The 288,358-nt window shown below is 39.0% G+C and overlaps 1 protein-coding gene across 1 annotated transcript; it reads left to right on the top strand.

The window, feature by feature from the left end:
* Positions 1-89,593: 89,593 nt before the first annotated feature.
* LOC149182990 (disease resistance protein Roq1-like) lies at positions 89,594-90,942 on the top strand. The gene is made up of 2 exons (XM_089414763.1): positions 89,594-90,255; positions 90,738-90,942. Exons 1-2 carry the CDS (start codon positions 89,594-89,596, stop codon positions 90,940-90,942), a joined length of 867 nt encoding a protein of 288 aa, XP_089270889.1.
* The last annotated feature ends 197,416 nt before the right edge of the window (positions 90,943-288,358 follow it).

The raw sequence follows: 288,358 nt of genomic DNA, 5'->3' as shown, positions 1-288,358 counted from the left end.
CGACAGTCGAGATTTAATCGTTGATCACATTTCAGTAAGGTTAAGTGACAGCGTGGTGGAATGCCAATATGCGATGGGCCAGTGTGCCGATAGTGATGAAGACAGATCGGAGGTCAGAGATAGCAAAGGCAAAGAGGAATAAAGTGGAAATGTTTTGTATTAGCGGACCCGAGAGATTTGTATATGCGGTTTTAATGCATTTGAAGTCTGGCATATGTGTTCGGAGTGGGTTTCCCGTGTATTCCAAGTTTTTGTATGGTTCAGTTTTTTAATGTAAATACACACATAAACGCTTCTAATAGGTGACTATGGCATAACCAAAAGGTCTGGGTCTGGTATTTGTGTTCGCCATATCGGGAGTTACGTATCGTAGTATTTAAGGCCTTGTCATGTTAAAACTCTGATTGCGATAAAACCGCGGACCCGCTACTCCATTGTAATATGCCCTATTGTAATATCGTGTCTGCTGCATCGTAAGATATGTATCGCAAGTTATAAAGGGATGGCACACTATAAACTATGATTGTGATATTACTGTGGACCCAATGAATTCATTAAAAACAGTTTATAATCACATCCAACAGGGGAATCGGCTATCGACCATTGATTGTACTATGGGCACGACTTATAAAGACCTCCAGGATGTTGCGATTGAGATTGTGGGTTTAAAGGAATAACTCTGATTGTTCATGAATGTTGCAATTGTCGTAAAGAATAAGTCTATTGTTTGAATAATAATAAATATGGCCTCTCTTCCTAATTAACATGTCTTGTGAGTACTAATGAATTCAAAGAGATAAAGGAAGTCGAAGAGTGAGCGTAGAGGAAGCTAAAATATCAAGGGAGCGTTGAGGAAGCAGAAGCTCAAGCAAGCAAGGAGGAAGCCAAAGGCTAGGTGTATCAGGAATATAAAACATAGAACAAGGAAAGTTTAATGTTGCTGGCAAACTGTAAGAAAAGACAAGGAGCTGAAGTTCTTAAAAAAGTGGAAGGAATAGGAGGACAAAAGTAAGTCATAGTTCCAGCAGGGTTGGGAGCAGAAAATTATGACCAAAGAGATCCAGACAGTTACAGCAGAGGGTTGGAGCCCTTGAGGTTGGTGCCTCAGAACTGAAAGGCTTGGTGTCCTAGGAGTTGGTGCTACTAAATTCAAGGTTGGTGCCTTGCCAAGACAGAGTTGGTGCTCTGGAGGTTGGAGCCTCACAAAGAGTCCAAGTTGGTGCTTGGAAACTAATTGAAACCATACATATGTGTGTGTGTGTGTGTGTGCGCGCGTGTGTGTGTTCCAATTATAAATGTATTTAAATGATAGAAATAATAATTGAAAAGAAATATTGATTCACCCCCTGCCCAGTATTTCCAACAATTGGTATCAGAGTCGGGCTTCTTCATATCAGCCTAACAACTTGAAGAAGGATTCTTAGCCATGATGAGAAATCAAGAACTGTCAGAAGACCTCCTCTGTTCGATGTCACAAATTTTGGTTTCTAGAAAAAGAGAATGTCTTACTACTTAATGTCCCTTGGACTGAAGTTTGGAATTCAGTCTTAAATGAGTACATAACTCCTTGCACTCTTCGAACAGATCAAGACAAGAGGAAAGTCTACACTGCAAATGAAAAAGCCTTAAACTCCATCACTAGTGGAATCACTGAATCTGAATTTACAAAAGTCATGAATTGTAACTCTTCCAAAGGAGTATGGGATAAGCTAATCAGCTTATATGACAGGGACTCCAAAGTCAAGAAGGCAAAGCTTCACACTCATAGAAGGAAATTTGAAAGTCTGAAAATGGATGATGAAGAAGATATTGCATCATACTTTCTCCGAGTAGCTGAAGTGGTCCACTCTCTTAAAGGATTGGAATAAAACATTAAAGAAAGTACCATTGTTCAAAAGGTCTTAATTTCTCTCCTAGAAAGATTTGACTCCAAAGTAAGTGCCATACAAGAAATGAAGGATATAGATACCCTCATGATGGATGAACTCGATGGAATCCTCATTGCCTATGAGATGAGAAAAGGTTTCCCAAGTTCCAAGGATGCATCATTCAAGGCCTCAAAATCAAAAATGGGGAAAGAAAGGAATGTCAGTAGTGATGACTCCGATGTTGAACCCGAATTGGCACAATTCGTAGGAAGGCTGAAGAAAGGATCTATGCTAAAAGGTAAATACCCTCTTATTTGTTTCAAGTGTGGAAAAATAGGTCATTATGCTGCAAAATGTCCTCATAAGCATGATAGTGATGATGAAGAAAATTTTGAAAGGTTGGTATACAAAAAGAAAGGGTTTAATAAGAAGAATTTCCTCTCTAAGAAAGATGAGTCTGATGAGGATGAATTTGTAGTCATAAAAAAGAAATCAACTAACCAGCTCCCTCATCAAAATGGAGGTAATGAAGGATCAGATGAACAAAATGACCATGTTGGAAGCTAAGAAGTATTATTCATGGCATTCACAAATGATGATGACTCAGGGATAGATTGAGATGTAGATGGATTGTTAATAAGTGCCATTGAAGAAAATGAGAAAGTATGGAATAAAAGCATTTTTCTCAAGGTAGAAAACAAGGAAACAAAAGGAAGGGAAGATCTCTTGAAAAATAAGCTAAAAGAAAAAGAAGAAGCTTGCAAAGAACATGAAGCCAAAATAGTATATCTGAGGAAGCAATTGGAGCAAGTTAAAAAGGGTTGGAAAAGCTCTCAAATACTTGACACTATCCTAAATAATCAAAAACCTGAGTCAACATGACAAATATGGAATAGGTTTTAAAGAGAAGCATCAAGTACAAAGAATAATGCGAAAAGCTATGCCGACGTACTTTCCAGCAACCCAAAAGAAGAAATATTATTTCATCAAAGGATCATCCCAGATCCAAAGAATGAAGAGAGCGTAACTCCAAGGAAGAATGTTGATTTGAATCATGGATGTTACAACAGATACAAAACAGTATTTCATCAAAGGCCCATCTCAAATCCAAAGAATGAAGTGGGAGTAACTTCAAGGAAGAATGTTGATTCAAATCATGGCTATTACAACAAGTACAAAACTATCTTTTTTTGGCATTGTTTCCATTGTAAAAATTTGGTCATCAAGCTAGGCATTGCATGGCTTGTAAGAATGACACGCCAAAACTGAAGGATCAAATAAACAAACCGTATGGCCCCAAAGGGCAAGGAAAAATCAAGACCTACAACTCTTTTGTTCCCTTGGCCAAATTTGATATGATTTGTTCATTATGTAATAATAATGGACATAATGAACAAAATTTCCCACTCAATAGAGGAAAAGCAAGAAGTGAGAATCCCAACACGGATAAATGTGGCCTAGCTCTATGTGCTCAAAATAATGAAAATCATTGGTTTGTGGATAGTGGGTGCTCTAGACACATGACATGGGACAAAGGGAAGTTTGTCTGATTGAACAAAAAGGAAGGAAATGTATCCTTTGGAAGTGGATCTACCAAAGTTTTTGGAAAATGAATTGTTACTGTTGTTAATGGAAAAGGAAAAGCTCAAAATTCTTTGCTTGTGAATGGGCTCAAGCACAAACTCCTAAGTGTTAGCCAAATCTGTGATCAAGGACATAATGTTGTCTTTAGCACCAAAGACTGTGAAAAAATGAACTCTTCCTCAGTGGAACTTGTGGTGAAAGGGGTTAGAACACCAGACTACATCTATATTTTGAACAAGATTCAAGAGGATAAATGCTATTTAAGTCAAACAAATGAAATTTGGTTGTGGCACAAGCGACTTGGACATGCAAGCTTCGATAACTTGATCAATATCAACAAGATTAAAGCAGAATGCGAAATTATAAAGTTATTCGAACCAAATCAAGGAGTATCTGGCCCAAGTCAACATGGAAAGAAAACTAGAACAAGTCATAGGACCAAGGAGTTCTCCACATCAAAGTCTTTGGAGATCATTTGTGCTGATTTATGTGGAGCAACTAGAACTCTGACACTCTAAGGAGAAAGGTACTTTGCTTTATTTTTTGATGACTATACTAGAATGATGTGGGAATATTTTATAAAATATAAATCCAAAGAATTTAAGTGTTTTAAGAATATTGAATCTCTTGTCGAAAATGAAAAGGACTCTAATATTAAATGTCTTAGAACAGATAGAGGGGGATAATTCACATCAAAAGAATTTGATGAATTTTGTAAAATACATGGAATTGAAAGAGAACTCTCTGCTGCCAGAACACCAAAGAAAAATGGGGTAGTTGAAAGAAGAAACCTAACAGTTCAAGAAATGGCAAGAACAATGTTAATAATAGCTAACTTGCAAACAAAATTATGGAAAGAAGCAGTCAGGATAGATGTGTATACACTTAATAAAACATAATTGAGACCAAATAATGAAAATACTCCTTATGAATTGTGCAAAGGAAGACCCGCATCAGTAAATACTTCAAGATTTTTAAAAGCAAGTGCTTCATAAAAATCAATGATGACTCGCCACAAAAATTTGATTCAAGGGTTGACGAAGGGATATTTATTGGATATTCTATAAGAAGCAAAGCCTACAAGTGTTACAATAACCAACTATGGAAAATAGTGGAAAGCATTGATGTAAAAATTGATGAAGACCTTCCAGAAAAATAAATTGAAGAACATGAAGTTGATCCTCTCATTGAAGAAGAAGAACATAAAAAAGAAGAAAAAGACCAAGGAAAAAGAACCATGTAAAACCCCTTCAAAGATGAAATTTCTCCAAAAATATCACCCAGAAGGGCTGATTATTGGCAATATGGATGAATGGATGCAAACCCAAAGAAGGATGACTAGTTCACCAAAGAAGAATGATGTTGCTCTTCTACCCATGATAGAACTAGAAACATTTACTCCAACAAATAAGGATCCTCATCGGGTAAAATCCATGGAAGAGGAAATGTCTCAAATTGAGAAGAATGAGACATGGGAACTAGTAACTTGTCCAAAGGACAAAAACATAATAGGAACCAAGTGGGTGTTTAAAAACAAAATGAATGAAGATGGACAAATCATCAGAAACAAGGCAACGCTTGTTTGTAAAGGCTATTCACAAATTGAAGGAATTGACTTTGAACAAACATTTGCACTAGTAGCTTGTGTGGAAGCTATCAGGATGTTCTTGGTATTTGATTTCTCAAAAGGATTCAAAATCTATCAAATGGACATAAAATCAAAATTTCTGAATGGGGAACTCAAGGAAGAAGTCTACATGGAGCAACCAAAAGAGTTTAATCTAACAGAAGGAAAAGACTTTGTTTGTAAGTTGAAAAATACATTATATGGGTTGAAACAAGCTCCTAGAGCTTGGTACGCAAGATTGGATCACTTTCTGCAACAGCAAGGCTTCAAGAAGGGGGTGGAAGGAAGCAATATCTACATAAAGATGGATGAGGATAAGTTACTAGTCACACTTGTTTATGTTGATGATCTGATTTTTGCTAGTAATAATGATGAGATGAGCCATGAATTTTCTTAGAATTTGTCAAAAGAGTCCAAGATGTTAATGATATGAGAGTTATCTCACTTCCTTGGACTACAAGTATCTCAAACCACAACAGGCATGTTTATATCTCAAGCCAAATATCTTAAAGACATTCTTAAAAGATATGGAATGGAAGAGTGTGCACACATGAGCACACCTATGACCACAAGTTGAAAATTGAGAAAAAATGATGACTCCTGTCCAGTATATGCAACTCATTACAGGTCAATAATTGGAGCCCTTCTGTACTTAACTGCTACGAGACTCGACATTTTGTAAGCAGTAGGAATGGTGGGAATATTTCAATCAGCTCCTAAACAATAGCATTTGTTGGCTACAAAAAGAATTCTTAGATACCTAAAAGGAACTCCTGATTTCGGACTCTGGTACCCTAATAGCTCAACTCTTACTTTGACTGCATACACCGATGTTGATTGGGTTGGAAGTGTCGATGATCGAAAAAGTACTAGTGGAAATGCATTCTTCCTAGGAGACTATTTAGTGTCTTGGCTAAGTAAAAAATAGACATCCATATCACTATCTACAGTTGAAGCCGAGTATATATCTATCTAAGATTGTTGTACCCAAATACTATGGATGAAGGAAGCTCTAAAAGATATCAATATAGGTATAAATCAACCAATTACCATATATTGTGATAACACAAGTGCGATCAGCCTCAACAAAAATCCAGTGATGTACTCAAAGACCAAACGTATACCAATCAAGTATCATTTCCTTCATGAACAAGTAGCTGAACAAAACATAATCTTGGAATAGATCAATACTAAGTAGCAGATAACTGATATTTTCACAAAACCTCTTTCTCGAGAAGCATTTGAACATCTTCGTTGAAAGATGGGGTTATCTATTTAGCATCACTTCATTTTATTCATAAAGATGTTGCAAGACAAGGGGAGCAGCTCAACAGGGGGAGTTCTCGTGCACTCCTTTTCCACTAATGTCAAAGGGCGAGAGAAGAAGAATATTCCATCAATGACAAAAGGGGAGATTGTTGATATAGATTGTCATTGATCTAGATTGTCATTAATGGCAATATGAAGCCAAGGAGCTATCAGAGCAGAGCTATCAAAGCAGAGGAGAGAAGCAAGTGTAAGAGCGGAAGATTGAGGAGGAGCCACATCGGAGGAGCCATATCGAGAGTATCGCGTGTAATGTATGCCCAAGAAGAACTGGGAGGAAGAATTCATCAATAGAAGCAAAGAGGAACATATCAGAGCAGAGAATATTGGAAGTTGTCAGAACATGAGCATTATATTGGATCTAGGCATGTAGAAATTGGGATGTCCATGTGAATGGATGGAAGAATTAGCTAGAAGCAGGCGCAATTGAGTTTTATAGCGGAGCAAAGGAAGACCGAGAATATCTGACTATAACAGACAATGCAGAATTTTCCTAAATTCCTAAGGAAAGGCCAAGAAACCAATGAAGGGAAATGGATGGTGAAGATTAAATCATATCGTTGAAACTGGACGATGGATAGCCCAAATTAACCACCGATAACATAGTTTCCATAAGCGGTAAGTGGGTTCATTGGGTAAACTCAAGGTTGTAAGTGGTATTTAGGGCTAATCACGCGATACCATTCATTGGCCGACGCGTGGAAGGAGACTAGAGAGAGAAAACTACTTTATCAGGCGGGTATTCCTCTCACAAGTTATCCATCCAAAATCAATATCAATTGTCATATCAAGCGGGCTTGATTGAACGGTGGAGATATTTTTATCAATTCTGATGATCGGGTGAAATTTGGATTGTTGGATCGGAAACCAAATCGATAGTCGAGATTTAATCGTTTATCGCATTTTGGGAAGGTTAAGTGACGGTGTGGTGGAATGCCGATGTGCGATGGGCCGATGTGCCAATAGTGATGAAGAGAGATAGGAGGTTAGAGATAACAATGGTAAAGAGGTATCAAGTAGAAAGGTTTGGTATTAGCAGACCTGAGAGATTTCTATATGCGGTTTTAGTGCATTTGAAGTCTGGCTTATGTGTTCAGAGCGATTTTCCCGTGTATTCCTTTGTATTCTGAGTTTTTGTATTGTTCGGTTTTTTAATGTAAAATACACACATAAACGCTTCCGATAGGTGATTGTGGCATAACCAAAAGCTCCGGATCCGATAGTTGTGTCCATCATATCAGGAGTTATGTTTCGTAGTATTTAAGGCCTTGTCACGTTAAAACTCCAATTTTGATAAAACCGTGGACCCGTTGCTCCATTGTAAATCACCCTATTGTAATATCGAGTTTGCTGTGTCGGAATATATATATATATATATATATATATATATATATATATATATATATATATATATATATATCGCAAGTTATAAAGGGATGGCACACTATAAATTATGATTGCGATATTATTGTGGACCCAGTGGATTCATTAAAAACATTTTATATAATCATATCACATTCAGCAGGGGAATCGGCTATTGACCATCGGCTGTACTATGGGCACGACTTATAAAGACCTCCAGGATGTTGCAATTGCGATTGTGGCTTTAAAGGAATAACTCCTACTGTTCATGAATATTGCGATTGCCATAAAGAATAATTCTATTGTTTGAATAATAATAAATATGGCCTCTCTTCCTAATTAACGTGTCATGAGAGTATTGATGAATTCGAAGAGACAGAGGAAGCCGAAGAGTGAGCACAGAGGAAGCTAAAAAATCAAGCGAGCGTTGAGGAAGCCGAAGCCCAAGCGAGCAAGGAGGAAGCCAAAGGTTAAGCATATCATGTATATATAACAAAGAAGAAGGAAAGTTTAATGTTGTGGGCAAACTTTAAGAAAAAAAGGGAGCCAAAGTTCTAGTAGAAGTGAAAGGAACAGGAGGACAGAAGTAAGTCATAGGTCCAGCAGGGTTGGGAGTAGAGAACTACAACCAAACAGATCTAGAAAGTTACAAAAAAGGGTTGGAGCCCTTGAGGTTGGTGCCTCAGAACTGAGAGGATTGGTGTCCTAGGAGTTGGTGCTCCTAAATTCAAGGTTGGTGCCTTGACAAGACAAAGTTGCTGCTCTAGAGGTTGGAGCCTCACAAAGAGTCCAAGTTGGTGCTTGGCAGCTGATTGAAACCATATATATATATATATATATATATATATATATATATATATATATATATAGTATATATATATATATAGTATATATAGATATAGATATATATATGATATATATATATATATATATATATATATAGTATATATATTGTATATATATATATATATATATATATATATGTATATATATATATATATATAGTACTTGATTTATTGCAAAGATAACATTAATAAAAGCACCTATCCCTGTTATCTATTTTTGTGTTCCAATTATAAATGTATTTAAATAATAAAAATAATAATTGAAAAGAAATACTGATTCACCCCCCCCCCTAGTATTTCCAATAGAAATTTGAGTGTTTATTAAATGTGGAAGTTATAGTTGAATTTCCAAATTGTTTTCAAAATTTCATGCACAAAAATGGAAAGCTGAATCAGTATATGTACACCATTGGTATCTATTGGAACCTTAAAATGTTGCTTAAGATAGTACTTCGAGATAGAAATGAATATCAAGAGGAAATAGTTTTGATTTTATAAAAACTACAACTCACTACACAAGGACTATATCAGTTTTTAAAGAGAATTTAAGGCCACGTGGGTCTCTCTCCATATCATGGCTACTCAATAGGGAGAAATAAAGAGAAATTGATGTTGAAGAACCACTCTCGCAAAGTGAGATGATGCACTATATTCACTCTACTTTTATTTAGTTTTATCTTACCATTTTTAATATCTCTGGGGATCTATAAACTCTTTTGGATATTCCATTGGAAATTTTCTCTAAACATATCTACTAAAATAATTATAAAATATGACACCTATACTATGAGGGATTATTTCTCCTTATATTTTTAGATATATTAATTGTTGTGTTATGATCATGCATAGAATAGATAAAACATGCTCTAAACATGAAATATAGAAATGAAACTCACAAACCAAAATTGGCACAAGATATAACTTGGGAAACCCTTTTGGTATAAAACCAAACTGGAAGATGAGGCTACTCTTCTCCCTTTCTCTGAATGGAAAATGGATGAAATTACAAATAAGTGGTTCCTTTCACCTATTAGATGCTACAATGCACAAATTCTCTATGTTTTCTCTCTCCCTATCCACTCTTGACTACTCTACTGAGCCTTGGAAAAAAAATTAGCTGAAAAGAATAGAACCCATTTTCCTTCTAGTGGCCTCACTATAACAAAGTCTGATAACATGCTGGTGGTAAATTTTGAGTCCTTCGAATCTTAACTAGAATTGGAATATTGACTCCTTTATGATATTATTCATCATGATCATGTTACTAGCACTTTTGCTACTTACGATTGACATGGAATTCTCATGAATTAAGGTGGTCAAATTAGGAATATCAACCTCTAAGCAGGATATATTTTAGATAAGGATTCTAATTGGAAAAATTATTGTTTTGTTGAGAAGGTATTTTTGTTTAGAATAGTGTTAATAAGATTCAGTTCTTATGAGGAAATGTTTTACCCTCAAAAGACACTATTTGATTCCTCAAACTATGTTATGCAACCAACTCACAAAATAGAAGAAAAGATAGATCAACAACTTGAGAAATAGCCTCTTTGAGGCGAAAACCTCCTTTACATCACATAGATAAACAATTATTGGATGATACAAATGATAAGACCTCTCATAAGTTCTTTCACTTAATTAGGTACTCTGAAATTAATTGATTCCGTAGTAGTTAGCTTCTTGTTTCCATAGCTCTAATATCAAATGTTATGCAACCAACTCACAAAATAGAAGAAAATATAGATCAACGAATTGAGAAATAGACTCTTCGAGGGGAGAAACATCCTTTACACCACATAAATGAAAAATTATTGGATGATACAAATGATAAAACCTCCTTGGTATGTATAGTAGTCTAAGGGTTCACAATATAATCAGAGCCTATATAATAATAATAATAATGTAAGGGCACAACAATCAGAATTGTGGCCTTTTCTAGGGAAAAAAATAACAACATGGGGGATACATGAGGACAAAAATAATAGGGGGCTATACTAACAATAAGAATAAGCGGGAAAACACTTGTATTATAGTGACCTAAGAGAATACTTCAGGAAGGATTTAGACAAAAATTACAAACTAGGACCTTTAAGTAAAAGCGGTCTTTTGAGTTGATTCCTCAAATTTTTCAACTCTAAAATCATTGTAATGGATAAACAATAATATAATGAATTTGAAATCACACCTTCCCATTTCTGGCGGCTTTCGGTCACCAAAAGCCTCTATTAAATGGGGTGAGGAAAATTTCCTCCAAATTCTCTCAAGTGTACCATTCCATGTTGAATAGAGGTTTTTATTTCAACCCAGTTTTCCTACGGTAATTTTTCCCCTCTCATATTGTTCTAGACCACTATTACAAAACGATATCATCTGTCAACTCTTCCTCAGAATTTGGTGCTAAATAATCTATAGAAGGTAGGTCTTCTTCCTCTTCATGATCTATGTTTTAAGAACATCAATTGGTTTTGTAGATGGTTGTGTATAACCCCTAGATAATAGAGGAGTATGTATAGGATTTTTTGGGATATACCTATAATTTTGACCATCTCTTTAAATTTTTGGTGTGCTCCTTGAAACTTTTCCTCTCTTCTTCCTAAAGTAATACCATTGAATCCAATTGTCCTTTACATACCCTATATGGTAAATTTCCTAGTTTATGAGGGTTTTGATATCCTCCCACTTATTCGCTCATGGATCTCCTTCCAACCTCAAGGTATCGATGTCTATTTCCCACTTACTTTGTCCATGTCCCTCTAATTTCAACCAAACGAATGATATCTTCTATTCCTCCTTTATATGATGAACATTGAAATAAAATTATATTTCTCGCAACTAATGATTCAGCTTCAAAGTGTCAAACACACCTTGATACTGTTTGATGTCAAGATTCAATTCCATTTTGAATAGGGGTTGTGAATGGGTCACAACACTCAAACTTGATTGACCCTTTTTGGGTTATTTCTTATATTTCCTCTATGGTTCTTCTTGATTTTCCATTTCTCCTATAATCAAAGATTTGTGTTAGAACCTCCATATTCTTTGAATAGTCAAACCTTATTGGTGAGGGCCATCATGAGGAGGCTCATACTATAGTTTATATGTGTTACATGCTTCCGTCCATGCAAAGAACTTCTCTATAGGACCATGAAGTGTATTTACCTATTTGTTAGCCTTGATTAAGGTTTTGTGACTTTCACCTTAATTAAGATAGATCCCCTATTAATCCCTAAAATATACCCAAAGAGACCTAATCAAATACTAATATGATATATAAATTATCGTGGATATTCCATTGGATAACTCATCAAATAGATCTACCAAAACATATTAGAAAAAATAAAATCTATACTATAAGGGTTTATTTCTCCTTATATTTTTAGATCTATTAATTATTGTATTTTACTCATGTATAAAATAGATCAAACATGCATAAAACATAGAATAATAAAATAAAACTCACATGCCACAATTTTCAAAAGATATAACCTAGGAAAATATTTTGAGAAAAAACACAACTCGAAGGTGAGGTCACTTTGTTCCCTTTCTTCGAATGGAAAATAGATGTAGGTGCAAAAAAGTGAGACTTGTGGTCCATCAAATACTACAATGTACAAACCCTCTCTACTTTCTCTCTCCTTATCCACTCTTACCTACTGTGCTCATTTATCAATCAAAATGCACTTGAATTGAATAAAACCCCTTTTCCTCACACCTACTTAATTATAACATGGAGCCTTTTGGCGGCTATGTTTGAATCGTTAAATTGTAAACTAGAGTTACAATAGTGACTCTTCTAGGGCTTGTTCATCAAGATCATATGGCTAGCCAATTTTGCATGAATAATGGGAATTGGGGTGACATTCACTCCAATTATGGTGGTTAAAACAGGAACATCAATTTTTGAGTGGCTTAAATTTTTCATATGGACTTCAATTGAGGCAAATGTTGAGGAGAGTGAAAGGTGTTTGTTTAAAATGTGAATCACTTCAGCAACAAATTTTTACCCCAAGAAAATGTTATTTGATGCCTCAAACTACTTCCATAAACTTCCTAATAGTAAAAATGGTTGTATGAGTTAATTTCTCAACTTTATCTATTCCAAAAAAATCCAAATTGAAAAAAAATAACATAATAATCTAATCCATATTATTAATAATATTAGTTTTGGTAAGCCATATGCCTTATGGTTTTTATTTTATAAATTTGAATACCCAACCCATAATTAATTTTTAAATGATCAAAAGACTCTAATTCTACAACACATCTAGTTTCCCATGTCAAACCAAAGAAAACAAACTTATATATTTTATTATCTTTAAAATAAAATGAACTTCTTTTTATTCGTGAAATAAAGCATATATTATAAAATAAATATTTTATTATTTATTGTAACAGTCCCGTTGATATTAATAATACTTATTGAAAAACAATTTGAATGGATCTCAAATCCAAATTGTTGCGAGCTCTATTTAAAACTTTATAATATGAAATAACCTCATTTGAGATAATTGGATAATGATTGACATACTTAGGGTAAAGTCATTAATTTAATATTTTATTTTACTGACCTTAAATAAACCACGCCTTAAATAAATAGATATTTTAATGAATGTACAAGTTGGACAGTTATTATAAAGTATAAATAGTTGTTAAAGAGTATATTTTGAATCATGAGCGTGTTTGACCAAATGACAGGTAGCATTTCAATCATATTTTAAATAACAAATTATTTAAGAAATGAACTAAACCTTTGTAATTTTGAATTTTGGAATTTGTTTTAATTATTTTTATGTGTTTTATTAATCTGCACTTTTTTTCATTATTTTAAGAAGCATTTTTAAACCCGCATAGTATAACTAATAAATGAAATCGAATTTTTTCTCTAAATCTCGCATATTTTTATAATTGTTTAATTATAAATTTCGAAGTCATGAGCATTTTAGGTATTTAATTTATTTTTAAATAATAAAGACCATCGGACTTACCTAGTGAGACTCTTCCACTGGTTCAAAGATACACGCAGCCAACATTTTGTCCAACTCTAAGTGGATCTTTTCCTTATACTTAGGATTAAGGTGATATGGCCGCTTGTTCACAGGCTTTGCATCTAGTTTCAATGTTATATTCATTACTCCTAAATCACCTATTATCCCTTTCAAGTCTAAAACTTTGTAGGGAACAAATCTTGGTACTTGCGGAGCAACTCAATGACCTTATCCACTGTAGCATCATCCCATTAGTCCCCTCTATCCCAATGTTCACTTGTCGAGTTTTCAATGGCACGGTGATATCTGGATTCTCTATCTACGACCCCTCAACTTCACAGTGACCTTTTGTCTCTGGGATATTAATGTTCCTTGGATCCTGCACTTCTTCTTCAGCAATCACATTATAGCACTCCAATGCATGACGCAACTGGGTGGTCCAATCTGGTTGAATCAAGTCCAAGGGATCTTGTGGGATTATGAAGATCATTGTTTTGACCTCCTACAACGCTTCATCAATGCACTCAAATCCATATTCAAAGGTGAATGTCATCAAGAATCCTTGTCTCAAAATATCTTATTCGTCTATGCCATGGCAGAGCTCTGTTTCCATGTACCAATCATTGGTATCATGTCTAAAGTATGATAGAACAAATTCACCCACTCTGGTTGTGGTTCTGCTCTGTAAGCATCAATCCACTTTTCCAAGTGGTCACGCAGATCACTCCTTCCATCGTATTTCTCTTTCAATCGCAACTTTTGGTGATCAAACTGCACCCTCATCAATCTTTTATAGTCAACCCATCCATCGAAATTGTCTTTATGCGTACCCCACCATCTTGCAGCCGTAGCGAGTAGTGCTAAGTCCAAGGCTTGGAAGCAATGCTTCTTTGGAACTTCCCTTTTAAATGCATCCAAAAATTTATCAACGTCAGTTAAACCGTCATAATAAGGTAGAATTCATACATCTGACAATACACAACACTGCGATTTCGTCAACATGTTACAGCGTAGCATAAACACTTTGTGCAATCGATTTTGCTAGTGTTCCAATTCCTCATTTGAATCTAATGTGCAAGAGCTTTCGCGGTCCCATACAATACATCCATCTACTATTGAATTCACCCAATCTTGTTCTCACGCCATTATATTATAAATCTGGTCCAAATCATCGTCACTTTCATAATCGCAGACCAGCTCACTATAGCGTGGTCCTTCTGCAGGGTCCAAAGGTACTACTACATGGAGCGATTTTATTTCAAATGACATCGTCTGGTTCTTCAAGTTGATCACCTCATTCATGTCGATATCCGAGTTGATCCCAAGGAGTGCGGGGTAGGGATTGTTGTCATCGATAATTTCTATCACTTTGAAATTCGCCAATGCGCTATTGCCTTCAATATCTACTCTGACTCCCTACAATATTCCCATGGGGATAATATTTTGCCAATTCGCCATCCTCAATTGAATAGGAGACCACTACAGTGCAGGTCTCCCCATTATCTCCCATGTTTGTTTCCGTAAAACATTCGCATTTGACCCAAGATCCAGAATAACTTGGTCCATTTCATACTCTCCTATTTGGACGGTGATCCTCATCTCACGTCCTATTCTTGCCTTATTCTTACCAATTTACCTAACCATGCATGGTCCCTTGGGATCATTACCAACACATTTATTGATCAACTTATGTAATCCCTTTACGGCCTTGCTATCACGTAGCAATTTCATACAGGTCTCCAAAAAGGTAGTAATCATGGATGGGTCCATTTCTTCAAACTGTTTATCTTGAATTCTCGAGGTAGTAGCTTCAACGAAGCTTTTCTTTGCTTCCATGAAGGTTTCCTTTGCGTGCTCCAATTCAAAGCCAACCTCATTTTCTACAACTTTGTGGACCCATTCACCTTCCTCAAGCTGCTATCCCTTATCTTCACTAGTCATCATTCCACTTTGCAACACAATATTCACATTAGGATCCTCTTTGCGGGGTTCAGCCCTCATCATCTACAAGTTCTGTGTAGGCTATTGAGGTTGCATCCCCTATTCGCACATCTTAGTTATTAATACAGGGTAGTCTTTTGTTGTGTGGTCAAAATGAGTACAATATCAGCACAACAGGTGCATTGGTTTCATGCAATCTCACGCGTAGTGTCCTAAACCTCCAAACTTGTGGCAAATAACTTGTCCCCGACCTCATACAAGTCCTCCTTTACCTCAGCCTCATTCGTGCCCTTGATATCCTCCTCGCGCTCCCTTAGCACCTTGATCTGGAGGCCGCGTTTCTCTCTGCATTTGATACACGGGCGTTCTATCCATCATTTAAATCATAACTACGGAAATTCCACTCCTCACGACCTACTAATTTTCATAACTTGCAAAAGTTTTTGAAGAGTTGTTGTAGTGTCTGTACAAATTTCTGTAGCAAGTGGAAATTATCTATTACATGTTTTCCAGCTACCTGACAGATAGCACACCATAGCACAGGTCCTATACTTGGCCCTGCTTAAGCTTCCTGCCTCAGAGGCATCGACCCTCCTCTTGCAACATAATTTGTGAAGACAAGGAATGATATTTATCATGCCCTTTATTCTTACATTTGAAACACCAAACCTCTTCACACACCTTTGGTCGAGCCGCTCTATCCTTCTTCAGACTTTGGAATTTTAGGAAAAGGTTCTGCAACTCTGTGTGAATCTGCTGAACTCCCAAAGCAGCATCTTGGATTGGTGTCTCATGCAATCTCATCACAATTTCCAATGCCTCTGCTTGGGTCCCAATATTTTTCTATGATAAACGAACCCTTAAATGAGGCAAGAGTGAAGCCACAAACCATTTGTGGTGTTTTCCATCCTTAAGATTCATGTTAGCTTTAGGGATCTTGCACTTCAATCTCTGATCCAATGCCCAAGGTGGCTTGCCAGGCTTCATCATGATCTCCAATCCAACAACTGATTGTGCTTTGGATTTGGGCCTGCTAAATTCCTTATTCAGCGCAGTCTAAATGTCTGCCAAAGTAGCCATCGGGTTATCAGTGTAGTACTTAATGTAACATGGTAGTGCACATTCCTGCAAAGAAGTAACCAACATTTCCTTCTTCATCTAATCATCTCTAATTTCCCGGGCTTCCCACATAGCCTTCACAACAAACCAAAACCATTTCGGGTCCTCATTCTCCAAGCCCTTGAAAATGGGAAACTTTACTAAATTCACCATATTGAAGAGAGGTGGAGGTGGTGACGGTGTGGGCAAAGGTGTATGCAACAAAGGTGAAGATGGAGGGGGTGTGGGTGGATGTGGTATTCACATGAACCATCACCTTATTAACTGGACAACACTCTGTGGAGAAGCCTATGCTGCTTCTTCATCGTCACTAACATGAGGCTCGACCAGTGGGATATATTCATGTCCTATTCTCCCTCTATCCCTAAAGATCTTTCCACTTTGCGTAGCTCCAAACATCAAGGTAATCCCATAACCCACTTTTCACAAAAGATCATTTTAATCAAAGCATTCAAAGATCTTAAATACTTACCTCACAGTCCCTTTAAGAATCGCCACTCTACTTCGTTGTAGATGACCGAGGTATCAACTGCAAACTCTATCACAAACCCTCTGAGGATATGATCAAGCCAGTGATTGACAGCATGCGCGATATTATCTTCAGAGGCTTCCAATCTCCGGACTAACTCTGGGGTCCAAACTATTGGACCATCAATCCTCCACCTTCCCTAGCTATCTACTAATTTAGTGATCCACTCGTATAATTCAACTAAGAAAGAATTGAAGAAAATTTCATGTAACTCTATGTAAAGATACCTTCCCAACCATTGTTGTCACGCCCCTACACCTGCAATAGTCTTTCAACCGCTTATAGCGAGGTGCGGCACTACCAACTATTTTCTTTTCACCAATACTTACGATTGTAGACTATGCCTAACATTCCATACTTAGTTTATTTTTCATTACCAAGTATTATTATTTAGCCTTTATACCAGTGAAAGCCCATAACATTAACATAAATAGCATTATACAAGAGAAATGCACAACAATATAAAAGAAGGGGCAACTCCCTGCAATATGAGTCTGCCCGAATCAATATATATATATATATATATATATATATATATATATATATATATATATAATCTTCTTTTACAAGTACAAGTTAAATCTTGGGAAACCCCAAATTTACACTTAGCAAATTTTCAAATTTCGGCAAACTCAGTTTCCCAGCTCGTCGGCACCTCCGCATGGCTGCCGCACGACTCACCAACCCTTCGTTCACCTCATCGCATGATCGTGTTGTTTGCCCAACTTGGGCGCGCCTCGTCATAACCAAGTCGCCACATATGGGCACCTCCGCATGAGTCACACCTCCGTTCACAATCTCAACACTTCATTGTTTCCACCATGCACACCTTCCGCGTTTGCCTCTGCATAACGGGCGGGCACTCATCCAAGCTGCCCAAGAACCCGTGCATAACCACCCAACTGCACAACCGCACAACCGGGTCATCCACGCCTTCACATGTGCGCCTTCGCACAACCGGGTGCCCACGCCTTCACCCATGCACGCCTTGCACAACCGGACGCCCATGCCTTACCCGTGCATGCCTTCTCTTCGACTGGTGGGCGACTTCTACCCGTGCCCTCACCCAAAACCAAGACAATGCGTTCTTCTTCGTGTAGCTTCGCCCAAGGTTGGGCGCATCACCGTTTTGCGTCTTTCCTTTTATTGTTGCGGCTACCCCTTGTCCTACACACTTCTCCTTGTTGGATGAGCGAAGATGTGATGTCAAATGAACTCCATGCAATGCTAACTTATACGAGTGGCAGGGCGAGTTGTTCTACCCGGCTGACTCGTCCTCCATGCTATAACACGCCCCCTACTCATTGCAAATGCAATTCAGCTTGCTTCAATTCGTAGGTTGGCCCATGGGTAACTCTCCACACTCCCACACCTATGTAAACACTTCGCTCTCCTTCATTTGTGTGCATAACTCCTCGCACGCTAAGTATGAGCTCGTCCTTCACTTATCCCAACCATTCGTTCGCTGTCGAATGCAGTCGTACCTCGGGTGGAACCGCAGGTCCTAATATCCTCCTCCACCTGAAGTCGTTGTCATCCTCGACGACATAGCATCCTAGTAGCCAACCACCAAGATCATCAACAACTGTCTCACCCATGATGTCAACTTCTCCACATACTATAATCATCCCTGCAACATATGTAGAACCATCATCTCCATTATGTCTCATCCCGAAAACCATCTGTTACCAAGATCACCATACCAAGGTATACACCCCATCGGTATGTCATACATCGGAAATCATCTCAATCCATGACCATCAACCATCTCGTTGCAATTTCCACATGCTGCTCTCCATCGTGGAAGGTTGGTCCCTCCATCTCAAGCTACATGCTTCCTGCAACATCTTGTGTCGATCTCATCATGTGTCGTCCTTATATGAACTGCTATCATGATACTCCAACAAATGCTAACACATCTCTGTACACTACGTGTCCACATGTTTGAACTAGTCAGGTGATCAGTCCAACTGTCATGCTCAAATCATGAGAGTGAACATCCCCATGCCATCATCAGCTATTTCTCAGAACATCCTGTCACATCCTCAACTCGATTAAGAATCCATCTCCATACAAGTGCAAGCCATGCTCAGCTCCATGAAGTAGCCCTCATCTCATCTACAACATGTTTTCCATGATGTCTGGTACTAATGTGCTACATGAAATCAGCCACATATACCCCAACATCATCCATCCAGAAAACATCCATCTCCTCAAAGTGAAGAGATCATCTCATCAAACCCGACTCTTGATGTGCCGCATCCAGGTCCATGAAGTCACCTCCATAATATATGTATGTGCCATCCCTCAAGTCTGCCATAGAAACAAGTATACACCTATCTCATCTATCCATGTGCTGCCCATGATCATAGATCAATCAGCTCCCATGTGCCAAAAGTGGTTAAGTCTCTACTCAACCCATGCCCAAGTGTTGCCAGCAAGGCATCATCATCATTGTAACTCCATCACTCCAAATTGTCTCATATCGATCCTCCTCATCAAGTCACTCTTTCAAGCCACACCCATACATGTACTCGAAAGTATGCACCCCATCCTACATCAAAGTCTCTAACCTCAACTCCTCAATGCATCAGATCCTCCAAGTCCACCATATATGAATTCCCCAAAAGTCACAACAATCTCATGTCATAATGAGCTCCATGAGTCATCTCCAACCAAAATCTAGCAAGCATACAAGTCTCGGCCCAAAGATCTCTGCAAGATGCCTCAGCTCTCCATGTAGTAGGAATGCTCCATATTCTGCTCACAAATCCATCCAAGTCCATGGCCTTGTTGTACAAGAGTGCACAACCTCTCCATCAGCTCATAAGTAAAATATCTCCATGTCACACCAGCAAATCCACCTGCACAACATCCTTGCCTTAGCACTCCTCATTTGAGGCCCATAAGTGACACCTATACAAGTGCTCCTGCATCATGTCCCTGCATAAGATTTCCATGCTCCATGTCTCCAGCCTGATGTCCATGACTAAGTTTCCCATGTAGTCCAACCAAGTAGAACCATCACAACAAACAGTCATCCTCATCCAAGTCTACAATCTTCGGTCTAGTGAACTCGGTCACCCAACCATATCATCATTATCACGAGTCCCTTCTATCATAGCTCCCCCACTAAAGGTTCCACCAAGACTTCCTTCTTGGTCTTAGCCATGAGAAGTCCACCCAAGCATCATCATACCCAAGTGCGTGCCCTCCTCCAATGTGTCCATGAGTCATGCCAGGCACTTAGCCAATTCTCCATGTGGCTAAAGCATGACTCAATCCTCCGCAATGATCATCATGTTCTTCCCTTGTCACGGGCCTTTGTACCTTCTACCATAAGGTCACAAACAACCCCAACAAGTCCTGCAACAATCAACAATTCTTGCTTCTCCATACAAGGTCTCATCGTAGACATCCATGGTAAGATCCTCCCTAGCATCGACAAACTAATTTTTCCCTTCCCTGCATACAGTCCATCCACCAAATGCTTAAATGAAACACAAGTATCAACAATACTTACATCATCATCATGAGGCTCCTCCATGTGAGTATCCTCATCCATCCATGTCTGCAAACTGCACGATCCTGGTCCAACTTGATCAACCTCAAGTTCATCCTCCATCGTTGTCACATCTGCAACATCCTTAGCTATCACGGCTTCTTCTTCCTTGTTAACACAATCTGCAACTTCATCCTGCTCCATTGTCCAACCAAGTTGAAGAAGTTTGTCTTCAACATTCCTTTCCAAGACTTCAAGTTCCTTTCAAATCTGGGGGTTCTCTTCTTTCAACTGCTTTAACCTGTATAAGGTAAGCAAGAGCTTTCCTTCGCATTCTTCCAAACCTGCCATGCCTTGTTGTTCAGCTTGGTCCAAGCACTAAGCTTCACCTCTGCTAACCCTGTTTCACCATTCACCTGAATCACCCTAATATTCCACCTGTTATCTGCAAAACTTGAACTTCCTTTCAAGTCTTTGGCCTTCGTAGAATCAGCTCCTTGATTCGGTTCACCAAGTTTCTTGCAAAACTTGGACCAGCTCTGATACCACCTGTCACAAAGTGCAGGTGTGTATCAGCTTCAACGCTTCAACACCAACACCAGCTCCCCACCACTAGCTCTGATACCACCTGTCATGACCCTACACCTGTGGTAATCTTCCAACCGCTTATAGCGAGGTGTGGCACTACCAACTGTTTTCTTTTCGCCAATACTTACAATTGTAGACGACGCCTAACATTCCATACTTAATTTATTTTTCATTACCAAGTATTATTATTTAGCCTTTATACCAGTGAAAGCCCATAACATTCACATAAACAACATTATACAAGAGAAATGCACAATAGTATAAAGGGAGGGGCAACTCCTTACAATATGAGTCTACCCGAATCAATATATATAATCTTCTTTTACAAGTATAAGTTAAATCATGGGAAACCCCAAATTTACACTTAGCCAATTTTCAAACTTCGGCAAACTCGGTTTCCCAGCTCATCGGCACCTTCGCACGGTCGCCGCACAACTCACCAACCCTTCGTTCACCTCATTGCACGATCGTGTTGTTTGCCCAACTTGGGCGTGCCTCGTCATAACCAAGTCGCCACACACGGGCACCTTCGCACGAGTCACACCTCTGTTCACAATCTCAACACTTCATCGTTTCCACCATGCACACCTTTCGTGTTTACCTCTCCACGACAGGCGGGTGCTCACCCGAGCTGCCCAAGAACCTGTGCACAACCACCCAACCGCACAACCGGGTCGTCCATGCCTTCACGTGTGTGCCTTCGCACAACCGAGCGCCCACGCGTTCACCCATGCATGCCTTGCACAACCAGACGCCCATGCCTTACCTGTGCACGCCTTCTCTTCGACTGGAGGGCGACTTCTACCCGCACCCTCACCCAAAATAAAGACAATGCGTTCTTCTTCATGTAGCCTCACCCAAGGTTGGGTGCATCACCTTTTTGTGTCTTTCCTTTTATTGTTGCGGCTACCCTTTGTCCTACGCACTTCTCCTTGTTGGATGAGCGAAGATGTGATGCCAAATGAACTCCACGCAATGCTAACTTATACGAGTGGCAGGGCGAGTTGGTCTACCCAACCGACTCATCCTCCACGCTATAACACGCCCCTACTCATCACAAATGCAAGTCGGCTTGCTCCAATTTGTAGGTCGACCCATGGGCAACTCTCCACACTCCCATGCCTATATAAACACCTCGTTCACCTTCATTTGTGCGCATAACTCCTCGCACGCTAAGTCTGAGCTTGTCCTTCACTTATCCCAACCGCTCGTTCGTTGCCGAACGCGATCACACCTTAGGTGGAACCACAAGTCCTAACAACTATTCTTTCATCAATTGTGGGTTCCTATTCTCTTGTGCCATGAATTCGTGGATCTTTCTATCCAACCAGTCTTCAATTTCATTCTTTGCTGGATTCCAGTGATGCGACATCACATATCTCTTTTACGCAGATCTTGGTACCGACAACGGAACCATTTGTTGGCTTAGTGGGTCCTAACCCAGGTTCACAGTTAAGTTTACCAAACAAATCCCTCAACTTTTGGCCCTTTTGGCATCAATCTGCGGAATGCAGACTGAAGTCTCATCCGAAGCAGTATGGGGGGATGCTGGAACCAAGTTTCCACACCCATAGATGTTTATGATGTCATTTTATGCCCTAAACCTTCCTCCGCGTAGATTGAGAAGCCCTTTAGGCTTATCGATATAACTCCCTCTTACCAGCCTCTAGGCCTTCGCAAAGGTCTATGATTGTGTTTTGTGGTCCCTATAAAGGCAAACCAACCACTTACACACCTTTGTAATCACCCCTAAGTTTGTTATTACTCAGATCGGCTTAAGTGTTTGATATCTTTCTTTGTGTAAACATATATTGTTACTTGTGTTCATATAACAACATAAACCATGCAGAATCACGCATTAGTCCAGAATTAAATCATAAGCACAATATTCATCATAACATAAACACATTCATTCATAACATAAGTAAATGGATCAAACACAAATATTTTTAGAATAGTTTCTTTATTGATACTTTAGATTTTATTACAGACTCAAAACTACCCTGCGCACTTAGTTGCAGGGGTCCACACACTCAACTATAGACTCTACTCTAGGCCTCTATGCACATGGTTGCAGAGCCTCTCTTCTACTCTAAGTCTCTTCACTCTTCACTTGTAATGACCCATAACATTCATATCTTTCACTACCAAAAACTATCTTAGACTCTTCTAAAACTTTCCTTTTTGTATAATCCCATGGTGTGCGAACCATGGGTAGATCTTTTAAAGCCGACACATCTTACATAAAGGAAGGGTAAAAACCCTTTATGAAACTTTACATCTACACGCTCCATGATCATAAATTGCGGACACTTTACACTTTACATCACAAAAACATGGACTTTTAGCCCCAAAACTTCAGCTTTTACCCCAAAATTGACCTTAGGGGACCCTGTCCCAATAGGTACCTATTGGGATAGGGTCCCTAAGGTTAGTTTTGGGGTTAGTTTAACCAATTTTTGTAATATATTTTGTAAATAATGTAAAGTCGCCACAATATGTGGTTGCAGAGCGCGCAAATAAATAGGAGTTAAAGGGGCTTTATCCCCTTGTTTGGGTAAGTAATAATTTGGTTTTGAGACTCACCCATGGTCTAGGACCATGGTATTGTATTGGAAGAATCTATATATAGTGGAGTCATAGTGAATCTTAGAGAGAACTGGGGATGAGGATTGTTGTTTTGGGCAAGTGATAAGTAGGGAAAGTTCTTTTTCCTGTACTTAGGCAAAAGGGGAAAGCTCCTATAGCTGAGTGCGAGGGAAGCCTTGGTAAGTCTGTAAATGAGTGCGCGGACCCCTGCAGCTAAGTGCGTGGGGCAGAGAAGTTTGTAAATTGAACGTTGATCTGAATAAAGCCTGATTTTGAGAGAAATACCTTGCCTTTGAGTATTATTCTTATTTCTTTTCATGTTATGCTTTATCGCTGAAAGATATATTTTCTGTGGAATAATGTGTAAATGTTGCGCGAGCGAACTAAATCTTTAATATTTACACATGAACTAAGTAATTATCTATTTTCGCAAAGATAAGGATTAATTATGTTATTCTTTCTGATGAATTGGATAGATCTCCACGAAGGCAGATCTAGGGTTATTAATTAGTGAACGAAAGTGGACAATTTTCTTTTTTAGGATGTATAAGGTCTAATCGTATGCCTTCATTAAGGTCTAGAGGTTGTTTCCATAGAGTTACAGAAGCAGACCAAGGAAGGATACAGGTGTGCGCGAAGGCAGACCTAAGCTACGAAGACTCGATATCACTTATCACATGTCTCCAGATGCATAAACTTGGTTCTAGCATCCCACAATACTGCTTCGGGTGAGACTTCAACCTGTGCTACGTAGGTTGTTGTCAAAAGGGCCAATAATTATTGTTTTGTTGGTTGGCGCAAACAAATATGAACTTGGGTCAAGCCCCCTTAAGCCAACACCAATCCATTTCGAATGTAATCAATTGAATTTTGAATAGCATGCCAGACCGAGGAGATGCAAGCCCTGCTCACTAATGGAATTTGAATCCACTCAATGGGCCACATAGGACTGATATATTTCTTTGTGACAACCTTTGTCCACAAGTTGTCGGAAGTGAGGATTTTCCACCCTAATTTAGCAGCAAGGGGCCTGGAGAAACACGAGATATCTTTTAATCCCCAAACTCCCCACTTTCTTGGTAGGGCGATAAGATCCTATTTGGTCCAAGAAAAGCTTTGACCTTCCTTGGAACCTTTCCAAAGGAATCTGCAACAAATTTGTTAAATTTTGGAGAGTACGCCTTTAGGAATCCCAGATAATGAGATCTAGTATACTATGATCACCTCTAGGACTGATTTGATAAGGACTAGACAACTTGCTATAGAGAGCCATCTATGCTGCCAAATATTTAGTCTTTTCTCAATCTTAGCTACCAGCCAAGTCCACTCAGTAATTCTATATTTGTTCAGTCTAAGATGGAATCCTAAATATTTGAGTCCTCCAAAATCCAAATAGGAGAAAGAAAACCTCTGACAGGAAAATATTGTTGTGAGCATCCCAGAGCAGATAAAGTAGGTTTCAGAATATTACACATCATACATGTTGCTTTACAAAATATCTTGAGAAATGTATTGAGGATCGTGGAATCACTGATACATCCATTCAGATAAATGAGAAGATCATCCACAAAGAGGAGATGTGTTATGATAAAACTATCATCTATTTTGATGTCCTTTAGTGTCACAGAGTTCTGCTTAAGCCTACTCAGGGACACCATTACCAAAAAAAGAGTAGGGAGGATGATAAGGGGCATCCTTGCCTGAGTCCTCTCTCAGCATGAAATTTTTTTGTTCGAATATCAAGTTGATAATGGAGATAGGGAATCTTAGGTGTATCAGGAGCATCTGAATGTATATCCAACTGGTCCTGTCAAATTCCTTTATAAGATCAATATGGAGGATCATGTCCTTGATGTTTTTGATATGCATAAAATGAATCCCTTCTTGTGAAATGCCAATGGCATCATCGGTCTATTGGTTGTCCAAAAAAGAAAATTGTTCTTGTGAGATATAATAAGAGAGGACAAGCTTAATCTGGTTAGCAATGATTTTGGCAATAATCTTGTAAATACAGTTGCATAAGTAGATTGGTTTGTAATCAAAGAAAGTGTGGGGAAAATCTAGTTTTGGGGTGAGTGCAATGAATGTAGAGTTAAAGGCATGATACATATGACCATCAATCCTGGATTCTTCAACTACCCAAAGAAGATCATGACCAAGCAGGTCAAGGAAGGTAAGATAGAACTCAACTGGTGAGCCATCCAGTCTAAGACTCTTGTCTTTCCTCAACCATTTGAGTATATCTTCTAACTCCCCCATCAAGAGAGGACTATTCAGTTCCTCTGCTTTATCAACATCGACAAATCTTGCAAAGAGAACAACGATTTTGATGATTTCCACCAATGTGGCCTCTTGAGCTTTGAAAATTTGACCAGAATCGGAGGTGGCCAATGTTACAAGTTGATTGAAAGAAGAATATGTATGTCCTTCCTTATCTTCCAGAGACCAGATCATGTTGATGGTCTTTCGTACATTAGAAAATTGGTGGAACAACTTGGTGTTATCATCTCTGGCTTGAAGCTAAGTAGCTCTTCTCTTTAGCCTCCATATTTTTTCCCTTTCCTCAAGGATTCTAATTATTTCTGATTCTAGCTTAATGATATGATCTTTGGCTTCAATGGATGAGAAGTCTCCTTTGCTAAGGTCTTCCAATCTAGCTAGTTCTTCTTCAATATTATTGAGAAAATTTTCATCATGTCTTCTCTTAGCCCTTGCCACTCAAGTGTTTTCTTCTTTAGACAATGGAGCTTATTGATAAAGTTAGCAGAAGCAAACTGTCCTAGGGAAGGTTGGTCTGTAATCTAAGTCTCTTTGACAAGCTGGGTGTAACTCTCGTCCATAAGCCAAGTCTTGAATTTGAAGGGTGCTTTGGCATTGGACATGGGGCCAGTGATATTAATATATGTCGAAGAATGATTAGATATACCCCTCGAGACCACCCACTACATATACATAACAAGTTTTTCAAGGAGGACTTCTTTAATAAAAAATCGATCAAGCCTCTAGGCAAGCATAACATCCCCAATTATCCTATTCCTCCAAGGAGGTTGTAGACATGCCATCAGAATATCAATAAAATGGTGATGCTCCAACAATGGGCTGACCATGTTAGAGAGAGGGTCTGACTATGCATAGGATCCCCATGATTCTACAGATCGAACATAGAAATTGAGGTCACCACCCAGAATGATGTTGTCAAATTGCATAAAGGAAGAGTTTAATACTGATTCATAGAATACCATATGATTGTGATAGGGTCCATAGATATTTCCCAAACAAAATGCCATATGAATCTGTTCCGAGTGTACATCTGGTACAAAAACACCTTCCCTACCCCATACATTAATGATTCTCAAGGTCGTGGGATTGATACAAATAGAAAAACCCCTAGAACAATCATGAGCATCGAGGGCATGGAGGGTCCAACCTGGTAAGATTGAAGCCAGAATAGGGATAATATGGTCATAATCACCAAGATCTCCTGTATCAAGATCACGTACACCTTGTCAGCTTCAAATAGTCTCCTCAGGGCTAGCCAACTCGTGACAATTGAAGGGGAACCACTTCATGAGGGGATCGAGGAGGGGTTATTTCTTTCTCTAAGAACCACATCAATGGAGATTTTCCTACCTTCAGCCATGTCGAGACTGACTTTTTTTATGGCTTTAGATATGTTTGAAGGTCTACCCCTAGAGGATTTAGTGCTCTTTGGAATCTTCAGGGGGGATGTATCTAGTCCTCCACAAGAGGATGAGACAAGTTTGTCAAGAGATCACAATTTATACCGATGGCTTGAGTGAGATTTAGAGGATGCCTCAAGGGAAGAAGGGGGGCATGAGGCAAACATAGGAATGACAGGTGGTGGATTAGAGAAAACAACAGGGGAATCAATATAGGGGCATGGTATTGAATTAAGATTGAGTCCAGATTGAATAACATCCTTGGGAGGTGCAAGAGAAAAGACAGATGATTCAATCGAAACAAAAGGATTACAGAGGAAGGATTCAGTACCTGCAGGATGACCGATAGCTACAGAGCGAGTCCTGGTGACCCTTAGGGAAGGTGGTTTTCGAGCTACAGTCGATTTCCTTTGATGAGCCATTGTCGAATTTGATTTCGCTGGGCCTTCCTTCATTGACTCCTAATCCTTTTACGAAGGTTGCCCGACCTTACCAGTGCTACGAGATGAGCAAGATCTTTGGCCAGCAGGGGACATTCTTTGTAGAGATGGCCAACCTTGTGGCAACGCCAACAATGGAATGGTACTCCTTCATAATCCAAAATTTGAACTCTAGTCATATTCCTCCATTGAATCTTAATGTTCTCCTTCGATCCTTCATCGGTATCTAGATGTACCGGGATACAAGAAACATTCATCTTCCTTGTCACAATGAAGGATTTATGATGGTCGAGATATCTCCCAACAGTGTTCCCAATGTGCTTGAATATGTCCTATGACCATAGATGCAAAGGAAATCCTAGCAGCCTAACCAAGATTGAGCCTGCACCTAATTTTTCCCATTCAAGATTGAAAAGAGGGCTGCATCATTTAAGCAACACATGTGCCAATTCAATGTGCCAAAATTTAGTTAGGACCCAATCTGCATGTTCAGGTCTTTGAAATTGGATTTCTATAAAATGGATCTATTTATTACTGTGATTACTAGAAAAAATATGTTTCGGGGATAGATATCCACTCTCAAATGGTTGTTTTGGTTTCATATATTCATACATTAATAAAAATACCTTGACTTTAAAGTGCTTGGGTTATTGCTCTTGAGATATATTATTCTTCCTATAGATAATGGGTTTGACCAAACTAATCAAGAATTTGAAAATTATATTTAATAATTTTATATATTTGCAAGAAGGAGAAAATTAATTTAGAAATAACAATGAAAATAATAAAATATCTTTAATCATTCCAAAGAAGTAAAAAACACATTTCTCACGACATCATTCAACCATACTTTATGATAAACCTAAAACTAAAACATCTTAAGCATCCCACAAAAATTTATATTAACATAAAATAGTTTTTATATCTATAACAAAATATTAAAAAATCATATGTAAATATCACATTTACGTTATTTAATTAATAGATAAAAATAAATATCAAACTCCATATGAAAGGTATTTTTAAAAGAAAACTCATATGCAAAGTTACCAATTTTTCCATGCATATCGAATTTTCTTTGTATTTAGTAATTAATCATCTAAGCACTTATTTATTTTGGATTCTATTATAAATAGATTGAAAATTTTAATAATTTTATAAAAATATAATGAATATTAAGTGTAAAAACACATAAATTTATATTTTTAACTTTGTAAAATGATTTACAATTTTTATATTTAGTTTTTCCAAAATTATGTAAGACCTTTTGCATCCTTGTGTTGGTTTTTTAGTTATAAAGAAGGGAAATTTGTTGATGTCTCGTTAAAATGAATCAAGAAGGTAGAGATATCCAACATGACTTGCCTATCTTGATTGGAATACAAGAACAAAGGTCATTTCAAGATTGTCTTCAAATATCTTATGTCCTTACAAAAGAAGAAACAAAAGCATAAGGGAAAGAGAGATATGTTAGGTTAATAAAACATAGTTGCACTGCAAAACATTAAGATTTCCTTGATTCCCATCTATCAAAGTATTTCTCATTCTAGGTGGTTCATTAAAGAGAATAGGAGAAATTTGAGAAGGGTCTCAAGAGAACAAATGTCAATACTCAGTTGTAGAAGAAGGCTCTAGTGTAGAAGAAGTGCTCCAATGTTGATGTGCTCGGATTCTTTAGGAACCTATTTGTTACAGATCTGTTTAGGCACATCAAATCCCAACATTCATATCAGTGTTTTAGGGCTTATCAAACCCTAATTTCAGTTGCTTCATGCCCTAAACAAGTGACCCCTCTGAATGCCTCCTTCCCAGACAGTTTCATGACTTGAAGACATCCATAAATAGCCTTTGAAGGGACCAACGTAGGTAGGCCCTTATAAAGGTGCACTGCAGAGCAGTTAAGTCCACTGCCAAGTGCTCTACAGAACACTTAGGCTTCCTTTCACCTGCGCTGGGCGAGAATGAGTGAAATTCACATAGGTTTTGGGGAATATTCTTATCTTTTAGAGTCATCTAGAAGTTTCCTTGACTTATCAACTCCTATGAGCTCGAAAATGGATGAGGAATAAGTTAAGGTGCATCCTATCCTCTTATCCCTTCCTCCATGGAGCTAATTCTAAGTATGGAAGGCCATTCAATGCCACCATTAGTGACAAAACCTCCTTCATCTTCCTATAAATTGACCACTCATCTAAGTGATCATCATCTGGACTATGTTGAATTGTAAGGAGATAATGCTGCTATGAGATTTGGCTTTGAAGCAAGTATTGTGATGCTACAAGTTTGTCATGCTTTTGATGTGATGTGGATGGGATCCAAGCTGGAGGAATGGATTTGAATCAGACTCCAATGGTTGTAATTCCTTCTTCTATCTAATAAAGTGTTTGAACCCTTTTCCCATATGTTTGTGTTTTTTCATCATGCTTATATGTGTGAGTTGTATCTAATTCCTTTCACTTATATTCAATAAATCGTAAGCTTTGATCAGTTTTTGTCTTCTGTTGTGTTTATAGGGTACTTCTCAAGCGAATTAAGTATGAGAAGGAGCGACGGAGTCGATACAAGGGAGATGAGAGGAAAGCTGAACTACAGGTAGGCCTTATATCTTTTCATCTTACCTATTGCTTATAGGAAAAGTCTAAAACACTTTAAACTGTTGTTCTAGATACAACTACTTATCTAGGGAATTAGTATTTATCCATAGATACTAAATTCTCCAAAACAAATTGGCGACTCCACTGGGGAAAACTATCACCTTTCCTAGTAGACTATTCACCTCCTAAGACATTCTTGTAGACCCTACTTATGTTCATTGGCTGTATTTCAACTTTTTTGCATTGAATTTTGGTCAAAAATTGAGGTTAGATGACTCTTGAGTGGTCTCTCAGAAATCAGTGCAAGCTCGGTCAGGGGAAAATGATCTGCAGAGCACCCTTGAGTGAGAGATAGTGCTCTGTAGTGCAGTTAGGCCCTCTTTGACCTGCATTGATCAACCTTAGGTCAAGTTCCCACCTTTGGAAAGTGTTTTTGCCAACTTTCCTTTGTTTGTTTTCTTGCTGATTGATCAATGAATGTCATGTCTCAAAGAACAAATTTTTATCTCCTTTGTCAGCCCTACTTTGATTTGATTGATTAATGTTTCTTTAATGTTTTCTTTGTCATTATCAGTCTATAGTCAAAGTTAGAATATAGTTGATTAATCTTTGTTCGAAAGAAAGTGTCATAAAGTCTTCTTTTCCTTCGAAACAGAACTGTCGTTAAAGTCTTCATTCTTATTAAAGGTTGATTGATTGTATGTGAATATTTCCTTTTTTATTCATCATAACATTAAGGGATTTGAAAATAAAAACTTGCATTGTTCATATTGGAGTTTGTGAATGCTTGAAAGGAATAGCTAGGGAAATTGCATTAGTTGTGCTCTTTGCTCTTTGTCAAAGATCTGATTGCTCTATCCCTACTAGCTAAGGATTTTCATTGGCAATGGAAAGAATTCTTATCGCATTAGTTGCATTTTAGGAATTGAAAACATACATAACATGGTGAACCTTGAAAGGAAAATCCTAAATAAGACCAATTTAAAATTTATCTGAATTTACCTAATGGAGCATTGTCACCTAACGAAAAACATTTAGAAGTCTAGGTGAGAGACATGTTTCGACGTCATAAAACAAAGCAGTTGTTGCTAACTTGTCTACAATACATCGTGAGTGTGATACCTCATTCCATGTACGTGAGTATATCGTAGCTCGTCCACGTACCTTCTGGTATATAGGGCGGTGTTATAGTACGTAAAGTATATTGGAATGCTCTCATTGTGCGGTTTTGCATTAGATAACACTTATATGGATTAGGTCTCCATTTACTTTTGGGTATATATGGGAGGACAACACTAGGTTTCTACCCATCCTTATGTAACCAAGTCGGCCACCTTGTACACTATGATACACCGAACACATCATTCAGGGAGATTTCCTGCCTACTTCCTGGTTCTTCGGGAGGTATTATGCAGTTCACAATTGCTTGGTAATCCTTTCACCTAGATTACCCTATTTTGTTTTGTTATGTTACTTACATTAAAATAAATTAATTGACCGCGGATAACATCCTCCATGCTCACTCTTTAGTTGATCTTAGGTTGAGACATATGACAACAAATCCAGAGTCCATCGATTAAGGAATTCCTTTTGATGGGAATCCTAGTTCTTTTCCTCCTTTTGGAAATATCGGTGCTCCATATATGGCTACATTGTCCCTTCCGAGATTTACCATTGCCTTGCGAGTATGGTTTTTTTCAACCACCTTGGTTCAAAATGTCGTGATTTCTCCACAATCGAGTACACCTCCAACTAGACAAAAGCAAATTGTAGTTGATCCTAAAATTGACCCTTTGCCTTCTTCCTTGGTTGTTTCTTCCTCCCCTTCTTCCTCTTCGCCTGGTGAAAGTATTGGTACTAGTAAGAAAGTGGATAAGAAGAAGAAGAAAGAGAAGAAGAAGAAGAAGAAGCAAATTCAGCAGAGGGGCAACCAAGCAACCATTACTTTGAATGCAACCTCTGATGAGAAACTGTCCATCAAGTCTCACAAAGTTCGATATCCATGCAAACTTTATGTGGGAGACAAAGTTTGATATTCCTCAGATCTTAGAAGAATGATCTTGTCGTTCACATCATCTTGTGTCATCAATTTCTGGAGATCATGCTGGTGACACACCATCAAAAAGTGATAGTAAAGTTCATGGAAATGAGGGTAAAGTTAAGTTTCCCTGTAGGTTATGTGAAGCGAATCACCCCATTCACCTTTGTCCCCATCTGGACGAAGCCAAAAAAGTGTTGGATAATCGTCCTGCTTCACCGCAGTGAATTCCATCTGGTTACAGGAGACTATACCTTAATCCTTCACTAGTTGATGAATTAATTGACTCAAATCAACTATTGGTCAAACCCACTCTCTCTGAAAGTGAATCATGTGAGTCTATACCCAACCCAAATCAATAGGTCGGGGTAATAGTTGACCCGATTTCACCTTTTGTAAATCGTACCTTTCCCACAGAGAGTGAATATGATACCACTCAGGTTCTTTTTGTTTCTTCAGATTCAAATGAGCTTGGGGGTAATCCACCTGTTCCATCAAGACAGGAGGAAAATCCTCCTGTTCTTGTAACTAAAGGGGTTAATTCTACGATTCTTATGGGACCCCCTCCAAGTAGTCTGGTCACTTCTTTTGATTGGAATCAACTGGCAAGATTTCCTCTTCCTTCTTATGTGCCTTTCCAGATCATAGTACAATTTTGTAATATGATTGTATCGGGCACTATTATAGATGAAGGTGCATCTGTGAGTATCCTTTCCTCAATTGCTTGGTAAGCGCTCGGTTCACTGCCACTTGTGCATGTTACCCAAAATCTGTTGGCTTTTAACAGAGGAAGCATTCAACCAGTAGGGATCCTCCCTTAGTTGCCTATTACTTTGGGAGGAAAAATCGTTTATCTGAAAGTGATGGTAGTCCTAGGCCCTTTAGATTACAACTTACTTCTACGGCATGACTATCTTTATGGCATGGGAGCTATTATTTCCACACTCTTTCGAGTGATGTGTTTCTAGCATGAAGGCAGAATTGTCATAGTTGACCAGCTTTCATTTCTCGGTCCAAATATGTATTCCAGTCAACCATATTCCCTAAATGGTCCTTTTATACCAATGGTATCATCCCCGCCATGGGTTAATTATGTGGCAACATGTTCCATGCCTAAATCAATTGACGACCAATTCAGTGATGTTGTATATTATGTACTAGGGGCATTGGAACCAGATCTCTCTTTCCAAAGCATTGTTCTCCCATCAAATGAAACCTCTTGGAAGTCATGACCTCTTATGAGTTGTGAATAGGGTTCTATGAGGATAGTTCCTTGTCTTGTGTCAACCTTGTTAAAAAATGAAACCAAGGATATGAGGATAGTTATTTTACTATGTCAACCTCATTAAAAAATGAAACAACTTCCATGAGGATAGTTCCTTGTCTTGTGTCAACCTCGTTAAAAAATGAAACGAAGGGTATGAATAGTTCTTTTATTGTGTCAACCTCGTTAAAAAATGAAACAGGTCCATGAGGATAGTTCCTTTTCCTATTTCAACATCATTAAAAAATGAAACAATGAGCATGAGGATAGTTCTTTTACTGTGTCAGCCTCATTAAAAAATGAAATAGGTCCCACGAGGACAATTTTTGGTTTTGTGTCAACCTCGTTAAAAAATGAAACAAGGGTCTACGAGGACAGTTCTTGGTCTTGTGTCAACCTTATTAAAAAATGAAACAAGGGTATTTGAGGAGAGTTCCTTCTCTTGTGTCAACCTCGTTAAAAAATGAAACCAAGTTATATGAGCATAGTTCCTTGTCTTGTGTCAATCTCATTAAAAAATGAAACAAGGAATCTGAGGAGAGTTCTTTGTCTTGTTCAAGTTCATTAAAAAATGAAACAATCTCCCCTATAGCAAAGTTCCAAGTCGATTCTTTGAGTAGATCTCATAAAATCCCAGTTGAGTCTTTCACTTGATCTCATAAATGAACCTTCATTCCATCCACCTGATAGCCACGAGTAGTCTACTTAGGTGAATGTAATGAAGCTTGGGGGGCATGCACCTAGTGGTAAAGTTAAGTTTCCCTGTAGGTTATGTGAAGGGTATCACCCCATTCACCTTTGTCCCTATCTGGATGAAGCCAAAACAGTGTTGGATAACCGTCTTGATTCACCGCAACGACTTCCATATGGTTACAAGAGACTCTACCTTTCAACATGCTAAGGGCATGTAAACCAATCTCAAGCATAGTTCTTTGTTTCAAGCTTGTGTAAAATTGAAACTGAATTTAAGCATAGTTTTCATTTCAAGCTTGTGTAAACATGAAACTGAATCCAAGCATAGTTCCCTATGGTTCAAGCTTGTGTAAACATGAAACTGAATCCAAGCATAGTTCCCTATGGTTCAAGCTTGTGTAAAAATTAACCCATTTCCATTTTTAACCATCGGGATTGCCATTTTATCAACCTCTTCTATCAGATGAGCCTTGGTTGTTTTCATCCCATTGCCACCATCCCTTTGGCGATCATACGCTTTCACTTGGTTGTTTTACCCTCTTTTAGGAATTGTTGCAATGAGTGGTATTATTAGCCAGTGTCTTCACATAAATCAACATGTTTTGAGAAGTTCCAACATCACTGGAACCAATTTCTATCCTAAACACCACTCATTCCTCCAATTGGAGTCCTCTTTAAGCTCTTTTCAAACTCTCTAAATATGAAAATATTTTTGAGTGCTTGTCCTTTCCAGCTTGTTAACCAATTGGAAATGACATCTCTCTTGTATTATTTTATGCTTTTTCATGCTTGAGAGATTAATTTACGAAAAATTACTTGTGGAGTTTTCTTTTTGTCCCTTTTCAAACTCTCTAAACATGAAAAGGACTGAGTTATATTTGTCATCAAACTCGTTAAAACATCAAATAGTGACAAACTTGTCCATCTAGACAAGACAGAGTTTCACCTTCGCTAGACTTGTTAAAACATCAAATAGCAATGGATTCACCCAAAGGGTGAAATTATACAACAAGCATATGTTATCCTCCTTAAGCTTGATAAAAATAAAGAGGTATTGGTCAGAAATGACTGGGGAAAATGGAAAAGGGGGACAACCACTATATGGTAGCAGGTCGCTCTTGAACGTAACACTTTCACTTCATCTCTGTGACTATTTGGGTTGGGTTATCTTCTTGACCGTTATCATACCTATGGTCTATCACACCATCCATCACTTTTGGTTTTGGGTCAATGCTGCCAATTCATTCAGACTATTTGGGTTGGGTTATCTGCTTGATGGTTATCACACTATGGTCTATCACACCATCCATTACTTTGGTTTTGGGTCATTGATATCAATTCATTCAGTGTCGTTGATATGTTCAACAGAAGTCATCCTTTATAGTACCATAAACCTTCATTTCCATGACTGTCATTCCTAAACCTTGTGTCGTCAATCAAATTCCATCTCCAAAATCATTACACTCATTTCATGTCATTGATGTGGGATACTTCAACGCCCTCCTATGACAAGGTTCTTCTTGTCGACATTGGCTCATTATCCAAGAAGTTGACTTAGAAACACCCATTCAGTACCTTGAGGCTTGCATGCATCAATGGTAGGTTTCTCACTTCCGGAAATAGGCATACATCAATGGCCTTCAACTAAAACACTTTGTATGGTGTTCGACATCAAATCATCCATAAACGCCATGCAGAATTTACTGTAGTACCTTGAGGATCATTATCATTATCGGTGATTTCTCTCGCATCTGTTAATATCTTACATCACTGGCTAGTAAACAGATGGTGTCTTCCCATGTTCGACTTCAGATCACATGTTCACATGGTTAAGACTTGTACTTGAGAGAACAGTTGAACAAGATTGAAGACCCCGAATTTAGTTTCATCCATCCGGGCTGTGATTTCAGGAGTAATAAATCATATGTACAATGGCTTTACATTGATGGTCATTCCGATCATGGGTCTATATCTGTAGACAACTGTTTATGTACATGTAATGAAAGCCTATAAGTTGATCATGGGTATGCCTTCCCTCAAAAATTCATGTAAAATCAAATATCATGATATATGTATTGTAATTGATGCAAGTCACCTTCCACTTTGATACCTCCTCATCACATCGTAAAGCATTTCATTCGACATTGGCCTTTTTTCGACTTCATGCTTTAGGTGGCAGCTGTTACATATCCATTTGGGCACATCAAATCCCAACATTTAGATCATTGTTTTAGGGCTCATCAAACCCTAATTTTAGTTGCCTCATGCCCTAAAAAATTCACCCCTTTGAATGCCTCCTTCCCAGATAGTTTCATGACTTGAAGACATCCAAAAATAGCCTCTAGAGGGACTAACGCAGGTAAGTCCTTATGAAGGTGCATTGCATAATAGTTAAGTCCACTACTAGGGTGCTCTATAGAGCACATAGGCTTCCTTTCACATGCGCTCGGTGAGAATGAGCGAAATTCACATAGGGTTTGGGGAATATTCTTATCTTTTGGAGTCATCTAGAAGTTTCCCCGACTTACCAACTCCTGTGAGCTCAAAAATGGATGAGGAATGAGTTAAGGTGCATCCTATCCTCTCATCCCTTCCTCCATGGAACTAATTCTAAGTATGGAAGGCCATTCAGTGCCACCATTAATGACAAAACCTGCTTCATCGTCCTATAAATTGACCACTCATCTAAGTGATTAGGGGCTGGACTATGTTGAATTGTAAGGAGATAATGTTGCTATGAGATTTGTCTTTGAAGCAAGTATTGTGATGTTGCAAGTTTTTCGTGCTTTTGATGTGATGTGGATGGGATACAAGCTGGAGGAATGACTTTGAATCAGACACCAATGGTTGTATTTCCTTCTTCTATCTAATAAAGTGTTTGAACCTTAAAAGAACATAGGCTTCCTTTCACCTGCGCTGGGCGAGAATGAGTGAAATTCACATAGGGTTTGGGGAATATTCTTATCTTTTGGAGTCATCTAGAAGTTTCCCTGACTTATCAACTCCTATGAGCTCGAAAATGGATGAGGAATGAGTTAAGGGGCATCCTATCCTCTTACCCCTTCCTCCATGGAGCTAATTCTAAGTATGGAAGGCCATTCAATGCCACCAATAGTGAAAAAACCTCCTTCATCTTCCTATAAATTGACCACTCATCTAAGTGATCAACGTCTGGACTATGTTGAATTGTAAGGAGATAATGCTGCTATGAGATTTGGGTATGAAGAAAGTATTGTGATGCTACAAGTTTGTCATGCTTTTGATGTGATGTGGATGGGATCCAAGATGGAGGAATGGCTTTGAATCAGACTCCAATGGTTGTAATTCATTCTTCTATCTACTAAAGTGTTTGAACCCTTTTCCCATATGTTTGTGTTTTTTCATCATGCTTATATGTGTGAATTGTATCTAATTCCTTTCACTTATATTCAATAGATCGTATGCTTTGATCAGTTTTTGTCTTCTATTGTGTTTATAGGGTACTTCTCAAGCGAATTAAGTATGAGAAGGAGCGACGGAGTCGATACAAGGGAGATGAGAGGAAAACTGAACTACAGGTAGGCCTTATATCTTTTCATCTTATCTATTACTTATAGGAAAACTCTAAAACACTTTAAACTGTTGTTCTAGATACAACTACTTATCTAGGGAATTAGTATTTATCCATAGATACTAAACTCTCCAAAACAAGTTGGTGTCTCCACTGGGGAAAACTATCACCTTTCCTAGTAGACTATTCACCTCCTAAGACATTCTTGTAGACCCTACTTATTTTCATTGACTGTATTTCAACTTTTTTGCATTGAATTTTGGTCAAAAATTGAGGTTAGATGACTCTTGAGTGGTCTCTCAGAAATCAAGGCTTGGTCAGGGGAAAATGATCCACAGAGCACCCTTGAGTGAGAGACAGTGCTCTGTAGTGCAGTTAGGCCCTCTTTGACCTGCGTTGATCAACCTTAGGTCAAGTTCCCACCTTTGGAAAGTGTTTTTGCCAACTTTTCTCTGTTTGTTTTCTTGCTGATTGATCAATTAATGTCATGTCTCAAAGAACAAATTTTTATCTCCTTTGTCAGCCCTACTTTGATTTGATTGATTAATGTTTCTTTAATGTTTTCTTTTTCATTATCAATCTATAGTCAAAGTTAAATATATTTGATTAATCTTTGTTCGAAAGAAAGTGTCATAAAGTCTTATTTTCCTTCAAAATAGAACTGTCATTAAAGTATTCATTCTTATTAAAGGTTGATTGATTGTATGTGCATATTTCCTTTTTTATTCATCATAACATTAAGGGATTTGAAAATAAAAACTTTCATTGTTCATATTGGAGTTTGTGAATGCTTGAAAGGAATAGCTAGGGAAATTGCATTAGTTGTGCTCTTTGCTCTTTGTCAAAGATCTGATTGCTCTATCCCTACTAGCGAAGGGTTTTAATTGTTAAATTGAATGGAAAGAATTCGTATCATATTAGTTGCATTTTAGGAATTGAAAACATACATAACATGGTGAACCTTGAAAGGCAAATCCTAAAGAAGACCAATTTAAAATTTATCTGAATTTACATAATGGAGCATTGTCACCTAAGGAAAAACATTTAGAAGTCTAGGCGAGAGACGTGTTCCGACGTCGTAAAACAAAGCAGCTATTGCTAACTTGTCTACAATACATCCTGAGTGTGATACCTCATTCCACGTATGTGAGTGTATCGTAGCTTGTCCACGTACCTTCTGGTATATAGGGCGGTGTTATAGTACGTAAAGTATATGGGAATGCTCTCATTGTGCGGTTTTGCATTAGACAACACTTATACAGATTAGGTCTCCATGTACTTTTGGGTATATATGTGAGGACAACACTAGGTTTCTACCATCCTTATGTAACCAAGTCGGCCACCTTATACACTGTGATACACCGAACACATCATTCGGGGAGATTTCCTGCCTACTTCTCAGTTCTTCGGGAGGTATTATGCAGTTCACAATTGCTTGGTAATCCTTTTACCTAGATTACCCTATTTTGTTTTGTTATGTTACTTACATTAAAATAAAATTAATTGACCGCGGATAACATCCTCCATGCTCACTCTTTAGTTGATCTTAGGTTGAGACATACGACAACAAATCCTGAGTACACCGATTAAGGAACTCCTTTTGATGGGAATCCTAGTTCTTTTCCTCCTTTTGGAAATATCTGTGCTCCATATATGGCTACATTTTCCCTTCCGAGATTTACCATTGTCTTGTGAGTATGGTTTTTTTCAACCTCCTTGGTTCAAAATGTCATGATTTTTCCACAATCGAGTACACCTCCAACTAGACAAAATCAAACTACAGTTGATCCTAAAATTGACCCTTTTCCTTCTTTCTCGGTTGTTTCTTCCTCCCTTTCTTCCTATTCGCCTGGTGAAAGTATTGGTACTAGTAGGCAAGTGGATAAGAAGAAGAAGAAAGGGAAGAAGAAGAAGAAGAAGAAGTAAATTCAGTAGAGGGGCAACCAAGCAACCATTACCTTGAATGCAACCTCTCGTGAGAAACCGTCCATCAAGTCTCACAAAGTTCGATATCCATGCAAACTTTGTGCTGGAGACCATATTCTTTGAAATTGTCTTGATATTCCTCAGATCTTAGAAGAATGGTATTCTCGTTCACATCATCTTGTGTCATCAACTTCTGGAGATCATGCTGGTGACACACCATCAACTAGCGATAGTAAATTTCATGGAAATTAGGGTAAATTTAAGTTTCCCTGTAGGTTATGTGAAGCGAATCACCCCATTCACCTTTGTCCCCATCTGGACGAAGCCAAAAAAGTGTTGGATAACCGTCCTACTTCACCGCAGCGAATTCCATCTGGTTACAAGAGAATATACCTTAATCCTTCACTACTTGATGAATTGATTGACTCAAATCAATTGTTGGTCAAACCGACTCTCTCTGAAAGTGAATCATGTGAGTATATACCCAACCCAAATCAATAGGTTGGGGTAATAGTTGACCCGATTTCACCTTCTGTAAATCGTACCTTTCCAACAGAGAGTGAATATGATACCACTCAGGTTCTTTTTGTTTCTTCAGATTCAAATGAGCTTGGGGGTAATCCGCCTATTCCATCAAGACAGGAGGAAAATCCTCCTGTTCTTGTAACTAAAGGGGTTAATTCTACAGTTCTTATGGGACCCCCTCCAAGTAGTCTAGTCACTTCTTTTGATTGGAATCAACTGGCAAGATTTCCTCTTCCTTCTTATGTGCCTTTCCAGATCATAGTACAATTTTGTAATGTGATCGTATCGGACACTATTATAGATGAAGGTGCATCTGTGAGTATCCTTTCCTCAATTGCTTGGTAAGCGCTCGGTTCACTGCCACTTGTGCCTGTTACCCAAAATCTGTTGGCTTTTAATAGAGGAAGCATTCAACCATTAGGGATCCTCCCTTAGTTGCCTATTACTTTGGGAGGAAAAATCGTTTATCTGAATGTGATGGTAGTCGTAGGCCCTTTAGATTACAACTTACTTCTATGACACGACTATGTTTATAGCATGGGAGCTATTATTTCCACACTCTTTTGAGTGATGTGTTTCTAGCATGAAGGCAGAATTGTCATAGTTGACCAGCTTTCATTTCTCGGTCCAAATATATATTCCAGTCAACCATATTCCCTAAATGGTCCTTTTATACCAATGGTATCTTCCCCGCCATGGGTTAATTATGTGGCAACCTGCTCCATGCCTAAATCAACTGACGACCAATTCAGTGATGTTGTACATTATGTAATAGGGGCATTGGAACCAGATCTCTCTTTCCAAAGCATTGTTTTCCCATCAAATTAGAACCTCTTGGAAGTCATGACCTCTTATGAGTTGTGAATAGGGTTCTATGAGGATAGTTCCTTGTCTTGTGTCAACCTTGTTAAAAAATGAAACCAAGGATATGAGGATAGTTCTTTTACTATGTCAACCTCATTAAAAAATGAAACAACTTCCATGAGGATAGTTCCTTATCTTGTGTCAACCTCGTTAAAAAATGAAACAAAGGGTATGATGATAGTTATTTTATTGTGTCAACCTCGTTAAAAAATGAAACAGGTCCATGAGGATAGTTCCCTTTCCTATTTCAACATCATTAAAAAATGAAACAATGAGCATGAGGATAGTTCTTTTACTGTGTCAGCCTCATTAAAAAATGAAATAGGTCCCATGAGGACAATTTTTTGTGTCAACCTCGTTAAAAACCGAAACAAGGGTCTACGAGGACAGTTCTTGGTCTTGTGTCAACCTTGTTAAAAAATGAAACAAGGGTATTTGAGGAGAGTTCCTTCTCTTGTGTCAACCTCATTAAAAAATGAAACCAAGTTATATGAGCATAGTTCCTTGTCTTGTGTTAATCTCATTAAAAAATGAAACAAGGAATCTGAGGAGAGTTCTTTGTCTTGTGTCAAGCTCATTTAAAAATGAAACAATCTCCCCTATAGTAAAGTTCCAAGTCGATTCTTTGAGTAGATCTAGTAAAATCCCAGTCGAGTATTTCACTTGATCTCATAAACAAACCTTCATTCCATCCACCTGATAGCCACGAGTAGTCGACTTAGGTGAATGTAATGAAGCTTGGGGGGCATGCACCTAGTGGTAAAGTTAAGTTTCCATATAGGTTATGTGAAGGGTATCACCCCATTCACCTTTGTCCCTATCTGGATGAAGCCAAAACAGTGTTGGATAACTGTCTTGATTCACCGCAACGACTTCCATATTGTTACAGGAGACTCTACCTTTCAACATGCTAAGGGCATGTAAACCAATCTCAAGCATAGTTCTTTGTTTCAAGCTTGTGTAAAATTGAAATTGAATTCAAGCATAGTTTTCATTTCAAGCTTGTGTAAACATGAAACTGAATCCAAGCATAGATCCCTATGGTTCAAGCTTGTGTAAAAATTAACCCATTTCCATTTTTAACCGTCGGGATTTCCATTTTATCAACCTCTTTTGTCAGATTAGCCTTGGTTGTTTTCATCCCATCGCCACCATCCCTTTGGCCGATCATATGCTTTCACTTGGTTGTTTTACCCTTGTTTAGGCATTGTTGCAATGAGTGGTCTTATTAGCCAGCGTCTTCACATAAATCAACATGCTTTGAGAAGTTCCAACATCACTGGAACCATTTGCTATCCTAAACACCACTCATTCCTCCAATTGGAGTCCTCTTTAAGCTCTTTTCAAACTCTCTAAATATGAAACGATTTTTGAGTCTTGTCCTTTCCAGCTTGTTAACCAATAGGAAATGACATCTCTCTTATATTATTTTACGCTTTTTCATGCTTGAGAGATTAATTTACGAAAAATAACTTGTGGATTTTTCTTTTTGTCCCTTTTCAAACTCTCTAAACATGAAAAGGAGTGAGTTATATTTGTCATTAAACTCGTTAAAACATGAAATAATGACAAACTTGTCCATCTAGACAAGACAGAGTTTCACCTTCGCTAGACTTGTTAAAACATCAAATAGCAATGGATTCACCCAAAGGGTGAAATTATACAACAAGCATATGTTATCCTCCTCAAGCTTGATAAAAATAAAGAGGTATTGGTTAGCAATGACTGGGGAAAATGGAAAAAGGGGACAACCACTATATGGTAGCAAGTCGCTCTTGAACATAACACTTTCACTTCATCTCCGTGACTATTTGGGTTGGGTTATCTTCTTGGCCGTTATCATACCTATGGTCTATCACACCATCCATCACTTTTGGTTTTGGGTCAATGCTGCCAATTCATTCAGACTATTTGGGTTGGGTTATCTGCTTGATGGTTATCACACTATGGTCTATCACACCATCCATTACTTTGGTTTTGGGTCATTGATATCAATTCATTCAGTGTCGTTGATATGTTCAACATAAGTCATCTTTTATAGTACCATAAACCTTCATTTCCATGACTGTCATTCCTAAACCTTGTGTCGTCAATCAAATTCCATCTCCAAAATCATTACACTCATTTCATGTCGTTGATGTGGGATACTTCAACACCCTCCTATGACGAGTTGCTTCTTGTCGACATTGGCTCATTATCCAAGAAGTTGACTTAGAAACACCCATTCAGTACCTTGAGGCTTGCATGCATCAATGGTAGGTTTCTCACTTCCAGAAATAGGCATACATCAATGGCCTTCAACTGAAACACTTTGTATGGTGTTCGACATAAAATCATCCATAAACACCATGCAGAATGTACTGTAGTACCTTGAGGATCATTATCATTATTGGTGATTTCTCTCACATTTGTTAATATATTACATCATTGGCTAGTTTACAGATGGTGTCTTCCCACGTTCGACTTCAGATCACATGTTCACATGGTTAAGACTTGTACTTGAGAGAACGGTTGAACAAGATTGAAGACCCTGAATCTAGTTTCATCCATCCGGGCTGTGATTTCAGGAGTAATAAATCATATGTATAATGGCTTTACATTGATGGTCATTCCGATCATGGGTCTATATCTGTAGACAACTGTTTATGTACATGTAATGAAAGCCTATAAGTTGATCATGGGTATGCCTTCCCTCAACAATTCATGTAAAATCAAATATCATGATATACGTATTGTAATTGATGCAAGTCACCTTCCACTTTGATACGTCCTCATCACATTGTAAAGCATTTCATTCGAAATTGGCATTTTTTCGACTTCATGCTTTAGGGGGCAGCTGTTACATATCCATTTGGGCACATCAAATCCCAACATTCAGATCAGTGTTCTAGGGCTCATCAAACCCTAATTTCAGTTGCTTCATGCCCTAAACAAGTCACCCTTTTGAATGCCTCCTTCTCAGACAGTTTCACGACTTGAAGACATCCAAAAATAGCCTGTAGAGGGACTAACACAGGTAAGTCCTTATGAAGGTGCATTGCATAATAGTTAAGTCCACTACTAGGGCGCTCTGTAGAGCACTTAGGCTTCCTTTCACATGCGCTCGGTGAGAATGAGCGAAATTCACATAGGGTTTGGGGAATATTCTTATCTTTTGGAGTCATCTAGAAGTTTCCTCGACTTACCAAGTCCTGTGAGCTTAAAAATGGATGAGGAATGAGTTAAGGTGCATCCTATCCTCTCATCCCTTCCTCCATGGAACTAATTCTAAGTATGGAAGGCCATTCAGTGCCACCATTAATGACAAAACTTGCTTCATTGTCCTATAAATTGACCACTCATATAAGTGATTAGGGGCTGGACTATGTTGAATTGTAAGGAGATATTGTTGCTATGAGATTTGGCTTTGAAGCAAGTATTGTGATGTTGCAAGTTTTTCGTGCTTTTGATGTGATGTGGATGGGATCCAAGCTGGAGGAATGGCTTTGAATCAGACACCAATGGTTGTATTTCCTTCTTCTATCTAATAAAGTGTTTGAACCTTTTTCCCATATGTTTGTGTTGTTTCATAATGCTTATATGTGTGAATTGTATCTGATTCCTTTCACTTATATTCAATAGATCGTATGCTTTGATCGGTTTTTGTCTTCTGTTGTGTTTATAGGGTACTTCTCAAGTGAATTATGTAGGGGAAGGAGTGAAGGCAGGCCTTCTATCTTCTCATCTTATCTATTGCTTATAGGAAAAGTCTAAAACACTTTAGATTGATACAACTACTTATCTAGGGAATTAGTATTTATCCGTAGATACTAAATTCTCCAAAACACTATTGGACGAAGGATTGAAAGAGGATATGTCTAGGAGTAGCACTCCAAAGAGGATTTATCCAAGGCATGTATATGTGCGAGATGGACAAAAAATTGAAGACTTGCATTAGGGCACTAACTCTCTGTTTCCGATTTGAGAGTGAGGGGTCATCCAATTTGTGAATTCTATTGGCCCATTCAATCATAGATTTAGAGTCTCCAAAAACCACAAAGCTAGGAGTTATGCTCGATTATTAGTGCCTGAACCACAAAACCAATGAAATATGAATTAAATTTTAGGACCCAAGCGTATAGTCATTCCACAAGCATAGATATCAAAGGAGGAAGCTCCATCAAAGAATCTGATTGGAAAGGTGGACCAAATGTTTTTCGGAGGATGGGGGATTTTAGGGTGACAACTAGGGGAAGATAAGAATTCCCTGTACTAAGAAGAGATCTTACTGCTAGTTTTCCAAATACCAACGAGAGTTTGTGCAAAGATGAGGATAAGTTATGAGTTTTAATGTAACAATGAGTGGTTTGAAAAAGTAATTAATGTTTAGGAGCTCAAGGAGAGGAATTGATGTTTTCAAGTTATGGCTAGTTAACACTGAAATCTCATGTAAAATATTCCCATGATTCAAAGTCATTTCAAAGAACTCGCTGCCATAATTACCCTCCATTGTGTGCGCTGATATATCTCTTTTGTTTCAGGCAAGCTTCGAAAGAGATGTCATTGCAAAAACCGATGCAAAAGTAGAAGAAGCAGAGAATTACAAAATCTGAATTATCATAGTTATCACCTATATTCACTGATATAGTTTGCAGTGACGATGAAGGAGCGACAGCATGGGAAGTCATATACAACAGCCTTGAAGATGAGCATCTTAAAATTACTATCATAAAGGCAAAGACCAACTCAATAAAACCTTTGTGGATCCAATTCAGAGATGCTTCTTGTTCCTTCCTTCACAGAATAGGAGCAAGAGCGAAAATACTCCCATATACCGATATGATTAGATGGGTGGTCGAAAATCTCAGTATTGAAGACACGCAATTCAGGAACTCGAAGATGGAGCTAATGGGATCATTCAAAGCTAAAGACCTGAAGCAAAATGTATCATATACCTTACCCTTAGGACATATATGATAAATCATACCTGGCCAACTTCGCAAAGAAAAATGAAGAACCTTTCAAGATAATCCAGGGCTAGAGGGTACTGGAAAACAAGTTCAAATATAATAAAATGGGTATGTATCCTGTAGCTTCTTTGGAAAACCCCTATAACTACGCATCTTCTATGTTATGTAGGTTATATGGATTACCTAATAATACCAAGTTTTCCATAGAATGGATTCCTCTAATTGATTCTTGTGTTAATTCCCACATAATGAATTGGGCCACTATCCTATCTGATAATATAGCCACTACCATTTCCGAGTATCATCAGAAGAAATCCTCCTCCACATAGAACCTTCCTCGATTTTATTTCAGTGCTTATTTCATGGATGCCATCTATTTCTACACTAAATTTCCAATCATGTGGTGGAAATGGACTTTGTAGGAACCCTACCCCAACCATCTCAACCATAAATAGATTTGGGAATCCCATTATATACCACATTTTTAAAAAGTATGCCACGTTATTATTTTACCATTGCATCAATTGATTTTTAATAAGAAAGCCCCCATGTTGTCTAAAGAATCTGCCACAAACCTTCTTGTGGTAGGCAAGTAAGTTGTTGAATGATGGTTTACAGATATCAGAGTTTTTGGCAGTACAGTGGACCCACATGTACTCCCTTTGTATGTCTCCGATAAGCTACTAGCAAGAGAAATAACTCACCAGACTCTGGGTAAAGGCTTAACCAAGACCCTAAAATATTATAAGAAGTCTTTGTGGCCATCCTATCCCATTTGGTGTGGTTCTTTTTCATTGGCCAATTTCAACCATGCAACCAAGGGATCACTAAGCCTAGAGAGCCTCAGCCTCCATAATATGCACATAATATTACTACTGCAGTAAAGTTTAAGCCCTTTAATCATGAGGCTAATGATTCTAAAGATCATTTACAATCTATTGAATCATTCTAACAAGCATTCAATTGGGTGAAGGCCAATTTTAGTCTTGAAGATTTTGAAAAGTTTAAGGAATTTAGAAATCAAAGGCTCGAAATAATTCCATTGCATTTGTTAAGAGTCAAGGACAAACCTACACCCAGTGTAACTATCAACAAAGAGGGACCTAATTCTTGCATAGAGTCTCACGTATACATAGGGAAAGCACAGGATACAGGGAAAGCCCAGGAGACCAAGAATACAGTGGAATCCAGCAGGAGGTCAGTTGAAAAGCAGGTCATAAGTGACCTAACTAAAGATACTGGTTCCGAGATCAAAAGTAGAAATCTAGAGCGGGAGTGGGACCAATTCAAAAATACACTACAAGACACTCCCAAGATAACATATTCCAAGGAAACAATGGAATATCACACTCCTTTGCAAACTCGGAAGACTTCAGAGTCTGAACCGTTGGATGAGCAAGGGACAAGTTCAGAGCATACAAAAATTCCTAAAGGTGATTGAAATTCCTCCTTTAGATGTGTTCTACATCCCACTGCACAAGGCTGTTGTGAGAAGATAAACGAAAATAAGGAGGGTGGAAACACCTAAGATCCCAACAGGGAATGAGCCAATGGACATAGTCTGGAAGGATATCCCTTCCAATCCCATTAAAAACTTAACAAGAATGTCGCAGTTTATAGGGGCGTATGCTACTGCCACCAAGGATAAAGCTACCGAGGTATCTATTTTTTTAAGGGAGAGTGAAGGGAAGATAACGCAGCTCGAGCATCGACTCCAAATTGAAAAAGAAAATGTGAACCGACAAGCTACTGAACAAATCGCTCAATTGCAAAAAAATATGGAAGTGTTAAAGATAAGCCATGAAGCAGAGATTTCTGCAAAGAACATGCAAATTCAAGGATTGCAAGAAGCCATGGAAAATATGAAGATGTCGCTACTGTCGACGGATTTGTCAAAGATGCACTAGAGCTAAATTCCCTTATATCGAAACAACAAGATTTATTTTTCCAAAGAATGTCGCATGTCACTACTTATTTGATCACCAATGATCAGTTGACGGATAAGGTGATTGACTAGAGGAATGATTTAAATTATTTAAATACAAATATCTTTGAATTCATTGAATGGAAAGAAACTGAAGAAGTAAGGAGAGCTAACCTTCCTGAGATTGAGGAGACACATAAGGACATTTTTTTCACAGATTGGGATGCGCAGATAAAACATGTGGAGTTAGCAATGGAAAGAGCAGCAGGAGTGGAAAAGAACATAGTAAAAGTAGTAAATTACACTTTGAACACTACCAACTTTATGAAATAAGGTAATCCAAAGGCACTGCCAAATTTAAATGAATTGGATCAAAACTGGAAGGCAAAGGTGAAAACCCAAAGGTTATCAAACGCTGACTGGGAGGCATATTGGCAATACCTTGTCAAGCCTTATAGAAAAATCATGACACTCAATTGCTCACTTCATTCATCTCAAAGGATGCTTCCACCTCTCACAGATGTTATCTTCATAGGACAGGTCAGAACACAGTTTGGGGCACCTCCTCAAGTGAAACCGATGTCTGATATATGCGATCTAAAGGAGAAGCTGGTAGACAAGAAGTCATGTTTTTAACCTCTACTCATCAAGTCACTTTTATTTTTAGAGTTAGTTCCTAGTTAGGAGGAAGGTTGTTTGAAACCTCCTCAATTTTTTCTATAATCTATTTTTGAACATTAGTTAACATAGTATTTATACCCTTCTCATGCATTTAGAGAAGGGTCCAAAATTTTATCAAAAACATTTGCAAAGAATGCACTTATGTAAGTTTGCAAATGCCTTGATGAAATTATGGAACATGGTCATTTCTTTTAAATATCGGACTACTTTCCTTTGTTGATGCACTATTGTATACTTGGAGAATAATTTGATTTGAAGAAAGGAATTGATCTATGTCATTAGTCAAATGAGCAGAATTTCACACATATGGTAATTTTATCTTGTATGAATAGTTATGTTTCTATTTAATTAGTGATAACATTTCGTTTTCATGAATTGTATATAGAATATGTTCTTTCTATTATGCGTTAATTGCACTATTGTATGATGCCTAGCTGAAGGTGTTTATTTTCATATATAATCATTAGATATATGCGATATAGTTTATACATTTATTTGACTAACTATTTAGTCAAAGAAAATATCTTTACACATTATCATCTCTATTTAATGCATGAATGATCTTTATTATCACATGTTAAACAGATATATATTTAGATCACATATTACACAGAATACCCGAGTTTATATTAGATTAAGTTAGCTAGAGATTTGCATGATAGAATAGGCAATTTAGTTATCATTATTATTACTACAGTTGCTTGGAAACCACCCATTTGCATTTTAAAACCCACATTGGGGAACTAGTCCCATCATCCCTAGTCGTTGCCACCACTTCAAATGGAAAAGGGGTTGCCTTTAAGGTCCATACCGGGTGATTATCCCTCATGTTGGAGGAGCATAAATATGATGCTTCAACATTTTGGGGCTAGAAGGAGGGCCATCCGACTATGAATGGCATATAAACCTAAAGATAAATTGAAAAACATTCATAAGATTCAAAACCCCTCCACATCTTCTACTTCTTCTAGATTTTGTTCAAAATCTCCAGATCAGAAATCTGAAGTAGTAGAAACATATCCCTCATCTCCTAAAGTATTAAGGCAACCACCTTCTTTAGATTACACTACCTAGTCCCTTGAATTTCATTCCTTGATATAGAACTTGGAACAGATATTCATTTCTGTCGAGAAACCTAAGAGACCTGAAGCCTCTGAAGAAATTGTCACTTCCTTATTATGAGAAACCGGTGTATTAACGCATTTACAAAATGAAAGGATTGAAGTAACTCATTTTGAGTTTCACATTCATTGTTGATAAGAAAGTTACCACAAAAAGGTTTGAGTTAGATTCCAGTGAGATCACCTCACCTTTCCCTCCATTTACTTCCCCATTCACTTCTACTAAGTCCACCTCTTCTCAACAATCCACTTCTTTAACTAGTACTAATCAAGTACTAAGTTCTTCACCATCCATACCTACTTCTAGATCGGCCTTCCCATTTTCTCAGTCTCCAACTCAAGTTATGGCCAATCAACCTGCTCAACATTTGATAAATCTTAGTGTTGTACTGGTTGCTAATCCAAATGCTCTCCCATCAAACCCAGAAAAATGGTTACCTAAGTATAATCCTGATGATGGTATTCCTGCTGAAGAACATCTAAATAACTTTATGTTAGCCATGAATCTTAATGGAGTTTCACATGAGGATGTTGTGATGATACTCTTTCCTTATACTTTCCAAGGATTGACAAGATATTGGTATTTTTCTCTTCCAGCAGGTTCAATAAGAAATTGGGATACTTTCAAGAAATATTTCTTGCAGAAATTTGGTGATGACAGGACTACAACATCTTTAATCAATGATATTTCCAACCTAAAAGTAAATTTAGATGAAAGGATCAAAGACTTCAACTATAGATTTAACAAGTTGTTAAAAAAAATCCCAACTGCCTCTAAATCTTCAGTAGATGTACAAATAGAGTGGTACATATCATCCCTTCCTTCTAATATCGCAATTTTTTGTAGATAGAGCCAATAAGGCTACCCTCATAGAAAACATGAAAGAAGCTTTGTCTATAGAAAGGAATTATTGCCTTAGAAAAGAGGTCACAAACAGACGAAAGGAAATCAAATAAAGTAACATTCAAAGATGATTCAAAGAAGAAAGCTCCAAAGGACCCTTTTGACCTTGAAGGCCTAAAGAAATTGTTAAAGACCATGTCTAATGAAATGGTCGAAATCAAGAAACAAGTTGCAGAATCATCTGCTCCCAAGTAACCTTTTCACTCATTTTAAAGGAATCCTTCTTCCACATTTGAGCCTCAGAATACCATTTCAAATTCTGAATCCAATCAAGAACTAGAAGAAGACTCACCAACCAAAGAAGAAGCCGAAATTGAAGAAGAAGTTGAGGTAAATGGAATGTGGGACTTCATTATTCCAACTGTAGAGGAAGCACAAGCTATGCCATTCACTACGAGAAGTAAAAACTCTCCTAATACATCTACAACAATTCAGAAACAGAAAGGTGCTACTCATGTAAAGGAGAAGATAGTAAATAAGAAATCTAAGACTACTCAAACTGATTTTATTCCGCTAGATCCTCAAACTCCTTCTAAAATGTTAGTAATCTCGGATACAGTAGAATATAACATAGTTGAAGATATGAAAAGGACGAGAGAAAATATTTCATTACATGAACTGACTAAACTAAAACAACAACAAAAAATCCTACTTAGGGAGTTAAAAGTAGTCCCTGTAGCTCCTTTACCATCTGCTCTAGTCACTCAAGTTTCTTATGATATGGGAAAACCTCCTTCATCTTCAAACAAAGTAAATCCCACATATTTAGTTTTGATAGGTGATAGATCTATTTCTCACACACCTCCATTTCTTCTTACTTATGATATTTTCAACAGAAACATCCATAATTGCTTTCTTAATTCAGGGGCCTCTTCAAACATCATGCCAAGGACTATGTGCACCAAATTAAATATTACACCTCAAAAATTAGTCGTACACATAGTTCAATTGGACAGAACAAAAGTAGAGGTTCTTGGAGAAATAACATCAATTTCAATGAGGAATTCCTCTAATCCAAAAGTTTCACAGATAATTGATATTCAAGTGGCTGATATCCCTGAATTTTATGGTTTAATTCTAAGTAGGGATTGGTCTAAAAAGTTACACGGATACTTTGCAACTGATTGATCTCACATGTGGTTACCACACAATGGTAAACCTAAGCAAATTAGAGTAGACCATGAGAAATTCATGAAGTACATAGTCACTGATCTCGAGGGAAGCAATGAACCTATAGCTTTCACCAATAACATCATTGGAGATTACTCGACTGAGTCATTCTTGGGATTATTTCATGCTCAAAGATCTCCCTTTCCAAATAATGTTGTAGTATCTCAAATAGAAATTTTTTCACAAACAAATGCTTCTAAGTGTGTAGATGTAGTTGATAAAGGTGTAGATAATTCACTATTATGGACTCTTTATTTTGATGGTTCCAAGTCTAGAGATGGTGCAGGTGCAAGATGTATCTTAATCAACCCTCAAGGAGAGAAAACCATGTTAGCATGTAGGCTTGAATTTCAATGCACTAACAATATTGCAGAATATGAACCATTGATTCAAGGGTTCTACAAGGCCATTGGACTTAATGTCAAGTATTTGGAAGTATATCGAGACTCTGAAATAGTTATTAAACAGGTAAGAAACACAATCCATTGTGTGTCTGGGAATCTCAAACTTTATCAATCTTTAGCACAGAATATTTCTTCTCATTTTACTGCTTTTAACATTTCTTCAATCCCAAGATTACAAAATACAAGTGCTAACTTACTTGCCAATGTAGCATCTAGGCTTATACCTTCAGAGGAATTTAGTACAGATAGATTTTATATAGATTTAGTTTTCAGACAATCCATTCCTGATAATGTAACAAATTGGAGAGTGTTTAATAATGATGTTGATATAATCGATTTCCTTACATCAGAAGGATCTTATGACGAAGAAATCATAGATGAACATGAACATGACTTGCAAATCAATCATAAACAAGATCAAAACCAAATTCTGAAGTTTGTAGTCAAAATGGATATCTTTATGATTTGAGATACATATTTAATAAGATTACCAACTCCAAGACTCAGAGTTATAGTTTGAGATTTGAAGTGGTAAACCTTAGTAGAAATGAAAAACCTCAAAATGTAAACCTAGCTCTTGTTTATCATGTGAAGAAAGGATATCATTCATTAAGTTGTTGAAAAAATATAAATTTGTATTTGCCTAGGATTATTCAGATCTTAAGAACTATAATACCTCTATAATTCATCATACTATATCGATGACCTCTAATGAGAAACTAGTTCAACAAAAGCTCAGAAAGATTCATCCAAACCTTGAAAGTCAAATCAAACATGAGTTGAACAAACTTCTGAAAATGTTGGAAACCTAATCCTAAAGGGTTAGTGTGGAAGTCGAAAAGACTAAGCAGTCCAAAAGACCTTGGGATCTGAAACCCAAGAGTCACAACATTGTATTATAAATGTACATCTCATGTTAATAAAAAAATGTACTCACTGATTTATCTTTCCTATTGTCTTTACTATCCATGTGCGTTTAACATGGTATCAGAGCGGGTGGTTGCTGGTCCTGCTCCATTTTGAGTCATTGTAATAAGCCATTATTTTCCTGCGAATACTGACCTATCATTTAGGTTGCTTTGAATACTTGTCAGTCATGCGCTCTATATATTCTGCCAGGAAAAAATGATTTTATTCTGCCCTGAAAAAACTCTTTGTGTAACGCTTGGTATTCCCATTGAATACCTGCTCCTACTGTCAGCGTTCCACTGCCAGCGTTCCTACAGTGCTGCCAGCGTTTCTGTGCAGCTTGAGATTTGACAACGGAAGTTCAGTATTACACTGCCCCCAGGCCTGTTTGTCAGTTTGAATAATTAAATTCCGTGTTAATGATAATGGTAGCTGTTCGTTATTGTTGTGGCCGGAGCATTGAAATACATCAAATTTTTGCCATTATTGCATAAATAAACATTACTCTCCCAGTTTTCCTCGATCAGAATAACGTCGTTCTGTCACTGAATTCTGTCACTGATCGAAAACAATTCAACTTCTGAGCTGTTGCATTCAATAAAATCGCATTTATTGGGTACATCTGAATGACTATGAATGTGTCTGTTACATTTTTGAAAATCAACGCATTCTTCACTTCTCTCCATTCACATTTATGCATTCAAAGCCTCATTTTGATGTAGCTTAAGCTGTGTATTGAGTTTATACTTTTCTCTAATGAAATATGGAACATCGAGCCCCTTCAATTGGGAAAGTTTTCAGTATTTTCACTAAAGGAGGACGCATTGACGATTACGGGTTTTAGGATATATTTAAAGGTGTTTTACAGTGCGCTCTGATAATAGGAAATGGCGGTAGGCGACGATGTCATAAGAAGAAAAAAAAAAACTGAAACAAACGTGGAATGCTCAGTTCAAGACGAAGAGAAATGGGCAGCTAACATGAGGTTAATACGTGCAACTGGATTATTTGTTGGCTCTATCAGAGCTACGGCAAGAACGCAGCAAATCTGATATTGATATTTCATAAAGAATGAAATACGGTAGTGGTGCACATAAGAAGGGGACATTCTCAAGGCCTTCAAACTCTCTGGACAATGCGAGCTTTTTGATCATTCTATAGTATGTTTCATAAGTGTGCTTATAACCCATATGATAGCGGGCTGCGTAGGTGAAAATGTCTAGGGCTAACTGGACATTTTGGACACGGATTAAGAGGCGAAGCATTCGATTTGGATTGAGTTTTTGAGGCCAACTTGTGATGGGGGCGTCACTGTGTACATCTTGAGCTCTTTGTCATTGGATTGTGTGGCATTTTCTGCTAGAAGAAGATACAGACGTATGGGAGAAACGTATACCAGGCGGAGGAGAAATGTATCTACCCGGTTTTGAACGTTGCTCGCAGGTTATATTCCACATCGCCTCCCGTTTGATCACTCTGGGCGTCGTTAAGTGGCTTTCTTCGGTTTTCAAGAAAAATCACCCAGCGCGTCCTTCTGCCGGCGACGTTGTTGAAGGTAGCTCTGTGCAAAAGTGTTGTTAGGGAAGCAAGGGTCTGCGGCATGAGCAAAATAAGAAGTCTAGTGTTTGGCTATCATAATGCCGAATGTTCACCAGATTTTAATGTATTTCTGTTCTTTGTATTTCGTTCCAAATTGGTACTTGTGGTTTTATTTGGATGTATAAGTTGACAATGCCACAAGCAGAGAGGTCTAGTACAGGTGGCATAATTGAAAATGTGTTGGAAGTTCGCCTCACAAACATGGAACCTCTTTCTAGTAATCGTTAATCACAGACTAGTTGTTTAGAAATACGTGATATAACGTTAAGTGGCTTTTGTTGGACAGGGAAGCAGATTATTGCACAGGTTTAGGAGGTTTAGGGAAGGAAATTACAGTCTGTTGTGTGTAATCAGGTTGGACTTATAGTTGGAACGCGGATGGTTCTCTTGCTCTTTCTCATCTTTCCACAAGTCGTTTGTATGCGCTTTTTCTAGGAGGTGTTTTTTGGCAGAGGCTTTTGTGTGCCTGAAGTGAAGCCGAGAGCACTCTTGCACAAGGAGCGGAGTATGCTATATTTTACAGGCTACTGAATTCATTTCTTGCAGCCAGAATAAAAATGCAGTAAGGTCCATCGTCAACATTTTCAAGCAACACTTGTCCTTCTTTCTTTGCAAGATCATTCCAGAGACTCACTACCACTGTCTTCTTGCTTTCATCTGCAATTGTAATATCACGCTTGGGGATTTCTTCATTGTTTCTCTTCCGCCTAATGCTTAGAACTGGTGATACACTCCCAAAGTTGTGCTTATATTCTGGAATATGGGTTCCTTCCTCAACTGCTTCTTCAACTTCTGAATTTGCATGCAAAGTCATCTCATAATCATTTGCTACTATCTTGAATTGTTTGTAGAAATTTGAAATATATGTTATAGATTTTCAATCAAGGATTGCAATTATGCATACAATGATGATGAAGATTGAAGGTGTAATATCAAGTCTATGGTGACTGAAATGGAATGAAATTCTTTATGTTCTTGACTTCAATCTTTGAGCAGACCCAAAGCAATTCACACTGGTCTTCCTATTTGAAGGGGTTTTGAAATTCAAGTCTGGCGGCTGAAATACATAGATATTCAAGTTACAAGACAAGTGTTATGACTTCTGCAAATGTTTGGGTTGTCGTATGTTGATCTAGATTTTTGAAGAACTAGGTACTCTACTTCCCAGCTACTTCTTTATTACAATTTGTTGGCTAAGATGTTTTTTCTGTGTAATTTTGCACAGAATATGTTCATGGTATGAAATTGCATTGTATATGGAAGTATATTGAGAAGCTACATACTTGAAGATTTTTTGAAGACAAAGTGGTACACCAATCAATTTTTTTTGCAGTGATATTATTGCGAAATGGATAGAATGGGTGTTGTATTAGAATTGCTGAGCACTCTAATACATTCTACCACGGACAATACAATTATGATTGATAAAGCCATTGTCGCAAACATTCAAATCTGTTTGAAAAATGTACAAGAAAATATTGAGTTTTTGCAGCTGGAAACAAAGCTACAGCAGGAAGAATTACACCAGTGGAGTCATCATTCTGAACCTGTTTCTGTTCAGAACAATGAAGCAGACTCCCATAAACAGCAAGTCAATATTGTTCAAGTTCATTCAGATTCAGTATCCAATAAAGCAGCAGTTGTAAATGCAGATGCAGAAACTCAGTCTGCACTTCCCAAGCCCATCATCAGACCTTGGGAACAGCTTGTCCACAACAAGCACAGAACTGGTCTTGGATATGACAAGGACTTTTCCTTTCATATTCCAGACTACTCAAAGCCCATTCAGTTTCAGAGTGCCGGATTCATTGATGACAGTTCACCTGCTCCTCATGACAGTTCAGCTTCAGCTGTTCCAGATTCTGCCCCTCTTCCACAGCAACAACAACAACAAAAACAACAGATCGTGAAATTCCAACACTGTGACCGAGTTGGCCATTTGAAAGATCACTGTTTTGATATTCATCCATGTGAGCATTGTCATAAAACCAGTCATTCTTCAAACAGATGCTTCAAAAACAAACGTCCTGCAAGAACAAAGATTCATCTTGGATGGATCGCTTCTTGGCAATGGGCATCAACAGCCAAGAAGATATTCCAAACACATGTCAGAACTTGTTCCAGAATATTGAACAATCTTGCAGTTGAGTTTTCTCCATCTTCTCACCTTGTATCTGACAGGGGGGGAAATGATGGTCATCTACAAGCTTCAAAGTCACATCAAGCGAGCCTGAGCCACAACCTGCCACACCAGTTTCAGAGTTGTAGCCAGAGACAAAGATGCCCGTGAACACAGATTGAGAACACTTCCTCTAGCAGAAGACTCCAGCTTCTTGCCAGTTTTGGAAGAGTTCCAGAGTTGTTGGTCATCCTTAAACCATCACAGATTGAGAACACTTCCTCTAGCAGAAGACTCCAGCTTCTTGCCAGTTTTGGAAGAGTTCCAGGAATTGCATTAAGCATTCCAGAGTTGTTGGTTATCCTTAAACCATCACAGGTTGAGACTTCCCTTTTCAGGTTGAAGTTTTACCTTTTATGCGGGGTGAGACCTCCCTTTTTGTAGGAATTTACAGGGTAAGTTCCACAGAAAGAATACCAAAAGGACACCGCTCACAACCAGATCTCAAATCAATACACCAGTATTTTTGACGTGGTTAAAACCCTCAGAGTGCAAGGAGGGAAACAGTCCACGGCCTGTCCCAACGTGGGTACTACAGGCAATTTATTAATCAAAGAATGAAAATTTACATAAGCTTCTCTCATGCACGGATTACCCGAACAATGACCCTCCATGCGCTTTAAATAGAACTCATGGACCAATTGGGTGTCAAGCCACGGATCAAGTGTCGGTAATACCGAGGTGAGAGTGAACCGTTGGATCACTACATATCGTGACCGTCAGATTGTAAGTTACAAAATGTACAACGGTAAAGAAACACACTTTACCTAACTCTAACCTAACTCTATACTAGACCAAGTTGAACTTAACTATATCCTATGTGTCGGAATATCCTAACATCCCCCCTTAAGAACAACTTGGGATAGGATTGAAGGATTTACAAATATGACACAATAGGAGAAGGAAGGAGGCACTAGAGCCTATCCCCCCTTAGTGACAACTTCCTGAACTCCAAGCATATATCGAAGTTTAGTGAACTTCGCCTCTGTGAGAGCCTTTGTGAAGATGTCTGCAACCTGATCATCTGTTGGACAATATTGCACTTCAAGAACATGGTCATGAATGAGCTTTCTGATGAAGTGCATGTGTAGTTCAATGTGTTTGCTGCACTGATGCTGGACTGGATCTTTGCATAGCTGAATGGCACTTTGGTTATCACACCAAAGTGTGGTTGGATGCTGCTGCTCAAAGCCAAACTCTGATAGGATCTGACGAAGCCACAAGGCTTCCTTACTAGCTTCCACGGCACCACGATACTCTGCTTCTGCTGACGAAAGAGAAATGGCAGCCTGTTTCTTACAAGCCCATGTAATAGGTCCTGAACCAAGAGTGAAGACATAACCGGCAGTAGACTTCCGATCATCATGGTCACCAGCCCAATCAGAATCAGTGAAACCAACTAACAGAGGAGCTGCTTTGGCACTGTAATGAATCCCAAACTGTACTGTACCTTGAACATAACAAAGTATTCTTTTAGCTGCTTTCCAATGACTTTCACGGGGGTTTTGCATAAAACGAGCAACAAGGCCATAAAGAGATTTCTTAAGTCGACAAACAAGGCTGGAGTCTGTTTGTATGAAGCCAATGGGTTGTTCCATATAGATTTCTTCCTGCAAGTCCCCATGCAAGAAGGTAGATTTAACATCCATCTGATGGACTTACCATTTTAAAGAGGTAGCAAGGGAAAGAACAAGGCGAATAGAGTTCATTTTGGCAACAGGGGAGAAGGTTTCAGTGTAGTCAATGCCTTCAACCTGTGAAAATCCCTTAGCAACAAGACGAGCTTTATGTTTATCAACTTTCCCATCTGGTCCATACTTGGTTCTGTAAACCCATTTACATCTAACAAGTTTGCGTCCCTTTGGTAGAGGAACAAGATCCCATGTATCATTTGTCATCAATGAATGATATTCTTCATTCATAGCTGCTTCCCAATGTGGATGGCCTGAAGCTTCTGCAAAAGTGTCAGGATCATGATTTACTGGAGCTTGAGCCAGTAAAGAAGAGGCTCTTTCAAACTGAGAACGTGTATGTCGCTAATCTGTAGGATCACCGGCAAGATCACCTGCTGCATCCCGAGTAGCACGGACCCATCTTGGAAGTTGAGGATCCTGAGAAGGTGGGGGAGGATTATCATCCTCACTTTCATCATCTGAAGAAGAAATGTTTTCAAAATTAGAAGAGATAGGAAGAGTTGGCACATCAGCCGGACTAAGCTCGCAGGCCGATTTAGTTTCATCAAATTTTACATCTCTTCTAATGATAACATTTTTGGACTTAAATGGAATAAGTCTATAACCTTTTACATCTTCAGAATATCCAACAAAAGTACATTTCTCACTCTTAGGTTCTAAAGATTTATGCTTTTCATCTGGAATATGGGCCCATGCTTCACTTCCAAACACACGAAAGTGACTTACATCTGGTTTAATGGAACTCCAAGCTTATTCTGGAGTGATATTCTCTAGAACCTTAGTAGGAGTGCGATTGATTATATAATTTGCACAATTAATTGCTTCGGCCCAAAAACTAAGACTGAGTCCTTTAGATTGCAGCATACAATTAGCCATTTCCTTTAAGGTGCGATTTTTCCTTTCAGCTACACCATTTTGTTGTGGAGTGTATGGAACAGTATGTTGCATTTGAATTCCATTTTCGGTGCAAAAGTTGATGAATGTGTTTTTAACATATTCTCCACCATTATCAGTTCTTAGCTTAAGAATTTGATGTCCAGATTGTTTTTCAACAAAGGCTTTGAAGGCCAAAAAAGTGTTAAATACTTCACTCTTGAGTTTTAAGAAGTATACCCAAGTGCGTCTGGAGAAATCATCAATGAAAGTTAAGAAGTACTTGCAGCCAGAGAATGAAGCAATAGGAAGAGGACCACATAAATCACTGTGCACAAGCTGTAAAGGGGCTGAGGCGTGCCAAGAGGCACGTTTGTCAAAACTGTCCCGATGATGTTTTCCGAGTACACATCCGGGACAAACACCATCTCTGCAAGATACCATAGGAAGACCTGTCACCATATTTTCTTTACATAGATGCTGAAGGGAGCGATAGTTTAAGTGACCAAATCGCTCATGCCAAAGTTTGCTCACTTCATCATTATGAGCAACAAATACTGAGGGAAGATTTGATGACCCAAAGTTGTGAAACTTATACAACCTTTTGGAATCATCAGCAAGACCAGTAGCTAGAATCTGTTTAGGATCTTTTAGATCCTTGATTACAACATCATGAGGTGAAAATTCAACAATTTTACCTTCACCTGAATGAGTTATCTGATAGACAGATAGAAGGTTGCAGGATAAGTTTGGAACACATAATACATCATTAAACTGACCATTGTCTAGATGAACAGTTCCAGTCCCTACAACATTAAGAGATCTATCATCACCAATATATATATTTTTGGTGTTACAATCATTTAAAGAAGAAAACATGGCTTGATTTTTGGCCATGTGACAAGAGGCTCCAGAATCAATGAGCCACTCATGAGAATGAGAAGAAGAAGAAGATACATTTAATGCATAACCAGACTGAGATGATTGATAATGACATGCAGAAAGAGCCATTCCGGAAGTTGAAGTTGAAGTAGGCTCCACATGGATGTTATGTTTCTTCATTGCGGCTTCCAAGGCTTCATCTTCTTAAAGCATTTAGATTCTAAGTGGCCATCTCGATTACAAAAGTTACAATGTCTATCAGACTTCTTCCATTTGTTTTTATTGGTCTTATCATTTTGCTGAAATGATCTTTCATTTTGAGGCTGAGATGGTTTAGGACCATTCTTTGGAGGATATGACTTCTTAGGATTCTTTGAATTTGGTTGCTGTTGGGCGGCTAACGCTTTCGTGGAAGAGTTTCCAAGATTAAGAAGACCAAGGTGTAAGAGTTTTTCTTGTTCTCTTATTAAGGAATCACGAAAGGAGTCAAAGGAAGGGGCCTTGTATTCTTGTCCTTGACAAATGAAAGCTTCCCTTGTAGAATGGAAAGTGGAAACAAATACAGAGTAGGCTGGTCCCAACTTAGTAAGGATGGAATAAATAAGATTACCATCTTCTTTCTTAACTTTAACACCTTCCAAGAGATATCTAAGGGTCTTGAATTTGGACAAGAAATCTTCAATGCAAGAAAAATTATTAGGATCCAAAGTAAGCAGCTCATTTTCAAGTTGATGGGCTCTAATTTCATTTTTAATTCCAAAAACTTTAGCAAGTTTTTCTAATGCTTCATGAGGAGTCTCAAGTTCTGCAATGTGGAATCTAAGATCAGGAGAAACAGACATCCCTATCAAACCACGTGCTTGATCTTGTCTATTTTCCCATTTTGCCGCCTTGTCTTCATCTTTTGGTTTCTTCTCTTGGTCTGTGGCTATTCTGTAGAGACCTTTACTTCCAAGTAAATCTCCCATGTAGGCTACCCATTGGAAGTAGTTAGTGCTGTCAAGAATGACTTGGCATGGACTTTCCATTTTTTTTTAAAAACTGAAGCTGAAGATGCTGAAAGTAAGTGTTCCAATGGATAGATCTCGAAAAAATAGGTGGTTTTAAAAAAAACGGCTCTGAAAAAGGCTTCCGGATGAAGACGTTATGGCTTTTTGAAAAAAAATTGTTGACGTTGCCGGCAAAGTGCGCGAATGTGCGGGAATGAAAAAATCCGCCCCCACAAAATGGAGACTTGAACCCAAGACCTCTACTCTCTTAAAATAGCTTTGAACCAATTGATCTATACAAAAAATTTGAGAGAGAGAGAGAGAGAGGGGGGGGGGGGCCTTGGTTTGCGTGCTTGCCTTGAGAAAGCTCTTTTTCCCTACAAAACACAAAACACAAAACCCAACACGAATATGCAAAGAAAAACGAACCTTACGGCTCGAAGTTAGCTTTAGCCAAAAAACTAGAAATTTAAAAAAAAAATCTCAAAGTTAGCTTTAGCCGAAAAACTAAATATTTTTCTCAATGTTTCTGATTTTCCGAGATCACACTAAGGTGCAGGGAAAAGAGCATACGCATGAGAAAAATCCTTCCTTTCTATTTCTGATTTGCCCAGATCGCACAGAGTCGCAGGGCAAAGAGCATACGCAGAAATGAAAGGTATGGGTCCGGTTAAAAAAAAGGCTAAATAAACTGAGACCGAAATAAGCAGAGAGAAAATAACAGTAAACTGCAAAAAAAAACACTGTATACCTCCCGATCTGAAAAATGACGCAGCTAGGGCTACCGGAAACCTTTTCGCGTGAAACGAAAGGGGTTCCTCACTGGAACAGATGCTCCGAATGCAACAGAGCAGTCCTCTCGGCCCGAAAGCAGTCAGAAACAACAGATCTAGGAAACGACAGCCGCATGCAGTTCTACCGGCTTCAGATTTGGATCACCAACGGACGCGGCCCTCAAATAGCTCTAATACCATGTAGGAATTTACAGGGTAAGTTCCACAGAAAGAATACCAAAAGGACACCGCTCACAACCAGATCTCAAATCAATACACTAGTATTTTTGACGTGGTTAAAACCCTCAGAGTGCAAGGAGGGAAACAGTCCACGGCCTGTCCCAACGTGGGTACTATAGGCAATTTATTAATCAAAGAATGAAAATTTACATAAGCTTCTCTCATGCACGGATTACCCGAACAATGACCCTCCATGCGCTTTAAATAGAACTCATGGACAAATTGGGTGTCAAGCCACGGATCAAGTGTTGGTAATACCGAGGTGAGAGTGAACCGTCGGATCACTACATATCGTGACCGTCGGATTGTAAGTTACAAAATGTACAACGGTAAAGAAACACACTTTACCTAACTCTAACCTAACTCTATACTAGACCAAGTTGAACTTAACTATATCCTATGTGTCGGAATATCCTAACACTTTTATGGTTGAAGGTTTCCCTCTTTAAAACAATAGGATCACTTCCTCTAGCAGAAAACTTCAGTTTCTTACCAGTTTTGGAAGAGTTCCGGGAACTGCACTAAGCGTTCCAGTGTTGGTGGTCATCCTTAAACCACCGCCCTTTATACCAACATTTCATAGAGCACATTCAGCCTAGTGTTGCCATGCATTTTTTGCACATTTTGTTTTACAGCTCTCTTCTTGGACTCATACATAACCCTTCAGATTAAGGGGGGGAATGCTGGACACCTAATCCTAAAGGGTTAGTGTGGAAGCCGAAAAGACTAAGCAGTCCAAGAGACCTTGGGATCTGAAACCCAAGAGTCACAACATTGTATTATAAATGTACATCTCATGTTAATAAAAAAATGTACTCACTGATTTATCTTTCGTATTGTCTTTACTATCCATGTGTGTTTAACAGAAAGAAAAGATAATCTTTCCCATTAGACATTCAAAATGGGTATCAAATATGGTTCTTGTCAGAAAAAATAATGGAGACAATAGGATTTGTATTGATTTTAGAAACTTAAATAGAGCTTGTCAAAAGGATAACTTTCCTTTACCTACTGTGGAGCAAATATTGCAATCAATTGCAGGTTATGAGCTAATGTCTTTTCTAGATGGATTTTCAGGATACAATGAGATTCTTGTACATCTAGATGACAGATTGAAGACAACATTTAGGACCAAGTGGGAGACATACACTTATCAGAGGATGCCTTTTGGACTCATCAATGCAGGTGCTACATTTCAATGCACCATGGATATTGATTTTAAAGGTATAATTAATAAATATGTTGTTATTTACCTAGATGACATTGCAGTCTACTCTAGGAACATAAACAATCATTTGAATGACCTAAAGCATATCTTTGAAAGATGCAAGAAATATGACATTTCTTTGAATCCCAAAAAGTCATGCTTTTCTTTACCAGAAGGCAAGTTTCTCGGTTCATAGTATCCAAGAAAAGAAATTATACTGACCCTGATAGAATACAAGAAATTGAAAAGATTCCTCTCCCACACAAAAAAAGGACAATGCAATCATTCCTAGGCCAGATCAATTTTGTAAAAAGATTTGTTCCAGATTTCTCATAGATTGTTTTACCCCTTCAATCAATGATAAGAAAAAAATGCAGTATTCAAATGGGGTAAAGATGAAAGAGAATCATTTGAGTTAATAAAAAAGGCCATCATAAATTCTCCTTCTTTAAGAACTCCAGACTTTAACAAACCTTTTGTGTTATATACTTTTTCATCTGATACATCATATGTAGTAGTTTTAACAAAGTTGAATGATCAAAACATAGAGGCACCTATCTCTTTTTTCAGTTCCAATTTACAAGGTTCCGAACTAAACTACTCAGTTGTTGAGAAACAAGATTTTGTTGTCTTTCAAACCTTGAAACATTTTTATACCTTTTCTCCTCAAAACTCATACAAAAATAGTAGTACCTTACCCTGCAATAAGGCAATTATTGATTCAAAGAGAAGTGGGAGAGAAAAGAGCCAATTGGGTCACTGCACTTCAAGAGTATGATGTAGAAATCTAGCGAGCTAAAATTGTTAGGGGCCAAGGTTTTTACAGGATGCTAAATGGAGCTTCCCACTTATCAATAGAATAAGGCCAAGGTAATTAAGTGAAAATATCAGAGGTAAGCCTCAACGATGCACAATCACAGTATGCTGATTTGAATTATTATTTAAAGTATGGTTATGCTCCTATGCATTTCAATTACAAAACAAAATGTGTCTAAAGGTTGAAATCAAATCAGTATGAATTAATTTATGATGTATTATTTATAAAAATTTGTGATTCAATATTAATAAGATGCCTAGAAAAAACTGAAGCTGAAAAGGTTATGCAGGAGTTACATGATGGACTAGTTGGAGGTCATTTCAGAGGAAACACCACAACTAACAAAATCCTGCATGCAGGTTATTATTGGCCAACACTATTTAAGGATGCACATCACTATGCAAGAAAATGCAAAAATTGTGAAACTGTAGCTGGAAGAGAAAAGAAACCAACATTTCCTTTGCAGCCAGTGAATATGCAACAAGCATTTGAACAATGGGGATTAGACATAATTGGTGAGAGTATTCCTAACCCTTCCAAGAAACACAAGTACGTCCTTACAACTACTGATTATTTCACAAAATTGGTAGAGGCTATCCCACTAAAGGTATCGAATACAAAAAGTATTACAGATTTATTGATCAGTACATAATCACCAGGTTTGGCCTACCCACAACTTTAATGCTTGATATTGCATCTTATTTTTATGGAAATATTGTGGTAGAATTTGCTTTGAAAAGAGGTTTCAAATTGAAGTATTCAGCCAACTATTATCCACAAGGTAATGGATTAGACAAATCAACAAACAAAAACCTTATCATAATCATCAAGAGGACTATAAACCAAAATCATAGGAATTGGCAAAAAACATTGCTCTTTGGGAAAATAGAATAACACATAAGGCCTCAATCAATTCTTCTCCTTTTTCTTTAGTTTATGGAAAAGAAGCAGTTCTCCCCACAAACATAGCAATCCCATCTCTCGCCCTAGTGCAATTTATCAATGAAAATCCTTCCTCTTCTCTTCAAGCAAGACAATTTTAGATCTTTAAGCTTGAAGAAGAAAGAGAAAAGGCTACAGCTACCCATTCCAATCATTAGTAGTTATTCAAAGCCTCTTTTGATACAACCTCTATAATTCATAAAACCATTGAAGTAGTTGATTTGGTTTTGAAATGGGACAAAGCACATGAGGAAAAAGGTAAGCATACCAAGTTCTAAAGATTGTGGCTTGGACGATTACAGATCATTGAGAAAATTGGTCAATCAACATTTCTTTTACAAGACTTGTTAGATCAGATGGATTCTTTGCCCATTAATGGGAAAATTCTAAAAAAATACTTTTCCTACAAGACAACCTCTTCTATTTTTGTATCATATGGTTTTTAAATTTCTTAGGAAAATAAATTTTATGATAGTATTTCCTTTTTGCTTCTCAAAATAAAGTCTCTAATAATATTTTTGTTTTTTGTTTTTATAAGTAGGAAAAGTAAAAGAAATAATTAGAGCATTTGAGTATCAAAGTGAACCTTATTTCTTGAGAAAAACATGACCTTGCTAAAAACACTTGTTCAATGAAAAATATCTTATTTTTATAAAGTATAGATGCCTTGTTATCAGTCAAGAAAAGAATCTTTGACCTAGAAAGGACTTTCTACAGATCAATATCTTAAATCTCTATTATTATCATCCAAAACTCTTTAAAAGGGACAATTATTCACCCCATCTGGTAAAATTTTCTTTTTTCACAGTGTAATTATAAAATATACAAAACTTAAAAAGATAATAAGTCTCATTATGAGCTTGTTTACCATGATCATAGGGGAATAATTAAACTGATATTATCAAGACTGCATATCAAAACAGGGAAATAGCCAATCATTTAATCAATCGAAGGACAAGGGGTCTCATCAAGAGCTAGTTTGTTCAATTTAGTTACAACTGGTGAATGGCATTGTCCTTATTGGGTTACCAAACCTAGAAATGTCTTTTAAGAAACTTGAAAATAAAATTACATGAAAAGAAAAACAAGGTCCAAATGAGAAAAAAACAAAGAATGTCATTTTGAATTTTGAAAATTTCTGCGGATGGGACAATGAATCATTGTTGGTTAAAAGATAACCCTAACGAGGCTATGAACACTTGCTGGCAATAGAGGCTCTATCTGTGATAAATGAGTAAACAACAAAAAAATAATCTATAGAAGACACCTACAATATTTCTTTAAATCTTAGTATTGGTTGATGCAAACATTTGTATTTTTATCTCTACAAGAGTAAAGTAGTTGATTAGATAGATTGAGTGAGTGATTATGATTTCAAAGAAATGTTGTTTAGTTTGTAACTCATGTAATTTTTATCTCTATAACTTTTCTTATTTTGAAAGTTTTAGAAATTTCAAAAGATCCATGAGAGATAGTTGGTTCTCCCAAGTGAATCACCAATTATTGTAATATGTAACAACCCCACATTTTATACGAGTAATAGTTAATATTTGACATACAAATGGATACCCTTTTAAAATTTTAGTCTTTGAAAGTAAATGCTAACTCTAAGAATTTACCTTAAAACCCTTAGAATACGACCCAAGCTTATAACGTATATCGCAAATCACATTTCATTGTTTTTCATGTCACAGTTCTTTCTCTAAGATGCTAGGGCATCATCCACCTCCTCCTCCTTCTTGATTTGGATTCCCTTGTTGCTGCTTCCTGCCTTGCTCAGCCTACTGATCTATTCTTGGTGAAGAACAACCCACATTTCCTCCCAATATGGAAGGGTCACCCTACCCAATATGCTTTGGAAAAACACCTCCCAGTCTTCTGAGAGTGCATGCAGGGTTGTTCTCACCATCAATTCTTGATCCAACATGACCCTTATGGAAGTCAGTTGATCACGGATCTCCTTCAATCGACTGAGGAATGGGTCGATCTATTCTCCCTTTTGCATCTAGTATGATCATGGTTGATTTTCTAGTAACGACCTTCTCTGCATAAAAGTATGTTGGTACAATTTCATTAGGGCCTCCCACATCTCATTTGTCATTTCCTTTTCGGCAATATGTGGTACTACATGGTCCTTGACCCTGACAAGAATGATGCTCAGGCCCTTGCTATTGCCTCCTCATACTTTTCGTTATTATTTGGGTCAACTTAGATATCTATCTTCCTCAAGGCAAAGTGCTTGACATGATTCTTGTCTAGAAAAAATAGAATTTTGGCCTTCCAGATTATGAAGTTTGAGGCTCTGTCCAGTCTATCCTAGTTTCTTACCCCATTCACTACCATCACGCTGCTCCTCTATTTCCCTCCTAGAAGTTCTTGGTGTGACTCCCTCTGAGCCTCAATTGCCCTCCTGGAAACCCTTCTACCAATGTCGATATGCCCCCAACTTCGATCTTTAGTACAACTACACCACTGATCCAGATTTCTTGGCTAGAAATCCTTAGTAGCAACTCCCTCCTCCTTGGCCTTGCCCTATTAGGTACTATTTTGACTACAGTACCCTACCAGTTCTACTCTGTAACTTATGCACAACCTCCTAAACCACAACAAACTGAAGGTTAGAGCTCCTAGGCTCTACGCAATCCTAGCACCGACAAATTAGCTTCCTTAGCCAACTACGTTAACCATATTGGCCTCTGCGTAGATTTACTTGAGCCTGTCTTTGCCTCCCTTAGCCTCTGCGTTGCCTCTTCCTGGCTCAATATTGATGACGTTGGCACTGCGTCACCCCTTCCTTTCTACTACTCTCCTAGGAACAACTTCTATCACTCGGGGCATCTGTTTTCTACTATGGTTTCTCTGCTCAACCGATGTCCTCAGTTCTCATGTGATATGCAACCACCCTCTGATACCATGTTGTAATTTCTATGTTTAAACTATTAGAAACCCTTCATGTACTTTCAGATTTATTCCTACCTACTTGTTCTGTTAATTAACAAGTTATTTACCATGTAAATACTGGAAATAAATACAAGTGCATGATCAACTGAAGGAAAAAAAAACATGCACACAAGTTACACCATTGTTTTTGGACTAATGTCCTCTGAAAAACCTAATGTGGGAAAATCGGTGCAACTATCCAAGGGTTTGATTTATTAAGTATTTTCAGAATACAATGTGGGTGCCAAATCTAGCTCACCCAACATAGAAAAATCTCCGTATTAGTACCTCTCTACTTTGAAGCAGATATTCCTATTGAAACCCCAGATAAACACTCCAGGTGCTCCACAACTCTAATCTACCCCACAAAACCATAACGTCAGCCTCTAGGGACTGCGTCAACCTCTCTCTGGCCCAGCATTAGCCCAACATCGCTATGTCTTGGTCTGCATCAACCTCTAGAGGTACTGCATCAGTCCTCTGGCCCTTTGTGTCACCAATGCTGGCCCTCTAAGGCACTGCGTAGCTCCTGGTTGCCTCTCCATCAACCCTAGATGCTTCTGCGTCCCTCTCTCCAGCTACTGCGTTGATCCTTTTGGTGTTATCTTTGCCTCTCTCCTTCTATATTAACTACCCCTTAGTTGCAACTCTGATCACTCTCTCAACTTGCTTAGCAAACCCAGCTCCATAAAGCCGAAATCTTGATCCCTTGGTGTGTTCTCCAAGTGACCCTAAAGGCTCCTCTTATAGTTTTCTCGTTGAAAAATCAATGGCCAAGATTAAGTCCCTAATCAATGGCTAAGATTAGATCTGACTTGATCCATGAATTTTGGACCACTCTCACACAGTTTTATATTAATTCACATTAATATTTTATTTTCCCTAAGTTTAGACTTAGGGACTCCATTAAAAATATTAATTATTTTGATATCTACCAAACTATTTAGAATTTTCCTAAACCCTTTCTGGGTATTGGAGATCTCATGTTCTTTAGGCTGTCCACCAATTTTCATGGCTAGAGCACATCTGATGCTAGCCCAAATCAACAAGAATAGAAGAAAATTTCGTGTATCTCTATGTACATATACCTGTCCAACCACTATTATTTCGTCAATCGCAGGATCTTATTGTCTTGTGCTGAGAATTCATGGATCTTTCTATCCAACCAATCTTCAATTTCTTTCTTTTTTGGATTCTAGTGATGCAACATCACACCTCTTTTATGCAGATCCTGGTCTCGGCAATGGAACCATTTGTTTGCTTAGTGGGTCCTAACCTAGGTTCAGAGTTAAGTTTACCAAACAAATCCCTACACTACTTCCCCTTTTGGCATCAACCCATGAAGTGCGGACTACAGTCGCACCTGAAGTAGTATGGGGGAATGATGGAACCAAGTTTCCACACCCAGAGATGGTTATGATGTCATTTTATGCTCTAAACCTTCCTCTGTGTAGATCGATAAGCCCTTGAGGCTTATCGATATAATTCCCTCTTACCAACCTCTAGGCCTTCGTGAAGGTCTACGACTGTCTTTCGCGGACCCTAAACAGGTGAACCAACCATTGACATGCCTCTGTAATCACTCATAATTCTCTTATTACCCAGATCGGCTCAAGTGTCTGATATCTTTAGCATGCATTAAGATATTCTTTGCGTAATCAGATATTATTACTTGTGTTCATATAATAATGTAAACCATGTAGAATCATGCATTAATCCAGTATAAAATCATAAGCCCAATATTCATCATAACATAAGTAAATTCATCAAACACAAATATTTTCGTAATAGTTTCTTTATTGATACTTCATAGTTGCTTCCAGACTCAAAACTACCCTGCGCGCTAAGGTGCAGGGGTCCATTCACCCAGCTGCGGACTCTAATCTCGGCCTCTATGCACACAACTGCAGAGCCTCTCTTCTACTCTAAGACTATTTTTTGTTCACTTGAAAGGCTCCATTACATTCATATCTTTCGCTACCAAAAATTACCTTAGACTGTTCTAAGACTTTCCTTTTTATACAATCCCATGGTCCGCAAACCATGGGTAGATATTCTAAATCCGACACATCTTACGTAAAATAAGGGTAAAAACCCTTTATAAAACTTTACATCAACACGGTCTGTGATCTTAACTTGCAGAGTCTTTACACTTTACATCACAAAAACTTTGACTTTCAACCCAAAAACTTAGGATTTTTCCCCAAAAGTGACCTTAGGGGATCCTATCCCAACAGGGACTTGTTGGGATAGGGTACTTAGGGTCAATTTTGGGGTTAGTTTAACCAATTTTTGAACTAGATTTTGTAAATAAATTAAAGTCTCCACATAATGCAGATGCAGAGTGCGCAACTAAGAAGGAGTGAAAGGGGCTTTATCCCCTTGCTTGGGTAAGTAATAAGTTGGTTTTGAGACTCACCCATGGTCTACGAACCATGGTATTTTATTGGAAGAAGTTATATATAGTTGATTCATAGCGAATCTTAGAGATAACTAGGGATGGGGATTGTTATTTTGGGCAAGTGATAAGGCAGGAAAGCTTTGTTTCTTGTACTTAGGCAAAAGGGGAACGCTGCTGAAGTTGAGTGCGAGGTAAGCCTTGGTAAGTCCGCAGATGAATGTGTGGACCCCTGTAGTTGACTGTGTAGGGTAGAGAAGTCTGTAAAGTGAACATTGAACTGAATAAAGACTGATTTTGAGAGAAATACCTTGCCTTTGAGTACTATTCTTGTTTTTGTTCATGTTATGTTTTATCACTTAACGATATGTATTCTATGGAATAATGTGTAAATGTTGTGCAAACCTATTGAATCTTTAATATTTACGCATGAACTAAGTAATTATCTATTTTTGCGAAGATAAGGGTTAATTATGCTATTCTTTCTGATGAATTGGATAGATCTCCATGAAGGCGGATCTAGGGTTAGTAATTAGTGTGCGAAAGTGGAAAATTTTCCTTTCTAGGATCTATAAAGTCTAATCATAGGCCTTCACGAAGGTGTAGAGGTTGTTTCCAAAGAATAATAGAAGTGGACGAAGGAAGGATATAGGTCTGCGTGAAGGGAGAACTAAGCTACGAAGGCTCGATATCACTTATCAAATGTCTCTGGATGGATAAACTTGGTTCTAGAATCCCCCAATACTACTTCGGGTGAGACTGCAACTTGCGTTATGCAGGTTGTTATCGAATGGGCCAATAGCTAGGGTTTTGTTGGTTGGCGCGAACAAATCTGAACCTGTTTCAGGCCCCCTTAAGCCAACACCAATCCATTTCGAATATAATCAATCAAATTTTGAATAGCATGCCAGACCGAGGGGATGTGAGCCCTGTTCACTAATGTACTTTGAATCCACTCAATGGGCTGCATAGGACTGATATATTTCTTTGTGACAACCTTTGTCCACAAGTTGTCGTTAGTGAGGATTTGGAACCCTAATTTAGCAGCAAGGGGCCTAGAGCAACACGAGAGATCTTTTAATCCCCAAACTCCCAATTTTTTTTGGTAGGGCGATAAGATCCCATCTGATCCAAACAAAGGTTTGACCTTCCTTGGAACCTTTCCAAAGGGATCTGCAACAAATTTGTTGAATTCTAGAGAGTACCCCTTTAGGAATCCCAGATAATGACATTGAGTATACTAGGATCACCTCTAGGACTGATTTGATAAGGATTAGACAACCTGCTCTAGAGAGCCATCTGTGGTGCCAAATATTCATTCTTTTCTCATTCTTTGCTACCAGCCAAGGCCACTCAGAAATTATGTATTTGTGCGGTCTAAGATGGAGCCCTAAATATTTGAATCCTTCTCCAAAATCCAAGGAGGAGAAAGGAAACCTATGAGGGGAAAATATCACTCATGCTGTGAGTATTCTAGAGCTGATAAAGTAGGTTTCATAATATTGTGCATCATACTTGTTGCTTTATGAAAGAGCTTGAGAAATGCATTGATGATCATGGAATCACTGATAGATCCATTTAGATAAATGAGAATATCGTCCACAAAGAGGAGATGTGTTATGATAAAACTATCAACTATTTTGATGTTCTTCAGTGTCCCAGGGTTCTGCTTAAGCCTACTTAGGGCCTCCATTACCAAAAGAATGAGTAGGGACGATAAGGGGCATCCTTGCCTGAGTCCTCTCTCAGCATGAAATTTTTTTGTGGGGAATCAAGTTGATAACAAAGATAGGGAATCTTAGGTGTGTTAGGAGCATCCAAATGTATATCCAATTGGTCCTGTCAAATTCCTTTCTAAGATCAACATGGGGGATCAAGCCCTTGAAGTTTTTGATATGCATAAAATTAATCCCTTCCTATGAAATGCCAATGGCACCGCCAATCTGTCGATTTTCCAAAAAAGAAAATTGTTCTTGTGAGATATAATGAGAGAGGATATGCATAATCTCGTTAGCAATGATTTTGGCGATAATCTTGTAAATACAGTTGCATAAGCAGATAGGTTTGTAATAAAAGAAAGTGTGGGGAAAATTTGGTTTGGGGGTGAGTGCAATGAATATAGAGTTAAAGGAATGATACATATGACCATCAATTCTGGATTCTTCAACTACCCGCAGAACATCATGACCAAGAAGGTCAAGCAAGATAAGATAGACCTCAACTAGCGAGCCATCTAGTCCAAGGATCTTATCTTTCCTGAACAATTTGAGTATAGCTCCTAACTCCCCCATCGAGATAGGTTTGTTCAATTCCTTCACTGTATCATCATCGAAAAATACGGGAAAGAGAACAACGATTTTGATGATTTCCACCAATGTCGCCTCTTGAGCTTTGAAAATTCGACCAAAATCTGAGGTGTCCAGTGTTGCAAGTTGATTGAAAGAAGAATATGTATGTCCTTCCTCACCTTCCAGAGACCAAATCGTGTTGATGATTTTTCGTATTTTACAAAATTGGTGGAATAACTTGGTTTTATCATCTCTGGGTTGAAGCCAAGTAGCTCTCCTCTTTAGCCTCCATATTTCTTCCCTTTCCTTGAGGATTCTAAATATTTCTAATTCTAGCTTAATGACACAATCTTTAGCTTCAACTGATGAGAAGCCTCCTCTCCTAAGGTCTTCCAATCTAGCTAGTCCTTCTTCAATATTATTGAGAAGATTTTCATCATGTCTTCTCATAGCCCTTTCCACTGAATTGTTTTCTTCTTTAGACAATGGAGCTTAATGGTAAAGTTAGTAGAGGCAAACTATCCTCAGAAGGTTCGTCTGCAAGCCAAGTCTCTTTGACAAGCTAGGTGTAACTCTCGTCCATAATCCAAGTCGAGTTAAAATTGAAGGGTGCTTTGGGATTGGACATGGAGCTAGTGATATCAATATATATCGAAGAATGATCAAATATACTCCTTCAGCCCACCCATTTTCTATACAAAACAAGTTTGTCAAGGGGGGCTTCTTTAATCAAAAATCGATCCAGCCTCCAAGCAAGCATATCATCCCCCATTATCCTATTCCTCCAAGGAGGCTATAGACATGCCATCGAAATATCAATAGAATGGTGATGCTCCAACAATGGGCTGATCATGTCAAAGAGAGGGTCTCACTATGCATGGGATCCCCATGATTTTGTAGCTCCAACACATAAATTGAGGTCGCCACCCAGAATGAAGTTGTCAAATTTCATAGAAGAAGAATTTAATACCAATTCACAGAATACCATAAAATTGTGACATGGTCCATAGATATTTCTCAAACAAATTTCCATCCCAATCTATTCCGAATGTAAATACGCTACCAAGCACCTCCCCTACCCCATACATTAATGATTCTTAATGTCCTAAAATTGATATGAATAGAAAGACCCCCAGAACGATCACAGGCATCAAGGGCATGGAGAGTCAAACCTAGTAAGATTGAAGCCAAACAGGGATAATATGGTCATAGTCACCAAGAGTCTCCTGTATCAAGATCACATCCTCCTTCTCAACTTCAAATATTCTCCTAAGGGCTAGTAATTTTGCATGGTTCGCCAACCTGCAACAATTGAAGGAGAACCAATTCATGAGGGGACAGAGGAGGGGTTATTTCTTTCTCTAAGAACCACATCAATGGAGAGTTTCCTACCTTCGGTCATCTCAAGACTGACTTATTGTATGGCTTCAAATATGTTGGAATGTCTACCCCTAGAGGATTTAGTGATCTTTTGGATCTTCAGGGGCGGGGTGGGTGGGAGAATGTACCCAGTCCTCCATAAGAGGACGAGACAAGCTTGTGAAGAGATCATAGGTTATATCAATGGCTTGAGTGAGATCTAGAGGATACCTCAATGGAAGAAGGGGGGGCACGAGGGGAACGTAGGAATGGCAGGTGGTGGATTAGATAAAATAACAAGGGAATCAATAGAGGGGCAGGGTACCAAATTAAGATCGAGTTGAATAACATCCCTCAGAGGTGCAAGAGAAAAGACAAATGATTCAATCAAAACAAAAGGATTAGAGGAATGATTTAGTACCCACAGGATGACCCATAGCTACAGAGAGAGACCTTGTGACCCTTAGGGAAGGTGGTTGTGGAGCTATAGTCGATTTCCTCTAAGGAGCCACGGTTGAATTTGATTTCAATGGGCCCTCCTTCATTGACTCCTAATCCTTTTGCGGAGGTTTCCCGAACTTACCAGTGCTACAAGATGAGCAAGGTATTTTTCCAGTAGGGGAAATTATTTATAGAGATTGCTAACCTTGTGGCAACGCTGACAACGGAATGGTACTCCTTCATAATCCAGAAATTGAACTTTGGTCATATTCCTCCATTGAATCTTCATGTTCTCCTCCAATCCTTCATGGGTGTCCAAATGTACCGAGATACGAGAAACATTCATCTTCCCTATCTCAATGAAGGATTTATCATGGTCGAGATATGTACCCAGGGCATTCCCAATGTGCTTGAATATGTTCTCCGAGCATAGATGCAAAGGAAATCCTAGCAACCTAACCTAGATTGGGCCTACACCTAATTGTTCCTATTCAGGATCGAAAAGAGGACCCCTTCATTTAAGGAGCAAAGGTGCCAATTCAATGTGCCAAAATTTAGTTAGGAGCCAATCTGCATGTTCAGGTTTTTGAAATTTGAGAGTGAACCAACTCTTTGACATCGTTATAACCGATGGTAACACCTTCAGTATTTGACCCCAAATCTCTGTAATTCATTCCCGTAGACAGGGGGACGTATAATTCCTTCCACGAACCCATCCCACCAAAACCCTGTTAGCGGTGTTGATTACATCCCCCATAGCAAGACCTTTCCTGAGAATTAGTTGGATTACCTTGTTGTTCACCTTGATACACTTGGATTTTTAACCTTGTGCTTGCGAGCTCCAGATTTTGGGTTAGAAACTTTAGTGGAAGGGGTTGTTGAGGTTGTACTATCCCTAGTAGCTTTGATAGGGCTATGAGGATGTGCGATCAGGTCTCCTTCAAAATATCCAGAGAATGGAAGAACAAGAACAAAGGAGGGGTGGGGAGGGCAATAGGGTCAAATAAAGTGAGTAGGTGGAACCGAGGTGACAACCCTATAGGGGCTTGGATCTACAGACGAGGTCACTGGAGGGTTAAAGTTGAGACAAGATTACAGAAAATGGATCGAGGACAGGGAAGGGATGGGGTAATTTAGTAGATTAGAGAGAATGGGGTCATCAGGGTAGAAATGAAATGGGGTTCCCATAGATACAAGATTGCCTGCATGAACAGAGACCAATTCAGTAAGGATAGGGTTTTCGAGAGAATATGTCGAGGAAAATTTAGACTCGTAGACCAAGAAAGCAGTATGTCTCATGTCACCGGTGGATCCATAGACGTTGACCGATGTGGAGGCTCAATCCAGATGGAGAAAGAATCATAGGGGTCCTTTGAAAAGTCTACAAGCTCGTCCTCCATCTCAATCTCCGATAGTGATGCAGTTGTGCTGTGAGAGGATAATGGATCTGATCGAAACCTATGACCGCGGGCATACAAGTCTCCACGTTATCAAGACTTATTTTTTTTTCAAATGATACTAGAATTATCTATGAGATCATAATATTTGTTGTAAATTTAATTTGATATGATTTATGGAGGAGAATTCCAAATGTTTTATGTTTTGGTTTCTCCATAAAAAAATAATTATACAATTTTCCGTGAGATCATAATATTTTGTTTTTAATTGCATTTATAAATGAAGTATGGATGCAACACCCTAGAAACCCTCTAGCACTTAAATTATATAAACTCAAGAACTTGAATCCCTAAGATTAACAAATTTTGACTAAATAAAACAAAAATATTGAGTTTTATACAAAAACAAAAAAATATAAAATATAAAACTTTTAAATTATTTACTATGTATGGTAAATAAGGCAAAGGTAAAATAATTAAAACGAAGCTATGGATCAAATCTCTTTTCACTCTAAAAGAGGTTTGCGTCTCAAAAAATTTCTATAGGGTTTTTTTTATTATTATTATTATCGTATTTTGATCATGTTAAAGTTACTTTTATTGTTATTATTATTTTATTTTTATAGGGTTACTTTTATTTTATTTTATTTTTTTCCGAAGAAAAAAACCGAACTTTTTTATAAGGAATAAAAAAGTTACAATCAGATGAGTGAACATTCAGCAAAATTCTGCATGAGAAGGAGAAACAAACTCCTCTATGTAAAACTCAGCACGCCTAAACCAGCTATGATTCTCCTGTACCCGGCCTGAACAGCCAAACCAAAAAATATAATCAAGTCTGCCTCAGGGAACCTGGGTCTCCTTTCAAAGGAAAACAACCCATAGTGTATGCATAAAAACAGAGATCTCTAGTACGCTCTTGTCAAAAAAGAGCAAACAGAAAAAAGAAACACAGATTTTCATATGCTGCCAGTATCAGATAAAATAATAAAGTCCACTGATAACTAGAGCATTTACAGATGGAGACAAAAAGCATTAAGTGTATGGAGGAAGATCCGACACACGGATCTGGTCCTGGATCTGTTCTGTTATTCTCCACGAGCCCACAGCTTGCTGCAGACCTTCTTTAGAAAACCTGTCTGCCTCTTCATTCCTGTCCCTGTAAATATGATCAATGGAAAATACATTAAAATAAAGCTTTAAGTTTTGGATTTCTTCAAATAGTGGCATCAACATATAATGCTGGCATCTATATTTCCCGTTGACCCAATTAACAACATTCAACGAGTCTCCAAAAATCTGAACTGCGAGGATATTCCTGTGAATGAGCCAGCAAAGGAGTAATTTTAAGGCTGAGAGTTCTGCAAAGTTATTTGAGCCCGTCCCAAGGCCCACTGAGGCTTTTAGCGAGTGAGAGGGGCTTAAGTGGATAATAATCCCGGCTCCAGTAATGTTATTTTGGGCTGCCCCGTCAAAAAAAGCCCATGGAATCCCATCTCTGATATGAACATCCTTCCGCTGGTCTGATTTTAAAGGACCTTCCGGTTCTGGAATGCTGGCGAGAATGGCAGTGCTTTGAATTGCAATAACTTCCGCTGGGGTGGATTTTTCTCTAAAGATGCTTCGATTTCTAGCAATCCATATGCCCCAACAAAGAATGGGAGGAAGGTTCCTCAGATTCCTCTCAGAGTAATGAGTCCACCAGTATTCCCAAGCAGTAGAAAGAACTTCCCCCTCCCATCTTACGTTTATGTTCAAGAGCTTTTTCGTTTCATCCCAAACTTGCCTTGTGAAAGGACAGGCGAGGAACAAGTGAGGGATGGATTCTGAGGCTGCGAAACATAAGGGGCATCTTCCAGGGCCCTGCTTAAAACGAGATTGAAGAATGTCCCAAGAAGGAATCTTATTTTTTAAAACACACCAGAAAAAAATTCTAGCTTTTTTGGGGCACTTCAGTTTAAACAAAGGCTTTGCCCACCAAACAGGAGGATCCCATCCCTTTCTCTTCATCAGGAAGTTGTAACCAGCCTTTGGGGAATAGGAGCCCGTCTCAGCGTGAGCCCAAACCAGGGAGTCTGGCTTGTCCTTTAATCTAACATTTGATCTTTTGAGCTCCTGAAGGAAAAGCTGCCACTCGTTCCTCCATATGGGATCAATGCCTAGGTCATCTTCTGATTTCCATGACTGTCCCCAAATGGAAGACTGCCCCACATTTGCTATCTGATTTAAACTTTTGATTCCTTTTGCGTCCAGATGGTTGAGCAGACCAGGGGATAAAGCAAAAAATTCGTTGCACCCCACCCACGGATCCCTGCCAATCCTCAGATTTTCACCATTTCCTACCTGCCAAGCCAAACCTTGTTCAATTACTTTAAAAGCCTCTGTAGTGGCTTTCCAAATAACAGAACAGTTCCTTCCTTTTTTGTTTGGGCTCCTAATCCAGTCTTCAAGAGGAACGGGATCAATATATTTTCTTTTTACAACTCTAGTCCAGAGGTTCTCCGAGTTTATAATTCGCCAACCCGATTTTGCTGCCAAAGAGTGACTGAAATCAAAAGGATTCTTTAAGCCCCAGCCTCCCCATTCTTTTGGTCTAGCAATCTTGTCCCAAGCCACCCAGGGAAGAACTGTGTCCTCCTTAGATCCTGACCACAGAAACCTGCTACAGATCTGTTTGATTTTATGGAGGATCCCTTTGGGAATCCAAGTCAATGCAGCCCAAAAAACCGGAATAGCCTGTAGAACAGAGTTTACCAGAGTAAGTCTACCTGCCCGCGATAACCACTTGAAGCTCCAATGGGAAATTTTTTGTTCAATTTTTGCCACCAACCAATTCCAATCCTGCTTTCTATATGAGGACGGTTTTAGCCAAAAACCAAGATATTTGAAAGGCCGATCCATATTGCAGATTTCGAAAGGCAAATATGATGAGATCAGGATCTCCTCTTGTCTACTGAAACCTTCCAAAATTAAATGAGACTTCCTGGAGTTAATTTGAAGCCCTGTAGCTTTCAAGAACAGATCAAGAATGATTTTAAGCTCTTTGATTTCATTTAAATTCCCATTTGTGAATAATAAAATATCGTCAACAAATAGGAGATGAGTTATGAACAAATTTACAGCAACTTCCAAACCTTTGACCAAACCTGATCTCTTGGCATTTGAAATCAACCTACTTAGTCCTTCAGCTGCCAGGAGGAAGAGCAAAGGAGAAAGAGGACATCCTTGTCTCAAACCTCTTTGGCTTTTGAAGAATTGAGAGGCAGCCCCATTTATCAGAACAACAAAACTTACATTTGAAATGCATCCCATGATCCAATTAATAAACTCCACCTTAAAGCCTAGATGAGTCAATAACATCCTGAGGTACGTCCAGCTGATCCTGTCATAGGCTTTGGATAGATCGATTTTTAGCACAGCCCCTTTTTTGTTTGCTTGCCTGATACTGTGGATAGTTTCCTGGGCCACCCCTATAGCTTCATGTATTTGACGACCGTCCAAGAAACCAAATTGTTCATTGGAGATACATAATGATAAAATAGGTTTCAGACGAACCGCAATGATTTTTGCAATAATCTTGTAAATAGTATTGCACAGAGAAATAGGCCTGAAATCTTCAAAAGTTTCCGGGTCCTCTTTTTTTGGAATGAGAGCAATGAAAGTTGAATTAAAGGGTCCATAAATTTCTCCTTTCTTCCTTGATTCCTCCACTACTTCAGTAAGCTCTGCTCCAATTGAATCAAAAAAGTGGGTAAACAGCTCGATGGTCCAACCATCCGGTCCCGGGCTTTTATCTTTAGCCATTGATTTTACTATGCTTTCTACTTCCTCCTTAGTCACTTCTCTAAATAGATTTTCAGCTTCCTCCCCCTCCACAAAACGAGGAAATACTTGGGCTGTTCTGATAATTTCAGCTAAAGAAATCCCCCCAGGATCTGAAAAAAGGGATTGAAAATGATTCTTTCCCATGTTTGATAAAGCCTCAAAAGATGAGGCCTCCCTACCTTCAGAGTCCTTCAGCTTCCATATAGTATTAGCATTTTTCCGGCCCTTTGCATAGTTATGGAAGAATTTTGTGTTTTCATCCCCCGCTTTCAGCCAGATAGCCCTACTTTTCAGCCTCCACTCCTCTTCTCTGTCCAGTAGTATCTTTGCTCTACTCTTTTCTAGAGCCAGAATTCTTTCTTTCGACTCCTGGGATACATAAGCATCAGCTTCAGGATCTTCTAAAACACGTAGGGCATCATCAATAATGGCCAAATCCTCATTTTGTTTTTTCCTTCTGGCTGAGGCCCATTCGATGGTTGCTTTCTTAAGCCTTTTTAAATTTTCCATAAAGTGTGCTCCTTTATTTTCCGTAGGGCAGATACCCGGATGTCTCCAGGTATTCCTGAAAAGCTGATTAAAAGAATCCTCCTGTAGCCAAGAGGCATTGAATTTGAACGGAGCAGCCGGTTTTGGGGGGGGCTTGGAGAATTCAAGAAAAATGGGAAAGTGGTCCGAATTTCCCCCTTCACCCACCCATTGTCTGAACAGAGGTATATTGGACGCCAACATTTCACTGATGAGGAAACGATCCAGCCTTTTTGCAATTCTCTCCTCCCCCGTTCTTCTGTTCCTCCAAGTAGGTTTAGCTTTTATGATATTTACATCAATCAGTTTATGAGTATGAAGAGCATTTGTGAAAAAATCTGACAGAGGATCTTCCCTCGCAGAGGGCCCCCAAGCTTCAGCGATCCCCAAAGAGAAATTTAGATCTCCCCCAATTATCAGGTTTTTGTCTTTTATCAGATCTTTTGAAAGGAAATCGTTCCAGAATGGGACCCTTCCCTGACAGGGCCCATAAACATTGATGAACAAAAGAGGAATATCAAAATCAGGAGAAACAATCTCCATACCCAGAACATGAGACAGACCCCAGAAATTTAAAACCTTCAATCTTCCTTCCTTAAATCCGATAGCAAGCCCGCCTGAATGACCTGAAGCATCAAGTGCTATAAAAACCCATCCCGGAAAAGAGGAGCGAAGGGCAGATTCGATATCGGCACTTTTGCCCAAGGTTTCTTGAAGGAAAACAATATCCGGGTTGTGACGAGAAATTAGGTCTTTCAACGCCAGTTTTTTGGGCTTACTGGCTAAACCCCTGCAGTTCCAAGAAAGACAAATCATTTTATGACCGCCTCAGGGGTTTTAGCTGCTCTAAGCGCCCCAGGAATCGACATTTGTTTGCCATCAGCCACATCAAATTTTGCTTTTACTTGGGCTTTAGAAAAAAATGATTTCCGACCTCTACCTTTTTTAGGGAAACTCTTAGACGCCTCAGCACCTAGCCCACCTACAGACTCCAGGGCATCATGAGTGTAAACAGATTTCTTACTGAGAGATCTAAGGTTATAGTGACGGGCAGGAGGGGAAAGACCAGTACCCTGACTCTTCAGGGGAATATCCTCACAGTTCAGATTTAAGGATGGAATAGCAGCCGAAAGAATTTCAATATTCTGAAGGGCATCATTACATTTATTTAACAGGGGGGATTCCGTGGGTATACAACCGACAATTGATTCAGAATTAAAAGAAATATTGATTGGTGTAGACTGCATACCGGATGGGTCACCTTCAGGAAGATCGGCCGGATCATCAAAGGGCATTTCCAAGTGAGGCTGGTCTTCTGTAGCTCGAGCCGGATCCCCTTCCTCCCGAAGCAATCCCTCTTCTGTCTGAGTATATTGTTCTTCCATAGGCTCTTCTTCTGGGATATTCTCCTCCACCGGATTCTCAGCTTTCCTCAAAAAACCCTCCCACTCCTCTTCTTTATTTTGAGTCCTCCTTCTTCTTTTCCCCATAGGGCAATCCCTTGCCAGATGCCCATACTCGTGACAACGGTGACATCGAAAAGGTAGGAGTTCATAATCCAGAGGCTGTTCGAAGACATAATCCTTATACTGCAGCGTGATCGATTCTGCGAGTCCTTCTTTCGGATTGAGCCTTACTAATATCCTCGCCACAGCTCTTTCATAGGTATGAAGAAAGGATCTATCAGCATCCAAATAAGTGCCCAGAAGGTTCCCAATAGACTTGAAGACGGAATCCACCCATAGGAAAGGGGGCAAATTAGGAGCCCTGACCCACACAGGGAATTCATCAACCTTCTCCTTTGAGGCGTCGAAAAGGGGAGACCATCTTTTAAAGAAAACAGGACGATTCCCGAAAGCCCAATTCCTCCCCTCGACCCATTCCATAGCTTCCTTACTGTCAAATCTGACCATGAACCAACCCTTAACCAACGTGGCGGTCTTGAAAGAATTTGCCGGGGTCTCCAGCCACTGACTCTCCGCCCACTGCTTTAAGAATTTACCAGATACAAAACGCCCTCTAGCTCTGCCCACAAGTGTACACTCTGCCACTTCCAGAGCATCCTCTACCTGAACGTCCATACCGAGGACCAAATTCGCAAACCGCTTTTTCTTCAATGGTTTAGCCTTCTTCCTTTTTTCCCCTGCCTTTTCCGGTTCCGGCTCTGATTCTCTGCCTCCTGAATCAGGGGTTGTGCTTCCTACAACCCTTTGAGGACCATTCCCATTTACTGCAGCCTGGTGAACATCAATACTGGGAGGGGTTTCAATCAACCCTTCTACAGGGCTCCCCGCTTCTCCTTCTGCCGAAGTCCCACCCTCTTCCGCCTTACCGGGAAAGAGGGTATGAACAATTTTCCCCTGATTCGATGCCTTACTAATTCCGGCGGAAACCCCCTCCGCCCCTAAAATGCTCTGAGTGGAATCCTTTGAAAATAGAACCCTGTTTACAGCCGAATGGCTGCTTCTGTCACCCAAGTCTTTCCCAGCAATTTGAATACCCCCTACAGGCCTCCATATCCCTTTATTTTGAGAAAAATTTATAATATCCTCAAGGCCGCCAGACGGACAGAAAGCTTTTGAAGGGGAAAGAGACTTACTATCAGGTGAGGCGATATTCTTGTCTCTCAGCGCGCCTATCTTAGCTTGAGGGATTGCCTCCTCAGAAACCTTGCCGACTTTGCCGAAACCGCCTGCAAGCTCCAAGCTCTCGTCCAGTAAACCTTTTGCAATTTTGGAACTCCACGAACCTCCACCCGAGAACAATGCGGACGCATGGCTGTCTACTTGCCCAAAAAACTTGTCGATATTCTGCTCAGTGACCTCCTTCCCCCAGACCGAGAGGATATCTTCCGGAGCTAGGTCAAGTTCCACCGCTTCGTTTTGATTTACCATGGTAAACAACCCCAGTAAAAAACTGACACCACCTCGCAACCGTTACCCGGGGAAACAGCTGAAACCGCCTGTGGGCAAACAGGTTTTGACCTCTCCAAAGGAACAGAAAAGAAACCGCCTAGAAAGTTTCCACAAGATAGAACCCACCAGGGAAAAAGACCCAAAACTCAAACCGTGGCAGTTCCCCGTCGCCAAACCGATAGCGGTATTCTTTTACCCAGCTGTCTCCCTCTCCGCTTGCCCACAATAAACGACCTCGGTGGATCCGCCAGCAGCAAAAAACCCCCGTACCTGCGTGTCCTTTCCTGCGCCGTCTGCATCACCTAGGCCTATGGCCTAGGGTTCCCGGATCGAACCCTACTCCATCCATCCGGCTTGCCTCGTAGCCTAATTAAAATCCCCACAAGAAAACCATTCAACTTTTATTTTATTTTTACCATGTTAACGATTCCACTATTTCTACTATATTAAATTGACAATACCTCTAGAAGCAATAAATTTTTTAAATGTATAGTATTTTAATTTCATTGTTTAGATTAGTTATTTAATTAATTATTAATAAAAAATTGTGGAAGTTTGTTTAGAAGGCAAATTTTACTCTTTAAATATACTTTCACAATTTTTTTAATAACTAAACTAAACTCTTAAAAAATGTATTGTTTTGAATAATTATTATTTTATATATTTAATCATAACATATCATAAAATATCCTCCACCCCATAAAGTTTTTGGCGAATTGGAATTTCAAAAAAGACTCACCCATCAAATTTGATAGTTTTCACACCTCCAAACTAGTTTTCATAATTCCAATAAAAAACTTTAACTTTAACGTAAAAAACTTTGACATTTTGTAAAATTTCAAATTGTATTTCACCTATAAATCACCCTAGGGTGAACAATTACCCCTCAAATTCCCTCGGACTTAAAACTTGATAAGACCCACTCCGGAGACCATATATTAGTATATTAGTAATTTTGGGAACTCACGTGGATTTAATTATGAAGGCCACAACACAAACCCTATATCTTTGCCATTCTCCCACCTCTCAAATACATACGTTTGGAATAGGAATTGAAATTTGACGCACTAGGCACATGTTTGAACTTAATACTTTTCCGGAGTTCTAATTTGAATTCGCATTGAAATAAGATAAGGTACAAAAATAATTCGATTATGAATTTCTTCAAGTCTTCAAATCATAATCATAATCATAGGGTACGGAAATAATTAGATTAAAAAAATTTCAATTCTGGCAAAAAAAAATCGCTAAATACTTGAAAAAAATCACTTATATGTTTCAAAATCTATAAATAGATGCCCCTGGCTCACTTTCCCGGCCTCTCTCTAAACTGTTTGGAATATAAGCTGCAATCCAATAATGTCTTTTTACAATTTAGGCAAAGAGAAAGCTAGGCCATATAATCTTTATTCGTTGTAAAAGGAATTTAGTAACTATGATTTAAATAGGTTCTATTATAAAAAATAACATGGACAAATACACCGGGTTATGAAATATTACAGATTTGTAAATTACTTAATTTTATAGTATAATTTAATTTTATAATTTTATATCTAGTATTATAATTATTATTTTTATCTTTTTAATATTTTTTATTATAATTTGCATTTTTTTAAATTTAATTTAATGTTATTTTATGTTTTACCGAATAAGAATGTTTATATTGAGGTTATGATATCATTATCATACTAGACTTGAGAGCACCTTAAGCTATCACGATTTTAAAATCTATATTTTATTGATGACATTTGTTTTATTTCTAAAATTAGTAATGTCATTGTTTGTATTTACTAATGATCTTCTTTTTATTTCTAAAAGTGTCAACGTGATGGGTGACATAAAATTTACTTACTCCACCCCACCCCACTCCACCTTCTGCCCCCACCCCAACAATTATTACTATAACTAAAAAAATGAAAAGAGTTATACATATTCTGGTTGGTTATACTCTATAGTTTTATGATTCCAAGATAAGCATAGAATCACCCATAATGAGTCTTTGTATTGTTAGGATAATCTCAAGACTTGCTTGGCATGCCCTCACATTGGGTTATTGGTATGATATAGAAAACACTAACCTATGAGGATAGATTAATCAAATTGGAATGACTTATATGAAGATAGAGTCATCAAATTAGAATGGTTTATATGAAGATAGAGTAATCAATTTGAAAAGTTGTCTAGTTAGTGATTTATCTTGATTATGTGGGTGAAACAGTGATAGTCTATTTTATTTTGACAATTTTATGTACTTTATTGATGAGTCTTTCTAGGACCTAGTATAGAGGTGATGTTATAAGATTATGTTATGTAAACATTTTGACTTTGTCAAATTACATAACAATAAAAACAAAAATAAAATACAATTAAAAAATATAAAAATGAAATCATTAATTATAATTATTAATTAAAACACTTTCACTTCCTATATGTACATAAAAATAAATAATTAAATAATAATGACTATTAATTATTAATAATTAAAACAGCCTAGATCCATCTTAATTCCAAATTTACCAAGAGTTGAGAGGGATCAAATCTTTTGGGATGAAAACTTCTTTTACAATGAATAGAAATTTGATCCCTCTCACATCCATAAATAAGATGGATCTAGGTATAAAAATAAAATTATTAATTATAACTATTAATTAAAACATTTTCACTTCCTATAACTACATAAAAATAAATAAATAAATATGAATATTAATTATTAATAATTAAACCAACCTAGATACATCTTAATTCCAAATTTACCAAGAGTTCAGAGCGATCAAATCTTTTGAGATTTAAACTTCTTTTATAGTGAATAGAAATTTGATCTCTCTCACATCCAGAATTAAGATGGATCTAGGTTGGTTTAGTGTTATTGCATTGATGATAGATCTAGATTTCTATAAAATGGATTAATTTATTAGCTTGATTATGAAAAAATTTATTGTGGGGATAGATATCGAATCTCAAATGGTTGTTTTTATTTCATATATTCATACATTAATGTAAATACCTTGTGTTTAGGGTGATAGGGCTATTTCTCTTGGGATAGATTATTCTTCTTATAGATAAAGAGTTTGACTAAACTAATTAAAAATTTAAACATCTTTTATAAAATATTAAAAATTATATTTAATAATTTTATATATTCACAACAAATAGAAAATTAATTTAACAATAACAATGAAAATGATAAAATATCTTTAATCATTCCAAAAGAATAAAAAACGCATTTCTCTCTCATGCTACATCATTCAACCATACTTTATGATCAACCTAACAATAAAATATCTTAAGCATCGAGAAAAAATTATATTAACATAAAATAGTTTTTATATCAATAAAAAAATATTTAAAAATCACATGTAAATATCACACATTATTTAATTAATAGATAAAAATAAATAAATAATTATGATTATTAATTATTAATAATTAACTAGCCTAGATCCAACTTAATTCCAAATATATTAAGAGTTGAGAGGGATCAAATTTTTTGAGACGCAAACTTCCTTTACATTGAATAGAAATTTGGTCCCTCTCACATCCATAATAAAGATGGATCTAGGTATAAAAATAAAATTAATAATTATAACTATTAATTAAAACATTTTCACTTCCTATAACTACATAAAAATAAATAAATATGATTAGTAATTATTAATAATTAAACCAGCGTAGATCCATCTTAATTCTAAATTTACCAAGAGTTGAGAGGGATCAAATTTTTTGTGATGCAAACTTCTTTTACAGTGAATAGAAATTTGATCTCTCACATCCAAAATTAAGATGGATCTAGGTTGGTTTAGTGTTATTGCATTGATGATAGATCTAGATTTCTATGAAATGGATTAATTTAGATCTAGGTTGGTTTAGTGTTATTGCATTGATGATAGATCTAGATTTCTATGAAATGGATTAATTTATTAATATGATTATGAAAAAATATATTGTGTGGATAGATATCCAATCTCAAATTATTGTTTTTATTTCATATATTCATACATTAATATAAATACCTTGATTTTAGGGTGATAAGGCTATTTTTTTTGGGATAGATTATTTTTCTTATAGATAATGAATCTGACCAAACTAATTAAAAATTTAAACATCTTTTATAAAATATTAATAATTTTATATATTTGCAACAAATAAAAAATTAATTTACCAATAACAATGAAAATGATAAAATATCTTTAATCATTTCAAAAAAAATAAAAACAAGATGGGTTGCGGTGCAGCTAGTCCCTGCCATATTTCATGCGCATGTACCTAGACCAGTCGATCTGTTATTAAACCGTTGAGAGCAGATTGGCCATGTAGCAGGCAAATCGGTGATATAGCTGGAGTAAGGACATATTTTCGCAAAGTCATTGGTCTTTGTAGCCGGAGTGAGGACGTATTTTCACAAAACGCCCGTCTCCATAATATGTTTTCTTTTGAATAGCTGCAAGACATTCTCCATAATATATTAATATGCAATAGATAACACACTCTCCATGATATAAATTTCCAGGAATGAAGGCTGTTCCATAATGAACGTTGCTCACCCATGTAGCTTTTAAACGCTATTTTATGTTATTGACTTCAGAATTATTTTAAAGTAAGCCCGTTTCTAAAATATTATAATGATTATCTAAGTATTCACTTAAATATATTAGTATTCATATTATAATGACCTTCGAATGATTTAGTATTTTCGTCATGTCAGCCCTTATACCTTTTATACATAAACATATGACGTATGAAAGGACCGAAATGTTATGAGGAGAGGCATTTTGTTTTTTTTAATTAAGAAGATACATTTAAAAAGCTGATTATCTTAATAATATAGATTAAAGCTAACGTAGATATGGGAAATAATAACTTATATACGTAGAAAGTAAGAAGATGAATTAAAATCTTTAGTCTTATGCAGGGTGGAGCTACTTGTTAATTCTAAAGGTCATTGACGACAACGATTCACCAAATAAGATTATTAAGAGTACTAAAACATCACATAAACTATATCTCAGAAGCGCTTTTGAGAAGCGCTTTTGTAAAGTTTACAGAGGGAGACATTCAGGCAGAGCTACAACTGAATCTCGTTTCTGCATAAGGGGCATTGAACACGAGTATATAACGATTCCACGATTCAATGTTCATGAGAAAAATGACTACAACGCAATTCCCTGCTGGAGGTTAAAACAGTATAATAATAGCCATGCAGACTCCTTGATTACGAAGTTCCTTACATGCGGTTTTTGCATGAATGACAGGTGTCCTCTGCATTGCAGGTGTCAAACAGCGAAGGTATTTTGGGCTGCTTTCATTTCGTTTCGTCCAAATCGAATTAAAACAACACAATAGCTTTATCTCTCATATCAACCATGCGTCTTTCTTTCTGGATCATATCAACCATGAGACCTGATTTCTGAAACTAAGCCTCCATCTTTCAGGCTCGTATCAACCATGCGCCCTGCTTTCTAGCTTCAAGGTACTTCATCACTTTTTTCCTATGACATCTCATTCCTCTTCTCCCCAACGCATGGGTATTAGTTCTCTGGTAGCCCGGTTCTTCTGGTTATGCTGCGTTTCGACTGTAAAATTCAGAGCATAGACGAAGGCAAAGTCTTCATGAGGAGGCGTCTGAATATTATTGTTCTGGACAATGTCGATAATTTTGATCAATTAGATGCTTTAGGATTATTTATGGAAGTGCAGTTTGCCATATGCTGAGCCCTCTGCAGCCTGACCCATGCAGGGGATGGTTTAACCGGCGGATCTACTGCGTTTCGACTGTAAAATTCAGAGCATAGACGAAGGCAAAGTCTTCATGAAGAGGCGTCTGAATAAAGCGAAGAACATTCTTATTGTTCTGGACAATGTCGATAATTTTGATCAATTAGATGCTTTAATGGTTACCAAAGTTCTTGGGCCAAGTTGCAGAGTGTTAGTCACGACTCGAGATAAGGGAATACTGGAGCTCGCACAAATTTCTATGATATATGAAGCTACAGGACTCAACGAGGATCAGGCAATAGAGCTCTTTTGCCACCATGCGTTTCTCAGTTCCCGGCCTAAGCTTGGTTTTGATGATTTGGTCATGAAATTTGTAGAGATCTTAGACGGATTGCCGCTCTCTTTGGAAACATTTGGGAGTCATCTATATGGCAAAGCTGATAGAAAAGTATGGGAAGCTATATTGGGCAAGATTTCTAGAATTCTGCCTTGGAATATCAAAGAAAGGCTGAAAATCACAGTTGAAGCACTTGATGAAGAAGAGAAATCACTGTTCCTGGACGCTGCTTGCTATTTGGCAGGGGAAGGCAAAGATACAGCTATACGTATATGGGATGCGTCCGGGTGGAGTGGTTGGTTAGGGTTTGAGACTCTCGAACAAAAATGCTTGATTCAGGTGGATGTCAAGAACCAGATAAGAATGCACGATCATCTGCGCGACATTGGGAAGGACTCAAAGCACTCACAAAAAATTCAGTATGTGAAATATTTACAACATTCACCCCTTTTGATTTTTAACCTGAATTAACTGGTATTACTCCTTTCTTTTAATCAATGCCCTTTCCCAATCAATAACCCTTTGCCAGGGCAAATCAATCACTCTTTTTTAGGAGCAGTCAAGCTGACTCAATTGGTATTACCGCTTCTTTTAATCAATGCCCTTTGCAATCAATGCGCTTCTTTTAATCAATGCCCTTTGCAATCAATGCCCTTTGCCATGACAAATTAATCGCTTTTTTAAGGAGCAGTCTAATGATCAGAGTGAAAATTTTAGGGATATCAGGAATTTTCATACTTTAAAATGTGTTTTTATAAACGAATTTTAGTACTCTTAAAACTCCTACACTCGTAAGCACTCAAATTCCTCAGATTACAGTGCTCAAACTTAGCATTGCAAAAAAAATAAAATAAAAAGACGTACAAAATTCTAAACCATGGCTTTACCTATGTGTTTGCAGTGGCATTGAATCAGATTCCTGGGGACGCCATGCCGGAGAACAAAAGCTTGGAAGGTGCTTCAGAGAATTTCCAGCGACGGCTTCAGAAGCACAACCAGCACAGTGGGAAGAAGATAGCGACCGCGATATAGACAACACCGACTTGGAGGATCCTCTGGGACCAAAGGCTTCTTCTTGCGTTCGGCCGGCACTGGAAACTGAATAATTTTGCTGTCTCTGCCCGAAGAAGGACGTAACTTCTCTATTTTTTTTCATGATTCATTTTCCTTTCTTCATGAATCATTCCTCTTGTATGGCAAGTTTCCAGTGCTGCTAGTCCTCTAATAAGATTTGGAATGCTAGTCCTCTAATAAGATTTGGAATAACATTACACCTGGTTACATGCAGAACATAGGAGATGGCACCTTGGCACCTGGAACATAAGAAATGGCACCTGGAAGTTGTGCCAGGCAGGCGTATAGGGGTATAGGCGGTGATATACCATGGAAATACAACCATGGAAATCCAAAATATCGGTGCTAGCATTTAGTGCTGTGGAGGCATTAGATTAGTATTTTTACCAGTTTGAAAATATGAAGCGAACACAAAATATATAACATATGCTTTAGCTTCGGATTAGCTTCGGATTACCTTAGGTCCTCGGGAAGAGGCCAAATAACATGATTTATCAATATGTCTTTAAAAAACTTGGTATATAGTTGATGACCCGGGACTAAAAGCAGGTCAACTAATGCTATCTCGGTCGCGAATGATTACTATAGTCCATGCCTGAGGGCAGGGACTAATAAAAGCATTCCTCTCTCACGCTACATCATTCAACCATACTTTATGATCAACCTAAAACTAAAACGTCTTAAGTATCTGAGAAAAATTATATTAACCTAAAATAGTTTTTATATCGATAACAAAATATTAAAATCACATGTAAATATCACATTATTTAATTAATAGATAAAAATAAATATCAAACTGCATATGAAAGGTATTTTTAAAAGAAAACTCAATAGGAAAAGTTATCAATTTTTCCATGCATATCGAATTTTCTTTGTATTTAGTAATTAATCATCTAAGTACTTAAGTACTTATTTATTTTAGATTCTATTATAAATAAATTGAAAATTTTAATAATTTTATGAAAACATAATATTAATTAAATAATAAAATTAAGTGTAAAAACACATAAATTTATATTTTTAAGTTTCTAAATTATTTACTAATTTTATATTTATTTTTTTCAAAATTGGGTACGTCATTTTAGATAATGCAGAGACCTTTTGCATCCTTGTATTGATTTTTTTTGTTATAAAGAAGGGCATTTTGTTGATGTATATTTGAGGTGACTTTTTTTCCAACAGAAAAAATATTTCATTAAGATAAATTAAGAAAGTACAGATATCTAACATGACATGCCTATCCTGATTGGAATACAAGAACAAAGGTCATTTCAAGATCATCTTCAGATGTCATATGTCCTTACAAAAGGAGAAACACAAGCGTAAGGGAAAGAGAGAGTGTTGAAAATAATACTGAGGGGGGGGGGGTGAATCAGTATTATCAAGTCACTTATTTTCTTTTTCAAACCCAGATCATATACGCTACTTCAGTTAGATAAAACCACATATATACGCAACTACAGAGAAGGAAACCCGCGTATACAATGCAAACTTATAATTTAATTTATCTTATAGATGTTGATCATTAATCTGTGTATCAGAATCAAATAAATAGTAACCAGAAACAGTAAAACAGAGCTGAAGACAATCACACACAAAAACACAAGATATAAGGTGGAAACCCAATGTGGGTGAAAACCACCTGCTGCAATTCGTCTCTATCTTCTTTTAATTAGAAACATCTCTTTACAATGTACCGGTGCAGTCCTTTACCAGTACGCAGGCTGCAACCTGCAGAGAGCTACAACCTTCTCTCGTTCTCCAACTTCTCCGGGAAGGGAGCTACAACCCCCTTAGCTCTTGCACTAGCCAAGATACTAGTACGTAGGTGCTGGCCTACAGAAGGCTACAACCTTCTCTTTCTTCCAGGGACCACGTTTCATAAATTTTTAGATTGGATCCATGAACATCAATCAATCATCAAAAATTTATGCATCAAACAATCTCCTTTTCACCAATTAGAACTGAATCAAGTAGATACTTCTTTGACAACTGTACCCAAAACACAATAACAGTAACCATACACCAAATTCTGAACTAAGAACATTGCAACAATAAACAGAAGCAACTAGAACCCAACTCAAGAGATGTACGCTACTTCAATAACCTGAAACCTGCGTGCATACGCTTCTGTGTTTGGAGAAACTTGCGTATATGTTTTTTATTCACTGAACCAACATGTATACGCACCTTCACTTCACTGAACCTGCGTACAAATCTATAAAGGATAATTCACTCTTTGAAATATTCAGACACTAATTAATCCAGCTTATCAGATTTATAGATCAAGCATGCGCCACATATAACAGATCAAAATCATACAAAGATACTATTATTCAAGCCTTAATATTATGACCCATCTATAGAACTTATCCTTCTCTTTGCGCTAATGTTCCTCCTTCATTCAGATCCAGATCCTCACCATAACCCCAATCACCAATATTTTAGATCTAGCACTTATTAGATATTCAATTAATTCAGATGATGCTTTGCCAAATCATCTACTTCCTCTTTTATAGTCTTAGGCCTTTCACAATACCACAATCCAAAACCATAATAAAACAATACCATGGACCCAATACTTGGGATCAACACTTCTGACGAGATACCATGGTCCAAAACCATAGGTTCAAATACCAAGGACTAAATACCATGGACCAAAATTAAGTTCTCCAACATATACGCACTTTTCCTTGCGTGAAAGTGCGTGTATACGCATATGCGCCTTTGTAACTTCTAACCCACGTGTATACGTGCCTTCGTCTAGGTGAACCTGAATATATATATTTTTCCTTCATTCTGAGAGCTTGTACTGAGATCTGTCACAAAAGTGAGTTGCCATCAAGGACAATACCTGTGCCATAGCTCTAAATCAGTGCCATAATGCCAACAGAGAGATGTTAGGTTAATAAAACATAGTTGCACTGCAAAACATTGAGATTTCCCTGATTGCCATCTATCAAAGTATTTCTGGTTCTAGGTGGTGCATTGAGCATAAGAGAAATCTCAGAAGAAGCTGAAGAGAAAAAAATGTCAATACTCAGTTGTAGAAGAGGGCTCTAGTGTAGAAGAAGTGATCCAATGTCGATGTGTTCAGATTCTTTAGTAACCTATTGGACAAAGGATTAAAAGAGAATATGTCTAGGAGTAGCACTGTAAAGAGGATCTATCCAAGGCATGTATATGTGGGAGATGGACAAATAACCTAAGACTTGCATCAGGGCATTAAATCTTTGTTTCCAATTTGAGAGAGAGGGGGCATCCAATTTGCAATTTTTCTTAGCACATTCAATCATAGATTTAGAGTCTCCAACAACCACAAAAATAGGAGTTAAGCTCGAGTATTATTGCCTGAACCACAAAACCAATGAAATAGAAGTAAATTTGAAGACCCAAGTGTATTCCTTTCCACACACATAGAGATCGAAGGAGGAAGCTCCATCAAAGAATCCCACTGGAAAGGTGGGCCAAATGTTTTTCGAAGGATGGGCAGGTTTAGGGTGACAACTGGCAGAAGAGAAGAATTCCTTGTAGTAAGCAGAGATCTTACTGCTAGTCCTCCAAATACCAGCCAGAGTCTATTGAAATATGAGGACATTTCTAGCTTGCCAAATACCCCAAAGGACATAAAAATGTAGAGTCGGCTGATGAATATTGTCCAAGAACCACTAATGAGGCAAACAAAGACAACAAATGGACAATATAAGAAATAGATGATGGATGTTTTCAGGCTGAGTCTAGCACAAAGCACACTTAGTTGGCCCCTTAAATCCCCATTTTGAAAGATTGTCCCAAGCCAACACTTGGTTGTGCGCCACCAAATAGATAAAGAAATTTACTATAGAGGAGTATTCCATTTCCAAGATCGTGATAGCTAAGGTAGATGATAGAGTGATCCATATGGCTAAGGTATGAGATAATAGGCCTCACGAACAATGATTTGAAATTTTGAGTAGCCACCATTATAAATAAGTTTGTTGTCCTTGGGAGTAAGGACAATCCCAACCATTTCTATGTTGGATATGTAAGAATCCCATTCTAAAGCAAGGAGTGAGGGCAAGCTGAGACCCTCAGAGGATGTTGAATAGAGGTAGTTAGGCAAGAGTGGAAATATCATGTAGAAAACGAATTCCCAAGTTATGAATAAATTAAGTAGTTGGGGAGAGAGAATATGCATACCATATATTCCACTGAAGAAATCAAGATTGATTTCTAGAATTTTTCCAAAGCCAATTTCCCACTTAAGGTTACTGAAATACCAATGCTTGGTGAGAAGCAAACTGTGAGAAAACTATGCCAATTTTGAGAAATCTAGAGCAAAAATAAAGCACCAAATCAGATCCAACCCAATAAGTCACATCCTCAAAGACATTTATGCCTAATTATTTGATTCTAGAGTCCAATGACACTAATACCCCGCCACAATTTTTTGACAAAAAGGGTAGAATTGAATTTTTGTATGGCTTTAAGGCCCCATCCACATAAGACTACTGGATGACTTAATAGATCTATACAGACTAGATGGATTTTTCCAACCAGAGAGGGGCCAGCCTAAAGGAAAAGAGATATGATAGATTCAATTGTTTTTATTATGCCCTATGGAAGCTTGAAAATATGAATCCAATAATTTGAGATGTTGTGGATAATAGATTGTATCAAAATGGCATGACCACCAAGAGAAATCCATTTGCAATACCGTTGACGAAGTTCCTTTTCGATCTTTAGAAGAAGCCAATTCCAATCCATATTCTAGTAACCATTGGGCTTCAATATGAAGACAAGGTATTTAAATCACCACTCCAGGGAAGTGTTTTGAACACCAAACAAATATGTGATTTCGTTAATCCTTGATGCAAAAGGATCACAAGAAAGCAGATCCGATTTGATTTTGTTCATTAGAAGAACTCAAGAAAGACAAACATTTAATATAATGCATTGAAAAATATGCCATTATCTGGGATTTGAAGGTCCGATTGCTAGAATATCATTTATGATCATCACATGAGTTATAGAGACAACATTATCTATCATGTAGTTAGAAAACATGCCCATGTCATGAGTTGCAATGATATTTTTTCTAAGACCATCGAAAACTAAAAGGAGCAAGAGTGGGGAAAGGGCACAAAACTATCAAAGGCCTCGGGAGGAAAAAAATCAAAAGGGGAGTCATTGATGAGGATGGAAAAATTAAAAGATTTGATGCAGGATTGAATCCAACGAATTGTGGATAAAGGAAGACCTATCTTGTGCAAAATCTTCCACATGTTCCTTATCCACTGAGTCAAAAGTTTTCGTTAGGATCATTTTTAAGAGGCAAGCATCCCGATGGAAGATCGTCATGGAATGAATACATTCTTAGGCAATGGCTACAACATCGTGAAAAGGTGATGCTCCAGAAAATGAAATTGTTCAGCTGAGATAAACTTAGAGAGGAGAGGTTTGATCCGATTGGCCATAGTCTTGAATATCAGTTTGTAGATAGTATTGCAGAGGGATATGGGTTGGTAGTCTAAGAAAGAATAAGGTTGAGGTAATTTGGGAATAAAAGGGATGAAAGTGGCATTTACCACTCTAGTGACCTGACCAAGTTTGTGGGATTCCTCCAACATGTCAGCCAGTTCATCAATCATAAGATCCTGGAAGTGTAAAAAAGGTTCTGTGATCCAGCCATCAAGGCTATGGATTTTGCCTCTAGCCAGGTCTTTTAAAATACATTAGACATCCTACTTTGTGACTAGTCGATCTATAACAAAGTTATCTTAATCATTGGACATGATAGGGAAGAGGTTGTAGAAGTCCATCTGGAAATTTAAAGGGACAAATTCTCTAGCACATTAAATAGATATAAAAAAATAGGAGAGCCTCTCCTTCAATATCACGTTGTAGGGAAATTTGGATCCCCGAGTCTGAGAAATGTTGGAATTATATTGTCTCTGAAAAAACACTTGTTTATGAAAGAAGAAAATAATTTTTTTCTTCATCTGCCATCCACATAGCATGAATTTTTTGTTTCCATTCCTCAACTTGTGTTAGCAAAATTGATGATCTGTGTTGTTCCAGAAAGGAGGATTCCAATTTGGAGGATTCTGAGAAGTAGGTTGGATTGATAGGATCTTCTAAGGAGATTAATTGATTGTTAATTTCAATAGGTTCCTAAACCAAGTCCGTTTTTTATTTAGATCCCATCTGTGAACCTTGAATTTAAGAGCCCACAACTTGTCATATAATCAAACCATTTTAGAGAATCATCACTCCCAAATGGCTCAGACTAGAAATTCTAAACAATATTGATGAATTTTGGTTCCTTCAGCCATAAGTAATTGAATTTAAATGGGAAGGTTGTCGTCGGGAGTGTGCTAGACCAACCAATGAAAATAGGAAAGTGACCTGAGATGTGAGATGGTAGAGTCCAAGATTTTATGTCCTTAAGGTGAATGGAAGTAGCCTCCTGTACAAAGAAGCAACCTAATCGCTTCGAAATGCCAAGGCTATCACATCAGCCATTTTCCCAAGTAGGGCCAATGGAGTCTGGAGTGATGTCCTAGAGATTTTTTTGCTGAAAAAATTCTCAGAAGAACCTGCCTAATGGATCAAGTTGACTATGTCAAACGAAAATCTCAGAGAAGTCTAGGGTGAGATTAAAATCCCTTGCTAAAATCAGTGAGTCGAGCTTGAGAATACCACTGTTTCCTACCTTGTTCCAAAATTATTTGATGTTATAGTGGGGAGGATATATATTGACGATTATGAGTCTAGAATTAGATCCTCACTATCCCTTGGCCAATAATAAGCAAGTTTAGGTTTTGTAGACTTTTAACTTGAATTTTTCTATATTCCACATTGCTACAAGCACTCCTGATAGTCCATTGGCTCTTGTAGCACATACTAGCCAATTTGGGAAGATCTGGAGCAAGAAACCCCAAGTCTACTCCCTGTGAGTCATTGTTTCTTGGAGAAGCACTAAATCTAGTTTATAGATTTCAATAATGCTTTTTAGATATCATCTTTTGAGGGTTGATCCCAAACCCTAGACATTTAAAGACATAATGGTCATATAGAAGGAGAAAATTTGGGGGGATCTACATTAAGAACCTAAGGCTTATGGATGGCCACAACATGGTGTCCCACTTAGAAGGAGACATGATCATGGCTAGGGACAGATAAATTTAGAGACTCTTGAAATTTAGCTGAAATATTAGGTGGGGACATAGTGAAGACTGAGATTTTTTTGAATTTTTTTCCTTTTTTTCCTCCGAGTGGTGACATTTTTGAAGAACCCAAGACTGAAATGAATACTTTTAACATCATAAATAGATTTCTTAATTGACAGGGGCTCCAAGGTATTCAATGAATCTCAAGCGAGGCCAAAGAATTCAAAGTCTTATGCAAAGGGAGAGAAAGTTCAGCCATAAGGGGCTCTAAATTTGGTCGGTGAGAGGAAGTATGGATCCCTTGGAGGTGAGGAGGGAACTGATGGAGTCGGGGCAACTGTGAATGATGTAGGAAAAGAAGGTGTAGATGGGAGGAGGGGGACCTTCGAATGCAGGTGTCTTGATAAAGGTTTTGAGAATTCCCGTGAGGAAGACTTAATTATCAGGTTAAGGCGAGACTTGGAAGGAGATAATCAGGGGGTATGGGATTTATAGGAGGGAAGTCAACATCATCATAATTTTTGGGCAAACAAGAAATAGTATTATGAGGCTCTTGATGTATGATTGCAGAGAAGGTACGAGAAGAATTCTTTTCTCGACCATATTAGAGTGGTTAGTAAGTATACAAGACACATAATATAGAGGAGGATTGTGGCTGAAATGACCTAGACATGTAGTGAACATATGTCTAATTTTGTGAAAACACAGGAAACTAAAGGGAACAACCCAATAGTCTAAAATTTATTTTCCGGAACAGGGACACCAATAGATATTTATTTCTGCATGAATATCACCCAATAGGGATCATTCTACAAGCATCCATGTCGTCTGATTGTCCAGACCCTCAAGGAACCTTCATCAAGGTAATATAGTTTTCTGATGGAATTAATGATATCTATAATTTCCTTCTGGATCCATAGCTCTAGTGGAAGGCTAGGGTGATTGACCTAAATGATATTTCTTCGAAGAGATTCAATAACCGGTTCAAATCCGAATGACCATGTCTGAAGGTATAAGAATCCACACCCTTTTACCCAAGGGGAGTCCATGATACACTCAACATCCTTTGGTGAGAGGAAATGAAAGGTAAAACATCATTTTCATAATGCACTAATTTGAAGGTGATACATTAGAAGGGGGAGCCACCAAGTGTCAATCTAGGATTTCATCTAAGCCCTAGTCAATCTGCAATATACCCAATGGCCTACGAGAGCCTGTTGTTTAAGTTTAAGTTGAGACTCTCTTGTAATGCCCGCACCCATGGGTGATTGGTATGATATAAAAAACACTAACCCATGTGGATAAAGTAATCAAATTGAAATGATTTATATGAATATGGAGTGATCAAATTGAAGGATATTCTAGTTATACAATAGAAAAAATATAACTAATTTTTCTCGATTATTTGGGTGAAATAATGATATTCTATTTTATTTTGACAATTTTATGAGCTTTATTTAATGTTATTGCATTGATGATATATCTAGGCTTCTATAAAGTGGATCTATTTATAACTGTGAATATGAAAAAAACTATTATGTGGTTGGACGTGGAATCTCAAATGGCTATTTTTGTTCCATATATTCATACATTGATGTAAATACCTTGGGTTTAGGGTGATAGGGTTACTATTGTTTAGATAGATTGCCCCTCTTATAGTTGATGAGTTCGAACAAGCTAATTAAGAGTCTTTTGAGACTAGTTAAACATGGTTTGTAAAATATTTAAAATTATAAATAATGATTTTATGTATTTACAACAAATAGGCATTAATTTAGCAATAAAAATGACAATAACAAAATATCTATAATATTTCCAAGGGAGTAAAAAACATATTCCTCCATCACATTACATCATTCAACTATATTTTATGATCAACCTAAAACTAAAACATCTTCAACATTTCACAAAACTTATATTAATAAAAAATTATTTTTATATTTATACTAAAATATTAAAACATCACATATAAATATTAAATATTATTTAAATAATAGATAAATATAAATATCAAACTTCACATATAGTTTTATTCCCTTATGTTTCTAAAATGATTTTCCACTTACATACTTAGTTTTTTCAAAATTGGATTAAGTCTTCCTAGATCATGCACTAACCTTTTGCATCCATGTTTGGTCAATTCAATGTACTTGAATTGGAAAACATAAATTTTCAACCAGGGTGCGTAGACTGATGAAGTATACATGCACAATATATGCTTAGAAGTTGTTTTAGTAGGTCATTATGTATTTTTCAAGGTCTAAACTTAAGATGGGGCGATGTTTGTCAATTTTATTAATGTTGTAATTCTTAGGGGTGTTGATTAAGTTTCCTTGGAATCAATCTCTATTCAATCTGTTTGTGGATGATGTGAGGGTGATTTTACTTATGTTAGATTGTTGGGATTTGATCTTAAATCTATTTATTGCAGCTCCTAATTTTCTAAGTGCAAAATGAAACCTTGCTCTAGAAGCTATGAAGGAATACTATTGAACTCAATTGTATTAGGAAAGGTCTTCTCGCTTGTTCAATTTCTATTCAAACAAAGTAATCCAAGCAACATCTATGAATTGAACACACTTCAATTATGCTTGATAATAAGCAAAGGAAATAAATGTGCAGTACTAGGTATAAAGCAAAGTAAATAATAGTATAATCTAGGTACAAAGAAAATTAAGTTCCTATGCAGATAACAAGTCGAGATCATTATACAACATTACAAAATAGAGCAATTGAATAATTAAAGGAAATCAGATTGTATTTGATTAAAACCTACCACTGTTTGTAGGGGCCCTCCACATAGCAGTTCAGAGCTTCAAATCAATGCAATGTTTGCACACAAAAACCAAATTAATTCACACAAAATTCACAAATTGTTCAGAAAACATATCATTCAGTGTTCACCCAAATAACAATGTGGCCATTAGCTTTATAGCATGTCTCTTTGCATAACTGTATGAAGTTCCTAAGCCTAATATCTCTTAATCCTATCTTAACTTATATTGTGAAACAGTTGTTTTGCTATTTGGAAAGAAAAACGATAAGGTTTCAACTGATCTTGGGTTCTGTTCTGCGTTAATCCGGTGATTGATTTGGAGTTTGACCGCGATCTGTTGTGCCTCTTTTAGCAAACAGTTTCGAGTGGATAAGAAGGTATCCATGAGGGAGTCATCGTCTATCCATATGCACATTTCATTTCTAATTTGGAACTCTGGAACCTTGCGAACAATGAAGACAGCTATGGAATCCTGCACTAGCTTCTGAAATAGACTAATTCGGTAGTTAATTACAACTTTAATTAAAACAATATGGTATACAACTGAATATGAATAGGAAAATATACTAATGCATACATTCATCAAAACTTAGTAGATATGGATTTATTAAGTGGTAAATATATATGAAAAAGAGAGTATTATTGGGCAAAAGGATGTCATGGTAAGACAATCTTCAGACCCTACATTCCCCCATACTGGAGATGTTGTATGTCCTCATACACTTCTTCCTTGTATTTTTCTTGTGTCTCTTGTTTGTCATCTCCTTGTTTCATTATTTTCTTCTTTTTGGCAGAGATTTGAATTCTAGGCTTCCTCATTAGGAATTTTTACTTTAAACTGATTATTTCTCTCTGCATAATTATGTTATCTTTCTTCAGCTTCTTGTTTTTCTTATACTACAAGCTTCAATGTAGGATTAGATTGTCGCTCTTGGTGATCTGTATCTCACTCTGTGTCTTCAGGGCTTGATTTTCATTTTTAAGATATTGATTCAGTGTTTCTAGTTCAAAGATCTCCTGCTTCAAGATGTTTGAGGATGATTGTTCATTCACCTGGTTGCTTCCTTCTCTAGTGATCTGTATTGTCTCCTTTATTGTTTTCACCTTCCTTTCTAGTGACTCTATGTAGTCATATATTTCTTGTTTTGCAGGGTCAATACCTGGACTATGTATCGGGCTTCTAGAGGTGAGCTATAAGGCTGTGGTGATGATCTTGGTGACCCATTTGGAGAATTCCCAGGGCTTCCAGTTGGCTCATCCTCTGTTGGCTCAATCTCTGTTGTAGTGTTTTCTATTGGCTCAATCTCTATTGGAGTGTTCTCTATTGGCTCCTCCTCATTTGGCTCACTTTCCTGAAGGTTAATGTGTCTTGTAGATTTTGATATTGTTTGTTGAGTCGTGCTCAACCTTGTGCTCCTTCTCAATCATGGGGTTTGTGTTTTCTGCACTTTCCTCCTTTTATTCTCTGATTTTTATTTTAGAGGAGAAGTTTTAGTTTGTGAGAGTTCTTCTTTACCTAGGCTAGCTTTCTTTCTTCTAGGGCTTCTCCTCTTCATTCTCTGTAAAAATGTTACTAGAGGCAGCTCTTCTTCTATTACCTCTGTCTGAGTTTGAGGTTCTTGTTCCTTTATCATTTCTATGGTTCTTTTTCTCCCCCTGAGGACCGTGCTACTAATTGGTTTTCCTGGGGATTTTTCCTCAAAATGTTTCCTTAATAAGAAACTTTCTTATTCATCCCCTGTACTTTGGAGGTGAAATTCGACCAATATTTTCACTAGACCATGATGGTACATGGTGTTTTCTATGCATTGAATTTTCTTTTGAACATTTGTAGCCATTTTCGTGAGGCTATTCAAGAGAAAATAGGGGAGGTTCATATGATGATCCTCAAGGAAGTGCATCATCATTCTAACATGGTAAAAGTACATTTGTCCAAACCTACCCTCACAAGTGATAAACTTTTGAAGCACAAGGAATAAGTTTATGCATTTACTTTTAAGAGCAGAGATTGGAATACCTTTTCTGTAGACTGTTGTGTCCATGTATGAATTCTTGAGGAAACCCTTCTAGCCCTTGATCTCAATCCCTCTGTTTTTAAACCATTTTTCTCCATGCCTTCACAACTTGGTGGGCTTAGCAATCACAGACTCCGTTATTGTGAGCTTTATGTCCCCAATTTTGGCCTCCATTCCATCAAAGGAACATGAAAATGTCTTGGTTACCTCTTTGTGGAAACTGCTAAATTTCTTAATCAACTGCAGCCATTGTCTTCTTTGCAGTAGCTCCCTAGTTTGTGGGTACCCCTCTAGGAATTGCTTCCCTGCTGGCTCAGTTCGAACAATTACCCCCATACTAAAGGATAATTTTCCTCGAAGATTGGCTACCTTGACAGGAAAATTGGACTGGTAGGGTTTGCTAGCTAGCAAAAAGAATTCTTCTTCTTTTCCAAAGAAGAAGAATTCCTCCTGACCATCTTCAGTTCTAAATTATCCTAAAATATTTTGACAAATTCCTCTTTTGTTAATGGTTTCTGATAAAGCTTGAGTCAATGTCCATTTACTAATAGAGGAGTTATTTCTTCATCAATAGTCTTGATTCTAACTACACCATTATCAAAGATATTCTCAACCTCGTAAGGTCCAAGCCAATGGGTTTGGAATTTCCCTTGAAATTTTTTGAATTTTGAATCAAAGAGAAATGCCCAATCTCCCGGATGAAACTTCCTTTCTTTAATGTACTTATCATACCATCTTGACCTCTGTTGTTGCACTAAGTTGGTCCTCTGAAAGGCTTCTTGTCTGATCTGATCGAGCTCATTTAATTGTGTCATCTTTTGCTTCTGGGCTTCTGACAAGTCAATATCTAACTTGACTGCTATCTTATAGGTCTCGATCTGGAACTCTATTGGAAGTAAGACTTGTTTCTTGTAAACAAGTTTATAGGGAGTATGTCTTGTAGTATTTCTCCATGTAGTCCTATAGGCCCATAAGGCTTCTGGAAGTTTCTCCACCCATTCTTTCCTATGTAGATGTACAGTCTTTGTAAGGATAGCCTCGATCAATGTATTTGTGGACTCAACTTGTCCATTGGGTTGTGGATGATATGGAGTTGACTTTTGATGTTTTATCTTGTATTAGTCCAGAAGCTTCTGCACTAGTCTGGATGTGAACTATGTTCCTTGATGTGTTACAATTTTTCTTGGCAAACCAAAATAGGTAAAAATATCCTCAAAAATAAATGAAACTACAGTTACATTTTCAGTAGCAAAATGAAGTGCTTTAGCTTCTACCCAGTTAGTGACATAATCAGTACATAACAAAATATACTTCTTTTGCTTTGATGGTGGGCTGATTGGTCCAACAAATTCCAATGCCCATTTTTCAAATGGTTTGATAAGTACCTGAGTTTTTCCATTCTCTGACAACTGTCACATATCTTAACATATTCCTTGGTGTCCCTGAAAATGGAAGGCCAATTCTCTTGTTAGAAAAATGTCCTCCACATGGCTCATTATGACAAGCTTTTAGTATCTCTGGTATTTTTTCCTCCCAAACACATCTTCTGATGATGAGGTCTGGTCCTATCTTATATAATTCTTCGTTTATACATGAGTAGGATGTGCTATTGTGGACTATTGTTATTTTTTTCACTAGGAGTTAAATGAAATGGAATTTTTCCTGTGGCAAAATAGTTAGCAATATCTAGATACCAAGGTGATTTAGTAGATACTACAAAAAGATATTCATCAATAAATTTATCTTCTTTGGGTCAATCATTATTTTCATTCTGTATTCTAGATAGAAAATCAGCAATTGTGTTTTTTTCCTGGCCTATCTAGAATGGTTATGTTGAATTCTTGTAAAAGTAGGAACCATCTATTTATTCTTCCATTAGTGACTGGTTTATTCATTAGGTATCTAATGAATGATTGTTCTATGTAGAAAAAAGTTTCATAGAAATTTATATAATGTCTGAATTTATTAATGGCATGAATCATAGCTAAGAACTCCTTCTTGGTTACAATATAGTTTAACTCTACAGGGGTCACATTTTTATTTGTATAATAAATGGTAGAAGGAGTGAGGTCTTTTTGTCCTAAAACAACTCCTAAGGCTAAATCTGAAGCATCTATTGAGATATGGAAAGGCAATTTCCAGTTAGGTCCTTTTAAGATGGGTGCTTCAGAAATTATCTTTTTCAATGTTTTAAAGGAAACTTGACATTCGGAATTCCAACTGAATTCACAGTCATTTTGTAAGTAATTTAAAGAGTGGGGATACAATTTTTGTGAAGTTTTCTATAAATCTTTTATAGTATCTAGTAAAATTGAGAAAATTTCTGACATCCTTTTGACAACTTGGAACTGATAACTTGGAAATGACTTCCACCTTAGATGAATCTACCTTAATTCCATCTCCAAAATATGGTGACCTAAAACAATTCCTTCATTAAACATCATGAAACATTTTTCATGGCTTAATGAGAGGTTTGTTTCTTGACATCTTATTAATACTTTCTCCAAGTTTTCTAGTGCTTCATTGAAAGAATGCCCATAAACTGTGAAACCATCCATGTATACTTCCACACAATCATGGATAAGGTCAGAGAAAATGCCAAGGACTGCCCTTTGGAATGTTGCAGGAAAATTACATAACCCAAAGGGAAGTACCTGGTAACCATAAGTTCCCCATGGACAAGTGAATGCGGTTTTATCCTGATCTTCAGGGGCCACCTGAATCTGGTTGTATCCACTGAACACATGCAAGAAGGAAAAATATTTTTTTCCTACTAAAGTATCTAAGACCCAGTCTATGAAAGGTAGCAGAAAGTGGTCTTTTAATGTTGCTTTATTCAACTCCCTGTAATCGATGCATACTCTCCATTTTCCATTCTTTTTAGGAATAATTACTAGGGGTGAAACCCACTGACTATCAGATATTGGATAAATGAAATTTATATTTGATCATTTCTGCAATTCTTCCTTAACAAATTCTTTTAGATTTGGGTTCATTCTTCGCTGAGGTTTTCTAACTAGTCTTGAATTTTGTTCAATGTAGATATGATGTGTACAAGTTTTAGGATCAATCCCTCTCATGTCAGTATATTCCCATGCGAAAGAAAAAGAATTTTTTTGTAAAATTTCTATCAATTGTTTCTTTTGAATGTCTTCCAAGTTTTCATTGACATTTAAGGTTTTTCTTGGAATTATTTTTATCAAGGAATTCCCAATTTTTTCCATGGACAATAATGATACTTGTTTGGAGGAGAGATATTCATTTCGACTACGCTCATAATGCGAGTAATATTCATTATTTTATAGCAGATTTAAAAGTTTGTTTTCCTCTTCTACTTGTTCAGTGACAAAAATAGGTTGTACGTCTTCTCCATATTCTACCCATTCTTAAATTTTTGTATCTATTGTTGTTCTTGAAGAGGGGTGTAATGTAAATTTCTTTCTAGAATTTTCATCTGAGATAATATATCACCTGACCTACAACCAATGAAAGCATCTGTTGTAGCCAACCAAGGCCTTCCTAGAATTAAGGGATGTCCTCCTAGATTGTTCTTGGGTGTTAAGACCATGAAATCAATAGGATATTCCCAAGAATCTAAGGATACACAAACATCCTCTAACACACCATCTGGTTCAATAACAAATCTATTTTCTAATTGCAACAAAGTTGGTGTGTATTAAATGTTAGGAAGCCTAAGTGTGTCGATAACTTGTTTACTCATTATGTTTATGGTTGCCCTTAGGTCAATCCGTGTGTTTGGTATTTCAGTTCCATTGTTTTGAATTTTTACAATGGGGGTTCCTGGGCCTAGGTACTTTTGGATTGTTGTCTTCGCCATCATAATGTCTGTAATTTTTCTAACTAACTTAATTCTTTCTATATCTTTCCTTCTTCTCCCTGATCATTGTGTACTTAACTCCTTAGTTATTTTTGCAAAAATTGGTATTTCTTTTATGGCTTGTAATAAAGGAATCTTAATACAAACATTTTGCAATTCATCCATCATATTGTAATTAGGCAAGATAATTTGTTTCTCTACTCCTTCATTGATTTTCAACCTTTCTGGGAAAGGTGGTTTAATTGATATTGAAGGTTGTTCTATGATGGGAGCATTTAGGAATTTCTTCTATTTGTCTAGTTTCTTTTTGAGGGGGAGAGGTCTCCCATTCTTCTGATTGATTCTTATGTTTTTGATGATCCGATTTTGTTTTTTAAATGACAACATGAGGTTCTTTTGGTAATACCCTTTATGACCTTAATTGGATATTGTTTAGGTCTAGTGGGGTTATTACATCATTTTGAGGATTCTGACCCTCCATGTTGTATACTAGTTGTTGTGGTACTTTATTATTAGGATTTGGAAGTGTTTGAGCGAGTAGTTGATTTGATTTTTTTGGAAATGGTAGGGAAAGTTGCAGTTTTTGACTATGTATTGGGACTTGTGGAAATTGATTGGTTTGAGGAATTTGATTTGATGGGGTTAAGAATTGTGCTGGAATGTAGGATGGCAAGTATTGTTGATATTGAGCGTAGGCTCCATAAGGATTTTGGGATCCTTGATTCCAAGGTTGTGATTGTGGCAGAGCCCAAGGTTGCCAAGTTGAATTCCAATTACTTTGTGAATATTGGGCAAATGTTTGTGGTCTAAATCCTTGTGGTTGATTTGGTTGGGGGTTTTGCCATGATATTTTGGCTAAAAAGTAGAGAGTGTCTATTGGTTGTGGGATTCCTTCATCATTGAATACAGCCTTAAGACCTGGTAAGGATGGACATTCCTTTGTATCATGATTATTTGCACATATGGCACAATTTTCTATGGATTTTGAGTCTAAGGGACACTCTCTTAGAGTATGTTTCTTCCGACATTTGGGACAAAATATAGATAATGCAACATTTTTAGAATTTTTCTTGTTTTGTATTTTAAGGGTGTCTATTTTTTCACTTAAGCTTCCTAAAATATTTGTTTTAAAGGAGTCAAGAAGATTTCCTATTTCTTCCCTACTATCTATCCTATTTGTAGACTTGTTTATTCTTGATAGGAGAGGGTCTCTAGGAATCTTTCCAACTCTTGCTTTATCCCATGAGATATGTACACATAAATCACAAATATCTACAAATAGTAGTTGGGAAATATCTCCTTTTCCATGTTAGGTTAAGTAGATCGACCCATTCATCTTTAATGATTCTGAGTAAAAGAGCTTTTAAGGTTTCTTCATCCAAATTATCGATATTTTCCCTTTTAACATTATAAACAAATTTTTCTATCAAGTCTTCAAGATTTTCATCTTCTTTTTGTGACATTTTGAAGACTTCATCTTTAAGGTTACTAGGCATACAATAATCTCTATACTAGCCCAAGAAAACCTCCTTCATCTGTGTCCATGTTGTTATGGAATGCACTCCTAGACCCATGAACCATTTTAATGTTGAGTCTTTTAATGTGGCAAGGAACAATTTCAACTTTTGAGCATCATGCAGATAGTCATATGATCTACATAATACTTCAAATTCAAAGAGAAATGTCTTTGGATCTTTGTTTCTTTTCCCATGGAAATTAGGGAGAATTGAGGGTGATATATTTTTCATTGTGAGGGTTGTATCTTCATCCAGAATAGGGAATCTCGAAGGATCTTGATTTCATCTGCCTCTACCCCCTCCTCTACATCTACCTCTTCCTCTTCCTCTTCCTTGGTTGAAGGGAAAGTACCCCTAGGGTCCTTTGGGCTAAGACTCTACCAGACTGAAAATTGCTTATTTAAAGAAACACACACACAGCCATCATCTTTACTTTTAAGCAAATTCTAAGGTTTAGGGCACATACCTATGGTCCTACGTTCGAGAAGACCGTTAGGGTGCAAACCCTCCTTGGAGTTCCCTTCTTCTTTCTTTGACCTGCAAGACAAACAAATCAAAGAACACAACAGTACCTGTACAAATACTTATGTATAAATCATCTTCATGCTATAAAGTTAGTTATAAAAAATCTTTAAGTAACCACTTTCACAAGAATTCAACACAAGAATTTCATAAGCATAAAGAAAGATTATTCGGGAACAAAGACGTGTTTCTTTATAAATAAAGGCAAATAAAGTACAGATATCGGAAAGATATCACCTGAACACCTTCAGCAGGCTCCAAGCAAGCTTCCTCCCGGATTCGTTCCAGCCTCAAGCCTCCGACAAGAGCTCCTTCCAAGTCCTACTCCAATGATGGTATCAAGGATGAATGATCACCAATACACATGGAAACAAGGGTTTCCTATGCAAGATGGGGGAAGTGCAGAAAGCACCAAGGACTTCAGACCTGATCTAAGGGAAAAATCTCAGCATAATAATCTTGCTCTCCTTTCTCTCTCCCCTTGGCCTTCCCATTGATGTCTTTTTATACCCTCTCCAAAGTAGTTTTTTAGTTAGGAGTTGGTTGGGAACAGTTGGGCCACGGGCACTAACAGGTGATCCAGCAGGTAAACCCGCGATCACCGCCCGAAAAAGAGGAAATTATATATTTTTTAAGTGTTTTAATAGATACACGCGGGTTGGGTATGACAGACCCGCGTGTACACGCGTTTAACTCAGGGCAATGTCGCGTATAGGGAATAAAACACTGTTTTTTTAATTTTTGGACCAGGTCTGGAAGGAAGGGTTGCCCTAGGCCATGAGTGCAGCATCACAAACCATAAAAGTGGGATTTGGAGCTATAACAGATGCCCCCTAATATATGAGGTCAGAAGGGGAACATGATGGCCGAAATATATTAAGTAAGTACAAGGAAAGGAACTCTGCCGAAAAACCGAGGAGGACTTCACCAGAATTCAGCCTGCCAAGCCACCGAAAGGAGATCAGAAAAAAACACTGTCTGAGGCGGGCATACCCATGCTCAGGAAAAGTAAAGCATGTCCGCATATCAAGTACGAGCGGATCCACTAAGTATACAAGTATAAATGACTGTAAAATACATAATGGATCATCTGATCATAATGAGTAAGTACATGTCTGAATATCACATATAAAACTGTCAATGATGCTGAAAGATGCAACGGATCACTGAAATCAAAGACTGATCCCATAAGGTACCAACTGAACATGATGGAATAGGATGGTACTACACTGCAAACTCAGGTGCTAGCATATAGAATGTCGCCATGACTGACTGCAACATATAAGGTGGAGTGGTATCAACTAGCAGCAACAGGAGCAACTGTCAAGTGAACCAATGAATGCTGATACAACCTGAGGTCTTCACCGACCGCCGTGGTACATTTCTACACCATGGGAATAAATGATCTGAAGTCGACCATGTGAGAAATCGTTTGATTACCGGTCATTGATGTATACCGTTAACAAACGCGAGACTACTCACCGATAATGATAATGAGCGTCAAGGTACCCAGTACAATCTAACAAGTGTGAATAGATGAGCTGAAGTCGAACACCTGTAAGAATCTATCAATCAGGAGACAATGATGGTTTCCCACTGTCGATAGCGAGGAATCTGCCACTAATGACTGCAAACCCCAAGGTACTGCCAAATGGACTCTAGATCTTTGCCCCAGAGCAATGAGTCGGAGTCGATAGGGAAAGATCCGCTAGAAGGAAGGCATTAAGGCATCCTCCATCAATCTAGCGCGAGTGTAACCCGTAGGCCAATAATGTGGAAGGAATCGGACGAAAAAGATGTAGTAACCCAACCGAAGTACGTTTCCGGCGTACACAAGATGTGGCTAGCGCACGGCAGAAACCCTCTGAACCAACCAATAATGAAAGCTGACACAGAGGCGAGGTATCCACCAATAGGGTCAAATGGAAACCAAGGTACTGCACGAATCCCAATGTGTGATAATGTATGCTGATGTCGAACACAAGGGAAACCACTCAGTCAAAGACCCATGATACTGATCGATGCTGAGCACAAGGTGACCTATCAATAATGAAAATAGGGCCAGGGTGCGGTCTCTAGGTCTGCCCTCAGAGCAATGTGTCGTCGTCGATAAGGACAAGACCCGCCAGCAAGAAGTCAATGGGGACCTTCTCAAACCGGCACGAGTGAAGGACCAATATAACTGATGTGATGGTAGACATGACACTGACAACCAGGGATGGCCGACTGAAAAATGAGTCAAGAGACACCGCAGAAAGGCCGACTCAGGCTAACTTCCCTTGAACAAAAGCACGACTCAATGTGACTATGTGGCAGCATATAATGAATCTGTATAAGTTCGTCATGCAGGAGGCACGAACGAACCCTCCATATGATTGGAAGAGATAACCAATCGGGGGAGAACTGACTCGATAATAAGGTTATGGCTTACCTAAGTCAAACTAAATCCCACCCATGCGGAGGAGACTTTGTTTTGAGTGCTTTGTTCAAGGGCGACACGACTGACTCTAGCTGCCAACAATAAATGGAAATAATGTCCCTGTTCCCGCTCTTTTTGGAATATTTAATTTTTTTGTATTTTTCTGATAAGCCGGAAAAAGAATAAAAGAATGCTATGGTACAGTGGAAAGAACGAGTGTCGGTGAAACAGATGATCTAGTTCCTGGGAAAGGAACGTTCCTATGCTCAATGCAGGGAGGTGAAAAACTGGTCAGTGACACTCAGAGGTATGTCCCTTCCACGGATCTGGGTATGTCAAGCTGCAGAGGTCAAGGGTATGCAAGGTTGATTTTTGCAGACGTCATGGTGAAAAGTTGGCTTAAACACGAGTCCAAGTGAAGCCGGCTATAGGCCAAAAGGTGCAAATGGTCAACATGCAATGCAGAAGTACAACTCAACACACATAGGAGCCTCTAGGGTATAAGGCCAGAACGAAGCGAAGAAGCAAAGAGGAATGAGTCTTCAACGCATAAGTCATGGCGGGACTACAGAGGACTCCCGAGCCTAGGAATGAAAAATCAGCATGAGTGCCAAGTGACAAAAAGGTACTAACTAGGGCACCCATGATAAGGTAGGCTCTACCACACAAGTCATGATACTTCTAAGCAATGAGAAGGTTCCGCACCATAACTTGGTGGGGTCGATCCTAAGGCAAAATGGAAAAGGAAACTGATAAGTGCACAATGCAGGCAGAAAAGCCTAACCTATATGCCAGTTTCGAGAACCAATACCTGTCAGAACGGACCAACCATAAACTTCCAAAGGAGAAATCTTCCAAGCTCTGTAAACATAAATAGGAACACTAGACACGAAGTTAATACATCCCACATATAAACTTCATATAAGATCTTTGTGTTATAGAATACAAAACTTGAAAATGCGTACCTCATATATACAATATGGTACAGGGAACCACGCAACCTTTCGGCTTACGTATAATAGCTCTTCGGAATAAACCCCTTGCAGGGCTCAAACCAAGGACTCCTTTGGTAGTCATAACTCATGGCTTCAAAGAGTTCCTCCTGTGAAGGCAAAACAAGATCTGAGAAATCATGAGAACTACAAGGATCAAAAGAGGGAATTAAAGGGTCCCATGTCTCTATAGGAAGAATCTCTCGGTCAACTGCCGGGACCAAGTCCCAAGAAGGAGAATAATAAGTCAAGGGATCCTTCTTAGAAGCAATTGAACATTGAGGATTCAATGCCACATAATTCACCCGTGGCGGGGTAGAGTCTACTTGAACACTTGGAACAAACCAAGGGGCATTCTGTAGTAAAGTCGAATTAGGGTGGTGATTATCAGATGCAAGCTGATCAATAGTGACAATATTCCCGTTATGAGGAAAGCACATTACTCGAAAGAGTGAAGACACCACAGCATTCATAGCATAGACATAATCACGCCCAAGTAGCATATTAAAGTCTAAAGGGCTATCAACCACCATCATATCGATTAAGACAGTCTTCCCACCTAAAGTGATAGGCAATTGAGGAAGAACACCCATAGATTCACCAGGTCTTCTATCATAGGCTAACAACTGACTCTGAGCTGTCAACAACTTTGGGGAACCCAAAGCTTTCCAAGTCAAAGAGGATATAATACTTGTAGAGGATCCTTCATCCACCATACATCGATAAACATTTGTGGAATTAACTCTGACCTTTATTTGGAAAGGTACAATGGAAGGAAGACGAGGCTCAACAAGACTATCCCAATCAAAGGAAACACTCTTAGCACTTGGAGGGGGAACATTCGAAGAAACCAGAATGTCCCCTATACCAGAAGACTCTGTACTAGAGATCAAACAGACTCTTTTGTTAGGCACTTCACCCCCCAAAAGAGGAGTGTAATCGGCCAGCGATTGCACTGACTCTACCACATTTTCAACCGATGGTTGATGGGATTGATGAGAAACCATATCAGGTCTAGGAGTAGAAGTACTTTCAGACTCGGACCATATCCTTTGAACCTCTGGAATACCAGGGCATAAATGAGTAAGATGGTCTCCCTTGCATATCTTGCAAGGGAACTTAGGTTTAAAACTTCTACGTCCAGGTTTCTTATCAACCTCCATTCCACCAACATAACTAGCAGTGGTTTGCGGAGAGTCCTGGACATGACTTGCAGAGGTCGGTGACTCATTGCTAGTATGACTCGCAGTGACTAGACTCGTGCCCCCAGCATGACTCGCAGCGGCTGAAGACTCATCTCCAACATGACTCGCAGAGGTTGAAGATGAAGTGCTAGTATGACTTGCAGTGACTAGACTTGTGCCCCCAGCATGACTTGCAGCGGCTGAAGACTCATCTCCAACATGACTCGCAGAGGTTGAAGATGAAGTGCTAGTATGACTTGCAGTGACTAGACTTGTGCCCCCAGCATGACTTGCAGCGGCTGAAGACTCATCTCCAACATGACTCGCAGAGGTTGAAGATGAAAGGATAGAATTATTCTTCTTCTTTGACTTCCTCTTTCTCCTCTTTTCAGATTTCTTATTACAAGAAGGAGAAGAAGAAGGAATCGCAGATTTCTCTTTGAAAGAAGATGAACAATTAGCACCCATGTGATGCCCCTGAAATAAAGCATTCATCTGAGAAGCTTCAAGAGCATTTGGAATATTCGGAGTGGACCACAGCCAAACGGGTAGTCCAACATTCAACCCAGGAATATTCAAAGTGGCCATCAAGGGAGTACCAACGTTTCCAAAGAAAGGAAAAGCACAAGGATCCCCTTTTGGAAGGGTACCTTGGTTGGTTTCCACAGGAATATTAGCCATATCTAACTGATCCAAAGACCCTTTCCCTTGCGGGAACATAGAAATAACTCTTCAAAGAATATGGATAAGCAATCAAAACCTTTGCCCTTGAGGAGGCAACTCCACAACTTTCGAAAGAACGACCAAAAGCCTTTCAAGATCGGTAGAGTGGCAAGCCAGTCACTCAGAACACAAAGTCCAAGTGTGACTAGACAAAAATACCTAAAGCCAACTATATACAAGGAGCAAAGAGCACTCACTATAAAGTCCCTAAAGAAACAGCCAGTCAAACAACTTTCAAGTATTTCCGCTCCGGGTGATAAGGACCGGACACCAAAATACAAGAAAGTGGAGTCAGGGGCCTTCCGAAGATAGTCTGGGATAATGACGGCCCAGTCCTATCAGCGAAGGTAACAGAGGAAGTTACGCTGACCTCCTAACAACAGCCTGCGCCGGTGCAAGCCCCCAAGCTTCGCAAGGGTGCCCTCCAGTAGTACTGTCGAGAGTGATACAACGTCGACCTTAGGTGCCACGGGATTCCCCTCCGCAGCCACCTATGCAGATCCCTAGGAGAGGCAACTATGGGTACCAACTCGTCGCAGAAGCCAGGCGGAACAGTCGTGAGGTAAGTTCGGACAAGTAGGAGAGGGGGTATCTCTCTTCCCTGTCTTCACAGACCCTCGTGCTTAACTCCCAGATCCAGAGCTTTCCTGGTCTTCCTAACGCTATTGGATTTACTCTCTTTAATTAGACTCTTATGTTTGACGTTTTATGTGGCCTTGGAGAGTTAACTCTCCACTCGCCTATTCCAAGGCCCTAAAATCCTAAACTTGTTGGTGTAATAACTAAAACAAAAAGTTCTAGTGGATTTTAATTAAGCGCTTGATTTTATTAGGCTGTTCTTTAAGTCAAAGGTAATGGAGGTGAAACTTGTGGTGTTTTAATGACGCAAAAGAAGTTAATAAAAACTTAACTATATGCACATGCACTTTTCGTTCGATGAAAAGTAATCTCTAGAGGGTTCAGAGGAACTTCAAATTAAACAAAATTTTTGCTTTCTTTTCAAACTCCACACTCACAAAAGCTAACAAAGCTATGTATGCATAAAAAGGGATGCAAATCTTACCCTAATGCAAGAACTAAATGTGGATGCAAGATTCAAAGACTACTCTAAAAACAAAGAAGGAAAGTTGCTGCTTTACCAAATTTTGTCTTGCCACTAAAATGCTTAGATAGAAGATGATTTGTTACTAATCATTTCGTCCAAACAATAAAAACAAGTTCTAAGATAAAAAACAAAGCACTTTCACTTCGCAAAAAAGGAAATCAAATGAGAAGCAAGTTTAAGAAAGCGAAACTCAAAAACTTTCAAAAGATTTTCTTTCAATCAAACCAAAAAAGTCTTTTTCAAAGGAAAGCTCTCAAAAACTGACACCAATGATTGATAAACAAGCAACCAAACACTTTTGTGAATTGACACCTTTCAAATGATGAAAACTCAACAAAAATAAAATGTGTTCGAAATCGCTTTTGACAATCAAAAGCAGCAATGAAAGTCCAAAATATCAAAAGACAAGTTTCAAGAAAAATGGTAACAAACAAATTTCCCGAAACAAAGGAGTAAATGGTCATAAAAATGATTTCGTTAAGCAAACACAAATGTCATGAAAACAAAATGGACACAAAGATTGAAGACAATCTTCCCACTCTGCCGAAACAGAGCAATCAAGATTCTTAAACAGAAATCTTGTGTGTCAAAAATCAATGACGCTTGCAATCAACGAAAAACAAGACTAGCACTCCTTATAACTAGAGAGAGTTTAGAACAAGATGCCCCCTGTCAAACAGAGAACTGTTACTGGAGAGATAACTGCTTGACACTAACCCAAACCACCAGACAAACATTCAGCAAAAAGAAAATTTATCAATCTTGAAATTTATGTAGTATACGCGTCTGCAATTAAGTGCAGAATGCGTGTATACGCGACTGAAACTAAGGAAACCTGCGTATACGCGGGTTCACTTAGTGAAACTAGCGTATATACGCTTCTGTAATCCAGAAAAAGAGCGTTTCTGAAGTCTTTCAAGAAAAATAAAAAACACAGACTGAAAAAACTGGAAAAGCTTGGATTTCAGGAAAAGATCAGACAGTCAGAGCCAACAAACAGAGGGGCTGAGCCTTGATTGGCTTGAGGACTACCCAAACTAGGAACAACAAGAGTGTTGTCCCCAGTGGAGTCGCCAATTCTGGTTGAAGGGAAAGTACCCCTAGGGTCCTTTGGGCTAAGACTCTACCAGACTGAAAATTGCTTATTTAAAGAAACACACACACAACCATCATCTTTACTTTTAAGCAAATTCTAAGGTTTAGGGCACATACCTATGGTCCTACGTTCGAGAAGACCGTTAGGGTGCAAACCCTCCTTGGAGTTCCCTTCTTCTTTCTTTGACCTGCAAGACAAACAAATCAAAGAACACAACAGTACCTGTACAAATACTTATGTATAAATCATCTTCATGCTATAAAGTTAGTTATAAAAAATCTTTAAGTAACCACTTTCACAAGAATTCAACACAAGAATTTCATAAGCATAAAGAAAGATTATTCGGGAACAAAGACGTGTTTCTTTATAAATAAAGGCAAATAAAGTACAAATATCGGAAAGATATCACCTGAACACCTTCAGCAGGCTCCAAGCAAGCTTCCTCCCGGATTCGTTCCAGCCTCAAGCCTCCGACAAGAGCTCCTTCCAAGTCCTACTCCAATGATGGTATCAAGGATGAATGATCACCAATACACATGGAAACAAGGGTTTCCTATGCAAGATGGGGGAAGTGCAGAAAGCACCAAGGACTTCAGACCTGATCTAAGGGAAAAATCTCAGCATAATAATCTTGCTCTCCTTTCTCTCTCCCCTTGGCCTTCCCATTGATGTCTTTTTATACCCTCTCCAAAGTAGTTTTTTAGTTAGGAGTTGGTTGGGAACAGTTGGGCCACCGGCACTAACAGGTGATCCAGCAGGTAAACCCGCGATCACCGCCAGAAAAAGAGGAAATTATATATTTTTTAAGTGTTTTAATAGATACACGCGGGTTGGGTATGACAGACCCGCGTGTACACGCGTTTAACTCAAGGCAATGTCGCGTATAGGGAATAAAACACTGTTTTTTAAATTTTTGGACCAGGTCTGGAAGGAAGGGTTGCCCTAGGCCATGAGTGCAGCATCACAAACCATAAAAGTGGGATTTGGAGATAGTCATATGATCTACATAATACTTCAAATTCAAAGAGAAATGTCTTTGGATCTTTGTTTCTTTTCCCATGGAAATTAGGGAGAATTGAGGGTGATATATTTTTCATTGTGAGGGTTGTATCTTCATCCAGAATAGGGAATCTCGAAGGATCTTGATTTCATCTGCCTCTACCCCCTCCTCTACCTCTACCTCTTCCTCTTCCTCTTCCTCCAATCCTATCCTTTTCACCATGGACATTGTGTACTTCTCCTTCTTCTTCAGCCATGATATATTCTTCGAAGCTGAGATAGTGTTCTTCTAATCTTCTTGGTTCCTCTATCAATGGTTGTTCAGAATAAGTTTCCAATTCCTCCTCTTCACTAGGAATTTCTAATTCTTCTCCCATGATTTGTTCACCAGTGGGGGAAAGAAAGATTACTCATGTTGTTATGGATGTAGGATTTTCTTCAATTACAACTTCAGTAGAGGAAGTAGGTAAAGTTTTGGATTGAATTTCTGATCTTGAGACTTCAGGAAGTCTTTGTCAACCTCTAAATGGAATTCGAGTTTGAGTAGGTGGTGTGGAATCTCAAAATCGTGGTGGAATGAGTGGATTCGTGGGAATTAGACTTCTTCCTCATCCTACAAATCTACCCCTAGAGTCTCTATCCCTACGCATGTCATGTTTTAAATTAATGATGGTTTTGTTTGTTTTTTACTTCTAATTACACTTCCCCGACAACGAAACCAAAATGTTTAGTCAATTCAATGTCCCTAAATTGGCAATCATAAATTATCAACCAAGGTGCATAGATTGATGAAGTATAGGTGCACAATATGTGGTTAGAAGTTGTTTTAGTAGGTCATTATGTATTTGTTAAAGTCTAAACTTAAGATGGGGCGATGTTTGTCAATTGTATTAATGTTGTAATTCTTACTGATCTTGATTAAGTGATCCAGACTTAAACTGGAACGCAAAAAATTACAGAGACAACCATAAACATAGATATGCAACGGAAATAATACCTCATTTCATTAATGTAAAATACTGAAATATGCTTACAAACAGTAATGGAAATAAACCAGCTAGGGCGATGGTAGCTTATCTCTGAGAAGAGATTTAGTGGCTACATTCCTTTGAACTGTTAAAAAATGTGTTACAATGAGGCTCGAAGGCCTATTTATTGTTTAGAAACAATGGAAAGCCCTTAACATTCCAAAACCTAACCCTAGAAGATGAAATGCCAAATTGTGGGCCCCGTTTAGGTAAATTGGTACATCAATTTCTTGGGGTCATAGCTTTGGCATACGGTCTTCGTTTGACGTGTACAATAGCTCGTTAGAAAGATCTATCCGAGCACTACCACTTTGGGAGGAAACATGGTCCGTGGATCCATGTTGCCCCAGATTTCCCAAAAAACGTCGTTTAGGGCCTCAAAATGGCTCTAGAAGTTCAGGACCCTAAAAACTGGTAAAAATAGTAAACTGTGCTATAATTTAGGGAACTAAAAAACTGAAAGAGATAGTTGTGGGGGTCCAAATGGGATAGGTGGGTAGCCACCAACATCCACTTGGATCATTCCTCCCCCCTTAGGAAGCAATGGTCCCCATTGCATTGAGTTCCTCCCTGAGATGAGGAAGCTTCTGCTGAGCTGGGTCTCTGGTGAGTTGTTCTGCAATCTCTGATGTGTCCAGAAATGGTGGGAAGCATGGTCGACGACGGTCCACATTGAACACTCGGTGCAAGCCAAGGAATGGAGGAATGTTGTGCTTCAAAGCATTGTTGCCCGTAGCCTTGGTACTGGTGTAAGGACCATGTCGGAGTCGCTTGAGTTTCTGATGGGTTCTGGTAAGGCGTTCTCTCTACAGATGTAACCAAACTTTGTTTCCCACCTGAAACTTGTGTGGTACCCCTGTGGGAGAGTAGAAGTTGTTCCTATGTTCTGTCATGACCGTATCCCTTTGTTGTTGTTGCTGCTGCGTGGAGGAACCCTTTGTGGGGGTCATGGATGTAGCAACGATCTTCCCCTTACTTTGGGACTGAACCAGACAAAAAATGAATTTCCTAGTCTGGGAGATGAGCTTGCTGCCTTTCTTGGCAGTGATCAAAGAGGTGGTGGTAGGTGGGGCTACCTCTGGTATCCTGTATAATGAATTATCCAAAGAAATAATGACAGCGCGAGGCCTTGACTCATACATAGCATGTCACCTCCACAAGTATGGCTGACCTTATAGTACATCGCAAACATCCAGAGGTGTAACATCACACAATATCTCGTCTGTGAAGGGCTTGATGCTGTAGGGAAGGCAACACTACTGTCGAACTTTGAGATCTCGTCCTTCGTGAAGCCACTCGATGCTATACGACTATGGGTGTGGTGTAGTCGGTAGGAAGAACAGCTTCACAACCTCTGCTGAAACAAGGTTCTTTTGGCTCCTGCTGTCAACAATGAATTGTAGGGGTGAACCCTTCACCCACATCTGTGAGTGGAAAAGACGCTCCCCTTCCTCTGGATTTTCGGGCTCATTTTTCTGGATCTTAGCAGTGGCAACAGTGGCGCTGGGATCCACATCAACGATTTGCTTCCCTTTTCCATTCCCCTTGTCGGGTTCTGGCTCAGGGTCAGAACATGCATCTGATTCAGAAGCCTTCAACTCGGCCACCAACGACTGCTTGGTCTGACACTCACTTGTGTTATGAGTGGGACTCTTGTGGAACTCACACCACTTTCCTGTGTCCTTCTTCGACTTCGTGGTGTTGTTCTTTTCTTGCAGCTTCGACGGGTTGTCTTAGGTCACCCCACCTTGGCTTTGTCCTTTGGGCTTCGGATTTGCAGATCCAAAGTCTTGCTTCTTCTGTTTGAACTTTTGCTCGATTTTGACAGCATATCGGTATGCTGTGCCGAGTGAGGAGATGTTCAAGAACCCATCTCTTCCTGGATGTATCTGTGTAGGCAGCCGCGGTATTTGAGTATGAGATGTAGCTCAGAATATTTGGTACCAAACTGTGTGTGAAGGGTATGAAAAATGTTTGTGAACTCCGGCACATCTTGATCTCGTCCTTGCCACAGTGTGGTCCATTTGATGTATTTGTCCTCATAGCTTTTGGCAGGGTAGTACTGCTCCTTGACAGCATCCCAGAATGAATCCCAAGTGGATGCAGCTGAAAATAGTGAGCCTGTGCTTTCATCCTTCTGCTCACAGTAGGTTTCCCACCAGTCCTTCACGTGGGGGGCTGCTTTGAGAAGAGATAAAACAATCTTTTCCCGACTTGAGAATTCATGAACAGAGAAATAACCCTCTAGCAGATTTAACCATTTATCTACGGCATATGCATCTATCTGACCCTCAAATATGGGGATTTCAAAATTCACTTGTACCTTAAAGGGTGTGGCATTTACGAAGTAGCTGCTAGAAGCTGATGCCTTGCTTCTAGGTAGCCGCTGAAGGATTTGGGCAAAGCTGTCTATCATAGGGTTCCATTGTCACTTGAGGGCTTCTTCGAGCAAGATTTTGATAGGATCTCCTACTCCCTTGTCTTTATTTTCTTCTGCCATGGGAGGCCATCAGGATTTGCAAGGCTGGTCATGCAAAGGTTCGAATAGTTCAAGCCCCAACTCCTTATATCCCGACCTTCTTGGACATGCAGAAAAAAACAGAGAAAAAGCAGACCGCTCTGATATCACTGATCCGGACTTAAACTGGAACGCAACAAATTACAAAGATAACCATAAACACAAATATGCAGCAGAAATAATACCTCATTTCATTAATGTAAAATACTAAAATATGCTTACAAACAGTAATGGAAATAAACCAACTAGGGCGATGTTAGCTTATCTTTGAGAAGAGATGTGGTGGCTACATGCCTCTGAACTGTTAAAAATTATGTTACAATGAGGCTCGAAGGCCTATTTATTGTTGAGAAACAATGGAAAACCCTTAACATTCCAAAACCTAACCCTAGAAGATGAAACGCCAAATTGTTGGCCCCATTTGGGTAAATTGGTACATCAATTTCCTAGGGTCGTAACTTTGGCATATGATCTCCATTTGACGCGTACAATAGCTTGTTAGAAAGATCTATCTGAGCACTACCACTTTGGGAGGCAACATGGGTCCATGGACCCATGTTGCCCCAGATTTTCCAAAAAATGTCGTTTAGGGCCTCAAAACGGCTCCGGAAGTTTAGGACCCGAAAAGCTGCTAAAAGTAGTAAACTGTGCTATAATTTAGGGAACTAAAAAACTGAAAGAGACAGTTGTGGGGGTCCAAATGGGATAGGTGGGTAGCCACCAACATCTACCTGGATCATTAAGTTTCGTAGGAATTAATCTCTATTCAATCAGTTTGTGGATGATGTGAGGGTGATTTTACTTATGTTAGATTGTTGGGATTTGATCTTAAATCTCTTTACTACAACTCCTAATTCTCTAAGTGCAAAATGAAACCTTACTCTACTAGCTATGAAGGAATACTATTGAACTCAATTGTTTTAGGAGAGGTCTTCTCGCTTGTTTAATTTCTGCCCAAACAAAGTAATTGAAGCAACATCTATGAATTGAACATGCTTCAATTGTCCTGGATAATAAGAAAAGGAAATAACTGTGTAGTACTAGGTATAAAGCAAAGTAAATAACACTCTAATCTAGGTATAAAGCAAATTAAGTTCTTATGTAGATAACAATTTGAGATCATTATACAACATTACAAAACAGAGAAATTGAATAATTAAAGGAAATCATATTGTATTTGATTAAAACCTACCACTATTTGTAGGGGCCCTCCACATAGCAGTTCAGAGCTTCAAATCAGTACAATGCTTGCACACGAAAACCAAATTCATTCACATATTGTTCAGAAAACATATCATTCAATGCACACCCAAATAACAGTGTGGCCATTAGCTTTATATCATGTCTCTTTGCATAACTTTATGAAGATCCTAATCCTAATATATCTTAATCATATCCAAACTTATAACGTGAAACTGTTGTTTTTCTATTTTGAAAGAAAAACGATAAGGTTTCAACTGATCTCGAGTTTTGTTCTGTGTTAATCCAGTGGTTGACTCAGAGTTTGACCGCGATCTCCTGTGCCTCTTTTAGCAAATAGTTTTGAGTGGATAGAAAGGTATCCATGAGGGAGTCATCCTCTATCCATCTGCACCTTTTGCTACTGAGCTGGAACTCTAGAATCTCGCGAACAATGAAGACAGTTATGGAATCCTAGATTAGCTATGGAAACAGATTGATTCAGTAGCTACTTACAACTTTAATTAAAACAATAGGGTATACAACTAAGTATGAACAAAAAAACATACTAATGCATACCTTCATCAAAACCTGGTAGATATGGCTTTATTAAGCGGTAAATATATATATGAAAAAGAGAGGATTATTGGGCAAAAGGATATCATGGTAGGAAAATCTTCAGACTCTACAATCCATTGGTATAATTTGTTGATGATATTATAAGGTAACCTATAAAATTATGATGCTATGTTACCATGAAAATGAGAAGCACAATCGAGATTTTATGGAAATTTTCCATTGTCGATGGCCCATTTGCGTACGAACCCTTCAGTATGAATCTTTGGTTTTGGTTTTGGTCTTGATCCTATGCAATATGAATTAACAAAGGACTTGAAGTCACCTCCATTTTTTTAAAATTATATAGTTTAGGATCTCATTTTCAAGGTTTGGTCATTCAATATGTCATGTATGTTTAATTTTGAAGGGATTAGAATAATACGATTACAAGAAAATCTTATACAAGTTGTTTCCTCACTCTCTAATTAAGTGCTTCCCTCTTGAGAATTTTGACATATTATTTCTTCGGTTATTTCCTTGAATCATTTCATAATTTCACTTAAGATTAGTCTTTTTTAAATTATAGGAGTAGTTAAGGGTTATTTCCTTGAAGCATTGATAATTTCACCTAAGACTAGTTTTTTCTCATTCTCATAACATGACTTATGAGGTCCATCAACTAAAGGCTCGTGACTTGTAGCTTAACGTACCATTAGAAAGGCTTTTCTACACTCTGAATTCTATCATTATTTTTAATAGGTATATTTCCCTTCTTATCTCTTTGCTGGCAACAATGTGTGCATCATTGTAAACCTCTGTAAAAGTGTTCAGTTTTAAGCCTTCTGACCCTACTCTAATAGTTACCCTTCCTTTATCTGGACATTAAGGTAATGGTTTTCGGACTTCATATGAAGGTAGAGTTCTGTTTTCTTATGATAAATTAAATGGCTGATCTATTTCATCTATTTTATGTTAGTTGATCTATTTTGCACCTAAAATTATTCAGGTACCGAAACTTATTCAAATAAAAAAAAGTGTAGATTTAAAAGGGTAGAATTTAAAGGAAAGGAGAGATGTGGTAGAGAATGCCATAAAGAGGAAAATTAAATTTAGTTTCAGTTTTTGTTTATGTGAATGAATAAAAAGCAAGAGTAATATTTACATAGCAACATACTCATTGCTTTATTTTATCATTATCAGTAAGCTATCATGATTAAGGAAGCCTGTTGTTTGCTTCGATTTCGAGAAACAAGATGTCGATTGAGATTATGTGACAATTCGGAAAAACGTTTGCACGGAATCTGATAGTGTGCATTATAAGTGTGCGCAATTGTTATGGAGGTGCAAAAGTGAGGGAATACTTTTTCTCCCATGCATACTCCTCTTCTACACATCCTTTCAATCTGCTAAGATGGATACTAGGAAAGATTAGTAATTCGGACCATTCAAGTTTGTGTCAAATATTTGTGTCAAAAAAAGTGAAAGTTAATATTTTGCAATTTTTGCCAATTGGAATTGTGTGGAAGAAGCGTTTGATATGGAGAATGTGTGCATAGGTGTAAACATGACATACAAAAGTTCCCATAGACATATTTCTCTTCTGCATCTGAGTCAAGTTACACAATTGATTTTAAAACATGAATTTAAGATTACTTCTAAAGTTAGGAGAATAGTTTTAAGATGCCAATTTTTAGCATTCCATGGAAAAATAGAAAAATAAATTATGATACATTTAAAACTAAAATTAAACTATAATAGAGTAGTATTTTGGCACAAAATTCTCCTTTAAATGTGTCGATTTTCCAAAGCAAGAGATCAATTAAGTTTATGTGACATTTCACCAAAACATTTATGTGAAATGAGGCAGTGTATTGTGCAGAGGTTAATGCGTGTTAAGGTGTCTGTTAGGATGGATATTGGTAAGATTAAAAATTCAAATCTCTGTAGCTAGTTTTGAATGGATGTGTGTCCAAATGTTTGGTGGGGAGAATGAGTGAAAACCAACATATAATTGTTCTCTGAACATATCACTCTTCGTCACATGAATCGAGTTATGAAACTAATTTTAAAATGTGAAGTTAAGATAGTTCTAAAGTCATGAGATTAGTTTCAAAATGAAAATTTTAGCGTAGTGTGGAATAATGGAAAATAAAATTATGTTCTATTTAAAACTGAAATAAAATATGGTATAGTAATGTTTTTCCGTGTGAAATCCAAAATTAACTAGTTATGAAACCTATCATTCAATGTAAGCTAGAATGACTTTATGTACGTGTCAACAGTTTCGATTATTACAATTTTCTCCTAGAGATATTGGTTGACGATCCCTTTACAAATTTTTTATTTGTTTACAATGAATAATCATTGCACAATGCTTCAAAGTAAATTCTATTGAGCACTAGAATGTTGAACTGATTACAAGTAGATTCGTTCAATAAAAAATGAAAAAAATAAAAAGATGTATGTCAAATGATGTCAAAATTGTTATCTTGTACTATGCAAAGGGATGACATATCTGCCAAAATACGAAAACATGGCTAGATGTTTATGTGGCCAAAATAAGTGACATATGGCAACATAGCACATTAGCCACATGATATTGAGTTAATTGTTTTCATCAAAGATTCATAGTGTATCATTTAGAGTTCATAGAGAGCGCAACCTAACAGAATTTGTGATATAGGGAAACTTTTGTCATTTAACCAAAGAATTAGCATGAGTCCTTATCAGATTATAATGTGTAACTTATACATGCGCTACACATAAGCATGTTTTCCATATTTCTTGTAAACATCAACAACTAAAATATTCCACCATATAGTGTAAAAATCAAGAATTACTAGAAAAGTAAATGTTTTTCATTGTATAATGAGAGAAATTTGGTATTTTAGCAACCATTAGTGATAATCATTGTAATCAAAGAATTGATCCATGTACTTTAACAAAATACTGTACCAAAAAATATTTTTAATGAAAACAGATTCCACTCAAACTGTTGAAAGCATTGAGTAGCAGATTGTGTGAAAAAGGACAAGTGTACAAGGAATTTATATATTGAAAAATTGTGTCGAGATGGAAACTTTTGCAGAGGTGAAAAAACTTGCTATGAAAAATACTAAATACGGTGTTGAGGAATCCACACATATTATTAAAATTTCAATCAAGCCTTGGTCGTTCTATTAACACCTATTCAACAAATGGAAGAGCAATCAAGATCTTTTTCAGGTGCTTAATAACATTTCTTATGATGCATTGTAAAATGATTATTGGTTGTAAATAAATCAAGATCATATCCAACCATGTTATAATTCTTTTTTTGGAATTAATTCAGTGAATTAATATGTAACTATCAAATATTTTGAGTTATTTATAAAATTTACTACTTGTAAGAAAATAAAGAAGGTCTACAAGGCTCGATAGCTTGTATCAGTTATAAAAGATAGAAAGGATGTGTAAAATCCCTCCTCACACTTCCACTTCCATGGAGATATTTTTGCGAAGTGTTACATGGACTAAATCAGCGGATCATAACATATATTAGTGGATATTAAACAATCAACTAAGACATAATGTTCTGATTAACAAAAACTTTGGTGTCAATAAATTTAAGTCTGTTTGACATTTATTCAATGAATCGACAAGGAATTAGGACATCATTTAAGTTATTAATAAAATATTAAATCAATAACTAAGACTTAATCTTATGATTACCAAAATCCCCCTTCCTAATAAATCTAAGTCTCTTGGACATTTAGTTGTTAAATTGATGCACAATCAAGACATTGTTCGACTGATTAATAGAATATAATATAACACATTTTGTAATGATTATCAGTTTTAAAGAAATTGATAAAATTGTATCCTTCCATATTATAAAATATGATATACATAATTTATTCAACGAATTTAGGTGTAATAAGGGCATCATTCAAGTGCCTAAAAACATTTACTAGTTGTAAACAAATTGAAGAGGTGTATGGATCCATAAAGGATGTGAGAAAAGGGAATATGTGCGAGAGAACATTTTTTCCCTTGCTTCTACTCCTCCGCATATGTTTTCCCTCTGAACATATAAGCTTCCCACAACATAAATTAATGAATATTAAAAAAATAATTAATACTTAATCATATTATTAACAAATATCTTTTTAAATATTAATGGGAATTAGTATTGAAATATAGAGTAATGGTGAAATCATCATATAATTTAGAGCTTAAGAAAATTAATTCCTATTTAATTTTTCTAATGATTCTTGTTTCTTCACATTACAGAGTTTTCACATTTCTTTGTGTTGTCGCTGCTACAAAACCCTCCAAAATTTCACTACATTGATTTTTTGGAGCCTACAAAACTCAGACATCAAATGTCACTTTCATCATTAAGTGTCATTTTATGTTATTCCACATGTTTCAAGTGATATTAATCATTCCTAACTATCATAACATTGTTTAGAACATTTGTAGTGCACTTTATGGTTAAAATACCTTTATTCGTTGTAAAACGACAATTTTGGTCGCAGCTTCACAAACTTTGTTCATTGTACTTGGGGAGTGTTTATAAACTGACATTTTGATGTGTATATATCATTTTTTAAGTCTATCTAAGTCTTATTAATGATTTGGTTTGTGTCACACTTAATTTCATGTCTAAAGTCATTGTGTTCACCCCTTGTTCTATCTTCGAGACTTAGACAAATTTTGGTTGCATATATTGACCGAATAAAGCTAGTAGCACATGTCACACTCTTAATCCTATATTAGGACTCATTCGTTGTTTGTACATATGCCCTATGCTTTCCAAGAATTCATAGCACACTCCTAAGCATCATTTCCCTTCCTTTTTCTGAACTGTGCCCTTAAGAAAGCCTTTCTCCTTGTTGAGCACATGGTGCACTTTGGAATGTTTAAGCCTAGCCCATTCACCATTCAACACGGTTCCCTACACCCTCCTTGACCCTCTTGAGCACATAATGCACTTGGAAGGCATGACTCCTGATCCATGCATCCTTCATCAGTATGTCTTATTCCCTCCTTGAATCTTTTGAAAGCAGGAGCATATCGTGAAGCCTCATCCCTTCAGCCTTCAATAGTGCACGTTGTTCCCTTTTCTCTCCCTTGACCACACAATGCACTTAAGAATCCCGAATGTTATTGCTTCATCCTTCAAAAATGCACCCTACACCCTCCCTTGAGCTTTATCTCTCATGTTGAGCACATGAATGCATCCTGAAGCCTTGAAGATTCATCCCTTCATCCCTTTGTAGTGCGCATGTGTCCCCATAAGTCCCATTTCTCTTCTGAGTGCAATGTTAAGTCATGAACAAAAAATTTTCATGAGGCATGTTAAAATATGATATTTTTTAGTTTGATGCTTACTTTTCACTAGCGAGTTCAGCTGCGGGTATTTCCAAAACAACATGGCAATGATGCATGAAGAGATCAAGAAAAAGAGGGCATTCAAGAACAAAGAACACATTGAAATCTCGACGATTGTAGTATAAAGGAATGCATACGATCAAAGACCCTTTGGAGGGTAAAGACATCAACAACATGGAAGTTTCATGCAAGATCAAAGTTATAAGTGGCAACATTGTCCCCTGCTAAGAAAGTCCATGTCATAGTCACTATGAGTCCTAGTCATCAATGATAGTGACTTATCATGTCCTCACTACATGATGATGTGGAAATAATGATGTAATGATATAATTATTGTAAATAAAAATAATTAGAAGTCCAAGGGTCATGTATGAACACAAGCCATGTGAATAAGTCCAAATGACATGTAATTCCAAGAGCCATATATAATTCCAAAAGTCATTTGGAAGTTCAAGAGTTATAGAATTCCAAAGGTCATTAGAAGTTGGAAAGTCAAGTCATGAGGAAATGAAAGTCCATCCCTCAAATTATAAAAGGAGGCACATTACATAAGAAAAATACTTGTAACCTTGGTTTCTCCCACCAAGAATTATAGAGATAGATATGATACTTTTGGAGAGAAACTAGTGGCTCTAACACTCCACTATTGGAGCTAGTGATGTTGATTGTACTTTTCCTTTAGAGGCTCGCTTTCTCTCCCTTTCAATGAAAGAACCTTGATACATCTTCAATTGAACAGTCCACAAGGCACACACATTTTTTGATTCAAAATTACATGGGTGATACTCTCTCATGAAAATTGCTTAAGAGAAGGAAAATATTTAAGTAAATGGAATTCAATTCATATTTTCGGATGGGACTCCTACACCAAATAGTGTGAGGTCTATCTAGGACCTCATATTGGGGATATGCACTATATGTTGGTGGGATCCATCACCATCAACACTTTGTTTTCTCTATAGCATTATCATTTTTTTATGTTGTTTATAATAAGAGGAAATTGGAACATGTTCCTATCATCTAAAGGTTGTCCATGTTGGAAAGAATGAGAGAACACAGGCCAACAAAATATGGACCCTTGTTAAGAATCCAAATGATAAATGAAAGACAAAGCTTAAGTATTCTTATTTTAGCATTATAAAAAGGTGCATGGTACAATATACATTATTGAATAAAAACTTAATATTCACACGGGAAAAGGTCAAGGATGAATACAAGAAAAGGAGTGAAGTAGCAATTTCAGTTGACATCCCTGAGAAACTCATAACTTATAGATACACTCTTTATTGAAGGAGAATTTATGGTACACTTTGTCTTATCTACTCAGTTATCATCTTGTTGTAGAAAAGAATGATGAAGAAGATGAGAGACATTTTTAATACAATAAAAAAATAGGTAAGTGATTGTGATCGTAGTTTATTCAATACTCAAATCTAACAACTATTAAAGGTAAGAAATTAGAGAATATGGTGACAACAATAAAAGGGATGTCTTCTAAGGAATATGCAAGTATGTGTAAAGTAAAGGAGTCAGCCTCAGATTTTTGTTTGCTTAGGTTCTATACATATGAACAGAGGTTTCAAAAGAAATTTAATAATGGTGATCACTTCAGAAACATTGCCTTAAAATAAATCTTGGTTACTTCTATCTGCTACACCAACTACTTAGATATATCACATTCAATGTAATAAAGAATCAATTATAACTTGTCCAAATTTTATTAATTATGGCCTTTATTTTGATTTCATGTAGTATACTTATTATTTACTATTTTTCATTGTTTAAAATCATGTCAATATTAAAATTTTCAACAATTATAAAAATACAATAATTATAATTTAGTTGTATTTTTTCCATTGCAATTTTTCGAAAACTATTGGAATAAGTGGCAAGGCATGTAGATTTACCAAGCATATTTGGTCTTTCAAATACATAACCCATAAAACATTAATTTATTTATGGCATTGTTTATGGTGTTGGACACACCAACATTCAGAGGATATCCCTAATATGAAGTCCCAGCTAAATATCACATCGTTTGGATTAAGAGTCCCAAAAGTGGATGGTAATCTTATGCCTTGACTGCGGAAATGTGCAGAGTGAAGTATGGTAACTTTGGGTGAGAGCAGGTGTGTGAATCTACGAAGATTCAAGTGCAATGCATGAAGGTTGCAACACACAAAATGAAAATGAAGTGCACACCTTAGAAGCCTGTAATAGTACATAACTAAAAGGAATACATGGAAGTAATGACATCACAAGCTAAGATGCAGAATAGTCCATCAGTTAAAGTGATGAATTAATACAACAACATACATTCAACAAGGTTCATACAAATGAAAATGAAATAGTTCATCATCATAAGCTTATTTTAAATAACATACATTGCAAGTACAACAAGAATAGTCCTACTATATTCACAACATATACATGAAAGCGTGTTGGCTCTGATTTTATTATAAGCAAAAGTTCCATTCATACATACAACATTGATGGACCACTAGCCATAATAGTCGAACATTAAATTCAATAACACCTACTCCTCCAAAGAAGAATACTCGCTCTACACTACGGAGAAGGAAAGACTCTTCAACATTCTCACAAGCTCCTTTTAAGCTTAAGCCTAGCCAAAATCTTGGATCCCAAAAGACTGTTACATGAGTTATGAGGTTCTATTTAAAACAATAGGGTGTGACTCTTCAACTACCCTTTGTGACCTTTTGACTACCCTCATGACTCTTCACCTTCTTTACAAATGATTCATTACATTACATCATGACTCTTCGTATTCCAATATTGACACTTGGAATTTCACTTACAACATAATTACAATTAATATTACATTTTACACTTGTACACATATAAGACAAAATAGGGTAGACAAAACTTGACAAGCTAACAAGACACAACACTATGATGCCTGAGTTTGGGAGAGCTCTGGATCAACAACCTCCACTTGTTGCTTCTCGTTCACATATTGGTGCCAAGCTCAGTACTATGTGATGATGTCCCCAAGCTGCATGATGATGCCTAGATGGAATAAAACTTTAGCCTCCATGGCATTCGAGTATAATGTCTTCGAACTAGTTTCAAGTTCATTCTGAAGCAACATTGTTCTTACTTGGAAAGGACCACCGATTGAATTTGGCATGTTAAGTTTGTTCAGCTCCAAGTCTTCCTTGGTGTAAATCTATCTCAACTACTCCAAATACTCTTTGATCTCTTATCAGACTTGGCTCCTAGGCTTGGCTTTAGTGAGTGAACCAAATGATGATATCTGGCGTGTTTTCATGAAGACATCCAAACTACTGAACAACTATACATATGAGGCCTGAATGTTATCAATAAATGAGGCGAGTTGCTCATTGTTTTAAATCAAGATCTGAACTCTAGCTTTCTCCATCTTTGTCTTTGGCTTCATTTTCTTCACTAAGTCCAGTGGTGCCCCTTTATATCGCATTTTCCACTCTTGCACATAATTAATGGAATCTTCTATGTTCTTAAGAGCTTTAACAAACTATTTTCTTTGTTGTTGTGGACCATGAAAACTGACAATTGTTTTATGTACAGTCACAAACCCCTCATAGAGCCTCTACATGGTTTCTCCTAGTGTTGATACTTCAGCAATTATAATTGCTTTGATCTCCTCCAAGTAAAACTGTGTGGAAATTGCACTCTATGATGTTGCACGATGTTATTATACCTCTTTCTTGGTAGCCTTCAAGTTCTTTGCTAATTGCTCATTCTCAGTTGCTAAATACTAAATGCTTGATCTTGTTACTCCTGTAAAGACCAATTTTCCTTTGACAATGGCTATTGGATGCTTCCTAGTGTCTACCTCTACCACCCTTCCTCTAAGAAATATAGGTGATACGTGAACGTCCAAACAATGATTTCACTATGCTTGTACAATCCTCTTGTGGAACTCATCAAATGACATATTGTACACATCCTTCATTGGATCATCATCAAGCAGAAAAAAAACCCTTCCTCCCTCAGGTCTAACTCTACCACTCGAGGTGGTGGAGATTGATTGGTGACTTATGGTGCACTTGACATCAGATAAAGTCTTGAATCTATGATGCATGTTTCATATCCTTGTTTTTTACTTCAATCAAGTGCTCAATTTGTTGATAAAGCTCCTGGTCCTCCATTTGTTCACCTTCCTCCTTAGTTACTGGTTGGTTCTATTCCTGCTCTTTAAACTATATCAACGTTTTTTGTTTTTCCATTATGCCTTGCCTTTCTTCTTCCTCCTTCTTCCACTTCTCTTTTTGTTCCTTCTTAGCAATTGTTCTTCCTTTAGTTTATTCTCTCTCTCCTCTAACTTCAGTTCTACTTCCTACAACCTCTGCTTTTCTCTTTTCATCTTCTCTTCTCTCTATATCCTCTGCTTCCTCTTTGCTTCTGGTGCTAAAGTTTCTTTCATGAGAATATGATTACACTTCATCTTGCAGCTTTTTTCTCCCTCTGGATTGTCGACAATCATCCTCTCTCCCTTCTCATGCATGATATTGTTTCATTTCACTATTTTTTCTTTCCTAATTGTTGTCGTCTATGGAGTAGCCTGTAAAGTACCTGCTAAAATGAATGACTCACAGAGTCTATAGGCACTGTAGAAATTCCTCCGTGGATCCTCCTTTGGCTAATGGAATGCCCCACCGATTCATATAAAGTAAAATATCTCACAGTGGTGTTTACAAATACCACAGGGATCATACGAATTAAATTCCTGGGTACCGAATGCAAGTCTCACTATTTCCTTTCCCACGACATGCTCAAATTTGAAGTTATTTATCTCGTATAATCCAGTTTTCAAAGGAAGAGTAGGCCATGTTCTTTCTTCTTCCTATCAAAATATGTTGACAACCCTGTGGTATGATGATATGATACCTCTTTCATGACAAACTTCTTAGTGGCATAAATGGGTAAAAAATGTGGATGCTTCTCTCCACCGAACACTCTAAGGAAACTGCCACTTGGTGAGGCATACCAATCTATGATGCTTGTTATCCCCTTCATTACTCCTTGTGACATGTGACATGTAATCTAAAGAGGGATGATGAAGTGGTCTGTTAGTTGTGCCATTACTCCTCACTGATTGTAATATGAAAGCAACTTGTGATAGATATGCATGGAAAATTCTTATGGTGTCCATTTCTATTTCATGCTAGGGAACTATTGTTGTGCACAAATTGCATGCAGTAAATATGCATATATAGAACCTTTCTTTCTCACCATCAGGAGGACTCCATGCTTGTACTACCTGGTCTCTCAGTTGTTTAGCCAACAAATTTGACCAGTTGAACGACTTAACCTCGTTCATAACCTAGTTCAATAAGACTACCCATCCTTCAAGAAAGGTCTTCATCCTCTGCTAACCATGGATCCTGCAAACTAAGATAGCCCAGAGATGGTAGGAATTCCTACGGGAGTTTATCTTGTATACATGTGTGGGTGTCTGTCGAACTTTAATGGCTCTTTCACTGAGAATTTGATAATGTCTCATGTATTCACATAGTTGTGGGTGCCATAAAACAATGATTCCATGAGCTTCACTGGATCGGGAAAGTGATACATGTGCTCATAATCGTTTGCCAAAAAGGTAGCCAAATTCTATCTGCTGACAATGTTCAATGTCATGGTCTTCTCAATAGTGTGTGAGACAATCTAGTTAATGACATCTGCACATGGGAAGGCTAGATATTTGAATGCAACCTTGTGTAGTCCTGACTATCAGATATTGAGATAAACCTATTGGTCCTCTAGATATGCCTTAAGGCTCTTTGTTGAAATAAATTCATTAACTTGCTTCCATGTTAGTGTTGACCCATTTTCTATAAACAATTGAGTGTCTACATGGTGGGCTCTAGTATTGTAGCAATAATGCTACAACTCCTGGAGCTTCCTTCTCTAATTTTATCAACCCGGTAGTTCGTAACAAACTTGGAAGCGACGGTGCTGTATGCACAAGTACTAGCTCTTGTCGCAGCTGGCACAAGTCCGCTAGGGCTCAAGCCAACTTCTATATGTTCTCAGAAGAAGCTTTCTAAATGATGAACGAAGGCTATCTCAAAGGAAATTAACCTACTTTGCAAGAATGAACTGAAAGCCAACTAAACAAGGAAACCCTAGTAAACCCTAATCTGACCAGCTTAATCCTTACAGTGCAATGATGGGAATGCAACTCCTAACAATGATGCCATTACTTCTAGTGATATGAGATGCATGAATTTAAAATACTTCCATTGAAGAGAACATGTTTTTATATTTTTGCTCAAGTGGTTGGAGTTATTATGATTGTGCTTCTTACTGGATATTGACTGTGCAGGGGTAGTTCAAAAGGGAGAGAAGGCTTGGGAAAGGTCAGGAGGACTCTGAGAGGTTCCAGGGGATCCCTAACATCACTCCATAGAAGTTCACAACGTTCAGGTGCTTGGCAACCATGTTTGCAGGCTTCTACAGGATGTCTGCAGGGGATCCTACAGGAAGCTCGGGATTTCTACAGGAAGTCTGCTAACTTCTACAGGATGTTCTACAGTCGGGGTTTTGGGTGATGGAGGAGTGAAGGAGCCATATGGGTGGATAGGTAGGATAAAAGGGAATCTTGTGATGGCTCAGGGACAGCGAGATGAGCTGGGAAGAGAGTATATAAAGCTGGTTGATCGATGGAAGGGTAGAGGAAATGGAAGGCCGAAAAGATGAGGCAACGTGGATAATAGAAAAGTTGGTGGGCAAAGGATCTAGCTGCGAGGTAAGGAGATGGCTTAGGGACGACTGAGGAGGATAAGGAAGTGTTGAAGTGGTGCTGCACAGTGTAAATAAAATAAATCACCTCTGGCTTGCACAAAACCGAGAATTCATCATCCTATTCTATCTGTTTCATTGAAGATCACAGAACAACGATGCAAGTTAAGAGAGAAATCGTGCATGGAGCTGAAACAAAGTGCTATTGCTCAAGATCTAACTACATGGATGCTCCTACCAATGGAAATATGACTTTAAAGCTTGCGTGAACATATAAGACTGTGTTTTTTGGTGGTTGGCACGGTCTACACTCCAATCTCTAAACAGAGGTGGCAGTGAGCGCACAATCAACCTATTCTTCGAACTCTGATGACTTCTAATCCTCCTATTCTAATCTAAGCTGCTGAAAGCACTTTATCCATAAACTAATCCTACTTAATCACATCAAGACAATTGAATCAGCAGACTGTGTTTTCCAAATGCATGTCAAAGCAAAGAAATGAAGTGCTGAAAGGAAAGACAAGTAGCAATACAAAGAAAAGGAGGTCTATTTCTCTCAGGTTGGGCCCTAACCTGAGAGCTATAGCTCCTCTAAGAACTCAGAATTGAATCAAAATCTTCCTACCTTTTATTCAAAGATCATAATCATGAGTTTAACAACATGCCAAAATTGGCTTACAAAGAGAAAAAACAGAGCTACAGCTCGTGATTCAAAATCTATAACAAAGGTTCAAGAGTCTTTATCGAAGGCTACAACCTCAATATTTATACATGATGAGGGCCAAGCTGGCCTCCTCAATTAGTGGGGCTTGGCTGTCCAACTAAAAGTAAACTGTTGTTCCTGTAGAATCCGTTGGCTGCCTTCTAGCTCGGTGGTGATAGCTGTTGGAGGTCGGAGTTGGGGTGGAGATCACGAGGGAGGTCATTCAAGGTTGTGGAAAACCTCCCTATAAACCCACAATGCCACCTTGGTTGTCTCCTTGTCTCCATCTGCATGGTCTTTGCTCCCTTTAATGTCAAAAAACCTGAAATCATCATGTATTAACCACATAGACATAATGCCTACCCTTCTTCCTACAAATAACATGAATATACTAAGAAATGATGCATAAGTGATAAAAAATGAAGGGTTGAGCAAGGTAAGTAGGCCAAATGAGCCCAAATTGTTACCAAAAATTGGGGCTCATCATCACCCCCCAGCTAAAATATTTGCTCATCCTTGAGCAACTAGTCCAACTCTTCATCCTTCATTGCCTTTACTGCTACCCTTACATCCCAAGCCTCTGTAGTAGTGTCCTCCTTGCTGATATGAAACCCAACCCTTCTGTTTACCTCTTCCCACTATTCATTATCATCTTTCTCTGTACTGCCTTCCATTAATCCTAGCAGCAGTGGTGGGCTGAGTTTAAGGCCAATCCAGCTGGCCTTGAGGTTTTGCATGGATTTCTTATAGAGGGCTACCCATACCAGAGCTTCCCTCATCCGAGTTGGGGTGTGGTACTCTCGGATTTTCGGACTGTGTGCCAATGTATTCCATCTGTGTGTGCATGCTTGGACAATGTTGTCTCCTAGCAGTCTCTCCATGTCCTCAAAGTGAGCTATGGCTTGGGCCTGTTGATCCATATATCTTAATGAAGCTTGAGGGTCAGTGGACAAATGTTGGTGTGCTGAGATTAGTGCAACTGGATCCCCTGGTTCTGGTCTGATGAACAATGGCTCGTTCAGCTCTCGGTTCATGATTGTTTTGGCTTCTGCTGCTCTTTTGTCCTCATGGTTTAGCCATGAGGTAAAGGCCATTAATTGCATATCTCCCAAGGCCGTATTGGGATCCCATGAAACTACATTAGGCAGGGCCAGATTATGGAGGTAGAACTCCGCTAATTTGGCCCTATCCTCTGATGAACTAATACTGCAAACTTCAGTGAATTGCTGCGGGTCTTGGAGCTGAGAGATACCTCTTTGTGCCAAGGTATTGATTTGGAATTGCAGCCATTGATCTTTCAAGTACAACCCATAGGACTTGGCCGACTGCCTGCATTGGATGGCATCCATGGCCCAGCTGGCCATGCAGGCCAATTGTGCTTCTTTCTGCTGCAGTTGTTCTCTGAGAGCTTGCACCTCAATTTGTGCTTATTGTTCTGCTTCCTGTCGAAGTGTGGTTGGCTCCTCAAGACCGGTGTTCAGTTCCTTTTTTCCTTGCTGTTCTTCTGTGGTGTCCTTGGAGGATGTACCTGTCCCTGCCCTTAGCTCCTGTAGCTGCAATCTCAGCTTCTGGTTTTCTTCCTGTAGAAACACGCGTTGGCAATTTGCCACGTGTTTGGCCATGGACAATTCACTTCTGGCCTCCTTGAGCTGCTCCTGTAAGGGACCTATGTCCGCCACACCCTTTGACTTGGCTATCTTCATCCACGTGTGTGTACGGACTCTTTCTTCCTCCAATGCAAAAAACAGTGGCACAGTAAATTTCTGAGGTATAATTTTGCCAGCCTCTAAAAAGTGGTAATATGAACTCAAACTTGGCTGAGGGCTGGGCTCTGGTATATGCTCTTTTTCCAATTCCTTTGGTGGCTCTACTTCACTCTCATTTGGTGGTGATAAGGGTGCTTCTCCTTCCATTCTCTCAGTTTCTTTAAGCCTGGCTAAGGTTTCCTGTAGAGCATCTTCAGCAACCTGTAGCCGAGCTTTTTCAGTCAATTGGTCTAACTTTTCTTTCCACGTAGTTTTCTTTGGGCTCCCCCTCTCATAGGTGACTGATATCCTCGAGGGGGACCTTTCCTTGGGCGAAGTAGGGGCATCTTCAATAATGATCAGGTTGCTGGACAGAGGCTGTGGCTTTCCCATCTTTATCCTCACACTTCTCCGAGCTTTAAAATATAGAGGGGTCTCCCTCTTTCTCTTCTCCTTTGGCTTAGGAGGTGTGCTGAGGGCGGCTAGCACAGTTGCTGCCTCCCTCTCACGAATGTCAGCTTTCTTCTCCTTGGGTTTCACTTTTTCGGGGCTTCTTGTAGAAGACCCTGTTTTAGGCAATTTCGGGCTTCCTGTAGAAGACCCTTTTTCAGTAAATTCGGGCTTCCTGTAGAAGCCGGTTTTGGTTTTCCTTTAGAAACAGGTGTCACCGCCTTGGTTTGCTTTGCTGCATGAGGTTTTCTTTTTGACTTGGTTGCAGTTGCTATCGAGGCACTTTTGCTGATGTGGACCTTCTCAGCCTTGTCCACTCTTCCTTGCAACCTTTTCTCTCTTGCTGACAAGATGGGTGTGTCATCTTTCTCTTTGGCACCCTTTTTCTCTTGTTTCTTCTCTTGCTTTTTCTTCTGCTCCGTGGTCATGGTCTTCTGGGCTGTTTCTTTCTTTCCCGCGGGCACTAACTCTTTCTCCTCACTGCTAGATGAACCGAGCTCCTCGGTCAGCATCTTTATATCCCCGTCCTTTGTCAAATTTCTGAAGGCTTCCCATGAGAGAGGAACCTTGTATGTGTGGAGCGCATCCTCCACGAGGAGTTTGATCAGTCCATGGTGGGCTAGCTGGTCTGGTGTGCCTTCTTTCAACTTGGTGGCACACTCAATCAGAGACTGTAATAGAAAGTAGGGGAGACTGAGCTTGTTTTCTACAGGTAGATCCATCTGGTGCCTTAATTCAGTGAGTAACCGAAAGTGGTACCCGTATACAATGCTAAAACAGCCTTCGCAGGTGATGTACTTCATAATTTGCAGGCTAACTTCATTCCACGGTGGTAGTAAACTGGTTCTACGAACCCCATTTTTGTCTTTTGAGAAGTCCTCCTCTGGTGGAAAGAATTATTTCTTAGCCTGTTGGCCCAATTTCCTTTCTTCTTTATCCCATGGTAATCCCATTGGGAGCTCAGTAACTCGACTGATGAATTGCGGGGTGAGTTTGAGGCTTAAACCCCTGAAGTTAACGGTGGCCAACGTTTGGGATTTCGGCCTCAGAGCTTGCAAAAACTCTTCTGCCACTTCATCGTCATAGCCCTACAATTTGTCACAGAAGGATATCCATTGCGCTCGTGTGAAGAGCTCCACCACCTCAGGATTTTCTCTTAACTTCGTTGAATCAGTGGGTTCCCTTCTGATGAACCCACCCGACATGGTGAAAAACAAATGCTTTAGCTAGAGGTGGTGAATGCGGAAGGAATTTGGCTTACTGGGACAGAGCGTAGAATTACGTTTCTGTCATGCATATAATTCACGAAGCTTATCCCCTGGGGACCTTAACATAGCTTAATTACACTAACATCTTGTAGGATGACAGTTCATGCACGGCAGACAAAGTTTGCAAAAATTTTCTACGACCAGACTGGAGACGACGATTCTGCCACCCTCAAAAACCAATTGCATGGCGAGTTCAGGCTTACCTTTTTAATCCGCCACCTTTTGTCGTGAGGAACCCGACTTCCTGTAGAAAAAGCTTTCCTGTAGGAGCAGCGCGCGATTTCCAGGGGATACTGCAGTGGGTTTGCGCTCTTGGCGTTGCTTCACAGGCGTTCTGATAGCCAAAGACTCAGAGTATCGAGCTGCAGAGGGATCTGGGTGATCACTCGAGTCTCAAACGGTGAATGATAAATGCATGGGGGTGGAAATCTAGCCGATTAGATTTGAATCGGCGGGATCCGTGGCGTGGCGGTGAGCTGTCCCTGCCAGACCATTGGACGACGTCATCCCATCATTTGCCTGCGAGTTCCCTTACTGCCGCATCATTCCCCGCAGATCCGCCGCTGTCTCTTCTGTTAAACTCGTTTTTTCCGACGGGATTGCTCTCACGTGCGTACTGTCCGTCTCTTTTGCCACGACCGCCACCCACACATCTGACTAGACCATTAACTGATCGACGTGGCCAGTTGAATGGCCATAAAACCGCTCAACCCATTCACTTCACACTTGCAAACATTTTCAAAGTAAAATTCATGCAATTCAACGGAAGAAAGGGTCGAGACACTTACCTGTGCGGCCGCAACACGATTTTTCGGTTCTCGGACGATGATGAGTGGATTTATTTGTTGGTGGTGGATTTGCACAGGCCCGGAGGTTCATATTCATAGGCCGCTGACGATGGATTGATGCTTCGGCTGCATGCGCCCGCGTTTTAGTTGCATATGGCAAGCGCTGTGAATGGTGTGCACTCCAGCGGGCTTAACTGTTATGGGACTCCTGCAGGATGTCCTGTAACAGTTTCTTCCTCCTTGGGTGCATGCTGCACGACGAAGGCAATGGCCTCACGATCCCGCTCGCAGAGCTCATGGATGGCTGGGATGGATACGGTATGACATCTCAGCGTTTTTCATCTTAAAAATTGCTTTCTCTTGATAACTCATTGATCTGCTTTGATGGTGCAGGTAGCTTCTTTGCATGTCGACAAGGATGGTAGAAAGAGGTGACAACAGTGTATAAGGGTGACAACAGTAGCTTGCATGCATCCAAACCGATCCTTGGTCATTATATCTCCTCATAAAATGAATTCCGGGTCGTCCCGAACTTCTACAGGAAGTTTCCTGTAGAAATACAGAACTTCCTGTAGAGAGTTTGCGTTTCTTGTAGAAAGTCTGCATATTCTTGTAGAAGACTCAAGCCGTGATGAAATTGTGCACATACCTTGGAGAAAATGAGTATTCTTGGAGGAGGTGCTGGTGAGGTCTCCTGGCAACATGATAAGGATCCTTGGCTTTAAGTTGAGAGGTCTCCTTTCCTCCATAGAACACCTGCAACCTGCATGCATTTTCACATTATGAACTTGCTGTCCTTGCCTTTTTTTGCTTTTTTTTTTTTTTTTTTTTGAGAGATAGCAGGGGCGCCTCAATGAGGTTTTCACCCTTGCCATCTGCCTTAAGCACCTCAGAAAGGTTTTCACTCAAGGATCTTGTTTCAAATATTTTTTTTTTTTTTGAAAGACAATAGGGGCGCCTCAATGAGGTTTTCACCCCTACCACCTGCCTTGGGAGCCTCAGAAAGGTTTTCACCCAAGGATCTTTATTATATATATATATATATATATATATATATATATATATATATATATATATATATATATATATATCTATATATTTGTTTTAGATCTTTCAGGGTATGCCCAAAGCAGAGGCAGAACCCTTCTTTATGACCAACACTGATTTCTCCATAGTTTTGATGAACTCTTGTCTTGAGAGAGGTTTCCTGTATATCTTCAATCGATGCCCATTGACAAGCATGGGGATGGCTTCCTCATCAATGGTCCAGATAAGAACAGATCCATTGTCATGACATTTTTCCACTGCATATGGTCGTAGCCATCTAGTTCTCAGCTTCCCCTTAAAATATTTGTACCTGGAGTCATACAACAGTGTCCAATCTCCTGGCTGGAATTGCTTGTCATTGAGGTGTTGGTCATGCCACACCTTTCTCTAAAGGTGCTCGTCCAGTCCATTCAGCCGCAATAACCTTTCTTGTTGTGCATGGCTGAGATCTAGGTCCAGCTGAGCTGCCATCCTCAAAGTGTTGTATTCAAATTCAATGGACAGCAAAGCTTTCTTCCCATAGACCATCTCATAAGGTGTGAAGCCGCTGGTGGTCTTCCAGGTGGTGTTGTAAGCCCATGTGGCCTCAACAAGGCGATCCGCCCAATCTTTCCTACTACTTCTCATCACCTTAGTCAAAATCCCTTCCAATGCTCTGTTGGTGACTTCCACTTGCCCATTTGCCTGTGGATGATAGGGGGTGGAAGTCCTATGCTTGATTCTGTGATGAACTAGTAGGTCTTCAATTAGGTTGGATGTGAACTGGCTCCCCTGATCGGTGACCAGCTCTCTTGGGTAGCCAAACTTGTAGAAGATGTTTTCTCTAAAGAACTTGGCCACCTTTTCTTCTGTTGCTGCTTTGATTGCTTTAGTCTCTGCCCACTTTGTCAGGTAGTTAGTGCACACAATGATGTAAGACCTTTGCCTCAAAGGAGGGTTGATTGGACCCACAAAATCCATACCCCATTTCTCAAATGGCTCAAGAGTCACTTGAGGTTGGAGAGGCATCTCATCCCTTTGAGTCGGTTTCCCCATTCTTTGGCATTGGTCACATCGGCTGATATACCTTCTGACATCTTGATGGAGTGTGGGCCAATAGTAGCCCGCCTGCAGGATTTTGAAGGTAGTCCTCTTTGCTGCAAAATGTCCTCCACAAGGCCCATCATGACAGGTGAGGAGGATATCAAAGACTTCCTCCTCCCTTACACAACGCCTTAAGATCTGATCAGGGCCAATCTTGAACAGATTGCCCCCGATCCAAGTAAATGAGGCACTTTTTCTGATGATTCTGCTCTTCTCTCTTGAAGATAAGTGCGGAGGGAACTGTGCTGAAACAAGGTAGTTTGCTATATCAGAAAACCATGGAGAGAGTACTGAGATAGCAAACAGATGTTCATCGGGCATCTGGTCATCCACTGTTCCATCCTCATCTACAGACAAATCCAATCTAGATAAAAAGTCAGCAATAACATTTTCTTTACCTGGTTTTTCAACAATGGTCAAATCAAACTGCTGCAACAAAAGTAACCATCTAATAATACGAGCATTCACATCTGGTTTATTCATTAAATATATAATTGCAGCATGATCCGTATGTATAAAGGTTTGATAGCCAGTAATATAATGTCAGAACTTGTTCAGTGCATGGACCACAGCCAAGAATTCTTTCTCGGTTACAGTGTAATTCAATTCAGCTTTGGACAAGTTTTTGCTAACAAAGTAAATGGCATATGGAAGTTTTTGTTCGACTTGTCCTAAAGCTGCCCCTATGGCTTTGTTCGAGGCATCAGTGTCGATGTGGAAAGGTAGGGCCCAGTTTGGCCCTCTCAAGATTGGGGCTGACTGTTGTGGGGAAATGTATCCGATGCGGATGACACTAACCCTACTCTAAAGGTGACAGTCTTTAGCAACAACTGAATGATAAAGTTTTCATGTTCCACTTTATGAAAATACAGAGAGAATGGAAAGAAGGTCAACCAACCTGGTGTCTTTCGCTTAGTCGATCCTTGTCCTTCTCTCTTTGTATCTCGTTCCCAGCTCTTTGCTCTCCTAGCCGATCCAGCTACACACAGAACCTGCACAAAACAAGAGAGCAAACTACAAGATACATGTACTCATAACTGAAGCATGGATTAGGGTGCATCAAATATACATGTAAACACAAAACATCTATGTAAAACAAGTATATAGGAGAACATGCAAACTTTATTGATAGAAAGTAACAGGGTTCCAGAGGAAGTTACAACCAATGATGATGGCTCCAATCCAGCAGCACCTCCTCGGCAGCAAGAACTCTCCTCTTCACCTCTAGTAAAACAATCACCCAATAGCTCTGACTGCAAACCAACAGCACCTCCTTGCTTATACAAAATTCCAGCCTCCTTAGACCTCATAGAAGAGCTCTATATATAGGATAGAAGAAGAGAGGATGAGTCAGCTTGAGACTGACATGAAGCTGCCTTGTGTCCTCTCCCTCTTCAGTTAATCTTCAGTTCTTGAGTCCACTTGGAGATCCTTGGTTACACATGGTGATCAAGTATCTCTTACTCATCACAAGGCGAATCTGATGAACCAAGTGTCAGTTTGGAAGCTTCCTGGGCAGTTGACACCTTGCAGGATGACTGTGCCACTTGGCCAATCTCGCCCAGCGCAGGTAGCCTTCATTACTTTTGACTTCCAGCGCAGGTACAGAGTGGGACAGTTGCATTACAGCGTAGAAGCTCAGTTAAGCAGCTGACATGATCCAAAATAAGCCTGTTTTGAAGTGTTTTCAGGTGGAGAACTGATTGGAAGTGCTGTTGTTTGATGACCTTGTTCTTTTAGGGGTAAGAACAACATGTTTAGGGACTGAGGATCCCTGTAATTATTGACATTCCATGCTCCTTGACGCGAGGCACAAAAATGTCTATAACAGTTGCCCCCTAAAGTATGAGGCCGTTTATCGGGTGAAATGCTTTAGCTAGAGGATCCGAAGTTCGTTCCAGTGCTGAGGAGAGTGCCCTGTAATACAATACAATACAATACATTATTTTTCATTCATCATTATTCTCATGATCTAGCTGAGGCGGGCATACCCATGCTCAGCTTTCTATAAATACATTTTGGTACATATGACAGACGATCGTCTGAAGATAGACTGATAATTTTCTGCTGAAACTATCATCCTTTGAATAGGATGATCATCTGCTGCAATGATGTACACGGCAAATGCTTTTATATTTCCTGAATATATATCGCAGCCCGGATGGATGAAACTAGATCCGGGGTCTTCAAACTCGTTCGATCTTCACTCTAAGTACAAGTCGATCCATGTGAGAATTGCGCTGAAGTCGAACATGGAAAGACATCGCTTGATTACCGGTCAATAATGAAAACCGTTAACAAGCGCGAGAGGAATCACCAATAATGACGATGACCCTCAAGGTACTGCAGTACAATTCACGTGGCGTGAAAAAAGGACTTGGCGTCGAACGCCACGCAAAATCTTCTGGTCGAAGGTCATTGATGTATACCTGTCGCCGGAAGTGAGAAACTTGCCATTGAGGCATGCAAGCTTCAAAGTACTGATGGGGGTGTTCCTAGATCAACTTCTTGGATAATGAGCTGAAGTCGACAAGAAGCGATCCGTCAAAGGAGGGCCTTAATGAATCCCACATCAATGACACGGAACGGAGCTAATAACTTTAGTGGAGGTGAAAACAAACTGTGAAATATGATTCAGGGTGGCAATCATGAATGGATGAAGGATAATGTATGGTAGTGGATGGGACACGGTTGACACTTCCAGAATGACCCCTCTTGAACATATAACGACACTGATGTGATGGATCGGTAGCATTACCCCAAATGTGGATGGTGTGGCGAGGACCATGGTGATGAGACCGGTGAATGAAACAACCCAACCCGATATGGTACGGAGGAAAAGTGTCATGTTCAAGAGTGACTTGCTACCTTTAAACTTTGATGTTCTCCCAATTTTTCCCCAGTCATTTCTGACCAGTACCTCTTTATTTTTGTCAAGCTTGAGGAGGATAACATATGCTTGTTCTATAACCTGCCCTTCGGGCAAGCCCATCGCTATGATTTAACGAGCCTAGCAATAGGGAAACTCGTTCTCGTCTAAAGACAAGTTTGTCTCTATTTAATCATTTTAACGAGTCTAACGACAAAGAAAACTCGGTCCTTTTCATTTTTAGAGAGTCTAAAAAGGTACAGAAAGTTAACTCCATAATTCCTTTTTCGTCAGCAAATCCCTTAAGTCCGAAAAAGTATAAAAAAATACAGAAGGGATGGCTGTTCGGTACTTTTAACGAGCCGAACAAGACAAGCGCTCGATCCTTTTGTGCAATAATCCCTCAGGTCCAAAAAGATTAAAATTTAGAGGAGGGATAGCGTTCCGGTCATTTAACGAGCTGGAAGGCCAAAACTCGGCAAACTTTTCATATTTTACGAGTCATTGAAAAGAGCTGAAAGAAGACTCGTCTTTTGAGGAACGAGTGATAAACAGGGATAGCTACAGATTCCAGGTACAGGTTGGAATTTCCAATCACGGCAGTGTCACAAGGATGGCTAGGTGAAATCACTCTTCGCAGCTGTTTCTCAAAAGAGGTAAACACACAAATGGAAGTGAATGATCAGCCAAATGAACAGTGGAGGTGATGGATGAAAACACGATCAAGGTTCTCATGGCTGATGAATTTACGATCTCAAAAGGTTATTTACCGGTTCATTTTTTCCATGAGCTTGAACTCTGGGGGAAACTTTTGCTCACACTTTTCTATTTTTTAACGAGCTTAAATTCAGTCCTAAAACTGCTCGGATTTGCGTTTATTTTTTAACGAGCATGAACTATATGCTAAAACTGCTCGATATGCCAGTCATATGAAGAACGCCTCTCGTAAGGACCAATTTTTATAGAGCTTATGCCTTACCACAGCTGTGCTCTCTTTTGGCAAATTTTACTTTTGCCCCACAGGCTTTCTTTCATGCAAGTTTGGAAACGGCTAATCTTAAAACCAGATAAATAACCGCCCCTAGCTTGCACTCCAGAAAGTTTGCATGCCCCCAGGTATAGGATAGAATTTCGAGGCTGCCCCTCCTCTCCCCTACTTCTGTTTTTCTTTGGGTGTTCACACTTACTTGTCATCTTGCTAATCTAATGCTAACGATACTTGTCTTCTCGTTATTTTAAGGGGTCTTACGCAGTACTCAGGCTTCCCGTCGGCCCACTTTTAACAAACAGCTATTTGTGACAATAGAAGAACACTACTCAAAGACAAAACATTGGTATTGTTGAGGGAGGCTTGCCTCTTTCTTATTATTCGAAGAGTGGTTCTATTCGCTGCCGCAAATCAATCTCTTTCTTCGGCGGTGTCTATCATTGGGTTGTCCAAAGATGGTTACCCTCTGTCACAACAATACGGTCTCCTTCTTAGTAGACTGCCCCTGCTTATCCTTCAAAACATATGTTTCGATGGGCGAGGCTTGAATTTAAAGATGGTGACTACTTGTTGCGATAAGGGAATTCCTACTTGGGCATCGCCCACTTTTTTAGACAAAGGTGAATGATTCCCAAACACATAACTTTAACAAAAGATCATTATTCCAGAACAACCCCACTTCCTACGGACGGGGTACGGACTAGTCATGTTCTTCTGCGGAAATTATGTCTTATACCCGGAGTTTCTTCTGCCCGAAGCAGACCAGGGTGCATGCCCCCTGGGTCCTAGTCTTTCTTTCCGAATCACTCGCGCTCATCGGGAAGGAGGACCGGGGGTGGAGGCGAATCTTGAGTGAACAGACCATTTAGGATTGGTATTTGACTATTTGCGATGCGAGATCCCGGAAATGAAAGTTGGTCTACGAGCTTGACCACCCTTCCTTCGTGTGGAAAACACATTACTCTAAAGAGTGAGGAGACTATCGCTCCCATGCAATAAATATAGTCGCGTCCAAGGAGTAGGTTATAATCCAAGGGTCCTTGAACTACCAACACGTTCATCCTGACGGTCTTCCCTTTCAATGTAACAAGTACATCGGGGAGGATCCCTAATGGTCGACTGGTTCCTTTATCAAAACCTGAGAGATTTCTCAACTCAGGTAAAAGCGCTGGGGAACCCAGTGCTTTCCAAGCAACAGAGGAAAGGATACTCACAGACGCCCCTTCATTAATGATAGTACCAGCCATAATCATTCTATAGATCTGGACAATGATTCTGAATGGTGTACTGGCTGGTAACCGGGGTCTGCCTAGTTGATTCCAATCAAAGGATACAACCAGGTTGCTTGGTGGTGGGACCGAATATACGGCCGGATATGACTCTGATGATGTTCCTTCCTGCGACAAAGGAATGGGCGCATTGCCCTGATGCTCATCGGAGTCGGTGCTGATGAAGAGAACCTGGATGGTGTCATTCTTGTTCTCATCAGTGAGGGTGTCGCATGAAGATGACTCTTCGACGACGGTGTCATTTGAAGACGGGTCTTCAATGACGGAGTCATTGGACGATAGAACCTCTGAAGGAAGAACCGAGCCAACTGCCGTATCGACCTTTAGACTTTCGTCTGGTCTGGACTCAGTAGGTTCATTCTCAATGACCGACACTTCAGTTGACCACTTGAGTGGTTCAACTGGATTTTCAACTATCGAGGGATTAGGCGCGAGTTTTTGATATCCAGGAGGAAGTCGCACCGGTGACACCGGGCGATCTTCCAAAACTCTCTTGGCCTCATCTAAGAATGGACATTTGTGGATGGAATGATGACCTTCACACAATAGACAGGGTGATCTTGGTCCCCTTCTTCGTCCTTCACTCTCGCTAGTCGACGGAATGCAATCAACTTGACAACCAGAGGTTGATGCTACCGGATTGTGCAACCTTGGGGACCAGTCCCTTAGTATCCGGGGAATACAAGGACAATCACGATGGAAGTGGATCCCTTTGCAAATGACACATTGCGATTTAGGCCCGGTCGGTGCAGTGTGTGGGTTTCTGTCAGCTTTCTTCTGCTTGCCCCCAGTCGCCTTCGCCAAAGGCTCCTTCTGCTTCTTTTCTTTCTTCTTCTTTTCCTTCTTCCCTTTGGGAGGCTGACTTTTGCCAGCTCTACCTTGTGAAGATGAAGGATCAGAGGAAGTATCATAAGAAGTGGAAGGCTGGTGGGTAGTTCTAGATTGTTCTGACTGTTGATTCGACTGCTCAGGATTAGTGGCGATCTGGACTACATTAGTTGAAAAGAGCCATACAGGAAGGCCGATTGTCAATCCTGGAAGCGACAATGTAGCCATATGAGGCGCACCAACATCTCCCCAAGAGGAGAAGGGATTTGGACTTCCGCCAAGGTTACTTCCTTGGTTGGTGGGCTCCATACTTTTCAACTGAAAGATCAACGTGGGAATAACAGGTGATTATGTTCCGCTTAAAATAAATTTTATTAACGACGCTTTTAGACACAAACTTGCTTTTTCATGTTTTAAGAGTCGAGAAAAAGCTAAAGATGACTCTAGTCGCCTTCGATGTATTAACGAGCCCGAAGTGACAAATGCTCGGTTGGACTTTTTCAGTTATAGAGTTTGAAAAAGGCCAAAAGAAACTGCTCTGGAGATCTAGGCAGAGGGTGTGCCAAACCTTTCGCGAAACCACAGAATACATTTTACGGTACGGGTGGTCGATCTTCGTGAATGCTGTGTTCACTGCATCGCGATCAGTAGGGCGGCCGACACGGTTTCCTAAGGATAAAGGATAAAAGCCTATAGGGGTCTCCCAATATACGCGACGGTACGCGGGAGCTCAAGTCCGTGTTAGTGCCACCGACTCTCAGGAGGAATCACCCACCTTCGTAGAGATCGACAGTCACTATGTTTAACGACGCCGGAACACGTCTCTACCTAGACCTCTAGATGTTTGCGTTAAATTCCAAAGCGTTGTTATGTAAATTGAGTTTATTTTAATGTTGATCTTTCTTAACAGTTTGCCTTTCAGGTTCGCCACGAGATGTGTATATACAACTTCCTATATGCAATCTAAGAATGAGAAGCAAATCTTTTCAATCTTTCAACTTTGAAAACCTTAATCTACTTGAGGGAAAAGAAAGACACAACTTTTTCCACAGATCAAAGAACACACACTAAAATGCACATTTTCCTAAATCGTCAAGCACATAGTCAAATGCAAAATGCACAATGCATGTATTTCTTTTCGTTATCCTTAATGTTGATGCTAACAAAAGGAAACTGTTGTATGATTTTTGAATCAACTTTCAAGTAGAAATAAACAAGCTTGTCCACAATCAAAAAGACACCTTATGATAGACTTGTTTAAACACAGGAAAAGTATAGATTCAAACCATAAAAGTGAAAAGCAAACAAACTCAAACAGCCATGAACAGTAATGAAACTAGCTCATAAGATCACACAGACACTTTTACAGTTCAGGATCTAAGAGGCCACAGCTATACTGGTTCGCTTTTCACAATGGGAAACTGTAACTGAAACAAGAAATACTGAAAGAACATTCACAGTTTCATCACACAACTGAGGCGGAATAATGTCAAGGAGAAGTGGCTTACAGCAAGTACAATAACCAGCAAGCAATCAGCCAAAAACAAGTGCAAACAGGGCCAAGACACAATAGGAAGACTGAGCAAGACAAGGGATAACTGGACTAGCGCAGGTTCTAGTCTGCCAATCTCACTCTCAGCGCAGTTCCCGAAGGGAGTACCTGCGCTGTAATGCAGGCTGCCTGTGTACAGCCTGCACTGACTCACGAGAGTTTCGTCTATAAAGAATTCCGGGTCATAAAAAGCTCAAAAATGCACTGTTTTTGCTGAAATAAAAAGCTATAGGTCAAGTACAGGCTAAGGGATGATCAAGAGGATGAAGATCTATCACAAAGAGTAAAGAGTCTTTTGTAGATAAGCTCTTCAAATCTTGAATCTGCTCAGCAAAGAGCAAGAGTGGCAGTCCCTCTACTTCGCTTTTGATATAGTCAAAAGCTTTTCGATTTGGTACTCTTTTCTTCAAGAAATGAATAGCAAAATACTACAAACACCAACAAGATACTAGGCTCCCCAGCGGAGTCGCCAGTTTGTTGTGGGGAAAAGTATCCGATGCGGATGACACTAACCCTACTCTAAAGGTGACAGTCTTTAGCAACAACTGAATGATAAAGTTTTCATGTTCCACTTTATGAAAATACAGAGAGAATGGAAAGAAGGTCAACCAACCTGGTGTCTTTCGCTTAGTCGATCCTTGTCCTTCTCTCTTTGTATCTCGTTCCCAGCTCTTTGCTCTCCTAGCCGATCCAGCTACACACAGAACCTGCACAAAACAAGAGAGCAAACTACAAGATACATGTACTCATAACTGAAGCATGGATTAGGGTGCATCAAATATACATGTAAACACAAAACATCTATGTAAAACAAGTATATAGGAGAACATGCAAACTTTATTGATAGAAAGTAACAGGGTTCCAGAGGAAGTTACAACCAATGATGATGGCTCCAATCCAGCAGCACCTCCTCGACAGCAAGAACTCTCCTCTTCACCTCTAGTAAAACAATCACCCAATAGCTCTGACTGCAAACCAACAGCACCTCCTTGCTTATACAAAATTCCAGCCTCCTTAGACCTCATAGAAGAGCTCTATATATAGGATAGAAGAAGAGAGGATGAGTCAGCTTGAGACTGACATGAAGCTGCCTTGTGTCCTCTCCCTCTTCAGTTAATCTTCAGTTCTTGAGTCCACTTGGAGATCCTTGGTTACACATGGTGATCAAGTATCTCTTACTCATCACAAGGCGAATCTGATGAACCAAGTGTCAGTTTGGAAGCTTCCTGGGCAGTTGACACCTTGCAGGATGACTGTGCCACTTGGCCAATCTCGCCCAGCGCAGGTAGCCTTCATTACTTTTGACTTCCAGCGCAGGTACAGAGTGGGACAGTTGCATTACAGCGCAAAAGCTCAGTTAAGCAGCTGACATGATCCAAAATAAGCCTGTTTTGAAGTGTTTTCAGGTGGAGAACTGATTGGAAGTGCTGTTGTTTGATGACCTTGTTCTTTTAGGGGTAAGAACAACATGTTTAGGGACTGAGGATCCCTGTAATTATTGACATTCCATGCTCCTTGACGCGAGGCACAAAAATGTCTATAACACTGACACCAACTTGTCCTTTAATTCATTCAAAGCCCTCTGACAATCGTCAGTCCATTTAAACTCCACATATTTTGCCAACAGGCCAAACAATGGCGAGGCTAGCTTGCTGAAGTCTTTAATGAATCTCCTGTAATACCCTGCTAATCCTAAGAAACTCCGCACATCCCTTACCTTTTGGGGAGGTTGAACCTTCTTGATGAGAGCAATTTTGTTAGGATCCACCTGTAACCGTTGGCAAGAAATGGTATGGCCTAGCACGGTCCCTTCAGTCATCAGGAATTCACATTTTTCGGGACTAAGGGACAGGTTCATCTCAATGCATTTGGTTAGGACCTTTCCCAGATTTGACAATGCTTCCCGGAAGTTGGACCCATAAGGGGTGAAGTCATCCATATAGATTTCCACCGCATCATGGACCAGCTCCGAGAAGATGCTCAGGACAGCTCTCTGGAAGGTGGCAAGAGCATTGCATAGCCCAAAGGGAAGAACTCGGTAGGCAAAGGTACCCCAAGGACAAGTGAAGGTGGTCTTATCTTGGTCTTCCGGGCTGATTTGGATTTGGTTGTACCTGCTGAACCTGTCCAGGAAAGAGAAGAACTTCTTTCCTGCCAGTCCATCCAACACTTGATCTATGAAAGGTAGAGGGAAATGGTCTTTCTTGGTAGCTTTGTTCAGTTCTCGATAGTCCACACAGATTCTCCATTTTCCATTTTTCTTGGGAACCAACACCAGAGGGGACACCCATTCACTATCTGAGATGGGGTAAATGAATCCGGCATCCAGCAGTTTTTGAAATTCTTCCTTGACAATGTCTTTAAGGGATGGATTCATTCTGCTCTAAGGTTGCCTAACCGGCTTACAATCCTCTTTGATGTATATGTGATGGGTACAGACCGAAGGATGGACTCCTTTCATCTCTTTATAGCTCCAAGAAAAAGCATCTAGATGGCTGGCCAACAGGCTACACAGCTCTTTTCCTAGGAAGTAGATAGGGAGGAGCTGATCTTTAACGTTCTCTCAGGGCCGAACTCCACATTCTTGACTCTGGGAGTGACAGGGTTGGTGGCACAGAGGTCCACTAAGGTGCTGGCTTGGGCATCCTCCACCAATTTCTCTAAGGATAGTGCACTGGAAGGTGGATTCTGGATCAAGGTCTCGATCAAGTCATCCTCGGTTGGGGGGTCTCTTCTAGTGGTATCTAGGGTGCACAAAGGTGCTGAGTACACCTCATCCTCTTCCCCTTCCTCCAAACATAGTGGTAAGTCATGCTCTAAGGAGGGTTGGGCAGGAGGGTATAGGACTAGCTGCTTGGACATAGGACCATTTTTGATGGTCATGTTTCCTACACGGCAACTTATGTAAGCATCTGTAGTGGCTAACCAAGGCCTTCCCAAAATAAGAGGATATCCAGTAAGCTTTGCCTTGGGTTGCAGAACCAAGAAATCTGCAGGGTATTCCCAAGAGTCGACAAAGACCAAGACATCCTCCACAATCCCTTCGGGAGTCACAGTGGAGCGATCTGCTAGTTGCAGGACTGTCGAGGTCTTCCTCAAGGAACCCTGAAGATTGAGTTTGAGCATGGTATCCTTGGTCATCACATTAATGGCAGCCCCCAAATCAATCAAGGTGTGAGGTATGATGGTGCCATTGATGTGGACATCTACTACAGGACTCCCAGGATCTAGATACTTTGGGCAGATGACTTGTCCTAACATAAGGTCAGACAGTTTTCCTAAGAGATTGATGGTTGAAGCATCTCTCTTTTGCCTGCCTCGGTGTTTGAAACACTTTTCCTTAACCAGTTTGTTGTATATTGGCACATCCTTGATGGCTTGGAGAAGTGGTATTTTCACACACAACTGCTTGAGCTCTCCCAGAAGCTCATCCTCCTCTGGGTTGGGTTGTGTGGTGGCTATTAGTCTCTCAGGAAAGGGTGGAATAGCCTTTGGTTCACTTTCCTATTTGTCCTCCTCGTCCTCTGGGGGAGGAGGTTGGCGATCCGGAAGAGTCTTTCCAGATCGAAGATTGATCTCCTGGATCTCCACAGCATAGGTAGGGCATGATGTTTCCCCAGTGTATACCTGCTAGGCCTGTCTATTGTTGGGGTTCGGGTTCGGTTGAGCAGGAATTTGAGGTTGCCTTGGAGGAGCATGAGGTAATGGTTGAGGTTGAACTGGCGGTGGAGGAAAAATGGCGGGAGGAGTGTTGTACTGGGGCCTCCACCCTGACTGAGGTGCATTCCACTGAGGCTGTGGCTGGGCATGTGAGTGATATGAATGAGTAGTGGGCTGAGTAGGGTACTGAGGTGGATAAGACCATGGAGGGGGCATAGACCAGGAAGGATGAGCAGGGGAGCTCCAGGAAGGCATAGGAGTTGATTGGTTGGGGCTGTAATAAGCTTGGGGTGCCCCTTGCATCCCCTGATGGTAAGGTCTAGGTCCTTGTGGCCTCCTTTGGTTGAGGAAATAGAGAGGTTCAGTGGGAGCTTTTGTCCCTTGGTACATGGCTTTAAGCCCAGGTAAGGTTGGACATTGATTTGTGGGATGGTCCTCCTCACAAACGAAACACACTTCAACCGAATGCAATGGGCATTCGTTCTTGGGGTGTCTCCTTGTACATCTAGGGCAGAAGATAGCCAAGGCTCTCTCAGCTTCTTCCTTCTTCTGTTAGATCCTGAATGTGTCCAGTTGCATGGCAATGGTCTGTCTCACTTCGCTCTTAAGATCTTCTAATTGATTTTCAAACTCATGCTTGGAGAAAGGGATACCAGCTGAGAGGAGGTTTCCTCTACCTCGTTTCCGGGCTGCCCTGGAGTGGTTTCTAAACACAGTCTTGATGTCCTCATAAGGTAGTTGGTAAATATCTCCCCCAACTAACATGTGAAGGGTATCTAAGAGGTCTTCAGGGACTCCTCGGAGCATGACCAACTTGAGGGATTCAGAGTCAAGTGTGCACCTGGCTCGCTTATAGCTAAGTTGGAACCTCTCCTCATAATCCTCTAAGGACTCATGATTTCCCATGGTCATCTGAAAGATCTCTCCCTTGGTTTCCTTGGACCTACAGTAGTCCTGGTACTTGGTATTGAAAGCTTTCTGCATCTGAGCCCAAGTGGTGATACTATTCCCAGGTAAGCCCATGAACCAGCGTAATGCTGCATCCTTAAGAGTTGAAGGGAAGAGTTTCAGCTTCTGCTCATCTTCAGTATAGTCATAGGTTCTACAAAGGACAGCAAACTCAAACAGGAAGGTATCAGGATCTTCAGTAGTCAGTCCATGGAAGTGAGGTAGAGCGGAGGGACTAATGTTTTTCATTTTCATGTCTCCATTGGTTTCTCGGATGGGGAAGGCACCTTCTATTCTCTCATCTTCTCCTCTATTGTCAGCCATAGCTTCAGATGGGATGGTCTCTAATTCTTCTTCTGCTATAGGATCTTCGTATATCTTAGGAGGTTCACCTATAGGTTCTTCGAAATCACTGTCACCGAAGAAGAGAGAAGGGTGACTCAGTGATGTGGTGGGGGTGTTGGGTAAGAATTTGCCTGTTTTATCTCGATTCCTACAAGGCATGAAATGGAAAGACTTTTTTGATTGCTTTTGTTTTTTTTTTCTTGAGTACCTGCAAAACTGAAACATATTGATCTACAACTAACTATCTTGCTGGAATAAAATGCAGAAAGGAATTGAAAGCAGGAAAGAACTAATATACTTTGCTCAAATGAAATTGCGGGAATGAAAATGTTAGTCTACGCTTGCAGAATTGAAAGGCTAATCTATGCTTGCAAAATTGAAATTGCGGAATTGAAATGCTAATCTATGAAAGCAGGAAATGTCTATGCTACTCTTGCAGAATGGAAATGAAATAAACTACTTGGCAGAAGGTGAGAGTAAGAAAACAGAAGAAAAGAAACAATTACTAATACTTTGACGCTTCCCCGGCAACGACGCCAAAAAGATGGTGGGCTCCAGTATTGTAGCAATAATGCTACAACTCCTGGAGCTTCCTTCTCTAATTTTATCAACCCGGTAGTTCGTAACAAACTTGGAAGCGACAGTGCTGTATGCACAAGTACTAGCTCTTGTCGCAGCTGTCACTTGGTCAGCTGGCACAAGTCTGCTAGGGCTCAAGCCAACTTCTATATGTTCTCAGAAGAAGCTTTCTAAATGATGAACGAAGGCTATCTCAAAGGAAATTAACCTACTTTGCAAGAATGAACTGAAAGCCAACTAAACATGGAAACCCTAGTAAACCCTAATCTGACTAGCTTAATCCTTACAGTGCAATGATGGGAATGCAACTCCTAACAATGATGCCATTACTTCTAGTGATATGAGATGCATGAATTTAAAATACTTCCATTGAAGAGAACATGTTTTTATATTTTTTCTCAAGTGGTTGGAGTTATTATGATTGTGCTTCTTACTGGATATTGACTGTGCAGGGGTAGTTCAAAAGGGAGAGAAGGCTTGGGAAAGGTCAGGAGGACTCTGAGAGGTTCCAGGGGATCCCTAACATCACTCCACAGAAGTTCACAACGTTCAGGTGCTTGGCAACCGTGTTTGCAGGCTTCTACAGGATGTCCGTAGGGGATCCTACAGGAAGCTCGGGATTTCTACAGGAAGTCTGCTAACTTCTACAGGATGTTCTACAGTCAGGGTTTTGGGTGATGGAGGAGTGAAGGAGCCATATGGGTGGATAGGTAGGATAAAAGGGAAGCTTGTGATGGCTCAGGGTCAGCGAGATGAGCTGGGAAGAGAGTATATAAAGCTGGTTGATCGATGGAAGGGTAGAGGCAATGGAAGGCTGAAAAGATGAGGCAACGTGGATAATAGAAAAGTTGGTGGGCAAAGGATCTAGCTGCGAGGTAAGGAGATGGCTTAGGGATGACTGAGGAGGATAAGGAAGTGTTGAAGTGGTGCTGCGCAGTGTAAATAAAACAAATCACCTCTGTCTTGCACAAAACCGAGAATTCATCATCCTATTCTATCTGTTTCATTGAAGATCACAGAACAACGATGTAAGTTAAGAGAGAAATCGTGCATGGAGCTGAAACAAAGTGCTATTGCTCAAGATCTAACTGCATGGATGCTCCTACCAATGGAAATATGACTTTAAAGCTTGCGTGAACATATAAGACTACGTTTTTTGGTGGTTGGCACGGTCTACACTCCCAATCTCTAAACAGAGGTGGCAGTGAGCGCAAAATCAACCTTTTCTTCGAACTCTGATGACTTCTAATCCTCCTATTCTACTCTAAGCTGCTGAAAGCACTTTATCCATAAACTAATCCTACTTAATAACATCAAGACAATTGAATCAGCAGACTGTGTTTTCCAAATGCATGTCAAAGCAAAGAAATGAAGTGCTGAAAGGAAAGACAAGTAACAATACAAAGAAAAGGAGGTCTATTTCTCTCAGGTTGGGCCCTAACCTGAGAGCTATAACTCCTCTAAGAACTCAGAATTGAATCAAAATCTGCCTGCCTTTTATTCAAAGATCATAATCATGAGTTTAACAACATGCCAAAATTGGCTTACAAAGAGCAAAAACAGAGCTATAGCTCGTGATTCAAAATCTATAACAAAGGTTCAAGAGTCTTTATCGAAGGCTACAACCTCAATATTTATACATGATGAGGGCCAAGCTGGCCTCCTCAATTAGTGGGGCTTGGCTGTCCAACTAAAAGTAAACTGATGTTCCTGTAGAATCCGTTGGCTGCCTTCTAGCTCGGTGGTGATAGCCGTTGGAGGTCGGAGTTGGGGTGGAGATCATGAGGGAGGTCATTCAAGGCTGTTGACAACCTCCCTATAAACCCGCAATGCCACCTTGGCTGTCTCCTTGTCTCCATCTGCGTGGTCTTTGCTCCCTTTAATGTCAAAAAACCTGAAATCATCATGTATTAGCCACATAGACATAATGCATGCCCTTCTTCCTACAAATAACACGAATATACTAAGAAATGATGCATAAGTGATAAAAAATGAAGGGTTGAGCAAGGTAAGTAGGCCAAATGAGCCTAAAATTGTTACCAAAAATTGGGGCTCATCACTACATACACTAGAAAGTCTATTGGTGTTTTCTCAACTACTTCCACAATAATGCTCTCGGTGATCTCTTTTGAAGCAACCCTCTTTGGTTCCATTGTAACAGTGACTCATGGAGAGAAGTTCTCAACAATTGTGGTACCTGTGGGATAGAAAAGACACTGATGGCAAGCATTTACCAGTCTTAAGAAAATCTACTTACAAGGCATGATCAATTAGTAAATTGAGCATCTTATGGGAAGGATTGTGCAACTTTGAATGGAAATAGGGACTGTCTACCTATGGAAACTATGCATTGCAAAGTCCTAGCAGCCAAGGGTGAAGCTTGAGGCTTGATATTTCACAATATGTAGTGTCAACCTAGGGAGAGACTGGGAGGGATTGCTCATTACACAGTCTCAATGACCAAGGTGACAAGATGAACCCTCAAATTGTGTAGTACATAGTTGGATCCACCTTGTACTTCAAACTTTGTAGATCCATAGGGAAATATTGTGGCTTGAACCTTAGGATTTTGCAATTCCGAGATGGGAAAAGAAATAATCTAGCCAAAGTAAGTGCATATTTACCCAATGGATGTCTAGAAAATGAGTAGAGGTGTGTGATAATGTGAAGTTGAGTGCAAAACAAAATAAGTATAAGTAAATCCATGTATATCAAGTGCAACAACTGATCAAACAAAAGGAAAATCAAGCATGTGAGGAGAGTCGCCTCAATGGAGACCATTGGTAAAAAACAAGAAAACCCATGCGACACTTGTAAAAGGAAAAAAAACTTATAACAACAATTCTACAAGTTAGAATAAGTTGAAAATCCAACAACTACGAAGAGAAATAAGTAAAACAACACTCATAAAAGAAAAACTACAAAAGGCAACAAAAAAAGTGGTGAATGAAGACAAAAGAAAAACTCGCCCGGGCAAGCGATGATGACTGCATCGAAGGCTCCTTTTTCTCCTTGGGAATGCTAGATATCTAAGATTGAATGTGAAAATGAGTCTAGAGGCATCAACTAAATATATTTGAGCACATTAGGTTTTATGACGTGCATGCCTAAAATCAAGGAAAAAGTGACACTTGGTGAAAGTTTCTAAAAATAGCGAAAGTGCCTCCTTCAGGATACTAAAAATATCCTTATTTTTTAGGGATTCTTTTTTTCCTTTTCAGGAAAGTTTCCATGCACACTACCAAAAAATATTGTGTAATTTTAGGGAACTAGGCAACTTTCTGGCTCAGTCCACTGCGTAGTTTATGCACTTAGTGAGGGATTGCAAAATTTATGGGCTCAACTCTAGTCTTCCTTCCCTAACTGTGTAGTTTCTAATCTCAAGGCTGAATGTTAGCTTGAATTGCATAATTCCCATCATAAATGCTTCTTGCACTCAAGGATTGTGCATTTTCTGGTGGTAAGACCAAAACTATGGGGTCTCCAAATTAGACACAAATTAAGGCCCATCTAACTTTTGTTAGGCACCTGAAGGCTATATTGAACATCTCCTTTTATACTTAATACTATTTTCTTAGCGTTAATATGTTAATTACGAAGGTTTAGAGATAACTGAATATTTGTGCCTAATATTATTTATTTTTGTAGAATATTATGAAAATATTGGGCATATTATGAAGATTTGGTGTTATAGATCTAACCCAGAAATATATGATAATAGAAATAAGCCCAAGAATAATAAGATCTAAAGATAGAAATGCTTCAATTTATTGATCAAACCCTTAAAGTAGGGCAACGGCATACATTCACTCCTTAGGGAAGGAGAACACTCCACAAACCATATGCCTGCTCATACAATATTCCTTGACATCTCTCAATGGGGAGTCTCTAGCCTCTATATAGAAATGGGCTTATTACATTATTGCTAACTACTTGTGGTCCCTTACATGATATGGGTTAACCACCTTATTTATTACTATTGCCCATCCATTACTACATTATTCCATTGGGTACCTCCCTTTGTACCCCATATTATGCCCCCTTTGTTATTAAAAAAAATCTAATATGAGAATAGAAATAAACCCAAGAATAACAAGATCGAAATAGATCGAAATGATTCTTTATTAATAAAACCCTTAAGGTAGGGCAACACCATACATTCACTCCTTAAGGAAGGAGAGCACTCCACAAGCCATATGCATGTTCATACAATAATTCCTTGACCTCTCAATGTGGAGTCTTTAGCCTCTATATAGGCCTCATACATACAATACCATGGGTCATTACCATGGTTCCCTCAATACCATCTATCTAATACCATGGTATTATTACATTATTGCTAACTACTTGTGGTCCCTTACATGATATGGGTTAACCACCTTATTTATTACTATTGCCCATCCATTATTACATTATTGCACTGGGTACCTCCCTCTGTACCCCATATTACCCCCCTAGGTATACTACATTCCACCCCCTTAACATGTTTCATCCTCGAAACATGGGAAGAACACAAATAATAAGATATACTCAAAATAGAGTAGTCCACTGGTACCATGCACGTGTATCTAGCCATCCCAGAGATAGGTGAACCCTCGATCCAACTGGTGCCTCGCTCGCTTGAGATGGAAGCTGACCTTGGTGACTCTTCTGTGTTGATGTGTAGTAGGTGGATCATCACTCCTCTCTATCTGTCATGCGGTGGTTGTTGTCCTTGTGGCTAATTCGTTGCCATCTTGTTGGTTGTTTTCTTGCGGGGTGATGTGGGTGGTGATATGCTGAAGTTTTAACCAACAGTGTGTCTTTCTTTAATTCACCACCTAGTGGAGCCTGACTGGTATCTGGTACATGTTCACCTCCGTTGTGTGATCTGAGACACTTCAAACATTTTCTTGTCTCATTTTCAACCAAAGCTTTCCATTTCTTGAAAGTATCAAATACGTCAAATTTATTTCGAATACAATAAATCCAGTTTTTTCTGGTTGCATCATCAATAAAAGTAACATAATAATGAGAGAAACCAAGAGATGATACCTAAGTAGGTCCCCATACATCTGTATGCACAAACTCTAATTTTTCGCTCTTCTTTTCTTTCCCAACTCTAAGGAATATGACTCTCTTCTGTTTTCCATAAACACAATTCTCACAAAATTTTAAATCAACATGCTTCAAACCTGGCAACAAATTTCTTGAGTGAAGAATTTGCATTCCCTTCTCAATCATGTGCCCGAGCCTATGATGCCACAATTTCATATCTTCTCCTGTAGAGGTTAAAACATTAACAGGATTAGAAATACCATTGCATTAATACAATGTACCAACCTTTCCTCCTTTCGCTATTACCAAGGATCCTTTAGTGACCTTCCAAGTTTTATCCATGAAAGTAGTTATGCAACCTTCACCTCTGAACTGTCCTGTTGAAATCAGATTTTCCTTCAGATCTAGAACATGCCTTACCTCCTTCAACAGCCACTAATTTCCATTTTGTTGTTTTATGAAAATTGTACCCATTCCAACGACTTTAGAGGGTTTGTCATCACCCAATCGAACCTGTCCAAAATATCCTTGAACATAATCATGAAAATGTTTCCTATCAAGTGTGGCATGGAATGAGGCCCCTGAATCTACCACCCAAGCATCAATAATATTTTCCATTGAAAGAATCAAAGCATCTTGTAACACATCACCTGTTACATTCGCTTCATGATTGTTTTCTTGCTGCGCGTCTCCTTCTTTTCCCTTCTGAGACTTGCAGTCTTTCTTCAAGTGTCCTTTCTTCCCACATTTCCAGCACAGTATCCCCGATCTAGACTTGGATCTGCCTTTTCTTGACTTACTGCGATATCCTGGGCTCTTTCCTCTTTTAATTTTTCTTTCCCTAGTCTCTGCAGTCAAAGCACTACCTAATGTCTCACAGGAGCTTTTCCATCACAGTTCCTCGCTAAGGATTGCACCGACAACATCATCAAACTTTAAAGTACTATATCCAGAGACAAAGTTACAAATGGCCATAACTAAACCATTCCAACTTTCTGGAAATGAGCACAGAAATAACAGAGCCCTAACTTCATCATCAAAATTTAGCACTTCAAAACGTAACTGACTTGTAACTGTATTAAAATCATTTAAATAGTCTGCAACAGATCCACCTTCTGACATCTTCATGTTAAATAAACGCTTCATAAGAAATACCTTATTTGAGGCCGAGGGGTTTTCATATAGTTTGGCCAATGACAACATTAAATGCTCTGTTGTCATTTCCTTTGAAATTTTAAATGCTACCGATGCCGCTAGGCACAACCATATTGTTCCAGGTGCCTTTCTGTCGAGAATATTCTAGTTTGTGTCTGTCATACTCGTCGGCTTCTTTGTATTTTCGCTCAATAGTAGATACAGATCTTTCTGATACAAATAATATTCCATCTGCATCTTCCACAACTGGTAGTTTTGGCTGTTGAATTTTTCAACCCTAAACCTACCATCTTCCACCATTGCTCCCACTCAAACTAGGAACCCTTCTCTCCTACGAGTTTATCAGCCAAATAGACCTTCGGCTCTGATACCAGTTGTTAGAAAAATATATATTACAGAACAATGGAACACATAAAATATTTTAGAAATATAAACACAGAAAATGCCTAAAATGAGAGAGACATAGATATACGTGGTTCACCCAGTTTGGGCTACGTCCACGGAGAAACAACTAGTCCTTATTTTATTATATTATCCAGCAAATTGAAGAGATACAACCTATAGCAAATCCACTGTAACTCCCTCTTCTCTCTCAATCTCCTCTCTCTTCCTCACTCAAAATATAGATCTGTATAGATGTAATACAATTCCCTCATATATAGTGAGGGGTTGCCTTCTAGGGAAAAAAAAAACCCTAAATTAAACATAACTTCTACCGTCAGATCATCCACCTAATGAACGACCCAGATTGACTAGAAATTACTATAATTTTACAAGGCAATTTGACATCTATTTTTAGTTTCAGGGGCATTGCCCCCAAACACCCCAGCCGAGGGGGATTAGCCCTCCTGGACCCCTATGGGGGGACAAGTCCCCCTCGCACCCCCCCCCCCCCCCGCATGGAGGGGTGTACAATATTCCTGGGGTATACATCCAGCTGAAACCTTTGAATACAGAAAATATCCAGGCTCCACACCCAACACCTAAGTCACCAACGTTCCCTTTTAAATCCATAATTTTGGTCGAGAATAAGTCTTGGTATTCATGGAGGAACTCAACAACCTTACCCACCATGGCATCATCCTAATAGTCTCCAAGCATTGCATACTTTGGTTCCACCTCCGTTCCAATGTTTACTTGCTTTGTTTTCAGTAGTGCGGTGATGTCAGGATCCTTAATTAATGGTCCTTGAACCTCGTGACAGCCCTCCATTTCTTGAATGTTAATATTTCATGGATCCTCGTCATCCTCCTCAACATTTACATTGTAACACTCGAGTGCATAGCTCGTTGTGTCACCCATTTCAGCTGAAGCACTTCCATTGGCTCCTGGGGTATTTTGAAGATAGTCACTTTTAATGCTTGTAGTGCATCATCAACTATATCCCACCAACGATCTTCAAACATGAAAGTTAGTGAAAATCCTTTGTGCAAGATATCCCATTTGATCGTGCCATGGTGGAGCTCTATCTCAGTATACCATTTCATGGGTATGACACCTGGAGTATGACAGAACAAATGCACCCATTCAGGTTGTGGCTCTTCCCCATAGACCTTGGTCCATTTCACAAGGTACGTACATGTGTCATCCCTTCCATCATACTTCTCTGCTAGCCACATTTGAATTTTCCCAAATTGTAGGCACATCATCCTTCTGCATCCATGCTAATCCTCAAAACTTCTCTGATGTATACCCCACCACCTTGCGGGCATAGCACACAGTGCCCATTTCAGATCATCAAAATGCTGCTGCTCTGGCACCTCTCTTTCAAATTTGTTCAAGAATTCATCCACCACTGTCAACCCATCATACATAGGAAAATTCATTACCTTTGTTGTCACGCAGCGCAATGATATTACCATCATGTTACAATTGAGCATGGTTACCTCGTGTAACCGGTTCTGCCATTGTTCTATTTCCTCATCTGAATCCAATGTGCAAGAGCTTTTGCGCTCCCACGAAAACTTTCCATCCATAGTTGGATTCACCCAATCCTGTTCTCAAGTAGTTATCTTGTAGATATAATCTAGATCATCATCGCGCACTAGCTCCGTGCAACGTGATCCCTCCGGAAGGTCTAAAGGTACCACTATGCGTAGTGAACTTTTCTCAAAAATCATTTTTTGCTTCTTTAGATTTATCACTCCATTCATGTCAATGGCCCAATCTATACCTATTAGCATGAGATAGGGATTGTTGTCATCAACAATCTCTATCACTTCGAAATCTGCAAGCACACTCGCACCTTCAATATCCACCATTACTCCCTGTAATCTTCCCATTGGTAGGATCTTCTGCTGGTTCCTTATTCGTAATTAAATAGGGGACCACTACAATGTGGGCCTACCCATGTGTTCCCATGTCTATTTTAGCAGTACATTCGTGACTGATCCTAGATCCAAAATTACTTGATCCATTTCATACTCCCTGATTTGCACAGTCAATCTCATTTCCCTTGCTGTTCGCGATTTATGTTGCTCGAGATTCTGAACTACGCATGGTTCCCTTGATCCAGCACATCTAGTGATGAGTTCTTACAGTCCTTTCATTGCTTTTCTGTCACGCAGCAGCTTCATGCATGTCTCTAGAAAGGTAGTGAACATTGAAGGATCCATCTCCGGTTCTAGTTGATCCTTACTACCTGAAGTGGAGGCCTCCGTGAATCTCTTCTTAGCTTCCACGAATGTCTCCTTCACGCACTCCAAATCAAATTCAGGTTCCTTTGTGGGAGCCTAGTGAACCCACGCACTTTCTTCATGCTACTTGCCCTTGTCCTCTCCTATTGTGATACCACTTCAGAGCATGATTTTTACATCTAAGTCCTCTTCGTGCAGTTTAGACCTCATCATTTGTAGGTTCTAAGTCGACGGAGGCTAGAGTGTTCCTATATTTCGTAACCTCACTATCAGTGTGGGGAAGTCCTCTGTCTCATGATCAAACTGGGTAAAATATAAACATGATACCCTCGTTAGATTTGTACAATCATGGGCATAATGCCCTGGCCCTCCGCAATTGTAAAAAATCAGCTGTCTGTGACCCCTTCCTGGTCCCATTCCACCTTGACCTCATTCGTGCCCCTGGAACCCAGTGTGTGCTATTGCTGCATTTTGATCGAGGGCTCGCATTTTGGTTTGAACTCTGTAGGCAAGAGTCAAATCCATCATCAGTTCATAACTTCTATAGGTGTGTTTTTCATGGCCTACTAATCTGCAGAAATTACAGAACAACTACTGGGACGTCTGCGTATACTTATGTAATAGATGACAATTTTCCGTAGCATGTTTTCCTCCCATCTAACAAATCACACACCATAATTCAGGCATCACACTCAATCCTGCTTATGCTTTTGATCTTAATGGCATCGGCCCTCCTCCTACCAAGTAGTTCACGAAGACTAGACTATGGTCCTTGTCGTGTCCTTGTCCCTTGCACTTTATGCACCATACCTCCTCATGCACCTCTGGGTGAGCTATCCTGTCCTGTTTCAAAATCTTCATTTCCAAACAAAAAATTTTCAGTTGCGCATGGATTTGTTGGACTCTGAGGATAGGATCTTGTATCGGGGTCTCATGCAGTCTCATTGCAATCTCCAAAGCTTTAGCTTGGGTGGATAACTTCTGCTATGATAGCGCGCTCCTTAAATGTGGCATTAGTGACGCTACAAACCATGTGCAGTGCTGTCCATCCATCAAGGACATGTTGGCTTTGTGAATAATGCTCTTCAGTCTCTAATCTAACTCCTAGGGGGTCTTGCTTGGAAGCATCGCGATTTCCTTAAACTCGATAATCAATTGTGTCTCCAATTTTGGCATGCTAAATTTCCTATTCAGCACAACTTGGATATCTGCAATCCCTGCATTTGGATGGTCATTAGAATATTTATTGTACCATGTTAGTGCATGATCCTGTAATGTGCTTACCAATGTTTCCTTCTTTATATTGTCATCCATGACTCTGTATGCTTCCCATACTGCTTTTACTAAGAACCAAAATTGGTCTGAATCTGCGTTCCCTACTCCTTTGAACACTGGTAATTTTATTACGCTCGCCATATTGAACTATGGTGGTGGTAGAGGTAGTGTGGGCGGAGATGGAGGTGAAAGTGGTGAGACTGGTGGTGGTGTAGGTGGAGGTGGTATGTGTGGAATTCATTGCCTTATTAGACTGATCACACTTCTTGGTGAAACTTTCACAAGCTCTTCCTCGATTTCTTGTTGAGGAAAAATCAAGGGGATATTCTCTATCTTTGTGCTACCTTCATTTCTATAGATCCTCCCACTCTGTGTAGCACCAAACATCAATTTATTCGGATAACCCGCTTTTCACACAATAGCATTTTAATTCAAGTGTTCAAAGATTTAATGTACTTACCTCGCGGTCCTTTAAGGAAGCGTTGTTCTGCCTCGCTGCAGCTGACTCTCATGTCTACCACAAATTCGGTGATAAACCCTCCTATAATTCAATCAAGCCAATGGTCCACAGCGTGCGCGATCTTATCTTCTGATGCTTCTAGTCTGCGCACCAATTCTGGAGTCCACACAATCTATTTGTTGAGCCTACAACTTCCCTGACTATCTGCTAGCTTCACGATCCACTCATACAACTCAGAGGTGAAGGATGCAAAGAAAATTTCATGGATTTCCATATATAGGTAGCGCTCTAAACATTGTTCCTTTGATACTTGTAGATTCCAATTTTCCTATGTCGTGAACTCGTGAATCTTTTTCTCCAACCAGCCTTCAATTTCTTTCTTCGTCGAATTCCAATGACACAACATCAAACATCCCTCATGCAGATCCCGATCCCAACAATGGAACCATTTGTTGGCTTGTTGGGGTCCGACCCAGGTTCAGAGGTGATTTAGCCAAACAAATCCCGGTACACTGGCCCTTCCGGCAACAGTCCACAAAGCATGGATTGAGGTCTCACCCAATGTAGTATGGGAGGGTGCTAGAACCAGGTTTCCGCACCCTAGAGATGTCTAATGGTTTTAAGTGGTCTGTGGTTTGCCTCGACACACATGTCGCTATGTGCACTTAACCGTTCCTCACGGCTCGAGATGTTGCCTTCGCGTAGCCCTAATCAGGGGCCGAACATTGTTATTACCCAAGTCATTACTAGTAATTTGATATTAGTTGATTAACTTATCTTATTTGTATGCTTTCAGTTATACCTAAAAAAATTCACAATTCATACAAGTGTGCGCAGTAAAGAAATAGTATATTTGCAAATGATATCAAACATATAATAACTCAAAACAGGTACACAAAATTGGTAACGAAACCTTTCTTTATTAATCTCTTCTCTAATTACATACTCGACTCCACCCTGCGCACTTAGCTGCAGGGGTCCATGGACTTAGCTGCGGACTCTACTAGGCCTCCACACACTCAGCTGTAGAGCCTTCTCCTACTCTACGACCCAAAGACACACTTCGCACTATGACTTAATCACTTAGACTTTTCATTTTTCTCTTCTATTGTCTTTCTGATTCTGTCCTTTACAACTTAGAGCCTCGCTCTATTTATACAATCCCATGGTTCATGGACCATGGGTAGGTTGACCTTACATTCAAAACTAGGGTAGACAACCCTATGACTCTAACATACATTTGGCACTTGCAATTCACGGAACTTTACAACAATATCAACTCAAAACTTGGGCTTTGAGCCCCAAAACATGCTGTGGGGGGATTCCATGCCCAGCAATGACATTCTGAAGATCTACTGCCATATCATAGATCTTTAAATAGATACCAACAAGGATCACCCTTCTTACTCAATCAAACAATCAACCAAACTCAATCTCCTTATACAACCAATTTTACTTTTAGATCTAATGAAGACATCATTGACAAATAGTAGTAAAATAGCAACACTAATCAAATAGATCATTCATGTCTGAGCATCAAGATTTTCTTTTGCATAGGCTACCTGGAAGAGCTGAACCGGTGTGTATATGCACCTTCACCAAGGTGAACCATCGTATAGATCCGCAATTAAAAACTTATAACTTCGCAGCTATTCGAGACTTCAGATATACCCATATCATAGCATTTGAAGGAAAAAACATTTGTTAGCACTTAGATATATCCTATCCATTATCAGATCACATAATGATAAGTCACTATGATCCTGATCCATCATTAGATCTTGTCCATCATCAAACACTCAGGTGCACACTTAATCCAGATCAAGAAAAGCATCAGAAACCCATAACATACATATTTTCTTTTGATCTAACACTTCATAAGATATTCATTACTTGTGCTCTTAGCCCTTTGATCTTCTCCTCCTTATATAGTTTTATCCTTTCTCAATACCTCGGACCAAAACAACACTTAGAACATGCGGTATTCTTAGACGAGATCAAATAACTGTTTCTCTGCTCAATATTGTGGGCTAATACCATGGTATTGACCCTTGGTATTATTTCACCTTAATTTCCTTAATTTTTCATCCCATACATGATTTTCCTCTTGTGAAAGTGCGTGCATACTGTTGAGCACGGGATCCCCTAAGGGAAGTTTTGGGGCTTAGAGCCTAGATTTTGGTGAATTATGTAATTCCAATGAAAAGACTCTGCATTTTGTGTGCGCGGAGCGCTTATTTTCTTAAAGAGTGATAGGGTTGTTTTCCCTTATTTTGATAATGTAATATCATCTATAGAAGATCTACCCATGGTCGTAGACCATGGGATTGTATAAATAGAGCGAGGCTCTAAGTAGCTAAGCATATCGAACCTAATCGAAGATGAAGAACATATGATGTATGCGAGATAGATTTGAAGTGTAAAGTCTAGGTTTTGGGTTGTAGAGTAGGAAGAGGCTCTGCAACTAAGTGCACAAAGGCCTAATAGTACACAGCTGAGTGCACGGACCCCTACAGCTGAGTGCATAGGGCGAGTGGAGTCTGTGAATAATTGGAAGTATTAATAAATAGAAGTTTCCGCCATTTTTGTGTATTTATTTCCTGTTTATGCATCTGTTATCTTGGGTATAAATTTCACTTCTAATACTTATATGATGTGCAAATGTCTATAATTGTATTGATTAAGTGAACGCAAGTAGGAAGATTTGTTTAGTATGCAAAGATAATGAAGACTTGTCACTAAGATAAGTAAGATACTTAGTCTAGTTTGGGAAATAGTGCAGTTCACTGCCATAGCAGCGTGAAAGGACTTAAGCCCCTAGTTAGGGTTGCGCGAAAGTAGATTATAACAAATCGCGAAGCCACTGAAGGGTAGAAAAATGTGCGAAGTGACCTGCACGAAGGCAGGTCTAGTTGGACTAAACCAAAATCACAAACATCTCAAGGGTGCAGAAACTTGGTTCCAACATCCCCCCACACTGCTTCGAGTGAGACTTCAGTTTGCGATCCACGAAATGATGCCGAAAGGGCTAGTAGTGTACGGATTTGTTTGGCTAAATAACTCCAAACCTGGGTCAGGCCCCCATAAGCCACCACATACGTATACGCTCTTTTTGTATAGTGAACTCATGTGTATACGCTCTTTTTGTATAGTGAACCCGCGTGTATACACTCTTTTTGTATAGTGAACCCACGTATATAACTTAACATACCTGAAAACATCTTTTTTCTTCAACTTCTTGATTCTGATCTGTAGTCCTTTGTTCCAACATCCTGTTCTTCTGTACCATTTCCTTGTCACCTCTGAATTGACCGGTTATAATGTGATTTGCCATCATATATCACTTCTGAACTAATTTCTCTTAACTGCCCTACATTTCGTGACATCTGTAAACACAACTTCCATGCATTCTTTCATATCATGTTTATACTTTTATCAATTAGTTTATTCATCAAATATAAAGGACAACACACACTAACAATTTCCATGTATCAAACCTTTGACAATTATTCTCTTCCATCATTCTATCACCTATGATTTGTCCTATAGATTCATCTAGTCACCATATACTAGTTTTGCTACAAGTGGGTTCCAATCAAGTACAACACATGCATCATAATGCCAACAATCTCCCCCTATGGACTTGATGGTAGCTACTTTGGTGTTTGGTCACCACAACCTATAAATATCATCAAGACAAGCACCAAGTTATTCTAAACATCAAGCTACTCTCCAAACACATCTCTCAAACACCAAGCTACTCTCCCACTTTGACATCAAGGGAAAAGGGTTGTCTGACCAATGTTAAATGAAGAATTCCATGTCTATGTCTTAACTATTGAATATGAACATTTTTCATGCTCCCCCTAGGCACATGTTGAATTCTCTGATCAAACTTCCCCTTAGTACATACTGAGATGCATTATACTGTCCATGCTCCCCCTAAGCATATGCAGAGTTTGAAAAAATATTTTTAAAAGAATAACATGACTCTATAATGACGTTCTTCTCACCAATGACTCATATACACATCAATCACCCATCCAAATGGGGATACACTAAATGAATCAACCACTCAACCAAGTGGGATTACATATTTTACATGATCTCAAAAGTTCATACATGAATAAATATGACAATTATTACATCATGGGTCTTTACATGACCTTTACATAAAATTATATACATGACATTCTGTTGATGCCTAGAAAATCGCTGCAACAACATTGGGGAAACCACCGGGTCCGGACCTTAATACAGTTCCTTTTCCGTTTGGAATAATGGCTCCGACTGGGGATAATGGGACCAGTTTCCCAAAAACATAGGTAAACGGGATGGATGAGTGACTTATAGACTATGCTAGCGATAAGCGAATAACTAAAACTATCAGCAAGAATATAATAACTATGATCTACCCCGGGGGACTTATTGATTTCTAAAGCGTGGCGTTTGATGGTCTCTGCTTAAAGACATACATATAGATGACTCCATCTCTAAGACATAGATATTAAATCATTCAAGACTGCTGTGCATAAATAGTTAAGCAAAGCGATAACAACGAAATTACCACACTTTATCATTTATATCATTGTTACATGCATGATTAAAGGAAAAGGCATATCATAAAACATCCAATAGTGGAATGAGATAAAGATCTGCTGTTACAGCGCATACATGTATCCAACAATAGCAAGAATAATTACATAACAATTCATATAAAAGGAATGGATACAGACGCAGATAGAAGTACCATATAAGCTGCTTAACACTCCCAAATATCAATCGCTATGTTGCAGTTCTTCCTTCAACTCAGAAAACATCCCCAACAAAAGACAATAGTGCGCAATTGCATAAAGAAGCTTCCTCGGCAAATTAAGAACGATTGGTCGAGTTTCATAAAAGAATATAGGCTGAAGCACAGTAGTGCAAACTTCAGTCTTTAAGTCTATTACAAAATTTTATGACCCTCTCTAAAAACATGAAAGGGTCTATAAATACTAAATTAATCTAAATATCTAAGAAACTGAAATGTTGTTAAGTTGGTATCAATAAATATTCATCCTATCTTCCTCAGCGATCTGGCAATCGGCGGCATGATTCATCAGGTAGGCTCTTTGCCTTTAAACCTGAGCTGACTTATCGCTAGCATTGGCTCTACTTCAGGCGGTTTGTTGAGGCGTGAACTGAGCTAGGAAGCATATGTGGCATCTTGAATATCGGGAATTATACACCCGAGTGCATCTGTTAAACACTTGAGGGTAGACCTTTGTGTGTGTGGCTTGATCAAAAAGAGCCAATATGCATCGAAAGTCAAAGTGTTAACCCCAGCGATTAGCCTCCCCTTCTCCTCTAAGTCAGGATAAATTGTTTGCTCAATCATATTTGTTGTTGTTATGCTTCCAGGTGTACACTGGGAGATCATGTTCGCCAAGTAGAGGGTGTTGTTGACCAGATCAACCAGATTGCTAGCAGTTAATTTACATCTTGAAGCCGCCCTTTCTGCTTTCATCACTTGAGTGTGCCATTCTGTGAAGAGTATGTCCTTGTATGTTTCTTGGATTCTGGGCAAATTCGCTGCTTTTCCCACATCAGAATCTTGCCAATCAAGATATGCGGTTATGGTTTCCTCAGCTTGGTCTAAATCACTCCTGGCCTTCTCTACCTGCTGACATACAGATGCAGTTAGCTCACATAATGGTTCTGCCTCAATGAGTTGATGACATAGGAGCCTAATCTGTGATATTAATGCATTGTTTATCTGTGATGCTTTTGCTCTGAAATCCTCCACTTTTTGGGTTCCCTTTATGATTTCGAGCTGAGATGACAATTGAGCTATTTGCTCATCTTTTGTTTTCATCATTAGCTCATTCGCTGTCCTCAACTGTGCCAATGCCTCCGATAATTCCTTTTGTTTCTAGATCGCGCTTTGGTCAATCCTCTGCCTCTCTGTCTGCAATTGATGGGTTAATAAATTGTTTGTTTGCTGTTGTGCCAGCAACTGCTCTTCTGCTTGCGTTGCCTTCTGCTTTGCCTCGGTCACTTCTGCCTGTAGTGCAAAAATTTCTTTGTCCTTAGTCTTCAGTAGAAGACTTACCTCCGATGCCTTATCAATATTCGCTACAGAATAGGCTCCTGCATACTGTGACAGCTTTGTAAAGTCATCGGAGGGGTCCAATTCCTCCTTCCATACTACATTACCCATGATTGTTTGCTCTGGAAAGATAGAAGGTTGATCAGTCCTTCGTATTTTCCTTGATCGCTTTACAACTGCTCTATGCCTTGGGCTGTAGAAAACATCCAGGGGAGGAATATCTTCCACCTGGAGAACGATTTGATCGGAAGGGTCTTTAGGAATTACCTCAACATCCTTAGAACTAGGTGGGCCGCTGGTTCCACTTAGAACCTGAGGAGACGTGATGTCCTGTGTGTCAATTGTTTTGGAGGTGTCTGTATCTTTGGAACATTCTATTCCACTGATAATAGAGTCAAATTGCTTCCACTGCTGGAGCAATTCGGGATCAATGGTGGTTTGTTTCTGCTTCTCGGCTTGGGGCTCGCTCCGCTCTTTTTCCTGCTATTTCCTTTGCTGCTCCTCTTGTTCTCTCCTCTGTTTTTCTTCTTGTTCCCTTTTCTGCCTATCTGCCTGTTCTTTTTTCTGTTTCTCCTCTTGTTCCCTTTTCTGCTGTTCCTCTACCTCTTTCTTCTTGTTCCATTTGTGCTCTCTGCTGTTTTTCTGCTTGTTCTTTCTTTTTCCTTTCCGCTTGTTCTTTTCTCTGCCTTTCTGCCTGTTGCTTATTTTGCCTTTCCTCCTATTGTTTCTTCTGATCTTTTGTTATAACAGGAGGTTGGCTTGACTGTTGCCGACCAGGCTTGCTTGACGATGTCGCTGGGGTTGTTGCCAGTAAATATAGAGGCAGAGTTTGCAACCTCTACTCTCTAATCTTATTGAACTCAGTTAACCCTTCATCATTATATTTCATCCTAGCGAGTTCCCTAGCCTGACCTATTGATTCGGAGGCAACGAACAAGTCGTCAAACATATCTTCTTGATGGTCAAATTTTGTCAATTTGGCCTGTTCTAATGCAATATAGGCAACTTTCTTTGGATCATATAGCCTACTTGGGATAGTGGCCAGAGTTAAGGATTGAATCTTTGTGGCTTCCTTTTCTGCATGTTTGAGATCATGCAGAGTATAGACACCAATCCTCAAGGGAAAAGAGGGCCAGCCCCTCTTCTTTTCTTTCTTGAGAGTCTGTGTAGTACTCTCAGCCATAATCTGATAGGCGATTTATCTTGCTAGCAGTTTATCTGGAATGTACAAAGGGAGAACATGGGGATTGGCTTGGCTGCTGAAAACTCTAATGTAGGTAAATCTCTCTTCCCCAAACCAACTTGCTACCGCCGGTAAATCAAACGAAGCTAGATAGGAGATCTTGGGAATGGGTTTATCAAAAATAGAATAATGAATGGGAACCATAAAGCCATTGCAGATTTGGTACAGATGGTGCTTGTAAGAAGACTTCCACAATTTCTGGTGGTATATATGAATGGGTGAGGGGTCTTGGGCAGTCCACCTCCAACCGAGGACGGGAAATTCAGAATTGAAACATAATGTATCTAAAATATATGCACTGTAATAAAACGGGGGAATTTTCCTTTCAGTGACAACAGAATTAGCTCTAAAATCTCGAACAGCTACGGCTAGTTTATCAGAGAGAATAGTGGCCCAATCCATAATTATGCTGCTTACTGCTGCCTCCATTAGAGGAACCATCTCTATGGTAAATTTAGCAGAGTCATGTAATCCCCATAGCCTACACATCATTATCCCCGCATAGCAATAGGGAGAAGCCAAAGAATCGACTGAGTACTTACCAGAAGACTCGTGCTTGTGTTTGGCTGGATTCTGCCTCCAATCCCAGATGGGTTCGGATTCTACTTCATTATCGCTTGCAAAATTTTCCAGGAAAGTCTTGTTATACAACTTCTCTGGCTCGGGAAAATGATACATTTGCCTTAGATGATCTGCCTTGAATGACCCAAAAATCCTCCCATCTCTGGTGCTAAAAGTTCTGTCGAGGATTGGAATTTCTTCAATTGCCGATCGCACGACGTCTGTGTAGGGGAGAATCTCTTCTCTAGCCGCTATCCTATGAAGGAAAGAGTCGGTGAAATCTTTGAGAGTGCAATCAGACTTCTTGAGTAAGTCCACACTAGCTTTCGTCACTGTTACCACTGGTTGTTCAGCCTCTAGCAGATTATAAGTGCCTTGCCATGTAGCTCTGGTGAGACCCGTGCATGTAGTATATGATATTAAGCCCTTCTTTTTATCTGTGGCAGCTTGTCCTGCAACTGATGTAGCAGCGGAACCCACGGTCTTCTTAGATTTCTTTCCCATCTTGCTCAGGCTTCTCTCGAAAGATGAATTCTACACAAAGGCAAGAAAAACCGTAACATAGAAACATAACAATGAAAATCTATGGTGGGAGAGATATATCAATTGAAGCATGCCGAGAGATTAACTCTCAAAAATGGTTGCGGATCCAATCAATGAGAAGATATTATAGATATATTAAATGGCCGTTTAAGGCCTGCTACTCCTTAAATGCTTATTACACAATTATCCGGTTGAATGACTCTCTTAAGCGTGCTATGGATATTTTGGCGGTTGAGTGCAGGTGATCGTTAATTGAAGGGGCAAAAATTTAAATATGAATACATCACCTTATCCCTCCATTTAACGACTTTTTCGAAATCCGCGCTCTATCGATCAGATATCAATAATACTTTAGATTTTTAAGTTATGTCTTTTGAAATGCCGATCGCCGATAGCGATATCGCATCGCTTTAGGAGAATAGGTATTATATAATCATAAGCATAGTATCCTCCCGACCGCCGATTGCGACATCGCATCGGATTAGTGTGAAGAAATATAACAAGGTGCATTTAGAGTGAAGTGCCGATTCCCCGATCACCGATATCGCATCGCATCGGGGGTATGACCTGGGCGCCTTATTAATGTGCATGGGATGTTTCCGACTGCCGATTGCGAAATTGCATCGGATCGGGGTAAATAACTTAAAGTGCTTTGACTGTATATGAAGTATCGCCGATAGCCGATCGCCGATTGCGCATCGCGTCGGAGCTTATGTTATGTATGCTTTTAAGATGTGTATGGGGTATTGTCGATCGCCGATAGCGAAATCGCATCGGCGGAGACCAATGTGCCACTTTAATGTGTTTTCCATGTCATTGCGATATGCGATCTTGCGATCGCTTTATCGCAATAATAAAAGATTGTTTTATTTGTTGAAAAATGGTTGTTCGAAAGGCTTAAATAAATGAGCTCATTTGATCATTGGACCTTTTTGAACAATAGAAGTATTGATACCAATTAAACTTTCAAAGGGACCCATTTTATATGTTAACCTTTATAAATAAAAATGATATGAAATGGGGGGTTGTTGTAGAGCACAACAATTGGCGGTTCGCTGGAAGAACCAGTTATCTCTGGAACTGATAAAAACACTTAAGCTTTTTCAAATAGAGTTTCAATCAGAAGGGGAAAATTCTAATATAACTAGATATCTATGCATTCTGAATAAAGTGAAATTATTTTGTTAACTTCCTCCCCTTTTAAAGAAAACAAATGCATTTTAAGCTTTAAAATAGGCCTTTATTGGTTTATAATGATAAAACATAAAACTTTTCCAAATCAGCTTTTAAAATGAACCCCTCTGTCATAGGTAGAGCCTCTGCTGCCAACAAACATTTATAGTCTCGACAGGGATACCTTTTAACCATGCTATTGTCCATTGTTCCATTCACTTAAGAGTGTGACTAACAGAATGAATTCAAAACATGTTTTCATATTTTGTATTTCATTTCCTTTTTCTTCTTTGTTATTGATAAGATAAAAAGCCATTGTCCTAGTTTGGTGGCCAGCTGTTGACAATGCCATTCACTGGTAGTAATCTAACTGAACAAGCTGGCTCGTGATGAGACCCCTTGTCTTGTAATTTCAAGCCATTACCCTGTTTTGATATGCAGTATTGGTAATGTCAGTCAAACTATTTTCCTATGAACATGGTAAGCAGGCTTGTAATAAGACCTCTTATCTTTAATATCTTATATTTTAGAATTACACTCTGAGTAATCATAAACTTTAGTGAATGGGGTGAACAATCTTCTCCTTAAGAGCAAATGGATGACAGGTCAAGAGTTGAAGGTGCTGGAAATGGATTAGCTTCTATCTTAATATGGATAACCTTTGGAGACCAATTTTGAAAACAGAAAATGATTCACAGAACTTCTATGTTTTGAGAGGAGTTTACAAAAGTTGGACTTGTGGTTTCAGAATACAAAGATATATAATTTCCTAGAAATTATCCCTTTTGGTTAAGAGTTCTATCATCTAAAAGCAAATATTCATACTACTCCTGTGAGACAACTTTTCAAATACAGCAAAAGGTAAATGGAAGATATCTTACAACATTATTTTCTACAAACTACAAAAGTCTACCAAACTAAAAGGAGAAGGGGTTACCTCCTCAATTGAAGAATTTCTTCAAGATCAGGCCATTAATAGGGAGAGAATCTCTCAACCCTGATAAGTCTTGCAGTACAAAGGTCGAATGGCCCACCTTTTCATAGATCTGAAATGGTCCAAGCCACATCTTCTGAAACTTGGTGTGCTTTCCTTTATCTTCATGGGCTTTGTCCCATTTCAGAACTAAGTCACTGACTTGAAATTGTTTTTAACCGGATGAGACTGAGTCAAAAGTTGCTTTAATGATTTGCTGATGTTTGGTATGAGTGACTCTAGCTTTTTCTCTCTCCTCTTCTAATTTGAGAATTTGATCATGTCTAAACTGGATAGAAGAAGAAGGAGTTTCCTCAATGTACTGAACTAGGGCCAAAGACGGAAGAACAAGATTTGTAGGCAATACTGCTTCTTTTCCATATACCAGATTAAATGGGGAAGATCCTATAGAAGCCTTCTGCATTATTCTATCAGCCCATAATGCAGACATTAAAGATTTGTGCCAGTTTCTATGATTTTGTTCAATAGTTCGCTTAATGATTTTGATCAGATTCTTATTAGTAGATTCGGCTAAGCCATTTCCCTAGGGATAATAATTAGCAGAATACTTCAGTTTAAACCCCCTTTTAATGGCAAAATCAAACATAGCATTGCCTGAGAAATAGGAAGCATTATAAAAAACAAGAGCATTTGGGACACCAAACCTGGTAATGATGAATTGGTCTATGAATTCAATGATTGCCTTTGAATTTGCTGTCTTCAAAGGAATAGCCTCCACCCACTTAGTAAAATAATCAGTAGCAGTGAGGATATACCTATGTTGTTTGGAAGATGGTGGAGTAATCTCGCCAATGATATCCAATCCCCATTGCTCAAATGGTTGTTCAATGTTGACTGGTTGCAGAGGGAAGGCTGATTTACGTTGTCTTCCACTAGACGTCTGGCAGTTGAAGCATTTCCTTACATATTCGTGGGCATCTCTAAACAGAGTAGGCCAGTAATACGCAACATGAATAACTTTGTGAGCTGTTGTGTCTGCTCCAAAATGTCCTCCTGCTGGTCCATCATGTAGCTCCTGCAAAACCTTTTGAGCTTCAGATTTCTCAAGGCATCTTAACAAGATAGAATCATAATTCCGCTTAAAAAGCACATCATCAATAAGAGTGAAATTATTTGCTTTTAACCTAATGGCCCTTTTGTTTTTGTAAGACAAATGTGTGGGAGCATAGCCATTCTTTAAGAAAAAGATTAAATCCGCATATTGTGATTGAGAATCAGTGGCACTTAGCTGATTGATTTCTTCAGTTTGACTTGTATCTCCTGATTCTGGAAGGTTGGATGCTCCTGCCAATATCCTGCAAAAACCTTGACCTCTAACAATCTTTGCTGGTTTAATTTCTAAGTCATATTCTTGAAGCGCTGTGACCCAATTTGCTCTTTTTTCACCCAGTTCCCTTTGGATTAATAGTTGCCTAACTGCTGGGAAAGGAACTATAACTTTTGTGTGGGTTTTCAAAAGGAAGGGTCTGTAATGCTTGACTGCTTTAAATACGGCAAAGGCTTGTTTTTCTACGTCAGAGTAATTCAATTCAGCACCCTGAAGATTAGAGCTAAAGAATGAGATAGGTGCTTCCAAATTGTCATCATTTAATTGCGTGAGTACTGCAGCATAAGATAAGTCGGATGCAATGGTATACAATGTAAAGTGATTGGAAAAATTTGTAGTATTTAAGGCTGGGGCACTGATTATTGATTGCTTGATTAGATCAAAAGCTTCCTTTTCTGCTGATCCCCACTTAAAGATTGAATTCTTCTTAATCATTGTTTGAAGTGGCAAAACAATTTGAGAAAAATCTGGAACAAATCTTTTAACGAAATTGATTTGGCCTAAAAACGACTGCATCGATTTTTTATTGTGAGGGGATGGGATTTCAGAGATTTCTTTGATCCGATCAGGATCAATATAAATGCCATTTTTGGACACAATAAAGCCCAAGAGCTTCCCTTGATCAAGAGAAAAGAATGACTTTTTAGGGTTCATAGAAATACCATACCTCTTGCATCGTTGAAAAATTTGACTTAAGTCATGCAAATGATTAGACCTCTCTTTAGAGAATACAGTTATATCATCTAAATAAACGACTACTGTTTTATTAATCAACCCTCTAAAAGTTGTATCCACAGCTCTTTGGAATGTCGCTCCTGCATTTATAAGTCCAAAAGGCATTTTCTGATAAGCATATGTTCCCCATTTTGTCCTAAATGTAGTTTTGAGTTGGTCACTAGGATGAACCAGAACTTGGTTGTATCCTGAGAAACCATCCAGAAAGGACATCAATTTAGAGCCTGCCACTGATTGAAGTATTTGCTCCATAGTAGGTAATGGAAAATTGTCTTTCAAGCTTGCTTTGTTCAGGTTCCAGAAATCAATACAGATTCGAATGTCGCCATTCTTCTTTCTGACTGGCACCATATTAGAGACCCAGTTTGAATGTCGGACTGGAAAAATAATCTTGGCTTTTAGGAGTTTGTTAAGTTCTGACTTTATTTGGCTCTCTAAATTTGGGTGTATTTTTCTTAACTTCTGCTCGATTGGTTTTTGATCGGGAAGCATAGGAATGGTGTGTTGGATAATAGATGTGTCATAGGTCTTCAAATCATCATATTTCCAAGCAAAGATTTGTTTGTTTTTCTTTAACAATCTAATGAATGCCTCCTTTTCATTTGAAGAAATTCTTATTCCTAAATTGATATTTTGAGGAGCTTGCTCAGTACCTAAATTTATCAATTCAAACCTTAGGGTAGAGCTTTGGAGCTTTGCATTAATTACAGGTCTAAACCTGTCTTTAATATCATAAATATCTTCTAGCTTTACTACAAGCTTAGGAATTGCATTTTCTTGAGGTGATTCTTTCATTTGTGAGTCATGCTCATTTTCTTCAATGATTTGATTATCATAGGACTTTTCAGAGGTTAAGAATTGTAAAATACCCTCATCATGGTTGAACACTCTCCAGTTAGTCACATTATCAGGAACTGAAGGCCTAAAAATCAATTCTACAAAAAATCTATCAAGGTTGTAGTCTTCAGAAGGTAGAAGCTTGGAAGCTATGTTGGCTAGTAGGTCAGCTGCTGAGTTCTGTGACCTAGGAATTGAGGAAATGTTGATTGCTGAGAAATGTGAGGTAAGATCTTGCACTAGCGATTGATAATGCTTGAGGTGATTTGAGAGACAATGAATTGCATTTCTCACCTGTTTAACAATTATTTCAGAATCGCCAAATACTTTTAGGTATTGTACTTTAAGGCCGATCGCTTTATATAATCCCTAGACTAAGGCTTCATATTCGGCCATATTGTTAGTGCATTCGAATTCTAATCTACAAGACAACATTTTTTTTTCCCCATGTGGACTAACCAAAACACATCCTGCTCCTGAGCCTTCGCTTGACTTAGAGCCATCAAAATACAAAGACCAAAATAAAGGAAAATTAGCAATCATATTTACAGTTTTCTCATCATCATTGAAACATCTAGATTTATCTGTTTGTGAAAAATTCTCAATCTGAGATGAAAAATGATTAACTGAGAAAGGTGAGGGTTGGGCAACAAAGTTGCCAAAGAATGATTCTGATGAATAATTCCCCAAAATGTTGTTATTGAACGCCACGGGCGGGTTTTCTTGTTCAAATTCAGTAACTGTGTGGGTCATATGTTTTTCTCGATCGATCCTTATTTGATTTGGCTTACCCTTATAGGGAAGCCACATGTGTGACCAATCAGTGGAAATATACCCATGCAATTTTTCGGACCAATCCCTACTTAAAATTAAACCATAAAACTCAGGTATATCAGCTATTAAGATATCAATCCTTTGTACTATCCTGGGATCAGCAGACAACCTGATAGTTACGGAATTAATTTCTCCCACAACCTGTACTTTAGTTCTGTCCAACTGTACAATATGGATGGCAGACTTCTGGGGTTCAATGTTCAGTTTAGAACAAACTGAAGCAGGCATTATGTTAGATGATGCCCCTGAGTCAATTAAACAGTTGTGCAGGTTTCGATTATAGATCTCATAAGTTAGGAGGAATGGTGGAGTATGAAAATTTGATCTATCTCCAATCAGAACTGAATCGGTGGCTTCAACCATACTTGGAGGAGGTTGGCCTGAATCATTAGCAGCTTTAGCACTGGGAAGAGGTGTAGAAGGAACATCATTCAATTCTTTAAGAAGTAATTTTTGCTGATGTTTTAATTTACTAATTTCAAACATGGTTACGTTTGCCTTAGTTTTCTTCATGTCATCAACAATGTTGTATTCCATTGAATCGGATACCACCAACGTTTTAGATGTTGAAGGAGAATTAGAAGTTGAAGGCTGGTTTTGGGGACCTACTGCAGGTGATTTATTTGGAGGTACCTTTTCCTTTGTTGTGGCAGCACCTGCACTCCTTTTCTTTGAAGTTGCCTGGATAGGTTCAGAAGTACTTCTATTTCTTGTAGTGACCGGGAAGGCTTCTTCTTCGTTATCGGTATCAGAGTTAGGGAGTATAAAATCCCACATTCCATGGCATTCAACTACTTCTTCTTCATCATCAGTTTGTGAGGTTGTTTCCTCCTCCTCTTCTTCTTGCTCTGAATCCGCATTAGATATGACATTCGGTGGCTTTGATTCAGTTCTCTTATAGGTCCTAAATGGTCTTTTGTTTGAGGTTTCGGCTACCTGTTTTTTTATGTCAACCATTTCGTTGGACAAAGTTTTCAAAACCTTTTTCAAACCCTCCATGTCATATGGGTCCTTTGGGGTTTTGTTCTTAGAATCCTCTTTAAAAGAGACTTTTTTGGCTTTTCTGTCTTCCAGAGCAGCTTTCTTCTCTAGAGCATTAATGCACTTTTCCACAGCAAGTGCTTCTTTCATGTTTTCGGCTAAGGTAGGTTTCCCAGCTCTGTCTACGAAAATGGCTATATTAGCAGGAAAAGCGGTTGTTATCTCAAAATCAAGCCCTGGAAGGCTGTGACCCAGGAAGACTTCAAGTAACTATTTCAGACCAATCTTTTGACTAAGGCTTAGCCTCCTTAGCCTGAGAGGGCTCTCTCAAAAGGTTATTGATTTTGACTATGAGTAAGATGGCTAACTCTTGTGAAGTAAACTTAACAAATATAAAGGCTGGACACACATTACATAGGTTTCCATTGGGCTTATGGAGTCAATCATACTTCAGTAAACAATGACACTGCTTTTACATAGAAGTCAGGGCATGTGACATTTAGATGCTCAAAACACAACTCATAGAAAACCACAGTTTACAAATACACACAGGAAATCAGAGCAGCATAAGTGAATTCTGAGTGATTGTGTATTCATATAACTGTAAAAAATGTCAAGGACAAAGTAAAACCATACATCTTGAACATAGAAACACTGTATGAATCCTGAGAAGAAAAGAAACAAATTATATTACTGAAACTGAGTTTTTTACACAAGCCAAAACAATACTCTGTTTTTTCAAATATCCAACCCTCATTACATAGATGTTCCAGCTATATATAGAAAATCCTTATTCTAACTACTTCGAGCTTCCTCCTCCAACATGAGGGGAACTCGAATTCTGCCTATGATGACACCTATCTCCTTTACAACAAACTATTAAATACAATTAATGCTAACTGGAGTTCTAAAGAGTTCTAATTTGATTATGACTCTAACTCTATCTTCTTCGTAGAATGATTCCTTCTTGTTCTTTGACACTTGGACTCCTTGCAGTTTGGCTGAGATGGCTGAGATGAGTATTCAATGTTCCATGCTGGCTTTGGATGCTGAGTGCTTTAATGGTTCAGTGATGTTAGGAGAAATCCCCTGTTTTTCGGTTCCAGTCTTCCACCCCTTATTCTAATATGCAGCAGCATGTCTTTAGCTCTTTAATATCCCAAAAATATAGAGCACCACCATGTTTCTGATGTGTTGGAGGCTTCATTGATGGACAGGTGTGCAAGCCAAAACTCCTCGTATGCAGCTCCTTCCAAAACCTAATGACCGGTAATAAAGTGACTTTATAACAAAACTTTAAACCTGAGTCAAAACATTTCACTTTTTTAAAGGTACACCTGTCATAATCTGAATGGCTGTGATAGCTTCATTTGGTCTCTTATATGTCCCTTAGGTGTTTCCTTTGAAAATTTCTGATCATCTTATCAAACTGTTTGTCTGCGTTAAAAAACAACACCTACAGCAGTTTCGTAGCGCGCTGCGAAACTGCTGAATTGTTTAAACATCTTGTCTTTTCCCTGAGATATTTACCGCCCAGGCATTTGATTGCAAAAACTCCTTTTGAACTTAGATATATATAGCAGGGATCTACATGTCTGTTACACTAAAAAATGTCACCTTGACTACTTACAGTTAGTATGACTCAAATCAACAGTCATGCTACCCCTTTTAGGCAAGTCTCATGCCTCTGTTATCCATCTCAAACTCAAAGAAGAGAGAAAGTCTTGTAAAAACTATGTTTATCTCTGGGGTCGCAGGTTCTCTCTAGCCTTACCTGCGGGGACGCTGACCATGTTCACAAAAGCTGCGTCCATGGACGCTCTGTATGTTAAGGGACAGGTGCGTCCTTCTGTAAAAGGCAAAATGCGCGAGTTTCATCTTAAAAAAGTTACTTGTGGTTACTTCTAGAACATTCTAGAGGTCGGTTTGATGAAATGGATGCGCCTCCAGTTGGTTCATGTATCTCTATTAAGAGGGAACTTATCCCATCAATAAGGGAGCTCTCCCACCCATAGAGGGGGATGATCCCATTGATAGTGGACTTGAATAACCTCTTTACAGCACTATAAATAAAGACATTGAGCCAGAGGGAGAGGAGGTTGAAAGCTATAGATTTCTAAGGGTAAATGCTGCAGGAATTAGGACTCCCATTAGAACCTTTGTGAGGAGAGATTGTCTTTACTTGATTCTACTTGGAAGTGGGTGAGCTTTGTCAAAGTAGAGGAAAACCCTTGATGGACCCTGGGAGGAACTTGCACAACACCAAGGCCAGGTTGTAAGAGTTTCTTTGTTTCGTTATTAATACAAACTGGTTTATTTTTCTCAATAACTTGTGTTAATGAGTTATTTCATGTGTTCCTTGGTCTGCATGTTGAATATATGTTTTATTATATGAAATACAAGTGCTTGGTAATTGTTTGATTGTTTGTGGTTGCAGGAATTGACATGAAGGAGGAGCTCATCCGGATCGCCAAGGACGGACTTCAACAATAGCGTTTTGGAATAAGGTAAGCCTAAACACTTGTAGTTTTCATGTTGTAAAAGGTGTATTTAGAGAAAGATCACTCCATTTTGTCTTGTTTGTCATTAGAATGTCTTAGACTTCTAGGAAGGTCAGCTGTGTCCGCTCCCTTGACCGATTTCGTGTGACAAATTGGCGACTCCGCTGGGGAAAGTTTCCATTAATGAGAAGAGTCTTTTCCTTTGTGTGAACTTTGCTCTGAGAAAATTGGTTTATTTTTCTGGTTTTTGGCTCTGTGTTTCTGTTTCTGGGTGGGTTAGCTTAGGATTAGTTTTATTTTGGTTTTTCTTGAGTTTTTCAGAAGGACGCACCCTCTGAGTGCTGCACAGTGCGTCCTTGGACGCACTTTCGCAGTGTGCACAGAGCGGGCCCGCAGCTGGTGTAACTGGTTGCCTGCGTCCCCTGCTAAAATTTAAGAAAATTCCATTTTTTGCATTTTTTCTTCTTAGATTTTGCTTTTTCTTAGTTTTTACTGCCCAGATCCATTAGTCCCTTGCTAAGAATCTTCACCTAAGCTTGTTTCATTGGCATTCCTACTCTAAGCTTTCATCAATTGGGTGTTTTGAGTCTCTTTCTTGAGAAATTCTTGATTTGTTTTCCTTTGGTCATTACTTGGAGGTTTCTCTCAGTCTTTTCACAATTTTGCATCTTTTTGCTTCTGTTTTTGCAAAAAAATTTCCCCCTCATTCGCCGGGGGGGGGCTAAATTGTGTATGAGTGTTAATCGCCTTTGAGTGTTTTTATGTTTTGATCTTTGGAACTCTCACCCAATTTTCTCGACTTGCACTTGATTAGTTCTTAGATCACATTAGAACCGTCTTGTGTTTGAGGATTCTCGTGCATAGATCACATTTGCATAATTAGAATTCTCATTTTCAGAATATGAATGAAAAATGTGCATAGATTACATTTGCATACTTTTCAAAGTGAATTGTGCTTAGATTACAATTGCATAGTTTACATTCTGAAAGATCAATCGTAGATTTAGATCAGCTTTCTTTGATTTGAATTTACACAAAAATAAAAATAAAAAAAATGGTTTGGAATTGATTTGCATTAGTTTTTCTTGATAAAATTAGTGCATTAGAGAATTTTTTATATTTTCTCTTAGTGATCAATTTTTTTCATTGTTGGAATTGAATGGAAACTCTCTCCTTACTTTAGTTAGGATTCATCGAATTGAAAAGATTACATTATCATATTCGATTGCATTCAGTTGAGTCGGGTCATAACACCATTGGTTTCATATCCATTTACCCATTTGAGTAATAATAGCCTTAATAACACAACGCTTAAATTAAAATCGATCTAGTAATTTTTATTTTCTAGGGCTCTAAAGCACCAACATAGCTTAGGCTAGGGTCTTGGAGTAGGTGAGTACTTAACTCTCCAAGACTACAAAACCAAACAGATAGTCTATCTTGAGTAGAACAAATCCAATTGTTTCAGTTACATTCTGGGAAAGCTCCTCTTAAAGGAGAAGCACGAGCTCGTGTCCAAACCAGTGAGGGGATCATTCCTCCCTCGTTGGGAACGACGCCAGACAGTACGTATTACAAACGGTAAACCTCGGATTAACCATTGTCGAGGAGCCAGGGGTCACTTATCGGTAAACCTTGGATTACTGTCAAGGAGCCGGTAAGGGGATTGAGCTTGTTACTCTGCCCTTGCGTGCTGTCGGAGTTTAGACTGTTCCCCCAGGTGTAATTGTTGTGATTGGTAACCTTAGTGGCCATAATATCTAGGATTCTACCCAAGGTGATGGTGGAGGGAAGGTCCCACTGTACCTGGAGCAGACATCAGCTATACTCACTTGGATTTTCTGGGGGGTTCACTTCACTCGAGACGGTTAAAGTGGAGGAACTTGGTCCAGTCTATTCATTAAGCAGGTTGTCGGGGTAACTGTTCCACCCACTATTTCTGTACTGGATTCTGCGAGGTTGGGCTTAATCACCAACTAGTGTTTTCGGTCCGGAAGGCTACTGTTTGTGTGTGGTTTGACTCCTAGATTTGATAGCGCGTGTTAATTTGTTTGTTTTTACTTTTAGAGACCATAGGTGTGAATTGTGAATTTTAGTTGTTAAGTGTGAATTGTGAATTGTTAATTTTAGTTTTAAATTGTTAATAAAATTCACTGAAGTTGAATATAATGGCAAATGTTCCGGAATTTATCAACCTAGGAACCCCTCCTAATGAGAATCCTAGTACTTTTCCTTACTTTGGAAATGTTGGTCCTCCTTATATGGCTACTTTGTCATTACCTGGATTTACAATAGGTTTACCAATATGGTTATTTTCAACTTCGTTGGCCCAAAGTACTCCAATTGTTCCACCTCAACCGAATGCATCACAGAGTTCACCATCTCAACATAACCAACCTTTTGTTGACCCTTTACCTTCTTCGCCTAATTTTTCTTCCTCCATTTCTTCCTCTTCGCCTGGTAAAAGCCTTGATGCTAGTAACCAGGAGGCTAAGAAGAAGAAGAAAGGGAAGAAGAAGAAGAAGAAGAAGAAGCAAGATAAGAAAGAAGTCAACCAACCAACCATGGCTGTAAGTGTTAGTTGTGTTGAGGAAAATTCCGACATGCAACGTAAACCAAAATTCCCCTGCAGGCTTTGTAAGGGTGACCACTTCCTTGTCAATTGTCCTGGTATTCCAAAGGTCTTGGAAGTATGGTAAAAAAACTCTCATCAACTTTCCATTGATCCATCAACCAGTGATAGTCAGGTTCCTGGTAGAAAGGGTAAAGTTAGGTTTCCTTGTAAGTTATGCAAAGGGAGTCATCAAACTCACATTTGCCCTCACATGGATGAAGCCTCGAAATTGTTGGAAAACCTTAATGTTCCACAACAAGGATTTCCAACTAGTTACCGTAAACTTTCTCCCAACCTACCGTCAACTGACGGAGTGATTGATCAAATTTCAAGTACAGTCGATCACACTCTCCCATTGGAGAGTGAAACTCATGTCACTCAGGTTGATAATCCATTAGTTGATCAAGTGATCGATTCAATTTCACATTCGGTCGATCCCACTTTCCATTTAGAGAGTGAACTTCATACCGCTCAGGTTCTTCTAGTTACATCAGATTCTTCTATGCCGGGGGGCATTTCTCCTGTTTCTATAGAACCCCCTCCAGGCAGTGAGGTCTTTTCCTTTGATTGGACTAGACTGACAGAACCTCGTCTTCCTTCCTCCATCCCCTTCCAAATCATTGTCAAGGCTGGTGGTAGGGACATACATCGTACTCAGGTAGATGAAGGTGCTTCTGTTAGTATTTTATCCTCAACTGTTTGGAAAGCTTTGGGTTCCCCTCAGCTTGCGCCTATTACGCAGAATCTGAAATCTTTTAACAGAACCATTAGTGAACCTTTAGGGATCCTTCCTAAGTTTTCTATTACCTTGGAAGGTAAAACTGTCTGTATTGATCTTATGGTAGTTCGAGGTCCCTTGGATTTCAATTTACTCCTTGGACGAGACTATGTTTATGTAATGAAAGCTGTCGTATCGACACTCTTTCGCGTGATGTCTTTCCCTCACAATGGCAGTATTGTGACTGTAGACCAGCTTTAGTTCCCTAGTCTTCTTTCAACTACCAATAATATGACACCCCTAAATGTTCCTGATTCTAAAGTGGTATCTACCCTGCCACGGGTTAATTATGTGGCAACTGGTCCCATGTTTTCAGTTACCGATGTAAGTGAGCCTCTCACTGTTGATTTAGATCCGGTAATTGACATGGAAAACTCTATGGGATTACATGAACACGATGTTCTTATCCCTTTTGAGTCCCTTGACATGTGTTCCTTCCAGAGAAGTATTCTTCCTTCTGATGAAGACCTCTTGGAAGCCATGATCAAGGTGTGTCCATTGACATGTCTTTCTTCCAGTTGGAAGCCATGATCAGTGTTTACGAGGATAGTTTTTTCCTCTCTCAACCTCATTAAAAAATGAAATTGGATGTTATGAGGAAAGTTCCTGTTACTGAGTCAACCTCATTAAAAAATGAATCAGTGAGGACGAGGATAGTTTGTTCCTCTCTCAACCTCGTTAAAAAATGAAATTGGATGTTATGAGGAAAGTTCCTGTTACTGAGTCAACCTCATTAAAAAATGAATCAGTGAGAACGAGGATAGTTTGTTCCTCTCTCAACCTCGTTAAAAAATGAAATTGGATGGTACGAGGAAAGTTCCTTTTACTGTGTCAACCTCGTTAAAAAATGAATCAGTTGTACGAGGATAGTTTTTTCCTGTATCAACCTCGTTAAAAAATGAATCAGGCTAGCATGAGGATAGTTCTTTTACTGAGTCAACCTCGTTAAAAAATGAATCAGGTACGAGGATAGTTTCTTCCTCTCTCAACCTCGTTAAAAAATGAAATTGGATGTTATGAGGAAAGTTCATGTTACTGAGTCAACCTCATTAAAAAATGAATCAGGTAGTTTTTAGGCTATATAGATTGTAGAATGTAGGTTTGAGGATAGTTCCTGTTACTGAGTCAACCTCGTTAAAAAATGAATCAAGTTTGAGGATAGTTCCTATTACTGAGTCAACCTCGTTAAAAAATGAATCAAGTTTGAGGATAGTTCCTGTTACTGAGTCAACCTCGTTAAAAAATGAATCAAGTTTGAGGATAGTTCCTGTTACTGAGTCAACCTCGTTAAAAAATGAATCAGGTTTGAGGACAGTTCATGTTACTGAGTCAACCTCGTTAAAAAATGAATCAGGTATGAGGATAGTTCTTTTCTTGTGTCAACCTCCTTAAAAATGAAACAACTCCCTTTTCAAGTTAAATATTGAAAGTAAACCTTCATTTCATCCAGCTGGTTGAATGCAATGAAGCCTGGGGGGCATGTACCTCGCTTTGCATCATTATGCTGGGGGCATGCGAACTTTTTGAGCATAGTTCCTTGTCTTGTGTCAAGCTCGTTAAAAAATGAAACAAGGGTAGGTTAAGTAGGTAGATTGTAGAGAATAGTCATGAGCATAGTTCCTTTTCTTGTGTCAAGCTCATTAAAAAATGAATCAAGGATTTTAGAGCACAGTTCCTTGTCTTGTGTCAAGCTCGTTAAAAAATGAATCAAGGTTTTTTAGAGTATAGTTTCTTGTTAGGTAGATTGTAGAGAGTAGTTATGAGCATAGTTCCTTGTCTTGTGTCAAGCTCACTAAAAAATGAAACAACTCCCACAAGTCTTTCCATGATCTTGAAAGTAAAGCTTCATTCCATCCACCTCATTGAATGCGATGAAGCTTGGGGGGCATGTACCTCGTTTTGCGTCATTATGCTGGGGGCATGTGAACTTATAACAAGCATAGTTTTTCGTTTCAAGCTTGCGTAAACATGAAACCGAATCCGAGCATAGTTTTTTTCCTGTGTCAAGCTCATTAAAAAATGAAACAAATCCTCCTCTACTTGAGTCGAGAGATTGACGAGATCTTATAAATGTTAAGTTTTTAGGTTAGTTATTTCAGTTTTTTGCATAATTTTCTTATAGTTTTAGGTCGAGTCTTTCAAATGATCTCGTGCTTGAACCTTTATTTCATCCACCATAGTTGAATGCAATGAAGCAGGGAGGCATGCACTCTAGCAGTTACGCTTAGGGGGCATCAAGCACAGTTTTATCTCTGTTTCAAGCTTGTGTAAAAATGAAACTACTTTGAAGCATAGTTTTTCTCTGTTTCAAGCTTTTGTAAAAATGAAACCTATCTCGAGTCAATTTTAGTTATTTTCAAGACTCGTTAAACTCATGAAAATACCAAGATTATTTTGCTATCTTTCATTCTCGTAAAACAAATGAAAATGCCGAGTTCTTTCCGTCTTTTCCTGCTCGTAAATTAAATTGAAAGTCGGCCACATGAGTACATTTTTATCATTTTTTCGAACTCGTTAAAACTTACGAAAAAGTGAAACCTCAGAGTCATCTTTTAAGCTCTTTTCTGACTCCTAAAACATGAAAAGATTGCCGAGCGTTTCTTTTACACTCGTTAAAACGGAATTAAAATACGGTCCCCTTTTAGCTCTTTTCTGACCGTAAAATCAGGAAAAGATTGCCGGGTTTTTGTCGTTTCAAACTCGATAAGGAAATAAAACGACGTGTCCTTGATCGATTTTTACTTTTCAGGTCAACGACACTATTATGAAAGTACTCCTTGGTCGCAAGATCAAGCGGTTCCCCCAGGTATTATTTTATACTTTTTCGGGCTTGAGGGACACAAATTTACGAAAAAGTTCAACGAGGAGTTTCCTTAAGTTTTTTCAGACTCTCTAAAATTGAAAAACGCCGAGTTTTTCCTATACTGGGCTCATTAAACTTTTACAGTAAAGGGCCTGTTCAATTACAAACAGGAACGAACCACTCCTTCCTAGGGTTCGAATTTAAACTAGGTTGGACTCGTCCGAAGGATGAGCTTATAATCAAGCATATGTTATCCTCCTCAAGCTTGTTAAAAATAAAGAGGTACTTGCCAGAGATGGTGGGGGAAAAGAGAGAAGAATGAGCCTATTTGTTACCTTTATTTCAAAAAGAAACTTTATTACCACTCTTGAACACGACACTTTTTCATTCACCTGGGTTGGGAAATCTTTTACCTCACAGTTGACCAAATCACTTTGAAAGTCTTTAACCAGGTTCCAGGGATTAACTTTGAGTTATTTGTTACCAAGCCATCTGTCGTGTCGTTATGTGTTCAAGAGGTCTGCAAGCAAAACTTTCATCTGCAAAATACTTGTCATCCATTTGACCATCCCTGAGTCAGTCCTTACAGCAACATTTCTTCAACTTGAACAATGATTTCGTGTTACAGGCTTACCTGCAACGAGTCGCTTTCTATCGACATCGACACATTATCTAGAAAGATGACTTAGGAATCGACAGTACCTTGAAGTCTGCATACATCAATGGCAGGTTTCTCGCCTTTGACGACAGTTTACATCATTGACTTTCGATCAAAGGATTCCGTGAAGTGTTCGACATCAAAACATCTATTCACATTTCACGGATTGTGCTTGGTACTTTGAGAACCATTGACATTACTGGTGGTCTCTCTCACGCTTGTTAACAGTTCACATCATCGACTGGTAATCAAGTGGTTTCTAACATGTTCGACATCAAATCATTTAATCACATGGTTAGAATCGTACCAATTCGGGAAGTAGAAGTGAAGACCCTGGATCTAGTTTCTACCATCCAGGCTGCGAGGAGTTTTGTATTCATTGTCTATGTAGACTAATCATAAACAGATGGCTGTGTCCATACTGTGTCTACAAAAGTCTATAAAAATGATGTACTGCAAGATCATTCCTCTATCAGAATTGTTAGTCCATTAGTTAAAGTTTTGAATCTGAGAATGGGAATGCCTACCTCAGTGATGATATAATCTTATACATGTATTTTGTGTTGAAAATTGCAGGTTCCAACCAGGTCATCCACAAGACAATCCTTGAAATGATAAAGCGCTTCACCCTTCCTAGAATTACAAAACCCTAATTTATTCCAGGCTTCGCACTTTAGGGGGCAATCTGTTACACTAAAAAATGTCACCTTGACTACTTACAGTTAGTATGACTCAAATCAACAGTCATGCTACCCCTTTTAGGCAAGTCTCATGCCTCTGTTATCCATCTCAAACTCAAAGAAGAGAGAAAGTCTTGTAAAAAATATGTTTATCTCTGGGGTCGCAGGTTCTCTTTAGCCTTACCTGCGGGGACGCTGACCATGTTCACAAAAGTTGCGTCCATGGACGCTCTGTATGTTAAGGGACAGGTGCGTCCTTCTGTAAAAGGCAAAATGCGCGAGTTTCATCTTAAAAAAGTTACTTGTGGTTAATTCTAGAACATTCTAGAGGTCGGTTTGATGAAATGGATGCGCCTCCAGTTGGTTCATGTATCTCTATTAAGAGGGAACTTATCCCATCAATAAGGGAGCTATCCCACCCATAGAGGGGGATGATCCCATTGATAGTGGACCTGAATAACCTCTTTACATCACTATAAATAAAGACATTGAGCCAGAGGGAGAGGAGGTTGAAAGCTATAGATTTCTAAGGGTAAATGCTGCAGGAATTAGGACTCCCATTAGAACCTTTGTGAGGAGAGATTGTCTTTACTTGATTCTACTTGGAAGTGGGTGAGCTTTGTCAAAGTAGAGGAAAACCCTTGATGGACCCTGGGAGGAACTTGCACAACACCAAGGCCAGGTTGTAAGAGTTTCTTTGTTTCGTTATTAATACAAACTGGTTTATTTTTCTCAATAGCTTGTGTTAATGAGTTATTTCATGTGTTCCTTGGTCTGCATGTTGAATATATGTTTTATTATATGAAATACAAGTGCTTGGTAATTGTTTGATTGTTTGTGGTTGCAGGAATTGACATGAAGGAGGAGCTCATCCGGATCGCCAAGGACGGACTTCAACAATAGCGTTTTGGAATAAGGTAAGCCTAAACACTTGTAGTTTTCATGTTGTAAAAGGTGTATTTAGAGAAAGATCACTCCATTTTGTCTTGTTTGTCATTAGAATGTCTTAGAATTCTAGGAAGGTCAGCTGTGTCCGCACCCTTGACCGATTCCGTGTGACAATGTCTTCAAAACAAATAAACTAAGCAAAATTTAACAAAATTTGGAACAAAACCTCAATTTCATTCAGCAGCTAACTGGCCTAGCTGTGCCTTCAAGTCTTCCACTTTCTTTCTCATAGCTTTATTCTCTGCTCTTAGATGCATGTTTATCTTCCTGAGGAGTTTGGCCTCTTTAATAGCAGGTACTGTCCATGTGTAAACATCAGCTACTAAATCCACCTGGTTTACTAGGTTTTCACTTCCTTTCAATACAGCTTTACGGTAATTTGCATACTTGACTGCAGACTCCCTAGTGGCATTCTTCATCTTAACAATCTCATGTTTAGCTGCTTCTAGCTGATTCTTTATAGCTATGATATTACCCCCTTGAGATATGATAACTGTTCTGTTGGTGTCTTTTTGCTTAATTTTCTCTGCCTCCTCTGTTCTAGGCAATTCCTCGGCTTCCTCTGTTTTGGGCAATTTCTCAGCTTCCTTCACTTGTTTCCTTGTAATAGGTCTTCTGGGTTTGAATATGAATTCCTCACCTGGTTCATCAAACTTCAGCCTTTTTGAGGCCTTAGGCTTCTTGGTACTTTCTGGTGATGACTGTGTCAAATCAATATGCACTGGTTCAATTTGCTCAAACTCAATGGCCTCTAATAAATCATGCAGGCTTGCCTTAGATGATGGGCTTTCTTCAACAGCTATGGCCTTACCCTTTTCTTTACTTATTTGGCTTCTTGTCCTCACTCTGGAAACTGCTTCATCTCTGCTTGTTTCAGCTACATTCTTCTTACCCTGAGTCTTTTCTTTTATTGCTTGCTGAGGTTGTTCTTTGATGATCAGTGTCTTCACTGGTCTTTTAAGCTGTGATTTGGTTTGATTTTTAGCTCTAGCCTCCTTTTGAAGCTCAGCTATTGTGAGTTCTTTGACTGGTTGCTCTCTGACTGGTTGTGGAGTAAGGCCGGTTTTGCTTTGGAAACCAGCCATGAAGATGAACGAATTCTAGTCCCTGCCTATTTTCTGAAGGCCATCTAAAACTAAAAATTTAATCAAACCATGGTGAAATAAAGAAGTTTCGCAATCTTCTTTTCTCAACTGCACCTTGTCACACATTTTACTTAGACTGCGAAATAAGTCAAAAGGAATATCTATGGAAGCCTTCCCAGTGAAATGTAAAAGCAACTTGAAATGATAAGAGTAGACCTTATTGTATCTTCCTTCACATGTCAAGTATTTCTGAATGCAAGTGAGAAGAAGGGCATAATGCTCCTTAACATAGTTTCTGGGCACTTCTTTTGTTAGGTCTTCATTCACATATGCCTCTTTTAAGAACTCTTTACATGGATTCATATCAAATTTAAAGTTCTTAAACCACTCTTGCTGCCCTCTTGGAATTTCTGTTACAGCAGCTATTGCCTTCGAAGATACTTGAACTTCCAACATAGCAATTTTTGAATTTAAACCGGTGAAGTTCAAAGCAAACTCTTTGGTTACCTGCGCATGTCCTCCTTGCAGCTTTTTACAGAAGTTCCAGCACCTGGCATCTTTGAATGATTTCTTCACGCCTTCGTCCCTCAATGCTATGTCTAAACCTTCAGGTTCGGTCCTCTGGCATTTTCCAGATCTGTGTTCTTTCATCTCCATTTGCTTTTTGAAATCTTTACACTCACAATGACCAACAGCTTCAGTTGAAATAGCGGTTTAGTTCTTTTTAACTCGAGCTCGCTTGTAATCAGGCTCGCTTGAAAACTCAAATGCATCATCCGATAAGCTGGTCACTTATGTAACACTCACGATCATCATCAAGATCCATGCACGGTACAATTCATCTGAATGATATTTCTGTGCGTTTCATCAAATCTATTGGTGGAGTGATGACTAATGAGCGCTTAGACATGCTATGGGAGGTACACAAAAACTGACATGAGAGGACAGAATTGGTGACTCATTAACAGACTTGACACTTTAGGAAAGATTCGCTACGAAATGCACGAATCCGCGATTTCGCAGCGCGGTTAGTTTAAAATTCTAATAATGCGCTGCGAAATGGCTTAATGACAACGCGCTGCGAAATCACTGAACAATGATTACGCTGCGAAACTGGCCAATAGGAGATTACGCTGCGAAATCACGAAAGGACTCGGGGAATAGGATAAGACAAGACATGGCTTATAACACAATGATGGTGGTGGAGAACCAATAGGATTAGAGTATAATTTAAAACAAACACCTTTAAAACTCCAAATCCTAAGTATGAAACATAAAACGAAAACCATATGACACAGACCTTTGACATTGAACTAGGACCAAGGACTATATGCATAAAAATTTTATTCTAAGTGATAACAGTGGCTCCACTTGGGATAGTGTGCTCCTGTAGTACACTAAGAACTCGTAGGTCCAGTGCTTTATTCAAATTCTAAAAACACACACACAGAGTTGACAAGCATTCCTTTATAGCTTTGTGGGCCTTCACCTCGGGCTTAAGCTTCCTGTTCAGCTTGTCATTTATTTTCAACAAGAAAAACTCATAAAACGGTTATATACAATGTTTGTGAGACACTTGGCAGAGATTCATTAATTGTAATGCTTTAGGAACCTGCCATTAACAGGTCCTCCAGCATATGGTGTTCCATCAATCTCCTGCAGAATGTAGGTGTTATTTCCATGGAAAGCAGAAATCTGATATGGCCCTTTCCACAAATTTTCAAATTTACCATGTTTACCTTTCTCTTCAATTCTTGCTTCCCATTTCAGGACTTTATCATGAATCTGAAATGTGACCTCTTTGATCTTTTTGTCAAATGCTCTCTTGACCCTGTTTTGGTTTTGTTGATGACTGTCAAACACCTCACTTCTTTTCTCCTGCAAAGCTATTAGCTGACTGATCCTTCGCTGTATAGCATTTGGTTCCTCTTCTAATCCTTGAATCAGCTTCATTACTGGTACCCCAAGAGATGTTGGGAATATAGCCTCTGCTCCATACACAAGTTCATATGGTGATGTTCCAATGGACCTCTTTGTGCAAATCCGGTCAGCCCACAAGGCATATTTCAGTTTCAAATGCCAGGTTTTTTTATTTTCTTGCAGCAGCTTCTTAATGATTCTCATAAGACTCTTGTTTGAGCTTTCAGCTAAACCATTTCCCTGCGGATAATAAGCAGTGGAATGTCCAAGGGAAATATGATACTGATGACAGAAATTAATCATTCTTTTGGACTTGAAAGCTTGAGCATTATCTGTAATGATCTTGATTGGACAACCAAACCTTGATAATATATTATTTTCTAAGAAAGAAATAATCACAGAATCATTTGCTTGCCTTGTGGGTATTGCCTCTATCCATTTTGTAAAGTAATCAGTGGCGGTGAGAATCCAGCGATGCTGTCCTGATGATGGAGGATGGATTTCCCCTATAAAATCTAATCCCCACTGCTGGAATGGTGCTTCAACATAAATAGGAACCAAGGGCATTGGCATGAGCTTTCTTTTACCTTCAAATACTTGACATTCATGGCATGTGGCTATCTTTTTATAAATGTCTCTAAACATAGTTGGCCAAAAATAGCCAGCTCTCAAAACCTTGTTTGCAGTGGCTTTCCAATAATGATGACCTCCGCAAGGCCCTTTATGAAACTCATCAATTACTTTGACAGCTTCTTCTACAATGAGACAATTTAATAATATTCCTCCTGCATCCTTCCAAAATAGATTTTGGTCATATACAAAATATCTGAGAGATTTCAACTTGGTGAACCTAGCTTTGGATTTTGAAAGGTTATAAGGAGCTCTATTATGCTGCAAAACAAATGATATATCCTTGTACCATTCTGAGATCAGGAATTTTTCATTTATCTGGACCAACTCGTCCTCATTTTCAGAAATTTCTGAGATTTCTGTGCTTAAATTAATATCAATACAATCCAGATTTGACTGAGTCAACAATTTAGCTAGGCCTTGACCCTTTACCAACTTGGTGGGTTTGATCTCAATATCATATTCCAACAACTTTGCTATCCACTTCCCTCTTTTTCCATATGGATCAGCTTGTGTAAGGATATCTTTTATAACAGTATTTGGCACATATGCAACAATGTGAGAGTGCAAAACATAAATTCTGAAATCCTTAATGGCTTTCACCAATGCATAAGCATGTTTCTCTAAGATATTATATTTCAATTCAGCATTAGCCAATGTCTTGCTAAAGAAGGAAATGGCTTGTTCAGTACCTTGACTTCCTTTTTGCAATAAAACTCCAGCAATTGTGTCTTCAGAAGCAAATGTGAATATCAGAAACTCCTTGGTAAAATCCGGGCTGATGAGCACTGGTGCTTGAGTAAGTGCTTTCTTAATTTCTTCAAATGATCTCTTTGCTTCGGGTGTCCATTCAAAATCTGCTCCTTTCTTTAACATCTTTGTTATGTTCTTAACCACTTCAGCAAAGTTAGGAATGAATCTTCTAACAAAGTTAACTTTCCCAAGAAAAGATTGAATCTCCTTCTTACTTCTTGGTAAATCTAACTTTTGAATTGCACTAACTCTATTAGGATCAATTCTAATTCCCTCTTCAGAAATAATATGTCCAAGCAGTTTGCCAGAAGTTAAAGAAAAAATACTTTTGGTTGGGTTTAGAGAAATACCAAACCTCCTACATTTCAGTAGAACCCTTTCAAGGTGCTTTAAGTGGTCTTCTTCCTTTTTTGAAAAAACTGTGATATCATCAAGATAAACCACCATTGATTTGTCCTTTTCTTCAGCAAAAGCAATATCCATTACTCTCTGGAAAGTTGCTCCAGCATTCATGAGGCCAAAGGGCATTTTTGCATACATGAATGTTCCCCAAGGTGTAGTGAAAGTTGTCTTCTCCTGATCATCTGGGTGAACAAGAATCTGATTATACCCTGAGAAGCCATCAAGCATAGACATGCTTTGTGAACCTACAATGTTTTGCAAAATGAGATCCATTTTGGGAAGAGGGTAATTATCCTTCAATGAAGCTTTGTTTAAATTCCTGAAGTCTATACAAATTCTGATCTCCTGATTCTTTTTCCTAACTGGTACCAAGTTAGCAAGCCAATTTGAGAATCTGATTGGAACAATAATTTTGGCATCAAAAAGCTTCTTCACCTCTTTTTCAATCAGTGTCATTAGAAGAGGATTAATCCTCCTTAATTTATGCTTAAAAGGCTTCTCATTTTGCTTAATCGGGATGGTATGTTGTATGATTGAAGAATCATACTGTTTCAAATCAGCATAGCTCCATGCAAAAACATCAATGAATTTTTTCATCATTTCAACATATTTAGTCTTCATATCAGCTGAAAGGAACTTCGAAATCTTGACCATTTTAGGCACTACTAAGTCACCTAAATTACAGCTTTCCACTTCCTCCTCATTAGCCTGCAGTCTTGGTGCTTTGAACACATCATTTTGATCAAATAATTTCTCTAAAGGAATGAGGCCCTTAGGGATTAAATTATTTTGCAACTGCAAGACTTCAGAACCTCCCTTTGATTCTACTAACATGTTCTGCTGATCTATTTGATTGTGCTCAAACTCTTCTTTTAATTCAATGAAATTCCTTACCTGCTGATCATCCTCAAAGACTTGCCAATTTATGATATTATCTGGTATGACTGGTCTATGGCAAACCTCCACCTCATAACTATCAGAAGATTGCTTAGGAATGACAAATAAACTGGCTGAAACAGCAAGAGAATCTGCAATAGAGTTTTGGTCTGTAGTTTTGATGCTAAAATAGTAAGTCTGAAATTTTTCTAACATCTCCAATACTAAATTTCTGTATGCTCTCATCCTTGCATCCTTGGTTTGATATGCACCCTCTATTTGTTTAATTACCAATTCAGAATCTCCACAAACAACAATGTTTTTGGCTTTCAACTTTATCAAGGCTTCCAGACCTAAAACTAGAGATTCGTACTCAGCCATGTTGTTGGTGCAATCAAAATTTAATTTGTATGAGAGAAACTTACTTTCTTTAGTTGGACTAGTGATCCAAATGCCAGCTCCTGCCCCTTCTTTTCCTGCTGATACATCAAAGTACAATGACCAACAGCCCATGATATCTTTTTCATCTCCTTGCTGTCCTTCTTGACTCTGATTTTCTGCTGATTTATCTTCTAATTCTCTCCCAACTGATTCATTGAAAAGGATAGTTGAACCAAGACCAGTATCACATGAGTAAATAGGAAAATTTTGAGGCTTTTCTTTGCTGCTCACCATGTAGGCCATCCTTGTTTCACGGTACAACCTCCTTTGCTCACCAAACACTGGAATAGTAGCATATGTGAGATCCATCTGCATTGTGCCCTTGATTTTGGCTGCCCATGACCTTGAAAGAAGCATTCCAAACTTAGGTGGAATGTCTGCAACAACAATGTCCATAACAGTGGTTTTTGCTGGAATTTGTTGCAGACCCACAACAACATCTTTTATCAAACCAATGCAATGAACTCTCTTTGAATCAAAGGAGAATAAATCCTTATATGGCCTAGTAATTTCTAACCCCAGTCTTTCCATAATTACCTTAGGCATAAGATTATGTGATGCCCCCGAATCTAACATAGCATTATGTAAAGTCATGTCATGGATGGTAATGCTTATGTAGAAAGGAGGAAACTCCTCATTTTGTTCATCCTCAAGCCTTGGACCCAAGCAGATAATAGGATTATCCTCTTGTACATTTAGGATATCAGCCACCCCTGGTTGTGAATTAAGCATTTCAACAATTTTGCTTCTATACTTATCTACCTTGAGAATTTCATTAAAAGGGACTGATATTTTAATTTTAGCAATCTCATTCTCAATATTAAAAACAGAGGTAGACTTGTCACTTTCCTTGGGAGGAGAAGAAATTTGAATGTCCCTTTTGTCAAGAGGAGGATCAACTTTTCTTTCACCTACCTTTGCTTTCTCCTTTTTATCATTGGCTGTCCTTGAGGTATTCTTCTTGAACTGTGCTTTGTCTGCTGTAATAGGAACATCTCTATTCCTAAGATTATACTGCTTTTGCATCATAAAAATAGCATGCTGATAGCCCTTTAAAAAATCTGAAGGTTCTTCCTCTGACTTTGTCATGCTGGACTCTTCATGTTCCTCTTTGGTCAAGAAAATTCCTGACCCTTCTTCATCAAAACAATGAATTGATTCCTCAGGGACTTCAGGTTCATCCTCTTCATCTACCAAATTTTGCTGGAAAGGAGGTCTCACTGGAGGATCTGCTTGCTGATTTCGATTATCTCTTGGCCTTTGCTGATTTTGGGGTCTTCTGAACTGTGGGTTTCTAAATTGAGGTTCTTGCTGTGCTTGAGGAGCATAAGTATTCCCAAGGTCTAATCTGTCCATCAATTTCTCCATGGTTTTCATCATTGTTTCAAACTTGTCTTCTTGAGCTGATGTAGAAGGCTTCTCTTCCTCTTTTAATTTAGACTTTTCCATTTTTGATTTCTTAGCAGCAAGCATATTCACTTCTACCTTAATTGCATCATTTTGCATGTCAGCAAGATTGGCAGACTCTCTTTCTCTGAGTAAAAGAGAGAAATCTGAATCGAATGACTCAGCATATCTCAACTGAGCCAAAGCTCCAGGAGGTTTCAAATGTGCTGGAATAGAATTATATATTTTATTAAACCTCTTAGAAAAATTTTGGACAGTTTCATCTGGGGCTCTTCTTAAATTATTGTATTCAGTGAGAGCTTGAACATGATTAGTTCTGTTTCCCCATTTCCTCAGAAAACTATCTTCAAATTCAGCCCAACTACGAATGCTACCAGCCCCAAGGGCTTTAAACCATTTTCTGACCTCCCCAATGAAAGTTTGAGCAAAAAGTCTTAATTTTACATCTTCATCATCCACCTCTTCCCTATCAACAAAATCATTGAACCTATCCACATGTTCCTCTGCTGTAATATCTTCATCACCTCCCCATGTTGGAATCCTAGCAGCATATTTACTAGGAAGATCATGTAAAACAGCAGGGAGAGCTAGAGGAGCATACCTAGCAGGTATGGCCATAATGAATGGAGGAACAATGACAACAGGTATTGTATGACCAGAGGGAGTAGATTTAGTGTGAGATGGTGTCTGAGAACTATTTGGACTAGCAGAGGCAGAAGATAAGGTATTAGTGCGAAAAGGGTTGTTTGGACTTTGCAAACCACTGACAAAAGAACTCCAATTTGGGAGAGGTAAACCAGTTTTAGATTTGAGCAAAACTTCAAAAGGATCAAGTTATTTGAGCTGATTTAAATCCTCTTCCTCTAATAGCAATTCTGAAGTAACAACCTCCCAAAACTCTTCCTTATCTTTTTGTGACACTAAAGAAGAAGTATCAATGCCTCTCTTTTGTAAATCTAAAATGATTCCAATTAGCTCCTCTTCGTTTTCAGACCTCAACAATACCTCTTGAATTTTATCATCAACAATTTTATCTTCAGGACTTCTTGAAAATTCAGGAAACAAAGATTTTGAAATGTTTGAAGTACCTGGTATATCAGAAAATCTTTGTCTACTCCTTGAGATAATATTGGGATTATCCACAGGACTAGGTGGGTTTGGGTCCGGATTACTCCTTGTGTATCTTCCTCTCGAAGCCACCTTTTTAGCTTTAAGATTGAATGGAGTCACCAAGGTAGAATGCAGCCTCGAACACCTTCCTGAGCTCCTGCTACCTTCAGAAGTTCAGTCTCATATTTTCGGGAATGAGTAATCTTCAGGCTCCTGGCAGACGCACCAAAATGTTATCTCAAAATCAAGCCCTGGAAGGCTGCAACCCAGGAAGACTTCAAGTAACTATTTCAGACCAATCTTTTGACTAAGGCTTAGCCTCCTTAGCCTGAGAGGGCTCTCTCAAAAGGTTATTGATTTTGACTATGAGTAAGATGGCTAACTCTTGTGAAGTAAACTTAACAAATATAAAGGCTGGACACACATTACATAGGTTTCCATTGGGCTTATGGAGTCAATCATACTTCAGTAAACAATGACACTGCTTTTACATAGAAGTCAGGGCATGTGACATTTAGATGCTCAAAACACAACTCATAGAAAACCACAGTTTACAAATACACACAGGAAATCAGAGCAGCATAAGTGAATTCTGAGTGATTGTGTATTCATACAACTGTAAAAAATGTCAAGGACAAAGTAAAACCATACATCTTGAACATAGAAATATTGTATGAATCCTGAGAAGAAAAGCAGCAAATTATATTATTGAAACTGAGTTTTTTACACAAGCCAAAACAATACTCTGTTTTTTCAAATATCCAACCCTCATTACATAGATGTTCCAGCTATATATAGAAAATCCTTATTCTAACTACTTCGAGCTTCCTCCTCGAACATGAGGGGAACTCGAATTCTGCCTATGATGACACCTATCTGCTTTACAACAAACTATTAAATACAATTAATGCTAACTGGAATTCTAAAGAGTTCTAATTTGATTATGACTCTAACTCTATCTTCTTCGTAGAATGATTCCTTCTTGTTCTTTGACACTTGGACTCCTTGCAGTTTGGCTGAGATGGCTGAGATGAGTATTCAATGTTCCATGCTGGCTTTGGATGCTGAGTGCTTTAATGGTTCAGTGATGTTAGGAGAAATCCCCTGTTTTTCGGTTCCAGTCTTCCACCCCTTATTCGAATATGCAGCAGCATGTCTTTAGCTCTTTAATATCCCAAAAATATAGAGCACCACCATGTTCCTGATGTGTTGGAGGCTTCATTGATGGACATGTGTGCAAGCCAAAACTCCTCGTATGCAGCTCCTTCCAAACCCTAATGACCGGTAATAAAGTGACTTTATAACAAAACTTTAAACCTGAGTCAAAACATTTCACTTTTTTAAAGGTACACCTGTCATAATCTAAATGGCTGTGATAGCTTCATTTGGTCTCTTATATGTCCCTTAGGTGTTTCCTTTGAAAATTTCCTATCATCTTATCAAACTGTTTGTCTGCGTTAAAAAACAACACCTACAGCAGTTTCGTAGCGCGCTACGAAACTGCTGAATTGTTTAAACAGCTTGTCTTTTCCCTGAGATATTTACCGCCCAGGCATTTGATTGCAAAAAATCCTTCTGACCTTAGATATATATAGCAGGGATCTACATGTCTTCAAAACAAATAAACTAAGAAAAATTTAACAAAATTTGGAACAAAACCTCAATTTTATTTAGCAGCTAACTGGCCTAGCTGTGCCTTCAAGTCTTCCACTTTCTTTCTCATAGTTTTATTCTCTGCTCTTAGATGCATGTTTATCTTCCTGAGGAGTTTGGCCTCTTTAATAGCAGGTACTGTCCATGTGTAAACATCAGCTACTGAATCCACCTGGTTTACTAGGTTTTCACTTCCTTTCAATACAGCTTTACGGTAATTTGCATACTTGACTGCAGACTCCCTAGTGGCATTCTTCATCTTAACAATCTCATGTTTAGCTGCTTCTAGCTGATTCTTTATAGCTATGATATTACCCCCTTGAGATATGATAACTGTTATGTTGGTGTCTTTTTGCTTAATTTTCTCTGCCTCCTCTGTTCTAGGCAATTCCTCGGCTTCCTCTGTTCTGGGCAATTTCTCAGCTTCCTTCACTTGTTTCCTTGTAATAGGTCTTCTGGGTTTGAATATGAATTCCTAACCTGGTTCATCAAACTTCAGCCTTTTTTAGGCCTTAGGCTTCTTGGTACTTTCTGGTGATGACTGTGTTAAATCAATATACACTGGTTCAATTTGCTCAAACTCAATGGCCTCTAATAAATAATGCAGGCTTGCCTTAGATGCTGGGCTTTCTTCAACAGCTATGGCCTTACCCTTTTCTTTACTTATTTGGCTTCTTGTCCTCACTCTGGAAACTGCTTCAGCTCTGCTTGTTTCAGCTACATTCTTCTTACCCTGAGTCTTTTCTTTTATTGCTTGCTGCGGTTGTTCTTTGATGATCAGTGGCTTCACTGGTCTTTTAAGCTGTGATTTGGTTTGCTTTTTAGCTCTAACCTCCTTTTGAAGCTCAGCTATTGTGAGTTCTTTGACTGGTTGCTCTCTGACTGGTTGTGGAGTAAGGCCGGTTTTTCTTTGGAAACCAGCCATGAAGATGAACGAATTCCAGTCCCTGCCTATTTTCTGAAGGCCATCTAAAACTAACAATTTAATCAAACCATGGTGAAATAAAGAAGTTTCACAATCTTCTTTTCTCAACTGCACCTTGTCACACATTTTACTTAGACTGCGAAATAAGTAAAAAGGAATATCTATGGAATCCTTCCCAGTAAAATGTAAAAGCAACTTGAAATGATAAGAGTAGACCTTATTGTATCTTCCTTCACATGTCAAGTATTTCTGAATGCAGGTGAGAAGAAGGGCATAATGCTCCTTAACATAGTTTCTGGGCACTGCTTTTGTTAGGTCTTCATTCACATATGCCTCTTTTAAGAACTCTTTACATGGATTTATATCAAATTTAAAGTTCTTAAACCACTCTTGCTGCCCTCTTGGAATTTCTGTTACAACAGCTATTGCCTCCGGAGATACTTGAACTTCCAACATAGCAATTTTTGAATTTAAACCGGTGAAGTTCAAAGAAAACTCTTTGGTTACCTGCGCATGTCCTCCTTGCAGCTTTTTACAGAAGTTCCAGCACCCGGCATCTTTGAATTCTTTCTTCACGCCTTCGTCCCTCAATGCTATGTCTAAACCTTCAGGTTCAGTCCTCTGGCATTTTCCAGATCTGTGTTCTTTCCTCTCCATTTTCTTTTTGAAATCTTTACACTCACAATGACCAACAGCTTCAGTTGAAATAGCGGTTCAGTTCTTTTTAACTCGGGCTCGCTTGTAATCAGGCTCGCTTGAAAACTCAAATGCATCATCTGATAAGCTGGTCACTTATGTAACACTCACGATCATCATCAAGATCCATGCACGGTACAATTCATCTGAATGATATTTCTGTGCGTTTCATCAAATCTATTGGTGGAGTGATGACTAATGAGCGCTTAGACATGCTACGGGAGGTACACAAAAACTGACATGAGAGGACAGAATTGGTGACTCATTAACAGACTTGACACTTTAGGAAAGATTCGCTGCGAAATGCACGAATCCGCGATTTCGCAGCGCGGTTAGTTTAAAATTCTAATAATGCGCTGCGAAATGGCTTAATGACAACGCGCTGCGAAATGACTGAACAATGATTACGCTGCGAAACTGGCCAATAGGAGATTATGCTGCGAAATCACGAAAAGACTCGGGGAATAGGATAAGACAAGACATGTTTTATAACACAATGATGGTGGTGGAGAACCAATAGGATTAGAGTATAATTTAAAACAAACACCTTTAAAACTCTAAATCCTAAGTATGAAACATAAAATGAAAACCATATGACACAGACCTTTGACATTGAACTAGGAGCAAGGACTATATGCATAAAATTTTTATTCTAAGTGATAACAGCGGTTATATACCATTCGCTCCGAATTTGTTCACTTGGTTTGGAAGCTGTAGGGATTTTGTTCAGGAGTTTATTGAATCTGGCATTAAATTCCTTTATTGGTTCCCTATGCTCGATTCTCAGATTGGAGAGATCGTTTATTAAAGTAGCCAAAGACCTATCATCTCCATATTTGGTTAGAAACTGCTCTTGGCAAGTATTCCAACTGGTAATGGAACCAGAGGGTAGAGAAAAATACCAGGATCCTGCTGATCCTTGTAAGGTATAAGGGAAAAGCCTAACAACAACATCTTCTTCTGTTACTCCTTTCAAGTTGACTGCCAACATGAAATTATTGATATGTTCCTCAGCTTGGGTCCCATTATCTGGATTAAACTTGGGCAACCATTTTTCAGGAAGATCTGGTAATGGATGCAATGGTGCAGGCATATTGACTGCACCAGGTCTTGTCCATGGGTCTGCCATTATAATAGTAGTAGTAGATGATACTACCGCTGGAATTCCAGATGACTGGGAAGGAAACAATATTGAGGAGTGAGCAGGTTGGGATGTTACAGCACCTAATCCCTGGTGAACATTGCTATGTGATGGAGGAGTGGATGGTTGACTTTGCAGATGAGAAGTTGAGATGGAGGATATGGATGAAAGCTCTTCACTATCAGATCCTTCAGTATTTTTCTTTGCCTTTTTCCTTTTCGGTAAAGGGAACTCAGTAGGTTCAATACCGAGTTTTTCACTCTGAAGTCTGGTGAGAGGATGAGGTAATTTGAACTGCGAAGTCGCACTACTGTGAGATACCTCAGATTTCTGTGGTGAAATCGAGAAACTCTGAAGTTTATGGATTAGAGATTGAACTTCAGGTGATTCAAGACTTAGTTGTTCTGAAGTATGATGGGTTTGAGCAGTGGTAGTTGATTCCTCTTCTTCCTGTTCGGATACTGGCGAACCAGCATGCGAATGAGAAGTCCGAGGGGATTTGGAGGGAGAATTACTCTTAGAATGGCTTGCAAATTTAGGTTTGTTTGCCATTCACAGTCAGGCCCTCCTTCTAGCGCCAAAAATGTTGATGCCTCGAAAATCGCTGCAACAACATTGGGGAAACCACCCGGTCCGGACCTTAATACAGTTCCTTTTTTGTTTGGAATAGTGGCTCCGACTGGGGATAATGGGACCAGTTTCCCAAAAACATAGGTAAACGGGATGGATGAGTGACTTATAGACTATGCTATCGATAAGTGAATAACTAAAACTATCAGCAAAAATATAATAACTATGATCTACCCCGGGGGACTTATTGATTTCTAAAGCGTAGCGTTTGATGGTCTCTGCTTAAAGAGAGGCATATAGATGACTCCATCTCTAAGACATAGATATTAAATCATTCAAGACTGCTGTGCATAAATAGTTAAGCAAAGAGATAACAACGAAATTACCACACTTTATCATTTATATCATTGTTACATGCATGATTAAAGGAAAAGGCATATCATAAAACATCCAATAGTGGAATGAGATAAAGATCTGCTGTTACAGCGCATACATGTATTCAACAATAGCAAGAATAATTACATAACAATTCATATAAAAGGATTGGATACAGACGCAGATAGAAGTACCATATAAGCTGCTTAACACTCCCAAATATCAATCGCTATGTTGCAGTTCTTCCTTCAACTCAGAAAACATCCCCAACAAAAGACAATAGTGCGCAATTGCATAAAGAAGCTTCCTCGTCAAATTAAGAACGATTGGTCGAGTTTCATAAAAGAATATAGGCTGAAGCACAGTAGTGCAAACTTCAGTCTTTAAGTCTATTAGAAAATTTTACGACCCTCTCTAAAAACATGAAAGGGTCTATAAATACTAAATTAATCTAAATATCTAAGAAACTGAAATGCTATTAAGTTGGTATCAATAAATATTCATCCTATCTTCCTCAGCGATCTGGCAATCGGCGACATGATTCATCAGCTAGGCTCTTTGCCTTTAAACCTGAGTTGACTTATCGCTAGCATTGGCTCTACTTCAGGCGGTTTGTTGAGGCGCGACCTGAGCTGGGCAGCATATTTTGCATCTTGAATATCGGGAATTATACACCCGAGTGCATCTGTTAAACACTTGAGGGAAGACCTTTGTGTGTGTGGCTTGATCAGAAAGAGCTAATATGCATCGAAAGTCAAAGTGTTAACCCCAGCGATTAGCCTCCCCTTCTCCTCTAAGCCAGGATAACTTGTTTGCTCAATCATATTTGTTGTTGTTATGCTTCCAGGTGTACACTGGGAGATCATGTTCGCCAAGTAGAGGGTGTTGTTGACCAGATCAACCAGATTGCTGGCAGTTAATTTACATCTTGAAGCCGCCCTTTCTGCTTTCATCACTTGAGTGTGCCATTCTGTGAAGAGTATGTCCTTGTATGTTTCTTGGATTCTGGGCAAATTCGCTGCTTTTCCCACATCAGAATCTTGCCAATCAAGATATGCGGTTATGGTTTCCTCAGCTTGGTCTAAATCACTCCTGGCCTTCTCTACCTGCTAACATACAGATGTAGTTAGCTCACATAATGGTTCTGCCTCAGTGAGTTGATGACATAGGAGCCTAATCTGCGATATTAATGCATTGTTTATCTGTGATGCTTCTGCTCTGAAATCCTCCACTTTTTGGGTGCCCTTTATGATTTCAAGCTGAGATGACAATTGAGCTATTTGCTCATCTTTTGTTTTCATCATTAGCTCATTCGCTGTCCTCAACTGTGCCAATGCCTCCGATAATTCCTTTTGTTTCTGGATCGCGCTTTGGTCGATCCTCTACCTCTCTGTCTGCAATTGCTGGGTTAATAAATTGTTCGTTTGCTGTTGTGCCAGCAACTGCTCTTCTGCTTGCGCTGCCTTCTGCTTTGCCTCGGTCACTTCTGCTTGTAGTGCAAAAATTTCTTGGTCCTTAGTCTTCAGTAGAAGACTTACCTCCGATGCCTTATCAATAGTCGCTGCAGAATAGGCTCCTGCATACTATGACAGCTTTGTTAAGTCATCGAAGGTGTCCAATTCCTCCTTCCATACTACATTACCCGTGACTATTTGCTCTGGAAAGATAGAAGGTTGATCAGTCCTGTTATCACTTAGAATTTCAGTCAATGTACTACAGTCCATGTACATAATGTTGTCCCAAACCAAAAAATTTTATTGTCATGTGTGATGAATGGTTATAGTCTTGTGTGTATTTCTTAGGGATCATGTTTTAAAAAGGTATTGATCTAAATCATTGCAAAAAACCGTTAGTCAATCTCCATCATAATTCTTTAAAGCATGTCATGTCTTGTTTGCGTCATTGGTCCTTTGCGCAGTTTCGCAGCGCAGTTTGATTGGCCAATTTGGCAGCGTAATGATGTTTCCGCCTTTTCGTAGCGTGTGATTTATCAGCCATTTCGTATCGAATTTTGTCCATTTATAGCCGTTTGCGCTACGAAATCGGGGATTCGGGGTTTATGCAGCGCATTTTCTTGAAATGTCAAGTCTGGGGGGATGAGTCATTAGGTCCGTTCATAGGTTGTCAGTTGATGTCCTCTCCAAGTCATTTTTGGTCATCATTACGCTATGAGGTTCAAAACCACGCACATAAATATCATTCAAAGTGATTTATGATGTATGGTTGTATTATGATAGTTGTTATTAGTGCGGGAACTGATTTGTTTGTATAGAAAAATTATTGAAGTGAAAGGAAGCCCGAGTTTTCATTTAAAAGGACCTGTTTGCAAGCGAGCCTGTATCCCAAAGTTTGAAGTTCTCTTCTGAGTTGAAGCTGTTGTTAGTTTTCTGTTTGAAAGTTTGCAAAGTGAAATGGAGAAAAGGGAACATCGATCCGGTAGGTGCCAAAGAACAGAACCTGTGGGGCTTGATATTACTTTAAAGGATGAAGGTGTAGCCAGAGCTTTTAAAAACGCTGGTTGCTGGAGGTTTTGTGAGAAGTTGCAAGGTGGGCACGCAGAGGTAACAAAAGCTTTTGCATTGAATTTTACTGGTTTAAACTCTAAGGTGTCAATGCTAGAATTCCCTGTATCCCCAGAAGCTATTTCTAATGTGACTGAGATCCCTAGAGGTGGAAATGAATGGTTCAAAAATTTTAAATTCGACATGAGCCCGTGTAAGGAATTTTTGAAGGAACCTTATGTAAATGAGGATCTCACGAAAGCTGTGCCAAGGAGTTACGTGAAAGAACATTTTTCTCTGCTCCTCACATGCATCCAAAAGTATTTAACATGCGAAGGGAGGTATAATAAAGTGTACTCATATCATTTTAAGTTTTTGTTACATTTCACAGGCAAAGCATCAATTGATATCCCTTTCTACTTATTCAGAAGCCTAAGTAAAATGTGTGATAAAATTCAGTTGAAAAAAGATGACTGTGAGACATCACTGTTCCATCATGGTTTGGTGAAGTTGTTAGTATTAGATGGTTTGCAGAAGATTGGAAGAGATTGGGACTCCTTTATTTTTATGGCGGGCTTTCAGAGCAAGACGGGCCTTACTCCATTGCCTGTTAGGGAAAGGGAGAAAATGATTGAAGAACCTACTCTTGCTGAGATCAGGAAGGAGGTGAAAGATCTAAAAAAGTCCAAAACCAAGTTGAAGAAACCAGTCAAGCCTGTGGTGATCAAGGAGACACCTAAATCATCATCAAAAGAGAAGGTCAAACAGAAGAAGGATGCACCTGCACCAAGTGAAGTTGAAAAGGGATCAAGAGTAAAAACCAGAGGTCAGTTGAGCAAGGAGAAGGGTAAGTCAATTGCTGTTGAAGAGAGTCCTGTGTCAAAAGCTAGTTTAACTGATTTACTTGAAGCAATTGAACTTGAACAAGATCAGTCAGTGCAGATTGAGCCAATGGAACTTGAATAAGATCAGCCAGTGCAACCAATGCACATTGACTTAACCCAATCTTCACCAGAGAGCATGAAGAAATCAAAGGCTTCAAAGAGGTTACGGTTTGAGGAGCCAAGTGAAGAATATGTGTTTAAACCAAGGAGGCCAATTACAAGAAGACAAATGAAAGAGGCCGAGAAAGTGCATAAAGAGGAGGCAGCTGTAAAAATGCCTAGTACAGAGGTTATTGAAATTTTGACTAAAACAGTGCATGCAGCCAAGAGTAAAGACAAAATTAAAAAGGTTATTATTAGTCAAGGAGGGAATGTCATTGCTATCAAGAACCAGGCAGGAAAGACCCAGGAAGAGGTGGTTCAGACAAAGAGTTTTTCTAAAGAAAGTGCAATGAGATATGCTAGTTATAGGAGGGCTGTATTAAAAGGCAGCACAAGTCTACTGAAGCAAGCTGGCTCAGGGTCTGATGTATTCTCATGGATGATACCAGCACTTAAACAAGCAAAACATGTGAGAAAGCTGAACATGTGTCTGAGATCAGAAAATAAGGCTTTGAAGGAGGAGGTTAGCAGTTTGAAAAAGAAGCTAGGTAAACTAGCTCACTGACTTAAGAAGAAAGGTACTTTTCAAAGTTTTGATAAATTTTGGTTCAACTTCTATCATTTTGAAGTTATTTACGTCCCTATGCACCTGTACAAATATCTGAAGAACTCATGAGCTTAAGCTGAAAGTGCTGCAAGATGAATATGTTTTGTTTTGGCAAGAAACAATAGTTTCGTAGCGCGCTACGAAACTACTGTAGAACGCTGTTTTATAAGGAAATAATGAAATTTGATGATGAGATCAGCGAATTTTGAAAGGAATGTCTCGAGGACAGGACAAAGATTATACATGGATATCATAGCAGCTCAAATAGTGACAGGTGTGAGTTTTGAAGAAAAAGTGAAATATTTTGTTTTTTTGCTAAAAGTTCTCTTAAAGGCACTTTATGACCGAAATACTAGGGTTCTGGTAGGGTTACCGAGATTTTGGCTAGCACACCTGTTCACTCCACAAGGAATCGAGATCATGAGGCATATGGTGTTATGCGTGGTTATTAAAGGATTAAAGAGCTTGGAGTGTGGTCTTTTAATGGTAAAGAAGAATGGAAGACAGGGACCGTGAAAATAGGGTGTTCAGGTTTACTAATTTATGAGCCATCTACACAGCTAGCACCCGAAGGTCAGCTCGTTCAGTGAATGTTCCTCAACATATCTCAGCCACAACAGAAATTGTACAGCTGTCAAGTATCCAAGGAGAATCATGCATACGAGGAGATAGAGTTGGACTTGCAATGTAATTGGGATTCTATGTATTTACAGCCCAACACTTCATGTATTTAATAGTTTGTTTAGAAATAGATAAGGTTAATTAATGGTAGATCATCGAGTTCTCCCCTCATGCTTGTTGAGGAGACTCAAGATAGTTTTAGTTTTGGTTTTCCTATATATAGTGAAAACTCTGATGTAAGTAGGGTTGGAAATTTATAAAAAAACAGAGTTTTTATCAGCTTGTGTAAGAAGACTTTTGACAGTAATACAAGAATTACTTTTTTCTTCCCAAGATTCATTATATGTTCAAGGCTCAGAACATGTGTGGTTTTGTCATTATCTTTTATGTATTTTACAGCTCACTAAATATACAATCACTCTGAATTCACCTAGTGCTCAGACTTCCTGTGTTTATTTATGAGTTGAGTTCTTTTTGAGAGATGTTTTGAGTGTTAAACGTTATATGCCTTGGCTTCTATGATTGAGTGATCAATAGTTTACTGCAGAAGTATATGACCCCATGAGCCCAATGGAAGAAGTGTTGTTTTGTTTTTCCAACCAGCTTTATTTTCATGAAATGTGTGAAGAGTTAGCCATCTGTTTTTGTAATTGATTCTTATCAAAAGTCTGTGAGAGAGCCCTCTCTGACTAAGGAGGCTAATCCTTAGTCTAAAGTCTGGTTGAAATAGTTACATGAGATCTTGCTAGGTAGCAGCCCTTAGTACTGATTTTGTGATAACATTTTGGTGCGTCTGCCGGGAGCCTGATGATTACTTATCCCCGAAGTTTGAAGAGTGAATTTCTGAAGGTAGCAGGAGTTCAAAATGATTTTCGAGGCTGCATTCTACCTTGGTGACTCCATTGTTTTTTAAAGCTTAAAGGTGGCTTCGAGAGGAAGATATACAAGGAGCAATCCTGACCCAAACCCACCTAGTCCTGTGGAGAATCCTAATATCATCTCAAGGAGTAAACAAAGATTCTCTGATATACCAGGTACTTCAAGTATTTCAAAGTCTTTATTTCCTGAGTTTTCTAGAAGTCCTGAGGATAAACTTGTTGATGATAAAGTTCAAGAGGTTATATTAAGGTCTGAGAATGAAGAAGAATTAATTGGTATTATTTTGGATCTACAAAAGAGAGGTATTGATACTTCATCTTTAGTATCACAAAAAGATAAAGAGGAGTTTTGGGAAATTGTTTCTTCTGAATTGTTATTAGAGAAAGAGGATTTGAAACAGCTCAAGGAGCTTGACCCTTTTGAAATTTTGCTTAACTCAAAGATTGGTTTACCTCTCCCAAATTGGAGTTCCTTTGTCAGTGGTTTACAAAGCCCCAATAGTCCTTTTCGTACTCATAATTTGTCCTCTGCCTCTGCTAGTCCAAACAGCCCTCAGACAATATCTCATACTAGTTCTGGTCCTTCTGGTCATAGCATACCTATTGTCACTGTTCCTCCATTAATTATGGCTGTACCTGCTAGGTATGCTCCTCTAGCTCTCCCTGCTGTTTTGCATGATCTCCCTAGCAAATATGCTGCCAGGATTCCAACATGGGGAGGAGATGAAGACATTACTGCTGAAGAACATGTGGATAGATTCAATGACTTTGCTGACAGAGAAGAGGTGGATGATGAAGATGTAAAGTTAAGATTATTTGCACAAACTTTTATTGGAGAGGTCCGAAAATGGTTTAAAGCCTTGGGAGCTGGTAGCATTCATAGTTGGGCTGAGTTTGAAGATAGTTTTCTGAGGAAATGGGGAAATAGAACTAATCCCGTTCAGGCCCTCACTGAGTATAATAATTTAAGAAGAGCTCCAGATGAGACTGTTCAAAATTTTTCTAAGAGGTTTAACAAAATTTATAATTCCATCCCAGTACATTTGAAACCTCCTGGAGCTTTGGCACAGTTAAGGTATGCTGAGTCTTTTGATTCAGATTTTTCTCTTTTACTCAGAGAAAGAGAGTCTGCTAATTTGGCTGAAATGCAAAATGATGCTATCAAAGTAGAGGTGAATATACTTGCTGCTAAAAAGTCCAAGATGGCTAAGGCTAAGATAAAGGAAGAGGAGAGGCCTTCTACCTCTGCCCAAGAAGATAAATTTGAAACCATGATGAAGACTATGGAGAAATTGATGGATCAATTAGCACTTGGGAATACTGCTACTCCTCAAGCACAACAAGAACCTAGGTTCAGGAATCCTCAATTTAGAAGGCCTCAAAATCAGCAAAGGCCAAGAGATAATAGAAATCAGCAAGCTGATCCTCCTGTGAGACCTCCTTTTCAACAAAACATGGTGGATGAGGAAGCAGAACCTGAGGAACCTGAGGAATCTATTCATTGTCTTGGTGAAGAAGATTCAGAGATCTTCTTAACAAAGGAGGAACATGATGAGTCCAGCCAACTAAAAGCCGAGGAGGAACCCTCAGACTTCTTAAAGGGTTATCAACATGCCATATTTGAAATCCAAAAGCAATATAACCTCAGAAACAGAGATGTCCCTATTACAGCAAACAAGGCTCAGCCCAAGAAAAATGTTTCAAAAGCAGTGGAAGACAAAAAGGAAAAGTCAAAACAAGCTGATGGAAAGAGTGATTCTCCTCTTGAGAAAAAGGATAATCAAACCCCTGCTCCTCCTAAAGAAATTGAAAGGTCTACTTCAGTGTTTAATATAGAAAATGAGATTGCTAAAATTAAAATATCAGTCCCATTTAATGAAATCTTGAAAGTAGACAAGTATAGAAGTAAGATTGTGGAAATGCTTAATTCTCCACCAGGAGGGGCTGATATTTTGAATGTGCAAGAGGATAATCCTGTTATTTGTTTAGGTCCAAGATTGGAAGATGAGCAAAATGATGAGTTTCCTCCTTTCTATATTAGCATCAATATACATGAGATGACTCTACATAATGCCATGCTGGATTCAGGAGCATCCCATAACCTCATGCCTAAAGTCATTATGGAAAGGTTAGGATTAGAAGTGACTAGGCCATACAAGGACTTATTTTCTTTTGATTCAAAGAGGGTTCATTGTATTGGGTTGATAAAGGATGTGGTTGTGGCACTCACACAAATCCCAGCCAAAACCACTATCATGGATATTGTTGTGGCAGATGTTCCACCTAAATTTGGAATTTTACTCTCAAGGTCATGGGCAGCGAAAATAAAGGATACCATGCAAATGGATCTGACTTATGCAACCATTCCAGTGTTTGGTGAGCAAAGAAGGTTATATCGTGAGACAAGGATGGCATATATGGTGAGCAGCAAGGACAAACCACAGAATTTCCCTATTTATTCTTGTGATACAGGCCTTGGATCAGCCATTCTCTTTAATGAAGCAGTTGGAAAGGAACCACAAGAAGAACATGCAGAAAATCAATGTCTAGAAGTGCAGTAAAGTAATGAAGAAGACATCACTGGTTGCTGGTCTTTATACTTTGATGGAGCAGCAGGAAAAGAAGGTGCAGGAGCTGGGATTTGGGTCATGAGTCCAACTGATGAAAGTAAGTTTCTGTCATATAAACTTAATTTTGATTGTACTAATAATATGGCGGAGTATGAGTCTCTGGTATTAGGCTTAGAAACCTTGATAGAATTGAAGGCAAAAAACATTGCTGTTCATGGAGATTCTGAATTAATCATAAAGCAAGTTCAAGGTACTTATCAAACAAAAGATGCAAGGATGAGAGCTTATAGAAATTTGGTGTTGGAATTGTTGGAAAAGTTTCAGTCCTATACTTTCAGTATAAAAACCAGAGATCAAAATTCAATTGCAGATTCCCTTGCTGTTGCAGCTAGTCTTTTTGTTATCCCTAAGCATTCTTCTGATAATTATGAAGTGAAAGTTCGCCATAGGCCAGTCATCCCAGATAATATCTTAAATTGGCAAGTCTTTGAAGATGATCAGCAGGTAAGAAATTTCCTAGAGTTGAAAGGAGAATTTGAACATAGTCAAATTGATCAGCAGAACATGTTAGTGGAGACAAAGGAAAAGCCTGAGGTTTTGCAGCTGCAAAATAATCTAATTCCTAAAGGTCTTATTCCACTTGAGAAACTTTTTGATCAGAATGATGTGTTTAAAGCACCAAGGTTGCAAGCCAATGAAGAAGAAATAGAGAGCTGCAATTTAGGTGACTCAGTGGTACCTAAATTAGTCAAAATTTCAAAGTTTTTATCAGCTGATATAAAAGTCAAATATGTTGAACTGATGAAGAAGTTTATTGATGTTTTTGCATGGAGTTATGCTGATCTGAAGCAGTATGATTCTTCAATCATACAACATACTATCCCAATTAAGCAAAATGAGAAGCCTTTTAAGCAAAAACTAAGAAGAATCAATCCTCTTCTGATGCCATTAATTGAAAAGGAAGTAAAGAAGCTTTTTGATGCAAAGATTATTGTTCCAATCAGATTTTCAAATTGGCTAGCTAATTTGGTACCAGTTAGGAAGAAGAATGGAGAGATAAGGATTTGCATAGACTTCAGGAACTTGAACAAGGCTTCATTAAAAGACAATTATCCTCTTCCTAAAATGGATCTTATTTTGCAGAATATTGTTGGATCTCAAAGAATGTCAATGTTAGATGGCTTCTCAGGGTACAATCAGATCCTTGTTCATCCAGAGGATCAGGAGAAGACAGCCTTCACTACACCATGGGGCACATTTATGTATGCAAAGATGCCTTTTGGCCTCATGAATGCAGGGGCGACTTTCCAGAGGGCTATGGACATTGCTTTTGCAGAGGAAAAAGATAAATCAGTGGTGGTATATCTTGATGATATCACAGTCTTTTCAAAGAGGGAGGAGGATCATTTAAAGCACCTTGAAAAGATACTACTGAAGTGTAGGAGGTTTGGTATTTCTTTAAACCCAACCAAAAGTATCTTTGCTTTGACTTCTGGTAAATTGCTTGGGCATATTATTTCTGAAGAAGGAATTAGGATTGATCCTAATAGAGTCAGTGCTATCCAAAAGTTAGATTTGCCAAGGAGTAAGAAAGAGATTCAATCTTTCCTTGGTAAAGTTAATTTTGTTAGAAGGTTTATCCCTAACTTTGCTGAAGTGGTTAAACATATCACAAAAATGCTAAGGAAAGGAGCAGACTTTAAGTGGACAGCTGAGGCAAGGAAGTCATTTGAAGAAATTAAGAAATCACTTACTCAAGCACCAGTCCTTATTAGCCCTGATTTCACCAAAGAATTTCTAATCTTCACATTTGCTTCTGAGGATACAATTGCTGGAGTTTTATTGCAGAAAGGTAGTCAAGGTACTGAACAACCTATTTCATTCTTTAGTAAGACATTGGCTAATGCTGAATTGAAGTATAACATTTTAGAAAAGCAGGCATATGCATTGGTAAAGGCAATCAAGGATTTTAGAATTTATGTGTTACATTCTCATATTGTTGCATATGTGCCAAGTGCTGTTATTAAAGACATCCTTACACAAGCAGACCCGGATGGAAAAAGAGGAAAATGGATAGCCAAATTGTTAGAATATGATATTGAAATTAGGCCAACTAAGTTGGTGAAGGGTCAAGGGTTGGCAGAGTTGTTAACTCACTCAAATCTGGACAGCAGTGACATCAATTTCAATGCAGAAATATCAGAAATTTTTGAAGAAGAAGAAGAGTTGGTTCAGATCAATGAAAAATTTCTGATATCAGAATGGTATAGGGATGTGTCATTTGTTTTACAACACAACAGAGCTCCTGATAACCTTTCTAAGTCTAAAGCTCGGTTCACCAAGCTGAAATCCCTTAGATACTTTGTATATGAGCAGAATTTATTTTGGAAGGATGTTGGAGGGATTCTATTAAATTGTCTGATTGAAGAAGAGGCTGATAGGGTGATTGATGAATTTCATAAGGGAGATTGTGGAGGCCACCATTATTGGAAGGCCACTGCAAATAAAATATTGAGAGCTGGGTATTTTTGGCCCACTATGTTCAAAGACATTTACAAGAAGATAGCAGCCTGCCATGAATGTCAGATGTTTGAGGGCAAAAGGAAGCTTATGCCTATGCCATTGATTCCTATCTATGTAGAAGCACCCTTTCAACAGTGGGGGCTAGATTTTATAGGTGAGATACATCCCTCTTCATCAGGACAACATCGGTGGATACTCACAGCCACTGATTATTTTACAAAGTGGATAGAGGCAGTACCAACTAGACAAGCAAATGATGCAGTAATTATTTCCTTTTTAGAAAACAACATCTTGTCAAGGTTTGGATGTCCACTCAAGCTTATCACAGACAATGCTCAGGCTTTTAAGTCTAAAAGAATGATAAATTTTTGTCATCAATACCATATTTCCCTTGGTCACTCCACAGCTTATTATCCACAGGGTAATGGTCTAGCTGAAAGTTCAAACAAAAGTCTTGTGAGGATTATCAAAAAACTGCTGCAAGAAAACAAAAAGACTTGGCACTTAAAGCTGAAGTATGCCTTGTGGGCTGATCGCATCTGCACTAAAAGGTCTATTGGAACCTCACCTTATGAGCTTGTGTATGGAGCAGAGGCTATTTTCCCAACATCTCTTGGGGTACCAGTTATGAAGCTAATTCAAGGACTAGAAGAGGAACCAAATGCCATACAGCGGAGGATTAATCAATTGATAGCTTTGCAAGAGAAAAGGAATGAAGTGTTTGAAGACCATCAACAAAATCAGAATCGGGTCAAGAGGGCTTTTGACAAGAAGATTAAAGATGTCACATTTCAGATTAATGACAAAGTCTTGAAGTGGGAAGCTAGAATTGAAGAAAAAGGTAAACATGGCAAATTTGAGAATTTATGGAAGGGGCCATATTTGATTTCTGCTTTCCATGGGAATAATACTTATATTCTGCAAGAAGTTGATGGATCGCCATATGTTGGAGGACCTGTTAATGGCAGGTTCTTAAAACATTATAATCAGTGAAAATCTGCCAAGTATCTCATGATCATTGTAAATAACCGTTTTTTGAATGTTTCCTGTTGAAAATAAGTGACAAGCTGAACAAGAAAACTTTAGCCCGAGGAGAAGGCCCACAAAGTTTGAAAAGGATGCTTGTCAGCAGTGTGTGTTTAATAAAATGGATAAGACACTGGTTCTACGAGTTCTTAGTGTACTGCAGGAGCACACTATCCCAAGTGGAGCCACTGTTATCACTTAGAATTTCAGTCAATGTACTACAGTCCATGTACATAATGTTGTCCCAAACCAAAATTTTTCATTGTCATGTGTGATGAATGGTTATAGTCTTGTGTGTATTTCTTAGGGATCATGTTTTAAAAAGGTATTGATCTGAATCATTGCAAAAAACCGTTAGTCAATCTCCATCATAATTCTTTAAAGCATGTCATGTCTTGTTTGCGTCATTGGTCCTTTGCGCAGTTTCGCAGCGCAGTTTGATTGGCCAATTTGGCAGCGTAATGATGTTTCCGCCTTTTCGTAGCGTGTGATTTATCAGCCATTTCGTAGCGAATTCTGTCCATTTATAGCTGTTTGCGCTACGAAATCGGGGATTCGGGGTTTATGCAGCGCATTTTCTTGAAATGTCAAGTCTGGGGGGATGAGTCATTAGGTCCGTTCATAGGTTGTCAGTTGATGTCCTCTCCAAGTCATTTTTGGTCATCATTACGCTATGAGGTTCAAAACCACGCACATAAATATCATTCAAAGTGATTTATGATGTATGGTTGTATTATGATAGTTGTTATTAGTGCGGGAACTGATTTGTTTGTATAGAAAAATTATTGAAGCGAAAGGAAGCCCGAGTTTTCATTTAAAAGGACCTGTTTGCAAGCGAGCCTGTATCCCAAAGTTTGAAGTTCTCTTCTGAGTTGAAGCTGTTGTTAGTTTTCTGTTCGAAAGTTTGCAAAGTGAAATGGAGAAAAGGGAACATCGATCCGGTAGGTGCCAAAGAACAGAACCTGTGGGGCTTGATATTACTTTAAAGGATGAAGGTGTAGCCAGAGCTTTTAAAAACGCTGGTTGCTGGAGGTTTTGTGAGAAGTTGCAAGGTGGGCACGCAGAGGTAACAAAAGCTTTTGCATTGAATTTTACTGGTTTAAACTCTAAGGTGTCAATGCTAGAATTCCCTGTATCCCCAGAAGCTATTTCTAATGTGACTGAGATCCCTAGAGGTGGAAATGAATGGTTCAAAAATTTTAAATTCGACATGAGCCCGTGTAAGGAATTTTTGAAGGAACCTTATGTAAATGAGGATCTCACGAAAGCTGTGCCAAGGAGTTACGTGAAAGAACATTTTGCTCTACTCCTCACATGCATCCAAAAGTATTTAACATGCGAAGGGAGGTATAATAAAGTGTACTCATATCATTTTACGTTTTTGTTACATTTTACAGGCAAAGCATCAATTGATATCCCTTTCTACTTATTCAGAAGCCTAAGTAAAATGTGTGATAAAATTCAGTTGAAAAAAGATGACTGTGAGACATCACTGTTCCATCATGGTTTGGTGAAGTTGTTAGTATTAGATGGTTTGCAGAAGATTGGAAGAGATTGGGACTCCTTTATTTTTATGGCGGGCTTTCAGAGCAAGACGGGCCTTACTCCATTGCCTGTTAGGGAAAGGGAGAAAATGATTGAAGAACCTACTCTTGCTGAGATCAGGAAGGAGGTGAAAGATCTAAAAAAGTCCAAAACCAAGTTGAAGAAACTAGTCAAGCCTGTGGTTATCAAGGAGACACCTAAATCATCATCAAAAGAGAAGGTCAAACAGAAGAAGGATGCACCTGCACCAAGTGAAGTTGAAAAGGGATCAAGAGTAAAAACCAGAGGTCAGTTGAGCAAGGAGAAGGGTAAGTCAATTGCTGTTGAAGAGAGTCCTGTGTCAAAAGCTAGTTTAACTGATTTACTTGAAGCAATTGAACTTGAACAAGATCAGTCAGTGCAGATTGAGCCAATGGAACTTGAACAAGATCAGCCAGTGCAACCAATGCACATTGACTTAACCCAATCTTCACCAGAGAGCATGAAGAAATCAAAGGCTTCAAAGAGGTTACGGTTTGAGGAGCCAAGTGAAGAATATGTGTTTAAACCAAGGAGGCCAATTACAAGAAGACAAATGAAAGAGGCCGAGAAAGTGCATAAAGAGGAGGCAGCTGTAAAAATGCCTAGTACAGAGGTTATTGAAATTTTGACTAAAACAGTGCATGCAGCCAAGAGTAAAGACAAAAGTAAAAAGGCTATTATTAATCAAGGAGGGAATGTCATTGCTATCAAGAACCAGGCAGGAAAGACCCAGGAAGAGGTGGTTCAGACAAAGAGTTTTTCTAAAGAAAGTGCAATGAGATATGCTAGTTATAGGAGGGCTGCATTAAAAGGCAGCACAAGTCTACTGAAGCAAGCTGGCTCAGGGTCTGATGTATTCTCATGGATGATACTAGCACTTAAACAAGAAAAACACGTGAGAAAGATGAACATGTGTTTGAGATCAGAAAATAAGGCTTTGAAGGAGGAGGTTAGCAGTTTGAAAAAGAAGCTAGGTAAACTAGCTCACTGACTTAAGAAGAAAGGTACTTTTCAAAGTTTTGATAAATTTTGGTTCAACTTCTATCATTTATAAGTTATTTACGTCCCTATGCACCTGTAAAAATATCTGAAGAACTCATGAGTTTAAGCTGAAAGCGCTGCAAGATGAATATGTTTTGTTTTGGCAAGAAACAGTAGTTTCGTAGCGCGCTACGAAACTACTGTAGAACGCTGTTTTATAAGGAAATAATGAAATTTGATGATGAGATCAGCGAATTTTGAAAGGAATGTCTCGAGGATAGGAGGGAGATTATACATGGATATCATAGCAGCTCAAATAGTTACAGGTGTGAGTTTTGAAGAAAAAGTGAAATATTTTGTTTTTTTGCTAAAAGTTCTCTTAAAGGCACTTTATGACCGAAATACTAGGGTTCTGGTAGGGTTACCGAGATTTTGGCTAGCACACCTGTTCACTCCACAAGGCATCCAGATCATGAGGCATATGGTGTTATGCGTGGTTATTAAAGGATTAAAGAGCTTGGAGTGTGGTCTTTTAATGGTAAAGAAGAATGGAAGACAGGGACCGTGAAAATAGGGTGTTCAGGTTTACTAATTTATGAGCCATCTACACAGCTAGCACCCGAAGGTCAGCTCGTTCAGTGAATGTTCCTCAACATATCTCAGCCACAACAGAAATTGTACAGCTGTCAAGGATCCAAGGAGAATCATGCATACGAGGAGATAGAGTTGGACTTGCAATGTAATTGGGATTCTATGTATTTACAGCCCAACACTTCATGTATTTAATAGTTTGTTTAGAAATAGATAAGGTTAATTAATGGTAGATCATCGAGTTCTCCCCTCATGCTTGTTGAGGAGACTCAAGATAGTTTTAGTTTTGGTTTTCCTATATATAGTGAAAACTCTGATGTAAGTAGGGTTGGAAATTTATAAAAAAACAGAGTTTTTATCAGCTTGTGTAAGAAGACTTTTGACAGTAATACAAGAATTACTTTTTTCTTCCCAAGATTCATTATGTGTTCAAGGCTCAGAACATGTGTGGTTTTGTCATTATATTTTATGTATTTTACAGCTCACTAAATATACAATCACTCTGAATTCACCTAGTGCTCAGACTTCCTGTGTTTATTTATGAGTTGAGTTCTTTTTGAGAGATGTTTTGAGTGTTAAACGTTATATGCCTTGGCTTCTATGATTGAGTGATCAATAGTTTACTGCAGAAGTATATGACCCCATGAGCCCAATGGAAGAAGTGTTGTTTTGTTTTTCCAACCAGCTTTATTTTCATGAAATGTGTGAAGAGTTAGCCATCTGTTTTTGTAATTGATTCTTATCAAAAGTCTGTGAGAGAGACCTCTCTGACTAAGGAGGCTAATCCTTAGTCTAAAGTCTGGTTGAAATAGTTACTTGAGATCTTGCTAGGTAGCAGCCCTTAGTACTGATTTTGTGATAACAAGTCCTTCGTCTTTTCCTTGATCGCTTTACAACTTCTCTATGCCTTGGGCTGTAGAAAACATCTAGGGGAGGAATATCTTCCACCTGGAGAACGATTTGATCGGAAGGGTCTTTAGGAATTACCTCAACATCCTTAGAACTGGGTGGGCCGCTGGTTCCACTTAGAACCTGAGGAGACGTGATGTCCTGTGTGTCATTTGTTTTGGAGGTGTCCGTATCTTTGGAACATTCTATTCCACTGATAATAGAGTCAAATTGCTTCCACTACTGGAGCAATTCGGGATCAATGGTGGTTTGTTTCTACTTCTCGGCTTGGGACTCGCTCCGCTCTTTTTCCTGCTCTTTCCTTTGCTGCTCCTCTTGTTCTCCCCTCTGTTTTTCTTCTTGTTCCCTTTTCTACCTATCTTCCTGTTCTTTTTTCTGTTTCTCCTCTTGTTCCCTTTTCTGCTGTTCCTCTACCTCTTTCTTCTTTCTTTCTTCTTGTTCCATTGTGCTCTCTGTTGTTTTTCTGCTTGTTCTTTCTTTTGCCTTTCCGCTTGTTCTTTTCTCTGCCTTTCTGCCTATTGCTTCTTTTGCCTTTCCTCCTGTTGTTTCTTCTGATCTTTTGTTATAACAGGAGGTTGGCTTGATTGTTGCCGACCAGACTCGCTTGACGATGTCGGTGGGGTTGTTGCCAGTAAATCTAGAGGCAGAGTTTGCAACCTCTGCTCTCTAAGCTTATTGAACTCAGTTAACCCTTCATCATTATATTTCATCCTAGCGAGTTCCCTAGCCTGACCTATTGATTCGGAGGCAATGAACAAGTCGTCAGACATATCTTCTTGATGGCCAAATTTTGTCAATTTGGCCTGTTCTAATGCAGTATAGGCAACTTTCTTTGGATCATATAGCCTACTTGGGATAGTGGCCAGAGTTAAGGATTGAATCTTTGTGGCTTCCTTTTCTGCATGTTTGAGATCATGCAGAGTATAGACACCAATCCTCAAGGGAAAAGAGGGCCAACCCCTCTTCTTTTCTTTCTTGAGAGTTTGTGTAGTACTCTCAGCCATAATCTGATAGGCGGTTTCTCTTGCTAGCAGTTTATCTGGAATGTACAAAGGGAGAACATGGGGATTGCCTTGGCTGCCGAAAACTCTAATGTAGGTAAATCTCTCTTCCCCAAACCAACTTGCTACCACCGGTAAATCAAACGAAGATAGATAGGAGATCTTGGGAATGGGTTTATCAAAAATAGAATAATGAATGGGAACCATAAAGCCATTGCAGATTTGGTACCGATGGTGCTTGTAAGAAGACTTCCATAATTTCTGGTGGTATATATGAATGGGTGAGGGGTCTTGGGTAGTCCACCTCCAACCGCGGACGGGAAATTCAAAATTGAAACATAATGTATCTAAAATATATGCAGTGTAATAAAACGGGGGAATTTTCCTTTCAGTGACAACAGAATTAGCTCTAAAATCACGAACATCTACGGCTAGTTTATCAGAGAGAATAGTGGCCCAATCCATAATTATGCTGTTTACTGCTGCCTCCATTAGAGGAACCATCTCTATGGTAAAGTTAGCAGAGTCATGTGATCCCCATAGTCTACACATAATTATCCCCGCATAGCAATAGGGAGAAGCCAAAGAATCGACTGAGTACTTACCAGAAGACTCGTGCTTGTGTTTGGCTGGATTCTACCTCCAATCCCGGATGGGTTCGGATTCTACTTCATTATCGCTTGCAAACTTTTCCAGGAAAGTCTTGTTATACACCTTCTCTGGCTCGGGCAAATGATACATTTGCCTTAGATGATCTGCCTTGAATGACCCAAAAATCCTCCCATCTCTGGTGCTAAAAGTTCTGTCGAGGATTGGAATTTCTTCAATTGCCCATCGCACGATGTCTGTGTAGGGGAGAATCTCTTCTCTGGCCGCTATCCTGTGAAGGAAAGAGTCGGCCAAATCTTTGAGAGTGCAATCAGACTTCTTGAGTAAGTCCACACTAGCTTCCGTCACTGTTACCACTGGTTGTTCGGCCTCTAGCAGATTATAAGTGCCTTGCCATGTAGCTCTGGTGAGACCCGTGCATGTAGTATCTGATATTAAGCCCTTCTTTTTATCTGTGGCAGCTTGTCCTGCAACTGATGTAGCAGCGGAACCCGCGGTCTTCTTAGATTTCTTTCCCATCTTGCTCAGGCTTCTCTCGAAAGATGAATTCTGCACAAAGGCAAGAAAAACCGTAACATAGAAACATAACAATGAAAATCTATGGTGGGAGAGATATATCAATCGAAGCGTGCCGAGAGATTAACTCTCAAAAATGGCTGCGGATCCAATCAATGAGAAGATATTACAGATATATTAAATGGCCGTTTAAGGCCTGCTACTCCTTAAATGCTTATTACACAATTATCCGGTTGAATGACTCTCTTAAGCGTGCTATGGATATTTTGGCGGTTGAGTGCAGGTGATCGTTAATTGAAGGGGAAAAACCTTAAATATGAATACATCACCTTATCCCTCCATTTAACGACTTTTTCGAAATCCGCGCTCTATCGATCAGATATCAATAATACTTTAGATTTTTAAGTTATGTCTTTTGAAATGCCGATCGCCGATAGCGATATCACATCGCTTTAGGAGAATAGGTATTATATAATCAAAAGCATAGTATCCTCCCGACCACCGATTGCGACATCGCATCGGATTAGTGTGAAGAAATATAACAAGGTGCATTTAGAGTGAAGTGTCGATTCCCCGATCGCCGATATCGCATCGCATCGGGGGTAAGACCTGGGCGCCTTATTAATGTGCATGGGATGTTGCCGACTGCCGATTGCGAAATTGCATCGGATCGGGGTAAATAACTTAAAGTTCTTTAACTGTATATGAAGTATCGCCGATAGCCGATCTCCGATTGCGCATCGCGTCGGAGCTTATGTTATGTATGCTTTTAAGATGTGTATGGGGTATTGTCGATCGCCGATAGCGAAATCGCATCGGCGGAGACCAATGTGCCACTTAAATGTGTTTTCCATGTCATTGCGATATGCGATCTTGCGATCGCGTTATCGCAATAATAAAAGATTGTTTTATTTGTTGAAAAATGGTTGTTCGAAAGGCTTAAATAAATGAGCTCATTTGATCATTGGACCTTTTTGAACAATAGAAGTATTGATACCAATTAAACTTTCAAAGGGACCCATTTCATATGTTAACCTTTATAAATAAAAATGATATGAAATGGGGGGTTGTTGTAGAGCACAACAATTGGCGATTCGCTGGAAGAACCAGTTATCTCTGGAACTGATAAAAACACTTAAGCTTTTTCAAATAGAGTTTCAATCAGAAGGGGAAAATTCTAATATAACTAGATATCTATGCATTCTGAATAAAGTGAAATTATTTTGTTAACTTCCTCCCTTTTTAAAGAAAATAAATGCATTTTAAGCTTTAAAATAGGCCTCTATTGGTTTATAATGATAAAACAGAAAACTTTTCCAAATCAGCTTTTAAAATGAACCCCTCTGTCATAGGTAGAGCCTCTGCTGCCAGCAAACATTTATAGTCTCGACAGAGATACCTTTTAACCATGCTATTGTCCATTGTTCCATTCACTTAAGAGTGTGACTAACAGAATGAATTCAAAACATGTTTTCATATTTTGTATTTCATTTCCTTTTTCTTCTTTGTTATTGATAAGATAAAAAGCCATTGTCCTGGTTTGGTGGCCAGCTGTTGACAATGCCATTCACTGGTAGTAATCTAACTGAACAAGCTGGCTCGTGATGAGACCCCTTGTCTTGTAATTTCAAGCCATTACCCTGTTTTGATATGCAGTATTGGTAATGTCAGTCAAACTATTTTCCTATGAACATGGTAAGCAGGCTTGTAATAAGACCTCTTATCTTTAATATCTTATATTTTAGAATTACACTCTGAGTAATCATAAACTTTAGTGAATGGGGTGAACAATCTTCTCCTTAAGAGCAAATGGATGACAGGTCAAGAGTTGAAGGTACTGGAAATGGATTAGCTTCTATCTTAATATGGATAACCTTTTGAGACCAATTTTGAAAACAGAAAATGATTCACAGAACTTCTATGTTTTGAGAGGAGTTTACAAAAGTTGGACTTGTGGTTTCAGAATACAAAGATATATAATTTCCTAGAAATTATCCCTTTTGGTTAAGAGTTCTATCATCTAAAAGCAAATATTCATACTACTCCTGTGAGACAACTTTTCAAATATAGCAAAAGGTAAATGGAAGATATCTTACAACATTATTTTCTACAAACTACAAATGTCTACCAAACTAAAAGGAGAAGGGGTTACCTCCTCAATTGAAGAATTTCTTCAAGATCAGGCCATTAATAGGGAGAGAATCTCTCAACCCTGATAAGTCTTGCAGTACAAAGGTCGAATGGCCCACCTTTTCACAGATCTGAAATGGTCCAAGCCACATCTTCTGAAACTTGGTGTGCTTTCCTTTATCTTCATGGGCTTTGTCCCATTTCAGAACTAAGTCACTGACTTGAAATTGTTTTGAACCAGATGAGACTGAGTCAAAAGCTGCTTTAATGATTTGCTGATGTTTGGCATGAGTGACTCTAGCTTTTTCTCTCTCCTCTTCTAATTTGAGAATTTGATCATGTCTAAACTGGATAGAAGAAGAAGGAGTTTCCTCAATGTACTGAACTAAGGCCAAAGAGGGAAGAACAAGATTTGTAGGCAATACTGCTTCTTTTCCATATACCAGATTAAATGGGGAAGATCCTATAGAAGCCTTCTGCATTATTCTATCAGCCCATAATGCAGACATTAAAGATTTGTGCCAGTTTCTATGATTCTATTCAATAGTTCGCTTAATGATTTTGATCAGATTCTTATTAGTAGATTCGGCTAAGCCATTTCCCTGGGGATAATAATTAGCAGAATACTTCAGTTTAAACCCCCTTTTAATGGAAAAATCAAACATAGCATTGCCTGAGAAATAGGAAGCATTATAAAAAACAAGAGCATTTGGGACACCAAACCTGGTAATGATGAATTGGTCTATGAATTCAATGATTGCCTCTGAATTTTCTGCCTTCAAAGGAATAGCCTCCACCCACTTAGTAAAATAATCAGTAGCAGTGAGGATATACCTATGTTGTTTGGAAGATGGTGGAGTAATCTCCCCAATGATATCCAATCCCCATTGCTCAAATGGTTGTTCAATGTTGACTGGTTGCAGAGGGAAGGCTGATTTACGTTGTCTTCCACTAGAAGTCTGGCAGTTGAAGCATTTCCTTACATATTCGTGGGCATCTCTAAACAGAGTAGGCCAATAATACCCAGCATGAATAACTTTGTGAGCTGTTGTGTCTGCTCCAAAATGTCCTCCTGCTGGTCCATCATGTAGCTCCTGCAAAACCTTTTGAGCTTCAGATTTCTCAAGGCATCTTAACAAGATAGAATCATAATTCCGCTTAAAAAGCACATCATCAATAAGAGTGAAATTATTTGCTTTTAACCTAATGGCCCTTTTGTTTTTGTAAGACAAATGTGTGGGAGCATAGCCATTCTTTAAGAAAAAGATTAAATCCGCATATTGTGATTGAGAATCAGTGGCACTTAGCTGATTGATTTCTTCAGTTTGACTTGTATCTCCTAATTCTGGAAGGTTGGATGCTCCTGCCAATATCCTGCAAAAACCTTGACCTCTAACAATCTTTGTTGGTTTAATTTCTAAGTCATATTCTTGAAGCGCTGTGACCCAATTTGCTCTTTTTTCACCCAGTTCCCTTTGGATTAATAGTTGCCTAACTGCTGGGAAAGGAACTATAACTTTTGTGTGGGTTTTCAAAAGGAAGGGTCTGTAATGCTTGACTACTTTAAATACAGCAAAGGCTTGTTTTTCTACGTCAGAGTAATTCAATTCAACACCCTGAAGATTAGAGCTAAAGAATGAGATAGGTGCTTCCAAATTGTCATCATTTAATTGCGTGAGTACTGCAGCATAAGATAAGTCGGATGCAATGGTATACAATGTAAAGTGATTGGAAAAATTTGGAGTATTTAAGGCTGGGGCACTGATTATTGATTGCTTGATTAGATCAAAACCTTCCTTTTCTGCTGATCCCCACTTAAAGACTGAATTCTTCTTAATCATTGTTTGAAGTGGCAAAACAATTTGAGAAAAACATGGAACAAATCTTTTAACGAAATTGATCTGGCCTAAAAACGACTGCATCGATTTTTTATTGTGAGGGGATGGGATTTCAGAGATTTCTTTGATCCGATCAGGATCAATATAAATGCCATTTTTGGACACAATAAAGCCCAAGAGCTTCCCTTGATCAAGAGCAAAGAATGACTTTTTAGGGTTCAGAGAAATACCATACCTCTTGCATCGCTGAAAAATTTGACTTAAGTCATGCAAATGATTAGACCTCTCTTTAGAGAATACAGTTATATCATCTAAATAGACGACTACTGTTTTATTAATCAAGCCTCTAAAAGTTGTATCCATAGCTCTTTGGAATGTCGCTCCTGCATTTATAAGTCCAAAAGGCATTTTCTGATAAGCATATGTTCCCCATTTTGTCCTAAATGTAGTTTTGAGTTGGTCACTAGGATGAACCAGAACTTGGTTGTATCCTGAGAAACCATCCAGAAAGGACATCAATTCAGAGCCTGCCACTGATTGAAGTATTTGCTCCATAGTAGGTAATGGGAAATTGTCTTTCAAGCTTGCTTTGTTCAGGTTCCAGAAATCAATACAGATTCGAATGTCGCCATTCTTCTTTCTGACTGGCACCATATTAGAGACCCAGTTTGAATGTCGGACTGGAAAAATAATCTTGGCTTTCAGGAGTTTGTTAAGTTCTGACTTTATTTGGCTCTCTAAATTTGGGTGTATTTTTCTTAACTTCTGCTCGATTGGTTTTTGATCGGGAAGCATAGGAATGGTGTGTTGGATAATAGATGTGTCATAGGTCTTCAAATCATCATATTTCCAAGCAAAGATTTGTTTGTTTTTCTTTAACAATCTAATGAATGCCTCCTTTTCATTTGAAGAAATTCTTATTCCTAAATTGATATTTTGAGGAGCTTGCTCAGTACCTAAATTTATCAATTCAAACCTTAGGGTAGAGCTTTGGAGCTTTGCATTAATTACAGGTCTAAACCTGTCTTTAATATCATAAATATCTTCTAGCTTTACTACAGGCTTAGGAATTGCATTTTCTTGAGGTGATTCTTTCATTTGTGAGTCATGCTCATTTTCTTCAATGATTTGATTATCATAGGACTTTTCAGAGGTTAAGAATTGTAAAATACCCTCATCATGGTTGAACACTCTCCAGTTAGTCACATTATCAGGAACTGAAGGCCTAAAAATCAATTCTACAGAAAATCTATCAAGGTTGTAGTATTCAGAAGGTAGAAGCTTGGAAGCTACGTTGGCTAGTAGGTCAGCTGCTGAGTTCTGTGACCTAGGAATTGAGGAAATGTTGAATGCTGAGAAATGTGAGGTAAGATCTTTCACTAGCGATTGATAATGCTTGAGGTGATTTGAGAGACAATGAATTGCATTTCTCACCTATTTAACAATTATTTCAGAATCGCCAAATACTTTTAGGTATTGTACTTTAAGGCCGATCGCTTTATATAATCCCTAGACTAAGGCTTCATATTCGGCCGTATTGTTAGTGCATTCGAATTCTAATCTACAAGACAAAATTGATTTTTCCCCATGTGGACTAACCAAAACACATCCTGCTCCTGAGCCTTCGCTTGACTTAGAGCCATCAAAATACAAAGACCAAAATAAAGGAAAATTAGCAATCGTATTTACAGTTTTCTCATCATCATTGAAACATCTAGATTTATCTGTTTGTGAAAAATTCTCAATATGAGATGAAAAATGATTAACTGAGAAAGGTGAGGGTTGGGCAACAAAGTTGCCAAAGAATGATTCTGATGAATAATTCCCCAAAATGTTTTTATTGAACGCCACGGGCGGGTTTTCTTGTTCAAATTCAGTAACTATGTGGGTCATATGTTTTTCTCGATCGATCCTTATTTGATTTGGCTTACCCTTATAGGGAAGCCACATGTGTGACCAATCGGTGGAAATATACCCATGCAATTTTTCGGACCAATCCCTACTTAAAATTAAACCATAAAACTCAGGTATATTAGCTATTAAGATATCAATCCTTTGTACTATCCTGGGATCAGCAGACAACCTGATAGTTACGGAATTAATTTCTCCCACAACCTGTACTTTAGTTCTGTCCAACTGTACAATATGGATGGCAGACTTCTGGGGTTCAATGTTCAGTTTAGAACAAACTGAAGCAGGCATTATGTTATATGATGCCCCTGAGTCAATTAAACAGTTGTGCAGGTTTCGATTATAGATCTCATAAGTTAGGAGGAATGGTGGAGTATGAAAATTTGATCTATCTCCAATCAGAACTGAATCGGTGGCTTCAACCATACTTGGAGGAGGTTGGCCTGAATCATTAGCAGCTTTAGCACTAGGAAGAGGTGTAGAAGGAACATCATTCAATTCTTTAAGAAGTAATTTTTGCTGATGTTTTAATTTACTAAGTTCAAACATGGTTATGTTTGCTTTAGTTTTCTTCATGTCATCAACAATGTTGTATTCCATTGAATCGGATACCACCAACGTTTTAGATGTTGAAGGAGAATTAGAAGTTGAAGGCTGGTTTTGGGGACCTACTGTAGGTGATTTATTTGGAGGTACCTTTTCCTTTGTTGTGGCAGCACCTGCACTCCTTTTCTTTGAAGTTGCCTGGATAGGTTCAGAAGTACTTCTATTTCTTGTAGTGACCAGGAAGGCTTCTTCTTCGTTATCGGTATCAGAGTTAGGGAGTATAAAATCCCACATTCCATGGCATTCAACTACTTCTTCTTCATCATCAGTTTGTGAGGTTGTTTCCTCCTCCTCTTCTTCTTGCTCTGAATCCGCATTAGATATGACATTCGGTGGCTTTGATTCAGTTCTCTTATAGGTCCTAAATGGTCTTTTGTTTGAGGTTTCGGCTACCTGTTTTTTTATGTCAACCATTTCGTTGGACAAAGTTTTCAAAACCTTTTTCAAGCCCTCCATGTCATACGGGTCCTTTGGGGTTTTCTTCTTAGAATCCTCTTTAAAAGAGACTTTTTTGGCTTTTCTGTCTTCCAGAGCAGCTTTCTTCTCTAGAGCATTAATGCGCTTTTCCACAGCAAGTGCTTCTTTCATGTTTTCGGCTAAGGTAGGTTTCCCAGCCCTGTCTACGAAAATGGCTATATTAGCAGGCAAAGCGGTTGTTATCTCAAAATCAAGCCCTGGAAGGCTGCGACCCAGGAAGACTTCAAGTAACTATTTCAGACCAATCTTTTGACTAAAGCTTAGCCTCCTTAGCCTGAGAGGGCTCTCTCAAAAGGTTATTGATTTTGACTATGAGTAAGATGGCTAACTCTTGTGAAGTAAACTTAACAAATATAAAGGCTGGACACACATTACATAGGTTTCCATTGGGCTTATGGAGTCAATCATACTTCAGTAAACAATGACACTGCTTTTACATAGAAGTCAGGGCATGTGACATTTAGATGCTCAAAACACAACTCATAGAAAACCACAGTTTACAAATACACACAGGAAATCAGAGCAGCATAAGTGAATTCTGAGTGATTGTGTATTCATACAACTGTAAAAAATGTCAAGGAAAAAGTAAAACCATACATCTTGAACATAGAAATGCTGTATGAATCCTGAGAAGAAAAGCATCAAATTATATTACTGAAACTGAGTTTTTTACACAAGCCAAAACAATACTCTGTTTTTTCAAATATCCAACCCTCATTACATAGATGTTCCAGCTATATATAGAAAATCCTTATTCTAACTACTTCGAGCTTCCTCCTCCAACATGAGGGGAACTCGAATTCTGCCTATGATGACACCTATCTGCTTTACAACAAACTATTAAATACAATTAATGCTAACTGGAGTTCTAAAGAGTTCTAATTTGATTATGACTCTAACTCTATCTTCTTCGTAGAATGATTCCTTCTTGTTCTTTGACACTTGGACTCCTTGCAGTTTGGCTGAGATGAGTATTCAATGTTCCATGCTGGCTTTGGATGCTGAGTGCTTTAATGGTTCAGTGATGTTAGGAGAAATCCCCTGTTTTTCGGTTCCAGTCTTCCACCCCTTATTCGAATATGCAGCAGCATGTCTTTAGCTCTTTAATATCCCAAAAATATAGAGCACGACCATGTTCCTGATGTGTTGGAGGCTTCATTGATGGACAAGTGTGCAAGCCAAAACTCCTCGTATGCAGCTCCTTCCAAACCCTAATGACCGGTAATAAAGTGACTTTATAACAAAACTTTAAACCTGAGTCAAAACATTTCACCTTTTTAAAGGTACACCTGTCATAATCTGAATGGCTGTGATAGCTTCATTTGGTCTCTTATATGTCCCTTAGGTGTTTCCTTTGAAAATTTCCGATCATCTTATCAAACTGTTTGTCTGCGTTAAAAAACAACACCTACAGCAGTTTCGTAGCGCGCTGCGAAACTGCTGAATTGTTTAAACAACTTGTCTTTTCCCTGAGATAGTTACCACCCAGGCATTTGATTGCAAAAACTCCTTTTGACCTTAGATATATATAGCAGGGATCTACATGTCTTCAAAACAAATAAACTAAGCAAAATTTAACAAAATTTGGAACAAAACCTCAATTTCATTCAGCAGCTAACTCGCCTAGTTGTGCCTTCAAGTCTTCCACTTTCTTTCTCATAGCTTTATTCTCTGCTCTTAGATGCATGTTTATCTTCCTGAGGAGTTTGGCCTCTTTAATAGCAGGTACTGTCCATGTGTAAACATCAGCTACTGAATCCACCTGGTTTACTAGGTTTTCACTTCCTTTCAATACAGCTTTACGGTAATTTGCATACCTGACTGCAGACTCCCTAGTGGCATTCTTCATCTTAACAATCTCATGTTTAGCTGCTTCTAGCTGATTCTTTATAGCTATGATATTACCCCCTTGAGATATGATAACTGTTCTGTTGGTGTCTTTTTGCTTAATTTTCTCTGCCTCCTCTGTTCTAGGCAATTCCTCGGCTTCCTCTGTTCTGGGCAATTTCTCAGCTTCCTTCACTTGTTTCCTTGTAATAGGTCTTCTGGGTTTGAATATGAATTCCTCACCTAGTTCATCAAACTTCAGCCTTTTTGAGGCCTTAGGCTTCTTGGTACTTTCTAGTGATGACTGTGTCAAATCAAGATGCACTGGTTCAATTTGCTCAAACTCAATGGCCTCTAATAAATCATGCAGGCTTGCCTTAGATGATGGGCTTTCTTCAACAGCTATGGCCTTACCCTTTTCTTTACTTATTTGACTTCTTGTCCTCACTCTGGAAACTGCTTCAGCTCTGCTTGTTTCAGCTACATTCTTCTTACCCTGAGTCTTTTCTTTTATTGCTTGCTGAGGTTGTTCTTTGATGATCAGTGGCTTCACTGGTCTTTTAAGCTGTGATTTGGTTTGCTTTTTAGCTCTAGCCTCCTTTTGAAGCTCAGCTATTGTGAGTTCTTTGACTGGTTGCTCTCTGACTGCTTGTGGAGTAAGGTCGGTTTTTCTTTGGAAACCAGCCATGAAGATGAACGAATTCTAGTCCCTGCCTATTTTCTGAAGGTCATCTAAAACTAACAATTTAATCAAACCATGGTGAAATAAAGAAGTTTCACAATCTTCTTTTCTCAACTGCACCTTGTCACACATTTTACTTAGACTGCGAAATAAGTAAAAAGGAATATCTATGGAAGCCTTCCCAGTGAAATGTAAAAGCAACTTGAAATGATAAGATTAGACCTTATTGTATCTTCCTTCACATGTCAAGTATTTCTGAATGCAAGTGAGAAGAAGGGCATAATGCTCCTTAACATAGTTTCTGGGCACTGCTTTTGTTAGGTCTTCATTCACATATGCCTCTTTTAAGAACTCTTTACATGGATTCATATCAAATTTAAAGTTCTTAAACCACTCTTGCTGCCCTCTTGGAATTTTTGTTACAACAGCTATTGCCTCCGGAGATACTTGAACTTCCAACATAGCAATTTTTGAATTTAAACCGGTGAAGTTCAAAGCAAACTCTTTGGTTACCTGCGCATGTCCTCCTTGCAGCTTTTTACAGAAGTTCCAGCACCCGGCATCTTTGAATGCTTTCTTCACGCCTTCGTCCCTCAATGCTATGTCTAAACCTTCAGGTTCGGTCCTCTGGCATTTTCCATATCTGTGTTCTTTCCTCTCCATTTGCTTTTTGAAATCTTTACACTCACAATGACCAACAACTTCAGTTGAAATAGCGGTTCAGTTCTTTTTAACTCGGGCTCGCTTGAAAACTCAAATGAATCATCCGATAAGCTGGTCACTTATGTAACACTCACGATCATCATCAAGATCCATGCACGGTACAATTCATCTGAATGATATTTCTGTGCGTTTCATCAAATCTATTGGTGGAGTGATGACTAATGAGCACTTAGACATGCTACGGGAGGTACACAAAAACTGACATGAGAGGACAAAATTGGTGACTCATTAACAGACTTGACACTTTAGGAAAGATTCGCTGCGAAATGCATGAATCCGCGATTTCGCAGCGCGGTTAGTTTAAAATTCTAATAATGCGCTTCGAAATGGCTTAATGACAACGCGCTGCGAAATGAATGAACAATGATTACGCTGCGAAACTGGCCAATAGGAGATTACGCTGCGAAATCACGAAAAGACTCGGGGAATTGGATAAGACAAGACATGGCTTATAACACAATGATGGTGGTGGAGAACCAATAGGATTAGAGTATAATTTAAAACAAACACCTTTAAAACTCCAAATCCTAAGTATGAAACATAAAACGAAAACCATATGACACAGACCTTTGACATTGAACTAGGACGAAGGACTATATGCATAAAATTTCTATTCTAAGTGATAACAGTCGCTCCACTTGGGATAGTGTGCTCCTGTAGTACACTAAGAACTCGTAGGTCCAGTGCTTTATTCAAATTCTAAAAACACACACACAGAGTTGACAAGCATTCCTTTATAGCTTTGTGGGCCTTCACCTCGGGCTTAAGCTTCCTGTTCATCTTGTCATTTATTTTCAACAAGAAAAACTCATAAAACGGTTATATACAATGTTTGTGAGACACTTGGCAGAGATTCATTAATTGTAATGCTTTAGGAACCTGCCATTAATAGGTCCTCCAGCATATGGTGTTCCATCAATCTCCTGCAGAATGTAGGTGTTATTTCCATGGAAAGCAGAAATCTGATATGGCCCTTTCCACAAATTTTCAAATTTACCATGTTTACCTTTCTCTTCAATTCTTGCTTCCCATTTCAGGACTTTATCATGAATCTGAAATGTGACCTCTTTGATCTTTTTGTCAAATGCTCTCTTGACCCTGTTTTGGTTTTGTTGATGACTGTCAAACACCTCACTTCTTTTCTCCTGCAAAGCTATTAGCTGATTGATCCTTCGCTGTATAGCATTTGGTTCCTCTTCTAATCCTTGAATCAGCTTCATTACTGGTACCCCAAGAGATGTTGGGAATATAGCCTCTGCTCCATACACAAGTTCATATGGTGATGTTCCAATGGACCTCTTTGTGCAAATCCGGTTAGCCCACAAGGCATATTTCAGTTTCAAATGCCAAGTTTTTTTATTTTCTTGCAGCAGCTTCTTAATGATTCTCATAAGACTCTTGTTTGAGCTTTCAGCTAAACCATTTCCCTGCGGATAATAAGCAGTGGAATGTCCAAGGGAAATATGATACTGATGACAGAAATTAATCATTCTTTTGGACTTGAAAGCTTGAGCATTATCTGTAATGATCTTGATTGGACAACCAAACCTTGATAATATATTATTTTCTAAGAAAGAAATAATCACAGAATCATTTGCTTTCCTTGTGGGTATTGCCTCTATCCATTTTTTAAAGTAATCAGTGGCGGTGAGAATCCAACGATGTTGTCCTGATGATGGAGGATGGATTTCCCCTATAAAATCTAATCCCCACTGCTGGAATGGTGCTTCAACATAAATAGGAACCAAGGGCATTGGCATGAGCTTTCTTTTACCTTCAAATACCTGACATTCATGGCATGTGGCTATCTTTTTATAAATGTCTCTAAACATAGTTGGCCAAAAATAGCCAGCTCTCAAAACCTTGTTTGCAGTGGCTTTCCAATAATGATGACCTCCGCAATCCCCTTTATGAAACTCATCAATTACTTTATCAGCTTCTTCTTCAATGAGACAATTTAATAATATTCCTCCTGCATCCATCCAAAATAGATTTTGGTCATATACAAAATATCTGAGAGATTTCAACTTGGTGAACCTAGCTTTGGATTTTGAAAGGTTATCAGGAGCTCTATTATGCTGCAAAACAAATGATATATCCTTGTACCATTCTGAGATCAGGAATTTTTCATTTATCTGGACCAACTCGTCCTCATTTTCAGAAATTTCTGAGATTTCTGTGCTTAAATTAATATCAATACAATCCAGATTTGACTGAGTCAACAATTTAGCTAGGCCTTGACCCTTTACCAACTTGGTGGGTTTGATCTCAATATCATATTCCAACAACTTTGCTATCCACTTCCCTCTTTTTCCATCTGGATCAGCTTGTGTAAGGATATCTTTTATAACAGTATTTGGCACATATGCAACAATGTTAGAGTGCAAAACATAGATTCTGAAATCCTTAATGGCTTTCACCAATGCATAAGCATGTTTCTCTAAGATATTATATTTCAATTCAGCATTAGCCAATGTCTTGCTAAAGAAGGAAATGGGTTGTTCAGTACCTTGACTTCCTTTTTGCAATAAAACTCCAGCAATTGTGTCTTCAAAAGCAAATGTGAATATCAGAAACTCCTTGGTAAAATCCGGGCTGATGAGCACTGGTGCTTGAGTAAGTGCTTTCTTAATTTCTTCAAATGATCTCTTTTCTTCGGGTGTCCATTCAAAATCTTCTCCTTTCTTTAACATCTTTGTTATGTTCTTAACCACTTCAGCAAAGTTAGGAATGAATCTTCTAACAAAGTTAACTTTCCCAAGAAAAGATTGAATCTCCTTCTTACTTCTTGGTAAATCTAACTTTTGAATTGCACTAACTCTATTAGGATCAATTCTAATTCCCTCTTCAAAAATAATATGTCCAAGCAGTTTGCCAGAAGTTAAAGCAAAAATACTTTTGGTTGGGTTTAGAGAAATACCAAACCTCCTACATTTCAGTAGAACCCTTTCAAGGTGCTTTAAGTGGTCTTCTTCCTTTTTTGAAAAAACTGTGATATCATCAAGATAAACCACCACTGATTTGTCCTTTTCTTCAGCAAAAGCAATATCCATTGCTCTCTGGAAAGTTGCTCCAGCATTCATGAGGCCAAATGGAATTTTTGCATACATGAATGTTCCCCAAGGTGTAGTGAAAGTTGTCTTCTCCTGATCATCTGGGTGAACAAGAATCTGATTGTACCCTGAGAAGCCATCAAGCATAGACATCCTTTGTGAACCTACAATGTTTTGCAAAATGAGATCCATTTTGGGAAGAGGGTAATTATCCTTAAATGAAGCTTTGTTTAAATTCCTGAAGTCTATACAAATTCTGATCTCCCGATTCTTTTTCCTAACTGGTACCAAGTTAGCAAGCCAATTTGAGAATCTGATTGGAACAATAATTTTGGCATCAAAAAGCTTCCTCACCTCTTTTTCAATCAGTGGCATTAGAAGAGAATTAATCCTCCTTAATTTCTGCTTAAAAGGCTTCTCATTTTGCTTAATCGGGATGGTATGTTGTATGATTGAAGAATCATACTGTTTCAAATCAGCATAGCTCCATGCAAAAACATCAATGAATTTTTTCATCATTTCAACATATTTAGTCTTCATATCAGCTGAAAGGAACTTCGAAATCTTGACCATTTTAGGCACTACTAAGTCACCTAAATTACAGCTTTCCACTTCCTCCTCATTAGCCTGCAGTCTTGGTGCTTTGAACACATCATTTTGATCAAATAATTTCTCCAAAGGAATGAGGCCCTTAGGGATTAAATTATTTTGCAACTGCAAGACTTCAGAACCTCCCTTTGATTCTACTAACATGTTCTGCTGATCTATTTGATTGTGCTCAAACTCTTCTTTTAATTCAATGAAATTCCTTACCTGCTGATCATCCTCAAAGACTTGCCAATTTATGATATTATCTGGTATGACTGGTCTATGGCGAACCTCCACCTCATAACTATCAGAAGATTTCTTAGGAATGACAAATAAACTGGTTGAAACAGCAAGAGAATCTGCAATAGAGTTTTGGTCTCTAGTTTTGATGCTAAAAGAGTAAGTCTGAAATTTTTCTAACATCTCCAATACTAAATTTCTGTATGTTCTCATCCTTGCATCCTTGGTTTGATATGCACCCTCTATTTGTTGAATTACCAATTCAGAATCTCCACAAACAGCAATGTTTTTGGCTTTCAACTTTATCAAGGCTTCCAAACCTAAAACTAGAGATTCATACTCAGCCATGTTGTTGGTGCAATCAAAATTTAATTTGTATGAGAGAAACTTACTTTCTTTAGTTGGACTAGTGATCCAAATGCCAGCTCCTGCCCCTTCTTTTCCTGCTGATCCATCAAAGTACAATGACCAACAGCCCATGATATCTTTTTCATCTCCTTGCTGTCCTTCTTGACTCTGATTTTCTGCTGATTTATCTTCTAATTCTCTCCCAACTGATTCATTGAAAAGGATAGCTGAACCAAGACCAGTATCACATGAGTAAATAGGAAAATTTTGAGGCTTTTCTTTGCTGCTCACCATGTAGGCCATCCTTGTTTCACGGTACAACCTCCTTTGCTCACCAAACACTGGAATAGTAGCATATGTGAGATCCATCTGCATTGTGCCCTTGATTTTGGCTACCCATGACCTTAAAAGAAGCATTCCAAACTTAGGTGGAATGTCTGCAACAACAATGTCCATAACAGTGGTTTTTGCTGGAATTTGTTGCAGACCCACAACAACATCTTTTATCAAACCAATGCAATGAACTCTCTTTGAATCAAAGGAGAATAAATCCTTATATGGCCTAGTAATTTCTAACCCCAGTCTTTCCATAATTACCTTAGGCATAAGATTATGTGATGCCCCCGAATCTAACATAGCATTATGTAAAGTCATGTCATGGATGGTAATGCTTATGTAGAAAGGAGGAAACTCCTCATTTTGTTCATCCTCAAGCCTTGGACCCAAGCAGATAATAGGATTATCCTCTTGTACATTTAGGATATCAGCCACCCCTGGTTGTGAATTAAGCATTTCAACAATTTTGATTCTATACTTATCTACCTTAAGAATTTCATTAAAAGGGACTAATATTTTAATTTTTGCAATCTCATTCTCAATATTAAAAACAGAGGTAGACTTGTCACTTTCCTTGGGAGGAGAAGAAATTTGAATGTCCCTTTTGTCAAGAGGAGGATCAACTTTGCTTTCACCTACCTTTGCTTTCTCCTTTTTATCATTGGCTGTCCTTGAGGTATTCTTCTTGAACTGTGCTTTGTCTGCTGTAATAGGAACATCTCTATTCCTGAGATTATACTGCTTTTGCATCATAAAAATAGCATGCTGATAGCCCTTTAAAAAATCTGAAGGTTCTTCCTCTGACTTTGTCATGCTGGACTCATCATGTTCCTCTTTGGTCAAGAAAATTCCTGACCCTTCTTCATCAAAACAATGAATTGATTCCTCAGGGACTTCAGGTTCATCCTCTTCATCTACCAAATTTTGCTGGAAAGGAGGTCTCACTGGAGGATCTGCCTGCTGATTTCGATTATCTCTTGGCCTTTGCTGATTTTGGGGTCTTCTGAACTGTGGGTTTCTAAATTGAGGTTCTTGCTGTGCTTGAGGAGCATAAGTATTCCCAAGGGCTAATCTGTCCATCAATTTCTCCATGGTTTTCATCATTGTTTCAAACTTGTCTTCTTGAGTAGATGTAGAAGGCTTCTCTTCCTCTTTTCATTTAGACTTTGCAATTTTTGATTTCTTAGCAGCAAGCATATTCACTTCTACCTTAATTGCATCATTTTGCATGTCAGCAAGATTGGCAGACTCTCTTTCTCTGAGTAAAAGAGAGAAATCTGAATCGAATGACTCAGCATATCTCAACTGAGCCAAAGCTCCAGGAGGTTTCAAATGTGCTGGAATAGAATTATATATTTTATTAAACCTCTTAGAAAAATTTTGGACAGTTTCATCTGGGGTTCTTCTTAAATTATTGTATTCAATGAGAGCTTGAACATGATTAGTTCTGTTTCCCCATTTCCTCATAAAACTATCTTCAAATTCAGCCCAACTACGAATGCTACCAGCCCCAAGGGCTTTAAACCATTTTCTGACCTCCCCAATGAAAGTTTGAGTAAAAAGTCTTAATTTTACATCTTCATCATCCACCTCTTCCCTATCAACAAAATCATTGAACCTATCCACATGTTCCTCTGCTGTAATATCTTCATCACCTCCCCATGTTGGAATCCTAGCAGCATATTTACTAGGAAGATCATGTAAAACAACAGGGAGAGCTAGAGGAGCATACCTAGCAGGTATGGCCATAATGAATGGAGGAACAGTGACAACAGGTATTGTATGACCAGAGGGAGTAGATTTAGTGTGAGATGGTGTCTGAGAACTATTTGGACTAGCAGAGGCAGAAGATAAGGTATTAGTGCGAAAAGGGTTGTTTGGACTTTGCAAACCACTGACAAAAGAACTCCAATTTGGGAGAGGTAAACCAGTTTTAGATTTGAGCAAAACTTCAAAAGGATCAAGTTCTTTGAGCTGATTTAAATCCTCTTCCTCTAATAGCAATTCTGAAGTAACAACCTCCCAAAACTCTTCCTTATCTTTTTGTGACACTAAAGAAGAAGTATCAATGCCTCTCTTTTGTAAATCTAAAATGATTCCAATTAGCTCCTCTTCGTTTTCAGACCTCAACAATACCTCTTGAATTTTATCATCAACAATTTTATCTTCAGGACTTCTTGAAAATTCAGGAAACAAAGATTTTGAAATGTTTGAAGTACCTGGTATATCAGAAAATCTTTGTCTACTCCTTGAGATAATATTGGGATTATCCACAGGACTAGGTGGGTTTGGGTCAGGATTACTCCCTGTGTATCTTCCTCTCGAAGCCACCTTTTTAACTTTAAGATTGAATGGAGTCACCAAGGTAGAATGCAGCCTCGAACACCTTCCTGAGCTCCTGCTACCTTCAGAAGTTCAGTCTCATATTTTCGGGAATGAGTAATCTTTAGGCTACCGGCAGACGCACCAAAATGTTATCTCAAAATTAAGCCCTGGAAGGCTGTGACCCAGGAAGACTTCAAGTAACTATTTCAGACCAATCTTTTGACTAAGGCTTAGCCTCCTTAGCCTGAGAGGGCTCTCTCAAAAGGTTATTGATTTTGACTATGAGTAAGATGGCTAACTCTTGTGAAGTAAACTTAACAAATATAAAGGCTGGACACACATTACATAGGTTTCCATTGGGCTTATGGAGTCAATCATACTTCAGTAAACAATGACACTGCTTTTACATAGAAGTCAGGGCATGTGACATTTAGATGCTCAAAACACAAGTCATAGAAAACCACAGTTTACAAATACACACAGGAAATCAGAGCAGCATAAGTGAATTCTGAGTGATTGTGTATTCATACAACTGTAAAAAACGTCAAGGACAAAGTAAAACCATACATCTTGAACATAGAAATACTGTATGAATCCTGAGAAGAAAAGCAGCAAATTATATTACTGAAACTGAGTTTTTTACACAAGCCAAAACAATACTCTGTTTTTTCAAATATCCAACCCTCATTACATAGATGTTCCAGCTATATATAGAAAATCCTTATTCTAACTACTTCGAGCTTCCTCCTCCAACATGAGGGGAACTCGAATTCTGCCTATGATGACACCTATCTGCTTTACAACAAACTATTAAATACAATTAATGCTAACTGGAGTTCTAAAGAGTTCTAATTTGATTATGACTCTAACTCTATCTTCTTCGTAGAATGATTCCTTCTTGTTCTTTGACACTTGGACTCCTTGCAGTTTGGCTGAGATGGCTGAGATGAGTATTCAATGTTCCATGCTGGCTTTGGATGCTGAGTGCTTTAATGGTTCAGTGATGTTAGGAGAAATCCCCTGTTTTTCGGTTCCAGTCTTCCACCCCTTATTCGAATATGCAGCAGCATGTCTTTAGCTCTTTAATATCCCAAAAATATAGAGCACCACCATGTTCCTGATGTGTTGGAGGCTTCATTGATGGACAGGTGTGCAAGCCAAAACTCCTCGTATGCAGCTCCTTCCAAACCCTAATGACCGGTAATAAAGTGACTTTATAACAAAACTTTAAACCTGACTCAAAACATTTCACTTTTTTAAAGGTACACCTGTCGTAATCTAAATGGCTGTGATAGCTTCATTTGGTCTCTTATATGTCCCTTAGGTGTTTCCTTTGAAAATTTCCTATCATCTTATCAAACTGTTTGTCTGCGTTAAAAAACAACACCTACAGCAGTTTCGTAGCGCGCTACGAAACTGCTGAATTGTTTAAACAACTTGTCTTTTCCCTGAGATATTTACTGCCCAGGCATTTGATTGCAAAAACTCCTTTTGACCTTAGATATATATAGCAGGGATCTACATGTCTTCAAAACAAATAAACTAAGCAAAATTTAACAAAATTTGGAACAAAACCTCAATTTTATTCAGCAGCTAACTGGCCTAGCTGTGCCTTCAAGTCTTCCACTTTCTTTCTCATAGCTTTATTCTCTGCTCTTAGATGCATGTTTATCTTCCTAAGGAGTTTGGCCTCTTTAATAGCAGGTACTGTCCATGTGTAAACATCAGCTACTGAATCCACCTGGTTTACTAGGTTTTCACTTCCTTTCAATACAGCTTTACGGTAATTTGCATACCTGACTGCAGACTCCGTAGTGGCATTCTTAATCTTAACAATCTCATGTTTAGCTGCTTCTAGCTGATTCTTTATAGCTATGATATTACCCCCTTGAGATATGATAACTGTTCTGTTGGTGTCTTTTTGCTTAATTTTCTCTGCCTCCTCTGTTCTAGGCAATTCCTCGGCTTCCTCTATTCTGGGCAATTTCTCAGCTTCCTTCACTTGTTTCCTTGTAATAGGTCTTCTGGGTTTGAATATGAATTCCTCACCTAGTTCATCAAACTTCAGCCTTTTTGAGGCCTTAGGCTTCTTGGTACTTTCTGGTGATGACTGTGTTAAATCAATATACACTGGTTCAATTTGCTCAAACTCAATGGCCTCTAATAAATCATGCAGGATTGCCTTAGATGCTGGGCTTTCTTCAACAGCTATGGCCTTACCCTTTTCTTTACTTATTTGGCTTCTTGTCCTCACTCTGGAAACTGCTTCAGCTCTGCTTGTTTCAACTACATTCTTCTTACCCTGAGTCTTTTCTTTTATTGCTTGCTGAGGTTGTTCTTTGATGATCAGTGGCTTCACTGGTCTTTTAAGCTGTGATTTGGTTTGCTTTTTAGCTCTAGCCTCCTTTTGAAGCTCAGCTATTGTGAGTTCTTTGACTGGTTGCTCTCTGACTGGTTGTGGAGTAAGGTCGGTTTTGCTTTGGAAACCAGCCATGAAGATGAACGAATTCCAGTCCCTGCCTATTTTCTGAAGGCCATCTAAAACTAACAATTTAATCAAACCATGGTGAAATAAAGAAGTTTCACAATCTTCTTTTCTCAACTGCACCTTGTCACACATTTTACTTAGACTGCGAAATAAGTAAAAAGGAATATCTATGGAAGCCTTCCCAGTGAAATGTAAAAGCAACTTGAAATGATAAGAGTAGACCTTATTGTATCTTCCTTCACATGTCAAGTATTTCTGAATGCAGGTGAGAAGAAGGGCATGATGCTCCTTAACATAGTTTCTGGGCACTTGTTTTGTTAGGTCTTCATTCACATATGCCTCTTTTAAGAACTCTTTACATGGATTCATATCAAATTTAAAGTTCTTAAACCACTCTTGCTGCCCTCTTGGAATTTCGGTTACAGTAGCTATTGCCTCCGGAGATACTTGAACTTCCAACATAGCAATTTTTGAATTTAAACCGGTGAAGTTCAAAGCAAACTCTTTGGTTACCTGCGCATGTCCTCCTTGCAGCTTTTTACAGAAGTTCCAGCACCCGGCATCTTTGAATGCTTTCTTCACGCCTTCGTCCCTCAATGCTATGTCTAAACCTTCAGGTTCGGTCCTCTGGCATTTTCCAGATCTGTGTTCTTTCCTCTCCATTTGCTTTTTGAAATCTTTACACTCACAATGACCAACAACTTCAGTTGAAATAGCGGTTCAGTTCTTTTTAACTCGGGCTCGCTTGTAATCAGGCTCGCTTGAAAACTCAAATGCATCATCCGATAAGCTGGTCACTTATGTAACACTCACGATCATCATCAAGATCCATCCACGGTACAATTCATCTGAATGATATTTCTGTGCGTTTCATCAAATCTATTGGTGGAGTGATGACTAATGAGCGCTTAGACATGCTACGGGAGGTACACAAAAACTGACATGAGAGGACAGAATTGGTGACTCATTAACAGACTTGACACTTTAGGAAAGATTCGCTGCGAAATGCACGAATCCGCGATTTCGCAGCGCAGTTAGTTTAAAATGCTAATAATGCGCTTCAAAATGGCTTAATGACAACGCGCTGCGAAATGACTGAACAATGATTACGCTGCGAAACTGGCCAATAGGAGATTACGCTACGAAATCACGAAAAGACTTGGGGAATATGATAAGACAAGACATGGCTTATAACACAATGATGGTGGTGGAGAACCAATAGGATTAGATTATAATTTAAAACAAACACCTTTAAAAATCCAAATCCTAAGTATGAAACATAAAACGAAAACCATATGACACAGACCTTTGACATTGAACTAGGACCAAGGACTATATGCATAAAATTTTTATTCTAAGTGATAACAGCGGTTATATACCATTCGCTCCGAATTTGTTCACTTGGTTTGGAAGCTGTAGGGATTTTGTTCAAGAGTTTATTGAATCTGGCATTAAATTCCTTTATTGGTTCCCTATGCTCGATTCTCAGATTGGAGAGATCGTTTATTAAAGTAGCCAAAGACCTATCATCTCCATATTTGGTTAGAAACTACTCTTGGCAAGTATTCCAACTGGTAATGGAACCAGAGGGTAGAGAAAAATACCAGGATCCTGCTGATCCTTGTAAGGTATAAGGGAAAAGCCTAACAACAACATATTCTTCTGTTACTCCTTTCAAGTTGACTGCCAACATGAAATTATTGATATGTTCCTCAGCTTGGGTCCCATTATCTGGATTAAACTTGGGCAGCCATTTTTCAGGAAGATCTGGTAATGGATGCAATGGTGCAGGCATATTGACTGCACGAGGTCTTGTCCATGGGTCTGCCATTATAATAGTAGTAGTAGATGATACTACCGCTGGAATTCCAGATGACTGGGAAGGAAACAATATTGAGGAGTGAGCAGGTTGGGATGTTACAGCACCTAATCCCTGGTGAACATTGCTATGTGATGGAGGAGTGGATGGTTGACTTTGCAGATGAGAAGTTGAGATGGAGGATATGGATGAAAGCTCTTCACTATCAGATCCTTCAGTATTTTTCTTTGCCTTTTTCCTTTTCGGTAAAGGGAACTCAGTAGGTTCAATACCGAGTTTTTCGCTATGAAGTCTGGTGAGAGGATGGGGTAATTTGAACTGCGAAGTCGCACTGCTGTGAGATACCTCAAATTTCTGTGGCGAAATCGAGAAACTCTGAAGTTTATGGATTAGAGATTGAACTTCAGGTGATTCAAGACTTAGTTGTTCTGAAGTATGATGGGTTTGAGCAATGGTAGTTGATTCCTCTTCTTCCTGTTCGGATACTGGCGAACCAGCATGCGAATGAGAAGTCCGAGGGGATTTGGAGGGAGAATTACTCTTAGAATGGCTTGCAGATTTAGGTTTGTTTTCCATTCACAGTCAGGCCCTCCTTCTAGCGCCAAAAATGTTGATGCCTCGAAAATCGCTGCAACAACATTGGGGAAACCACCCGGTCCAGACCTTAATACAGTTCCTTTTTTGTTTGGAATAGTGGCTCCGACTGGGGATAATGGGACCAGTTTCCCAAAAACATAGGTAAACGGGATGGATGAGTGACTTATAGACTATGCTATTGATAAGTGAATAACTAAAACTATCAGCAAGAATATAATAACTATGATCTACCCCGGGGGACTTATTGATTTCTAAAACGTAGCATTTGATGGTCTCTGCTTAAAGAGAGGCATATAGATGACTCCATCTCTAAGACATAGATATTAAATCATTCAAGACTGTTGTGCATAAATAGTTAAGCAAAGAGATAACAGCGAAATTACCACACTTTATCATTTATATCATTGTTACATGCATGATTAAAGGAAAAGGCATATCATAAAACATCCAATAGTGGACTGAGATAAAGATCTGCTGTTACAGCGCATACATGTATTCAACAATAGCAAGAATAATTACATAACAATTCATATAAAAGGATTGGATACAGACGCAGATAGAAGTACCATATAAGCTGCTTAACACTCCCAAATATCAATCGCTATGTTGCAGTTCTTCCTTCAACTCAGAAAACATCCCCAACAAAAGACAATAGTGCGCAATTGCATAAAGAAGCTTCCTCGTCAAATTAAGAACGATTGGTCGAGTTTCATAAAAGAATATAGGCTGAAGCACAGTAGTGAAAACTTCAGTCTTTAAGTCTATTACAAAATTTTACAACCCTCTCTAAAAACATGAAAGGGTCTATAAATACTAAATTAATCTAAATATCTAAGAAACTGAAATGCTATTAAGTTGGTATCAATAAATATTCATCCTATCTTCCTCAGCGATCTGGGAATCGGCAGCATGATTCATCAGGTAGGCTCTTTGCCTTTAAACCTGAGTTGACTTATCGCTAGCATTGGCTCTACTTCAGGTGGTTTGTTGAGGCGCGACCTGAGCTGGGCAGCATATGTGGCATCTTGAATATCGGGAATTATACACCCGAGTGCATCTGTTAAACACTTGAGGGCAGACCTTTGTGTGTGTGGCTTGATCAGAAAGAGCTAATATGCATCGAAAGTCAAAGTGTTAACCCCAGCGATTAGCCTCCCCTTCTCCTCTAAGTCAGGATAACTTGTTTTCTCAATCATATTTGCTGTTTTTATGCTTCCAGGTGTACACTGGGAGATCATGTTCGCCAAGTAGAGGGTGTTGTTGACCAGATCAACCAGATTGCTGGCAGTTAATTTACATCTTGAAGCCGCCCTTTCTGCTTTCATCACTTGAGTGTGCCATTCTGTGAAGAGTATGTCCTTGTATGTTTCTTGGATTCTGGGCAAATTCGCTGCTTTTCCCACATCAGAATCTTGCCAATCAAGATATGCGGTTATGGTTTCCTCAGCTTGGTCTAAATCACTCCTGGCCTTCTCTACCTACTGACATACAGATGTAGTTAGCTCACATAATGGTTATGCCTCAGTGAGTTGATGACATAGGAGCCTAATATGCGATATTAATGCATTGTTTATCTGTGATGCTTCTGCTCTGAAATCCTCCACTTTTTGGGTGCCCTTTATGATTTCAAGCTGAGATGACAATTGAGCTATTTGCTCATCTTTTGTTTTCATCATTAGCTCATTCGCTGTCCTCAACTGTGCCAATGCCTCCGATAATTCCTTTTGTTTCTGGATCGCGCTTTGGTCGATCCTCTGCCTCTCTGTCTGCAATTGTTGGGTTAATAAATTGTTCGTTTGCTGTTGTGCCAGCAACTGCTCTTCTGCTTTGCCTCGGTCACTTCTGCTTGTAGTGCAAAAATTTCTTGGTCCTTAGTCTTCAGTAGAAGACTTACCTCCGATGCCTTATCAATAGTCGCTGCAGAATAGGCTCCTGCATACTATGACAGCTTTGTTAGGTCATCGGAGGTGTCCAATTCCTCCTTCCATACTACATTACCCGTGACTGTTTGCTCTGGAAAGATAGAAGGTTGATCAGTCCTTCGTCTTTTCCTTGATCGCTTTACAACTGCTCTATGCCTTGGGCTGTAGAAAACATCCAGGGGAGGAATATCTTCCACATGGAGAACGATTTGATCGGAAGGGTCTTTAGGAATTACCTCAACATCCTTAGAACTGGGTGGGCCGCTGGTTCCACTTAGAACCTGAGGAGATGTGATGTCCTGTGTGTCATTTGTTTTGGAGGTGTCCGTATCTTTGGAACATTCTATTCCACTGATAATAGAGTCAAATTGCTTCCACTGCTGGAGCAATTCGGGATCAATGGTGGTTTGTTTCTACTTCTCGGCTTGGGACTCGCTCCGCTCTTTTTCCTGCTCTTTCCTTTGCTGCTCCTCTTGTTCTCTCCTCTGTTTTTCTTCTTGTTCCCTTTTCTGCCTATCTGCCTATTCTTTTTTCTGTTTCTCCTCTTGTTCCCTTTTCTGCTGTTCCTCTACCTCTTTCTTCTTGTTCCATTTGTGCTCTCTGCTATTTTTCTGCTTGTTCTTTCTTTTGCCTTTCCGCTTGTTCTTTTCTCTGCCTTTCTGCCTGTTGCTTCTTTCGCCTTTCCTCCTGTTGTTTCTTCTGATCTTTTGTTATAACAGGAGGTTGGCTTGACTGTTGCCGACCAGGCTCGCTTGACGATGTCGCTGGGGTTGTTGCCAGTAAATCTAGAGGCAGAGTTTGCAACCTCTGCTCTCTAAGATTATTGAACTCAGTTAACCCTTCATCATTATATTTCATCCTAGCGAGTTCCCTAGCCTGACCTATTGATTCGGAGGTAATGAACAAGTCATCAAACATATCTTCTTGATGGTCAAATTTTGTCAATTTGGCCTGTTCTAATGCAGTATAGGCAACTTTCTTTGGATCATATAGCCTACTTGGGATAGTGGCCAGAGTTAAGGATTGAATCTTTGTGGCTTCCTTTTCTGCATGTTTGAGATCATGCAGAGTATAGACACCAATCCTCAAGGGAAAATAGGGCCAGCCCCTCTTCTTTTCTTTCTTGAGAGTCTGTGTAGTACTCTCAGCCATAATCTGATAGGCGATTTCTCTTGCTAGCAGTTTATCTGGAATGTACAAAGGGAGAACATGGGGATTGGCTTGGCTGCCGAAAACTCTAATGTAGGTAAATCTCTCTTCCCCAAACCAACTTGCTACCGCCGGTAAATCAAACGAAGATAGATAGGAGATCTTGGGAATGGGTTTATCAAAAATAGAATAATGAATGGGAACCATAAAGCCATTGCAGATTTGGTACCGATGGTGCTTGTAAGAAGACTTCCACAATTTCTGGTGGTATATATGAATGGGTGAGGGGTCTTGGGCAGTCTACCTCCAACCGAGGATGGGAAATTCAGAATTGAAACATAATGTATCTAAAATATATGCAGTGTAATAAAACGGGGGAATTTTCCTTTCAGTGACAACAGAATTAGCTCTAAAATCACGAACAGCTACGACTAGTTTATCAGAGAGAATAGTGGCCCAATCCATAATTATGTTGTTTACTGCTGCCTCCATTAGAGGAACCATCTCTATGGTAAAGTTAGCAGAGTCATGTAATCCCCATAGTCTACACATCATTATCCCCGCATAGCAATAGGGAGAAGCCAAAGAATCGACTGAGTACTTACCAGAAGACTCGTGCTTGTGTTTGGCTGGATTCTACCTCCAATCCCGGATGGGTTCGGATTCTACTTCATTATCGCTTGCAAACTTTTCCAGGAAAGTCTTGTTATACACCTTCTCTAGCTCGGGCAAATGATACATTTGCCTTAGATGATCTGCCTTGAATGACCCAAAAATCCTCCCATCTCTGGTGCTAAAAGTTCTGTCGAGGATTGGAATTTCTTCAATTTCCCATCGCACGACGTCTGTGTAGGGGAGAATCTCTTCTCTGGCCGCTATCCTGTGAAGGAAAGAGTCGGCCAAATCTTTGAGAGTGCAATCAGACTTCTTGAGTAAGTCCACACTAGCTTCCGTCACTGTTACCACTGGTTGTTCGGCCTCTAGTAGATTATAAGTGCCTGCCATGTAGCTCTGGTGAGACCCATGCATGTAGTATCTGATATTAAGACCTTCTTTTTATCTGTGGCAGCTTGTCCTACAACTGATGTAGCAGCGGAACCCGCGGTCTTCTTAGATTTCTTTCCCATCTTGCTCAGGCTTCTCTCAAAAGATGAATTCTGCACAAAGGCAAGAAAAACCGTAACATAGAAACATAACAATGAAAATCTATGGTGGGAGAGATATATCAATCGAAGCGTGCCGAGATATTAACTCTCAAAAATGGCTGCGGATCCAATCAATGAGAAGATATTATAGATATATTAAATGGCCATTTAAGGCTTGCTACTCCTTAAATTCTTATTACACCATTATCCGGTTGAATGACTCACTTAAGCGTGCTATGGATATTTTGGCGGTTGAGTGCAGGTGATCGTTAATTGAAGGGGCAAAACTTTAAATACGAATACATCACCTTATCCCTCCATTTAACGGCTTTTTCGAAATCCGCGCTCTATCGATCGGATATCAATAATACTTTAGATTTTTAAGTTATGTCTTTTGAAATTCCGATCGCCGATAGCGATATTGCATCGCTTTAGGAGAATAGGTATTATATAATCATAATCATAGTATCCTCCCGACCGCCGATTGCGACATCGCATTGGATTAGTGTGAAGAAATATAACAAGGTGCATTTAGAGTGAAGTGCCGATTCCGCGATCGCCGATATCGCATCGCATCGGGGGTAAGACCTGGGCACCTTATTAATGTGCATGGGATGTTGCCGACTGCCGATTGCGAAATTGCATCGGATCGGGGTAAATAACTTAAAGTGCTTTGACTGTACATGAAGTATAACCGATAGCCGATCGCCGATTGCACATCACGTCGGAGCTTATGTTATGTATGCTTTTAAGATGTGTATGGGGTATTGTCGATCGCCGATAGCGAAATCGCATCGGCAGAGACCAATGTGCCACTTAAATATGTTTTCCATGTCATTGCGATATGCGATCTTGTGATCGCTTTATCGCAATAATAAAAGATTGTTTTATTTGTTGAAAAATGGTTGTTCAAAAGGCTTAAATAAATGAGCTCATTTGATCATCGGACCTTTTTGAACAATAGAAGTATTGATACCAATTAAACTTTCAAAGGGACCCATTTCATATGTTAACCTTTATAAATAAAAATGATATGAAATTGGGGGTTGTTGTAGAGCACAACACATTCATAAAAAAGACCAAGGATCTAAACAAGACCATGATAGTAATCAACAACTACATACACCATATATGATTTGCCCCATAAGTGTCTGTCAACAACATCCAAAATAGCAACATGTATCAGTTTGTAAGATAAGCCAATGTACCTTTAATATCATCAACCTATGAGAAAGTCCGCTACATATGGATATCAACTCATTGTCTTGATCTCATCAATATAATTCTTTGTTTCCTTAGTAGAAAGAGTCTTATCATAACCTTCCATGAATCAACTAAGCATATGGCATATCTTCAAGCAGTAACAAAAAATCATTCACATCATATCATATGTATGTGAAAACACCATATTCATCATCTATGACTATACCATCATCATCGTACCAAGAACCATACAATATATCAACCATTTATCTTTACTAGGGATTTTTCCAACATCCCACATCTGATAAGCATCAACCATGATAATCAACATATGTGAGAATCAAACCTATCATCATAAAGTAAGAAGTCATCATCATTATGTGACTAAGTGAGCCATGTCTGCATGTCTTCAAATAGCCATGTCTTCATGAGACCTGCAATAACAACATTCTTGGCCAACCAACATTATTTACCAATGTGTAATTTAAGTAATTATCCATGTATCAGAATAATATGTCTCCATCATAGAGATATCAATATGTATCTAGAAAGCCATGATCTCATAGTCATTTGTCAAGCTTTTGTGATACCATCAACAACATAAATCCTCAATCATGTGAGAGCTGAGAACTATAGGAATCCTCATCCATAACTGCACCATATGAAGTTTATGCATCTTTGAAGGCATGATGACATAAGCATAAAATAAATGACACTTATCAAATAATGAAGTTTTTTACTCAATATTTGTTCTTCTCCTTGTCCTTATGAAGATTACCATGTAATCAGCATGCCATATGTATTGTATGCATCATTAAAAGAGTCATCCACAATCATCCATAAAGCTGATCTGAATAACAACTATGTGGCTCAAGCAATATAAGTATCATATGAGATTTCATCATAGGCAACTCATGACTGCAACATAGCATGATGTATTATTTAAATGCTTCAACAACATAAGCATCCTCACCATTGACAAGAATTGTTATGTAAAAAAGACTTCTAAACATAATGCCAACAATGCATTATTAGAAGTATGATATATTCTCCCCCTGAACCAGTTCCAACTATTCACTGTCAGATCTGATTATTGCATACATCAGTAAGGATCATCAAGGCATCATCATCAATTAGTTATACATCAAGTCATTAGCAACTTATGAGGGTCAAAATCACTTCTAGGTAATATCCACAAGTTGTAGCCATTAATAATGTTGGAAATAATACTGAGAGGGGGGGTGAATCAGTATTATCAAGTTATTTTAATAAATATTCCTTAATTATTCTTTGAATTATTTTTGCATGTCAGTACCATAAAATAATGAGCATGAACAAAGAAAACAGATGGTCACACCAAAGAACACAAGATGTAAGGTGGAAACCCAATGTGGGTGAAAACCACCTGCTGCAATATGTCTCTATCTTCTTTCCAATTAGAAACTCCTTTTACAATGGTTTTGTACTGGTGCAGTCCTTTACCAGTACACAGGCTGCAACCTGCAGAGAGCTACAACTCTCTCTCATTTTTCAGTCTCTCCTAGAAGGGAGCTACAACCCCCTACTTCTTTTCTTTCAAGGACCAGTTTTCATAAATTTTCAAACTGGATCCAAGAACATCAAAAACCCATCAACTACACTTGCATCATCAATCTCTGATTTCACCAAAGCCAACCCGCATACATATATGCAAATATTTCCTTATAACTTTGCAGTTGTTACATTAGACATACCCAGATCATAACATGTGTAAAATAAAACATGCATCAATAATTCAGACCCAGATTATTAGATTTATAGATCAAGTGTATGCCACATATCACAGATCAAAATCATATAGAGATACCACTATTCCAGCCTTAAGATTTTGACCCATCAATAGAACTTATCCTTCTCCTTACGCTCAGGTTCCTTCTTCATTCAGATCCAGATCTGCACCGAAACCCAATCACAATATTCCAGATCTAGCACTTTATCAGATATTCGATAATTCAGAATATGCTTTGCCAAATGATCTCCTTCCTCTTTTATAGTCTTAGGCCTTTCACCACGGGCCAAAACCATAGGATCAAAAAACTGTTGGACTAATACCATGAACCAACCATGAAAGTACGTGAGATCAACACTTTTGGATGCAATACCATGGGCCAAAACCATAGGATCAAAAACTGTCGGACTAATACCATGAACCAACCATGAAATTGTGTGAGATCAACACTTTTGACGAGGTACCATGGTCCAAAACCATAGGTTCAAATACCGAGGACTAACTACCATGGACCAAAGGTAAGTTCTCCAACATATACACGCTTTTCCTTGCATGAAAGTGCGTACCATGGTCCAAAACCATAGGTTCAAATACCAAGGACTAACTACCATGGACCAAAGGTAAGTTCTCCAACATATACGCGCTTTTCCTCATAGGTTCAAATACCAAGGACTAACTACCATGGACCAAAGGTAAGTTCTCCAACATATACACGCTTTTCCTCATAGGTTCAAATACCAAGGACTAACTACCATGGACCAAAGGTAAGTTCTCCAACATATACATGCTTTTCCTTGCATGAAAGTGCGTGAACTTTTTCTCTACATGAAATAAACTTTTCTCTGCATAAAAGTGCGTGAACTTTTCTCTACATGAAATAAACGTTTCTCCGCATAAAAGTGCGTGAACTTTTCTCTACATGAAATAAAATTTTCTCTGCATATAAGTGCGTGAACTTTTCTCTACATTATAATTTATTATATGAGATGAGTGGGTTGCCATCAAGTACAACATATGTATCATAATGCCAACAATCTCCCCCTTTGGACTTGATGGCAACAACAACCAATCACTCTCCCCCTTTGACATCAAGGGCAAAGGGTTATGCTCCCCCTAAGAACATGCTCCCCCTGACTATAAACCAGATCTGCAAAGAAGAACCATAATCCATGACCATGAAAGAGATAGAGACGTATTGCAGCAATATTCAGACCAGCATCCATGATCTCCTTCTGTACTTCCTCCATAATGCCAACAATTCATGATATGCTCCCCCTGAACCTGTGCCATTCGATCTTTGACCAATCCGCAACCCAGCACATGTACGCATATACTTCAGATGAACCTTGCGTACACCAACAATCAGAAGAGATTCAACAACAAGATGATGCATCAACAACCCCCAGCTTTTGCCTGAGGTATTCAAAGGTCTCCCTAGGCAATGGTTTGGTGAGTATATCAGCAACCTGTTCCTTAGAAGGAACATACTCCAACTTGACCTTTTGTTCAAGCACTTGTTCCCAGAGAAAGTGATACTTGATTGGTATGTGCTTGGTTTTTGAATGCATGACTGGGTTCTTTGAAATGCTGATTGCACTTGTATTATCACATAAGATGGAGATGGGTGGTGTACAAGTGATTTGAAAATCCTGCAAGGTTTGCATCATCCAAAGGAGTTGAGTGCATCAAGATGCAGCAGCAACATATTCTGCTTCAGCTGTAGACAAGGCAATCGCACTCTGTTTCTTGCTGAACCAAGATACTAATCTGGAACCCATAAAGAATGCACCACCACTTGTGCTTTTCCTGTCATCCACGCTTCCGGCCCAATCTGCATCTGTATAAGCATGAAGTGTGAGATCTGTATCTCTAGGATACCATAAGCCATAGTTTTGAGTCCCTTGAAGATATTTGAAGATTCTCTTTACTGCCTGAATATGTGTTTCCTTTGGATTTGCCTGAAATCTTCCAACTATTCCCACTGCATGCATGATGTCTGGTCGGGTACCTGTCAAATAAAGTAGACTTCCAATCATAGATCTGTAAGTTGGTTGATGCACTGCTGCTGATTCATCATTTGCACTGAGGTTACATCCTGTGACCATGGGTGTACATACTGGTTTTGCTTCTTCCATACCATATTTCTTCAAAATCTGCTTGAGATACTTGGTTTGAGACAAGAAGATCCCTCCTTCATTTTGCTGAATTTGCAAACCAAGAAAATATGTCAGTTCTCCCAGCAAGGGCATTTTGAATTCTTTCTGCATCACCAAGGCAAAGCTTTGACTCATAGCTTCTTCATTGCTACCAAAGATAATGTCATCTAAATACACAACAAGTATCAACAATTTGTCATTTTCAACTTTTATATAAAGATTGATGTCTGCTGATCCTTTTGAAAAACCTTGTTGATGAAGATATTTGTCCAAACGATAGTACCAAGCCCTTGGAGCTTGTTTGAGGCCATAGAGAGCCTTTTTCAATCTGCATACAAGATTTGGATCATTTCCAAGAATGAAACCATCTGGCTGCTCAATGTATACTTCTTCTTCCAAGTCTCCATTCAGAAAGGCTGATTTCACGTCCATTTGAAATACTTTGAAGTTTTGAAAGCTTGAGAGAGCAAGGAACATTTAGATGGCCTCAAGTCTTGCAACAGGAGCAAAAGTTTCTTCAAAATCTATTCCTTCTTGCTGCGCATACCCTTTACAAACAAGTCTGGCCTTGTTTTTAATTACTTCTCCATTTTCATTCAATTTATTTTTGAAGACCCATTTTGTTCCTATAACATTCTTATCCTTTGGTCTAGGAACCAGCTCCCAAGTGTTGTTCTTTTCGATCTGCTCAAGTTCTTCATCCATTGCTTTGACCCAACATTCATCTTTGCATGCCTCTTTCACATTTTCTGGTTCAGTGGAAGAGAGTAATGCCAAATAGCTTTAAGCTTCTGCAATTGTTCTTCTTGTTTGTACACCTGCTTCTTTCTGTCCCAAAATCTAAGATTCTGGATGATTCTTCTGAACATATCTGGATGGAGTCTTCTCTTCTATCCTTATCTGCTCCTCTGGTTCTTCTTGAGGTTCTTCTTCTTCAACATTCTGTCTTTGAGGATGACCTTCATCTTCTTCGATATCTTCATGATTTACTTGCCTAGGAATGTATCCCTTCTCATCAACCACTACATCAATGCTGTCAACAATTCTTCCAAGTCTTTTATTATAGCACTTGTATGCTTTGCTGTGTGGAGAATAACCAAGAAGGATGCCTTCATCTGCTCTAGGTTCAAGTTTGCCAAGTTGCTCATCAGTATTTTTAATATAGCATTTGCTCCCAAAGATTTTGAAGTGCTTTACCGAAGGAGTCTCACCATATCAGAGCTCATGAGGGGTTTGAGTGTTGTTCACTCGGACATTTGTTTTGTTGAGAATAATAACCACAGCATGTGCTGCTTCACCCCAGAAATTTGCGGGAGTTCCAGATTCATCAAGCATAGCACGAGCCATTTGTTGGACAGTTCTGTTCATTCTTTCCACCACTCCATTTTGCTGAGGAGTTCTAGCTGTAGAGGATTCTCTTCTTATCCCATGTTCTTCACAGAAATCGAAAAATTCATTTGAGGTAAACTCCCCACCTCTGTCGGATTTAAGACACTTAATTTTGTATCCTGATTCATTTTCAACCAAGGCTTTAAAGGATTTCAATTTTTCGAATGCTTCATCTTTATGCTTCATAAGTCCTAACCAGACAAACCTGGAGAAATCGTCAATGAATAATATCAAGTATTCTTCTCCTCGAGGTCTCCTTTTCCTGAATGGACCACATGTATCTGTATGTACTAGCTCAAGAGGCATGCTAGCTGATCCTTCCTTTTCCAGAAAGGTAGTTCTGGTTTGCTTTCCAAACTGACATGATTTGCATATGGTGTTGTCTGGAACTTTGATATCTGGAAGACCACGAACTGCCTGATATTTGCATGCTTTCCTTATTTGTGAAAAGCTTAGATGCCCCAACCTCCGGTGCCATAACCAATGCTTGTCATCCTTGCTCAGATAGCATTGTTGTTGTCCTTCTTCAAATATGTATAGATTATTTGGAGTTCTTTTACCTTTGATCACTGTTTTACCTGTATCAAGATCACGAACAAGACATCCATTTGATCTGAATATCACCTCGGTTCTTTGATCACACATTTGGCTGACACTTAGAAGATTATGTTTCAATCCATCAACATACAAAACATTTCCAGTTTTGACCTTTTCTTTTAACTGAGCAGTGCCTTTTCCTTTTATAGTTGCAGGAGTATCATTTCCGAAAGAAACTTTATTTCCTTTTTCTAGAGAAGAATATGATTCAAGTTTTTCTTTATCACCTGTCATATGCTTCGAACATCCACTGTCAATGTACCATAGATTTTCCTGTCCCTCTGCATAAAATGCTATCCCACATCTTTCTGTTTGTGGTTCCTTTATTCTCCATGTTTTGGTGCTTGAGGCTTGTTCCTTTGTCTGCTGAAACCTGCTCCTGCATCCAAAATCTTCATGACCAAAGTTATTGCAAATAGAACATTCAACTTCATTTTCAAGAACCGAAAAGTTGTTATAGGTCCTTTTTGTAATCCCGGTCATACTTCTTTGTTTTTGAGCTTCTCTAGTCATGATCGTTTTATATGCAACACATTGAGATGCTTTGTGACCAAAGTTATGGCAAGAAAAGCATTCTCCATTGAAGAAATTTCTGCGGTTATCAAATCTTCCGGCCAAACGATTGTAATTTCTATTGTCATTCATTCTTGAAGAAAATTGAGAGGATTTTACCTGTGGCTGGTTGTAGCTTTTGTTCATCCTTAAGACAGATTTCCCCTGAGTTTCTTGATAGTCTTTGTTTGTAATTGGTCCCTGCTTTACTTGGTGATCTCCATTGTGATTTTGCTCATTCCTTCTTGTTGCATCAAGATAACTCTTTGAGGTGGATGCTTTAGAAGTTTCTCCATTATAGCCCAGACCTGTCTTGTTTAGAGGAGAGCGCTGTACATTGATGATCTCATCCAGAATTTCAGATCCTTTGACAAACTTAAGATTAATAGCATTTGTTTTCTCAATCTCTTTTCTAAGACCAACAATTTCGCCTTCTAACTTTTCAAGATATTTTTCTTTTTCATCAATTTGAAGTTGTAGAGTATCAATGATCCAATTCTTTTCTTCTATACATGTCTTGAGTCTAGAAATTTCTTCACAAAAGCTATCCACATCTATAGCATACATGTAATCATCATCTTCAAATGCCATTAAGAGTTTATAGTCATTACTTCGTTCATCTTCGTCACTATTTGATAGACCATCACTATCTTCATGAGTGTAGTAGCTTTTCTTATTTGCAATATGTTTCTTGTTCCATCTAGCAAGTTCCTTTCCTTTATCCTTATGAGGACATTTTGTATCATAATGACCTACTCTTCGACAAGCAAAGCATTTAAAAGGTAACTTACCTCTGAACCTTCCAGTTCCCCTTTGAAGATTTCTGACAAAATTTGATTCTTCTTCTTCTTCTTCTGGCACGTGACTTGCTTCATAATAGTCTCCTTTGCCTGAAGCCTTGAAAGCAGCTTCTCTTCTGTCTGATGGACCTCCCTTTCTCATTTCATAAGCAGTTAGAATTCCGTGTAGCTGAGACATAGTAAGAATTCATAGATTTTCCTTTTCTTCTATTGCAGACACTTTAGATTCAAACTTGGGGGACAATGATCTTAGAACTTTTTCAACCACAATAGCCTCTTTTATTTCTTCACCCAAGTTTTTCATGCAATTAACAATCTCATATACCCGAAGGAAATAGTTAGCCACACTTTCATCATTATACATTCTGAGATTCTCATACTGAATCATGAGGGTTTGAAGTTTAGCACGCTTTACCTGTTCATCTCCTTCATAGCTCAAGACAATCTTGTCCCATATTTCTTTTGCGGATTTATATTGCATAACCTTCACGAATTATGTTTGAGATAAGCATCCCAGCAGAGTATTGACTGCTTTAGCATTTGTTTCATATTTCTTCTTTTCGGCCATATCTATAGGAGTAGCTGAAGGAAAAGTGTAGGCTGTATCTATGATATCCCAAATTTCTGTACCAAGAGATTGAAGATAGGCAGTAACTCTTACCTTCCAATAATTGAAGTTTGTCCCATCAAAAATTGGTGGCCTGATTGATGCTTCCCTCTCGTAGTTGCTCATGATGAATGATCTTCCTTCAAGCAATCAAGATTCTTTGAAGGACCTGCTCTGATACCAATTGTTGGAAATAATACTGAGAGGGGGGGTGAATCAGTATTATCAAGTTCTTTTAATAAATCTTCCTTATTTATTCTTTGAATTATTTTTCCATGTCAGTACCATAAAATAATGAGCATGAACAAAGAAAACAGATGGTCACACCAAAGAACACAAGATGTAAGGTGGAAACCCAATGTGGGTGAAAACCACCTGCTGCAATATGTCTCTATCTTCTTTCCAATTAGAAACTCCTTTTACAATGGTTTTGTACTGGTGCAGTCCTTTACCAGTACGCAGGCTGCAACCTGCAGAGAGCTACAACTCTCTCTCGTTTTCCAGTCTCTCTTGGAAGGGAGCTACAACCCCCTACTTCTTTTCTTTCAAGGACCACTTTTCATAAATTTTCAAACTGGATCCAAGAACATCAAAAACCCATCAACTACACTTGCATCATCAATCTCTGATTTCACCAAAGCCAACCCGCATACAGATCTGCAAATATTTCCTTATAACTTTGCAGTTGTTACATCAGACATACCTAGATCATAACATGTGTAAAATAAAACATGCATCAATAATTCAGACCCAGATTATTATATTTATAGATCAAGCGTATGCCACATATCACAGATCAAAATCATATAGAGATACCACTATTCCAGCCTTAAGATTTTGACCCATCAATAGAACTTATCCTTCTCCTTACGCTCAGGTTCCTTCTTCATTCAGATCCAGATCTGCACCAAAACCCAATCACAATATTCCAGATCTAGCACTTTATCAAATATTCGATAATTCAGAAGATGCTTTGCCAAATGATCTCCTTCCTCTTTTATAGTCTTAGGCCTTTCACAATACCACGGGCCAAAACCATAGGATCAAAAAACTGTTGGACTAATACCATGAACCAACCATGAAAGTACGTGAGATCAACACTTTTGGATGCAATACCACGGGCCAAAACCATAGGATAAAAAATTGTCAGACTAATACCATGAACCAACCATGAAATTGCGTGAGATCAACACTTTTGATGAGGTACCATGGTCCAAAACCATAGGTTCAAATACCAAGGACTAACTACCATGGACCAAAGGTAAGTTCTCCAACATATACACGCTTTTCCTTGCATGAAAGTGCGTACCATGGTCCAAAACCATAGGTTCAAATACCAAGGACTAACTACCATGGACCAAAGGTAAGTTCTCCAACATATACACGCTTTTCTCATAGGTTCAAATACCAAGGACTAACTACCATGGACCAAAGGTAAGTTCTCCAACATATACGCGCTTTTCCTCATAGGTTCAAATACCAAGGACTAACTACCATGGACCAAAGGTAAGTTCTCCAACATATACGCGCTTTTCCTTGCATAAAAGTGCGTGAACTTTTTATCTACATGAAATAAACTTTTCTCTGCATAAAAGTGCGTGAACTTTTCTCTACATGAAATAAACTTTTCTCTGCATAAAAGTGCGTGAACTTTTCTCTACATGAAATAAACTTTTCTCTGCATATAAGTGCGTGAACTTTTCTCTACACTATAATTTATTATCTGAGATGCGTGGGTTGCCATCAAGTACAACATATGTATCATAATGCCAACAAATAATTTAGAAAGAAAAGATAATTGATAATTGTCTGAATCATATCAGACCATTTTCCTCTCAGTCTATCCCATTGCATCTTCATCAAACCAACATATATGCAATTGTGCAGCTTCAAACTCACGTATATACATGATTTGTATTCATGATAACTGTGTATGAGAATTAGAACAATTCCATAATTTCGGTTCCTCCTGAGTCTGTTCCGTCTGTATACTGAGTTATGCCACATTTTTCTAACTGTAATTCCTTCTTCTTCCATACCTTGGAATGTGGTGATGTTTTCTCCTTTTGGTATGTTGGCCGAAATTTGTTCCTAAATTCTTTTTCTATATGCCCAAACTTGTTACAAGCATAAAATCTTATATGTTTCATATTCCTTCTAAAGTAATCAATTGCTTTGTGACCAAGCATAGTGCAAGAAAAATAATATCCCTTAAAGTATGTGGAAGCTGATGATCTTGATCAGCCTCATCATTGGGTAACTATATGGACCTTAATACACCTCCAAGATTATTAAAATAAACTCTTCTCATAATTACTTACATGTTTTAATTATATTTTGCTTAACGAGATTAGTAAAAGTAAGATGTATGTCTAGTGGTCTAATGTGCATTGATTGCAGGTTTTTGAGAGAAAATCATGGCAATTTTGGCTAATTAAGGATAGAAAATCGAATGAGACAAGGAGGAGAGATTATAGGAGATAGATCCACCTCATTAAATCCTCACTCATTCAAATATTCCTCAATCAAATCACACTAGCTCAGAGTTGCAAGCAGCCAAGTCATGGAGATCATGGGCAGCCAAGCCAGTGACAGTTAAGAGCTAGTTCATCTTCATTTTGGAAGCCAAGACTCCCTATATCTAAGAAATATTTTGAAGAGTTCAATTGTATAAATAAGGAGGCCTAGAGCCTCATTAGGATTCGCATTTTTAATGTAAGAGCACTAAGCATTTTCGAGTGCAAGTTTTTGCAAAAACATTATTGTGTAATTTTTCTGATATGATAATGGAATGAGCATTTCCTTGATCTAGCACTCAGTTGAATCTAAGGGCTGAAGCTCCTAGGTTAGGGCCAAACCCTAGCATCAAAGGCTCCTCTTCTTGTACTTGTATGTTAGGTTATTTCATAGATTAATTGTTGAATTGGGTTTAGTGTTATTTCATTGCAAGTAGTGTTTAATTTGATTAGTTTGCTTCCATTTGTGCATAGATTTAGCAGTGGTTTAGAGAGATAAAGGAAGACCAGAAAGGATAATAGAAGGTGGAATTTTCCTCACTCTTCCCTTCAGGGACCACGGTTAGAGGAAAAACTCATATTCATCCCCAAAAACAAAGAATTTTGATTTCTTATGAAATTTAGGGTTTTCTTCTACTTAGGTTAGCATCTTTCCAGTTTTCCAAGATAGGTTTCAATTGTCATTTATGATATCTTCAGATTTTTATTAGATCTCATGGTGTTTCACAATCTTTTGTAAATATTTCCATGCATGAACTAGGAAACTAAATAATGAAATTTTGTTTTTTTAAGTTGATTGGAAATCTTTCTTGTTTAACATGATTCAAGGATAAATGCCAGTGATGTATGTATTGTAGGAGTTTAAATAGTGTAGGAAGATCTCATGTCAACAACCCTAGCCTAACCTCATCCATCCATGATCACCAAAAGCCACTAAGTCCATCAAGCAATTCATCATTCCACGAGGATAACTTTCCAGGTTTGTTGAGCAAATCCAGCCATGTTACAAACTTTGGTTTGAGCTTTGAGGAAGTCCAGTCACTCCCTTGCCTTATTTCTTCCATCATTAACCTTCCCTAAGCCCTATACCTCCTTCCAAATAACTTCTATTTCTCTCGGCCAGATCCTGTAGGAATATAGGGGATCTTGTAGGAGAATTAGGACATGATGTAGGAAGCATTAGGACGTCTTGTAGGATGACCTCTAGTGGCCTGTTTTGAGGCTGATTTGTGAAAAATGCATCCAGGAAGATAGGAGAAGACCCCTAATTGCCTCCCAAGACATCTGACCTTCCATCACCATATCTAGCCCACCTACCACATCACCAAGAAGATTTAGCATTCACATTTTCACAAAAAAGGACATAAAGGAAAAAAGATTTATTTTGTTCATTCATAAGCACGACAGTAGAATGTTTGTTTATGTCAGATTGCATGCCTAGGACAGTTAGGATTACACACATGTTAGCTTAGAATTCTTCTGAAGTAAGATCTATTAGCAATTAGTTAGATGAGTGGTGTATTTAAAGCACTAATTTTAGTCTTTCCATACTGTAGTAGACAATATTTCAATTCTCCCAATTAGTAAAAAATTCCCTTTTCTTCATTGGTAATCAAACTCCTTCTAAATCAATAGAAGGTTGGTTTGAGAAACCATAGTGGTCTATCACCAGCTCAGAGGTGATAAAGAGTGGACCCATCACATCTACTTGTATATACAACACTGTCACCTCCAAGTTTGTATGAATCCCAAAATGATAAAATAAAGTTGGTAGACCCAGGAGTTGTAGCATTCTTGCTACAATATTGGTGCTCATCACTTTTTGGCACCGTTGTTAGGGAGGTTTCTAAGTAAGATGTGATTTATGCTTTCTTTTTCTATTTCTTATCTTTTTTCATTATGTTATTAGCTGTTGGGTGTGGAGCTTGATTATCTTTTGTATTCAAAGGTATCACCACATTGGACCCTAGTTCGTAATGGGGTGGAAACGCTGCCCGTAAAATATTTGCTGCGGGGAGGGGGGGGGTTCCAAGGGGGGCGGCTACAACCTTTGGCAGCCCCCCTTGCGAGGGGATCAGGGGAAGCACCCTCGAAGCTAAGAATAGATGTAAAATTTCCTTGTAAAATTTTGTAATTTCATAGTCAATCTGAGCCATTCATTAGGAACATATCTAATAGTACAAGTTATGTTTAACTTAGGGTTTTTTCCGTAGAAGGAAACCCCTCGCTATATATGAGGGAATTGTACTGCATCTATGTATATCTGTATTCTGGGTAAGGAAGAGAGAGGAGATTGAGAGCAAAGAGGGAATTACAGTGGATCTACTATAGGTTGTATCTCTTCAGTTTGTTGGATAATATGAAAGGAAGCACTGGTTGTTTCTCTGTGGATGTAGCCCGAATTGGGTGAACCACATATATCTATGTCTCTCTTGTTTTATGCGTTTTCTGTATTTTCTTTCTGCAATATTTTATGTGTTCCATTGTTCTGTAACATATAATTTTCTAACATTAGCTTCATTTCTGTAAGAGTAATTGTAAGTTGGTTTGCTTTCTTTTCCATTCTGCAAGTGAGATTTCATGCAGCACTTAGTATCCATTCATTTTGTTATTTCAATTATGCAATTAGTCTCAAAGCTTGAAAAAAACAAAAAACAAAATAAAAAAACTTCTTTCATGCCTCATAGGAATAAAGATAACTTAGGAAAATTTCTGCCAAATACCCCCACCACTTCAAACAGCCAACCTTCCCTCTTCTTCAGTGGTTGTGAATTGGAAGACCCCTTAAGAGAACAACCAGATATTTTTGAAGAGCCTAAAGGGGGAGAAGAAGAAGGAGAACCCATTCCAATTGACCTAATGGATGAAAATAGGAATGACAGAGGAGATAGAGAAATAATTAAGGGTTCTTTTCCCATCAAAGAAACCAATGGAGATGCCAAGATGAAAAACATAAGCCCCTCTGCTCTTCCTCACTTCCATGGCCTAACCTCAGAAGATCCAGATAATTTCTTGTTTGAGTTCATTGTCATATGCATAACTTATGATTACACCACTGATGATAAGAAGTTGAAACTATTCCCATCCACTCTCAAGGATGTAGCATTGTGCAAGTTCATGGGTTTACCTGGGAATCGCATCACAACCTGGGCTCATATGTAGCAAGTCTTCAACAATAAGTATCAGGACTACTACAAGTCCAAAGATACTAAAGATGAAATTTTTAGAATGACCTTGGGTCATGATGAATCCTTGGAGGATTATGAGGAAATATTATAGCTTAGCTACAAAAGGGCCAGGTGCACACTTGATCCCGAGTCACTAAATCTAGTCCTGCTCAATGGGGTAAGGGAAGATCTTCTGGATACCCTAAACCTACTGGCAGGAGGGAAAATCTACTAGCTACCCTATGAAGATATCAAGATTGTCTTTAAGAATCATTCTAGGGAAGCTAGGAAAAGGGGTAGGTGTAGTCAACCAATGGCCAGCTCATCCTCTTCCAACACATCCATAAAAGGTGAAATTGGAAATATGCTGGAAGACTTCAAGAGTGAAATGATGCAAACCCTTGCCCTACAAATGTACACTATGTACATCAAGAGAAAGCGGGAGGAAGAAAAGAGATCATTGGCCATATTCTGCTCTAGATGCATAAGGAACCATCCTAGGAATGAATGTCCATTAAACCTTATAGAAATTTTCTCGGTTTGTGAAGAAAACCACTCCACAGACAAGTGTGCTTCTCTGCCTGGACTAAAAGTTGTGTATCGGGGAACTAAAGGGGTGATTGAACATATTTGCTACATAAATCAAAGGAGACCTCATGGGTCTCGACCATACCAGCAGGGCATGCAAGGGTCATCCTATGCATATTACAACCCTAACCAAAACACATCCATTCCCTCTTAGGGTCCCCCTACTCATCCCTCCTGGTCTACACCTTCTCCTTGGAATTTCACACCTTAGTACCATTCCCAACTGACCACCTAGTCATTTCAGCCATATACTCCTCCACAGCCTCATTGGAATGCACCACCCCAAGGTGGAGGCCCCCATACAAGGATGCTCTAGCTTTATTGCCTTCACATCCTACCCAACCATAGCTTTTACACCCCATTCCACCTAAACAACCACAAATGCCTGCCCAGCCAAATCTGAACCTGAACAATAGATAGACATAGAAGGTATACAGTGGAGAGACATCCTACCCTACTTATGCTATGGAAATTCAAGAAATCAACCTAAGGTCTAGAGAGTACTCCTGGACAACCAACCTCCATCTCCACCTAGGGAGAGTGAGGAGAAAAGAGAGGAAAGTATGCCTAGAGTGAATCCACCACCCTTTCCTGAAAGATTAACTCATCCAGTCCAGCCTACCCCAGAAGAGAATGAACTTCTAGGTGAATTGAAAAATCAATGTGTCAAAATTCCACTTCTCCAAGCCATTAAGGATGTACCTATTTACAACAAACTGATTAAAGATAAGTGTTCCAAACATCTAGGGAGGTGAAAAGGAGACACCCCTACCATTAATGTCATTGGACAGTTGTTCGAATTAATGTTGGGGTAGGTAATTTGCCTAAAGTATTTAGACCCTAGAAGCACTATAGTAGATGTGAACACCAATGGCACCATTTTCCCACACACCTTGTTGATCTTGGGGCTACCATTAATGATAGCTAAGGACACCATGCTCAAGCTAAATCTCCAAGGTTCATTAAGAAAGACTAGAACAGTCTTGCAGCTTGTAGATTGTTCCACAGTATCCTGTGAGGGGATTATTGAGGATGTGATGGTCTCCATTGACTCCTAGGAGTACCCTACAGACTTCCTAGCTCTCCCGCCTAAGGCCAAGCTTAATTATTATCCTCTCATACTTGGTAGGCCTTGGTTAGCCACTGATGATGCCTGCATCAGCTGCAAGGCTGGAAATATGACTATCAAAAATGGGCATCTGTCCAAGTAGTTGTGTTATAGACAATTTTGTGCCTTACAGCAACAGGCATGAATTGTCAATAATCCAAGGGATCCAAAGTCCCTAAACATGATGTTCCTACCCCTAGAGGAACAAGGTCAGCAAACCAACAGCTCTCAGATCAGTTCTCCACCTGAAAACACTCAAAAACAAGCAATCCTGAAATCAAAGCAGGTGCTCCACTAGGCTTCTGCGCTGAAACTCAACTCCTCCATGGTGTACCTGCGTTGCAAAGCAAGTGGAACAAAGGCCACCTACACTGAGCGAGATGGGACAAGTGGCACACTGAGTCATTGCTCTGGAATCTTCCAAAAATGACACTTGGATCAGGGATTTCGCCTTGTGATGAGTCAGAGGCTCTGTTTCTCCAAGTGGAAGCAAGGTTCTCCAAGTGGACTCAAGAACTGAAGATCAACTGAAGAGAGAGAGGACACAAGGCAGCTACACATCAGTTGCAAGCTGACTCATCCTTTCTCAATTCATCTATATATTGAGCTCTCTCCTATGAGCTCAGGAGGCTGGAATTTTGTGCAAAGTAATGATATGCTGTTGGTTTCACTATAGAGCTATTGGGTGATTGCTTGAAGGAGGTGAAGAGGAGAAATTCTTTCTGCTGGGAGGTGTTGCTGGATTGGGGCCTTCAATGGTTGTAACCTTCTCAGAACTTTACTTCTTCATTAATAAAAGCTATTGAGGTTCTTCTATATGCTCTTGTTTCAATGATATATTGTGATAATTGTATATTTGATTTACACTAATCCTTGAATCAGTTATGATTGCATGTTGCTTGTAGTTTCCTTCTTTGTTATTTTGCAGGATCTCATTGTAGCTGGGCCAGCAAAAGAGCAAGGAGCTGGGAGCAAGCAGCCAAAGAGAAGAGTTTGGATTCGACATTAAGCACAAGGCAACGGTTAGTGCATTTCCTCATTCTCTCTTGCTTTCGTAAAGAAGTAAACCTTAAGTAGTTTTCTTTACAGTTGTTGCTGAGGTACTATCACCCTTAGAGTGGGATAGGGTCATCCGAATCGGATACTTTTCCCTACAAAAAACTGGCGACTCCGCTGGGGATCGTATCTATTTGATTGTTTGTAGTATTTTTCTATTCATTTCCTGAACAAAAGAGTACCAAATCGAAAAGCTTTTGACTATATCAAAAGCGAAGTAGAGGGCAGCTACTCTAGCTCATTTCTGAGCATGTTCATGATTTGAAGAGCTGATCTACAAGGATCCTTGTAAGCTCTTAGTGATAGCTTTTCATCCTCCTAATCATCCCTTTGTGTGTGCTTGACTGATTGCTTCTGATTTGAGCAAAAACTATGCATTTTTGAGAAAATTGTGACCCGGAAACTGAGAAAACGCAACTTTCGTTTTCCAAAGCAGGTAGTACACAGGCTACCTACTTTGAAATGCAGGTCCCGAAGGGGCTACCTGCGCTGAGAGCCAGACTGGCTGAGCAGCACCTGCGTTGGCCCAATTTTGCCTAGTGCAGTTGGGGTTTCCTCCCTTTTTCTTGCCTGTTTTCACTATAGATTTCGCAGCCAGTTACCAGTCTTGTACCAGTTCTGAAACCAGCATTACTTGCCATCATTCCACCTCTGTTATATAACGAAATTGTACTTGTTCTTTTGTATTTCTTACTTCATTTACAATTTCCCATAACGAAGAGTAAACTAGTCTTGCTTTGGCCTCTTAGATCTGAACCTGTGTTAGGCATTTTGCTGGTCTAAAGAGTTAGCCTGTTTGCTGTCCATAGCTGATTAGTCTTTTTAATTTCGTCATTATGGTTTTATTTCATGTATTTCCAGTGATTAAACAAGTAAATCTTAAGGTGTCTTTTGATTTTGGACAAACTTGTTTGTTTTCGCTTTAAATCGAAATCAAAATTATATAACAACTTTCTTTTTGTAATACATCAACATTAAGAAAGGGAAAATAAAATACATGCATTGTGCATTTTGCATTTGAAAAAGTTTGCATGATGATTTAGGAGAAATTGCATTAGTTTGTGCTGTATGAACTGCGTGAAAATATTTGCCTTTCTTCTCTCTCAGTAGTTAAGATTTTCATCAGTCAAAAAGATTTGAAAAAGCTTGCTTCTCATCTTAGGCTGCATTTAGGAATTTGTCATATACATCTCGTGGTGAACCTTGAAAGGAAAACTTTAAAAAGATCAACTTAAAATATACTGAATGAACCTAACAACGCATTTGAAACATAACGCAAACACATAGAGGTCTAGGTAGAGACGTGTTCCGGCGTCGTTAAACATAGTGACTGTCGATCTCTACGAAGGTGGGTGATTCCTCCTGAGAGTCGGTGGCACTAATACGGACTTGTGCTCCCACGTACCGTCGCGTATATATTGGGAGACCCCTATAGGAACAAAGCCTTTATCCATAGGAAGCCGTGTCAGCCGCCCTACTGATCGCGATGCAGTGAACACAACATTCACGAAGATCGACCACCCGTACCATAAAACGTATTCTGTGGTTTCGCGAAAGGTTTGGCACACCCTCTGCCTAGATCTCCAGAGCAGTTTCTTTTGGCCCTTTTCAAACTCTATAACTGAAAAGGTCCAACCGAGCATTTGTCACTTCGGGCTTGTTAATACATCGAAGGAGACTAGAGTCATCTTTAGCTTTTTCTCGACTCTTAAAACATGAAAAAGCGAAGTTATGTTTAAAAGCGTCTAATAAAATTCATTCAAATCGGAAACACAAATTTTCCCCTTTATATTTTAGTTGATCGAGTAATCCGCAATCGTGGAAGAAAGTCAATTGAATATCCATTGTTCTCGGAGGCTTGCGAGTCAACCGTCTTTGTCTCCGGAATCGAAAACAATCCGGACAAAGCGAGCTCGTCGAAGCAGTTCAAAATCTCCTTTAAAAGTTAGAACAAGTGTTCCAACAATATCTGAGATTCTGGTTACTCCAAACATTTCCGGAAACCCTGCCTCTATAGAAGAAGTTCAACTGCCGCAGAAGGACAGTAATACTGATCCTAGTCTGGGGGAAAATACTTGTATAACTGAACCAGTTCCATCTGTAACCGGTCCAGAGAGTTTTGTTCCTCAAACATCTGTCGCTGTCGATACAACCCCTTCTTCGGCACCGGAAATCTTTTACGGACCTGACGGTCTTCCTCTTCGACCTGGTCTGATTGCGATAGAGGAAATTATAGAGGAACTGCAAGTATCCACTCCAACTCATTTTGGAGTAGGGGTCACTCTATTTCCTGCTACAACAGAAGTTTGTCCATCACCAGTGGAAGTTCCTGTAGAATCACTAGGCAATCAATTGGATAGACTCAAAATGTCTGAACAACCGTCGACATCTAGGACTGTGTCTAATGACACGGCGACGGCAGAATTACCTGCTGCAAATCCAACAATGTTCGCCGGCATACCATCTGTCCCAACTAGCTCTCAATCGCTAGAAGGAGTCCACCAAGGGACTATCTCGACAGTATGGTCTGTTCCTGTTTGTTCCGGAGTAATGTCTGGTAACTCTTATGGTGAGACTCATCAAATTGACCCTTTTGGGAATCTAATTAGGCCATCCAGTCCTCCAGGACAATCAATTGCCTTGAGTTCTGGATTACCACCGTATGGGGGGCAGTATGCCCTTTCATTACCCCCTTCGGGAGGGTACCCATACGGGAGTTCTCAACCTTATTCAAGTTATGGTGGAATTGCAACGAGTAGTTGGGTACCTATGCTATCCCAGCCACCAAGAGTTGTATATTCTATGCAACAGTGTGTACCTGTGACGAACATCCCAACTACACCGGCTATTGTAACCGTGTCGCAAGTTCAAACGATGCCTGTTGTATGTCAACCTCAGATTTCTCAGGTTCTCATGCAACAGCCCCTTGACCCTGCGACCCAACCACAATCGCCTACTGGTGGGGCAACACAAGTACAATCGGGTACAACTACCCCACATCTTGGTCCAATGGTTAGTATAGCGCAACAACCCATGGTGTCGCAACCGTGGATAGTGCAATACCAATAGCCACAATTCCAACAAGTGTACCAGGGTTCTGAACAGCAAATCTTTGCGAATACGGGACAACCATATATCCAAAATGGTCAAAATCAACCACTTTATAGTGGTCAAGTCCATCAACCGTATCAGTCATACCAACATCAACTCCATTATGCTGGTATGCAAAGACCAACTGTTCAGGCGATCCCATCATACCCTGGTTACGCTTCCCCTAACTTGAATCAACAGTTACCATTCGTGGCGACTTTAGAGTTGCCTGATTTACATCGGTTAACCAATGATCCAATTGCTTACGCCCCATGGTGGCCAGTGATCCCGCACAAACTTCCATCCGACATTCCTAAATTCAATGGAAATCCAGGTGAAGACCCGTCGAATCATGTGATGACATTTCATCTGTGGTGTTCGTAGAACACTTTAAATGATGATTCGATAAGGCTTCGCCTCTTTCAGAGGACATTGACAGGTCCAGCGGCAAAATGGTATATAGAATTGCCAAGAGCTTCGTTCGACAATTTTAGCTCCCTTGCAACGACATTCTTAACCCACTTTCAGTTACCAATAAGGTATGAAACGGGAACAGAGATATTGACTAACTTCAAACAGACAACCGCAACTCATATATCAGATCATATACATGAGTGGCGACGTCGACGAAGAATGGTTAAAACATACGTTCCTGATCAGCTTTTAGCTGAGTGGTTTATAAAGTCGTTACTTCCGGCCATAACGGAAGATGTGGCAAAGGGGGGAGTCGTAACAGAAGAGCAGGTTATCGCTCGTGCACAATATTTGGACTTAGTATATACTCAGTCCGGCATGCTCTATGACAAAATACCAGACGCCCCTAGACCAGAGTTTTCAATCCCTCCTCCGCCTAAATCAAATAGTGACTCTCATGCCGGCGATGGTGTGATTGGCACGGCAAACACGAATCCGAAAAGGACCAATCAAAAGAAGGCCCGTAAGGATTCGAATCAAAATGCGCATGAAGAAGTTCTTGCTTCGGAAGTAAATGCCGTATCGACCGATAAAGGCAAAGAAACCAATCAACCAGGAAGCAAGAAGAAACAAAACAAAGGGAAGAAGAATAAACAAGGTGGGTCATCCCCTAAGAAAAATTCTTCGAACCCTCCTGGGAATAGGAAACCGAGTCCATGTCAAATATGCGATGACAAAGATCACAACACTATGAATTGCCCATTCAAAGCTGAGCTAAAGAGGTTCTTTAAAAGTCCTCATACCTCAACTGTGTCAAGTGATCCATTTCCTAACCCAGGTCAAAATCTGGTTGATAGTGGAAATGCTTCCCCATCTCAAGTGCTTATGTTGTCGGTTTCAAAACAGCAAAATGATGCTTTGATTTCGACAAGGAACAAAGATTACGGGAATCCACAGGTGTCGAACGATAAAGGTAAAGATCAACCTAGCAGTTCGACAACAACTTCGGCAGAAGTTGTACCCCCCATCACGCATGAATTAACGATAAAACCGCCAAAGGGAGTAGTACACAAGTCGACCTTTAATCCTCGTGCCAGAGCGGCACAGCATTATAACATAGTGGAAGATTTGGTGCAATCGCCATCTGCTATGTCGACTCTTGAGGTACTACAACATTGCCCATCCCAAAGGCAGGCATTGTTATCAGCAATTGGTGGGGTGGATCCTAAAGATTCCAATCTGGTATCCTTTGATCACAAAGGGTATGACCCTCAGTTACCAGCTCAACTAGCTTTCCTCGTCCAAGTGAAAGCCCTCAACAAAACAGTTCATAGAACGATCATTGATGAGGGGGCATCGACATGTATTATGTCGATGAGTTGCTGGAAAACTTTAGGATCTCCAACCTTGTCGCGATCATCAACAACATTAAAAGCATTCGACGGAAGGATATATACCCCTTACGGTATCCTTAGTAACCTGAAAGTTGAACCAGGGGGCAAAACAGTAGAAATAGATGTTGAAGTCATTGATGGCAATCTTGACTATAACATCCTACTGGGAAGACCATGGATTTATGCCATGTAAGCTGTTGTGTCGACTTATTTTAGGAAGATCGCATTCCCCTTTGAAGGAGGGATTACGGTCGTCGATCAACAAAACTTCCTCCCTAATGGTTCACAAGTTACAGGAAGCGTTCCCATGATCCATGGCAGCGACCGGTCGATTCAAGATATTGGAGTAGGTCTGTTGAAAGATCCCACTATGATGGGAACATTCGCGCTACCACCTCCTATTTGCATAGGAAATGTACCATTTGTAGCAACATGCAATATGGTATCCACCTTGAAAGTCACAGAAGGCAGAGTCGCTATGAATCATTCGATGGTTTTGCCACCAAGCCCCATTGAAGTATTGTAGCAATCAATGTTTCAGGCCTGGGAGGCGAACCCCAATCATTGCTCATCGAGCGTTTGGGTAGATAGATCTAGAGAATATGGTACCCCATTAGATCCTTGGTCAAAAGTACATGGGACTAACGAAGGAATCTTACAATCAATGATGATTGAGGGGGCACCATGGAATGACCACCACCATCGTTCCCTTCTTCCGGAATACGAAGAAGATACTCAAAAAGATCTTTACCACCCTTCAGTCTTTGAATTCCTAACAAATACTGTAAACACGGTGGATTCCGAGCGAAACTTATCCAATATTGAAGAGACTATAGCCATAAATATCTCGACCAAAACAGGTGTTGTAGAGAATATTCATGTTGGCAAAGGTTGTTCCCCTTCAGAACTGGAAATATATAACGCTCTTTTTCGCGAATTTAGAGATGTCTTTGCTTGGTCATATGATGAAATGCCAGGCATCGACTCGAGTATCGTTGAACATGAAATTAAAATGTATCCTGATGTCAAACCAGTAAGGCAACGGCTTCGACAAGTTCACCCTAAGAAAGCCGCTGCCATTAAGGCAGAAGTTGAGAAACTTCTCCATGCTGGATTCATCTACCCGGTTCCGCTAACTGATTGGGTATCGAATATTGTACCTGTTATGAAAAAACAAGGAACAATACGAGTGTGCGTCGATTATAGGGATGTAAATCAAGCTTGTCCAAAGGACAACTACCCTACGCCCTTCATCGACCAAATAATTGATGAATGCGCCGGATGTGAAATCTTTTCCTTTATGGATGGATTCTCCTGGTACAATCAAATTAATATCCGCCCACAGGACCAGTCAAAGACTGCTTTTATATGTCCGTGGGGCACATTCGCCTATCGAAAATTACCCTTTGGTTTAAAGAACGCAGGGGCGACATTTCAGAGAACTATGAATTATGCCTTCCATGACATCAAGAGCATTGTTCAACCATATCTCGACGATCTTCCAGCTCATTCGCGAAAGCGGACTGATCATCCGCAGCATCTAAGAGCGATATTTCTACGTTGCCGACACTACAAGATAAGACTCAATCCACACAAATGTGTATTTTGCGTCGGTTCTAGTCGTTTACTTGGCTTTGTAGTCTCCAAAGATGGGATTCGTCTCGACCCCTGTAAGGTTCAGGCAATCACCAACTTGCCTCCACCTTCGAATTTGCTTCAGATTCAGAAACTCCAAGGGAAAGCAAACTTTCTGAGGAGGTTCATTCCTAATTACGCAGAACTTGCTAAAGGTTATACACGTCTTTTGAAAAAGGACATACCCTTCGATTGGGACCAGGTTGCGCAAGCTTCCTTTGACGCTTTGAAAGAATCTCTAGTAAAAGCATCATTAATGTACGCCCCAGATTATCTTAGGGATTTTAACCTGTATCTAGCTGCAGCAGATACAACCATTGCGATGGTTTTAGTTCAAGAAGTCGATGGAGTTGAACATCCTGTATATTATTTAAGTAAAAACTTGAACGATACAGAAAGTAAATATTCTTACGTTGAAAAGCTAGCGCTTGCTGCTGTTCAAGCGGTACAGAGATTTCGACATTATATCCTCTTTAGGAAAACTACCATTCTGTCAGATTGCAACCCCATGACTTATATACTATCGCGACAGTTGCTGGGGGGCAAGTATTCCAAATGGATAGCGATTCTTCAAGAGTTTGATCTGGAATTTGTAAAATCCAAGTCAAAGAAAGCTCTGGTATTCGCAGAATTATTATGCAACCTCCCTTCGTCGTCCAACGATGGAACCTCCAAGGAATCAATTGTGGACAAGAGTTTGTTTCTGATATCTGCAAGCGATGAATGGTATGGAGATATAATTATCTATCTCCAAACCCAAAAGTTTCGGCCAGACACCTCACACTCCGAACAAAAACGTATACGATATCAAGCAAAAGACTACATGATCGTCGGTGATACTCTTTACCGTCGTGGTATCGATACTGTTCTGAGGAGGTGTCTCACCCATGAAGAAGCCGAAAAAGCCCTGAATGAGTGTCATTCAGGCACGTGTGGGGGGCATCAATCAGGTTTCGCTACAGCCCAAAAGATATTAAGAGCAGGATATTTTTGGCCAACAATGTTCAAAGATTGCATAATCGCAGTCTGAAGTTGCCATTCCTGCCAAATCTTTGATAGCAAAACCAGAAGACCACCCGCACCGCTGCAACCAATAGTTGCGGTTGGGCCTTTCGCCAAATGTGGCATCGATTTCATGCAATGTAACCCCACCTCGATCGGGGGGCATGGGTATATTATAGTCGCAGTTGACTATTTTACCAAATGGGCCGAGGCGATGCCTACATTGGACAATACTGGTGAAACAGCTGCCCTATTCATTTTCAATCATGTAGTCGCCAGGTTCGGCGCACCCCAGGCTATAGTTACAGATCATGGATCGCATTTCCGCAATCACATGATGGCTGAATTAGCTGCCAAACTAGGGCTATCTCACGACAGCTCTACTCCGTATTATCCACAAGCCAACGGACAAGTTGAAGCAATCAACAAGGTCCTGAAGCGTATGTTGCAGAGGATGATCGGAGTTCATAAAAGAAGATGGCACCTAATCCTGTATGCAGCCTTGTGGGCCTACCGAACCTCGGTAAGAAACGCGACCGGATTCACACCTTTCCAATTGGTGTACGGTCTAGAAGCAGTCTTACCGATCCAGTGTGAAATTTCGTCGCTTAAACTCGCAATTGATCTCCTCCCCGGAACTTCGGAAGAAGAGGCTCGTTTCTTGGAATTAATCCAATTGGATGAAACCCGTCGTGATGCCACTTTGGCTAACGAAACCCATAAGAAACGAGTCAAGGCTCAGTTCGACAAAAATGTCAAACCCCGTGTCTTCTCAGAAGGTGATTTGGTCTTGCTTTATGACCAAGAATCCGATAAATTAGGAGCAGGTAAATTCAATTCCTTATGGATGGGCCCCTATATTGTTAAAAGAGTGTTAGCAAAAGGAGCCTACGAGTTAATAGATTACGACAGAATTCCACTGGCGCAGCCCCGGAACGGGTTGTACCTCAAGCGTTACTATGCTTAAATAGTAACCTGCATGCTTTTGTTGTATTTTGTTTTCGCCAAAGTTCTTGTTCTGGTTGAGTGATTCCCCTTTTTCATTCGTTGCAGATGTCAAACCTTATGGAGACATGTGTTGGATATGCCGATGGAGAGAGTCGTGGTTCGCGGAACCTATCCTCCGCAGCCTGGGCCATTTTTGATCCAAGCGGCGAGTTAGTAAGTTTCAGAGGTGTATGTATTGGGAAATCAACGAATAACATCGCTGAGTATAGTGCGTTGATAGAACTACTCTCTGATGCCATCACACGTGGCATATGCCGACTAATCGTCAGGCTAGACTCACAGCTCGTAATACGACAACTTAATGGTATATATTCTGTTCGCAATCCAGCTATTTATCGCATGTTCCTAAGAGTAAAAATCTTGGAAAGACGATTTGATTCAATTCAATATCAACATATTTCAAGAAATTTAAACACATTAACTGACTCATTAGCAAACTATGTGTTAGATAGACATTTGCAACATTTATAAAAAGGACACACCATAAAAGAGTGTACATATGAATCATCCAAATCAACCAGAATAAAACTCGAAAATCAAAATATATATATAAGCTGTTCATAAAGTTCATACATAATGTCCTGTAACCGAGACAAAAATTGGTCATATGACCTAAAAACTCAAAAATGCTAGGGGGCACCCTAGCCTAGTGATGCTCCTGATAGTAAGCCACAGTCTGTGCTATCATGCGCAGAAGATGGGTCCATCGTCTAGGTACACCGATAGTATGCTGCTGCATCGGTAAAGGTAACTCATCAATCTGTACATCCGGAAGACCACGGGTAAGGTTCTCAACCTGCCCCTGCACAACTGTAAGGGTCTCTGTGTCGCTAAGATCACGGATAATAACTCTCCGAGCAGGCTCCTCTGCCGGAGCAGCAACAGGTGGTCTCAGACGAACTGCCGGACGAACAGGACCGACATCTGCAAGCACACATGAGTTCAATTAAAGTCTTGATAGAATAAAGCACAAGAAAATTATGAATGAAAACAATGAACAGTAATATGGTTGAAGTTCTTACCAGTAGCATCCCACTGAGCACCGTCTGGCAGTACCATATCCGGATCACCCCGGAAATCCATACCAACATATGGGTACTCGGAAAAAGCCATCTCCTGGCGATCGAACCACCTGAAGAAAGCGGCATTGAAAGAAATCTGGGATTGCCCTGCATGTCTGGACATGTGATCGACCCATCGCTGCATACGTGGCTCGGTAGGAGAAGGCACTCCGAGATCAATGTACTGAGGTTGCATCAGAGGGATCTTCTCCAAGGCGAAGGCAGTCAGAATCGAACCAAAACCAAAGTTCTTCAGCTTCCCGTCCTTCACCTTGTTCAGTTGACTTTTCATTTGAGTAAGCACTGCATCACTCCAGTTGAAGATCTTCGGTTGGAGACACTCCAAGGCATGCTGCATATGAGACCTGTTGGCAACATGTAAAGATGTGCTACCGGCCATCCTACCAAGAGTATACAGAATAGACCTGAGAGACCTGCTAGTAACATCACGGATGACTACCTTGCCGTCTCTGCTCGGCTGGGACCCCTCCCTGCAATACTGGCGGACATAATCTCTCACGGAATCATTCCCCCGAACTGTACCTGATAAAGAAATGGGGGCACCCCGCCTTGACAAGCCAGTCAAGAAGTAAATGTCTGTCACAGTCAATGGAATAGGTTTGTTCCTGATCTGGAATACTTGGTTAACAGGATCCCAAGCATCAAGCATATACTGCAGTAGTGAAATCTGTGCTCTCATGCTTGAGATATGGAAAAACTTCAGTATACCACAGTCTCGCAGCGCGCCCACCGTAACAGGATCATGAAGGGCAATCATATCTTCTTCTTCATGTTCTCGTTCTCGCCATGTAAGGGCCATCTTGATCAAGAATCCCTGCAAAACAAACAAGAGAATGAGTCAGCTCCTGAAATTGATGAAAAACTGGCGAAAATTTCATCAAAATCTGTAAAAAATTGTTGCTTTTATGCCCCAAAGCAGGTGCCCAGTGTACTACCTGCGTTGGGGGACAAGCTGCCTTCAAGCAGCTTGGATCCCAACGCAGTTTTCGAATGGGGAACCTGCGTTGATCAGAGGGCGCCCTGGTAAAACCCCAGAGGCTCAATAGAACAGCAAAACAGGCATAAAACAGGAAAATTAAACCATGAAAATGAAGAGCTAAGGTTTAGCTCCTACCTGGTCCAAACGGCGCCGAAAATCGTCCGCAAAATCTCCCGGAATCAGCTGATGAAAATCAAGGGGAAAGAGGCTCCTCCAAAGCTCCAACAAGCAAAATGCAAATGAAATGGTAAAATGAGAGGTAAAAACCCTTTTTATTTGCTTTCTTACGTAATTCAAGGTAAATATTAATGCGTTAATCTCATTTTCAAGTAAATATTACTCATTTCTAACTAGTTTGTTGCAGCAATTTGAAAATGCAATGCTATCAGTGAAAAAGAGAAGCTAGTTATGGTAAAAAATCAAAAGTAAACCATATAATCGAGCAGTTTTAGCACACAGTTCATGCTCGTTAAAAAATAAACGCAAGAATCGAGCAGTTTTAGCACATAGTTCATGCTCGTTTAAAAAAATAAACATAAGTTGTGAGCAATCTTCCCCTAGAGTTCAAGCTCACCCAGAAAAAATGAATCGGTAAATAACCTTGAGAAATGTAACCTTTGACTGCCATATTAAAAGCCATTGGTCGTGTTTATATGCCATCACCTCCATCCGTTCATTTGGCCAATCGTTCATCTCCATATGTTTGTTTACCCATTTTGAGGAACAGCTGCGAAGAGTGATTTCACTTAGCCATCCTTGTGACACTGCCGTGATTGGAAAATTCCAACCTGTACCTGGAATCTGCTGCTATCCCTGTTTATCACTCGTTCCTCAAAAGACGAGTCTTCTTTGAGCTCTTTTCACTGACTCATAAAATATGAAAAGTTTGCCGAGTTTTGGCCTTCCAGCTCGTTAAAGCGACCGGAAAGCTATCCCTCCTCTAGATTTTAATCTTTTTGGACCTGAGGGATTATTGCACAAAAAGATCGAGCGCTTGTTTTGTTCGGCTCATTAAAGCAATCGAAAATTCATCCCTTCTGTATTGTTTTATACTTTTTCGGACTTAAGGGATTAGATGACGAAAAAGGAATTTTGGAGTTGACTTTATGTACCTTTTCAGACTCTCTAAAAATGAAAAGGACCGAGTTATCCTTGTCGTTAGACTCGTTAAATTCATTAAATAGCGACAAACTTGTCTTTAGACGAGAACGAGTTTCCCTATCGCTAGGCTCGTTAAAACATAGCGATGGGCTTGCCCGAAGGGCAGGTTATAGAACAAGCATATGTTATCCTCCTCAAGCTTGATAAAAATAAAGAGGTACTGGTCAGCAATGACTGGGGAAAAATTGGGAGAACCTCACAGCTTTAATGGTAGCAAGTCGCTCTTGAACATGACACTTTGTCCTCCGTATCACATCGGGTTGGGTTGTTTCATTCACCGGTCTCATCACCATGGTCCTCGCCACACCATCCACATTTGGGGTAATGCTACCGATCCATCACATCAGTGTCGTTATATGTTCAAGAGATGTTGTTCTGCAAAGAGTCAACCGTGTCCCATCCACTGCCATACATTGTCCTTCATCCATTTCATGACCGCCACCCTGAATCATACATCACAGTTTGTTTTCACCTCATCACAATCACTAGCTCCGTTCTGTGTCACTGATGTGGGATTCATTAAGGCCCTCCTTTGACGGATCGCTCCTTGTCGACATCAGCTCATTATCCAAGGAGTTGATCTAGGAACACCCCCTTCAGTACTTTGAAGCTTGCATGCCTCAATGGCAAGTTTCTCACTTCCGGCGACAGGTATACATCAATGACCTTCGACCAGAAGATTTTGCATGGTGGTCGACGCCAAGTCCTTTATTCCCACCATGTGAATTGTACTGCCGTACCTTGAGGGTCATCATCCTTATTGGTGATTCCTCTCGCGCTTGTTAATGGTTTACATCAATGACCGGTAATCAAGCGATGTCTTTCCATGTTCGACTTCAAGAAATTCTCACATGGATCGACTTGTACATCGAGTGAAGATCGGAAGAGATTGAAGACCCCGGATCTAGTTTCATCCATCCGGGCTGCGATATATATTCAGGATATAAAGACATTTGATATGTACATCATTGCAGCAGATGATCATCCTTCTCAAAGGATGATAATTTCAGCAGAGAATTATCAGTCTATCATCAGACGATCGTCTGTTCTATGTACCAAAATGTATTTATAAAAGCTTAGCATGGGAATGCCCGCCTCAGCTAGATCATGAAAAAGTATGAAAGAATAATGTATTGTATTGTATCTTATTACAGGACACTTCTCAGCAGATTGAATGAACTTCGGATCCTCCTAATAAAGCATTTCACCCGATAAACGACCTCATACTTTAGGGGGCATCTGTTATAGACAATTTTGTGCCTTACAGCAACAGGCATGAATTGTCAATAATCCAAGGGATCCAAAGTCCCTAAACATGATGTTCCTACCCCTAGAGGAACAAGGTCAGCAAACCAATAGCTCTCAGATCAGTTCTCCACCTGAAAACACTCAAAAACAAGCAATCCTGAAATCAAAGCAGGTGCTCCACTAGGCTTCTGCGCTGAAACTCAACTCCTCCATGGTGTACCTGCGTTGCAAAGCAAGTGGAACAAAGGCCACCTGCGCTGAGCGAGATGGGACAAGTGGCACACTGAGTCATTGCTCTGGAATCTTCCAAAAATGACACTTGGATCAGGGATTTCGCCTTGTGATGAGTCAGAGGCTCTGTTTCTCCAAGTGGAAGCAAGGTTCTCCAAGTGGACTCAAGAACTGAAGATCAACTGAAGAGAGAGAGGACACAAGGCAGCTACACATCAGTTGCAAGCTGACTCATCCTTTCTCAATTCATCTATATATTGAGCTCTCTCCTATGAGCTAAGGAGGCTGAAATTTTGTGCAAAGTAATGATATGCTGTTGGTTTCACTATAGAGCTATTGGGTGATTGCTTGAAGGAGGTGAAGAGGAGAAATTCTTTCTGCTGGGAGGTGTTGCTGGATTGGGGCCTTCAATGGTTGTAACCTTCTCAGAACTTTACTTCTTCATTAATAAAAGCTATTGAGGTTCTTCTATATGCTCTTGTTTCAATGATATATTGTGATAATTGTATATTTGATTTACACTAATCCTTGAATCAGTTATGATTGCATGTTGCTTGTAGTTTCCTTCTTTGTTATTTTGCAGGATCTCATTGTAGCTGGGCCAGCACAAGAGCAAGGAGCTGGGAGCAAGCAGCCAAAGAGAAGAGTTTGGATTCGACATTAAGCACAAGGCAACGGTTAGTGCATTTCCTCATTCTCTCTTGCTTTCATAAAGAAGTAAACCTTAAGTAGTTTTCTTTACAGTTGTTGCTGAGGTACTATCACCCTTAGAGTGGGATAGGGTCATCCGAATCGGATACTTTTCCCTACAACAAGTTGGTCTTGTACCCTCCTTCTTAGCCATATTTAGAACATGATTTACCTTTATGGCTAGAAGAGGAGGAAGAAGACGAGGTTTACTCAAGCGAACTCTATACCCTAGAAGCTATCATGGGAGGAGGACAACTGGATGAAGATGATTTGATTGAATACATACTTCAAAATCCAACACACAACGCCTTGTCCTTAGGGGAAGTAGTAAAGGAAACCAAGAGAAACCATCAGATTAATCTATCCTTAGTTGATTCAAACTCTACTTGTGTCAAGACAATAGAACTCGGCCCTAAAAGAACTTCGAAAATCAACCCCTCTCTTTATGTACACCAAGAAAGAGAGTTGTGAAACATGTTAAGGTAACATCTGAATGCCTTCGCTTGGAGTTACAAATAAATGAAGGGAGTGCACCCCTCAATGTGTACTCACCACATTTATATCAAAGAAGGTTGTAAACTAGTTCGACAACCCCAAAGGAGAATGAATCCAGCTCTCAAGGATATAGTCAAAGAAGAACTCCAAAAGCTATTGGATGTAGGATTCATTTACCCTATCTCGAACAATGAGTGAGTTTCACCTTTGGTGTTTGTTCCAAAGAAAAATTGGAAGTGGAGGATTTGTGTCGATTACAGAGTTAAAAAAGGAAACAAAGAAGGACCATCTCCCTCTACCTTTCATTGACCAAGTGTTAGATGGCCCGACAGGGAAATTTTTTTTCTCTTTCTTATATGGGTTCAACGGGTACAATCAAATCTAGATTAGCCGAGAGGACCATGACAAAACCACCTTCACTAGTCCTTTCGGTACTTTCACTTATAGGGTCCTTACTTTTGGCCTATGCAATGCCCCTACCACTTTCTAGAGAGAAGTCCTAAGTATCTTTGCCGATCTAGTCCATGATGCACTGGAAATTTATATGGATGATTTTACACCCTATGGGTGTGATTTACAGGAGGCTCTCTCCAACTTGGGTAAGGTGTTTAACAAATGCATTGAAATGAATTTGTCCCTTAGCCCCGAAAAATGTGAGCTCCTGATGACTGCGGGGACTATTCTAGGTCATTCAATATCCTAGAAAGGACTGCATGTGGACCCAAATAAGATAGCCACCATCCAAGGGTCCCACCTTCACAAAAACAGAGGGATGTCAGAAGTTTTCTAGTCTTACTTGGATAATAGGAGATTTATAAAAGACTTCATCAAGTTAGCTTCTCCTTTATTTGGTTTATTCGCCAAAGACTGGATTTTTATGGTCAGAAAGTTGTCAAGTGGCCTTGGACACCCTAAAGGACAAGTTGACTACTACACCTATTCTCTGAGGCCCAAATTGGGCTCTTCCTTTCCACATACATGCTAATGCCTCTCACAAAGCAAGATCATTAGCATCACTCTCTAGTACCTGCACATCTAAGGAAACAAGAATCAAAATAGGACAAAAAATAAAAAATATGCAGCAAATACACATAGACATCATTCTCCAATGAGCATCATCATCAAGGCATCTTACCCATAGGTATTTCATCTTATTCATGCTCTCTCTTTAGCACGATATGATAAAAAATGTAGGATTATGTAAGAGTTGGTTTAATAAGCAAAGGTGGCCAGTTAACTTAGTCACCTTCGGCCAATCGACGAGGAGAAAATAGTTAGACCACTCCACACATGGAAGCATTCAAATCAGAAGAAAAAGGAGATAATTCCAAAAATGGTTAAGTTACGGAGGAATGATGATCTAGGTGGATGTTGGTGGCCACCCACCAACCCATTTGGACCCCCACAACTGTCTCTTTCAGTCTTTTCAATTTCCTAAATTGTAGCACAGTTTACTATTTTTAGCAGTTTTTCGGGTCCTGAACTTCCGGAGCCATTTTGAGGCCCTAAACGACGTTTTTTTGGGATTCTGGGGCAACATGGGTCCATGGACCCATGTTGTCTCCCAAAGTGGTAGTACTCGGATAGATCTTTCCAACGAGCTATCGTACGCGTCAAACGGAGATCGTATGCCAAAGTTACGACCCCGGGAAATTGATGTACCAATTTACCCAAACGGGGCCCACAATTTGGCGTTTCATCTTCTAGGGTTAGGTTTCAGGATGTGAAGGGTTTTCCATTGTTTCTCAACAATAAATAGGCCTTCGAACCTCATTGTAATACAGTTCGGAACAGCTCAGAGGCATGTAGCCGCCACATCTCTTCTCAGAGATAAGCTACCATCGCCCTAGCTGGTTTCTTCCATTTCTGTTTGTAAGCATATTTCAGTATTTTACAGTAATGAAATGAAGTATTATTTCCGTTGCATCTATGTATTTATGGTTATCGCATCTCTGTATTTATGGTTATCTCTGTAATCTATTGCGTTCCTGTCTAAATCCGGATCAAATGAAGTGGGAGATGATTACAAGGTGAGTGAAATGATGGACTGATAGTGGGACCAAGGATCCAAAAGGAGGTGCTCATACTTAGACATCTAGCACACCATCCCACATGATCATCCATATAAGAAAATAAAACATTGATTCCAACACTAAAAGAGCATTAGCAATCTCTAGAATTCATTGAAAAGAGGATTGCCTCGGCCTTCTTGAGGTAGCACCTAGTGAGCATTTTGCAATGCAGAGGCACCTACAGGATTCTACAGGAAGACCTACACAATACAGAGAATTCATCTACAGGATTATCATTGGGCATTAAGGGAGGAGAGATCAAAGGTTGTCGTCATTAGACAGTAACAAGTGAGGTAGGAGCTATACCTTCCCATATTTTCTAGTTAAAAAATAAAAATAAAATAAAAAAAATAAAAAATAAAAATACCTCCATTTGGTTAAGGAAGTTGCAGTCTAGGAAAATTATATTAAAGAGTTATCATTTAAATCTCTCACCCGTTAGAATTCTTGAATTATATCCATACAAGCCTTCACAATTACCAGGGAAAGATGAGAGGGGGTTTTAACAAGAAGTAACCCACAAACACAATTAGAATTCATCAGCACCCTCCTATAGTAGAAATTTTCATAAGGCACAATTGGATGGGTTTCTTTGAAAGAATGAGAGGATACGATGATGAGGTGTCTAAAGAATTTGTTGTCTCACTCATACCTCTCACTCGGACCCATGCCACTACTTTGGTGAAAGGCCTATCAGTAGAAATCATCCATGAAGTTATAAGTAGAATCACCACATTCCCTTTAGGGTTACCTTGGAGAAAAGGAGATAAGGGTAACAACACCCTTGCAAAGAATAAATTATTTTTGGAAGGGGAGGAGGCAATGGAGGACAAAAATGGAGTCAGAAGAGAAAGAATTCCATAACCTTGGAATGAATTTAGTTACCAGCTCATTTAAATATATATCATGTGAAGGGAGACACATTGTGGTCTATGGATACGATTTCAGAATCCTCCAAGAACTGAGATTTGGAGCAGACACACCTTCTCAAAATAGGTTAAGTTTACCCTACTTTCTTCTTCAATCACTACTAGATATGAGCATCGAAGTGCGGGAGGGAAAACATCAGCAACTAGCCCATCATGGGTTGATCAAACTTACCCTAGAAGATGCTCTACAAAAACTAAGGCTCGCTATTACATGGACAACTTTCAAAGACATGCAAGTAGAGGGAGTAATTCAAGTCTTAAATATGAAAAAATCCCCACTACTATTGAGAGGGATGAAGAAACATAGGGAGAAAATGAAGAGGAATAGAGGAGGAAAAGGCTAAAGAAAAGGAAGAGGAAAATGAAGAAGAGACGAAAGAAGAAACAAAAGAAGAGACAGATGAGAAGATTGAGGAACTAGAGGAAGAAGAGAAAGATATAGACAAGGATGAGGAGGAGAATGGAAAAGAGGAGAAAGAAAAAATGGAAGAATAGCAAACTATAGTTCAAGGCAAAGAAGGGGAAGAATCACCAAGGGTATCTCTAGAATCCACAGAGAAGGAAGTAGCAGTTGCTCTTACTGCCCTAAGTACACCTATCAAGTCAAAAGGAAAAAGACAAAGACAAACCCCACTATAATTCAGGACAAGAAAGAGCACAAGGATTAGGCAAGGAAGACCTCAAACACCCACCAAAATCCCTATTGTTATTAAAGACTCACCAAATCGGCAAGAAAATATAGCTCTTCTTGAGAAAAATCAAGGAGAAGGATCATCAGGAAAAACCTCTCCCAAATCTCCCATCACATATGTTAGGAGGCCTATCACAAGGTCTTCCTCATCAAAGGGAAAATTTCTCCTATAGGAGACACAGAAAGACCTACAAGAATCAGAGGCCATCCTATAGAAAACTTAGAAAATGGACCAAGAAGTTATCACTCAGTAGGAAACGAAGAAGGAAGACCCAAAACTCAAATAAACTAGTCCACAACCCAACCTCAACTCTTACTTCAGGTTCATTGAAGGGGGTAGGGTTACCCCACATAAGTTTGTCATCCCCTTATTCTTTGAACTTGAGAAAGAAAGGGCAAGGACGCATAGGTGGATGAAAATTTCCAAATCCAGAGGAGTGGAGGTGTAGGCCACATGGAGGAAAAATTGAAGGATATGGGCAGAGAAATGAATAGCATAAGGGATAGATAGGCAATGATGAAAGCTTAGTTAGGAGTAGAGAATGCATGGCTAAGGGGACAATTACAAGAAAGGGAAAGCCAGTTGGCAGCTATGGCCAGATTATTCTTAGAGGCAATCTAGTGAAGGATTCCATCGAAGTCTTATGCCTTGTATCTCAAGGGAAAATGGCTATAATTCCAAATTAAGACTTTAGCACAGATAGGCACTATGCCCTTTGAAGACTCTTTGTGATCAAAACACCTTGGAAGATAGAGCAAAAATGTCTGAGTTTTACCTGCACAACTTGGCCTTGACAAATGTGAATGTGTGGGACCCAAATTCAAAGTTAGGATACTTGCAATTGATGGCCTTACCACCATGGATGAATCATGAGGAGGCAAGAGCTACATAGATGAAAAAGATAATGGTAAGAGAAGAGACAGAACCACTTATGATCATAGCTGAACAGTCTAATCCAATGGTTTTCATCGGCAACCACAACCTGATTGCAAATGATCCTGAGCTTGCACCTAGGTACCTTGCTTCACAAGAGAAAGTAGTCGTACACTTTGAAGGCATGTTTAGGTTGTTAGGAGATGATAGCATGCAAGCTTTCCAAAGGAGATGGAACACCTTGCCTTACAACCTGAAAATTAGAGAATACCATTCTCCTCATAGAATGAGAGAGGCACTAAACAAAACACCCATGCACAAGAAATCTCTATAAAGACTCAAAGTTAATTGGATTGGCTTGATACTCAGTCCACCACTACTTTTAGGAATGTTGGAAGGAAGGAAAGAGGAAGAAGAAATAAAGACGTGGGAAGAGATAGAGAGAAATGCATGATTTTATTCACAAGAAGAAGAAACTACAGCAGAAGCATGGGATGTCAGGGAGGCCACCAGAGCAATGAAGGACATGGATATAGATTAAGTTGCTCAGAGGATGAGCAACACTTTCAGTAGGGGGTGATGGTGTGCCTCATCATTGGGTAACTATATGGACCTTAATACACCTCCAAGATTATTAAAATTATATCTTCTCATAATTCCTTATATCTTTTAATTATAATTTTCTTAATGAGATGAGTAAAAGTAAGATGTATGTCTAGTGGTCTAATGTGCATTGATTGCAGGTTTTAAAGAGAAAATCATGGAAATTTTGGCTAATTAAGGGTAGAAAATCGAATGAGACAAGGAGGAGAGATTATAGGAGATAGATCCTCCTCATTAAATCCTTACTCATTCGAATATTCCTCAATCAAATCACACTAGATCGAAGTTGCAAGCAGCCGAGTCATGGAGATCATGGGCAACTGAGCCAGTGACAGTTAAGAGCCAGTTCATCTTGAGTTTGGGAGCCAAGCCTCCCTAGATTTAAGGAAGTTGTTGGAGACTTTAGTTGTATAAATAAGGAGGCTTAGAGCCTCATTGGGATTCAGATTTTTTATGTAAGAGAACTAAGAATTTTCAAGTGCAAGTTTGTGGAAAAACATTATTATGTAATTTTTTTGATATTATAATGAGAATGACCATTTCCTTGATCCAACACTGATTTGACTTAGAGGGATGAGGCTCTTGAGTTAGAGTCCAACCCTAGCAGCAAGGGCTCCTCTTCTTGTACTTGTATGTTAGGTTATTTCATAGATTAATTGTTGAATTGGTTTTAGCATTGTTTCATTGCAAGTAATGGTAAATTTGATTAGTTTGCTTCCATTTGTGCATAGCTTTAGTAGTAATTTATAGAGGTAAAGGAATACCAAAAAGGCTAATAGCAGGTGGATTTAGCCTCACTCCTCCCTTCAGGGACCATGGTTTGAAGAAAAACTCCTATTCAGCCCCAAAAAGATAGAATTTTAATTTCTTATGTAATTTAGGGTTTCTGCTACTTAGGCCCAATTTTTTTTAGTTTTCAAAGATAGATTTCAATTGTAATTTCTGATATATTCAGCTTTGTATTATATCTCATGGTGTTTCACAATATCTTGCAAGTATTTCTGTGCATGAACTAGGCAACTAAATAATGAAATTTGTTTCCTTAAGTTGATTGGAAATCTTTCTTGTTTGAAATTATTCGGGGATAAATTCCAGTGATGTATGTATTGTAGGAGTTTCAATAGTGCAGGAAGATCTCATGCCAACAACCCTAGCCTAACCTCATCCATCCATGATCACCAAAAGCCACTAATTCCACCAACCAATTCATCATTCCATAAGCATAACTTTCCAAGTTTGTTGAGTAAATCCAACCATCTTACAAACTTTGGTTTGAACTCTGAGGAAGTCCTAGCCACTCCCTTGCCTTATTTCTTCCATCGTTCACCTTCTCTAGGCCCTATACCACCTTCCAAATCACTTCTATTTCTCTTGGCCGAATCATGTAGGAGCATTAGGACATCCTATAGGAATATAGGGGATAATGTAGTAATATTAGGATATCTTGTAGGAAGCATTAGGACATCCTGTAGGACGACTTCTAGTCAGGAAAAATTCTAAGGATGGAAATTTATCTTAATG

This window comes from Pinus tabuliformis, chromosome 3_2, assembly GCF_031772625.1.
Source record: "Pinus tabuliformis cultivar Carrire ecotype Pingquan chromosome 3_2, CPIR1, whole genome shotgun sequence".
Classification (NCBI taxonomy): domain Eukaryota; kingdom Viridiplantae; phylum Streptophyta; class Pinopsida; order Pinales; family Pinaceae; genus Pinus; species Pinus tabuliformis.
This window is presented reverse-complemented; position numbering and strand designations above follow the sequence as displayed.

Coding starts and splice junctions, on each gene's coding strand:
- LOC149182990 (XM_089414763.1), top strand. CDS start 89,594: ATGAAGAGGCGTCTGAATAAAGCGAAGAACATTCTTATTGTTCTGGAC. Junction 90,256..90,737: donor AAGCACTCACAAAAAATTCA/GTATGTGAAATA, acceptor ATGTGTTTGCAG/TGGCATTGAATCAGATTCCT.